Below are 288,358 nucleotides of genomic sequence, written 5' to 3'. Positions count from 1 at the left end.
CCTTGTTGACTAAAAACGTACTGATGGCAAGCAGTATCTGCAGCCTCTACTTCCCACCCATGGTTTTCTCCCCCCACTCTCTGCTAGCACTCTCCTCTTCTTCTATCCCCATGTATTGTTGGTCTATTGTCCCTCCTTCTGTTTCAATCCCTGTCCACCCCATCCTCATCTCCCCTCCACCCTACTTGCCCATTCCCTTATTGGATTACTACTTGAAAACTGCTTAACTACTCGGAGCATAGTAATGCCCAGTAGGCTACCTGTCCTCCCCTCTTCCTGCCCTTCCTCTTCCCTCCACCTCCCCTCACCCCTCCGCTGCTATATAATTGTATGATCCACTTCAACTTAGCATTATATAGTAGCCTGTCTGTCCTACCCTTCCCCTATTTGTGTAAGGCACTTTGAAAAACTAAGCCTTGTCATCACACCTGAAAGAGTTATCGTCACTGTTATATGTATTATTTGCATGTGTTCCTGCACTTTTCCTGCTCTGTACAGCTCTGTACAGACCTGTATCATTCAGAACGTCAAGGGCTGTGAATGCTGTTGTTTTCTTCCACTGCTCCCCTCCCCCATTGAGCACTTTGAAACACTTCTCTGTGTATAGGCGCTATACAAATAAACAATTTTTTAAAAAAAATGTTTTATTGGTTTACAATCAAACCTTTAAAATACATAAAACATTACAAGACAAACAAAACATTCATCCATTTCACTTTAACTCCTCGCGTTAAAGAAGGAGTTTCTCAATATACCAAGGAATATTACACGTCCTCAATTGTTTACAGATACATTTGGGATCAACAATTGGTTTTCAATTATTGCTAAAAAATGTGCTAAAGGCAAGACTAATTTCATGTCTCTCCCATTGAGCATTTGTTGCCACCAGTCTTCAGCGTCCTGCGATGGGTGGGAGTCACTCCAAGGGCCCAAAAGACGAGTTCTTTCCGTTCTTAGCCCAACGCAGAATAGCACCAAATGTTTCAAAGTTTCAGGTACTTGCGAACAGCAGCGACACATCGGATCCAGATTTGCATATGTTGACCATGCCCGTAACCGCTCTTTGGTTTTGAACCCATTTAGCCTAAAACACATGAACAGTCTGCGGGCATGTGGATTGGGAAATAATTCGATGTATTTTTGTATGCTGTTGTACGCCCGAGCTTCGAGTGGAGCCTCACCCATTGATTTAGAGGACAATCTTTTGGAGCATGTTGAATCCCAATCCTCTCGCCATATTTTTATTTTTGCTGCATTCGGATTCCCTTGGAGAGTCTCAGGCTTGATGTTATACTCGAACATTAAACCTTCACAGCGTTTTATCCACATTGACAAGACCTCCGGTCCGGAAGAAATCGCGCCGTAGAGAACTCCAAATTGTGGAATTTGTTCACATGTTTTTGTTTTGCGGTAGAGAGATGACAAATTCCAACAAACTCTCGCATGGATTGAAATTAATGATAGTTCGTATCTTATGGAAGTCGTAGCTGTTCCTTTTGGTAAATTGAGAACTTTGGACCAAAAGATATTCTCAAGAGTAGACCATAGCTCCCATGAACAGCCCAATGCATTTTCTGCCCCATACGTAAGTATAGGTATGACCTTTTGCTCGTAGAATCGTAAAACTGCCTTCAGAGAAAATTTCCCATATTTATTGTTTTATCACCTGCGCTTGACACGCCAACTGTTTGCATTTACGTTTAGTCTCAATTATCCATGGTTCGTCATTGAGGCTGGAACTGATCATCATTCCAAGATATTTCACACTAGGCGAGATCATTAGTTTTTCTTGATTCAATGACCATGTTAGATTTTTTGCAAGCTTTGTTTTGCCACTTCTCAGATCTTTAAAAACCAATATTTCACACTTCTTTGTGTTAATAAACAGGTGGTTTTCAACCACATATTGCTGGATTGCTTTGATTTTCCTCTGTAATCCAATGGGTGTTAAGTCCAGCAATATGAGATTGTCTGCATAAAGCAGCCAACTTAGCCGGGATTTATGCATCTTTGGAGGAAAGATGTTTAACCCCTCAAAAGAATTCCCAATGTCAGAAATAAACAGGCCAAATATCGCCGCTGCTAGCGGGCAGCCTTGCTTAACCCCCTTGAAACTGTTAATTGGTTGAGACAGCGTACCCGTTTGGTCCAGACGAACCCTGATTGAGGTTCCTGTATAATGGTCTCTAACCACACCTAAAATGCCTCAAAAACGTTAGTGCTAATGCTTATTTTCATATTAACCTTAGTACACATCCTGTTAAACACCCAGAGCACATGTAATAAGATCTATGACCCATGTTGGCATTTACAACGCACCCTAAAATGCCTCAAAATGGTTAAATCTAGCACTCTCATCCAGCACTTCAATCCTCAAAATTGGACATCTCCTTTTTACTCTATAATGCAAACAGTTTCAAAACCATATCGTCCATGAAGTGTCCAAAATGTCCATCCTGCAAATCCAGAAAAGAATTAGTCTATACATCACATCAAACCTACTTTCCCACACCCATGACCCTGAATCATAAATATATATTGTGTGTCACATAATCTTCTATATGGCTTCATACGCACACTAGCTACACCCGCAGTCATACTTCATATCTTAACTGCGATAACTGAGCCGCAGTGCATTTCAGATGGACATTGTTGCTAGCATAACAAAATTCACAAAAGGATATATTAATCTTTCAGGGACTTAGCTCCTTCTTCGCTCTGGTGGAACGAGCGAGACCCATTCTGCCTTTGTTCACGGACATGACGCATTCCTAATAGTCTGTCTGTCCATGTGGGAAACAATCGTTGTGCGCCGAGATAGTTCCGCAGCAACTTGTATTCAGCCAAATCCAACAGAGTAAAACGCACTCTTGCTCGAGTCCTTCAACTGACGTACCCAATCGGCCACGCAATGGACAGTGTCTTTCTTCCATATGACGGCTCTTTTCCACAGATCCTCTTCCATTTGGACATATGCGCGTGGACCTTATATTCTTCTTCCGGCTACCGGAGCAACTTCCCCCACGACAAGGGAAAGCATAGCTTTCCGCGGGCCACTCTCACACAAACGGCCTCGCAATCCGCAGATATGGACGTCCCCACGTCTTGAACCACGTTCATCAGGTTCTTTACTCGAAATTCCACCACAAAGCTTCTCATACTGACGGGGAGCGTCATAACTGGAACATTTACCCAGTTCCAATTCCCTCAGCGTTCGCGTCGCAACACTGCATGACGCGCCTTTGTCCACCAACTCCTGCCGCGTACTCTGTGACGTCATCAGTCACATCGCTACCCTGGAGCAGTGCGGACCTCCTCCAGCCAACCGTCACCCAGCCAGGACTTTCGCTGTGGCTGGCCAAACCAAATCCCTGAGGCAATCGAAGTAGCTTTACAACTTCCGGCACACACTGGCGCTGCTCTCAGTATGAGTGATCACCATTTCCCCACCATAAGACACCCTTCTATGGGGCACACCTGCCAGCCTCAGACTGCTGCGTTAGCTTTACTCTTCATTTTCACGGTAGAAAATAAGTAGCTTTCATTTGCAGGTGGTAATTTCTTCTGATACATTGTGACAATACCCTTGTCTCCACCTTCATTGCTAGGGGCTTCACATATTAGATAGAGCGCCTGTAGTGGGACTTCCTTGCTCCTCCCCTCCTTGGCCCTGGGTGATGGGTCTCTTACTTGTATGTGGGGGCAGTGCTGACCACCACTTTGTCCTCCTCTCTCCTGCACCCCCCCGCAGCAGGCTCCTTCAGGCTTCAACTTCTTCTTTTGCGCAGATTCTTCTTTAAAAACATCCTCGTCGCCATTGTTATGAAGTGACTTCCAGGCTTTCTTGTGTTACTTCTTAGGTTTATTACAGGAACTTAAGGACACAGTTACATGGAGGATAAATACATGAGAGTATGGACTATTATCAGCACTGGCCCCATCACCCAGGCAGGGGAGCTCTAACTGCCTCAGTATGGAACCTTCAGATAAACACTCCACCATCCACACAGTAACATTCCATGTGACATCACAGGCTCACAGCAAGACAGCATTACACAGACAGCCACTACATAACACATCTCCTTTCCTTACCAGACACACACACAGAAGGTCACTACACAACAGGGAGACCGATACAAGATCAGTCTGTGTTGAAGCCAAGGTTGTAAGCGGCAACATTGTATGGCGAGCACTGGAACAAACATTGTTTAAAACATATGTGATAAAAAGATGCAAGTAAAGTTGAACTGCTGATGAGTGATTGAACTTTGAAACCAAGACACAATACCTTTGACAGAGTGGTCCGGCACCACGTGTTTGCTCAATTGAAGGTTTCTGTAAGGTATCCAGAGGCGAAGTGGCAAAAGTGAAAGAGTTGTAGAGAATTGTGAATCGAAGTGGTCCTGCGACGGGTCAAGCTAAATCCTGCGTACAGTTGAAAGTCTTAGGGCCTCATTACGAGTCTGGCAGTAACCGTGCCGGAAAAACCGGCAGGCTACCGCCGGACCCCTATTACCATTCTGCCTCCGTGATTCCTGGAATCACTGTGGCATTACGACCCCGGTGACCCAGGAATTCCAGAGGCGGAATTCATGGAGTCCTGTGGGACTCCATGGGAATGGGGACAATGGAAACAACGGTTCTGTCTATGACAGAGCCGGTGTTTCCAGTTGCACCTGCAGGCGGGCGGTGTAAATCCTGCCAGGTCAGACCTGGCGGTAGGGACACCTCCTGCCTGCAGGACTCTTAATCAGTCAGTCTGGAAACAACGGTGGTGGCGGTTTTACCGCCACCGTTCTTTCCGGACCGGCAGGGTCGTAATGAGGCCGTGTGATGTTAATTCAGTAAAAAAGGTTTGTGGCAAAGTAGATAAAGTTGGCCCGAGCCCGATTTAGAGAGATCAATTGAAAGCTTTGTGTTAAAGTAGGTCTGAGCCTGGCGTAGGTAGATCCGTGGTGAAGTGAAAGTCACCGAGAAGGTTTTGTGTTAAAGTGGGTCTGAGCCTGGCGGAGGGGACCCGGGGTGAACAGAAAATCGCCCGTGAATCTGTTCATGGGAAACTTTAATCAGAAAGGAACTTGGATGTTTGTTGTGTTGCATCTGACCCTCTGAAAAAGAGACTTTGAATGGCAAAGAGACTTTGGCACAGAAGGCCTTGATACTAAGATTTGAACTGCGCACTCATGCAAGAGAAGCTAAAGACTGTGTGCTATGCTCAAGTGTGCTGCCTTGTCCCTGTACTGAAAACGTGGGGAAGGAAAAAGAGAAGCGTGGCTTCAGCAAGAGTGCCTGGGCATAAGTGGGGCTCCATTCTTTAACACATTCAGAATGCCACGGGAACGGCGGGGACTGTGCTGTGAGTTAAGGTAGTTATGAGTTAGGAGTCTGCTCTGGGGGAAGAGGATCGATCCGATCCGGCAGCTCGGTTAGCAGTGGCGGCTTCATGGTCCTACCCGATGACCCCAATTCTGTTAAAACTGTCTAGGCTTCCAGTGGCCAGGCATATTAAAATCAAAGCCCTCTGTGTGGTCCATTGTGCTTTTTATAGTAAAGGGGCTGAATTTGTGCGAGTTAAATGTGGGCCTTATGTCCCTGCTTGGTATCTGCGTTCTACCTTGTCTCTCAGGATTACGGGTCCCCATTCAAGCTGGCACTATGGAACACTATGCCCTGTCTTTGTGGTCCTTGGAGGACCATCTCTTGTTTCGCCAGGCTCTGAAAACCTATCTTTTCACAATCTGTCTGCCTTGGCTCCAGTCTGTGTACCTTTTAGCGCCATTATACCCTAGTTGGTGCAGGTGCGCTTTACACATTCATTTTACATTACCTTACAAGATGTCATATATGCAAAGATTCAAGTGCTTTCCTGTAATAAGTATTGGACTGTGGCCTAACGAAAGTCCGCTTCGGTGTTGCGTGCAAACTGCCTCCGTAAAAAGGGGTGGGATAAGTTGTAAATACTGGGGTAGGCATTGACTCCCCAGCAAGGTCCTGGCTCCATTCTGTGGCTTCCCTCATAGCTGTTGGATTCTCCAATAACCTCAAGAGGTCAGAGGATGATGTGGCTAAAATGCTCCAGTGATGGAACGTGTGAAGCGTCCACAGTGACCGGATGCTGGTTTGGTCGAAGTCCATTGCCAGGGAACCCCACATAAACACCTGTGTCACTAAAGAGATATAATATGCAATTTAAAATGTAATGTATTCTGTGACCTGGCCCCAGACAGTTCATCTGCAGGCCAGGTGTGCAGGTGCCAGAGTGCATGTTTTGCAGTCTTGCCTTTCCTCGGCCATCCCCAGGAGGAGGACACCATCAGGGGACACTGTCTGAAAGTATTTGTGAGAGAAGCTCAGGTGGTGTTTGTGAGTTTTGCCCTTAAATATTGGCTTTGCATCATGATTCGAGGTCTCCAATGCACATGTCTCCCACTTGCTCCTCAGGGCTCAGAAGGGTTACTGCTCTGGGACAGGGTTGGACAACATGCAGCTGGCAGGCAGAGTAACAACCTGTTTACTGAAAGGGGAGACAGTCATAACAACACGTGTGTAATTCTACTCAAGGCTCTGAAGGGAGAGAACTTGCTCGGCTCCAACTCTTCATCTGATGTTTTTATATATGTGCCCTCGGGCTTTGGGCGCAGGCAAGTCAGGATACATAAAGCACCTGCAGCCTGTGCTTCCCACTCAACCACTCCTGGCTTCAGGGTTTGGTTTGTGTGGACTGGTCTTTGAGGCCAGATTGGGGCTACAGACAAGCAGCAGATTCGCTCTGTGAGAAAGGCACTGGCCTTCGCCCTAAGGTTACCGACCAGGAGCATGTCAGTGCTTCATTTCATAGTACAGCTTCAGCTTGTGAACTTCCTGTGGGCCCCAGAGGTTGGCGGCCAGATGCTTGACAGCAGGTGCACTTTAAGCGCTCCCCTTGTCGACGGATATTTCCAGGAAGGAGACTTTATCATTGGCGGTCTCATTGCTCTGAAAGGAAGCAATAATTTTCTTACAGAAGGATATTATATAAAGCCAACATTTGCCTCATGTGACGTGTGAGTAATGTGTAACCTTTTTCTCTGTCCCCTCCTCTGCAATCCTGCCCTTCTGCCTCCCCGCTCTGCATGGATCCTTGACCCTTTGAGACTAAACTTTCTTTGGTGAAGTGGGACATGTATTGCCCCCTATTAAACCGCTTTCTGACTCAGCCAATGTTCACCTGATGATTGTGCTCTGCTTGCCAGAAAGGTATGCGACGCAAACATCTCCTGACCCATCACCTGCTTACGACTCCATCCTGCATGAGTCTCCATTCACCGTCTTGCCTTAGAGACCCACCAGAGCGCCACGGCACCACGCAGGGTAACAGTCAGGGGAGGACTGTCCACTTGTGGACTGGTGGCAAGCACAATTTTCTGGCCCATGATGCAGTGACCGCAAGACCACATTGCAACGTCCCCGACTCCCAGAACAACTAAACTCAATACCAACTCTCCCCCACCCACCCACACATTCTGAAATATATATAGACGACATTAATCACATTACTTTCTTTTTATGCAACATCTTTCCCTTATGTTTGAAGTGTCTTAGAAAAACAGGGTACAAGGAATCTCTCCAATGTACCAAAAGTAGCAACATGATTTCACCAGTACAATATAATTTGGTGAAATGGGAATGCTGGGATTTGAACACAGGTTGCTTTGTGTCCCAGTTCACCATTTGATAGCAGGCTACATCTCCTCCCATCCCATCGCATCTTTTTTAGAATTAAGTAAAGAGGTGGGCAAGCTTGTGATTTCATTGAGTCAGGTGGTCTGGCTTCGCTCCAAGAGTCACAGCACCCGGGCACGGTAAGAGACCCCTACAGACATGCTTTGCTGCCTCTACACAGCACAACACAAAAGCCATACCTGGGACCCTGTCTACCCACACGCCCCACAACATAAGAACCTCACATGGCATACTGCCTCCCCCCAATATGCCAAGATTATAATCCCCTATGAGTGAGATACTCCCTACAGATAGTTAAGGACAAGGCATAGTGATGAAAAGTGATTTGCTCAGGATGATATAAGGGGTCAATTGTAGAAGGTGGGATTGTGAATCCTGGATTCATGTAACACATTTTCTAATTTAGTTAGCATGGAAGGCGCTATCTTCTCCTATTCCATCTACAATATTAGGACCAACAAAATGTTTCCGAAAAGTGGTTATGCATGGGCTAAACTAGAGCACTGTTCAATAAATCTGGAAAAATGAAGTCTTAATTGGAACATATGTTCATAAACCAAGTATCCATCAATCCATACAGAAAGTAGAAAGGGGTGGAGCCAGTCTCACAACCGGGTGTAGTGGCATGTAGGTCAGGCATGGATCTCAGCAACAGTCACTCAATCCATGGATGTGCTTTCCCAGATGTGTTCCTCTGTCTTGTTGACCGCTTTTCCTTATCCATCACCCACCTGTGTCCTTCCTTTGCACTGCATCCTTCAGGCACCTTCAGCCCCTTCCTTATCTTTCAGACTTGCGACCCCCAACAGAATCCATTTCCCTTACCTTGCTTGCACCCCTTTTACATGCCCAGATTGCCCAGCCATCGGTTCCTTGCCACTCACATCCTTCCTTACCCTGGTTTGCATGTAGACAGTAGTCAGCCTCTGCCGGACATGACAAGAAGTGTGGTCAGGATCTTGCTGGCAAATGTGGCTATGGGGTCTGCACTTGGACAATGTAGAAAAAAAGACACAGAGGGGACTTTGCTTCTATTCTGCTCCCAAGATGCACTTTCTTGGAAAGTCCGCTGCATATTTCAGTTCCTGGAAGCAGAAGGAACAGAAAGGGGGAATCCATCTGTGTTTATGTGTGTTTTCAAGGAAGGTGGCGTGTGTGTCTGAGCGTTTGCATTAGGTGTGCAACTAGGTTGATGTGTTTGACTGCATTTGTGACTGGGTAAAGGTTGTATCTGTGTACCATGTGACTATGTCTGAATATGCAATTGATTTATATGTGTGTCTGTCGTTGGTCACATAAGAGTGTTCTGGACAAGATGAAAAAGTGAAGGGGGCCATTCACAGGTGGCTGGTGATGGTAAAATCAGCACTATTTGGCAAATACTACCCTTTTTACTTTTCATAACATTCAGGCGTTGATCAAACACTACTTGCAGGACTCCAAAGGCGGCGGCAGGCCTTCTGCTGAACATCTGCTAGTTTTACCTCCACCTAAGAAGTGAAATAGAAAAAAACTAAATTACCCCCAATCTTTAAACAACCTGTTTTATTGTACAGAAATGCAATACAGGAGGCGTTTCCAGGGATCCGCTGCTTGCATGTAGCGCTCTTAAGAATGGGAATATGCGTGCACTGTAGCATAACGCGCAAATGGAACAAGAGAGTGAGGAGCAAAATGAGGAAAGCTGGCAGTAAGGTTCCGAGTAGCAGGCAGGCAGGCAGGCAGAGGCAGGCAGGATCCGGAGAAAGACCGAAGCAGCAGCAGCAGCTCCGAAGCAAGAGAGAGATGAAAGACAGAGCGCTGACCGCGCCAAAGGGAACGAAACGTAGCGCCTCTCCCAAAGGAGAAGGCTGGGGTTGCAATGTTCGGCGGAGATCCTGAAAGCAGAATGTAAAGGAAAGAGGGCCGCCATATTGGAAAAAGACTAGAACGAGGAGAGACGTTCGACAAAAACAACGTGGTGGCTAACTAATGGCACAGGCACCATTGTCTCCTTAGCTTCCAGGAGGGGGTACAGTCACAAGGGCCCAGCATTTGCCCCATGCCTCCCTTACCCGTCCACCCCTGTCACGCAAGCAAGCATATCTGATATTGCTTGGTTAGTTTTGATGGCTGAAGTATACAGCTCCTTTCTTCCGAAGCCAGGATACCCCAACGAAATAAAGCATTTTGACACAGACCACCATAGAAGAAACTGAGCCCTGGCAAACATTGAATGAGAAGAGTACATATCACCCTCATCACTAACCCTACTGAAAACCTTCCAATTATCCTGCATACTCACCCACAAACACTGAAATACACACATACCTCTACATAGCTCTCAACCATTTGTGTTGCAAAGGCGGGTGAAGTCGCCCGATTTTGTTTTTGGCGGGTGAGACGCCCATTGGAATCAATGGGCGTGCAGGAGGCTTGGCGGGTGAGTCAGCCCTTTACAAGGCGGGTGACACCCGCCAAAAGTGTGTGAGTTCATAGCTATGCCTCTAGCGCAGCAGAAACCTGAAACCCTCATAAATTGCACACGCTTTGCAACACATTACAGAAAACCAGACCACAGACACACAACCCACCCCATGCATGCTCATACACTGCCAAACCACTACTCACTAAAAATGAACCCACCACACAGTGATTGTTTTTTTACGAACGGAAGCTACCACCAGTACAAACAAGCTCTCTTGCGCTTTCCCTCTCGATTCCACAAACTAACCCTCCTGAGCCCTTTTCCTTTTTAGACCATGAAAATGGCAGCGATGCACAGTATAAACCACAATAACAGCATACCATAAGAAGTCTGATGCAGAATTATTAGAGCTTTGAAGTCATTGCTTTGATTCACAGCGGCCAGGGAATATTTCAGAGGTGACTTAGGAGTCAAAAATGAGAGGCGGACACTTAATGCCACATCCCCTCCACATTGACTCCTTGCTACTTTTCCTCGTCTCAGTACTTGAGGCTTTCTTGGAGTCCGGGAATCTTCCAAATAATTTCAAGTTACATTGTTGGACATTTTTAAGCAGAAAACAATAATCATAAACATTAGGCGTTACATATGTTCTAGGCTTCTCATGCACACATGAAGACTAAATAGGGTTTTGTTTGAGTAGTTTTCAAAGTTTTATAATTAAATGGTTGTGAATAATGACAACATGCCATCAAAACCTCTGGACTTAAAGGATTTTCCTTGCAAGAAAGAGAAGAATACTGCTTCTCTCCTGCTGGAGTCACCACTCTTCTCTGACAGCCCTCTCCCACTATATGATCCAGTTTAAGAATACCACCCCCAGTGTCAGGATCAGGTAGCAGCTGCCCTCCACTGGCCACATGGGAGGAGATTTTAGGCTGGGGATGAGTGGCCTAAAGTGTTGCAAAGCTTTCAAACTCGTGATTATCCTGGCGGCCTACTTCTTGAGTGGGTGGAGCTGGGGATCCATATTTTAGGGAAGGCAAGGCAACAGCTACTGGGCAATGTGAGATAACACCATGTCTCTTGTTACCTTTATTTTATCGAGCATATTTAGGGGAGGAAGGATGCGCGTCAGCATATGCAGCAGGTAGCATGAGTTACTCTGTATCTGTTTATCAAAGGGGGTGTTTCATTGAATAGGATTCCTTGCTTTCATGCTTCTGCTGCTGGGGTGAGTGGCTGGCCCATGGCAGAAGACTAGGAAACCAGAAAAGTGCAGGAGATGTTTATGCCCATGTAGGCGATTTCACATTTTGAGGGATTCCGGTGGCGGATTGTTTCAAGTAAGAGTTCAGAGTCAGGGAACAATACTGAAGCTTGAGATACTGCACAGTCATTGGTTTCCACAGAGGACAGAACACTGCCACTTAGGTTTTCCTATGTTGCAGGAAAGGAAGTGAGCACTTTAAGAGCAAGATCATTGATTCCCACAGCCTTTTTAGATATTTTGAGGAAAGCGGGATGGTTTACGAACGGCAGGCTGCATTAACAGTGGATACAATGGCGGGCAGTATTTACAGTGGATACAACAGCTTTTACAGTGGATACAATAGTGGGTGCTATTTACAGTGGATACAATGGTGGGCGGTATTTACAGTGGATACAACGACGGGCAGTATTTACAGTGGATACAATGGCAGGCTGTATTTACAGTGGATACAATGGCGGGCGGTATTTACAGTGGATACAACGGCGGGCGGTATTTACAGTGGATACAATGGCAGGCTGTATTTACAGTGGATACAATGGCGGGCAGTATTTACAGTGGATACAACGGCGGGCGGTATTTACAGTGCATCCCTGTATGGTATGCCTCCCACGGGCACAACAGTCCACGCTGCCATGCCCTCACTCCACGCCACTGGTATTTCATTACTTATGATTGCCACAGTGGCAATGGTCCTTTGCTCATTCTGCAGTTGGTTCTGTGTTATAACTGGGTGGCAGCTCAATAGTAAGAAAATAAATACATTTGAGGGTTGGTCACAATAGATAAGTGCCTTGAAACTGTGTTGACAGATGACGCATTTTGCCCAGTGGCCCATATTCGCATTGACAAGGCCCTTGTTTCTGTTTCACTCCTTATAATACCTGCGTCATGAGCACAGGCCTCAAGTTCAGACCCACGTCCGGCTGCTGGCTCTTGTGTACGCTGTGGAGGAGATCAACCAGAACCCGGTGCTGCTGCCCAACGTGTCTCTGGGATTTCATGCCGGCGACTCCTGCCAAGATGGAATCCAGTCAACAAAAGGAGCCTTCGCACTACTTTCAGGAAGACCGGGCGCTGCGGTAAATTATAAATGCCGTCAGAACAACAAAGTGCTCGCAATCATAGATGATTTTTCATCTTTGCTGTCTGTGGAAATGGCCAGCATACTCCAGATTTACGCGTTAGCACAGGTGAGTGCATAGCTCTCAACCATGTATGTCGCAAAGGTGGGTGAAAACACCATATTTTAATTTTGGCGGGTGAGGGGCCCTTTGAAATGAATGGGCGTGCAGGGGGCGTGGCGGGTGAGTCTGCTGTGTACAAGGCAGGTGACACCCTCCAAAAGCGTGTGAGTTGAGAGCTATGTTGGGGCCTAATTAATTGAAATGTTCTGCTGTAGTCTTGATGTATCATGAACTCTGTGGCCCAACCACAAAAGGAAAGCGGCACTTCCGCTTACTTTATGTCTTGGTGTTGACAGGCTTCTTTAAGGGACATCAACATGCACGCCTGCACCCATACACACACCTGCACTAGTTACGATGCTCATACATAAGTAATATAATGCAAAGTGGTCTTATATAGCGCCCTTCTGCCAATAGTGCTGGCACTGGCACGTGTGTTCTGTAAGAAAGGAGGGCAGGGCGTGTTAGTCAGATAGCGGAAACGGGGGATAGGAGAGTAGAGAAGAGGAGTTAGGGGGTTGTTTCCTGTTTCTTGGTTGTATATTTCAGTGAGATTCAGGTATGGACAAGTGTCAAGCATCAAAGGATCCATAAATCAAATTGGTTTCCCACAAGTGGTAGTGGGACGCGTTTCGCAGTTTCTTGTCGTGAGGTAGTCCAAGTTTCTGGTGCACTGTTTTTACTCGGTTGCTATTATCCTTCCTTTCTTTTAGAGTAGTTGGTCAAAAAAAGCAAATCTTAATGTGTTTCCTGAAAGTTAGGTGGTTCATTTCCAGGTGGAGAGGTTTGGGTACAGTGTTCCACAGTTTTGTGGTCACAACTGAAAAGAGGATCCTCCTTGACATTTCTTGTTGAAGTTGCGGACTCTAAGCAGCACAGCATTACAGGAGCTAACTGTTCTGGAGGCAATGTAGTGTTGAAACGTACTTCTGAACGATGAAGGGATCCCTCCAGGGCATGAACAGTGGGCGATGGACAAGGTTTTCGATGGGTAGCCAGTGGATAATACATATTGCTGGTGTGGTAGTACACATCACTTCATACGGAGAAGTATTTTTGCTCAGAATAGTGAACTCTTTCAAGTTTCATCAGTCTGAGATACATCATCATTAGGTAATCCGGGAGTTTGAGATTCAGATTGTTTGCTTAATCTAGTTTCATCATTAGGTAATCTGGGATTCTGAGGTACAGAGTGTTTGTTTAGTCTGGTTTCATCATTAGGTAATCTGGGAGTCTGAGGTACAGATTATTTGCTTAGTCTGGTTTCATCATTAGGTAATCTGGGAGTCTGAGATACAGATTATTTGCTTAGTCTAGTTTCATCATTAGGTAATCTGGGAGTCTGAGATACAGATTGTTTGCTTAGTCTAGTTTCATCATTAGGTAATCTGGGAGTCTGAGATTCAGATTGTTTGCTTAGTCTAGTTTCATCATTAGTTAATCTGGGAGTATGAGATACAGATTGTTTGCTTAGTCTAGTTTCATCATTAGGTAATCTGGGAGTCTGAGGTACAGATTATTTGCTTAGTCTAGTTTCTTCATTAGGTAATCTGGGAGTCTGAGATTCAGATTGTTTGCTTAGTCTAGTTTCATCATTAGTTAATCTGGGAGTATGAGATACAGATTGTTTGCTTAGTCTAGTTTCATCATTAGGTAATCTGGGAGTCTGAGGTACAGATTATTTGCTTAGTCTGATTTCATCATTAGGTAATCTGGGAGTCTGAGGTACAGATTATTTGCTTAGTCTGATTTCATCATTAGGTAATCTGGGAGTCTGAGGTACAGATTATTTGCTTAGTCTGATTTCATCATTAGGTAATCTGGGAGTCTGAGGTACAGATTATTTGCTTAGTCTGGTTTCATCATTAGGTAATCTGGGAGTCTGAGATACAGATTATTTGCTTAGTCTAGTTTCATCATTAGGTAATCTGGGAGTCTGAGATACAGATTGTTTGCTTAGTCTAGTTTCATCATTAGGTAATCTGGGAGTCTGAGATTCAGATTGTTTGCTTAGTCTAGTTTCATCATTAGTTAATCTGGGAGTATGAGATACAGATTGTTTGCTTAGTCTAGTTTCATCATTAGGTAATCTGGGAGTCTGAGGTACAGATTATTTGCTTAGTCTGATTTCATCATTAGCTAATCTGGGAGTCTGAGATACAGATTGTTTGCTTAGTCTAGTTTCATCATTAGGTAATCTGGGAGTCTGAGATTCAGATTGTTTGCTTAGTCTAGTTTCATCATTAGTTAATCTGGGAGTATGAGATACAGATTGTTTGCTTAGTCTAGTTTCATCATTAGGTAATCTGGGAGTCTGAGGTACAGATTATTTGCTTAGTCTGATTTCATCATTAGGTAATCTGGGAGTCTGAGGTACAGATTATTTGCTTAGTCTGATTTCATCATTAGGTAATCTGGGAGTCTGAGATACAGATTGTTTGCTTAGTCTAGTTTCTTCAATAGGTAATCTGAGTCTGAGATTCAGATTGTTTGCTTAGTCTAGTTTTTTCATTAGGTAATCTGGGAGTCTGAGATTCAGATTGTTTGCTTAGTCTAGTTTCATCATTAGTTAATCTGGGAGTATGAGATACAGATTGTTTGCTTAGTCTAGTTTCATCATTAGGTAATCTGGGAGTCTGAGGTACAGATTATTTGCTTAGTCTGATTTCATCATTAGGTAATCTGGGAGTCTGAGGTACAGATTATTTGCTTAGTCTGATTTCATCATTAGGTAATCTGGGAGTCTGAGATACAGATTGTTTGCTTAGTCTAGTTTCTTCAATAGGTAATCTGAGTCTGAGATTCAGATTGTTTGCTTAGTCTAGTTTCTTCATTAGGTAATCTGGGAGTCTGAGATTCAGATTGTTTGCTTAGTCTGGTTTCATCATTAGGTAATCTGGGAGTCTGAGGTACAGATTGTTTGCTTAGTCTAGTTTAATCATTAGGTAATCTGGGATTCTGAGGTACAGAGTGTTTGTTTAGTCTAGTTTCATCATTAGGTAATCTGGGAGTCTGAGATACAGATTGTTTGCTTAGTCTGGTTTCATCATTAGGTAATCTGGGAGTCTGAGATACAGATTGTTTGCTTAGTCTGGTTTCATCATTAGGTAATCTGGGAGTATGAGATTCAGATTATTTGCTTAGTCTAGTTTCATCCTCAAAAGCTCCTTTTCCACAATCATCCCTTACTAGATACTTTCAAAATATCTAATTATGGCATAAAACCGAATAGTAAATTGAGACTAATAGTTAGCGCTGAGATAGATTTACCTCCGATGCCCTAAATGGGTATCCCCCTAGACCTAGGAGAACCTCCTGAGTCCTTAAAGAGTGAGAAGAATCACCATAATCTATTCCTGTCAGGTTGTTTGATTGTCGTGAAGAGTATGAAACCTCCGTCCCCAAGTACCACAGAGAGAGAATACAAGATTTCTCCCTATGCAATCATTGAGGCCACAGGTGGGTAGTTCTTGAAGCCCGGAACCACGGAATGTCGAAACCCAAGGCAGCTGTAAAGGAAAACCTTTATTAGCAATCAAATGAGTACAGTGCAAGCAAACAAGCAGAATAAAGAGCAGAGTTTACCTAAACTGATGGGTGACGAAGCCCAGAATCCTATGATGGTTGATAATTCCGTGGAGGGGCACGTGAGCTTGTTTCCCCGATGACAATAGGGAGAAGAACTGTAGGCTGGGTTAAAACCCAACTTGCCCTCCTCTAACTTGATGAAACGAAAGGACCAAAATCCAAAGTACTTGATAACGTAATGCAGTGAAGAGGAAAATGGCAAGTCCAATTCAGGGTAATCCAAGACAGTCCAAAAGGCGTTCCGAGTTCAAAAATGATCCAGCAAACAGAGCCAAAAGACGTGAGCAAAGCAAATCCGAAAACAGTCCAAGAGTCAAGAGTCGTGATACACAAAGTATCCAAACTCCATACAGAGTCCACCAAAGAACAGCTGTGAAGCGCGGACGTGCGGAAGATCAGCGCTTAAGTAGTGGATGCTTCCGCGTCACCTGATCCGCGAGTGAGACGGATGAACACGTCACGTGACCCACAAGCGCGACATGTGAGCGTTGTTTAGATCTCAATGGTCTCCATGATCGCGGAAATGACTTTCTGCGCCCAGCATCCTGTAGCCGGCGCCTGCGAGCTCCCTCCTGCAGACGCCATGGCAGACGCCAGTGAAGGAACGGGGAACCCTTGAGTCTGCATATGTGGCCCTTGGGGTAAACCCGCTCACGTGACACCCGTCCTCTGTGAGTCACAGGAAATGGAAACCTGGCTGGGATAACTGGTGCATTGTGAGTGTTGCCTTTCCTAGATAGAGTGTGAGTATTGTCTGACCTAGATGCTTGTGAAATAGGGACAGAATGAGGGGATAGCGTGACAATTCCTCCACTAGGAATAAGTTAACCTATAGAGGTAGAGCAGCCCCCGAGGTAGAGGAAGAGGAATTTTCCTTTGTTTACCAACCAGCCAAAGATCCTTATATATTCCATTTTGACCAGGACATTGGTTTTGTTGAGGCAGAAAAACACCAAAACAATATTGAGATGGCTACGATAGAGGATCTATAAGCTCAGCTAACTGCCCCACAGATCCAGGCTGAGGCCAGATTCCAAGCAGGACTGGATATAATTACTGCCTCTCATAGATCCCACAGATCCAGGCTGAGGCCAGATTCCAAGCAGGACTGGATATAATTACTGCCTCTCATAGAGACTCATACTATCACATGGGGTCTTAAAGCCCTATAAGGAAGGGGAAGATCTAGTAAATATTTTCCTTAACTTTCAAACTTTGTGTGTTTGAAAGATTGGCCTGTCAGTTTCACTGGGAGGATGAACTGAAAACCTGTTACCTGGTTACCTTGCTAAAAGGAGAATTTCAGAACTCCTATCAACTTTCAAATCCTCTGGGAACAACAGACTTTGGTGACATCAAGCAAGGGTTGCTGAAAAGGATAGGCCAAAACAGATCATTTTTATAAACAGAAACTCAGGAGCATTAAAATGCACCCTGATGAAACAGCATTGGAATTAGGGGCCAGAGTTCAAACACTGTAACTCTAAGGTTAGGAAATAAGTAGTTACCAGAAATGTTAGAAACCCTTACCATAGAGCAATGAGTAAATTCATGACCTCCATATTTACAAAAAGCGTTCCTTCAACTGACAGACCCAGTTTAGTATTGGCAGAAGTAACAGCACAGAATTATGCAGCAGCTAATCGACATCTAAAAGTAGTCACAAAGTTGATGTACCTAAAAAGGAACTCAGAGAATCTTCCCGTTCCCCCTTTCTAATTAGAAATAGAAACCAAGACAGAACAGTTCCTATAGAACCCTAGTGAGAGATCTATTAATGGGAGAGAGAAAACCTATACTAGTAAAAGAAAGGGAAGATGTAAAACTCGAAGAGTGACAAATCCCAAAACCCACCTCCATGGTATGTTTTTCTTGAGAGTGAACTGGCTGATATAATCATTCCCTTGGGTCATCCCGGGCCTCCCCCATTCTCCCTGTTACCTTCCTGATGGTAGGATAATGTTGATGGAAGCCTCCTTCTTGCAGGTCCTCTTTCAATTCACCAATCGCCGGTATCTCTCTCCTCATGTTTTCCCCATTTCTTCATGGCATCACTGTGACTGACCGTACACGCTGTGGTGTGCTGATGTTAGTGGGATCAGCGATGTCGTTTAGTCGCCGATTCACCAAGGATTCTCGTCCCTAGTCTCGCCACCACCTTCTGTTGGACTCTTGCCCTTCGGCTTTCTTGTGCTCTCGGCTTGCTCTGGCTTCGGCGTACTTCTTTGCAAAGTTACACACGTTTGAAACTTGCAGGCTTTGAAATGCCTATCTGATAAAGTGTACGTGACTAGGGGGATTCCCCAGCTGACGTGCATGGGTTTCTCTCTCTCTTTCTCATTCACCTCTCTCTGGAGTTTCGTTAATCCAGCTCTGTGTGGATTGGATCTTGGGTATTACAGTGAAATGTCCTTTTTTCCTCAGATAACAATATCCATTAGGATTCTCTTCGTCCCAGTAGTTCGGAGGGATTCATTAGCCAGTTCCATACGGAACCAGGGTTTGAAAAAGGTTCCTCTTACCAGGTTCTACATGGTCGGAATTGTGAAGGAGGGTTGTGGATTTCTGTAATTAATGATGGGAAGTTGGGAAAGTCTGTCTTGATAATGGTTTCTTCTCGCAGCCCAGGGATGATGGCTGAAGGGAAATTGCCGATTGTCCCTTTTATTTGGACTGGTATCGCCACCTTGGGGTAAACTTCATGATCTCCATGAACACATGTTGTTTTTATCAAGGCATAGAAAAAAATTCTAGGCCTTCGATGTTGTCAGATTGTACCTCCAGTTCAGTTTGGCTACTGGGATTTGGAGTTTCACCTCTATTCTCCTCTACTAACTCAGGAGTACGACCGGGAATTTGGCTAGCGGGGGACCCTTTTTTTTAAGTGCCAAGGACGAGTGTGCTCATCGTTTTTGCATAGACTTGCATAATAGCCTGGCACTTAAGGGTTCACCTTAACCCAAAACACGCTTACTACTTAAGAAGCGAGTACATGATTGTACAAAGTTCCGGGGTGCTGTTAGATGGTTTTGTAGGACCAAACTAACCTAAGTCTCAAAACTACAACACCAGTTGGCATCTTATACACTTTTTGCAACAATTTAAAACACTCTCAGATACTTTATTACAGCCCATCTGTAACGCTCACCTGATTCCCACGGGGGCGTCGATCGGAACTGGACTGCTAAGGTCTCCACCAGCGTTACCTCGTGGTGCAGAGACGGCTGACTGGACCGGCCTTCAAAGCTTCGTCTGCTTGATTCGTAAAAGTAGTTTCCTAAAAGCAGGAGGAGGGGAATTAGCCACCCAGTAGATGCAAGGAAACGCTTGTTTAATTCGTTCCCTCTAAGCACCCCGATATTCCCCTTTTGTTGTCTCACCTTATTGTTTGTAATGATGAGCTCTCCATCCTGCACCGAGCGCAGGGGCGCGTACAATCCCAGTTGCTTCACTGGTTTGAAGATTTTGGGCGAGTTCCAGACGTGTTGGACACCGTGGTAAATGGCAAGGAGCCGTAAGTATAATGTCTATAGAGTTTAATTGTCTGTTATTCACTCGTTTTTATCCCTTTGTATTGCAGCTTAATCCGAGAAGAGTTCACCTGAAGTGCTGCAGGTTGCGCGTGGGTAAGAGTCTGTATTACCCAGCGTTGTCTGGTAAAAGCGAAATAAATGTCTTTAACAAGTGTTCTTTCCTCCCACAGGCACAGGTGCGGTGTTAAAGAGGTGGAACGCTGATGAAAGATACCTAGGGGAGCGGTAACTCTGGTGAGTATAATATGGTTGCTTTGATTGTCTTTGTTAGCACCCGGCTCACCTTGTTCTCTTTGTCCCTTCCAAGTTCCACGGATGCAGTGATGAAATGATGGCTGCAGCGCTGAACCGTGGAGATGCAGACTGGTAAGTATGGCGCGGCGCGCCTGCTAGCGATGCAAAACTTTTATTTTCGACGTGTCTTTTCCAATTCTGAAGTACGGCGAATTCGGGAACAGATGAAGATTAAAAGGTAAGTTCTTGTTCTTATTTCTCTTTCTTCTAGGATGGTGTCCAGGTTTGAGGCGGGCGTGGCAGAGGACTGGATGCTGCAGGCACGGTGAGCATCACGCTGCTGAAGTGCAGAATAACGCGAAGGATGGGCTGATGTTCGGGCATGGTTTAAATAGCCTGCAAAGTAGTCCCAGGTAAGAAGTTCCCCAGAACCACACCCGAGTAAAAAAATAGTCCCTGTAATAAAATAGTCCCATCCAGGCCTCACGTTGGCTTGGATTCATTTGCAGCATGATCTGCAGTAGGTAAGTAATGTATATGAGCCTGGCGCCTATGGCGCCAGGACTGATGTCTATTATGAGCCTGGTGCCTAAGGCGCCAGGACTGAACCCAGATAGCCCCCAGCCGGGGCTGCTGGGGTCTCAATAAATGTCTGGATGCCTGCTCCCGAGGCTGCTGGGCTGGGTCCAGATGCCCGGGGGTAGGCATCATGACAGCACTCCCCCCCCAAGGCCCCTCCTAAAGTTGTTCTTCCCCCTGGCCCTGGTTTGTCTGGGAAGTTCTGATGGAATTTCTTCACCAAACGAGGCGCATGAACGTGGTCACTAGGCTCCCATGACCTTTCTTGTGGTCCGTAGCCCTTCCAGTCGATTAAATAAAAAGGCTTTGATTTAACCATCTTAGAGTCCAGGATGCTTTTAACTTCGAATTCAGGTTCCCCATCTATGAGGACGGGGTCAGGTGGTTTGGCTAATCTAGTCCCAGCTTGAACTGGTTTTAGAAGTGAGACATGAAAGACAGGGTGAATCCGCATGTTAGAGGGTAATTCCAATTTGACGGCCACCGGGTTGATAATGGCCTTGATGGTGTAAGGTCCCAAATATCGAGGATTAAAAGTTCGAGTTCCTTTCAGAGGTATGTGTTTGTAGCCAGCCAAACTTGATCCCCAATCTGGTATGGTGGAGTGTCACTTCTATGTTGATCAGCATTTTTCTTGTATTTTTCTTTTGCTTGTTTCAAATGTTTTGATGCCTCTTTAAAGGCGTGTGTAATGTTAGAGTGCAGGTGAGTTACTGCAGGCATTTCTAAGTGTTGAGGCGAGTCGAGTTCTGAAGTTCGAGGATGATGCCCAAAGATAGTATGAAAGGGGCTCTGTCCGGTTCCTGAATGTACTGAGTTATTGTATGCGTATTCAGCAATCCATGAAATATCCTTTCAGTTGCTTTCGGTCTGGTGAAGCATGCAACGAAGGTACTGTTCAAGGGTCTGGTTGGTCCTCTCCGTCTGACCATCGGTCTGGGGATGGTGACTGGTTGATAACCTTACATCGATTTGCGCCAATTGACAAAATTTCTTCCAAAATTGCAAAATGAATTGACTACCTCGGTGAGAGACCAATATGGAAGGAAATCCATGGATTCGCACAATGTTTTCGAGAAATTCCTTGGCCAAAATTGAAGCGGAAGGTAATCCTTTTAAAGGAATAAAGTGGGCCCTCTTGGAAAAAAGATCCACGATAACTAGAATGGTGTTGAATCCATTGCATGGAGGCAAATCGGTAATAAAGTGTAAGGACAAAGTGTGCCATGGTGTAGGCGGAATATCCAACGGTTGTAAAAGGCCAGCTGTTTTTTTCTTCTGACTTTTGTTTCGGGCGCAGATACCACAAGACAGCACAAACGACTTTACGTCTTTTCGCCAGGTGGGCCACCAGAATTGTCTTTTGATTTTAGCCTTGGTTTTTGCAATACCAGGGTGTCCTTCCATCAGAGCATCATGATAATTGGAGATGACTAGTTCTTGTAGTTCCTTGTGAGGTAGAAATAAACGCCCTTGATAGTAAGGTAGATCATTGATGACAGAATAGTCTTGGAATTTCTTTACCCAGTCCTGCAGGGCTGCTGGATCGAAAAGTTGTTGGATTTTGAAATTAATATTTCTAAAGTCTGTAGCGTAGTTATGCCGAGGATTCTTTGTTCTGAAATTATAGGCACCGGTTCCGGGTTGGAATATGTTTCTCCCATTCCTATTCGGGATAATGCATCTGCCTTGCCGTTTTTACAACCTGGTCGATAGGTGATCACGAAATCAAATTTGGCAAAGAATAATGCCCATCAAAGTTGACGCGACGATTGGGCCTTTGCTGTTTTTAAATACTGCAGATTCCGGTGATCTGTGATTACAGTAATGGTATGCCTGGCACAGAGAAGATAATGCCGCCAAGCCTTAAAGGCTGATTTGATGGCTAACAATTCTTTATCGGTGATCGCACAGTTCAACTCGGGTGCCGTGAACTTTCTAGACCAAAATGCTACTAGATGAAGTTGACCGGTTTCTGGATCCTTCTGGGATAGGACAGCTCCCATGGCTAAACTGGATGCATCGGTTTCCACTATATATGGAAGTTTGGGGCATGGATGCTTTAAGACAGGCGCAGACGTGAATCTCAATTTCAATTCTTGGAAGGCTCTTTCAGCCTCTTCAGTCCACAAGAAGCGTTTGTTCTTTCGCAAAAGTGCTGTGATAGGGTGTACCACATGTGAGAAGTCCGGAATAAATCTGCGGTAGAAATTAGCAGATCCAAGCATGCTTTGTACCCCTTTAACTGAATTGGTTGATGGCCACTTGAGAATTGCGTCCACCTTTCGAGAGTCCATTCGGACCCCTTTCGGAGTCAGGATGAATCCAAGGAATTCGACTTCTGTAGTATGAAAAACACATGTTTCCAATTTTGCATATAACTTATGCTGGCGTAGTTTCTCAAGGACTGCACAAACGTGCTTAACATGGCCTGATTCTGAGGAGGAGTACACTAGAATATCGTCTATGTATACAACAACACAGACGTCAATGAGTTCACGAAGGACATCGTTCATAAAATACTGGAAGGCTGCTGGTGCATTGCACAACCCGAAGGGCATCACCTGATATTCGAATAATCCTTACTTGGTGCGAAAGGCCGTCTTCCATTCATCACCCTTCTTTACACGTACCAGATGATATGCCACTCGAAGATCTTACTTGCTATAGATGCAAGCGTCCTTTACTTGGTCTAGTAACTCGGGGATCAGAGGCAAGGGGTATCGGTTTGTTACCGTAATCTGATTTAACGCGCGGTAGTCTATACACGTTCTAAGGTCACCTTCCTTTTTAGGCACGAAGAATAAAGCTGAGGATGCCGGAGACTTGGATGGCCGAATGAAGCCATTAGCAAGGTATTGATCCAAGTATTGTCGTAGGTGAAGATTTTCGGGCTCAGTAAGGGCGTAGATCCTACTGCAAGGAGGTTGTGCACATGGTAAGAGGTCGATTTGACAATTGTATGGTCTGTGAGGCGGTAATGTGTTTGCATGTTCTTTTTGAAAAACATATTGAAAGTCTTGATATTCCTGAGGTAACTGCGCGACTGGGCTAGTAACTGTGGCCAGGCCTTTGTTCAAAGGTTCTTTCGGGTAACAGGTACGTGCACAATCCGGGAAGGTCACTTTCTTCTCTCGCCAATCAATACAAGGGTTATGTGTTTCTAACCATGGCATTCCCAGAATGATTTGGAACTGCGGGGCCTTGATTAAGTCAAACACAATAGCTTCTTGATGCCAGTCTTGACCCAACAGTGTCATCTCTGTAGTGGAATGAGTTACGGGCCCTGAGGCTATTTCGGTTCCATCGACTGTGGTGATGACATCCGAAGTGGTCTTCTTGTAAAGAGGTAGATTCATCCTTGAAGCCAAATCGTGGTCCATGTAATTTCCTACAGCCCCACTGTCAATATATGCCCTTACTGCGTGCAGAAGTGATGGCTGCTTTGGATCAACAAGGACCATTGGTATGATGAGGTGCGAGGTCTGAGTGTCCTTCTTCAAGCTCGGCAAGCGGACATCTATGTTTGTCGGCCGTGGTCGTTTCCCGAATTGGGTTCTCTTTGGCCTTTATCAGCAACTCCTACCACCTTCTTGGGTGGTTTTGCAGGGCAATCCCGTAGAAAATGTCCTGAGGTTCTGCAGTACAGACACAATTGCATCTGGCGTCTCCTTTCTCTTTCCTTTTGCGTTAAGGGTCCTCTAACCCCCCCCCGATCTGCATAGGTTCAGATGCATCAGTCCCTTTGGAGGCAACGTTGGGCTTAACTAATACCCGATTCTCGAACTTGGCTCAGTCAACCTTTCTTTTCTGGAGTCGATGGTCTAGCTGGACCACTAAGTTTATATACTCTGCGCAATCCTGAGGTGGGTTCACAACTTGAGCCAAGACGTCTTTGAGTTCTCCCTGAATTTCACGGTGAAATAATGTAACTCGCTTTTCCTCAGGCCATCCGGTTTCCACCATCAACCTATTGAAAGTTGCGATATAGGTTCACAGATCCTGGTTACCCTGTCATAAGGATAAGAGTTTGTTATCCAGGGCCTGTCCCTGTGAATGTCTGGCAAATAGTTTTTCCATGCTCATTTGAAAACCTTGAAAATCCCGGAGAAGGGTGTCATCCTGGTTGACTAGTGGAATGGACAAATCTGCTGCGCTGCCACTAAGATATGATAATACAAAGGCTACTTTGGCTTGGTCATTCGAAAAGGCCCCAGGTCTGCATAAAAAGTGCAAGCGGCATTGATTCATAAACACTGCAAACCTTTTGGGGTCCCCAGCAAAGCGTTCAGGTGGAGCTAAAGGGATAGTTCCTGGTAAAATCACTTGCACAGGATTGCTCGATGAAACAGTGGTTGGATTCCCCCCAAGTCCAGGTAGGGGTGTTTGCCCAGCTTGGTTTTGCAGCAATTGCCTAGCAAGATCATCAGTGCGCTCCTTTGACACAATCAGTTCTCTCCTGAGGGCATTAGTCTCTTGACGGGCGGGGTGCACTTCCGCTCTAAGTTCCCCTAATAATTGGGCCAGTTGGTCAGTTTCTGAGGTCTCCATAACACCCAGGTGGGGATTTGTAGATGGTCTTCGCGTTCTGTAATGCTCACCTGATTCCCACGGGGGCGTCGATCGGATCTGGACTGCTAAGGTCTCCACCAGCGTTATTCGTAGTGCAGAGACGGCTGACTGGACCGGCCTTCCTAGCTTCGTCTGCTTGATTCGTAAAAGTAGTTTCCTAAAAGCAGGAGGAGGGGAATTAGCCACCCAGTGAATGCAAGGAAACGCTTGTTTAATTTGTTCCCTCTAAGCACCCCTTTTGTTGTCTCACCTTATTGTTTGTAATGATGAGCTCTCCATCCTGCACCGAGCGCAGGAGCGCGTAGAATCGCAGTGGCTTCACTGGTTTGAAGATTTTCGGTGAGTTCCAGATGTGTTGGACTCCATGATAAATGACAAGGAGCCGTAAGTATAATGTCTATAGAGTTCAATTGTCTGTTATTCACTCGTTTTTATCCCTTTATATTGCAGCTTAATCTGAGAAGAGTTCACCTGAAGTGCTGCAGGTTGCGTGTGGGTAAGAGTCTGTATTACCCAGCGTTGTCCGGTAAAAGCGAAATAAATGTCTTTAACAAGTATTCTTTCCTCCCACAGGTGCGGCGTTAAAGTGGTGGAACGCTGATGAAAGATGCCTAGGGGAGCGGTAACTCTGGTGAGTATAATATGGTTGCTTTGATTGTCTTTGTTAGCACCCGGCTCACCTTGTTCTCTTTGTCCCTTCCAGGTTCCATGGATGCAGTGATGAAATGATGGCTGCAGCACTGAATCGTGGAGATGCAGACTGGTAAGTATGGCGCGGCGCGCCTGCTAGAGATGCAATGCTTTTATTTCCGACGTGTCTTTTCCAATTCTGAAGTACGGCGAATTCGGGAACAGATAAAGATTAAGAGGTAAGTTCTTGTTCTTATTTCTCTTTCTTCTAGGATGGTGTCGAGGCAGGCGTGGCAGAGGACTGGATGCTGCAGGCACGGTGAGCGTTGAGCTGCTGAAGTGCAGAATAACGCGAAGCATGGGCTGCTGTTCGGGCGTGGTTTAAATAGCCTGCAAAGTAGTCCCAGGTAAGAAGTTCCCCAGAACCACACCCGAGTAAAAAAATAGTCCCTGTAATAAAATAGTCCCATCCAGGCCTCACGTTGGCTTGGATTCATTTGCAGCATGGTCTGCATGAGGTAAGTAAAGTCTATGAGCCTGGCGCCTATGGCGCCAGGACTGAGGTCTATTATGAGCCTGGTGCCTAAGGCGCCAGGACTGAACCCAGATAGCCCCCAGCCGGGGCTGCTGGGGTCTTAACAAATGTCTGGATGCCTGCTCCCGAGGCTGCTGGGCTGAGTCCAGATGCCTGGGGGTAGGCATCATGACAGCATCCCCCAAATATGATTGGACAAAATCTCTTGAAAGAAATCCTATCTTTTCCCAATTCTCCCATTTTCAATTAAATTCTTATCTTGATTATCATCTTCAGATGATATTCAAAACACACTTTTTCTTTGGATTTGTCCATAGTAGGTAATGACGTCAGTGCATCGTCAAACATTGGCAGGGTTTGAAATTGAGGGGTGCTGGGAGCTATTAGCTCCTGCTTTTATCATTCTAGAGCCTGATTAGCTTGAAACCAACATTTACCAGGAGCTACCTTTGGCTCCTAGTGCCAACTAGTGCATTCCAAACATGAAAAGGTTACATTGGGCCTCATTACAACTCAGGCGTTAAGGGTTAACGCCACCGTTAACCCTTAACGCCTGATTCTGATTTTAACGCCTGCTTTTAGCAGGCGTTAAAATCCATGGCGCTAACCTGCCATGGTGCTAATTACGCCGCCGTAATTTACGGCGGCGTAATTAGCGCCTTCCCCACTCCCATTATGCCCTATGGGGCAAAAATGGGAATGAGGAAGGGAAAATGGGAAATGGGGATTTACTGCCCCACTCACCTTGGAATGGGGCGGTAAATCCGCCATCCACCATGGTGTAAACGGAGTTTACACCATGGTGGTAAAGTTGGTGCACTTAGCACCAAGGTTGTAATGAGGCCCATTAACTTTGAATATTTGAGAATGAATGAGAACACATCAAATACCCATTTAAACACAATGGTTCATACAAAATGGACAAAAAGTTAAAGGAGCATCTCTTGTAGCTCCTGGTTGCCCTGTGGTAGCTCCTGCCTACGGAGTGACGCCGACAACCAGGAGCTGGTTTTAGCTCCTGCTTATTGAAAGTCAAATTTTGAACCCTGCATTTGCATTGGTATTGAAAACATAATTCATTGCTAGCAATAACTGACCCAAGGCATTTAACTTTAAGTGTGATTACACATTGTCCGCTTACGTATTGTAGCAAATAGAGGAATGTCTGAATAAACAGGATCTTCTTGAACTACTGATTGTGATCTCAATTCCCCAGACTCCTCGAGCCTCTAAAAGACCTTCTAATTTATGCGGCCACATACAGTCTCTGATGATCTGGAAAAGCACTTAACCGCCTGAGACCCTGGCCTCTGGCTCATGTTTATTACGAACAAACAAATGACTAACCCCCTCTAAATATTTGAATACAACGGGCGAGATAACATCTGTTGTCTTGCTGGACTGCAAACCTTGTCCTCTTCATAAACTGACCTTCTTCCGAGGTAAATCATTCTACTTTCCGTCAAGAATGTCCTTGCTACTTAGAATGCATGTGCAACAGCTAACAGTGGGGCAAAGAACCCCATTGTGTGCATTGTGTTTGATTTGTATTTGCAGTTTTAATATTGTATATTTCTGTGTGCGTGAAGGTCTTATATTTATACATTCTAAATGATTATAACACTAAAAGTAACAAACCCCATCCATAATTAACTTAATTCGATACATATGGATTTTCAACACTGCCCCAGTTCGCTGCTATCCCCCGTCATCAATATGGTGTACATAGCATGAATCCCTCGTAATCATGGGTACCCTTCATGACCACCGCGACATCCTTTCCACCCTCTCATTTTTCCTTACTACTTGCCTCACCTATTACTAAAAGTAAATATATACCGTCTGCCATTCCCCCATTTCTTTCTCACTTCCCTCCTTCACACCTGATGCCTCTTCATCCAACACTTCCTTCTCCATCTTCCAATCCCTACCATATGGCTCATTCTTCTCTCACTTCCCACTGCTAACTTTCACCCCTATGTCTCAGCATCCTCAACCATAGGTCAGCCCATTCATATGCTCTCTCCGCACAGACATGCATCGGCTGCTGTGCAAATGGAGGCGTACCCACTCGCATGACGACCAGAAACTCTGCAGTGAACTCTCTCAAGTCTTCTCTTGATACAGCAAAAAGGGAATTCTACCTAAACTTCATTGGGTCTCACTCCAACGATCCTCACTGGCTACAAGGCTCCTTAAATGCACTCCCCAATCCTCCTAAGTCCATGACTATCAACTCCACTCTCACAGCTAATGACCTAACTGAATACTTCATGCAAACATTTACAAAATTAGAGACTCTCGCCTGACCTTCCTCGTAATCTCTCCACCTACATGTTACACTCTGCCCACTCTACCATCATGCTCTGCTTCTACCTCCCACTTTTTTCATACTAATACTGAAGAAGTCATACCTCTACTGATGAAGGATAGCCCCTCTTGCTTCTCACCTCATCAGGCATATTGTCCTTTTAGTAGCCTCTCACCTGTTTAACTCTTTACCCTGTCCTTCGACCCTGCTGGCTTTCCCTCTATTTTCAAAACAACAACGGTCATCCCTCTCCTACAAACGCAAGCGGCTATTCTGGAACTACTGGTTAACTTTTGCCCTGTGTCTCTTCTTCCGCACTACTCTAAAGTGCTCTAAGGGTGTGTGTTGCACCGTTTTACCAATTTCTTAGACATCCACAAATTTCGAGACCCCCTACAAGCAGGCTTCCACTCCTGTCACTCCACGGAAACTGCTCTCATGAATGTGTCCAGCTTTATCGACTTGGCTGAACACTCCAACATATCCTCTATCCTAATTCTCCTTGACCTGACTGCTGCCTTTGACACCGGCAATCACCCTGATCGCCTTAATAATCTCTTTCTTCTTGCAATTAGTGATCTAGGCGTGGCCTGGATTGAATCCTACCTGGCACCTCACTAATTCTCTGTCTCCTGGAGCAACAGCACCTCTCAACTCGTTCCTATAACTGTTGGTGTTCCACACGACTCTGTCTTGGGTGTGCTCCTCTTTACACTCTACACCACTGCTCTTGGGGCAGTGATCTCCTCCTTTCGGTTCTCAGACCAACTCTTCATGAACAACATCCAAATCATCTGTTTTCCTGGATTCTCCCTATCAACATTTTCAACTGTCTCTCTGCCAGTAAATAGTGCTTGGCTTGGCATTCTCTGGTGTTAAACTCTACCAACACAGAAGTGCTCTTCTTCCCTGCCAAATGCTCATCTCTCCCTCTGCCTATCCAGTTCCCACCTGGCACTCTCCCTAACTCTTCTACAGCTAACAACCCCGGCATCATCGATGACCCTTGTCACCCCTTCTCTACTTTCATCTTCAAAACTGGGTCAGCAGCTCGCCTCAACCTCCTAAATATTAAGAAAAACAAGCACCTGCTTCCTTTCAACACCACCAAGCATCTCCTAACCACTCTTTCCTTCTCTAAACTGGACTACTGTGCCAGCATCCTCTTTGGTCTCCTGAACTATGCTTTCAGGCCTCTTTACAAGATCATTAACTTCGCTACCAGGAATCTCTTTCAACTCCCTCACTTCACACCTACTTCCTCATACCGTCAACAGGCTGGATGGCTTATGAAAAAAAACAGGGCCAGATTTAAATTTCCTCTCCGGGTTCACAAATCTATCCGTGTATCTAGCTTCCTCTAGCCAACTCTACAAGCCTTCTCAGATTCTCTGCTCTGCCTCCTTGACTACCCTTGTGGCTCCTTGGCCACCCTGTGCTTCTCTCTCCTTGTTCCACTTGCGTGGAATTCTCTTCCACCAGACATCCGAGAAAAAGTCCACGCCAAACTAAAAGCCTACCTCCTGGACTCTGAGTTACCCTCTTAACCTACCTCTCATCTGACTTCTAGCTAACATTATTCCCTCGTCTCTAACCTGCCTCTGACACTCACTTTCTATGCCTCGACTCTAGCACTTTAGCCATCATGGTTAGATCCCGAGCACAGCTGGCCAAACTGCTTACCTGCACTTAAAAATGTCAAATGTTGGTTGACCTTAATCTATGTATGTCCACTTATGTATTGTCTCCGGTGAGGCAATACTCATTTCCACACCCTGGTCAGAATATCCCACAAATTCACCCAATTCTAAGAGGCTGTAATAATTAGTACTACATTCATCTTGACAAGGTTCAAACAATGAGTTGGATTCACCCACCTTGAATTCTTCTCTTGCGCAGCTGTCCTCTGAGCAGGAAGAAAATGAGGAAATACCTAGAAGCCCCTCCGCCGACCAGAACTGAATGATTCAGCCCATGGTGGGACCTCCAGGGAAAACCCCCGAAAGGGGAAAAAACCCTGTGTAGGGAAGAGCTGCTAGAGTTCGAGGTGTCCAGTCAACAGCTTTCCTCGTGTGTTCTGAATGGGTCTTCTCTCAAGGAGGGCAAGGTTGTTCACCAGGTTCGTAAGTGCTAATTAGGATTAAAGAACAATATCAGAGGTGAAATAGGATTTACTAAAGAGGGAGCTACCCTACCTAGGAAGGAACAAAGTGGGAGCTCAAACTGGGACTCGTGGCTTACCCTGATGTACAAATCAGAAGTCTCCAAACGACGGAGGATGTGGTCTTTGAGGAAGGATGCTAGAGGAATTCTGTCACAGGACTGCAACAGGGAACAAGGAACAGAGTGCTTTCAAAAACTGATGGTACAAGATCCCTGAAGCGAAAATCTTACAGAGACTAATTTGGGACCAACGTTACCCTTAGAAAAGGAAGAGGTGAAGAGGTCTGTTCTGGAAGTTTGCAGTAATCAGAGGCGAAGCAGGCGCAATCCCCAGAGATTGAATTGGTGATCTGACATCTGGAAGTATAGAAGGAATAATGATCAAACGGAAATTCTACCCCTATTTTCCCGCTGCCTTAATTAGAGAGAGAGCTGGAATACTAGACTAACGATGGGACCTACCCGATTGCTGTGTGCTGATTGTCAGGAGCGGCGTCTCTGTGATGCCGTGAAAGTGAAAGTGAAAGTCGCCGTGAACGATCCTTCGTTTTCCCAGCCCTGCGCTAAGAAATGAATAGAAGACACAGATAGATGATTACCACAAACGGGGAGTCCCTTGACCTAGTAAAGAAATGGTTCTAAAGAGTTTTTAGGAAATAAGGAGATAAGGAGACAAACTCACGGAGCGTGGCTGGTCTCGCTGGAGAGTAGCAACACACTGGATTGCCGTCCGTGTATCCAGATAAGCGTTGCGCGTGTCAGGAGGCGGGACTCCCAGCACTTCGGTGGATGTTGGTAACACTAGTCCGCTGCCGGCAAACTGAAACTCCTCCATGTTGTAAGGAGGAAGAGGACCCGGTGCAGTGGTATCCTCGTATTGCTTATAGCTAGCATTTATCACAGAGGCTCACTGCTTTCCGTCAATCTGATTTCTTATCTATTGTATGTTCTTTTGTTATCAAGAGAGCATTGTTCCTCTTTTATATAAATAACTACTGGTAATTAATTATATGTTAAAGAAACTCAACTTTTAATAGACATATACTGATAGCCAGTGCTGAGAAAAGATGTGAACTATTTTGCTATGTGCTCAACATGTTTGCAAACTAGGGTGAATTATACCAGTAAGCCAAAAAGAAGCTCCTCGACTGGGGTCAACAGTACCATTTGAAACAACGTACATAGGTTACATTGGTCCCCTGGTAGCAGTTGACAAATACAAAACGTATTCATTGCAATGGAATCATGTGTAGATACACCGGGATCATCCTGCAGCAGGAAAGCTGATTGGAAAGAAGTGTTAAAGGATGTGTGATCTATATGACAGCACCTTAACAGTCCAAACCGATAATGGGCCCCCCTTTTCAGGGAAAGCCTTAAGCGAACCCATGTCATGATGGGGATGTATCTTGACATTCCTAACCCTGTAATGACATGGGGTTTGGGTGACCGAATGGGATCATTAAACAGCCCATGATGGAAATGCACCCTATCCTCTTGGAGTAACTGGTCAGATTACTTGCCGTTGGTAGTGCGAAGGCTAAATAATGTAACACAATCACTAGGTGACAGTAATATGCCGTATTAAATGCTGCAAAGCATGCCAGTACACATTTCTGACTTATAAAATGCTTACCAGTCCCTTACCAAGCCAGATAAAATGATTGTTACCATTGTACGGCAAGATTTATTTCAGATGAAGAACAAACTCTTGGCTGAAGAGAGCATCTTAAAGGGCATGGCTCTGTTTTTTAGAAACTAATGCAGACAATTTTCATCCCAAGTACAAGAAACAGTGCTGGTTATAAATATTATAGGTACATAACTAAGGGCCTCATTACTACCCGGGCAGAATGGGTTAACGGGTGCCGCAAATGGATGCGGACCCATTCCGCCTGATTACGAGGTCCCCTTGCGGGACCCGGTAAGGACGCCTGGTAAAACCAGGGGAAGGTCCGGGCCCGGGTTCCCTGAGGGAGGAATTACCGGGCCCTCCAAACTCAGAATGGCCAGGTAATTCCCCATTCAGGGAATCCGGACCCGGTTTTGGAGGCGGCCATGCCAAAGCCGCAATGAGGCCCTCAGAGTTCTAACAGCACTGTCCCCTCTCCCTCAAAAGAAATAGTCCATGTTTCACATGACCACCTGAAAGCAGCTCAAGATGGTTATGCTCTGGTACCCAAAGGAGGACAGAGATGACAGGGAGTAGTTAAAAGATAAGGAGTACAAGGAAGAATCGTCCAGTTTTGCCTGTCTGGTTGACACTGTTGGATAACTTTCCCTGAACTAAATGAAGACACGTGAGTTTCACTCACCATCTGCCGAACGTTTTGGAGCAGGGTTTGGACGATCATTTATGGGACTGTGGCTCTGATTTATTTTTCACTGTGGTTAGGTCTCATTAGCTTTTACCCTTCTTGGACCACAGAACCATTTTCCTCACCTGCAGCAACACATCCCGCTATTAGTCTAGCTAATGTGCCATCAGCCTACTCACTTAAACGGCACAAGAGGTATGTACAGGTTAGAGATATGAGCATTCACCCACTTCCTTTAGGTCAGTTCTGGGAAAACAATCCAGAACGCATAGTGGACCTACCATGCAAATGCAGGTACGCGCTCCATTAGTGATAGATGAGTCAAGATGGTTTTCCCCTAATGTCCTTATCTTCGAAGGACGTAGGGATATTTAAGGGCTAGACTTGAGACTTGTAGCCTAGATGTTCTGTTAAATCCTGAAGATGACATGGCTGATTATACATGGCTGATTATGTTTGTTTTCTAGATGTTATTGACACATTATTTTTCCAATAATATCCCAGTACAGTGGATTGACAAAACGCGCCCCGCTGTGACCACTGTGCAGTTTCATTTGCAGAGTCACCTCCTGAATTTCAAGCACAGCTTCCCAAAATAACAGAGGAGGCCTCTTCAAAAGGGTTTATACAATTATCACAATTACTATTATTGTACTGCACCACCAAAGGATGATACCTTCCATTGGCCTATAAGCAATGTTTGAGAATGTTTTATGTGCGCCGTGAGGCCTGTGGGCGATTTGGCGCTATATCAAGAATTAAAATAAATATACATTAAATAAATAAATACATTGCTTTATGGTAACATGACAGAAGATTGCTGGCAAAGGGATTCTTTCCAAATGCTTGGAGATGACACTTTGGACCTAGAATGCAGGTTTCCTTATCTCATGAATTATGATAGACTATACCCATTCTCAGATAATAAGGAGTCCTATTACTCAGCTTCGGCAGTCACAGAAGGGAATGTACGGTACTGAGACGTAAAGGAAATACAGAAAGCCTTCTATCCAATGTGTTAGCATCATGGGACAGACAAGCGAACTGAGGCAATAGCAGGCACTTTGGATCCAGTCAAAGTCATTACAGTACCTTGGCTTCACACAACACCTTAAATCCTTTGCAATCTAATCTCAAAATAGACGCTCACAAAAATGAGGTGGCGGTGTTGGAGGGATATAGATTCCCTACGTCAATCCAAGGAGGTTGTAAGGAACTCATGGTGGCAACAGTGAAGACAGACACAAGTGATCACAGTTTTTGTTAAATGGTAAATGCAGGGTGGAAAACACCTACCCTAAACTTAAATCTAAGATGGGAGCAAGCTTCGACCATCAAATGAAAAATAAGGCAGTCCTTGTGGCGTCTTGTCAAAGTTAAAGGCCTATACTATAAAACGCCTGTTGCCAAACCCTTACAACTAATTACAGAAAGAGTGTGGGCTAGGGGTTTCAATAAAGGATGAAGTGTTCACAAATAATAAGTCAGGATGTGATTGCCAGGGGTCTCGCTTCCCCATGTTTTGAGCACGGGACAAAGTGTATCTCCTGGGCACAGCACACACTTCAGCTTTCCCAGCAGGAGCTGACAGTTCTGTACCAACTAGCAGGTTATTCAATGGTTACGTCTCTTTTCAATAAAGGTCTCTTGCCTTCAAGGGCCTGAAGTATTCAACAAAATAAACAAATAGTTTCAAATGCACTTTGAGTGATGACTTTCTACCCCTGGATCTCCCTCTTTCAGGCTCGAAGCCCTCTCGGACATCAGTGTCCCTCCTTTGGGTTCACTATGAATTCTCTTGCATTCACAAATCTTAAATTCTTTTTAAACAGTTCACTGTGGACATCCTTTGGTTGGGTTCACTCCTAATGTTCATGGGACTTCAGGCTTTATCCCCTTTTGTTAGCATCCCTCTGCCGGGTTCACTCATGCCAACCTTTGCAACACACTGTTCATGTGCTAATTTCACCAAGCAGGCTTTGTTTCCCTTAGCTTCACAATCATCTGTCGGTCAAAGACTTTCGACTGTACAGAGGATTTTACATGACCCCTGTATGACCACTTTGACCCCTTTTCGCCTTTTGCCAAGGCATTCTGGTTATGGTAGTTTCAACAATCGGTTAATCGCCCAGAGCTCCCAGAGTGAGCACCCACGTGGTGTCAGACTCCTCTGTTGCTGGTTTTCACCCTTCGTGCATCAATAGCTCTATCAGCCGTTCACAGTTCAATTTATTGACTCTCCCCTCGACTCACTGGCTGTGATGAAGCATTTGGCTTTCTTTCTCTTTGGAGTCAAGGTTTGTACCATAGAGACCAGCGTCTCTCCCCGGCTTGGTTATCAGTGGAGGAGGGTCTCGTGTACTGTTGGCATCTGCAGCAACCCACTCTTGCTATTGTTTACAGTCTTACTATTCCTTCTGCCACAGCTTCACTGGCCTTGGTCAGAAAGGGCAAGGTCGCTTCTCTTCTTGTCACCCTCTCGGTATGCACCCTCTTTCCCCTCCTCTTGAAGTGCCGTGCTGAGTTAGCTCTCACATTGTGCGGTCTGCCTTGCTCGCCCTGTGCTCTCCTGCTCTGCCTTCTATCCCAGTGGGACAGGGAAAGGGCTGTCAGGTATGTGTTATTCCGGTCAATTGCCTGACTCTGTCTGACCAATGTATTCGAACATGTCAGGTAAACATCTCTGGTGTTAGTCCATTGTCTGTCATGTTGTGCAAAAGTGTTCATGTCAGAAAAGGGGGGGCAGTGTTTTGGAATATACTACATGGTAGGATGGGGGAAAGGTGTTGAAAGAAGGGTGATACCGCGTCTGACCCATCGGTGTCCCACTCCAACTCCTCAAGGATCCCCATCCAAGTGATCCTCCCTCACTGGTCCAACCCCAGGAACTGGATCCAATAGCGATTGCCATGTCCTGGCCACCTGGATAACAAATCCCCAGGGATTAGCTAGGGAGACACCTTCAGGTTTCTCACAAGGTCCACCAGCGTTCTATAAAAAGATATTTTATCATCTAAAATTTCCTTTTTTCATAATTGCATTATTGAAGCAGACAAGAGACCTATGGAGTTTTTCTTTATTGTTACATCTTTAGCGTGCCCCGTACGTCTGGCTCAAAAACCTCATCCTTCACTACATTAGGTTAACAATTGTAAGGACTTGTGTGTGGATACAATAAATAATATTCAAAGCAATCTACTTGGAAACCAACAGTTAAATCCCACTGAATTTCAAGAGGTAATCACTCCATTGGTTATAGTTTTAAATTCCAAGAAGTCTCGTAAAACATGATCCTCTCTCTGCTAAAGAAGCTAAGTTCTGCAATTCAAATTATACCGTCTCCCTGCCATTGCTACACAGCATCTTGTCCTTGACTTAACAGAGGTCAGCACATGCTTGGTTAATCTTTCGTTCCATCAAAGATTTATTTTCGGCTTATTTAAAGGAGGCCTTGGTGTCCCCCTACAACATTAGGCCCCACTGAATTGAATCTATTATCCAGTCAAATTTGGAGTCCACATGGATTGATAGAATCACAGAAAAACCTGTAAAAATTAAGCATCAAACATTTGTTCAGCAGCATCAGATTTTGGACCCTTATCATAGCAATCAGTGGTTGGACCTCAGAGCGAAACAGACCCAACTAAGCCCAGGTGGTGGATGATGCGCTACAGACACTGGATATGGTTATGAGTAGAGACTCCCTACTCATGCTATTGGATTTATAAGCCACTTTTGTGATGGTAGACCATAAGACACTCTGATCTACTCTATCAAAATATGTGGGAATGAGAGGCAGGGTCTTGTAATGGTTTGTCTCTTTTCTCTTGGGGTGCTCCTAGCGTGTGCAGATGGAAAATCCAGGCCTCCTCCTTTCCTGATAACTTGTGGGGAGCCTCATGGGTCAATCCTTTCTCCACTAATGATCAAAGTAACCATGGAGACGCTAGTCACTTTCTATCCAGCAGTGTGCTAATGCTATGGAACTGCATTTAAAGGTGTTGTCCGTGGCTGAGGTCCACTGCCTTGAGTGATGCCATGTTTGCATTGAGGTGTGGATAGCCTCTACCTCCTTGATGCTAAATCTGCTATGAACAGAGTTCATATTGTATCATCGGGGTGGACTGAGGAGAGTATCTTACCTCTTTCTATGAGTGGGTACTAAATCATTTGGTTTCTTTCTGGAACATGCATTTCATTTTAACTCTTGTTCAAGCTTTAGGGCCTAATTATTATTTTTTTTTATTTGATTTAGTTAAAAATCAACTTTACAAATAGAGAAGTGAAATATATAAAACAAATCTCATCATATATTTATACATGAGCCTAAAACAATTCAATATTATTTCTCTATGAAATTTGTTCAACAGCTATAATACATAAGTGTTTTACAATAAAATAAAATAATACCTTACATTTTAACCATCAACTTAAATGCAACATTAGTTATTACTCAATCTCAGAGTTATATAAAGATTTTCTAAAATCAATCAGTTTGATATACCTTTTCTATCACTTTGATGATCAACTGTCCTACTTTAAATGTCAGAATCAGCGAATGCATACTTAAAATTACATACAATTCATCATTCCATATCCTAACCAAAGTAACACTCATTATCTTGTGGATGGTCACCACCTCAAATAATCTATATATCCCCACACATATGTCAATATCTCTTCTCTTGCAATATCCATTTTTTTTAAAATATGTGGGTTAGCATCATCATGAGGTTCAACCTTCTATGATCTATTTATCTGTCAGATTGCATATATTTTATCAGAGGCTTTTATTTTCAATCTTATCAGATATCTAATTATCCCTACATTCAGCGAAATCCGTTAAGCATTACACATCGTAACCCACACAATATCTTTGCTTCGTACTTTAAAATCTTTGAAATACTGACTAAAAAATTCACGTTTTAAAATTTTAAGATGTATACATTCTAACATGATATACTGTAATGTCTCGCTCTCTTTGACATTTTCACACAATCTGCATTTACTATTGTTCTTTATTTCTGTCTCCCATTCAGCAATAACTGCTCTTGTTGGTATCAGATCAAATCTAAATCTTATTATCTCATGTATGTATTGTGGGTTTGGATGTTTCATTTTGTACTTGGGAATGTTTTGTGTGAGGGAATACACCATTTTGGAAACATTTATATTTAGCATACTCTGTTCTAGTCTCAATCCAATCTGTGGTTCACAGCTTTTCTTTAGCCTTCATGAGGTTTTTTTATCAATAAGGTTTCACTTACGTCATCTTTTGTCATAATTTCTTGGCATCTTTTTGGCAGGTATCCATTGTCTCTACACCTTATTGTTTAAGGATTTGATTTATAATCGCAATTACTGTATTTTGGAAACTTCCTACATTTTTACATTTAGCATATAAATTCAGTGAGCTCCAATCTATAATTGCTTGTAAAGAGGTGAGGCCCAATTCCAAACGTATGACCGGCATTGGGAAACTTTTTAGAAGGTTCAGTAAAGGCCTCCAATATATGCCTTCTACTTTGATCCACTTAGGTTGTTCTTTCACTGTCTTACATGTTGCGCCATAAGTAACGGTAGGTACCACCTTTTGTTGGTAATACATAATAATAGTTTTACTAGTTTACCATATTTTGCTGGATTAATTTAGCTGGTGAACAGAGTATGTTCATTTTTTTCTTTAATTTCCTCTTCATACAGTGCATCATCATTAGAGTCATTAACATTCACTCCAAGATACGTGTATTGCTTAACCACTTTTAACCGTTTTAACATTGATTTGCCATCTTTTATTACATTTATTTTTAAATGTTCTGGTTACCGCCAATAATCATTATGTTAGATTTGCTTGAATTAATCTGTAGCTCAATAGCCTTAGCATGTTTTTCTACAGCTTCTATCATCCAATTCAATCCCACAAATGTTTGATCGAAAACTATCACATCATCTGAATATAGCATATATTTAATCTGAGTCAGACTTAATCCGGGAGGATTTGGCTTGACCATATTAAAGTAGTTATTTAGCTTTAAGAGTGTGGCAGCAACAAACATTGCTATTTTAATCCCACATTGGGTTCTATCTCTTTCGTTAGTAGTCCTTCTCTGTTCAGTTTAACTTGTAAAGAAGTACCCATATATAGCTGCTGTATTGCATTAAGTAAATACTCCGGACATCCCGCTGTTTTAAGTTTATTCCATAACAAGGGTCTGGATACTATGTCAAACGCTTGACGATAATCTATGTATGCTATATACAATTTACTTTTCTTCCTTATTGCTTGGTTTTTTAAAGCTTGTGATATATGCAAATTGGGTGTCGTGCCTACTCCTACATCAAATCTAACTTTGTAGGGATCTAATAATTTATTGTCCTTTGGCCATTTTTTTAAGTCACCCAATATTATTTTTGCGTATATTTTACCTGCAGCATCCATTATAGCCAAAGGCCTATAGTTTTCCGGTTTCATACGATTTCCCTTTTTAAAAACGGGCAATACAATAGACTGTTTTCAATCTTCTGGTATTATTCTCATTTGCTTGACTTGAAAATATATTTGGTACAAAATTCTAGCCCATTTCTGAGGATGTTGTTTCAATATAGTGTTCAATATGCCATCTGGGCCAGGGGCCCTGGATTTACTCAATTTTCTGATCATGGATTCTATGTTTTCTATCTCTATCTCTATTGTGTTTTCCCCCATTGTAATCATATCCGGTAGTTGTCGTACGATTGTTCTCTGAAAAAATAAATTCTCATAATGTTTTATTTATCCATCTGCCCCTATTGCGTAGATCACGTTCAATTTAGTACCTGATCCAGCTCCTTCTTTAAGTAATGGCCAAATCTGGGCACTTGATTTATTCTTGATTGCTCTCAACATACATTTGCCTTCTGCTTGCTTTTTCATAGTTCTATATTGTCTTAAAAATTCCTATATTTGTTGTTATTATTCCTACTTGTTTCTTGGTATAAAATGATTTCTCAGCATTAAGACTTCTTATCTCTTTCCTTTTTTGTCTCTTCTTATCTCGAATAATTGGATCATAAGTTATTTCCTTCCGTTCTTTAATTCTGGTCTTTGTCTTCGTTATTAATTCAAATTTATGCAATACCTCAATTTACGGTTTCTCAAGGAAGCATCAGGATCTGATCTAAGAGATTTTCTTACTTTGGTGCCGACCATTTTATATCTTTGTTAACCTTAAGTTCATAGCTATAATATGTCTTCTTAAATTGGTCATCTGCTATATTACATGTGATGTCAAGTACATTGTGATCACTTAAAAAACAAGTTATTATTTTTAAATCCAGAATTGTTGTTAAAGCTTGCCTTGAAACAAAAACATAATCAATAATCGCTGCGGTATTTCCTCTCCTCCACGTCGGCTGCAGAGAATCATTGCCTTTAGAACAACCATTTAACATGACCATGGGCCTCATTAGACAGTAGGCGGCCGTGGAATGAATGGTGCCGGTAGGGTACCGGCACCGTTCATTACAGGCTGCCACATTACGGGTCCACTCACGGGCGGCGGTAAGCACTTCTGGTCCAGACCAGACGTGCTTACCGCCAACTGCGAGCAGACCAGGATGCTAACAACGGACCCGTCATTAGCGGGTCCGTTGTTAGCATCCTCCCCATTCCCATTGAGCCCTCTGAGGGCTCAGTTGTGAATGGGGATGTACCGTGTCCGGGTCCCGAGAGTGGGAATTACCAGGCCTGCTAAAGTCGCAATGGCCTGGTAATTCCCTATTTTTGGGACCCGGACCCAGTACCCGGTTTGGGGGTAGCCATGCTGGTAAGAATGGCATGGCTACCTTCAAACTCCTAATGAGGCCCCATGTTTCAGTTTTCCATAAGGGCAAGCCATTTTACCACTCTTTTGGTTAATATGTTTTTAAAATTTTTAACACAATGGCCCTCATTACGACCCTGGCGGAAAGCAACTGACCTGACCGCCATAGCGTAAATAGCGTTTCCGCCATTGCACGACGGAGTAAAGTGCGGCTAATTCTGACCCATCGGGCACGAGCACTACGCCTTGGCGGAAGTGCAAAGTCCGCGATGGCGGAAATGTCCCCAAAACGCCCCTCACCGCCGTCGTACAGCGACCTAGGTGCAATTCCGCCACCGGACATAGCGGTCACCGTAATGAGCGGCAATCGGAAAATACGGTGACTGTAAATATACGGAAACGGAAGCAAAAACATGGTCCCGGAATGGGAAACAGCACGCTGTACACCTATAAAATCAGAATTTTCACACAACCATTAAAAATACTACCCTGAGAGACATCCCAACCCGTCATCCACCCTAGTGAAACCAAAATAATGGGAAAAGTAGCGAAAAAAGCGTGCGACCGCAAGCGGCAGGTCCACTTCTCACGTGAGGAACTCACGGTGCTCACAGAGACCCTCCAGGAGAATGCTGCCGTCGTCTTCTCGACACAAATGACCACGACGGCACTTGCGAACAAGAAGGCCATATGGGCCCTGGTGGCACAGCAGGTAAGTGCGGTGGGGACCGCACCCCGCAACCCACAGCAATGCAGAAAGCGATGGGACGACTTGCGGATACGCGTACGGAGCATACTATCCGCCAACCGTAACATTGCCACAGCTACCGGGGGAGGATCGGAATCACCCATCAAGTTGACCCCCTGGGAAGAAATCTGTGCCTCCACCATTGGAATGGAGACCATAGAGGGAGTCGGAGGGATAGAGAAAGGAGTGCAGACATCCGAAGAATCAGGTAGGTGTCCCAAATAAAACTATGCTAAAACCACAATGTCCAATCATGTGAAGTACCATGTGTCCACATAGTGCAACAGAAACATATGTCCAGGAGAACGTCCACTTACATTGGCCTGATAGCGCACATTAAAAGTCAAATTAAATAAATAAATAATTAAAATTCCTAAAAACACCCTCTACACGTGCAGCAGGCACCCCCTAACTGCAGGCTGCAATACAACTGCACCCTCAATCCACACAAAAATGAAACCACCTCCAAGGCCCTGACCCAAATCACCCTCAGGTACCACCCCAATGCATGTGATACATTGCCATTCCAATTTCCACAGACCCATAAATAACGCTCGCCCTCCTTTACTCCACCACAGGGTCCGATTCAAACGACGAGCTCCAGGACACCCCTACCAGCACACCTGCAAAGAGGGCCAAGACCAACGGCCAAAGACCCTCCACCTCAGCTGCACGGATCAAGACACGGCAGCAGCACAAATCAAGTGGCAGCACACAGGAGGGGACTTCAACAGGCACCCCAGCAGCCAGCATGGCCACAACACCACCACCACCACAGGCCCCCCCAATGGATGCCACAGAAGGCACTGCTTCTGGTGGCAGCAGCACCATAGGTGACACTGCATTAATGGCAGCATGCTCCGACACAGAAAACGGTGATGTCGATGTACGATCCATCCATGACCTGTCTCAATCCCCCTGTTTGTTTCATCCCGTACACCATGAGGATACCACGCAGGGGCACTCACAAGACGACGACTGGCCATCCCCCACAAGCCCTGTGTCAAGGCAACATGAGGTGATCAGCCCCTCTGTGACACCACCGCAAATGGCCATGGCCCAGCAGAGGCAACAGTCCCTCGACCAGGTGATCGTGCAACAGCAGCAACTGGCCACGCTCCTCAAGGACCATGCTGATGAATGTGGGGGTACCAAGGCAGCCATAGAAACATGTACAGAGACACTAAGGGCAGAAATGGAGAGAAGCACCGAGAGCCTGAGAGTACAAATGGAGAGAAACACCGAGAGCCTGAGAGTACAAATGGAGAGAAGCACCGAGAGCCTGAGAGTACAAATGGAGAGAAGCACCGAGAGCCTGAGGGGGGAACTGCATGCGACGTCCAAAGACGTATGTGCTGAACTTGCCGCTGTGCGCCGTGTGCTCACTGAGCTCTCACAAACCCTTAGGGACATGCATGGACGTGAGCAGGCAGAGACATCATCCGTTGCAAGTTCCGTCCAGGGCAGCCCCCAACGTAGATCTGGGAGGAACCTGCGCTCCACAGGCGGGGGTGCCCCTGATACCCGGAGAGGGGGCTTGCAATAGCGTCTGCCCACTGACAATGAGCATCCTTGGACACTGGTGTTCGGGGGGAGGTAGGAGGGTGGAGGGGGTGTGTTGGGCTTACTTGGGTGGCGGGTCGATGGGGTGTGTAACACAATTTCACATATGCTATAAACATTTCACAATCATGCAATGAGATGTGTGGACATTGATCTTTGTGTACGAGGCGATTATAGGCGTACAGTCCATATTGTGCATGTTCCAGACACACACAGTGCCACAAGTCCCGTGTCCATGTATCAGCCACCAGGCGTGAGTGCTAGAAGCATGAATCTATGATAATCTGATGAATTTCACGGCCTCCTGTGCCTCGCGGACTCCTTGAGGTGCTGCCACATCCCCACCCACATCATGACCATATTCAGGTGTTTGCAGTTCTGCGTCAGGGGGCATGGGCACATTTCTACGTATGCACATGTTGTGTAGCATGACACATGCCATGACCATCTTTGCAACCTTCTCATGGCGGTACAGGAGTGCCCCGCCAGACCTGCTGAGGCAGCGGAAACAACCCTTCAGTAGGCCGAATGCCTGTTCTATGACTACACGGGTACGTGAGTGGGCATGGTTGTAGTCCTCCTCATGCTGGTTCTGTGGGTTCCGGAGTGGTGTAAGGAGCCATCTCTTCAGTGGATACCCGGCATCACCTGTATGTGGACAATAAAGGATGTTTGAGGAATGACATTGCTACGTAAGCACCCCCCCCTTCCTGCCAGGTCATTGCCGCATCACATACCCCACATTATCATGCATGAAATGAGACTCACCGAGTAGCCAGGATTTGTTCCCTGCATGTCGCTCCATGTAGCGTGGTATTGTAGAGTTCCGTAAGACCATGGAATCATGGGTTGATCCAGGAAATCGGGCACAACAATGTGTAATGATCCTGTTTGAGTCACACACCATTTGTACATTAAGAGAATGATATTGTTTTCGGTTGCGGTACTGGGCCTCCATGGCATGTGGGACTACCAATTCCACATGGGTGCAGTCGATGGCACCAATGCAACCCGGTATGCCGGCAAGTGCATGGAATCCCACTTTTGTGTTCGTAATTTCCTGCTCCAAGCGTGGTAGAGAGATGTAGTCGTCTGCGTGCTTCAGGAGGGCATCGAGCACTTGCAATAGTGTCCGTGACAACAGTGGCTGTGAAATGCCATGCAACTGTCCGACTGTGTGCTGGTAGGTGCCTGTGGCCAGGAAGTGGAGTACAGACACCACCTTCAGTAGGGGTGGGATGGCGGTTGGGCTATCTATCATGCTCACAAGGTCAGCGTGTGTCATGTCCACAATGGCGGTTATGGTGTCCCGGTCCAAACGGTAGAGGGTGTGGATCTGCTCATCAGTGAGGTTGAACGGATGTGCTCGGAGGCGTGGGATTGCGGGCTGCCTGCGTGGTGGTAGTGGCTGTGCTGGTGGGCCTTGCTGGCCCTGCCTTGCCCTCCTCCTCCTCCTGCGTCTCCTCTGTGCGGCCGGTTGTTGTAGTAGTTGGTGTTCGTCTTCTTCTTGAAGTTGGAGTACTTGCAGTGCTATCAGGTCCCCCAGGGCCAACATCGCTAGTCCTGCCGGTAGCATTTTGGAGTGGGTGTGGTTGTGGGAGGGGGTTGGGTGTGCAATGTATGTGTTTTCAATCTGTATAGCCTCCACCTGTGGTGATTCATTCCACCTGTGCAAGCTGCAATCCCCTTTGGGCGAGCACGTCCCGCACACAATGCTGCAAATCGACGCATGGCATCTTGCTATTACAATCATGTATTTCATCCCGATGGCAGTGAGATATTGCTTCATATGTTAATTCTGCTATGGACCCATTGTTTCACATACTATCTTTGCAGTCGGGAACAAACTTGTGAAGGGTCAGTGGAATGTAGTACTCGATTAACGGTGGACCCTCATGCAGCGCTGTACCGCGGTTCACCGACGGGCGGGGCGTCCCATTTGTGAGTGAAGCCAGTTGCCATTTTCACACACTGCCGCACTAAATGGATGGATTTGTGATTTCAAGCGGTCACAGATGCCTTTTCGACGTGATGTTGCAAATGAGGAATTCGAAGGACAGCGCTTTCGGTTTCCAGCTAGCGGCGAGGAGACGCCCACAGGTCTGACTGCAGATAGAAAGTTCTATTGTTTAATGTCCTTGGGACAGGGGCCATGGCGAGAATGCAATGATTGATATGAATAGTATGGGATGCGCAATAGCGTAGTGGAGGATAAGGCAGGACGTTCCCATATACATGTTACTTCACAACACTAGAATTCCGGCCTGGAGCACAGTGGATTTTGCAGACTGCATTAAGCACAGACTCAATGGAAATTTCAAATGTTATGTGAGTAAATAATCAGGCGTTTTTATACCGGGATGAGGGAATGATGTATGGATGCATGGACAGATGATTTAATAGAGAGTCTGCCATGTACATGGCTTTTTGGAATCTATCAACTTCCTCTGCGCCATGTGATGCAGGGCTGCCATAGTGGGACCATCGTCTATCTGCCCTTGTTGAACCCTCCCTGTCTTGACGCGCCTTCAAACACTTGTGTCTATGCACGTTACTAATCCCATCTAATGGATTCTGTTTTAACAGACGCATGCACACAAACACTCGTTTGTAATAGTGTTTTCACCTCGATTTATATAGTTATGATTCGCAAGTGATTTTTGGGTGGGAATAATCCTTTTGAGTGGGCTAGCATGCATATGGCTGTGGATTTAGTGTGATCTTTGAAATGAGTAATTCAAATGGAGTTCAGATGCCCATACTATTCTTTTTCGATTCATTTGGGTGACAGGTATCTCCTCCCCTTTTGCCGCTGCCATCTGTATGCCACTCCTGCAGATGGCTTTTACTCCCGACACCTGCTGCTTCGTGTTAATCAGTGGAGCACCATTACGATCTTATGGGACGATCGCCAATGGCCCACATGCCCTTACGCAGTACTAGTGGCTAGGAGCAACATTTCGAGCTTTCAGCTGGACTAGTGCCTACCTAATGGGACGGCCCTGCGGTTCTAGACGCTACCATGTTGCCTTTTTGAACGTGAATGTAGCCCCTGTGTACCATGGAGGAACAGGGCGTCACACAAGAAGAAGCTGGTCATTTATTGCGGATGCAGCCCACAATTATGAGATATGATTTGGAGTTCATGACCTAATAGCTGTATGGCCCGGGTGATTTTGTTGTGCATTAAATTTTGATTATGATATTGACCGTGTAGCGTTATTCTTTGCAAGTGATGTAGCATATTCCTATTTGTGGAGCGATGTATTGTGAGGAGATCTGCTTTGGGTTCGGCCTTCTGAGTATAGTTGCGTGGTACTGTACTGGGCGCGTTTGCCTACGAAAGCCAGTAAGGTCAGGGATAGGGGATGCAATTATGTCTGTTTTGATGATGTCATGCTCATGGGAGGGGGATTAGCTTTTGTGTAACAGATGCCGGTCAGCCAGGTGGATTGGTGGAATGATGTCATTTTCAGAATATGGCTGGTCACAGGTGCCTGTGTTTGCGTGCGTTTCTTGGAGGGAGACTGAGGTCATGTCCATTGGAATAGCTTCTGTATTCGTGCCATCTGTGCCCTGCTGCTCCCATTGGCCCCTCTTGAGATGTGCCTGGCTGCTCAGTCACTCTGCCAACTTGTGTGGTACATGCTTATGCTGATGGTTGGTTTGTTTACTGGCAGGAGTACAGGGCTGGTGCACTCTCACTCAGGATACTGCTTTGTATGTTGCCTTACACTGGTGTCAAGCGATGGGGGGCCTGTTTTTGTTTGTCTCAGTTTTCAGTTCATGTTGCTGTACTTGAAGCTTCACATGCCTGTGCTGCATCAGTACGGCAATGGTGCCATGGCTAATATGGATGGCCACTCACAAGGCACTTGGAGCCCCTACATTCATTTGTTCGTTGGCATGCATGGGTGACTTGTACATTTCACTGGTTGCATTGTGTGACTTCATTGCACCTACGAGGAGTTGTGCAATTTGGCAGGGAGTGGTGTACAGGCACTCAGTAGGGCCTTTTACGGTTGGTTTGCGATGCCGTACTTCTCACCATGGCGGAATGGTACTTTCCGCCATGCTTGATGGCGTTAGGTACATGTCCGCTAGGGTCAGAATTCCCGTACCGTTGCGCCATGGTGGTAATTACGGTTTCGCAGAGCGCGCGTGCGCGTACTTGGTGCAGTTAGCGTTGGCGTTCACTACGGTGTCGCTAATGGCATCGTACTGTACGGTGACGGGTCATAATCGCACCGAGCGGTATTCGATGGCGGTATTGCATTTCCGCCATCGTTTTTCGATTTCCGCCAGGGTCGTAATGAAGGCCAATGAGTATTTAGTTCACCTGCTATTATAATCATAGACATGGTTGTGTCGATGTCTATCTCATAACTTTCCCACCAGTGTCATGAATTGATCATCTGTAACTCTCACAGGGTTCCAATAAATATATATGATCGCTATTGGTGTGGGCGAATTTTCTATTTCATATTTAATTAACTGCAACCCTGGATAAGGATTCTTCCATTTGGATATTTTACCTGGTGAATGTAACGCTCACCTGGTTCCCACGGGGGCGCTGGTCTAGTCTGGATTGCTGTGGCCTCTTCTAGCGTGATGCGCAGGACCCGGAACACCGATTGGACAGGACCTCCAAATCGTGCTTGCCTGGCCCGTAGGAATATCCTTCTGCAGATGAGAAAGGGGATTAACAGTCTGCAGAATAGTGTGCTAGCTCCCCTCTTTCCCCCTTCACCCTTCGTTCCTCTCTAACTTCCTCCAAACCCCGGTTTAAGCTCACCTTATGGTTTGGAAGGATGAACTCTCCATCCTGCTTCTGGTGCAGGGGCGCGTGTTCGTCCAGTTACTTCACTGGTTTTCACAATGGCGCTGGCAAAATCCACTTGACTTTCCTGAGCGATGCGCCGTAAGTATGAAAGTTCAAAGTTCAAGTGAGGCCCCCTTTATGTTGTCTTTCTAACCTGTGATCTGTCCTTTATTTCAGGTGCAGAATGAAGGCGATGTGTCGAGGGATTAAACTGCCGAGGTGAGTAGTGATGAGGGCGATCCCTCTAAATGTCCTTATCATTCCCCAGAAATGTCTCTTGTCCTTTCCCCATAGGGGCCGGGGTACGGTACCTGCCAACGGGGCAGCGCCGACCCGAAATGTGGAAGAAAAGCCGGTAAGTATTATGGCTGTTAATCAGGCTTTCCTTCTGTGTTCCTTCTGCTCACCTTTTGTTTCTTCCTCTCTCCCCTAGGTGCAGAGATGTGGCGTCCGATGCTGACAGCCGCGATGGAGCCGGGAGATGTCTCGAGGGCAGGTGAGTGAAGCGTGGCGCTGCAGAGAGCAACGCAATGCTTTTAAATGGATGTCTTTCTTCAGGGATGCTGGCGAGAAGATTCCGGATGCAGGTAAGAAGTTTGAAAGAGTCCTTGGTTTTCACCTTTCTCTTCTCTTCCTTCCTTGCAGGTCTTCCAGGTTCGAGGCGGGCGTGGCTGGAGTCCAGGAGCAGGAGCAGACATGGTGAGCGTTAAGCTGCAGGAAGCAGAAAAACGCGAAGCATGAGCTGCTGTCTGGGCGTGGCTTAAATAGCCTCCAAAGAAGTCCCAGGTATGTATCCTTCCCCAACTAGGTATGTATCCTTCCCTGGCCACGCCCGAGTGAAAAAATAGTCCCTATGAAAAAATAGTCCCTTTCAGGTCTCAGGGAGGCCTGAAGCATGCAGCATGGTCTGCATCAGGTAAGTGCACAAATCAACTCCCTTTATGAGCCTGGCGCCTATAGCGCCAGGACTGATATCCAACATGAGCCTGGCGCCAAAGGCACCAGGACTGAGTCCAAAGAGCCCCTATAAGGGGCCGCTGGGCTTTTACCCGAGGGCATGATGCCTGCTTCCGGGGATGCTGGGCCTGGCCTGGTGCTCCGGGGGTAAGCATCATGACAGCACTCCCCCCCCAAGGCCCCTCCCAAGGTCGTTCCTTCTGGAGGTTTCGGTTTGTTTGGGAAATTCTGATGGAACCTTTTTACCAGCCGAGGTGCATGTACGTGATCACTGGGTTCCCAAGACCTTTCCTGAGGCCCGTACCCTTTCCAATCAATTAGATAGAAAAGTTTTGATTTTGAGATCTTAGAATCCAAAATGTTCTTCACCTCGAATTCAGGCTCCCCATCTATCTGAATCGGTTCTGGTGGCTTTGTTAATCTGGTTTCAAAAGTGACACATGAAAAACGGGGTGAATCCGCATGTTAGCTGGTAGATCGAGCTTGACTGCCACTGGGTTGATTATAGCTTTGATCGAGTAAGTGCCTAAATACCTTGGATTAAAGATTCGAGGCCCCTTGAGTGATAGGTGTTTGGTAGCCAACCATACTTGATCCCCTATTTGGTATGGAGGCGCCTCTCTTCGATGCAGATCCGCATTCTTTTTGTATTTCCCTTTCGCATGTTGCAAATGTGCAGTTACATCCTTGAAGGCTTGAGTAATTGTAGAATGCAAATGGTCCACTGCGGCCATTTCAAGGCTCAGAGGTGAGTCCAAGTCTGAAGTACGAGGGTGATGTCCATATAGGGTATAAAAGGGGCTCTGACCAGTTCCAGAGTATATCGAGTTATTGTATGCATATTCTGCCACCCATAAAATGTCCTTCCAATTACCCTCCGATTGGTGCAACATACATCGTAGATATTGTTCAAGGGTCTGGTTCGTTCTCTCCGTCTGACCATCGGTCTGTGGGTGGTGGCTGGTCGAGAGTCTTACGTCGATTTGTGCCAGTTGACAACACTTTTTCCAAAAATGAGAAATAAACTGGCTTCCCCGATCGGAGACTAGTATGGACGGGAATCCATGCAAACGGATGATATTTTCGAGGAATTCTTTGGCAAGAACAAAGGCTGAAGGTAATCCTTTCAACGGAATAAAGTGGGCCATTTTGGAAAATAAATCCACCACGACCAGAATAGTATTGTAACCATTACAAGAGGGCAGGTCCGTGATAAAATCTAGTGACAGGGTGTGCCAAGGTGCTGGTGGAATGTCTAAGGGCTGAAGAAGACCGGCGGGTCTTGTCTTTTGACCTTTGTTTTGGGCACAAACTCCACAGGACATCACAAAAGATTTAATATCCTTTCGCCAGGAAGGCCACCAGAATTGTCGTTTAACCTTTTCCTCTGTTTTGGCAATGCCAGGATGTCCTTCCATCAGGGTATCATGATGACGGGAAATAACCAGTTCTTGCAATTCCTTTTCTGGCAAAAATAAGCGTCCTTGGAAGTAAGGTAAGCCATCCTTGACTGAAAAGTTAGACCCCCTTTTGATCCAATCCTGCAAGGCTGAAGAGTCCAGGAATTGTTTCACTCGTGCTTGAATGTCTTCAAGGGTTTGTAAAGTGGTTATCCCCAAAATTCTTTGTTCGGGAATTATCGGCACAGGTTCTGAGTTTGTGTCTATTTCTTCCATTCGAATTCGGGATAGAGTGTCCGCCTTACCATTCTTATAGCCGGGGCGGTAGGTGATTACAAAAAATCGAACTCAGCAAAGAACAAAGCCCATCGGAGCTGTCGAGATGATTGAGCCTTGGCAGTTTTTAAATATTGTAAATTTCGGTGATCTGTGATCACGGTGATGGTATGCCGGGCGCCGAGGAGATAATGCCGCCAAGCCTTGAAGGAGGACTTAATGGCTAATAGTTCCTTATCGGTGATCGCATAATTTATCCCCGGCGGCGAGAACTTTCTGGACCAAAATGCTACGGGGTGCAGTTGGTTGGTTTCAGGGTCTCTCTGAGTCAGGACAGCTCCCATGGCTAAGCTGGACGCGTCGGTTTCGACTATATATGGGAGATCGGGACGCGGGTGCTTCAAAATAGGTGCGGACGTGAACTTAGCTTTCAACTCCTGAAAGGCCTGTTCGGCTTCCTTGGTCCATTCAAAGCGTTTATTTTTTCGCAAGAGTGCAGTGATGGGTTACACCACACGTGAAAACTCCGGGATAAACCTGCGATAAAAGTTGGCAAAACCAAGCATGCTTTGGACACCTTTCACCGAACTAGGTGATGGCCATTTGAGGATGGCATCCACTTTCCGTGAATCCATTCGGACCCCTTTAGGTGTCAGGATGAATCCGAGAAACTCAACCTCGGTGGTATGGAAAACACATTTTTCCAGCTTGGCAAACAGTTTGTGCTGGCACAGTTTCTCTAGGACGGCCCTGACATGCTTTCTGTGATCAGATTCCGAAGAGGAGTACACAAGAATGTCATCGATATACACGACAACACAGACATCGATGAGTTCCCGAAGGACATCGTTCATGAAGAATTGGAAGGCTGCAGGCGCGTTGTACAACCCGAAAGGCATCACCTGGTATTCGAATAGTCCATATTTTGTACGGAAGGCCGTTTTCCATTCGTCGCCTTCTTTTACTCGTACCAGATGATAAGCCCCCCGGAGATCTAACTTGGTGTATACGCAAGCGTCCTTCACCTGGTCAAGGAGTTCAGGGAAACGATTTTTAACAGTTATCTGGTTCAATGCTCGGTAATCAATACAAGTTCTAAGGTCGCCTTCTTTTTTTAGGCACGAATAACAAAGCTGAGGATGCCGGGGACTTTGACGGCCGAATGAAACCATTGGCGAGGTATTGATCTAAATATTGTCTCAAATGCAGATTCTCTGGTTCAGTAAGGGCGTAAATCCTGCTACAAGGGGGTTGTGCACCGGGCAATTGTACGATCTGTGGGGAGGTAACGTGTTGGCCTGTTCCTTTTGGAAGACGTCCTGAAAGTCTTGGTACTCTGGAGGTAGTTGCACGGGGACAGAGGTTACTGATGCTAGATTAATCTTTGGATTTTCTGGGTAGCAGGTTTGTGCACAATCCGGGAAGGTTATTCTCTTCGCTCGCCAATCAATTCGAGGATTATGTGTCTCTAACCAAGGGATTCCGAGAATAAGCTGAAACTGTGGAGCCTTGATTACATCAAACACAACTGCCTCCCAATGGCCATCCGGACCTACAAGTGTCACCTCAGCTGTGGAATGTGTTACCGGTCCAGAGGCAATTTCAGTTCCATCTACTGTGGTGATGACATCTTTGTTGGTTTTAGGACGCAGAGGGAGGTTTATCCTAGAGACCAATTCTCAATCCACATAGTTTCCTATAGCCCCACTATCGATGTATGCCTTTATAGCATGCAACCGTTTACGCTGTTCCGGATCTACGAGGTCCATTGGCACAATGAAATGCGAGGTCTGAGAGTTAGTTTTCAAGCTCGGCAAGCGGACCCCTACGCTTGCCGGGCGTGGTCGTTTCCCGATACAGAGTTTCCATGGATTTTATCAGCGGCTCCTACCACCTTCTTGGGCGGTTTAACCGGGCAATCTCGTAGAAAGTGTCCAGAGGACCCACAATAAAGGCATAATTGCATCTGTCGTCTTCTTTCCCGTTCTTTTTGAGTTAGGGGTCCTTTAACACCTCCGATTTGCATAGGCTCCGAGGCATCAGCCCCCTTGGGGTTAGCGTGGGTCTTGGCCAACACCCGGGTTTCAAACTTGGACTGATCTGCTTTTCTGTTTTGCAGCCTGTGATCCAATTGGACCACTAAGTCTATACATTCAGTGCATTCTTGGGGCGGATTTACAACTTGTGCCAGGACATCTTTAAGTTCTCCGCGTAGACCTCGATAGAATAACGTGATTCTTTTATCCTCTGGCCAACCAGTTTCCACAATTAGTCTATTGAAGGTTGCAATGTAGGATAGAAGGTCTTGATTGCCCTGTCGCAGAGATAGAAGTTCGTCATCCAGAGCCTGTCCCTGGGAGTTTTGAGCAAATAACCTTTCCATGCTTGTTTGAAATCCTTGAAAATCACGAAGAATCGGGTCATCTTGAGTTACCAGTGGGACTGACCAATCGGCAGCACAGCCGCTGAGATATGACAACACAAAGGCTACCTTGGTCTGATCATTAGGGAAGGCCCCAGGTCTGCATAGGAAGTGCAAACAACACTGATTCATGAATACGGCGAATTGTTTGGGGTCCCCAGCAAAGCGTTCAGGTGGGGCCAGCGGCATGTTTCCAGGTAGATTAATCTGCACCGGGTTACTGGAAACCACAGGAGCGGGGTTCCCCCCGGAACCGGGTAAAGGAGTTTGTCCAGCTTGACCTTGCAAAAGCTGTCTAGCCTGGTCATCAGCTCTATCCTTTATTACAATCACTTCCCTCCTGAGGGCACTAGTCTCTTGATGAGCGGCGTGTACTTCGGCCTGTAATTCCCCAGTAATTGGGCCAACTGGTTTCGGAAGTTTCCATAGCGCCTGGGTGGGAAGTTGTAGGAAGGCTTCGCGTTCTGTAACGCTCACTTGGTTCCCACGGGGGCGCTGGTCTAGTCTGGATTGCTGTGGCCTCTTCTAGCGTGATGCGCAGGACCCGGAACACCGATTGGACAGGACTTTCAAATCGTGCTTGCCTGGCCCGTAGGAATATCCTTCTGCAGATGAGAAAGGGGATTAACAGTCTGCAGAATAGTGTGCTAGTTCCCCCCTTTCTCCCTTCCCCCTTCGTTCCTCTCTAACTTCCTCCAAACCCTGGTTTAAGCTCACCTTATGGTTTGGAAGGATGAACTCTCCATCCTGCTTCTGGTGCAGGGGCGCGTGTTCGTCCAGTTACTTCACTGGTTTTCACAATGGCGCTGGCAAAATCCACTTGACTTTCCTGAGCGATGCGCCGTACGTATGAAAGTTCAAAGTTCAAGTGAGGCCCCCTTTATGTTGTCTTTCTAACCTGTGATCTGTCCTTTATTTCAGGTGCAGAATGAAGGCGATGCGTCGAGGGGTTAAAATGCCGAGGTGAGTAGTGATGAGGGCGATCCCTCTAAATGTCCTTATCATCCCACAGAAATGTCTCTTGTCCTTTCCCCATAGGGGCCGGGGTACGGTACCTGCCAACGGGGCGGCGCCGACCCTAAATGTGGAAGAAAAGCCGGTAAGTATTATGGCTGTTAATCAGGCTTTCCTTCTGTGTTCCTTCTGCTCACCTTTTGTTTCTTCCTCTCTCCCCTAGGTGCAGAGATGTGGCGTCCGATGCTGACAGCCGCGATGGAGCCGGGAGATGTCTCGAGGACAGGTGAGTGAAGCGTGGCGCTGCAGAGAGCAACGCAATGCTTTTAAATGGAAGTCTTTCTTCAGGGATGCTGGCGAGAAGATTCCGGATGCAGGTAAGAAGTTTGAAATAGTTCTTGGTTTTCACCTTTCTCTTCTCTTCCTTCCTTGCAGGTCTTCCAGGTTCGAGGCGGGCGTGGCTGGAGTCCAGGAGCAGACACGGTGAGCGTTAAGCTGCAGGAAGCAGAACAACGCGAAGCATGAGCTGCTGTCTGGGCGTGGCTTAAATATCCTCCAAAGAAGTCCCAGGTATGTATCCTTCACCAACTAGGTATGTATCCTTCCCTGGCCACGCCCGAGTGACAAAATAGTCCCTATGAAAAAATAGTCCCTTTCAGGTCTCAGGGAGGCCTGAAGCGTGCAGCATGGTCTGCATCAGGTAAGTGCACAAATCACCTCCCTTTATGAGCCTGGCGCCTATGGCGCCAGGACTGATGTCCAACATGAGCCTGGCGCCAAAGGCGCCAGGACTGAGTCCAAAGAGCCCCTATAAGGGGCCGCTGGGCTTTTACCCGAGGGCATGATGCCTGCTTCCGGGGGTGCTGGGCCTGGCCTGGTGCTCCAGGGGTAGGCATCATGACAGTGAAGTCATCTTTAAGGCTGTCATTAATCCCATGATAGGTCTCCCTTTATTCTGCTTAATAGCCGGAACCCAACAAATTTGCCGATTCGCCCACAATGGTTCAACAGTTAGCCACGTTTCTTGTAGCAATAACAGATCAAATGTATTAAATATTTCCCCTTTATCAGGTATCATCAGGTGGGAATGTCCTCTGGTGTTCCAAATACCAAATTTAAAACTAGTTATGCCATTTCCTCCTTCAAGCTCATTTCATTTTCTATGATTAGTTTCTAATTTATTTAGATTTTGCTTGCCAGGCCCATCTGACTGGTTTTAACTCAATTGTCATCTGTTCTTCTTTATCATAATATACTTCACGCTGAAGGTTTCCTATTGGTCCTATACAGTTTATCATTTTGGTTTAGCTCCTGCTTTCTATTCTTTATCAACTTCTCTTTTCACCCTGTCCCTTTTTTCACTAGTTTGCTTTGTACTTAATATCATAAACCCATGCTCATCTATTTTTTATCTCTCATTCCATATATTTTTTCTTATTACCAGAAAGGGCACACGTATCTCAGCACTGTCTCATCTTCTTTTTTGAATAATGTAGACTGTAGCTACATCTTGTGATCTAATTGCCTCCAAGGATTTCATAGAATCAAACAATGCTAGGAATGCCAATCTACTGGGTTAGGAATCACTATATGCCCTCTCTATCATTCTAAATGTTCATATCCACATTCATATTTTCCATTTCTTTTCTTACCGCTTCCCAAGCTCTCTCCTTTCCCCTAACCTCTCTCTCCTCCTTTTCAATTGTTATCCTTGAATTTGGAATTTGTATTCTCATTCACTCTTCCCTTTGTCCCATTTCCAATTACTTTATTTTCCTTTCTGTATAGTCTCTTTTGTTCCATAGTTTGGAAATTCTGGGTTGTATCCCCAAAATGGAGATTCACCAATTCCAAGTCATGGCTAGTCACTCATACTGTCAACTCTATTCACTGGTGATGTATCGGTGTGGGTGAAAAGGTTAATAAGTTTGCTCATATTTATATCTCGTTCTTCCTCCACTGTCTCACTATTTTTTAACTCTCTTTCATTGTTTTAATCATTTACATATATTTCAACAATTTTCCTTCTGTTTTTGTTTATTCACTTTAGGCGGTGTAGTTAACTCTTTTATACATTTTCTTTTCTCAGAGTTCACATTTTTCATATGTTTTGTTCTTACTTTACTTTTCCCCCTTTTGAACTAATAAAACATGTCATGGACCTGTTCCTCTTCAAGCAAAATTGATATGTTATTGTTAATTATTTGTACATCTTCCTCATTGACAATTCACTGTTTTTCCTCTATCTCTATAATCCCTTTTTCCATGTTTTCAACCTGGCTATGAAAGGAGTGATCAGCTAATCTTACCTCTTTCTTCTCCATAACTAAATCAGTTAAATCAAACTCAACTGGGCTCTGATATTCACCACTTCGACCATCCCCCACCATTACACCTGGGTTAATCTCTTTTTTTGTTTGACTTTCTAAAGATTTCTGAATACTACTTATCCATTCCAGGATATTTCTCTTAATTTCCGTCATTTTTAAGTTGATTTGGTTTAATGCGTCATAGACATGTTTGAAATTATTGTGGAAGGCAAACATAGTCTTCACATTTATTACCATCTTTTCTTCTAGATGTTCATATATTTTAGTTAGGCTATAGATACCTGTATTCATATCTGCAAGCGCAATATCATATGCCGGTACATTTGAATTATTAAATCCAAAGGAGAGTCTGGGATTAGGTCTTATATAGGACATATCAGAGGAGGCCATTGAGTTCATGATTTGAGTATACATTCTCGGTATGAGAACAGGTGATACTGATAAGTTTGTTTCTTCGTTAACAAGTGAACTGGATATCCAAGCCCCTTTGATGAGTAGCAATTACCCTTGAGATGGATGGGGATGCAGATTTTAGTCATACATCAATAATCAAAATGACTCAGGTAGTTTGGCAATTGGAAATCTGTTTTAATGTCAGTTATCTAAAACAGGGAGTACAACAAACATCAGCACCCGGTCGATCCTCTTAATCAACAAATCTTACAAAAAACTGAGGTTATATTAAGAAAAATCATCATCAGTGACGTGTTGACCTGCATCATTACCAACGTCATTCTACGTGGCAAACTACAAAAACCTTTTGAGGGAAGTGATAGGCTCAAAGTGAATATCTAAGTATATGTTCCATTTCAGTGTAGAACAGTGAGGGAAAGTGATAGTGTACTTAACATCGGGTGGGGCAACTAAGCCCTCCCTTAACAGGGCCACTTTGAACGTCACTAAATACACTATAGGACCCTTAGTTTTGCGGTCCTCTATAACTGGTTGGCTTCTAACCCCCATCAGTACTTTTCCACCTATGTCTAGCAGCTTGCATGCTTACCGCTTTTCGTTACATTCAGACTGTATTATACGTTCCTTACTAACCATATTACATATTTGGGTGTTAAAGTCTTCATCTGATGCATATACTTTCTTAACAGTACTTCTTTCTATGGCTGACTCACCATGTACGGCTGTCGCAGCTGAGAGCGTTAAATCACAAGCAGGCAGTTTTTCTTGCTCTGTTACATGGGCGTCTTGAACAACAACACCTTTAGCTACCTCCGACTCTCTATTAAATCTGATCCAGGGGTGAGACCCGTTTTTCTTGCTCTGTTATTTCTTCATGCGGCTTGAAAAGCAACACTTTTAACTACCTCCGACTAACCATTTAACACTGTCACGGGTGAGCCCAAGTTCTCTGTGTTTGCAGATTCCGAACTAGTCGTTCTTCGAGTAGTCAACCATAATTTCCGCAAGTCAGTGCCTGCTGATGGTAAATGATTAACACCTTTCATTTTCATTTTTGAAAGTGGGCGGCTCAAGTGAAACAAAGTTTTTGTTTGTTCTGCATCTCTTGCGTGCGTCGCAGCAACTACAACGGGGGGGTCCTCACACTAATGGGGAGGTCCATTATGGAGTTTGGCATGCTCGTTTTAAGGTACACCTTGTACATGCACTGCACTAATGCTTTTGGATATTCTCACACAGGCTCCGGAGCACAATGGTACCAGCTTTATTTATTAACGTGTAAAACGCAGTTCCTCAAGAGTGCTGCCTGCCCGACTGCCCGGCTGCACAGCTGAACAGTCGAACAGTCAGCACTCTGAGTCAGCACTCTTCATGAAGCACTCGCACGTGGGCAGGAATTGCATAGCATGGGGTTTTTATTGGGGTTTTTATTGCCTCCTTGGTAAGTGGACAGAGCCTCACCTAAGAAAGATAAAATAAAGGGTATTTTATCAACCAACAAGTATCCAAGTATCCATATACATAATTCTTCACTTGTAGTAAGTCCTACCAGTGTATTAACAGTTTGAAATAGATGCTGTTAAGAAACAACGTCCAACAGCAGACAACGTCCCGAAATGCTCAGAGTATCCAGTCAGTCAGCCCTCTGAGTCAGCACCAGTTAGGGCCTTATTCACAGAGCGTTTTCCAATGGGGGTTTTGCCATTATAAAAGGCTTCTCTGATTTAGGCCCTTAGTTTTTTTTATATTGCTTTGGCTGAATCAACAACCTTTCAATTTTAGTTTTGTACATACTATAATAAAAGAAAAAAAATACAGGGTATACAAATGAACTACATATCTATAACAATACAGTGTGTCATTCGCTAATTACAAGTGCAACAATAGCATCTAGCATTTCAGTGAAGAATCCCTATATATATCAATACAGTACATTATTATTCATTACTAGCTGTCCCCGGCCATGCGTTACTGTGGCTCGGTCTGGTTAAATGAAAAAGAAAGAAAAGAGAAAGTGCATGTTTCTAATCTGTTTAATTTCACAATGCTTGTGGGTATACAATATTTTTTGTTGTTCCATTGTCTGTGCAGATAAAGAGATTGTCTGGTTTGCCGACTCTAGAACACGCAACATATACTTGTCCATGTGAGAGGCAATCCGTGTCTAGATGTAAACCTCACAATTCTGAAGATTGGCCCTGAGCTTTTCTGATGGTGATTTCAAACACCAATCGAATTGGAAATTGCAATCTTTTAAATTGAAATGGCATATCCACTGGAATCATAGGAATGCAAGGAATTAGGACATCTAAAATTGGAAATTTGGAAATCATAAATGGATCGTAAATCGTGAACATTGAAATGGAATCGTAAAATATTTAGTATATCGTGTGTTGCTTTTATGTCCAACAGATGGCGCTGTTTTTTAAAAAAAACATATTTTTACCTGTCACATGTGTGACATCTGTATGATATAGGTACATAAAAACATGCGCGTATTCGAATGCAACATTGTGTCAAAATTTCAAAGCAATTGGTGAAAAACTTTCGGAGATTTAAGATTTTGAACAAACAAACATTTACATTTTTATTTATATAGATTATTCAAATCTAAACTATCGCTGCATAATTTAATCTAATTTTCTATGGCTTTTTGTCAGTCATTTGAGTCTGTTAAATTAAGAAACTCTAAAAATTGGACGGTGGCTATTCTAACCGATGTTATATTTGTACTGAATATACTCCTCCATAATTCATCAATCAGCATAATTGTGTATTCTGTTGCCAATTCTCTAAAATATTTCCAACGTCTTTGGAACAAATCTGGACAAACCGCTAAAAGGTGCTATAAAGTTTCTTTTTGTGAGTCACCGATGCAGAACCGACACACATTTTAAGCTTTAGAGATAATTCCTCGTCGGGCTAAATATCTCGTGTGAGCCACAAATTAAGCCAGAATCTCATATGTTGATTTCTAAAGTGAGGTGATGGATATTTCTTTAAATAATCAATCATATGATGGTATTTTCTGTGCCGAATAAGAGTGTCTCAAAATTTACATATGTCTGACACTTATTTTGTGTAACTATCCAATCATATTGGTATAACTTACATCAGCATCTGAGAGTGTATTTAGAACATAATTTCTCCATTTCATTGGGAAACCATTATTTGAAGTTAAAAGGTATGTTGATAAAATGTTTCAAAGGTTGCTCTGGTTAATGGCAAGTAGAGTTTCCAAATGCATATTGCAAAAATCGAAAGTGTACCCATCTCAAACTGAAGTATTGCAATGGGAGTACATTTTGGTAGGTTAAAGACATTTTGCCAAAATTTAGCTTTGATCTTGTCCCAAAAGGATTGGTCTCGTAAGGATTGGTCTCGTACTTGCTTAGTTTCTGCTCCATATAATAGGATTGGTATCGCTTTTTGGCTGTAATATATCATTACACAGTTACATGTAAATTTATCAAATTTATACAATAGTACTTTAGCCTGAAAACTTACTGTGGCCAATTTAGTATCAATGTTCATCAGATATGGTTTATCATTTGGTGAATTGCTTACAGTAACTCCTAGATACTTGTACTGTTGAATGATTAAAAGCTTGTTTCCTTGCAATGTCCATGAAAAAGATATTTTTTGCCTGGCAGTCGAGTTTATGCATTCCATGATTTGGGTTTTATCTGAATTTATTATCAAATTATTTTTTGGGCAAAATAGCTCAGACCATCCAGTAATCTCTGTAGACCAATTTGAGTCTTAGATAGTAGGACTAGATTGTCAGAGTACAATAAATAAGAAATCTGTGTCGAACCTAATTTCGGAGCATAAGATAAAACAGATAAAAATACATCCTTCATATCCAATATAAAATAGTTAAAAAGAATAGCTGACAATATACATCCTTGCTTTGAGCCTCAGTGAGTTGGGAAAAAAGCTGTTAGGGGTCCCTCTAGTGTCACCCTTACTTGCATGGAGGTACTTGAGTGCAATAGGTCAATTAAAATCACTATTGAAGGAGGGCAATGATATTCAATCTGTTTTTTTTTCAGTAAAGACCTGTTCATCGAATCAAATGCCATTCAAAAATCGATGAATGCAAGATAAAGCGGCTGCTTCTGTGTAGCGCATTGTGTCTTTATTGCATTAATGGTGGTAATGTTAATAGCTGTTCCCATCCCAGCCACAAACCCTGTTTGAAATGGATCACAGGTGTTAGTCATCTTAGTCCATGTAATACATTTGTTCAGCATTATGCAGGCAAATATTTTTCCTGAAGTATCTAGAAGAGCGATCGGCCTATAATTAGAAGGATCTTGCCGATCACCCTTCTTAAATATAGGGATGACCATAGAATGGCACCATGATTTAGGGATTTGTTGTGTTTTAACAACATATGTAAATAATATGCAAAGAAATATGTAAATAATATGCAAAGAATAGAAGCCCAAGCTTCAGGGTGTTGCTTAAACATAAAATCTGATAGACCGTCAGGACTGGGAGCCCTTGAGTGTGTTGCTTTATTGGTGTAATACATGATATCGCTAAATTAGAATTGCAGGCTAAAACATTCAGTTGGGACAACAGCTTGTGCTGCGGGTATATTTTCAGGCAGAGCATAAAGATTCGAAAAGTGTGTTATCCACTTTTGTTCGCTAAAGCTATTTATTTGGATGGATAATTGCAAATCCATAGTCGTTTGATTAATTAAAGCCCAAGTTTGAGCTGAGTTTTTGTTCAGCATCGTTCTTAACATTAGTTTGCTGTCATTTTGAAATAGAATAGCCTTTCTCCCATGAATCCAATTACGATATTTAGTCTTAATAATTTGTAATCTACTCCATCTAATCTCTAGAGGTAGAGTCATGGCTTTTTTTTCTCATAACGAAAAGTAGCTTTTCTTACTTGGACTATAGGATCAAATAGGTGGTTGGTTTTAAATTTCTTAAAGTCCTTTTTACTAGTGGAGTTGTGATAAAGTTGTAATATATCTCCAAATTCAAGGTTCTTCATATTTAAATTATAGGGCGACCTATCGCAGCTATTTACCAGTGTCGCATATAATTTCTCTAATTATATTTCGGTCAATCGGAATCTATTTCTGCTGTTATTTGCAGTAAGTATACCCCTAAATTTATCCTGGGTAGCTTATTTCCTAGTTGTAACCATTGAGCATTTCAAGACCAGTATATTGTGGTCACTTTCTATTGAATCCAAGACATGGAATTTGTTTGTTTGAGGGAACAATGTCATATCAACGTAAATATAATCTATTGTAGCCCTCAAAATACTTCTCTTCCAGGTTTTGTTCGGCGGGTTATTTTATTTTGTTTTCATTAGACCTGCATCTTTCTGAGAGGCAAGCTTGTCTAGATAATGCAAGTAAGTCACCAGCCAGTATGGCATATGATATTTGAAGAGTAGAGCTTATCAAGTCCAAGAGTGCTGTAACTTCGTTAATAAAGTGCTCATCTAATATTCCTGCTGGATTCCAATACATATTTATTAGATCTATGCATGCTCAATCTATCTTAATTTTTTCTACTAGTTGCATAAATAAATTTCGGGGTCAACCATGGTTCCACAGAAATTCCGGAACTTCTTTTCACAGCTATCAGCAAACCTGACACAGGTCTACCTTTCACAGCACATTTTGCTGGGTGAAGCAGAATATCATAGTCATTCCACACAGGGACAGTCATTAGCTATATCTCTTGTAAGATGACTATGTTGTATTTTCCTAATGTATTCGTGGAACGTGGATCGTTGCTTTCGGAAGAGGCCGTTCTGAGTCTGAGACTGAGAGACTGAGAGAGACTACGGTGCGGCTTGACAGCCCTGCTATGTTCTGCTACATTCTGAGAGGTGCTGAGAGGTTCTTTCCTCTAGTCCTCCAGCCTCTCCGTTCTACAGAGAGCTGTGAGTGTGCCGGCTGCCGGGTGCCGGTCCTGCACCTGCTGTTTGGTTCTTCCTCATCTAGCCCTGCGCCCGCGAGCTGCGAGTCCCTACGTTTCTTAAGAGGCTCGGGTGAGGAGGGAGAGGAGGAGGATTATGCTACTAAAGGGAGCTGCGGGAGCAGTGGGACACTGTGGACAGAGGGGGCCGCCTGTTGTCCGCTGCCGGTAGCCTTCCAGCGTGTGTAGTATCGTGAACACAGAACACAGAACCTTCAAGGTAAAGAGGGCTCTCTTTGCCCCCCCTCGTTTCTCTCTGTTTACCTAGCAGCTCTTGTCTAGATACTGCCTCCACCCTCTTCCCTGAGTGGTTGAAAGGTGGTAGAAAGGCAGTAAAGGCAGTAAAAGGAATCCATCTAATATAGCATAACAAAGTTTATTGTTTTCGGGGCCTAGTGCTACGGTGCTAAGGGTGACATGGACCACTTAAGTAAGGTCAGTTCTGGTCTGTTGGAAGCAGCTGTCAGTACTCTTTGTGCTTGCAGGCAGTGGGGCTTGACAGACTTGCTGAGTAGTGTCAAGGGAGAGTGTGGGGGGCCATTAATTGCCCCAAAGTTACCACACCCATACCCTTACATTATTGTTACCCCTGTATAACCCTTTTGTAATGCCGGGAAAAACTGCAAGCCGTGGCAAAGCAGTAGGCAATCAGGGAAAGAAACCTTATGGTTTGCGTTCTACCAAACAGCCCATTGAAGCCACTATTGAAAAACAGAACCATGGTAAGGAGGGAGACATTGGGCCGAAAGCCCAATACAAATTGAGCCACAAGGTCCATTGGATGCCTTCTTTCCTGCCAGAAACCCAGCCTAGGATTCATCCTCACTTTTATTGGACATAATACCTCAGTTAGTTGAGGCCGACAGTAGTTATTTACCATTGGACTTGGATAATGCTTCAGTTTTACAGTTATGCTATGCCTTACAGGATCGGACGTCTCCCTCTGTGGGTGGGAGGAAAGAAGTGGCCATGGAAAAAGCTCTGCCTCAGTTGCAATCATCTTCTCTAGCAAAGGAGCACCAAGTCACCCCTTCATTAGGGGATGAGTCAATTCCGGGAATTGTGCCTCTTATATGGGTGGTGGGGGCCACCCCTCCTGCCATTGAAATAGAGGATACTCCTCAGCCCGCTGGAGGGGAGGCAGCTAGATTATCTGCCAGCCCAAATATGTTTTATGGTACTGCATTACCTTCAAGTACACTTACGGAGGAAATGTACCGTACACATGAGGCCTCCGTAAACCATAATAATGGCATTTTAAATTTTGCGGTCAAAAGTTAATTAAAACTGTGCGGTACAATACATGAAGACCTGAAGCTACAAGGGGTTGCAATAGCAAATATACGTGAACATCGAATATCCCTAAATTTATCTAAAGAAAGGGCAACCACTGCTTTACGGGAGACCGCCCCCCAAAAACCATGTGTCGTAAAAGGGTTGGCTCAAGATTGTGGCGTAAAAGGGCTGTCTCAAGACTGTGCTATTGTGGAACCAAGTGTAGGCTGCTTGGACTTGGCACCAACTCCATCCCTTGCTGATTTAATAAAGGGCTCACTAGATATAGGGCCTGTAGTCAATCCCCAGGAAAGCATCCCAAGCAGAAAACTCTAATGGCCTTTAAGAAGAACTCCTGTGTAAGCCAATGTTGTGTGATAAACCGGAAGTGAATTATCCTACACTAAATTCAACTTTGCAACCCGGTAGCTCTATTATGTCAAAATAACAACGCAAAAGAGCTGCAAGATGCAAAAGACGGTTGGCACAGAACTGGGGTACACTTACCAGTTGGCTGATTGAGGAAGGTCCAGCCTGTGCAGTGTCTATTCGGGAGGAGGACTCAGATACAAAACAGGAGCACATGGTTTGTAACCATGTAACAGGTCAACTGCTCCTCTACAGGTGACCCAGCTCCCACTGGCCGTTATTAATATGGTCCCTGGTAAAGCTGATGCCCTTCCTGTTGACTCCCGCCATGCTCACTCTCCCCTTCAAACTACTGCGGTGTTACCACAAAAAACTTTGCCCATTACCCCCAAGGCAGCCGCAAATGGAAAACGGCTGAATCATGCTTCACTTCTGTTATTGTTTAGCAAGTTTCCCTCCCTTAGGATACTCAATTCGGGTGATTTTGATTTTGTGGAACCATTGCGCACATTGAACACTAAGACCACCAGAGTCCATTGTAGCCTACGGAGACCATAGCACTTAATAGATCACACTCGGCATCCCTGGGTCACTTGGGTTATGATCTAGATATCCCATTAAGTACGGAAATTACAGAGGAAGGAAGTGCCAAATGTAATTGTTCGAAACTCAACCCAGTGTGCCCTAAGGGTGATCTGAAGGCATTTGCTAAATATACTGATAAACAAGGGTGGGACTGGTTAAAGAACATGATCGCCACAAGTATATGCTCAGATTGAAGTTGGTCTATTGTGAGCTGGAACACTAGAGGGTTCAGTCATTGGCTCAATGGAGGCAGTGCCCAGGAAATACTGTTCTCTTGTGAGGTTATTGTGCTACAAGAGACCTGGATTACCTTTAAGGTGGAATTTGACAGGTATGTGACTTTTCAAGCAGAGGACACCAAGGGGGAGCTGGGACGCCCCAAGGGTGGTCTCTTAATAAGCATAGAGTCGACTTATAACCGGAGACTGGTAAATAACCCCAAATCTGGTGATAATGTGTTAGCTGTGGCAGTGATTATAAAGGCGAAAGGAGAAAAGGAACAAGATTTGTTAATCATAGACATATATGATCCCCCAAGAACTTTGAAGACAGAGTCTATCTTTGAGCAATTGGACATTGTTCTAACAAACTGGGTCTCAGATGATGAAAGTAAACCTATTATTGTGTGTGGGGATTTGAATGCGAAATGTGTAGATTTAGAATGTTGTGGTAAAGATGAAAATGTAACTGATTATTGTTGTATGCCACAAGCAACTTCCAAAGGTAAGGCATGGGTAGACTACCTGAACGAATAGAGGTGCATTATTTTGAATGGCCGTGCATCTGGTGACAATCCTGGCCATTGCACATGGGTAATGTGGACCAAGAGGGCGGTCCTAGATTACATGGTGGTCTCTGAATGTATTCTGGACAAAGTCATTGACATTCACATCACACCTAAAACCTATAGTGATCATGCACCAGTTATACTGACCCTAAATGAGGGTGGGGGAAAGGGTCTGGGGAACGTTTGTAGTAATGTGTCCCTAAATAAGCAAAGGAATCGGATAAGGTGGTCTCAGCTTAATATCGAAAGAATGAGGATGGGGGCGTGGCCAGGCAGGGCACCATGAAGACGTGCCTGCTGTAAGCTCTGAGACGGGCCCCAATGGAAAAGCTTTTAAGTGCCCTTTAGTCCCCTAAATTTTGACATGGATGTTGTGGAGTGTGCCTGGTGGTCGGGCGGCGACTGGATGTGAAGCTTGCAGTCGCTTGCGAGCTGTTTATCCCGAGATTCAGAGCCGAGCGGAGGGAAGCTGATGGCGCACAAGATGGCGGTCGCGCGGGAGCCGTGGTAACTGAGTTCGGCCGGGAGCCCTGAAGAAGTAAGCAGGGCCTGAAGATTATGCAGGGCGGTAAGAGAGGAGCGCTGCTGTGAGCTGAGGGGCGCCGAGGCAGAGAGCGATTGCCGGAGAGGGGACTGCACCCTGCGGACCGATCGTGCAGCCCGAGGCGATGGTAGTGAGTAGCCGCGGGAGACGTGGAGAAGCCGCGGCGCCCGCGACACCCTGTGAGCCCAGCAAAAGCGGAGCCGGAACGAGGAGTCAGATCCCCGGCAAAGCGGGTGGGCGTATTGGAGGAGTCTGTGGCTGGAGGAGCGAAGGTTGGGAGAGCGAGACGGAGGAGACTTGCGGGCTGGCCGATCAGAGAGTGGGAGCCCAGGAGGGAGAAGGGACTCTGGAGCGAGCGGCCCGGGGAGGTGTAGCGGTGGGGTGCTGAGGCGCGGATCGGACCGGAGTGCGCCTCCCCTTACCTGCGGGCTGTTGGCTCGGGGGGAGGTGGCTGCGGGCGGCTCGCGCTGGGCTGCCTGAGGTCGCTGACTCCAAGGAGCTGGAGAACGCCCACACCTGAAGTTGAGGAGCGGTGTGGCGATGGACGACGGAGGAACCGCTGGTTGTATTGCGACCTAACAGCAACATTTTGAAGCCTAACGTGGAAGCTGAGACCTTGACGATACGGATTCGACAAGCTGGCTGTTAAGGAAAACGAGACCCAGGTGTAAACAGGTGTTTGGGTGCTGGATGAGAAGCTAGTGTGGTAGGCGCACACGCCTCTGGGCACGGCTTTCAAGGGAACTTCGAGGGGCACTCTATTGACTTCAGCAACCTCTCTCTGGCGATGCCCAAAACAGGAAATAAGAACAGATGGCAATAACAATGGAGATCCAATCCTCAAAGGACTCGCTGGCATGGTCTATTGCGGAAATGAGCTCCAACTTGAGTGGTCTCGAGACTAGGGTTGATGAGCTGGAGAATATGGCATGTGAGCACGAGAGGGACAATGAGGACCTCGCCAAAAGGATGCAGAATGTGGAGAGCAAACTGGAGGAAATGGCGGCAAAACAGGGGGATTTGGAAAACCGCTAAAGGAGAAATAACATTAGGATTCGAGGGGTGCCGCGACAGGTCCAGGAGCGGGAACTCGCTGAATATGTGCGGGATCTCTTTAAGACTTTGTTAAAAATTCCGGATTCTGAAGAACTGATCCTGGACAGGAACCATCGAGTATATTCTTCTATCCAGCAAAAGCGTAATCTCCTCCCCGATGTCTTCACTAGGGTCCACTTCTTTCGGCAAAAAGAGGAGATAATGGTGGCGGCTAGAAAAGTGGAAAAGGTGGAATTCCGTGGCTCTGCCATATCATTGTTTCAAGACCTCTCACCATACACCTTAGCAAACCGCAGACGCCTCCAGAAAATCACTGCCAGGCTGCAAGCGAAAAAGATCCGGTACAGATGGCGATACCCGTGCAGGCTACTGTTTGAATATCAAAACCACCCCTGCAGCATCAGCTCCGAGGGAGAGGCAGAGGAGTTGTTGCGAAGCACTGTGGGCGAGACAGACGGCACAGGGACTGTCACGGAGAGAGGGCTGATGGTTAGCCCCACGGTGAAGGATAAGAGGCGAAGACCCAGGGGTTGGACACTAGTTAAGGCAGGCAAGATACCAGAGGCCATGGAGCAGAGGGGCAGCATTCCCCCTGGAATGGATGATGAAAGTTAACATGAAGAGTTCATATACCTCAGCATGGAGTTTAAAGGGATTATGGGAATACAGCAGGCTGGGTGAGTGATGGTAGGCAGGTGCTTTACTCAGTGGCACGTAACTGCATTCATACATGAAAGATGCCAGCAGGATGACCGATAGGAAGCCAGTGGACATGGTCGCGGAGCTCCCCAGGGGGGATGGTCACTCGAATAAACTGGGCTAATACTGATGTACATTCGCCGGCTCCAGACACGGCCATATGGTGTCTGCAGAAATGGGACAGGGTGTGGACCCTGAAATGACTAAATAAGACAGCAGCGCAAGTACACCGATAGGACTGCCTGTCCCAGATCCTGGCATGGGTGTTCTAGAACATGTAAAGATGGAACAAGGTTTAAGGGGATGTATATGTACGCTCATTGGTTGCGAGATTATTGCAAATTGGGGGATATATGGGAACGATTCTGGGAGCTGGAAGTTGGGGCCCGTCATACAGATTATGCCCTACATTGTTACCCTGGAAGGGTTACTGTTCGAATCAGTTATGTTACGAGTTTGGCAAGCATTTGATAATTCATATTTAGGTATTTTTCTTCCTTTCTTTTTATGTCTTTTGGGGAGCCTGATCATCGAAGGTTGTGGTGAGGTTTGCATTGGTCTGCACGGTTTGAGGTGTTATGGGAGCTTCCGCAGAATGCCTGATTTACAGCAGGGGGCAAACAAATGGTGGAGTTGGCGATAGATAGGAATTTGCTCCTGGTTATGCTGGGACCTTTTGAGTCTGAGGGGTTGGGAGACTGGGGAGGGAGATGGAGAAGGGGCATTTATGTCTAGTCAATTCGACTGGAGAAGGAAGAGGGGAGATCACTGGAAGGAGATAATGATAAGACTATAACCACCCCAACTTGTTGCTGTCTCTCCCTGAATGTGCAGGGGTTGAATTCTCCGATTAAAAGAAGGGCATTGATGCACCACATGGCCACCTTAGACTCCTCGATCCTGTTTCTTCAGGAGACTCACTTGCTCCCGTCAGATGAATTCCAGCTTAACAGTAAATTATATCCCACAAAATGTTGCGCTTCTTCAGGGAGTAAGAGAGCTGGGGTGGCCATCCTGGTTCGCAGAGGAATCTTGTTAGGGGTCTGTAAGACGCTGAAGGATGTAGGAGGCAGATATGTCTTAGTGGTAGTCGATCTGCAGGGGAGGAAGGTGACACTGGTCTCCCTGTATGCGCCCAACGCACAGCAGGACACTTTTTTTTAATCTGTCTCGAAGCTACTGTTTGAACATGCGGAGGGTGAAATAATAATTGGGGGTGATTTCAATGCTGTAATTGACCATCTGATGGATACAACTCTCCCCCCAACTAGCGCTGATAAAAACAATGTTTTGACACTTACTACGCTTCTGCGGGAACATTCCCTTATAGAGGTATGGAGATTCTGTCATCCAGAAGAGCGAAAATACACATATTATTCTGCGGTGCACAGGGGATTCTCGAGGTTGGATATGTTCTTAGTGTCCGATAAGTTAATAGCCCAAGCAATTGACATAGATATACTGCCCAAGGCCTTGTCAGATCACGCTCCGTTCCTACTCACGTTGGCCTCTCTTCAGGCTCGGCCAAGCCCACCACGGTCCTGGCAATTCAATGAATTCCTCCTGGAGGATCCCCAGTTCTGCTCATGTATTTCAGAGGCTATTAACCTTTATTTTAATGAGAATGAAACAGAGGCACTGCCGTATACAAAGATATGGGATGCAGCGAAGGCTGTGCTTCGGGGGCAGGTAATTGCTTACTCTGCGGGGAAAGGTAGGGCCAGGAAACAAATACAAGCCCAGCTGGAGCTGGAGCTCTGGAAGAGAGAAGAGGCACATAGGTGTAGACCTACTCAGAAACGAGTGGTTAGGATAGCCCAGAGAGCCCTCGAGACTCATCACATGAGCCGTGCAGCGTATAGTATGATGAGAGTTAAGCAATACTACTATTCTAAAGGTAACAAGGCCAATCGGCTATTAGCAGCCAAGTTGAAACTACGGGCGAGCCGCAATAGGATTGAGGCACTGGTGGATGGGGAAGGAAAGAGGGTCACATCAGAGAGAGAGAAACTTTGCGTAGTGGAGGAGTACTTTAGGGCTCATTCTGCCCCCCACCAAATAGATGTACGTATGGCGGAGGGGTTCATACGAGATGCACATTTGCCACAGTTGCCTCAAGCAACCCTTGAGCTTTTAGAGGAGCCAATTACAAGGGAGGAGATATAAAACGTGATTCGCTCCCTTCTTCTGGGTAAGGCCCCAGGGCCTGACAGGTTCACAAATAAATTCTATAAGATTTTTAGGGCTGAGCTTTCCCCTTATTTAGCAAAACTCTTTAATAACATCTGGGCAACGGGGTCGGTCTCGGAGTCTATGGCAGATTCCACTACGACATTGGTTTTGAAACCCAGAAGAAATCCGATTGAATGCGCATCTTATCGACCAATTACTTTACTAAATACGGATGCGAAACTACTAAGTAGGGTGATAGCAGGGCGCCTGGGGGTGGTTCTTCCGACACTAGTGGAGAAAGACCAAACAGGGTTTATACGGAACCGTTCGACTCAAGATAATATATGTCGGACGATATATCTGATAGCTCTGGCCCCTAGACTGCCAGGTAAATTGTCGCTGTTATCTTTAGATGCCCATCGGGCTTTTGACAGTATGTCTTGGATTTACTTACAGTTGGTGCTAGAGAGGTTCGGGTTTGGCCCCAGATTTTTGAGGTTGATTCTCTCCAATTACCAGTTTCCCTCCGCTAAAGTCAAAGTGAATGCGAACATGACCCCATCGATCCGTTTGTATAGGGGCACTAGGCAGTGTTGTCCCCTGTCCCCTTTGGTTTTTGCATTAGCTTTAGAGCCCTTAGCCCAACATGTCCGATTGAGCAGAGAGATCATGGGCTTTGAATTTGCAGGACAATGCCATAAGATAGCGTTATACGCTGATGACCTGCTATGTTTCCTGAAGGATGCAACTAAGTCCATCCTGCCCCTAATGCGCTTATTGTCCAATTTTGAAAACATTTCTGGCTTTGGGGTGAATGCAAATAAATCGGTGGGTATGGCATTAACTGAGCCCCCGGAGAATCTGGCGGAGATGCAGGCGGCCTTTCCCATTCCCTGGTCTTCTACAAACATTCCCTACTTAGGGATTAAACTGACCACGACCTATGCAGGCCTATTTAAAGCAAATATACCAGCACTATTTAGAGAGGCTAAAGAATGGCTTCGCCGATGGGATTCACAGGAAATGTCCTGGTTGGGCAGGGTGAGTGCGGTAAAGATGTCTCTTACCCCAAAGCTGCTATATGCCTTCCATTCGTTGTCGATACGGATTCCTGAGAGGGATCTTATAGATATGCAGAAGGAGATAGGACGCTTTGTGTGGGGAAACAACAGGCCTAGAATACCCTATACATTCTTGACGAGAAAGGCGATACAGGGGGGTATAGGTCTGCATTCAGTTCAGCGCTACTAAGGGCGGTGCAGGTGGCTCCTATGTTAGCCTGGGGGAGTTCCACTGAAACTCCTAAATGGCAGGAAATAGAGCAGGAAGCCTCTCCATTGCTGTTAGAGTATTTCCCTTTCCTGCCCAAAGAGGCGCAAAACTATCAGGGGGGAATTCTGCCCACAACGCTTGCTACGCTTCAAAGCTGGGATAAGGCGAAGGTGCAAAGGGGGATAGCTCTGGGTCTGGGTCCGTTGTCCCCTGCAGCACAAAATCCGGCATTTACACCGGGACTAGCTCCCAGCTCATTTCAAGGGTGGGAATCAAATGGACCATTGAGGCTTGGGGACTTATATGTAGATCAGGAACCACTGACATTTCAGGAGTGCAAGGAGAAGTTTGGGCTGTCGGAGGGGGAACGGTTTAGGTACATAAAGCTACGACACTGGTTGACTAATATGGAAACTCGCCAAGCTGTCAGCAGAGCGCCATTTGGTATAGAACTGAGAATTCTTGAGGGGCAGAGCTCTCATAGGCTGGTGGCTTGTTATGGCCTTCTAGAAAATGTCTCCGAGGGTGAAAAGCTCCCCTACATGTTATCGTGGGAAAGAGAGTTAGGAGTTGAAATCCCAGAGGAATCCTGGCAGCGCATATGGCATAGAGCCCACAAGAGCTCCAGATGTACATTGGTAAAAAAAAATGCAATTAAGATATGCTTTTGTTGGTACTTCCCACCGACTAGATTGCATGCCATGAACCCCGGGTATCCGGATACATGCTGGCATGGGTGTGGTGAAAAGGGTGATCTAGGGCATATGTGGTGGCATTGTGTGGTCATCCAGGACTATTGGTTAGAGATCTGTTCCAAGATCAAGGATTTTACTGGCACGCTGCTTCCTATGGACCCGCGTATACTAATCCTAGGTGACGTGCCTGAAGATGGGTCCTTCCCGATGACGGGGTCCAGAGCAGCCCTAATTGCGCAGTTACTTATTGTGGGCACGAATCACCAGGGCTTGATTTTGGAAAGCGGTGGAGGGACCACAGGTGGCATACTGGTGGGTGAAGGTGTGGGAATTGATGGGTCTGGAAAAGCTCACTGCTATGCTAGAAGGGAAGCTATCGAGTTTCAGACGGATCTGGAACCCTTCCTTGGACTATGTGGAGGATAGGAGCAGCTGTACTTTAGGCTGGATCTGATGAGGCACTTTATGAACTCCTGACAGACTTGGAATTGTGTACTTTGCACAGAAAGGATATTGATACGAATTGCACAGGCTCCAATTTATTGAATGTTTTTTTTTCTCTCTCTTTCCCGCTTCTTCTGTTTGTTTATTCTTGCATTGTTCTCCAATTGATTGTTGATAAATTAATTTGTTCATGATCTATTTAAAGTTGAATTGGTGAATTGCGACATTATGCTTCGCTGAATGGAGATGGACTCAAGGGAGGGTACGCTGGACTGAAAATTTGATGAATTGGTGTACGTGCTCTCCCCTTGTCTTATTACTGTTGGATCAATTGGTTTTCTTGAAAAACGTTTTTAAAAAGAATGAGGACCCTGATCTTTCCTGAGGGATGTTGTCTGAAGAGTGAATTAAGGGTCAAATCCCCAGAGGAGATAGAGGTGTGGATACAATCGCTTACTGAGTTCCTCTTTAAGCTCCCACAGGCTTCCAAAATTAGATGGAAAGCTGTGGAAAGGGGCAAGTTTGACATCAGGATTCGGGATCGTAAACAAATAATGTGTCAAGAAATTTGTGCTTGCAGGCTGGTTCCTAGTAACATTAGGAACCAGCAGGCGAGGCTGACAGAGATTAAGTACATCAAGCGGCAGAGCCACTCATGGCTCTATCACTATCGTAAGTCTCAACAACGTGTGAAATGGGAAAACTTCATACAGATTCTTATGAGTAGAAACACTTGAAGAATCTGGCAAACACTAGGAGAGGCAGGAGGGGAACAGGGACTGAGAATAGAGAATCCCATTGGGGAGGAGCAGTGAGTAGAACACATTAAAAACAAGTTCTATGACGTAAACATACCAGCACCAGCTGTTACATTAAACACAAATACATGGACTTTACCTTTAAGTCATACCAAGATAAAGCAGGCCATTATTGCACTTAAACCCTCCAAGGCCCCGGGCCCTAATGGGCTTGCAAATTCAGTATTGAAAAGTGACCCGGACAAGTGGGCACATATCCTATTGATACTCTTTTCGCTCATTTGTAGGTCTGCCGTGATCCCGTTCTCATAGGGAAGGTCTGTAATAATACCAGTACATAAAAAGGGCGATTGCTGTATTACTGGTAATTACCAACTCCTCTCCATGTTAGACGTCATTAGTAAAATATTTATGACTCTTGTTCTCAGGGAACTTGAAACCTGGGTTGCAACAAACAAAATCTAACTATGCACAGACGGGTTTTAGACTTGGTTCTGGGACAACCCATAACATCAGGGTCCTAGACCTATTGATTAATAATAACTTGAGCAATGAAAATGCCACCCTATACATCATTTTTGTGGACTTTTGTACTGCGTTTGATCAAGTCATAAGGGAAACACTGTGGGACAAGTTAAGAGAGCTAAAATTCCCAGGCTGGATAGTACATGTTTTGATGAGCCTGCATAGTAACAACAGTGCCAGGGTCAGGCTCAATAATGAGGGAGAGCCTACTGACCCCATTACTATGAACATGGGAGTTAAACAGGGCTGTGTGGGGGCACCTATGTGCTATAATCTGTATATAGCTGACTTGTTACCCCGGATGGCTGCCAAGGCTAATTGCCCTCCAAGGTTGGGGGATATCCCCATTGTAGGCATGCTCTATGCTGACGATTTAATACTATTTGATCGTACATTGTCGGGAGCAAAGAGCATGCTAGAGGAGTTATCCCTGTATTCAGCACAACTGGGGCTTACTATCAATTTGAGGAAAACAAAAATCCTGGCTATAATCAAACGTGGCCCCCTTCGTTCAGGGACCGATACTAGCCTGGGCAGAATTAACATTGAACAATCTTACCCATACCTGGGGCTAGAATTTGATACTCGACCTAATTATGACCTGATTATTTTTCAGAAGAAGAGACGGGCCAAACTTCTTACCTTGCAGGCTTGTAAATTTGCCAAAAGCTCTGCTGGGTTTAGTATTGCTGGTATTATTAAACTTTATCAGCAGTGCTTCGCTCCGGCAATCCTTTATGGCCTGGAGGTATTAGCCATACAGGATTTGAACTGGCTCAATGTGTTAGAGGGCCAATATTGGCGCGCTGTACTGGGTACGGGCCCACCCTGTCCTTTCCAGTATTTGAGACTAGAGCTAGGCTTAATCTCATTGAAAGGTATGGCCTTGCGAGCCCGAGGTGTGTTCTACTTGAAAACTGTCTCTACTTCTACATGTAGATTGCTTAGCTTGGCCAGTATTAATTTCGATAACGAAAAGTCACCCCAGGGTAACAGTTATAAGCAGCTAAATGAGTTCTTTTTCACCGAAATAGACTGGTCTTATGATAAGAAGTGCCCCACGACATTCATACATTTAAAAAAATCCTTTATACATAAAATCAACAGATGGAATTGGACCCAGAATTACATCTATCTGTCCACCCTGAAGGGGTAGGTATGAAACGGTAACGCATGTAATCCATAGATACAGAAAGCCCCAACCATACCCGTTGTTATGCCCTGACCTGGAGGTACGGCATTTTATGCTAAGGTTAAGGACAAACCAACTCCAGGTACTAGCGATTATGGGGTCTCGGCTGGGTATCCCAATAAAGGACAGGTATTGTCGTATTTGTATGAAGGATGAACACCATCAAACCTCTAGGCATGTTTTAACAATGTGCCCTCAATTAATTCCATTATATATGTACCTGTTGGCAAAGTTGGTAAGCAACCATTAAGAGAGAGCCCTTCTGGGACTACTGTTTAAATTCTGACTCTAATGGGACCCAATTGGCATTAAATAGATAGGGTCTGGGCCAGAGTCAAAAGTTTATTACCCAAGCAACTGGCCATAGTGGACTCTAGAGTGGTCTCCTAGGGCCAGGCTCACATGCCTTTTGCTTGATGCCTGTTTTACTGGCCCACAGGACTGTTGCTTGATGTCTACCCGTTTGGCCTTTGGGCCTGACGCATGAGGTTTGTGTGGTGCCCAGTGCCTAGCGTTCATAGTGTCCCTTGTGATTATTCTGCCATAGGTACCACTATGTTCGCATGGGCTGCACGGGATGTATAACAGTGTATAATAATAGTGAGACTAGCATCACTTATTCAGGCAGTCACGTAGACATGTATTGCATTGCACTCAGACTTATATGTTATATGTTACATGTTATATGTTTAAATGTTATGTTTATTTAAAGTTTAATGTGTATATTGAATGTAGGTATAAACTTAACTTTACTTAAATTATATTTTGTATTTTGTATTTTATATTGATTGTGTAAAGTTCAATTTGAACTAATTCCCAATAAATGTATTATTATTAATGTATTCTTTTTGATTAGTAATCAAATGCTTAAAACCTCTAGTGATCCAACGAGCTATAAGGAGTGGCTGAGCAGTTTGTTCCCACAGCAGTAATGTGTTGATTCTGTAACATGAGCAGCAAGCTTTAGGCATAGATTGTTCAGATTTTGTATTGGTGTTCGAAATGGTTGTCTTCACTTGGCATTGACTAGCACCCACAATCATATTAGAACTGTTAGCGGATGTGTTTCTCATTGTTGATAAATTAAAAAAAAAATTCTAAACCCAAGGAAAACAGTTCAGACTTAGCCAACCAGATTGTATTTAATACTACTCTAGAGCAGAGCCATTTTTCGATATGGCTGTGCTTCTCTCTTCTACGAATTTGATCGGATTTATGTCAATGGAGCTGGTATCTCTCAGAGTGGGAATTTCTGCAAGTATTGTGAGTATGCTTGCTCGATTTAGGTCATAGCTAGGAAAGGGTGCGCTCTACAATGAATGACAACTGAATATCGATCATCTCTGATGCAGATCGGACAGGTGGACCATTGCAATCCAATTTTGTGAGTAGAAGTACCTTGCCTCTTTTCAGACAGAAATTGTTCTACGTGAAATGGCATTGGCTTCGGTGCAATCATATTTACTTGATTTGAATTTACATCTGGACCTACATTCGTATCAGCATTAGGTTGACATAGTGAGTGGCATATATAAGGAATTTGAATTTTATTAGCTTTTATATAATTCTCTATAGCTAGTCTGATTACTTCCTGTTTATCTTCTTTACGATCTGATTGCTTGTTTAAGGGCAGAGTTTGTGACTCTACACGATTCTCCTTTTCTCTCTCAATACCAGCTATTTTCTCTCGTATATCAGAGTTTTTTGGGTCAAATTGCTTGTGATCTGAGCAAAAGGTACTGTTGGTCTCTTAGCTGTAAGCAAGTGAGACTTTGACCTCAATTGATCAGTGAAACTCGAGATTGTTGTGGCAGACTGTTGGGCCCTATAAGATGCCATGTATAAATCGATTTAATTTCTGATTTCTTTATGTCTTGTATCAAGATTTTGGACAGATGAACTCGTTTTTATATTGGCATTTTTGTTCTCTTGCTCCATTAGGTACTTGCACCCTTAGCATTTATCTGCTTTGATGGCGGAAATGCACTTTTGATGGGCAGGCATCCCTAAAACAGAATTATCCTTGTTGACGACCATCTTTCATGCAAAAAGTAAATTGGTAACTGTCTATAGGGAATTTGATTCTGTGACACAGATATTGATAACCTTACACCAGTTGCCTCTGGAAGCACCATTAGCTCTAAAATCGGTTTCCTCATATATAAGCACTCACATCTGGGAATACGTGTCTACTGTTGCACCTTTAACCTTTTTTTACTCCAGTAAACGTTTTTGTCCAACTCGACAAAACTCTGCAAATCCTCTAAACCCCCCCTGAAACTCTGGGGTCTCGGAGTTTGTACAATACCCATGAAATCACTGCATAAGACGTAAAACATGAATACCATGAATATTTTAAATAAACTTATTCAGGCAAACATGCAACTAAATCATTAGACCATGTAGCCACATCTTAAACTCTGATGTTTGAACTAGGTCTCTTTCTCCCACAGATCAGCACAGGGTCACAGGAGGACCTTCTCCACAGTAGAGTCCAGTTTCCTTTTTGGTACCGCACGGTGATGAATCAAGCTCACCACCATCTGGCCATTGGCAGGTTATTGAAGCACTTTGGATGGACCTGGGTTGGAATAATAGCCTTTGAACAGGGCAACAGCATGAGGATCATGGAGAGCCTTCAAACGGAGATTCAGAGAAATGGCGGGTGCGTGGAGTTCCTCTTTATGGTGCCATCCTGGTCCAATTTCTTGCAAAAGATGATAAGAGTACTGTCTCTGATCAGGAAGAATAAGGCCAAAGTCATTGTGTTCTATGGTGGCACCAAGGACCATTTTCACCTCGGTAGAATATTAGAGCAAGACATGGCCTCGGACACTCCTAGGAGAATCTGGATCCTCACGGAAGAACTCGAATTAGAATCCTACAACCCATACAGCACATTCCCTCTCCAGGGAAGCCTGGCTTTTGTAAACCATAAAAGAGAGATACCTGGATTTGAAGACTTTTTATCTTTAGTTAGCGTTGAACGGTATCCCGCAGGCATATTTCTCAGACAAAATTGGGATGTTTGGTTCGATTGTGAGTTGAATGAGCCTCAGAGTTATATTGGAAACTGCACTGGGAAGGAAATGCTGAAGGATGTGAAACACCCGTTGGATCCCCGGGCCCCATTCTTAGGATATAATATTTATAATGCCGTCTATGCGGTGGCACACGCTTTACATGACGCACTTTCATCCACTGACGGAAGGTCAGTCAGAAGTGGAGAAAGACAGTACCAAGAATTTAAGCCTGTCAAGGTAAGACATATCACAAGGCCTAACTGAGTTAGATGTAGCTGACCTTATAAATGTACTGAGAGGTTAACAGGACATTAACAGGACATTTCCAAACATTCAGAAATAAAATATAACAAAAGCCATTAAGTGAATATGAAGTGGGAAAAGTAGAACAGAAACACATATGTCAAAATTACCCAGCACAGGGAAAGTATTTCCTTGAACCCTAACCCTTTCCTTGCTGTGACGACAATGCTTTCCTATGGGACAGTGGGAGAGTAACACAGGGCTGAGCATTTCGCAACCCTGGGGCGGCACTCAAGACGGTTCCGCCTCCCAACCAAGGGTGGCACGGTAAGGCACATTTCTTCCTAGGATCTTGGAATGCATTTATTTGCAAGATTAAAGATGGAACTGGTGTTTATCAAATTAAACTAAATTAACCCACACAGGTTCACGTGTACCACGATCACAATAGAACCTGCTGCTATCTTTTTTAAATGCAGGTCAAGTTTCTCACTGCCCCATTCACTCAATAAAACACTCACTCAAACCCTCCCAGTGCAACAACCTGCAACACTGATGAATTAATTGATTGTTGATCAACACACATTGTGCACATGCTGATAGATGCATCAGCAAGACACCCAGAGCTCTGAAGCCCAAGACACTTGGGGCATAAAGAACAAAGACTGAAGTTTCACCACTTGAGGATGACACTATCAAATGAATTCACTTTATTAATTGGTTTGATCCTTTATTGAGGGATACGCAGAATTTCTCACACACCCCGAGTGGGACAGGTATACCCAGACGTGCGCCTCATGCCTACTTGGTCTAGAGTCCAAAGATACTCTTCTCACTGATGATGCCCAACAAGGCCGAAACAGGTCTTGGGATACTCGTGGTCTCATGCAGAGGGGATGTGACCAAGCAGTTAAGGCTGGACTGTCTCTTTGGCGTGGGACAAAGCCTGATTTGCATACAGTGTTTCCTCTTTCTGTAATGCCTTGGCAGACGAAAAAGATTGTCTGGAAGGTTGCCCAGAGCAATTGCCAGAGTATTAAGATTATACTAAAACTCCCAGCCATCACCTCTTTGTTTTTTGCTTTGTCACCCAGAGTGGGATGGTTATGCCAAGATGTGTGTAAAGTGCCTGCTGGACCTAGAGACCCACCGTGCTCACCTCTTGACATGGGTGGGCGAAACACATGCCATCATTGGGTGACACCAGAAAAGAGGTGTAAAAGAGGTGTGGGAGTAGCTAGGGATCTCCAAGGGCAGCTTTTGGGAGAGTCACATTCGCAACACTTCGCTGGGAACGAGCAGCAAGGATTCAGGGTGTTGGGTGACATACCAGTCAGTGTCTTTCAGTGTCTATCTCTTGACCGGAGTGGGTGTGACATGTGCCATTTGGTGACACCTGGGAGGAGGAGGAGGAGGAGGAGCAAGGAATCCCTAAAAGCATCTTTTTGGAGAGTCACATTCAAATGATTTTGCTGAGAGGCCGCAGCAGAAAAGAAGACAAGTGGGTGACACATCAGTTAATATCTGTCTTTTAATAAGAGTGGGTGAGCCACGTGCCATAGGAGTTCAGCCTGTGTGAGTCACGGTCACCTGACTTTGCTAAGCAGGAGCAACAGGTAGGCAGATAACACAACAGTCAATGTACGTCTCTCTGTGTGAGTGGGCATGACGTTATATGATGTGATATTTTATTTGTATCGCGCTCGTACACAAGTGTTTCAGAGCGCGACAAGGTAAGGGAGTGGAACAAGGGATAACAAAAACAACCATCTTACTACGCCCAGTGACATTGAGAACGCACAAGTGCATGGGAGAGGGAAAGGGGAAAAGTGCAAGGAAGAGGGGAGGAGTGGAAAGTGCGGAGCAAAGGAAACCCGTTAAATAATAAAATAAATAAATAACAAAAGGCAGCAAACAGTGGTAGTGCAGCCAGAAAGTGGCAAGTGCTGGGTTTAAGAAAGCAGACAGGGTATGTCTGATAAGTGCAGGAAAAAAGGGGGAATGGACTGTATGGTTGCAGACCTCAGTGCAAGGGATTGCCCGGAGGCAGTGCGGGTGGGTGGCAGGCTGAACAGGTATCTGGGCACAGAGGACAGAGGGTGGCCCGGGTACACAGTGCCAAGATAGAGAAGATCTGCAGAGGAGAAGAGGGGCGAAGGCAGAGGCAAAGAGGAAGGTCTTGAGGTGCTTCCGGAATTGGAGATTGTTCTCAAGTTTTCAGAGTCACAGGGAGGTGGTTCCAGATGAAAGCCCCAGCCGAAGAGAGAGATCTACCCCCAGCTTGTTTCTCTGAAAAACAACTGACCCTAAGGGAGTTAGAGGTAGAGGAGTGAAGAGCTCGAGAGGGGAGGTATTTATGGAGGAATAGCTGAAGGTATTTTGGACCCAGACCCAGAAAGCCTTGTGGACAATGCAGAGGGTTTTGAATTTAATCCTTGCATCCACTGGGAGCCAGTGGAGAGATTTCAGGGCTGGATAGTTTACGATCCCAGGACTTAAGGCCAAGGACAAGTCTTGCGTTCCTGTTCTGGATGAGTTGCAAAGGGCAAAGAGTAGAGGCAGGTAGATTTGGAAAGAGGCTGTTACAATAGTCCAACCTGGAGAGAACAAGGGCTCTAGAGACAATGAGCTTCTGGGGGAAGGAGAGGAAAGGAAGAGTACCACTGAGTAGGTGCAGTAGGAAGTTAGACTTTTTAGAGACATCAGAGATGTGGACAGAAAAGGAAAGTGTGGAATCAAAGATGACCCTGAGGTTCTTAGCCTCGCAGGTGGGGGTAGGAGGAGGGCCAAGGACGGCAGGCCAAGGACGGCAGGCCAGAGAGGAGGGTGACAGTGTGCCACTGAAAAAGATCTCCGTCTTGCTGCCATTCAGGCAGAGATCATTGGCGGCACACCAATCCTGAATGGCAGTTAGGCAATCAGTTAGGCAATGTGCCAACAGTAGTCACCTGTGAGGAGTAGTGGGAGGAGATGATAATTCACAAGGGCAGCTTGTGGGAATGTATCAACCCACCTGATTTTGTTTGGAGGCAACAGCAGAGATTCAGCGAGGTGGATGACAAACCTGTCATTGTCCTTCTGTTGATGCGGGTTGTTGAGATATGTGCACATGTTTACTATCTGATTGTGCTGGGGTGGGTTGTATTCCATCTGCCTGCTCCATTTAGAAAATATATTTCATGTTACATTGCGTTGGAAATTATTGTGTTGCATCCTTAGTATCTGCAGCATTGTGGCCATTGGAGCCTGTTCCCCTTCCTGTTACTTTCTCTCTCCTCCGACCCCTCCACGACGCTGGATTGGGCAAACTGCCCCACGTAGGCAAACCTGACAGGGCAGCTCCCACAGAAGCAGCTCCTAATGGTGTCTGCTGGTGTCAGCCGGGGAAAGAAGAACCCTGCAGCCGTCAACCTGCTGCTAGCAACCAGGTAGGTGCGACATGGTCAGGGAGGGCAGCAATCACTGCACTCCACTAAACTGACCCAACCCTCCAATTATTCAAATTTTGCTAACTGCACTACCTTTTAGCACCTCCGTTTATTTGTTTAGCCACCCTCTCACTTCCCTAGCAATGTCAGATTGCATTGCTGCTGTGTTTTTGACTAGGTCTTTTCCCCTCCTTTCAGGAAAGTCGAATCTGGGTGTTTTTTTGCATTGTGATTACTGTTGTACTGTGAACTCTGTCCCATTAGGCTCTCTCCTACTCTCTAGGTCCCTAGCCTGCTGGGGGTACCTTTGTACTGCAGTGTGTTGTGTGTCTGCTGTCTGCTCCTCTTGTGTGACCCCCACTGTGTGACCCAGCGCTTCCTGTAATGTGCGGTGCTGGGCTGTGTCTCGCATTCTATATTTTGCTCCCTCCCCCTTCATTCCTCCTCACACCCTCTATGGTGCTCTCCGTCTCTCCCATCTTCTCTAACTGCTACTCCATCTCCTATCCTATCCCTCTCACTAAGTCTGCGAGGAAGAAGTTCAAGAGAGGTATCCTGGTCTCCAGCCCAGGCCTCCATATCACTGATACCTACATCACTGCTTCCTCTAGACATACTCTCACCGACATCCTCTTTGCGTTCCGTCACTAGACCTATGGACCCCTCATAAGCTCTCAGTTCTCTCCTATCTTTTCCTCTCCAATTAATGTTGGCACTCAGTGGGAGGTCCTCTTGGCCTCCTTCCAGTCCTCCAGGACAATCATTAGTGTCTATCTGAATGGTACTGTCTTGGTCCAGGGCCCTCAGCCCAATCTCCTGTTTTTCGATGGGCGTCTCCAGCATATTTTCAACTTCCTTCCTTCGCCTGCTACTCCTACTAGCAACTCTCTGACTCCTCTGCCACCTCCTGCCTCCACCACCTCTCAGGCACCTCCCTCCTCCTGTCTGGCTACTATCCCATCTCCTGCAACCTCCTCTGCCCACTCTCGGGCCCCACTCCCACTTCCACTGGGTGTATCTCAAGCCTGTACCCTACCCTGGAAGACTTTCAAACGTGGCAACCTTCTCCACATCGCTACTCGTTCTGCTGTAAAACACTCCTCTGACATCTGCCACATCCTCAAAGAAATTGAGCTGGCTGTCCCAGCTTCCGCTGAGACATGGTTCACGACCAGCTCTGTCACATATTTTGACACTCTCCTCCCTGATGGCTTCAAGATCCTCTCCAAGCCCAGAACCAACCAACCCTGAAGTGGAGTAAGACTGATTTTTCTGGAGTGGGTCCTTGCTTCTTCATTCCTTTGCAGGCTTACTCCTCCTTTGAATGCCTGGTCTGCAGGCTCTCTACTCTCCTGGCCTCTCTCTGACTGTGGCCACCATCTACAGGCCTCCTGGCCAGGTTGCCCTCTTCTCCTCAGAATGGGCTGACCTCTCCTCCTCTCTCTTTGCCTCTATCTCTCAACTTCTCCTCAGAGACCTCAACATCCACCTAGATATTTCTGGTTCCTCCTCTGGGCTCTTCTGCAACCTATGCAACACTCGCTCTCTTTCATTCTACCCTCTTGTCCGACACACTCTGCTGGACAGACCTTGGATGTTCTCATCTCCTCAGACATCCTCCTCTCTTACCCTCTCACCACTCCTCTCTCTTGGTCTGACCACATTCTGCTTTCCTCTCACCTGAAACTCTCAGTCCCTCAGGCAAAGCCCCACCCAGCACTGCCACCTATCTTCGCTGTCCTTCGATCCATGAAATGTGTGTCAGTGGATGCCTTTGCCTCTACATTTTCTGATCCTCCTCCTCTTGCGACTGACTCACACTTTGAGACAGCCCTCTCTAACCTGCATCTTTCTATCGCCAATGTTCCTGACATCCTTGCCCCTATCATGAGAATTTTTGTGAAGCTTCCTCCAAGTGCATCTCTTGCTATGACTCCGACTTTGCAGCCTTATAACTTAAGTGCAGGGTGGCAGAGAAGAAGTGAAGGGCTTCGGGTGCATCCTCTGACAAACTGGTCTGCTGCCTGCTCCAAAGGAAATCCAAATTTGCTGGCATTTCCAAGAAGAGAGTCCACATCCAAGCCTGCCTCTCTGCAGCTTCTAACAAGATGGCCAAACTCTTTAAAATCTTCAAGGAGCTGGCCAATTCTTCTGCAGTCTCTACCTCTCCTGTTCCCTCCCAGGCCCTCTGTACTGCTCTGGCTTCTCACTACACCACTAAAACACAGGGAATACTGTCCTCTATCAACTCTTCTTCTCCCTCTACCTCTCTCAGCCCCCCTCTGGCCACTTCTCCCACTCTGCCTCCTTTCTCCTCTTTCTCCCTGACAACACCTGACAATGGGCCTCATTACACGGTAGGCGCTAAAAAATGTGATTTACCGTCATGGCGCTATTAGCGTGTCCGCCATCGTAGGAGACCGCTAATAGCGTTCCATTACGAGTTAGCGGACACGCGCATAGGGCCATGCCGGTAAATGACCCTACCGCCATGGCGCAAAAGCACCTTACCGGCTCCGACCAAAGTGCTGATAGCACCTCCGCCCTCATGCTGCACGCTATTAGCGGTCACCGCTGTTAGCGGTCACTGCTATTAGCGGTCACCGTAAAACACCGGAACCGGAAATAGCGTCATCGCACCGGAACGGGAAAGATCCCGGCGGCCATCTTTAAAAACACAATCCATTGCCATCCCCTGCACTCAGGACCTGCAGCAACACCACGACTGGCAAAACCACATCCCACAAGAACAAACAATGCCCAAGGCCCTAAAGAAAGCCGATGCGCGCCAGCGCAAAGAACGCTTCTCAAACGAGGAATTGAAAATGCTGGCAGACACCCTGGCTGCAAATGCAGACGTAGTGTTCGCTAGCGACATGCGGCGCCCGGCACTCCTGAGAAAAAAGGAAATCTGGGCTGAGGTGGCGCAGAAAGTCAGTGCGGTGGGCTCCACCCCCCGCACCGTAAAGGACGTGCGCAAGCGGTGGGATGATCTGCGCCTCCGTGTACGCAGCATTTTATCGGCCAACAGGAATCTGGCCATGGGCACAGGAGGCGGAGGTGGATCCCCGATGAAGATGCAGGAGTGGGAGGAGACATGTGCCAGCACCATGGGCATAGAATCCATCGAGGGAGTGGGCCGAATGGAGTGTGGTGTGGCAACAACGTCAGACGGAGGTGAGTGACCACGCAAAACACAGCAATGCCAAGCATGAGTCCCTCCCCCAAATGTGAATTGGGAATCAGCTAATGGATGGGGTCATCACACACACATGTACACAACCCTGCATATATGCCCTGCACATCCCCACACAACCACATGCATGCAGCACCTCACACACGTGTCACCCTGACACATGTCCGGATGACCCACCCATCTGGCCAACAACCTGCAGGCCCAAACTAGATGTCCAAATCCAAAGAACTGCAGTAACAACAACATATGCATGATGCACGTTGACCCATCACTGATGTTATCCCTGTCTTGCTCCCCCACAGGGTCACAATCTGACAGTGAGGAGCTGGACTCTGCAACGCAGGCCCCGCCACCCAAAAAGCAGGCCAAGGGAAAGGATGCAGGCACCAGGCCCAGTACATCGAGGGGCACTGGGATATCTGGAGTGGCCCAGCGTTCAAAAGCCACCCATGCAACAACCACACCAAGGGTCGAAATGCCATCCGACACTGTGGCAGCACCCCCACCACCCACCCCCACCACTCAGGAGCCAGTGCCAGAAGGCACGCCGTCCGCAGCCAATAGCTCCGTCGGGGAAGCAGCAGCCACGGCACCTATGAGTGATGTGGACGACCCATGTCCGACACCGGAAGGGCAGCGTACACCCAGCACCCAGCTGTCCCCACTCCACAGCCCATGCAACACATCCAATGGCAGCATCCATGAGGTGCATGCCGGAGATGCAATGGATGGGTCATTCAGTCCCGTGGCGAGCTCACCTAATGTCGGCCACATGCAGCAAGCTGCGCCGAGGAGTAACAGGGGCAGGGCCGCAGACGACACCATGAGCCTGATACGCCAGCGCCAGGAGGAGCTCAATGCCCTGGTTGCCCGGCAAGTGAGCGAGGCTGCCTCGACCAGGGAGGAGATCCGGGTGTTGTCAAGGGACATGAAAGCTGCCATGGACAGCAACACGACGCGCCTATGTGACGAGATGGCCGCTGTGAGGCAGGTCCTAATGCGCATTGCTGAGGCGATGGAGAGCATGCGTCACTCACAGGGAGCAGATCAACCAGCCACGCCCTCGTCTACTAGCTCCGACCAGACAACCATCCTGCGCAGGTCCAGCCGGTCCTTGCGGCGGTCAGACTCACAACCCCCCAATGGTGGTAGTGGAGGAGGGAAGTAGGGCCAGCCTGTCCCTGTTGACACTTGGGAACTAATGCAGCACTGATGTGCACACCATGTTCGGTGGAGTTGTGGGGGGAGGGGGGTGAGGGTGTTCGGTGGAGTTGTGGGGGGAGGGGGGTGAGGGTGTTCGGTGGAGTTGTGGGGGGAGGGGGGTGAGGGTGTTCGGTGGAGTTGTGGGGGGAGGGGGGTGAGGGTGTTCGGTGGAGTTGTGGGGGGAGGGGGGTGAGGGTGTTTGGGGGAGTTGTGGGGGGAGGGGGGGAGGGTTGTTGGGGTGGAGGGTACATGCACGTTTGAATGTCATAATGCTCAATACACACGTAATGGCATGGATAATCACATGACTGGACATTGATCATTGTGTATGTGTGCTTTATTGTTGAAGGGTGCACTGTGTTTATGTCCTCCATACACCCCGTGCCCTGAGCTGAACACCAATTGCACCCTCCTAATCCATGTGCATCAGAAACAATGGTCTATCAGGTGCTGCCGCACAGCACGTCCCTCATGGGCATCGCCACCTGCATGACCTGCAGCCCCCTCTCCTCCATCCTCATCCCCGTCATCATCCTCAGACGGTGGTCGCAGTTCGATGTCAGGGGGCATTGGCACATTCCGTCTGATACACATATTGTGAAGCATGACACATGCCATGGTGATCTTGGCCACCTTCTCATGCCCGTACAGGAGTGCCCCGCCCGACCTGCTGAGGCACCGGAAGCGTTCCTTCAATAGGCCGAATGTCTGCTCGATCACCACGCGGGTACGGGTGTGTGCATGATTGTAGTCCTCTTCGTGCCTGTTCTGTGGGTTCCGCACAGGGGTAAGGAGCCACCTCTTCAGGGGATAACCTGCATCACCTGCATGGGTGCAACAATGGGTATGTGTAAGTGTCTACATAATGTGGAGCGTGCACATATCACACAAACAAACATTGCATATTCAACGACATCCACTGATCCAAGCACGCATGGCAATCAGGGTAACTGCAATGTGGGAAGGTGAGGTGGTCCTTGCAAGTGGACATGCACCATGCATGCATACAGCAGGGATTGCCATGTCCCGCCAGAGTTTAAGTGATTTGTGTTTCCTGGCCCTGGCAACGTTAGTGCCACACTGCTAGTACACTGCCATTCCTTAGTTGATGTCCCCATGCTGTTTGATGGCAATTCTGTGGTGGGGTACGGGTGTGCCTCACCACAATGGCTACAGGGGATCCATTTGTATGCACTCATGTGCGCAGACCATTTCTGATGTTGTTCCGCGTACATTTCAGTTGTGATTTTGATATGCATGTTGCAGATTTGTGTAATGGGGGAATGGTGTGTTGTGCGGTGTGCATGTTGTTTGGAATGGCCTGTTTGGCGTAATGGATTGATATGTTTGCCGTGGCACTCACTTCCAGCATGTGGTTTTGTCTCTGGTCCATTGTGGGCTGCCTCACTGTACAGTGATGCAAATATGTATGTCCATTCTTCTCATGACACCAGTTCACGCCCAGTTGGAGTATGCATCTCCCCCCCCCCATTCACGCCCAGTTGGAGTATGCATCTCCCCCCCCCATTCACGGCCAGTTGGAGTATGCATCTCCCCCCCCCCCATTCACGGCCAGTTGGAGTATGCATCTCCCCCCCCATTCACGGCCAGTTGGAGTATGCATCTCCCCCCCCCCATTCACGCCCAGTTGGAGTATGCATCTCCCCCCCCCATTCACGCCCAGTTGGAGTATGCATCCCCCCCCATTCACGCCCAGTTGGAGTATGCATCTCCCCCCCCACTCACAATCCACATCACACTGACATGTGGTCGGCCTGCTACTCACCAAGTAGCCACGAACGTTGTCCAGCATGTCGCTCCATGTATCGTGGTATTGTCGAGTTCCGCAGGACCATTGCATCATGGGTTGAACCGGGATATCGGGCACAGCAATGTGTGATGATCTTATTGGAGTCACATACCATTTGGATGTTGATGGAGTGGTATTGCTTTCTGTTACGGTACACTACCTGATTGGCATGTGGGACCACCAGTTCTACATGGGTACAGTCGATGGCCCCGATGCAACTTGGGATGCCTGCCAGTGAATGGAAGCCAACTTTGGTGTTGGAGATCTCCTGGGCAGTCCGTGGCATGTATATGTGTTGACTTGTGTGCTGCAGGAGGGCATCGAGCCCCTGGTTCAGTGTGCGTGAGAATACTGGTTGTGATATGCCATGCATCTGACCTACTGTATGCTGGTAGGTGCCTGTGGCCAAGAAGTGGAGCACTGTTACTACCTTCAGTAGAGGGGGGATGGCAGTACGGATGTCAATGAGACTCACAATGTCGTTGTATATCATGTCTACTATGGTGGTGATGGTAGCCCAGTCCAGACGGTACAGGGTGTGTATCTGCTCAGGGGTTAGGTTGACTGGACTGGCTCTGATCCTGGGAATTGGTGGCTGCCTCTGTGGTATCACTAGGTGCACTGGTGGTGCTTGCTGCGCCTGTCTTGCCCTCCTCCTCCTCCTCCTGCGTCTCCTCTGTGCTGCCTGTTGTTGTAGCTGCTGCACAGCAATCATGTCCTCTAGCCCATGTAATGCTGCTAGTATTGCATCCATCTTGGTGTGGGAATGGGTGTGGGGAGGGGTGTGGTGTGCTCTTTTGTGCTGCCAGTCTCCATTGCCTCCACCTGTGCTGATTTTGTCCACCTGTGGCAGGTGGGAACTCTGCTGTGCTCTTTTAACGTGTGGTTCGCGATGCCGGTATTAGCGCCTTGCCGGTAAGGGTTCTTTGGGTCTACTACATGCCGGTATTGCCATGTACGCATGGCTCGTGATGCCGTGATATTAGCGCTATGCCGCTATTTCCGGTCTGAGGGGCCGCGCGCTCACGGACTTGCCGCTAATAGTGCCACCGTACTTTGCGGTGCCGCTAATAGCGGTATGTCCGGTTCGTGATTGGGGAGGGGATTTACCGATATCGGTAATCCCTTACCGGTAACGGTATGTCCCTACCGCCTACCGTGTAATGAGGCCCAATGTTTCTAGACAAGTCCAATCTATGAAAGTGCCATCCAGACACGTGCTCCCCTGCTCCTCCAGAGCCATCAAGGACCACACTTTGACACCCTCTCTCCAGCCTTAGCTGATTTCTGCAATCACTCTTTTGCCATTGGTTCCTTCCCCTCTCTCCTCAAGCACTGCCATGTTCACCCCCTCCTTAAAAAGCCTTATGCTAACCCTATCTGTCTGGCAAACTATCGCCCAATCTCTATGACTCCTTTGCTGGGAAAACTCCTGGAAAAGCTTGTCATTTCCCAGGTCACGTTTCACACTGAGTCTGTTGTTTGCTTCTATGACCATCAGTCTGGCTTCAGGTCAGAGAGACTGATGTTCATGGAGAACATCAACTGCTCTTCTGAACACCAGTGAAGACCTGCACTCAGATCTTGATTCTAGCTGTCCTTCTGTCCTCATCCTCCTGGACCTTTCCTGTACTTTTGACATAGTCAATCATGCCATCCTGATCAATGGACTCTGCGAGAACCTGGGCATCACGGATAAGGCCCTGGGGTGGTTGACCTTCTTACTCTCTGACTGACCCTCCCAGGTCACACTTGAGTCCTTTCTCTCCACCACCTCCCTCTCCACATGTGGTGTTCCCCAGAGCTCTATACTCTCTTCCTGACTCTTCAATGTCTACTTTGCCCTTTTTGGCCACCTGTTAAGGATTTCAATCGGGCGACACACACCTTGGTCTCACCCTAGTATGTAGCACACAACTGAGATGCCTTTTTCTTTATTTTATGCAAATTCAATTTGAGAAGGTAAACAACTCTTATCACACACCCTTTTTCAAATACCCCGGGACACAAAGGACCATGAACCAGGCCGGTGGGTGAAATTACAATATTTATTTATTTTTAAAATCAAATGAAATCAAATAATTTTCATATGGGGCAGCAAATTCCAATGGGGTGATACTATAAAAATGGAAGCAATGCACTCAATTAACCTTCTTCTAGAACATATACAAAGCACAAGTGAATAGGAGCACTGTTTGAATTAGGATAGCTAGCACCCATGGTAAGGTTTCCCCCTGCAATGTTCCCTCAACGAACAATTAATCAGATTCTGAGTGGATAAAAAGAAGCAGCAGGTAGTCAGGAATAAGAAGCAGGAAACAGAATCAAAATCCAACCTTCCCTCACAAAATAAGATTTTAAACCATGTGCAACGGCATGAAATTACACTAGGAAATGAACAAATAAATAATTAATGCATGGTTAATTGTGTGAGGCAAATATGATTTCTCACAATGACAGGAAGTCATAAACACTAGCAATCACAAAGCAATGGATCAACAAGCATACAATTAGAAAAATGAGTGGAAAGTTAAAACATGCTGCAGCCAAATGACACGTTGGAAAACTTGCAATGTACTCAATTCCCGCTTTAAATTACCCAAACAGTTTTTAATAAAAACAGGTGAAATACTCTGATTTGGAGTGTGGTTTTTTGGGCTGGGGGATAGAAGTATATCACAGGGATACTATAGAGTTGAAAGGATGGTGGTAGTTGAGGATTTGGATGAGATTTACAGGGTGGGATGAGGTTCGGTTTTAGGAAAATAGAGCGGTTAAAAGTGAGAAAATCGGTTTTGAAAGAAAGGCATATTTTACTTAAACTAAATTATCTAGACTATATTGTTAAAGAGGAACACAGCAAGCTCCAAGGTTGATTCGCAAGGTCAACCTTATCACCCCAGTGGTCAACTTTAACTGGAAATTAGTTTGATTACTCAAAATATAACTAATGGCTTATGATTTACACCAGACAGAAATGAAAAGAGAGATGGCGCTAGCACTTAGAATGTCAAGGACCGGGTGCACAGAGAATTCTAACAGTTTTAACAAGTTTGCAGGGTATAAATAGGATTGCTTAGAGAATGTAATACAGACAAAAGGATCAAGATGGGGTAGACTATGGGTTATGGGATGCGGGATACTCACAGTCCACTTTTGAATCTGGGATTTTGGACAGTCAACAGGTTCTGTTCTCCAGGGCTCGGGTCACCAGGTAGCAGACTCTCCTGGCAAAAGACAGATGGGCAAGGTCTGGTCACCAGACGCTATGGAGAGCTGGATGGCAGGATTGCAGCAGGCATGCAGTTAATGGGCCATAAGCCTGTCTGATTTCAGGATGCAAAAGGTACCACAGCTCTTCCCCTTTTTAATGGGAGTCTAGTGGATTTTTCTGGATCAATGGCTTTGCTGGATTAGGAATCAGCTATGCTTGGGCCTTGTAGGGAATATCTGGAATCAGCAAGATGAATGTGTAACGCTCACCTGATTCTCGCAGAGGCGCCGGTCTTGACTGGGCGACTACCGTATCTTCAAAAGTGATGTGCACCACCCGGTTGGCTCTTTGGGCTGGACCTCTGTGCACTGTATGCCTGATTCGAAGAGTAAGATGTCTGCAGATAGAAAATATGGGATTAATGAACTGGGGTTATTGGGGTGTCCCTATCTCTTTCCTTTTCTCCTCTCCTGTAGAACCCCAAAGGTTAACGCTCTCACCTTAGGTAAGTGAACGCCGAGCTCTCCATCTGCCTCGGGGCAGTGTGCTGTAACCAGTTTCTTCACTGGATAGGTAGCGCAGGCCTCTTGACTTCAGAGGACTGCTGTCCGTCGTTTACTTCACGAACGGTGAGTTCCGAATATTTCAAATGTCTTTAAAAGTCTTTTGTAATGCTGTCTCTTATTTTGCAGGGTTCCGGCGATGGCGGTTGACTGGCTGAAGTGAGTTGAGGATGGACCCGTATGCGGAATAGAAGCGCCTGGAAGCACGTAAGTAAGCGCTTGTTGCTTGCTTCACGATGCGCATTAACTGTCCTTTTATTTTGCAGGTACCAGTTCGGAGCTGCTGAAGGATGCCGGAATGCCCACTGAGTTCGGCGTGGATGGAGTAATGGCACGTGAGTATTGAACGTTACCCAATGTCTTTAAACGCACCTTCTTTTGTCTTACAGATGCGGGATGCAGCGCCGAAGGCCTCCGGAGCGTGCGAAGAGTTGGTAAGCTTTTGTCTTTCAGATGCCGGAATGCAGTGCGATGACCTCCGGAGCGCGTGAAGAGTAGGTAAGCCTTTGTCTTTCAGATGCAGGAATGCTGCGCGAGGCGTTGATGACAGCCGATGGACCAGGTAAGAGATGCGCTGTCACTGAAGACCGTAGTGCTAACCTGTTCTTTCTTGTCTTTATAGATGTTGCTGAAGGCTGGATTCAGGATGGTAAGCCTTTTTCCTTTAGGCCCAGGATCAGATGCAGAAGACACGATGAGCGTTCTGCTGCAGAGGATGCAGAATAACGCAAAGCAAGTTTCATCCATCGGGTGTGGTTTAACTAGCCTCCTGTAGTGCTTAGGTGTCTCCTTCCACAGCCACGCCTAGGTAAGAAAAGAGTTCCTGCTTTCCAGAAGAGTTCCAGTGTTCTGAACCTAGGGAGTGGCTCCTGCCCCACCCAACAGGAAAAGTAGTCCCAAACAGAAGAGGATCAGGGGTTCAACTGGCAGGTAAGTAAGCAGCATGGTCTGCTGCAGGTAAGTCCACCCAAGCATTATGAGCCCAGCGCTTGCAGCGCTGGGACTGGGCATATTTATGAGCCTGGCGCCACTGGCGCCAGGACAGGGTCCAAAAGGTCCCAATTGGGACTGGCTGGCACTCGGAACCTGGGTTATGGGTCTGCTTCCAAGGGAGTTGAGTAAGTCCTGGCCTTTTGCAAGCAGAGATCATGACAGTACCCCCCCCAAGGCCCCTGCCAAACCGGGCTTCCCCGGGGGTTTTGGCTTGTCAGGAAATGTTTGATGAAATCTTTTGATTAGACGAGGAGCGTGGACATATTCTGCAGGTTCCCAGGATCTTTCTTGAGGGCCGTAGCCTTTCCAGTCAATTAGGTAAAATAGCTTAGATTTGGAGATCTTGGAGTCCAGGATGCTTTTGACTTCAAACTCGAGTTCTCCATCAACTAGGATAGGTTTTGGGGATTTAGTTAGTCGGGTTTGAGGTTGCACGGGTTTTAAAAGAGAGACGTGGAAGACCTGATTTATCTTCATGTGAGGGGGCAAGTCCAACTTGACCGCTACTGGGTTTACTATGGTAGTGATGGAATAGGGACCAAGGTATCTTGGGTTGAATGTGCGTGGTCCTTTTAGAGGTAGATATTTGGTGGATAACCAGACTTGATCTCCTACTTGATATTGGGGGGCTTCCTTCCGATGTTGATCTGCTCCTTTCTTGTATTGTTCCTTAGCCCTTTGAAGGTGAGAAACGGCTTCCTTAAAAGCTTGGCTGATTGTAGAGTGCAGGTAGTCTACTGCTGGTGTTCCAAGATCTTGGGGTGGATCCAACTCTGAGGTTCGAGGGTGACAGCCGTATAAAAGAAAAAATGGGGTTTTCCCAGTTCCTGAGTGGACAGAGTTGTTGTAGGCATATTCGGCTATCCAAAGGATATCTTTCCAAGTTTTTTCAGTTTGTTGCAGCATGCAGCGTAAATACTGTTCCAGAGTTTGATTGGTCCTCTCGGTTTGTCTGTCGGTTTGAGGGTGGTGACTGGTCGATAATCTCACATCAATTTGAGCCGACCGACAACAACTTTGCCAAAAATGAGAAATGAATTGACTACCTCGATCCGAAATTAGCACTGAAGGAAAACCGTGCAGTCGGACAATGTTTTCGAGAAATTCTCAGGCCAGAGTTGTTGCTGTGGGCAAGCCTTTGAGTGGAATGAAATGCGCCATCTTGGAGAATAAGTCCACGATTACCAGGATCGTAGTGTATCCGGAGCATGGAGGTAGGTCGGTGATGAAGTCCATAGAAAGCGTATGCCAAGGGCGAGGTGGGATGTCAATAGGGCGTAAGAGGCCGGCTGGTCTTTCCTTTTGACTCTTGTTTTGGGCGCATACTCCACAGGACATTATAAAGTCTCTGATATCTTTTTTCCAAGACGGCCACCAGAAGTAGCGCTTGATCTTTTCTGAGGTTTTGGCCATACCGGGATGTCCTTCCATTAGAGACTCGTGATAACAAGAGATCACCTTTTTCTGTAAATCTGTGCTGGGCAGGTATAATCGTTCTTGGAAATACAATAAGTTGTCCTTTACTGCAAAGTCCTTTCCCTGCAGATGCCAATTCTGTATTTCTGCTGGAGTTATAAGTTGCCTGGTTTTATCCTTAATTTCCTCTATGGATTGTGTGGTTATTACACCCAGAATTCTTTGTTCGGGAATGATAGGTACAGGTTTAGGGTTGGTCAAGTGTTCCTCCACTCCCATCCGAGAAAGGGCATCAGCTTTACCGTTTTTTGTACCAGGTCGATAGGTAATTATGAAGTCAAACTCGGCAAAGAATAGTGCCCAACGGAGTTGTCTAGAGGATTGGGCTTTTGCGGTTTTCAGATATTGCAGGTTTCGGTGATCCGTAATCACAGTAACAGTGTGTCGGGCCCCAGAAGATAATGCCGCCAAGCCTTAAAGGCAGACTTGATAGCCAGAAGTTCCTTATCAGTAATAGTGTAATTGATCTCAGGAGGCGAGAATTTGCGAGACCAGAATGCCACGGGATGTAACTGATTGGTTACTGGGTCCTTCTGTGATAGAACTGCCCCCATGGCAAGGCTCGAAGCATCAGTTTCAACGATGTAGGGGAGTTCGGGGCGAGGATGTTTTAGAATTGGTGCAGAGATAAACTTTGTCTTCAAATTCTGGAAAGGTTGTTCCGCCTCGGTAGACCATTCAAAACGTTTGTTTTTCTTTAACAAGGCGGTGATGGGCTGGACTATTCGAGAGAATTCGGGGATAAACCTGCGGTAAAAGTTGGCGAAGCCTAACATGCTTTGAAACCCTTTTACGGAGGATGGTGATGGCCATTTGAGAATTGCATCGACCTTCCTTGAATCCATACGCACTCCGCTAGGTGATAATATGAATCCCAAGAATTCAACTTCCGTCACGTTGAAAACACATTTTTCCAACTTAGCGAAAAGTCTGTGTTGACGCAACCTCTCGAGGACCATTTTCACGTGTTTCCGATGTTCAGATTCCGAAGAAGAATAAACGAGGATGTCGTCAATGTAAACGACAACACATACATCTATGAGTTCTCTGAGGACATCGTTCATAAAATATTGAAAGGCGGCCGGGGCATTGCAAAGCCCGAAGGGCATGACCTGATATTCAAATAGCCCATACTTGGTGCGGAAGGCCGTCTTCCATTCATCGCCCTCTTTTACTCGTACCAAGTGGTAGGCTCCTCTAAGATCCAGCTTTGTATATATGCATGCTCTTCTGACTTGGTCCAGGAGTTCAGGGATTAAAGGTAACGGATATCTATTCTTAACGGTGATCTGGTTCAGGGCGCGGTAATCTATACAAGTTCTAAGGTCCCCTTCTTTTTTTGGAACGAAGAACAAAGCTGAAGAAGCAGGGGACTTAGAAGGACGAATAAACCCATTCGCTAGGTATTGATCCAGGTATTGTCGGAGGTGAAGGTTCTCAGGCTCGGTGAGGGCATAAATTCTGCTACACGGAGGAGTAGATCCAGGTATCAGGTCTATCTGGCAGTCATAGGACCTATGAGGAGGTAGAGAGTTAGCCTGATCCTTGCGGAAAACATCTTGGAATTCTAGGTATTCGGGAGGTAACTGAGGAGTCTCCGAAGAAATTGCTGCTAGAGCAACACCAGGTGGAGGGTGACAAGTAGAGACACATTCTGGGAACTGAACCGTTCTTGCTCGCCAATCGATCCGAGGATTGTGTTTTTCTAACCAAGGTATCCCTAGAATAATCTGGAACTGAGGGGCCTTGATCACATCGAACACGATCTTCTCATGGTGTCCATCTTGACTTACTAGCATCACTTCTTGAGTGGTATGCGTTACTGGTCCGGAGGCTATCTCCGTACCATCCACCGTAGTAATGACGTCCTTTACAGCCTTGGGACAAAGAGTTAGATTCATCCTCAAAACCATTTCCTGATCCACATAATTGCCGATGGCACCGCTGTCGACGTAAGCTTCAATCGCATGTAATCGATCTGGATGATCAGGGCTAATGAGGACCATAGGTATCACGAAATGCGAGGTCACAGAACTGGTTTTAACGCTCGGCAAGAGGACCTCTATTCTTGTCGGGCGAGGTCGTTTCCCTGCTCAGAGTTTGTGACCTTGGTAACTGCAGCTCCTACCGCCTTCTTGGCTGGTTTCACCGGACAGTCTCGAAGAAAGTGCCCTGAGTTTCCGCAATAGAGGCATAATTGCAACTGTTTTCTCCTTTCCCGCTCCTTTTGTGTTAGTGGTCCTTTCAGGCCCCCTATTTGCATGGGTTCCCCGGAGTCTACTCCTTTGGAAGGAGTTGGTGGTTTGGAAAATACTCGAGCATCAAACTTGGAACGATCGGCCTTCCTGTTCTGCAGTCTGTGATCTATTTGAACGACTAAGTCTATATAATCCGAACAGTCTTGTGGGGGATTCACTACTTGGGCTAAAACGTCTTTGAGCTCTCCACGTAGACCTCTATAAAACAGCGTAATCCTTTTGTCCTCAGGCCATTGAGTTTCCACTATTAGTCTGTTGAAAGATGCAATATAAGCCAAAAGGTCTTGATTACCCTGTCGCAACGAAAGAAGCTCATTGTCCAAGGCCTGCCCCTGTGAATGTCTTGCGAACAGTTTTTCCATACTAAGCTGAAAGGCTTGAAAATCATGGAGAACCGGATCATCTTGATTAACTAGAGGGATCGACCAGTCTGCCGCATTGCCACTAAGGTACGAAAGCACAAAAGCTACTTTAGCTTGATCAGTTGGAAAGGCTGCTGGCCGGCATAAAAAATGCAACCGGCACTGATTGATAAATACTGCAAACCTCTTTGGGTCACCAGAAAATCGTTCGGGCGGAGCCAGAGGTACATTCCCAGGTAGGTTGATCTGCACTGGATTCATAGAGGATGTAGAAGGAAGATTTCCCCCAGATGCGGGTAACGGGGTCTGTCCGGCTTGTGACTGTAGCAATTGTCTAGCAAGATCGTCTGTTCGCTCCTTGGAAATAATTAGTTCCCTTCTTAGAGCATTCGTTTCCTGACGGGCTGCATGCACTTCTGCCCTTAGTTCCCCAAGTAACCGGGCTAGGTGGTCGGTATCCGAGATTTCCATAGCGCCTGGGCGAGAGTTTTGCGGTAGGCTTTGCGTTCTGTAACGATCACCTGATTCTCGCAGAGGCGCCGGTCTTGACTGGGCGACTACCGTATCTTCAAAAGTGATGTGCACCACCCGGTTGGCTCTTTGGGCTGGACCTCTGTGCACTGTATGCCTGATTCGAAGAGTAAGATGTCTGCAGATAGAAAATATGGGATTAATGAACTGGGGTTATTGGGGTGTCCCTATCTCTTTCCTTTTCTCCTCTCCTGTAGAACCCCAAAGGTTAACGCTCTCACCTTAGGTAAGTGAACGCTGAGCTCTCCATCTGCCTCGGGGCAGGGTGCTGTAACCAGTTTCTTCACTGGATAGGTAGCGCAGGCCTCTTGACTTCAGAGGACTGCTGTCCGTCGTTTACTTCACGAACGGTGAGTTCCGAATATTTCAAATGTCTTTAAAAGTCTTGTGTAATGCTGTCTCTTATTTTGCAGGGTTCCGGCGATGGCGGTTGACTGGCTGAAGTGAGTTGAGGATGGACCCGTATGCGGAATAGAAACGCCTGGAAGCGCGTAAGTAAGCGCTTGTTGCTTGCTTCACGATGCGCATTAACTGTCCTTTTATTTTGCAGGTACCAGTTCGGAGCTGCTGAAGGATGCCGGAATGCCCACTGAGTTCGGCGTGGATGGAGTAATGGCACGTGAGTATTGAACGTTACCCAATGTCTTTAAACGCACCTTCTTTTGTCTTACAGATGCGTTTGCAGCGCCGAAGGCCTCCGGAGCGTGCGAAGAGTTGGTAAGCTTTTGTCTTTCAGATGCCGGAATGCAGTGCGAAGACCTCCGGAGCGCGTGAAGAGTAGGTAAGCCTTTGTCTTTCAGATGCAGGAATGCTGCGCGAGGCGTTGATGACAGCCGATGGACCAGGTAAGAGATGCGCTGTCACTGAAGACCGTAGTGCTAACCTGTTCTTTCTTGTCTTTATAGATGTTGCTGAAGGCTGGATTCAGGATGGTAAGCCTTTTTCCTTTAGGCCCAGGATCAGATGCAGAAGACACGATGAGCGTTCTGCTGCAGAGGATGCAGAATAACGCAAAGCAAGTTTCATCCATCGGGTGTGGTTTAAATAGCCTCCTGTAGTGCTTAGGTGTCTCCTTCCACAGCCACGCCTAGGTAAGAAAAGAGTTCCTGCTTTCCAGAAGAGTTCCAGTGTTCTGAACCTAGGGAGTGGCTCCTACCCCACCCAACAGGAAAAGTAGTCCCAAACAGAAGAGGATCAGGGGTTCAACTGGCAGGTAAGTAAGCAGCATGGTCTGCTTCAGGTAAGTCCACTCAAGCATTATGAGCCCGGCGCTTGCAGCACTGGGACTGGGCATATTTATGAGCCTGGCGCCACTGGCGCCAGGACAGGGTCCAAAAGGTCCCAATTGGGACTGGCTGGCACTCGGAACCTGGGTTATGGGTCTGCTTCCAAGGGAGTTGAGTAAGTCCTGGCCTTTTGGAAGCAGAGATCATGACAGAATGGAGATCAGGAACACAGTGCAGGAATTCAGGAGCAGGTCCAGAGTCCTACTAGGGGCTCTTATTTATAATGCATAGTAACATCATAGACTATATGGTGGGGGAGGCATAGCTAAGCATGCCTCTAAACAACTAGATTGGACAATCAGTGTTGGTTGCCTCCTCTAGGATGTGACTGACTCAGTTTAGTGGTTGTACTTTACGATGTACAAAGCCTTCCCACAGTCCGTTTTGCCAAAAATCAGTCATAACAGAATTTAGACATTTGTACAGTTGTGGCATGGTAACAAATCACATGGGCAGATTATATATTTTGTGTAGAACATAGCAGTCCAATCCCCACAGTTGTGGGATCTTGTTTTGCCCTTCTACCAGTTTTTTACTCTTTTCATTGAGAATTATATTACTTAAAATTCTATAACTTTATACATGGGTGTGGATTATCATTAGGCATGTAAGCATTAAAATCCGCAATGGCATCATGGATACTGTCCTTATAATACCCAATTCTCTACCATTTATGTTCCCAAGGGGTCAGTGAATGTTACAATGTCTTAAATTCTAAACCACAAAATTAAATCACATTTAAACGGTGACATTTTCACATTTTTGCAAAGTCTTGCTGCAGAGATAAAAGTCTTCAAAGTTTATTTATGAAATAGTCTTTGGAAACAAATGTTCAGTATTGCTCCCCATATATGGGCAAAGCTTCCAGGCCATCCCCCTAAATCCAGGGTTTTAAAAGAGATTTCCTTTGAAGCTTCTGATGGAAGTCACGGACAGGTGTGATATTTCACTTCGCACTTTGGTGTCCTAGAATTCTATTGTACAAGGCTGGAACACAGACAACAGTCTGTCCAAATTAGTAATTAGCACTTGTGTGTTCCGGAAGTTTATGGTGGTTCCCTTTTGTTTCTGGTATCCTCTCATCAGAAACCTGTTTTTGCGCTGACATCCCCCATGCAGCCACTGCAGTTTGATTTAATTGTATTTATTTTTGGGTCTGAATTGGAAGAAAACCTGCTGAATAGAACCATCGCATACATGTATCTTCACATCACAATCCCCTTTCACATTGCTAGGCAAGGAGAAGTTTTTGTTCAACATTGTTCTTTATTAAAACAGGCCTTTTTTGTTCTTTAGTTTGCAAAACCCATTTTGACACATGTGGAGCAAATGTTGATGGGATTTATCTTTTAAATGTGTTTTTTCCATCTGCCTTGCCAATATTGTTTTGCAGCCATAGTTAGTTTCTGGTAGGCAGAAGTTTTGCTTGAACCACAGATGCACTGAGACTGACATAGCCCAGAGCTGGAGTTTCTTTGAATTACTGATACTTGACATTTTGTAACTCAAAAAGTGAAGCTTTTCCTGTGCAGCGGAAAATGAAGTCTCTTTGGGCCTTTTTCAGATTTGGCTTGACAGAGCCTGTCATTCAGTGGTCATGCTTGGTTTTGCTGAAGCACAAGGCGAAAGTGGATAAGCATGGCAGGGCCCTTTTGATAAAGGTAGTGTGCTGAAGAACAGGGACAAATAGCATCAGTGCGGCATCATTTTAAAGGTGAAATATTCCCTTTTTCAATGGGAATTTTGGGCTTTCAGCAAAGCAGTGCTGCTTTTTCACTTCATTTCTTTAAGACAAACAAGACCACACCCTAGTAGCCTTTCTCGGGTGCTCCCTGTTCCATCTTGCCCAATGGCTCATGGTAAAACAGTGCAGCCTTCCTTTTGTCACTGCAAATGCAGTTTTGGGGCCATGGTGCTCACAGGCGCCAGCGCAGCCCTTTTGCTGGTGGCTGCAGATGCGCAGCATGGTGATGTGGGAAAGTACTGCTGAGTGAGTAAATATATCCCACACACTTGATCTCTACCTTCTCCTCTAATGTTCAGTGTTATGCGGATGAGACTTGGCTCTTTTTCAGTCTCCCCTCAGTCTCCTCTATCTCTCATTCTTGACTGTCTATCTGCAGTATCCCTGTGTCAGGTTCTTTGACTGGTCTACCTGCAGTGTATCCATGTCAGGTTCTTTGTCTGGTCTACCTGAAGTGTATCTGTGTCAGGTTCTTTGTCTGGTCTACATTGGGTGTATCCCTGTGTCAGGTTCTTTGTCATTGTACCTGCAGTGTATCCCTGTGTCAGGTTCTTTGTCTGGTGTACCTGCAGTGTATCCCTGTGTCAGGTTCTGTGTCTGGTCTACCTGCAGTGTATCCATGTCAGGTTCTTTGTCTGGTCTACCTGCAGTGTATCCATGTGTCAGGTTCTTTGTCTGGTCTACCTGCAGTGTATCCATGTCAGGTTCTTTGTCTGGTCTACCTGAAGTGTATCTGTGTCAGGTTCTTTGTCTGGTCTACATTGGGTGTATCCCTGTGTCAGGTTCTTTGTCTTTGTACCTGCAGTGTATCCCTGTGTCAGGTTATTTGTTTGGTCTACCTGCAGTGTATCCCTGTGTCAGGTTCTTTGTCTTTGTACCTGCAGTGTATCCCTGTGTCAGGTTATTTGTTTGGTCTACCTGCAGTGTATCCCTGTGTCAGGTTCTTTGTCTTTGTACCTGCAGTGTATCTGTGTCAGGTTATTTATCTGGTCTACATTGGGTGTATCCCTGTGTCAGGCTCTTTGACTGGTCTACCTGCAGTGTATCCCTGTGTCAGGTTCTTTGTCTTTGTACCTGCAGTGTATCTGTGCCAGGTTCTTTGTCTGGTCTACCTGCAGTGTATCCATGTGTCAGGTTCTTTATCTGGTCTACCTGCAGTGTATCCGTGTCAGGTTCTTTGCCTGGTCTACCTGTAGTGTATCCCTGTGTCAGGTTCTTTATCTGGTCTACCTGCAGTGTATCCGTGTCAGGTTCTTTGTCTTGTCTACATACAGTGTATCCCTGTGTCAGGTTCTTTGTCTGGTCTACCAGCAGTGCATCCCTGTGTCAGGTTCTTTGTCTAGCTACCTGCAGTGTATCCATGTGTCAGGGTCTTTGTCTGGTCTACCTGCTGTGTATCCGTGTCATGTTCTTTGTCTTGTCTACCTGCAGTGTATCCCTGTGTCAAGTTCTCTGTCTGGTCTACCTGCAGTGTACCCTGTGTCAGGTTCTTTGTCTGGTCTACCTGCAGTGTATCCATGTCAGGTTCTTTGTCTGGTCTACTTGCAGTGTATTTGTGTTAGGTTCTTTATCTGGTCTACCTCCAGTGTATCCCTGTGTTAGGTTCTTTGTCTTTGTAACTGCAGTGTATCCCTGTGTCAGGTTCTTTGTCTGGTCTACCTGCAGTGTATCCCTGTGTCAGGTTCTTTGTCTGGTCTACCTGCAGTGTATCCATGTCAGGTTCTTTGTCTTTGTACCTGCAGTGTATCTGTGCCAGGTTCTTTGCCTGGTCTACCTGTAGTGTATCCCTGTGTCAGGTTCTTTATCTGGTCTACCTGCAGTGTATCCGTGTCAGGTTCTTTGTCTTGTCTACATACAGTGTATCCCTGTGTCAGGTTCTTTGTCTGGTCTACCACCAGTGCATCCCTGTGTCAGGTTCTTTGTCGATCTACCTGCAGTGTATCCCTGTGTCAGGGTCTTTGTCTGGTCTACCTGCTGTGTATCCGTGTCATGTTCTTTGTCTTGTCTACCTGCAGTGTATCCCTGTGTCAGGTTCTCTGTCTTGTCTACCTGCAGTGTATCCCTGTGTTAGGTTCTTTGTCTGGTCTACCTGCAGTGTATCCATGTCAGGTTCTTTGTCTGGTCTACATGCAGTGAATTTTTGTGTTAGGTTCTTTGTCTGGTCTACCTGCAGTGTATCCCTGTGTTAGGTTCTTTGTCTTTGAACTGCAGTGTATCCCTGTGTCAGGTTCTTTGTCTGGTCTACCTGCAGTGTATCCCTGTGTCAGGTTCTTTGTCTGGTCTACCTGCAGTGTATCCGTGTCAGGTTCTTTGTCTTGTCTACATGCAGTGTATCCCTGTGCCAGGTTCTTTGTCTGGTCTACCTGCAGTGTATCCCTGTGTCAGGTTCTTTGTCTGGTCTACCTGCAGTGTATCCATGTCAGGTTCTTTGTCTTTGTACCTGCAGTGTATCTGTGCCAGGTTCTTTGCCTGGTCTACCTGTAGTGTATCCCTGTGTCAGGTTCTTTATCTGGTCTACCTGCAGTGTATCCGTGTCAGGTTCTTTGTCTTGTCTACATACAGTGTATCCCTGTGTCAGGTTCTTTGTCTGGTCTACCAGCAGTGCATCCCTGTGTCAGGTTCTCTGTCTATCTACCTGCAGTGTATCCCTGTGTCAGGGTCTTTGTCTGGTCTACCTGCTGTGTATCCGTGTCATGTTCTTTGTCTTGTCTACCTGCAGTGTATCCCTGTGTCAGGTTCTCTGTCTGGTCTACCTGCAGTGTATCCCTGTGTTAGGTTCTTTGTCTGGTCTACCTGCAGTGTATCCATGTCAGGTTCTTTGTCTGGTCTACATGCAGTGCATTTTTGTGTTAGGTTCTTTGTCTGGTCTACCTGCAGTGTATCCCTGTGTTAGGTTCTTTGTCTTTGTAACTGCAGTGTATCCCTGTGTCAGGTTCTTTGTCTGGTCTACCTGCAGTGTATCCCTGTGTCAGGTTCTTTGTCTGCTCTACCTGCAGTGTATCCGTGTCAGGTTCTTTGTCTTGTCTACATGCAGTGTATCCCTGTGCCAGGTTCTTTGTCTGGTCTACTGGCAGTGTATCCCTGTGTCGGGTTCTTTGTCTGGTCTACCTGCAGTGTATCCCTGTGTCAGAGTCTTTGTCTGGTCTACCTGCAGTTTATCCGTGTCATGTTCTTTGTCTTGTCTACCTGCAGTGTATCCCTGTGTCAGGTTCTCTGTCTGGTCTACCTGCAGTGTATCCCTGTGTCAGGTTCTTTGTCTGGTCTACCTGCAGTGTATCCATGTCAGGTTCTTTGTCTGGTCTACTTGCAGTGTATTTGTGTTAGGTTCTTTATCTGGTCTACCTGCAGTGTATCCCTGTGTTAGGTTCTTTGTCTTTGTAACTGCAGTGTATCCCTGTGTCAGGTTCTTTGTCGGGTCTACCTGCAGTGTATCCATGTCAGGTTCTTTGTCTGGTCTACCTGCAGTGTATCTGTGTTAGGTTCTTTGTCTGGTCTACCTGCAGTGTATCCCTGTGTTAGGTTCTTTGTCTGGTCTACCTGGGGTGTATCCCTGTGTCAGGTTCTTTGACTGGTCTACCTGCGGTGTATCCCTGTGTCAGGTTCCTTGTCTTTGAAGCCGCAGTGTATCCCTGTGTCAGGTTCTTTGTCTGGTCTACCTGCAGTGTATCCCTGTGTCAAGTTCTTTGTCTGGTCTACCTGCAGTGTATCCCTGTGTCAGGTTCTTTGTCTGGTCTACCTGCAGTGTATCTGTGTCAGGTTATTTGTCTGGTCTACATGCAGTGTATCCGTGTCAGGTTCTTTGTCTGGTCTACCTGCAGTGTATCCCCGTGCCAGGTTGTTTGTCTGGTCTACATGCAGTGTATCCCTGTGTCAGGTTCTTTGTCTTGTCTACCTGCAGTGTATCCCTGTTTCAGGTTCTTTGCCTGGTCTACCTGCAGTGTATCCCCGTGTCAGGTTCTTTGCCTGGTCTACCTGCAGTGTATCTGTGTTAGGTTCTTTGTCTGGTCTACATGCAGTGTATCCCTGTGTCAGGTTCTTTGTCTGGTCTACATGCAGTGTATCCCTGTGTCAGGTTCTTTGTCTTTGCACCTGCAGTGTATCCCTGTGTCAGGTTCTTTGTCTGGTCTACCTGCAGTGTATCTGTGTCAGGTTCTTTGTCTTGTCTACATACAGTGTATCCCTGTGTCAGGTTCTGTGTCTGGTCTACCACCAGTGCATCCCTGTGTCAGGTTCTTTGTCTATCTACCTGCAGTGTATCCCTGTGTCAGGGTCTTCGTCTGGTCTACCTGCTGTGTATCCGTGTCATGTTCTTTGTCTTGTCTACCTGCAGTGTATCCCTGTGTCAGATTCTCTGTCTGGTCTACCTGCAGTGTATCCCTGTGTTAGGTTCTTTGTCTGGTCTACCTGCAGTGTATCCATGTCAGGTTCTTTGTCTGGTCTACATGCAGTGCATTTTTGTGTTAGGTTCTTTGTCTGGTCTACCTGCAGTGTATCCCTGTGTTAGGTTCTTTGTCTTTGTAACTGCAGTGTATCCCTTTGTCAGGTTCTTTGTCTGGTCTACCTGCAGTGTATCCCTGTGTCAGGTTCTTTGTCTGGTCTACCTGCAGTGTATCCATGTCAGGTTCTTTGTCTTGTCTACATGCAGTGTATCCCTGTGCCAGGTTCTTTGTCTGGTCTACCGGCAGTGTATCCCTGTGTCAGGTTCTTTGTCTGTCTACCTGCAGTGTATCCCTGTGTCAGGTTCTTTGTCTGGTCTACCTGCAATGTATCCATGTCAGGTTCTTTGTCTTTGTACCTGCAGTGTATCTGTGCCAGGTTCTTTGCCTGGTCTACCTGTAGTGTATCCCTGTGTCAGGTTCTTTATCTGGTCTACCTGCAGTGTATCCGTGTCAGGTTCTTTGTCTTGTCTACATACAATGTATCCCTATGTCAGGTTCTTTGTCTGGTCTACCAGCAGTGCATCCCTGTGTCAGGTTCTTTGTCTATCTACCTGCAGTGTATCCCTGTGTCAGGGTCTTTGTCTGGTCTACCTGCTGTGTATCCGTGTCATGTTCTTTGTCTTGTCTACCTGCAGTGTATCCCTGTGTCAGGTTCTCTGTCTGGTCTACCTGCAGTGTATCCCTGTGTTAGGTTCTTTGTCTGGTCTACCTGCAGTGTATCCATGTCAGGTTCTTTGTCTGGTCTACATGCAGTGCATTTTTGTGTTAGGTTCTTTGTCTGGTCTACCTGCAGTGTATCCCTGTGTTAGGTTCTTTGTCTTTGTAACTGCAGTGTATCCCTGTGTCAGGTTCTTTGTCTGGTCTACCTGCAGTGTATCCCTGTGTCAGGTTCTTTGTCTGGTCTACCTGCAGTGTATCCGTGTCAGGTTCTTTGTCTTGTCTACATGCAGTGTATCCCTGTGCCAGGTTCTTTGTCTGGTCTACCGGCAGTGTATCCCTGTGTCGGGTTCTTTGTCTGGTCTACCTGCAGTGTATCCCTGTGTCAGAGTCTTTGTCTGGTCTACCTGCAGTTTATCCGTGTCATGTTCTTTGTCTTGTCTACCTGCAGTGTATCCCTGTGTCAGGTTCTCTGTCTGGTCTACCTGCAGTGTATCCCTGTGTCAGGTTCTTTGTCTGGTCTACCTGCAGTGTATCCATGTCAGGTTCTTTGTCTGGTCTACTTGCAGTGTATTTGTGTTAGGTTCTTTATCTGGTCTACCTGCAGTGTATCCCTGTGTTAGGTTCTTTGTCTTTGTAACTGCAGTGTATCCCTGTGTCAGGTTCTTTGTCTGGTCTACCTGCAGTGTATCCCTGTGTCAGGTTCTTTGTCGGGTCTACCTGCAGTGTATCCATGTCAGGTTTTTGGTCTGGTCTACCTGCAGTGTATCTGTGTTAGGTTCTTTGTCTGGTCTACCTGCAGTGTATCCCTGTGTTAGGTTCTTTGTCTGGTCTACCTGGGGTGTATCCCTGTGTCAGGTTCTTTGACTGGTCTACCTGCGGTGTATCCCTGTGTCAGGTTCCTTGTCTTTGAAACCGCAGTGTATCCCTGTGTCAGGTTCTTTGTCTGGTCTACCTGCAGTGTATCCCTGTGTCAAGTTCTTTGTCTGGTCTACCTGCAGTGTATCCCTGTGTCAGGTTCTTTGTCCGGTCTACCTGCAGTGTATCTGTGTCAGGTTATTTGTCTGGTCTACATGCAGTGTATCCGTGTCAGGTTCTTTGTCTGGTCTACCTGCAGTGTATCCCCGTGCCAGGTTGTTTGTCTGGTCTACATGCAGTGTATCCCTGTGTCAGGTTCTTTGTCTTGTCTACCTGCAGTGTATCCCTGTTTCAGGTTCTTTGCCTGGTCTACCTGCAGTGTATCCCCGTGTCAGGTTCTTTGCCTGGTCTACCTGCAGTGTATCTGTGTTAGGTTCTTTGTCTGGTCTACATGCAGTGTATCCCTGTGTCAGGTTCTTTGTCTGGTCTACATGCAGTGTATCCCTGTGTCAGGTTCTTTGTCTTTGCACCTGCAGTGTATCCCTGTGTCAGGTTCTTTGTCTGGTCTACCTGCAGTGTATCTGTGTCAGCTTATTTGTCTTGTCTACCTGCAGTGTATCCCTGTGTCAGGTTATTTGGCTGCTCTACCTGCAGTGTATCTGTGTCAGCTTCTTTGTCTTGTCTACCTGCAGTGTATCCCTGTGTCAGGTTATTTGTCTGGTCTATCTGCAGTGTATCCCTGTGTCAGGTTCTTTGTCTGGTCTACCTGCAGTGTATCCATGTCAGGTTCTTTGCCTTTGTACCTGCAGTGTATCTGTGCCAGGTTCTTTGTCTGGTCTACCTGCATTGTATCCATGTCAGGTTCTTTGTCTCGTCTACCTGCAGTGTATCCGTGTCAGGTTCTTTGACTGGTCTACCTGCGGTGTATCGCTGTGTCGGGTTCTTTGTCTTTGTACCTGCAGTGTATCCCTGTTTCAGGTTCTTTGTCTGTTCTACCTGCAGTGTATCCCTGTGTCAGCTTCTTTGTCTGGTCTACCTGCAGTGTATCCGTGTCAGGTTCTTTGTCTTGTCTACCTGCAGTGTATCCATGTCAGGTTCTTTTTCTGGTCTACCTGCAGTGTATCCATATCAGGTTCTTTGTCTTGTCTACCTGCAGTGTATCCGTGTCAGGTTCTTTGTCTTGTCTACCTGCAGTGTATCTGTGTTAGGTTCTTTGTCTGGTTTACCTGCAGTGTATTCCTGTGTTAGGTTCTTTGTCTGGTCTACCTGGGGTGTATCCCTGTGTCAGGTTCTTTGACTGGTCTACCTGCGGTGTATCCCTGTGTCAGGTTCTGTGTCTTAGAAACTGCAATGTATCCCTGTGTGAGGTTCGTTGTCTGGTCCACCTGCAGTGTATCCGTGTCAGGTTCTTTGTCTTGTCTACCTGCAGTGTATCTGTGTTAGATTCTTTGTCTGGTTTACCTGCAGTGTATCGCTGTGTTAGGTTCTTTGTCTGGTCTACCTGGGGTGTATCCCTGTGTCAGGGTCTTTGACTGGTCTACCTGCGGTGTATCCCTGTGTCAGGTTCTTTGTCTTAGAAACTGCAGTGTATCCCTGTGTCAGGTTCTTTGTCTGGTCTGCTTGCAGTGTATCCCTGTGTCAGGTACTTTGTCTGGTCTACATGCAGTGTATCCGTGTCAGGTTCTTTGTCTGGTCTACCTTCAGTGTATCCCTTTGTCAGGTTTTTTGTCTGGTCTACCTGCAGTGTATCCGTGTCAGGTTCTTTGTCTTGTCTACCTGCAGTGTATCTCTGTTTCAGGTTCTTTGTCTGGTCTACCTGCAGTGTATCCCTGTGTCAGGTTCTTTGTCCGCTCTACCTGCAGTGTATCTGTGTCAGGTTATTTGTCTTGTCTACCTGCACTGTATCCCTATGTCAGGTTATTTGTCTTTGTACCTGCAGTGTATCCCTGTTTCAGGTTCTTTGTCTGGTCTACCTGCAGTGTATCCCTGTGTCAGGTTCTTTGTCTGGTCTACCTGCAGTGTATCCGTGTCAGGTTCTTTGTCTTGTCTACCTGCAGTGTATCCATGTCAGGTTCTTTTTCTGGTCTACCTGCAGTGTATCCGTATCAGGTTCTTTGTCTTGTCTACCTGCAGTGTATCAGTGTCAGGTTCTTTGACTTGTCTACCTGCAGTGTATCTGTGTTAGGGTCTTTGTCTGGTTTACCTGCAGTGTATCCTTGTGTTAGGTTCTTTGTCTGGTCTACCTGGGGTGTATCCCTGTGTCAGGTTCTTTGACTGGTCTACCTGCGGTGTATCCCTTTGTCAGGTTCTGTGTCTTAGAAACTGCAGTGTATCCCTGTGTGAGGTTCTTTTTCTGGCCTACCTGCAGTGTATCCGTGTCAGGTTCTTTGTCTTGCCTACCTGCAGTGTATCTGTGTTAGATTCTTTGTCTGGGGTACCTGCAGTGTATCCCTGTGTTAGGTTCTTTGTCTGGTCTACCTGGGGTGTAACCCTGTGTCAGGTTCTTTGACTGGTCTACCTGCGGTGTATCCCTGTGTCAGGTTCTTTGTCTTAGAAACTGCAGTGTATCCCTGTGTCAGGTTCTTTGGTTGGTCTGCTTGCAGTGTATCCTTGTGTCAGGTTCTTTGTCTGGTCTATCTGCAGTGTATCCCTGTGTCAGGTACTTTGTCTGGTCTACATGCAGTGTATCCATATCAGGTTCTTTGTCTGGCCTACCTGCAGTGTATCCGTGTCAGGTTCTTTGTCTTGTCTACCTGCAGTGTATCTGTGTTAGATTCTTTGTCTGGGGTACCTGCAGTGTATCCCTGTGTTAGGTTCTTTGTCTGGTCTACCTGGGGTGTATCCCTGTGTCAGGTTCTTTGACTGGTCTACCTGCGGTGTATCCCTGTGTCAGGTTCTTTGTCTTAGAAACTGCAGTGTATCCCTGTGTCAGGTTCTTTGGCTGGTCTGCTTGCAGTGTATCCCTGTGTCAGGTACTTTGTCTGGTCTACATGCAATGTATCCATGTCAGGTTCTTTGTCTGGTCTATCTGCAGTGTATCCCCATGTCAGATTCTTTGTCTGGTCTACCTGCAGTGTATCTGTGTCAGGTTATTTGTCTTGTCTACCTGCAGTGTATCCCTGTTTCAGGTTCTTTGTCTGGTCTACCTGCAGTGTATCCCCGTGTCAGGTTCTTTGCCTGGTCTACCTGCAGTGTATCTGTGTCAGGTTCTATGTATGGTCTACATACAGTGTATCCCTGTGTCAGGTTCTTTGTCTGGTCTACCTGCAGTGTATCCCTGTGTCAGGTTCTTTGTCTGGTCTACCTGCAGTGTATCCGTGTCAGGTTCTTTGTCTTGTCTACATGCAGTGTATCCCTGTGCCAGGTTCTTTGTCTGGTCTACGGGCAGTGTATCCCTGTGTCGGGTTCTTTGTCTGGTCTACCTGCAGTGTATCCCTGTGTCAGAGTCTTTGTCTGGTCTACCTGCAGTTTATCCGTGTCATGTTCTTTGTCTTGTCTACCTGCAGTGTATCCCTGTGTCAGGTTCTCTGTCTGGTCTACCTGCAGTGTATCCCTGTGTCAGGTTCTTTGTCTGGTCTACCTGCAGTGTATCCATGTCAGGTTCTTTGTCTGGTCTACTTGCAGTGTATTTGTGTTAGGTTCTTTATCTGGTCTACCTGCAGTGTATCCCTGTGTTAGGTTCTTTGTCTTTGTAACTGCAGTGTATCCCTGTGTCAGGTTCTTTGTCGGGTCTACCTGCAGTGTATCCATGTCAGGTTCTTTGTCTGGTCTACCTGCAGTGTATCTGTGTTAGGTTCTTTGTCTGGTCTACCTGCAGTGTATCCCTGTGTTAGGTTCTTTGTCTGGTCTACCTGGGGTGTATCCCTGTGTCAGGTTCTTTGACTGGTCTACCTGCGGTGTATCCCTGTGTCAGGTTCCTTGTCTTTGAAGCCGCAGTGTATCCCTGTGTCAGGTTCTTTGTCTGGTCTACCTGCAGTGTATCCCTGTGTCAAGTTCTTTGTCTGGTCTACCTGCAGTGTATCCCTGTGTCAGGTTCTTTGTCTGGTCTACCTGCAGTGTATCTGTGTCAGGTTATTTGTCTGGTCTACATGCAGTGTATCCGTGTCAGGTTCTTTGTCTGGTCTACCTGCAGTGTATCCCCGTGCCAGGTTGTTTGTCTGGTCTACATGCAGTGTATCCCTGTGTCAGGTTCTTTGTCTTGTCTACCTGCAGTGTATCCCTGTTTCAGGTTCTTTGCCTGGTCTACCTGCAGTGTATCCCCGTGTCAGGTTCTTTGCCTGGTCTACCTGCAGTGTATCTGTGTTAGGTTCTTTGTCTGGTCTACATGCAGTGTATCCCTGTGTCAGGTTCTTTGTCTGGTCTACATGCAGTGTATCCCTGTGTCAGGTTCTTTGTCTTTGCACCTGCAGTGTATCCCTGTGTCAGGTTCTTTGTCTGGTCTACCTGCAGTGTATCTGTGTCAGGTTCTTTGTCTGGTCTACATACAGTGTATCCCTGTGTCAGGTTCTGTGTCTGGTCTACCACCAGTGCATCCCTGTGTCAGGTTCTTTGTCTATCTACCTGCAGTGTATCCCTGTGTCAGGGTCTTCGTCTGGTCTACCTGCTGTGTATCCGTGTCATGTTCTTTGTCTTGTCTACCTGCAGTGTATCCCTGTGTCAGATTCTCTGTCTGGTCTACCTGCAGTGTATCCCTGTGTTAGGTTCTTTGTCTGGTCTACCTGCAGTGTATCCATGTCAGGTTCTTTGTCTGGTCTACATGCAGTGCATTTTTGTGTTAGGTTCTTTGTCTGGTCTACCTGCAGTGTATCCCTGTGTTAGGTTCTTTGTCTTTGTAACTGCAGTGTATCCCTTTGTCAGGTTCTTTGTCTGGTCTACCTGCAGTGTATCCCTGTGTCAGGTTCTTTGTCTGGTCTACCTGCAGTGTATCCATGTCAGGTTCTTTGTCTTGTCTACATGCAGTGTATCCCTGTGCCAGGTTCTTTGTCTGGTCTACCGGCAGTGTATCCCTGTGTCAGGTTCTTTGTCTGTCTACCTGCAGTGTATCCCTGTGTCAGGTTCTTTGTCTGGTCTACCTGCAATGTATCCATGTCAGGTTCTTTGTCTTTGTACCTGCAGTGTATCTGTGCCAGGTTCTTTGCCTGGTCTACCTGTAGTGTATCCCTGTGTCAGGTTCTTTATCTGGTCTACCTGCAGTGTATCCGTGTCAGGTTCTTTGTCTTGTCTACATACAATGTATCCCTGTGTCAGGTTCTTTGTCTGGTCTACCAGCAGTGCATCCCTGTGTCAGGTTCTTTGTCTATCTACCTGCAGTGTATCCCTGTGTCAGGGTCTTTGTCTGGTCTACCTGCTGTGTATCCGTGTCATGTTCTTTGTCTTGTCTACCTGCAGTGTATCCCTGTGTCAGGTTCTCTGTCTGGTCTACCTGCAGTGTATCCCTGTGTTAGGTTCTTTGTCTGGTCTACCTGCAGTGTATCCATGTCAGGTTCTTTGTCTGGTCTACATGCAGTGCATTTTTGTGTTAGGTTCTTTGTCTGGTCTACCTGCAGTGTATCCCTGTGTTAGGTTCTTTGTCTTTGTAACTGCAGTGTATCCCTGTGTCAGGTTCTTTGTCTGGTCTACCTGCAGTGTATCCCTGTGTCAGGTTCTTTGTCTGGTCTACCTGCAGTGTATCCGTGTCAGGTTCTTTGTCTTGTCTACATGCAGTGTATCCCTGTGCCAGGTTCTTTGTCTGGTCTACCGGCAGTGTATCCCTGTGTCGGGTTCTTTGTCTGGTCTACCTGCAGTGTATCCCTGTGTCAGAGTCTTTGTCTGGTCTACCTGCAGTTTATCCGTGTCATGTTCTTTGTCTTGTCTACCTGCAGTGTATCCCTGTGTCAGGTTCTCTGTCTGGTCTACCTGCAGTGTATCCCTGTGTCAGGTTCTTTGTCTGGTCTACCTGCAGTGTATCCATGTCAGGTTCTTTGTCTGGTCTACTTGCAGTGTATTTGTGTTAGGTTCTTTATCTGGTCTACCTGCAGTGTATCCCTGTGTTAGGTTCTTTGTCTTTGTAACTGCAGTGTATCCCTGTGTCAGGTTCTTTGTCTGGTCTACCTGCAGTGTATCCCTGTGTCAGGTTCTTTGTCGGGTCTACCTGCAGTGTATCCATGTCAGGTTTTTGGTCTGGTCTACCTGCAGTGTATCTGTGTTAGGTTCTTTGTCTGGTCTACCTGCAGTGTATCCCTGTGTTAGGTTCTTTGTCTGGTCTACCTGGGGTGTATCCCTGTGTCAGGTTCTTTGACTGGTCTACCTGCGGTGTATCCCTGTGTCAGGTTCCTTGTCTTTGAAACCGCAGTGTATCCCTGTGTCAGGTTCTTTGTCTGGTCTACCTGCAGTGTATCCCTGTGTCAAGTTCTTTGTCTGGTCTACCTGCAGCGTATCCCTGTGTCAGGTTCTTTGTCTGGTCTACCTGCAGTGTATCCGTGTCAGGTTCTTTGTCTGGTCTACCTGCAGTGTATCCCCGTGCCAGGTTGTTTGTCTGGTCTACGTGCAGTGTATCCCTGTGTCAGGTTCTTTGTCTTGTCTACCTGCAGTGTATCCCTGTTTCAGGTTCTTTGCCTGGTCTACCTGCAGTGTATCCCCGTGTCAGGTTCTTTGCCTGGTCTACCTGCAGTGTATCTGTGTTAGGTTCTTTGTCTGGTCTACATGCAGTGTATCCCTGTGTCAGGTTCTTTGTCTGGTCTACATGCAGTGTATCCCTGTGTCAGGTTCTTTGTCTTTGCACCTGCAGTGTATCCCTGTGTCAGGTTCTTTGTCTGGTCTACCTGCAGTGTATCTGTGTCAGCTTATTTGTCTTGTCTACCTGCAGTGTATCCCTGTGTCAGGTTATTTGGCTGCTCTACCTGCAGTGTATCTGTGTCAGCTTCTTTGTCTTGTCTACCTGCAGTGTATCCCTGTGTCAGGTTATTTGTCTGGTCTATCTGCAGTGTATCCCTGTGTCAGGTTCTTTGTCTGGTCTACCTGCAGTGTATCCATGTCAGGTGCTTTGCCTTTGTACCTGCAGTGTATCTGTGCCAGGTTCTTTGTCTGGTCTACCTGCATTGTATCCATGTCAGGTTCTTTGTCTCGTCTACCTGCAGTGTATCCGTGTCAGGTTCTTTGACTGGTCTACCTGCGGTGTATCGCTGTGTCGGGTTCTTTGTCTTTGTACCTGCAGTGTATCCCTGTTTCAGGTTCTTTGTCTGTTCTACCTGCAGTGTATCCCTGTGTCAGCTTCTTTGTCTGGTCTACCTGCAGTGTATCCGTGTCAGGTTCTTTGTCTTGTCTACCTGCAGTGTATCCATGTCAGGTTCTTTTTCTGGTCTACCTGCAGTGTATCCATATCAGGTCCTTTGTCTTGTCTACCTGCAGTGTATCCGTGTCAGGTTCTTTGTCTTGTCTACCTGCAGTGTATCTGTGTTAGGTTCTTTGTCTGGTTTACCTGCAGTGTATTCCTGTGTTAGGTTCTTTGTCTGGTCTACCTGGGGTGTATCCCTGTGTCAGGTTCTTTGACTGGTCTACCTGCGGTGTATCCCTGTGTCAGGTTCTGTGTCTTAGAAACTGCAATGTATCCCTGTGTGAGGTTCGTTGTCTGGTCCACCTGCAGTGTATCCGTGTCAGGTTCTTTGTCTTGTCTACCTGCAGTGTATCTGTGTTAGATTCTTTGTCTGGTTTACCTGCAGTGTATCGCTGTGTTAGGTTCTTTGTCTGGTCTACCTGGGGTGTATCCCTGTGTCAGGTTCTTTGTCTTAGAAACTGCAGTGTATCCCTGTGTCAGGTTCTTTGTCTGGTCTGCTTGCAGTGTATCCCTGTGTCAGGTACTTTGTCTGGTCTACATGCAGTGTATCCGTGTCAGGTTCTTTGTCTGGTCTACCTTCAGTGTATCCCTTTGTCAGGTTTTTTGTCTGGTCTACCTGCAGTGTATCCGTGTCAGGTTCTTTGTCTTGTCTACCTGCAGTGTATCTCTGTTTCAGGTTCTTTGTCTGGTCTACCTGCAGTGTATCCCTGTGTCAGGTTCTTTGTCCGCTCTACCTGCAGTGTATCTGTGTCAGGTTATTTGTCTTGTCTACCTGCACTGTATCCCTATGTCAGGTTATTTGTCTTTGTACCTGCAGTGTATCCCTGTTTCAGGTTCTTTGTCTGGTCTACCTGCAGTGTATCCCTGTGTCAGGTTCTTTGTCTGGTCTACCTGCAGTGTATCCGTGTCAGGTTCTTTGTCTTGTCTACCTGCAGTGTATCCATGTCAGGTTCTTTTTCTGGTCTACCTGCAGTGTATCCGTATCAGGTTCTTTGTTTTGTCTACCTGCAGTGTATCAGTGTCAGGTTCTTTGACTTGTCTACCTGCAGTGTATCTGTGTTAGGGTCTTTGTCTGGTTTACCTGCAGTGTATCCTTGTGTTAGGTTCTTTGTCTGGTCTACCTGGGGTGTATCCCTGTGTCAGGTTCTTTGACTGGTCTACCTGCGGTGTATCCCTTTGTCAGGTTCTGTGTCTTAGAAACTGCAGTGTATCCCTGTGTGAGGTTCTTTTTCTGGCCTACCTGCAGTGTATCCGTGTCAGGTTCTTTGTCTTGCCTACCTGCAGTGTATCTGTGTTAGATTCTTTGTCTGGGGTACCTGCAGTGTATCCCTGTGTTAGGTTCTTTGTCTGGTCTACCTGGGGTGTAACCCTGTGTCAGGTTCTTTGACTGGTCTACCTGCGGTGTATCCCTGTGTCAGGTTCTTTGTCTTAGAAACTGCAGTGTATCCCTGTGTCAGGTTCTTTGGTTGGTCTGCTTGCAGTGTATCCTTGTGTCAGGTTCTTTGTCTGGTCTACCTGCAGTGTATCCCTGTGTCAGGTACTTTGTCTGGTCTACATGCAGTGTATCCATATCAGGTTCTTTGTCTGGCCTACCTGCAGTGTATCCGTGTCAGGTTCTTTGTCTTGTCTACCTGCAGTGTATCTGTGTTAGATTCTTTGTCTGGGGTACCTGCAGTGTATCCCTGTGTTAGGTTCTTTGTCTGGTCTACCTGGGGTGTATCCCTGTGTCAGGTTCTTTGACTGGTCTACCTGCGGTGTATCCCTGTGTCAGGTTCTTTGTCTTAGAAACTGCAGTGTATCCCTGTGTCAGGTTCTTTGGCTGGTCTGCTTGCAGTGTATCCCTGTGTCAGGTACTTTGTCTGGTCTACATGCAATGTATCCATGTCAGGTTCTTTGTCTGGTCTATCTGCAGTGTATCCCCATGTCAGATTCTTTGTCTGGTCTACCTGCAGTGTATCTGTGTCAGGTTATTTGTCTTGTCTACCTGCAGTGTATCCCTGTTTCAGGTTCTTTGTCTGGTCTACCTGCAGTGTATCCCTGTGTCAGGTTCTTTGCCTGGTCTACCTGCAGTGTATCTGTGTCAGGTTCTATGTATGGTCTACATACAGTGTATCCCTGTGTCAGGTTCTTTGTCTTTGTACCTGCAGTGTATCCCTGTGTCAGGTTCTTTGGCTGGTCTACCTGCAGTGTATCTCTGTGTCAGGTTCTTTGTATGCTCTACCTGCAGTGTATCTGTGTCAGGTTATTTGTCTTGTCTACCTGCACTGTATCCCTGTGTCAGGTTCTTTGTCTTTGTACCTGCAGTGTATCTGTGCCAGGTTCTTTGTCTGGTCTACCTGCAGTGTATCCCTGATAGGTTCTTTGTCTGGTCTACCTGCAGTGTATCCGTGTTAGGTTCTTTGTCTGGTCTACCTGCAGTGTATCCGTGTTAGGTTCTTTGTCTCATCTATCTGCAATGTATCCGTGCCAGGTTCTTTGACTGGTCTACCTGCAGTGTATCGCTGTGTCAGAATCTTTGTCTTTGTAGCTGCAGTGTATCCCTGTTTCAGGTTCTTTGTCTGGTCTACCTTCAGTGTATCCCTTTGTCAGGTTTTTTGTCTGGTCTACCTGCAGTGTATCCGTGTCAGGTTCTTTGTCTTGTCTACCTGCAGTGTATCCCTGTTTCAGGTTCTTTGTCTGGGCTACCTGCAGTGTATCCCCCTGTCAGGTTCTTTGCTTGGTCTACCTGCAGTGTATCCGTGTTAGGGTCTTTGTCTGGTCTACATGCAGTGTATCCCTGTGTCAGGTTCTTTGTCTGGTCTACATGCAGTGTATCCCTGTGTCAGGTTCTTTGTCTTTGTACCTGCAGTGTATCCCTGTATCAGGTTCTTTGTCTGGTCTACCCGCAGTGTATTTCTGTGTCAGGATCTTTGTTTGCTCTACCTGCAGTGTATCTGTGTCAGGTTATTTGTCTGGTCTACCTGCACTGTATCCCTATGTCAGGTTCTTTGTCTTTGTTCCTGCAGTGTGTCTGTGCTAGTCCTTCTTTGTCTGGTCTACCTGCAGTGTATCCGTGTTAGGTTCTTTGTCTTGTCTACCTGCAGTGTATCCATGTCAGGTTCTTTGTCAGGTCTACCTGCAGTGTACCCGTGCTAGGTTCATTGTCTCATCTACCTGCAATGTATCCGTGTCAGGTTCTTTGACTGGTCTACCTGCGGTGTATCGCTGTGTCAGGTTCTTTGTCTTTGTACCTGCAGTGTATCCCTGTTTCAGGTTCTTTGTCTGGTCTACCTGCAGTGTAGCCCTTAGTCAGGTTTTTTGTCTGGTCTACTTGCAGTGTATCCGTGTCAGGTTCTTTGTCTGGTCTACCTGCAGTGTATCCATGTCAGGTTCTTTGTCTGGTCTACTTGCAGTATATTTGTGTTAGGTTCTTTATCTGGTCTACCTGCAGTGTATCCCTGTGTTAGGTTCTTTGTCTTTGTAACTGCAGTGTATCCCTGTGTCAGGTTCTTTGTCGGGTCTACCTGCAGTGTATCCATGTCAGGTTCTTTGTCTGGTCTACCTGCAGTGTATCTGTGTTAGGTTCTTTGTCTGGTCTACCTGCAGTGTATCCTTGTGTCAGGTTCTTTGTCTGGTCTACCTGCAGTGTATCCCTGTGTCAGGTACTTTGTCTGGTCTACATGCAGTGTATCCATATCAGGTTCTTTGTCTGGCCTACCTGCAGTGTATCCGTGTCAGGTTCTTTGTCTTGTCTACCTGCAGTGTATCTGTGTTAGATTCTTTGTCTGGGGTACCTGCGGTGTATCCCTGTGTCAGGTTCTTTGTCTTAGAAACTGCAGTGTATCCCTGTGTCAGGTTCTTTGGTTGGTCTGCTTGCAGTGTATCCCTGTGTTAGGTTCTTTGTCTGGTCTACCTGGGGTGTATCCCTGTGTCAGGTTCTTTGACTGGTCTACCTGCGGTGTATCCCTGTGTCAGGTTCCTTGTCTTTGAAGCCGCAGTGTATCCCTGTGTCAGGTTCTTTGTCTGGTCTACCTGCAGTGTATCCCTGTGTCAAGTTCTTTGTCTGGTCTACCTGCAGTGTATCCCTGTGTCAGGTTCTTTGTCTGGTCTACCTGCAGTGTATCTGTGTCAGGTTATTTGTCTGGTCTACATGCAGTGTATCCGTGTCAGGTTCTTTGTCTGGTCTACCTGCAGTGTATCCCCGTGCCAGGTTGTTTGTCTGGTCTACATGCAGTGTATCCCTGTGTCAGGTTCTTTGTCTTGTCTACCTGCAGTGTATCCCTGTTTCAGGTTCTTTGCCTGGTCTACCTGCAGTGTATCCCCGTGTCAGGTTCTTTGCCTGGTCTACCTGCAGTGTATCTGTGTTAGGTTCTTTGTCTGGTCTACATGCAGTGTATCCCTGTGTCAGGTTCTTTGTCTGGTCTACATGCAGTGTATCCCTGTGTCAGGTTCTTTGTCTTTGCACCTGCAGTGTATCCCTGTGTCAGGTTCTTTGTCTGGTCTACCTGCAGTGTATCTGTGTCAGGTTCTTTGTCTTGTCTACATACAGTGTATCCCTGTGTCAGGTTCTGTGTCTGGTCTACCACCAGTGCATCCCTGTGTCAGGTTCTTTGTCTATCTACCTGCAGTGTATCCCTGTGTCAGGGTCTTCGTCTGGTCTACCTGCTGTGTATCCGTGTCATGTTCTTTGTCTTGTCTACCTGCAGTGTATCCCTGTGTCAGATTCTCTGTCTGGTCTACCTGCAGTGTATCCCTGTGTTAGGTTCTTTGTCTGGTCTACCTGCAGTGTATCCATGTCAGGTTCTTTGTCTGGTCTACATGCAGTGCATTTATGTGTTAGGTTCTTTGTCTGGTCTACCTGCAGTGTATCCCTGTGTTAGGTTCTTTGTCTTTGTAACTGCAGTGTGTCCCTTTGTCAGGTTCTTTGTCTGGTCTACCTGCAGTGTATCCCTGTGTCAGGTTCTTTGTCTGGTCTACCTGCAGTGTATCCATGTCAGGTTCTTTGTCTTGTCTACATGCAGTGTATCCCTGTGCCAGGTTCTTTGTCTGGTCTACCGGCAGTGTATCCCTGTGTCAGGTTCTTTGTCTGTCTACCTGCAGTGTATCCCTGTGTCAGGTTCTTTGTCTGGTCTACCTGCAATGTATCCATGTCAGGTTCTTTGTCTTTGTACCTGCAGTGTATCTGTGCCAGGTTCTTTGCCTGGTCTACCTGTAGTGTATCCCTGTGTCAGGTTCTTTATCTGGTCTACCTGCAGTGTATCCGTGTCAGGTTCTTTGTCTTGTCTACATACAATGTATCCCTGTGTCAGGTTCTTTGTCTGGTCTACCAGCAGTGCATCCCTGTGTCAGGTTCTTTGTCTATCTACCTGCAGTGTATCCCTGTGTCAGGGTCTTTGTCTGGTCTACCTGCTGTGTATCCGTGTCATGTTCTTTGTCTTGTCTACCTGCAGTGTATCCCTGTGTCAGGTTCTCTGTCTGGTCTACCTGCAGTGTATCCCTGTGTTAGGTTCTTTGTCTGGTCTACCTGCAGTGTATCCATGTCAGGTTCTTTGTCTGGTCTACATGCAGTGCATTTTTGTGTTAGGTTCTTTGTCTGGTCTACCTGCAGTGTATCCCTGTGTTAGGTTCTTTGTCTTTGTAACTGCAGTGTATCCCTGTGTCAGGTTCTTTGTCTGGTCTACCTGCAGTGTATCCCTGTGTCAGGTTCTTTGTCTGGTCTACCTGCAGTGTATCCGTGTCAGGTTCTTTGTCTTGTCTACATGCAGTGTATCCCTGTGCCAGGTTCTTTGTCTGGTCTACCGGCAGTGTATCCCTGTGTCGGGTTCTTTGTCTGGTCTACCTGCAGTGTATCCCTGTGTCAGAGTCTTTGTCTGGTCTACCTGCAGTTTATCCGTGTCATGTTCTTTGTCTTGTCTACCTGCAGTGTATCCCTGTGTCAGGTTCTCTGTCTGGTCTACCTGCAGTGTATCCCTGTGTCAGGTTCTTTGTCTGGTCTACCTGCAGTGTATCCATGTCAGGTTCTTTGTCTGGTCTACTTGCAGTGTATTTGTGTTAGGTTCTTTATCTGGTCTACCTGCAGTGTATCCCTGTGTTAGGTTCTTTGTCTTTGTAACTGCAGTGTATCCCTGTGTCAGGTTCTTTGTCTGGTCTACCTGCAGTGTATCCCTGTGTCAGGTTCTTTGTCGGGTCTACCTGCAGTGTATCCATGTCAGGTTTTTGGTCTGGTCTACCTGCAGTGTATCTGTGTTAGGTTCTTTGTCTGGTCTACCTGCAGTGTATCCCTGTGTTAGGTTCTTTGTCTGGTCTACCTGGGGTGTATCCCTGTGTCAGGTTCTTTGACTGGTCTACCTGCGGTGTATCCCTGTGTCAGGTTCCTTGTCTTTGAAACCGCAGTGTATCCCTGTGTCAGGTTCTTTGTCTGGTCTACCTGCAGTGTATCCCTGTGTCAAGTTCTTTGTCTGGTCTACCTGCAGTGTATCCCTGTGTCAGGTTCTTTGTCTGGTCTACCTGCAGTGTATCTGTGTCAGGTTATTTGTCTGGTCTACCTGCAGTGTATCTGTGTCAGGTTATTTGTCTTGTCTACCTGCAGTGTATCCCTGTTTCAGGTTCTTTGTCTGGTCTACCTGCAGTGTATCCCTGTGTCAGGTTCTTTGCCTGGTCTACCTGCAGTGTATCTGTGTCAGGTTCTATGTATGGTCTACATACAGTGTATCCCTGTGTCAGGTTCTTTGTCTTTGTACCTGCAGTGTATCCCTGTGTCAGGTTCTTTGGCTGGTCTACCTGCAGTGTATCTCTGTGTCAGGTTCTTTGTATGCTCTACCTGCAGTGTATCTGTGTCAGGTTATTTGTCTTGTCTACCTGCACTGTATCCCTGTGTCAGGTTCTTTGTCTTTGTACCTGCAGTGTATCTGTGCCAGGTTCTTTGTCTGGTCTACCTGCAGTGTATCCCTGATAGGTTCTTTGTCTGGTCTACCTGCAGTGTATCCGTGTTAGGTTCTTTGTCTGGTCTACCTGCAGTGTATCCGTGTTAGGTTCTTTGTCTCATCTATCTGCAATGTATCCGTGCCAGGTTCTTTGACTGGTCTACCTGCAGTGTATCGCTGTGTCAGAATCTTTGTCTTTGTAGCTGCAGTGTATCCCTGTTTCAGGTTCTTTGTCTGGTCTACCTTCAGTGTATCCCTTTGTCAGGTTTTTTGTCTGGTCTACCTGCAGTGTATCCGTGTCAGGTTCTTTGTCTTGTCTACCTGCAGTGTATCCCTGTTTCAGGTTCTTTGTCTGGGCTACCTGCAGTGTATCCCCCTGTCAGGTTCTTTGCTTGGTCTACCTGCAGTGTATCCGTGTTAGGGTCTTTGTCTGGTCTACATGCAGTGTATCCCTGTGTCAGGTTCTTTGTCTGGTCTACATGCAGTGTATCCCTGTGTCAGGTTCTTTGTCTTTGTACCTGCAGTGTATCCCTGTATCAGGTTCTTTGTCTGGTCTACCCGCAGTGTATTTCTGTGTCAGGATCTTTGTTTGCTCTACCTGCAGTGTATCTGTGTCAGGTTATTTGTCTGGTCTACCTGCACTGTATCCCTATGTCAGGTTCTTTGTCTTTGTTCCTGCAGTGTGTCTGTGCTAGTCCTTCTTTGTCTGGTCTACCTGCAGTGTATCCGTGTTAGGTTCTTTGTCTTGTCTACCTGCAGTGTATCCATGTCAGGTTCTTTGTCAGGTCTACCTGCAGTGTACCCGTGCTAGGTTCATTGTCTCATCTACCTGCAATGTATCCGTGTCAGGTTCTTTGACTGGTCTACCTGCGGTGTATCGCTGTGTCAGGTTCTTTGTCTTTGTACCTGCAGTGTATCCCTGTTTCAGGTTCTTTGTCTGGTCTACCTGCAGTGTAGCCCTTAGTCAGGTTTTTTGTCTGGTCTACTTGCAGTGTATCCGTGTCAGGTTCTTTGTCTGGTCTACCTGCAGTGTATCCATGTCAGGTTCTTTGTCTGGTCTACTTGCAGTATATTTGTGTTAGGTTCTTTATCTGGTCTACCTGCAGTGTATCCCTGTGTTAGGTTCTTTGTCTTTGTAACTGCAGTGTATCCCTGTGTCAGGTTCTTTGTCGGGTCTACCTGCAGTGTATCCATGTCAGGTTCTTTGTCTGGTCTACCTGCAGTGTATCTGTGTTAGGTTCTTTGTCTGGTCTACCTGCAGTGTATCCTTGTGTCAGGTTCTTTGTCTGGTCTACCTGCAGTGTATCCCTGTGTCAGGTACTTTGTCTGGTCTACATGCAGTGTATCCATATCAGGTTCTTTGTCTGGCCTACCTGCAGTGTATCCGTGTCAGGTTCTTTGTCTTGTCTACCTGCAGTGTATCTGTGTTAGATTCTTTGTCTGGGGTACCTGCGGTGTATCCCTGTGTCAGGTTCTTTGTCTTAGAAACTGCAGTGTATCCCTGTGTCAGGTTCTTTGGTTGGTCTGCTTGCAGTGTATCCCTGTGTTAGGTTCTTTGTCTGGTCTACCTGGGGTGTATCCCTGTGTCAGGTTCTTTGACTGGTCTACCTGCGGTGTATCCCTGTGTCAGGTTCCTTGTCTTTGAAGCCGCAGTGTATCCCTGTGTCAGGTTCTTTGTCTGGTCTACCTGCAGTGTATCCCTGTGTCAAGTTCTTTGTCTGGTCTACCTGCAGTGTATCCCTGTGTCAGGTTCTTTGTCTGGTCTACCTGCAGTGTATCTGTGTCAGGTTATTTGTCTGGTCTACATGCAGTGTATCCGTGTCAGGTTCTTTGTCTGGTCTACCTGCAGTGTATCCCCGTGCCAGGTTGTTTGTCTGGTCTACATGCAGTGTATCCCTGTGTCAGGTTCTTTGTCTTGTCTACCTGCAGTGTATCCCTGTTTCAGGTTCTTTGCCTGGTCTACCTGCAGTGTATCCCCGTGTCAGGTTCTTTGCCTGGTCTACCTGCAGTGTATCTGTGTTAGGTTCTTTGTCTGGTCTACATGCAGTGTATCCCTGTGTCAGGTTCTTTGTCTGGTCTACATGCAGTGTATCCCTGTGTCAGGTTCTTTGTCTTTGCACCTGCAGTGTATCCCTGTGTCAGGTTCTTTGTCTGGTCTACCTGCAGTGTATCTGTGTCAGGTTCTTTGTCTTGTCTACATACAGTGTATCCCTGTGTCAGGTTCTGTGTCTGGTCTACCACCAGTGCATCCCTGTGTCAGGTTCTTTGTCTATCTACCTGCAGTGTATCCCTGTGTCAGGGTCTTCGTCTGGTCTACCTGCTGTGTATCCGTGTCATGTTCTTTGTCTTGTCTACCTGCAGTGTATCCCTGTGTCAGATTCTCTGTCTGGTCTACCTGCAGTGTATCCCTGTGTTAGGTTCTTTGTCTGGTCTACCTGCAGTGTATCCATGTCAGGTTCTTTGTCTGGTCTACATGCAGTGCATTTATGTGTTAGGTTCTTTGTCTGGTCTACCTGCAGTGTATCCCTGTGTTAGGTTCTTTGTCTTTGTAACTGCAGTGTGTCCCTTTGTCAGGTTCTTTGTCTGGTCTACCTGCAGTGTATCCCTGTGTCAGGTTCTTTGTCTGGTCTACCTGCAGTGTATCCATGTCAGGTTCTTTGTCTTGTCTACATGCAGTGTATCCCTGTGCCAGGTTCTTTGTCTGGTCTACCGGCAGTGTATCCCTGTGTCAGGTTCTTTGTCTGTCTACCTGCAGTGTATCCCTGTGTCAGGTTCTTTGTCTGGTCTACCTGCAATGTATCCATGTCAGGTTCTTTGTCTTTGTACCTGCAGTGTATCTGTGCCAGGTTCTTTGCCTGGTCTACCTGTAGTGTATCCCTGTGTCAGGTTCTTTATCTGGTCTACCTGCAGTGTATCCGTGTCAGGTTCTTTGTCTTGTCTACATACAATGTATCCCTGTGTCAGGTTCTTTGTCTGGTCTACCAGCAGTGCATCCCTGTGTCAGGTTCTTTGTCTATCTACCTGCAGTGTATCCCTGTGTCAGGGTCTTTGTCTGGTCTACCTGCTGTGTATCCGTGTCATGTTCTTTGTCTTGTCTACCTGCAGTGTATCCCTGTGTCAGGTTCTCTGTCTGGTCTACCTGCAGTGTATCCCTGTGTTAGGTTCTTTGTCTGGTCTACCTGCAGTGTATCCATGTCAGGTTCTTTGTCTGGTCTACATGCAGTGCATTTTTGTGTTAGGTTCTTTGTCTGGTCTACCTGCAGTGTATCCCTGTGTTAGGTTCTTTGTCTTTGTAACTGCAGTGTATCCCTGTGTCAGGTTCTTTGTCTGGTCTACCTGCAGTGTATCCCTGTGTCAGGTTCTTTGTCTGGTCTACCTGCAGTGTATCCGTGTCAGGTTCTTTGTCTTGTCTACATGCAGTGTATCCCTGTGCCAGGTTCTTTGTCTGGTCTACCGGCAGTGTATCCCTGTGTCGGGTTCTTTGTCTGGTCTACCTGCAGTGTATCCCTGTGTCAGAGTCTTTGTCTGGTCTACCTGCAGTTTATCCGTGTCATGTTCTTTGTCTTGTCTACCTGCAGTGTATCCCTGTGTCAGGTTCTCTGTCTGGTCTACCTGCAGTGTATCCCTGTGTCAGGTTCTTTGTCTGGTCTACCTGCAGTGTATCCATGTCAGGTTCTTTGTCTGGTCTACTTGCAGTGTATTTGTGTTAGGTTCTTTATCTGGTCTACCTGCAGTGTATCCCTGTGTTAGGTTCTTTGTCTTTGTAACTGCAGTGTATCCCTGTGTCAGGTTCTTTGTCTGGTCTACCTGCAGTGTATCCCTGTGTCAGGTTCTTTGTCGGGTCTACCTGCAGTGTATCCATGTCAGGTTTTTGGTCTGGTCTACCTGCAGTGTATCTGTGTTAGGTTCTTTGTCTGGTCTACCTGCAGTGTATCCCTGTGTTAGGTTCTTTGTCTGGTCTACCTGGGGTGTATCCCTGTGTCAGGTTCTTTGACTGGTCTACCTGCGGTGTATCCCTGTGTCAGGTTCCTTGTCTTTGAAACCGCAGTGTATCCCTGTGTCAGGTTCTTTGTCTGGTCTACCTGCAGTGTATCCCTGTGTCAAGTTCTTTGTCTGGTCTACCTGCAGTGTATCCCTGTGTCAGGTTCTTTGTCTGGTCTACCTGCAGTGTATCTGTGTCAGGTTATTTGTCTGGTCTACATGCAGTGTATCCGTGTCAGGTTCTTTGTCTGGTCTACCTGCAGTGTATCCCCGTGCCAGGTTGTTTGTCTGGTCTACATGCAGTGTATCCCTGTGTCAGGTTCTTTGTCTTGTCTACCTGCAGTGTATCCCTGTTTCAGGTTCTTTGCCTGGTCTACCTGCAGTGTATCCCCGTGTCAGGTTCTTTGCCTGGTCTACCTGCAGTGTATCTGTGTTAGGTTCTTTGTCTGGTCTACATGCAGTGTATCCCTGTGTCAGGTTCTTTGTCTGGTCTACATGCAGTGTATCCCTGTGTCAGGTTCTTTGTCTTTGCACCTGCAGTGTATCCCTGTGTCAGGTTCTTTGTCTGGTCTACCTGCAGTGTATCTGTGTCAGCTTATTTGTCTTGTCTACCTGCAGTGTATCCCTGTGTCAGGTTATTTGGCTGCTCTACCTGCAGTGTATCTGTGTCAGCTTCTTTGTCTTGTCTACCTGCAGTGTATCCCTGTGTCAGGTTATTTGTCTGGTCTATCTGCAGTGTATCCCTGTGTCAGGTTCTTTGTCTGGTCTACCTGCAGTGTATCCATGTCAGGTTCTTTGCCTTTGTACCTGCAGTGTATCTGTGCCAGGTTCTTTGTCTGGTCTACCTGCATTGTATCCATGTCAGGTTCTTTGTCTCGTCTACCTGCAGTGTATCCGTGTCAGGTTCTTTGACTGGTCTACCTGCGGTGTATCGCTGTGTCGGGTTCTTTGTCTTTGTACCTGCAGTGTATCCCTGTTTCAGGTTCTTTGTCTGTTCTACCTGCAGTGTATCCCTGTGTCAGCTTCTTTGTCTGGTCTACCTGCAGTGTATCCGTGTCAGGTTCTTTGTCTTGTCTACCTGCAGTGTATCCATGTCAGGTTCTTTTTCTGGTCTACCTGCAGTGTATCCATATCAGGTTCTTTGTCTTGTCTACCTGCAGTGTATCCGTGTCAGGTTCTTTGTCTTGTCTACCTGCAGTGTATCTGTGTTAGGTTCTTTGTCTGGTTTACCTGCAGTGTATTCCTGTGTTAGGTTCTTTGTCTGGTCTACCTGGGGTGTATCCCTGTGTCAGGTTCTTTGACTGGTCTACCTGCGGTGTATCCCTGTGTCAGGTTCTGTGTCTTAGAAACTGCAATGTATCCCTGTGTGAGGTTCGTTGTCTGGTCCACCTGCAGTGTATCCGTGTCAGGTTCTTTGTCTTGTCTACCTGCAGTGTATCTGTGTTAGATTCTTTGTCTGGTTTACCTGCAGTGTATCGCTGTGTTAGGTTCTTTGTCTGGTCTACCTGGGGTGTATCCCTGTGTCAGGGTCTTTGACTGGTCTACCTGCGGTGTATCCCTGTGTCAGGTTCTTTGTCTTAGAAACTGCAGTGTATCCCTGTGTCAGGTTCTTTGTCTGGTCTGCTTGCAGTGTATCCCTGTGTCAGGTACTTTGTCTGGTCTACATGCAGTGTATCCGTGTCAGGTTCTTTGTCTGGTCTACCTTCAGTGTATCCCTTTGTCAGGTTTTTTGTCTGGTCTACCTGCAGTGTATCCGTGTCAGGTTCTTTGTCTTGTCTACCTGCAGTGTATCTCTGTTTCAGGTTCTTTGTCTGGTCTACCTGCAGTGTATCCCTGTGTCAGGTTCTTTGCCCGCTCTACCTGCAGTGTATCTTTGTCAGGTTATTTGTCTTGTCTACCTGCACTGTATCCCTATGTCAGGTTATTTGTCTTTGTACCTGCAGTGTATCCCTGTTTCAGGTTCTTTGTCTGGTCTACCTGCAGTGTATCCCTGTGTCAGGTTCTTTGTCTGGTCTACCTGCAGTGTATCCGTGTCAGGTTCTTTGTCTTGTCTACCTGCAGTGTATCCATGTCAGGTTCTTTTTCTGGTCTACCTGCAGTGTATCCGTATCAGGTTCTTTGTCTTGTCTACCTGCAGTGTATCAGTGTCAGGTTCTTTGACTTGTCTACCTGCAGTGTATCTGTGTTAGGGTCTTTGTCTGGTTTACCTGCAGTGTATCCTTGTGTTAGGTTCTTTGTCTGGTCTACCTGGGGTGTATCCCTGTGTCAGGTTCTTTGACTGGTCTACCTGCGGTGTATCCCTTTGTCAGGTTCTGTGTCTTAGAAACTGCAGTGTATCCCTGTGTGAGGTTCTTTTTCTGGCCTACCTGCAGTGTATCCGTGTCAGGTTCTTTGTCTTGCCTACCTGCAGTGTATCTGTGTTAGATTCTTTGTCTGGGGTACCTGCAGTGTATCCCTGTGTTAGGTTCTTTGTCTGGTCTACCTGGGGTGTAACCCTGTGTCAGGTTCTTTGACTGGTCTACCTGCGGTGTATCCCTGTGTCAGGTTCTTTGTCTTAGAAACTGCAGTGTATCCCTTTGTCAGGTTCTTTGGTTGGTCTGCTTGCAGTGTATCCTTGTGTCAGGTTCTTTGTCTGGTCTACCTGCAGTGTATCCCTGTGTCAGGTACTTTGTCTGGTCTACATGCAGTGTATCCATATTAGGTTCTTTGTCTGGCCTACCTGCAGTGTATCCGTGTCAGGTTCTTTGTCTTGTCTACCTGCAGTGTATCTGTGTTAGATTCTTTGTCTGGGGTACCTGCAGTGTATCCCTGTGTTAGGTTCTTTGTCTGGTCTACCTGGGGTGTATCCCTGTGTCAGGTTCTTTGACTGGTCTACCTGCGGTGTATCCCTGTGTCAGGTTCTTTGTCTTAGAAACTGCAGTGTATCCCTGTGTCAGGTTCTTTGGCTGGTCTGCTTGCAGTGTATCCCTGTGTCAGGTACTTTGTCTGGTCTACATGCAATGTATCCATGTCAGGTTCTTTGTCTGGTCTATCTGCAGTGTATCCCCATGTCAGATTCTTTGTCTGGTCTACCTGCAGTGTATCTGTGTCAGGTTATTTGTCTTGTCTACCTGCAGTGTATCCCTGTTTCAGGTTCTTTGTCTGGTCTACCTGCAGTGTATCCCCGTGTCAGGTTCTTTGCCTGGTCTACCTGCAGTGTATCTGTGTCAGGTTCTATGTATGGTCTACATACAGTGTATCCCTGTGTCAGGTTCTTTGTCTTTGTACCTGCAGTGTATCCCTGTGTCAGGTTCTTTGGCTGGTCTACCTGCAGTGTATCTCTGTGTCAGGTTCTTTGTATGCTCTACCTGCAGTGTATCTGTGTCAGGTTATTTGTCTTGTCTACCTGCACTGTATCCCTGTGTCAGGTTCTTTGTCTTTGTACCTGCAGTGTATCTGTGCCAGGTTCTTTGTCTGGTCTACCTGCAGTGTATCCCTGATAGGTTCTTTGTCTGGTCTACCTGCAGTGTATCCGTGTTAGGTTCTTTGTCTGGACTACCTGCAGTGTATCCGTGTTAGGTTCTTTGTCTCATCTATCTGCAATGTATCCGTGTCAGGTTCTTTGACTGGTCTACCTGCAGTGTATCGCTGTGTCAGAATCTTTGTCTTTGTAGCTGCAGTGTATCCCTGTTTCAGGTTCTTTGTCTGGTCTACCTTCAGTGTATCCCTTTGTCAGGTTTTTTGTCTGGTCTACCTGCAGTGTATCCGTGTCAGGTTCTTTGTCTTGTCTACCTGCAGTGTATCCCTGTTTCAGGTTCTTTGTCTGGGCTACCTGCAGTGTATCCCCCTGTCAGGTTCTTTGCTTGGTCTACCTGCAGTGTTTCCGTGTTAGGGTCTTTGTCTGGTCTACATGCAGTGTATCCCTGTGTCAGGTTCTTTGTCTGGTCTACATGCAGTGTATCCCTGTGTCAGGTTCTTTGTCTTTGTACCTGCAGTGTATCCCTGTATCAGGTTCTTTGTCTGGTCTACCCGCAGTGTATTTCTGTGTCAGGATCTTTGTTTGCTCTACCTGCAGTGTATCTGTGTCAGGTTATTTGTCTGGTCTACCTGCACTGTATCCCTATGTCAGGTTCTTTGTCTTTGTTCCTGCAGTGTGTCTGTGCTAGTCCTTCTTTGTCTGGTCTACCTGCAGTGTATCCGTGTTAGGTTCTTTGTCTTGTCTACCTGCAGTGTATCCATGTCAGGTTCTTTGTCAGGTCTACCTGCAGTGTATCCGTGCTAGGTTCATTGTCTCATCTACCTGCAATGTATCCGTGTCAGGTTCTTTGACTGGTCTACCTGCGGTGTATCGCTGTGTCAGGTTCTTTGTCTTTGTACCTGCAGTGTATCCCTGTTTCAGGTTCTTTGTCTGGTCTACCTGCAGTGTAGCCCTTAGTCAGGTTTTTTGTCTGGTCTACTTGCAGTGTATCCGTGTCAGGTGCTTTGTCTTGTCTACCTGCAGTGTATCCATGTCAGGTTATTTTTCTGGTCTACCTGCAGTGTATCCGTGTCAGGTTCTTTGTCTTGTCTACCTGCAGTGTATCCCTGTTTCAGGTTCTTTGTCTGGTCTACCTGCAGTGTATCCCTGTGTCAGGTTCTTTGCCTGGTCTACCTGCAGTGTATCCGTGTTAGGTTCTTTGTCTGGTCTACATGCAGTGTATCCCTGTGTCAGGTTCTTTGTCTGGTCTACATGCAGTGTATCCCTGTGTCAGGTTCTTTGTCTTTGTACCTGCAGTGTATCCCTGTGTCAGGTTCTTTTTCTGGTCTACCTGTAGTGTATCTTTGTATCAGGTTCTTTGTTTGCTCTACCTGCAGTGTATCTGTGTCAGGTTATTTGTCTTGTCTACCTGCAGTGTATCCCTGTGTCAGATTATTTGTCTGGTCTACCTGCAGTGTATCCCTGTGTCGGGTTCTTTGTCTGGTCTACCTGCAGTGTATCCATATCAGGTTCTTTTTCTGGTCGACCTGCAGTGTATCCGTATCAGGTTCTTTGTCTTGTCTACCTGCAGTGTATCCGTGTCAGGTTCTTTGTCTTGTCTACCTGCAGTGTATCTGTGTTAGGTTCTTTGTCTGGTTTACCTGCAGTGTATCCCTGTGTTAGGTTCTTTGTCTGGTCTACCTGGGGTGTATCCCTGTGTGAGGTTCTTTGTCTGGTCTACCTGCAGTGTATCCGTGTCAGGTTCTTTGTCTTGTCTACCTGCAGTGTATCTGTGTTAGATTCTTTGTCTGGTTTACCTGCAGTGTATCCCTGTGTCAGGTTCTTTGTCTGGTCTACCTGGGGTGTATCCCTGCGTCGGGTTCTTTGACTGGTCTACCTGCGGTGTATCCCTGTGTCAGGTTCTTTGTCTTAGAAACTGCAGTGTATCCCTGTGTCAGGTTCTTTGTCTGGTCTGCTTGCAGTGTATCCTTGCGTCAGGTTCTTTGTCTGGTCTACCTGCAGTGTATCCCTGTGTCAGGTTCTTTGTCTGGTCTACCTGCCGTGTATCCATGTCAGGTTCTTTGTCTGGTCTACATGCAGTGTATCCGTGTCAGGTTCTTTGTCTGGTCTATCTGCAGTGTATACCCGTGTCAGATTCTTTGTCTGGTCTACCTGCAGTGTATCTGTGTCAGGTTATTTGTCTTGTCTACCTGCAGTGTATCCCTGTTTCAGGTTCTTTGTCTGGTCTACCTGCAGTGTATCCCCGTGTCAGGTTCTTTGCCTGGTCTACCTGCAGTGTATCTGTGTCAGGTTCTTTGTCTGGTCTACATGCAGTGTATCCCTGTGTCAGGTTCTTTGTCTTTGTACCTGCAGTGTATCCCTGTGTCAGGTTCTTTGTCTGGTCTACCTGCAGTGTATCTCTGTGTCAGGTTCTTTGTCTGCTCTACCTGCAGTGTATCTGTGTCAGGTTATTTGTCTTGTCTACCTGCACTGTATCCCTGTGTCAGGTTCTTTGTCTTTGTACCTGCAGTGTATCTGTGCCAGGTTCTTTGTCTGGTCTAACTGCAGTGTATCCGTGATAGGTTCTTTGTCTCATCTACCTGCAATGTATCCGTGTCAGGTTCTTTGACTGGTCTACCTGCGGTGTATCGCTGTGTCAGGATCTTTGTCTTTGTACCTGCAGTGTATCCCTGTTTCACGTTCTTTGTCTGGTGTACCTTCAGTGTATCCCTTTGTCAGGTTCTTTGTCTTGTCTACCTGCAGTGTATCCCTGTTTCAGGTTCTTTGTCTGGTCTACCTGCAGTGTATCCCCCTGTCAGGTTCTTTGCTTGGTCTACCTGCAGTGTATCCGTGTTAGATTCTTTGTCTGGTCTACATGCAGTGTATCCCTGTGTCAGGTTCTTTGTCTGGTCTACATGCAGTGTATCCCTGTGTCAGGTTCTTTGTCTTTGTACCTGCAGTGTATCCCTGTGTCAGGTTCTTTGTCTGGTCTGCCCGCAGTGTATTTCTGTGTCAGGTTCTTTGTCTGCTCTACCTGCAGTGTATCTGTGTCAGGTTATTTGTCTTGTCTACCTGCACTGTATCCCTATGTCAGGTTCTTTGTCTTTGTACCTGCAGTGTGTCTGTGCCAGTCCTTCTTTGTCCGGTCTACCTGCAGTGTATCCGTGTTAGGTTCTTTGTCTGGTCTACCTGCAGTGTATCCATGTCAGGTTCTTTGTCAGGTCTACCTGCAGTGTATCCGTGCTAGGTTCTTTGTCTCGTCTACCTTCAATGTATCCGTGTCAGGTTCTTTGACTGGTCTACCTGCGGTGTATCGCTGTGTCAGGTTCTTTGTCTTTGTACCTGCAGTGTATCCCTCTTTCAGGTTCTTTGTCTAGTCTACCTGCAGTGTAGCCCTTAGTCAGGTTTTTTGTCTGGTCTACCTGCAGTGTATCTGTGTCAGGTTCTTTGTCTTGTCTACCTGCAGTGTATCCATGTCAGGTTATTTTTCTGGTCTACCTGCAGTGTATCCGTGTCAGGTTCTTTGACTGGTCTACCTGCGGTGTATCGCTGTGTCGGGTTCTTTGTCTTTGTACCTGCAGTGTATCCCTGTTTCAGGTTCTTTGTCTGTTCTACCTGCAGTGTATCCCTGTGTCAGCTTCTTTGTCTGGTCTACCTGCAGTGTATCCGTGTCAGGTTCTTTGTCTTGTCTACCTGCAGTGTATCCATGTCAGGTTCTTTTTCTGGTCTACCTGCAGTGTATCCATATCAGGTTCTTTGTCTTGTCTACCTGCAGTGTATCCGTGTCAGGTTCTTTGTCTTGTCTACCTGCAGTGTATCTGTGTTAGGTTCTTTGTCTGGTTTACCTGCAGTGTATTCCTGTGTTAGGTTCTTTGTCTGGTCTACCTGGGGTATATCCCTGTGTCAGGTTCTTTGACTGGTCTACCTGCGGTGTATCCCTGTGTCAGGTTCTGTGTCTTAGAAACTGCAATGTATCCCTGTGTGAGGTTCGTTGTCTGGTCTACCTGCAGTGTGTCCGTGTCAGGTTCTTTGTCTTGTCTACCTGCAGTGTATCTGTGTTAGATTCTTTGTCTGGTTTACCTGCAGTGTATCGCTGTGTTAGGTTCTTTGTCTGGTCTACCTGGGGTGTATCCCTGCGTCAGGGTCTTTGACTGGTCTACCTGCGGTGTATCCCTGTGTCAGGTTCTTTGTCTTAGAAACTGCAGTGTATCCCTGTGTCACGTTCTTTGTCTGGTCTGCTTGCAGTGTATCCCTGTGTCAGGTACTTTGTCTGGTCTACATGCAGTGTATCCGTGTCAGGTTCTTTGTCTGGTCTACCTTCAGTGTATCCCTTTGTCAGGTTTTTTGTCTGGTCTACCTGCAGTGTATCCGTGTCAGGTTCTTTGTCTTGTCTACCTGCAGTGTATCTCTGTTTCAGGTTCTTTGTCTGGTCTACCTGCAGTGTATCCCTTTGTCAGGTTCTTTGTCTGGTCTACCCGCAGTGTATTTCTGTGTCAGGTTCTTTGTCCGCTCTACCTGCAGTGTATCTGTGTCAGGTTATTTGTCTTGTCTACCTGCACTGTATCCCTATGTCAGGTTATTTGTCTTTGTACCTGCAGTGTATCCCTGTTTCAGGTTCTTTGTCTGGTCTACCTGCAGTGTATCCGTGTCAGGTTCTTTGTCTTGTCTACCTGCAGTGTATCCATGTCAGGTTCTTTTTCTGGTCTACCTGCAGTGTATCCGTATCAGGTTCTTTGTCTTGTCTACCTGCAGTGTATCCGTGTCAGGTTCTTTGTCTTTTCTACATGCAGTGTATCTGTGTTAGGGTCTTTGTCTGGTTTACCTGCAGTGTATCCCTGTGTTAGGTTCTTTGTCTGGTCTACCTGGGGTGTATCCCTGTGTCAGGTTCTTTGACTGGTCTACCTGCGGTGTATCCCTGTGTCAGGTTCTGTGTCTTAGAAACTGCAGTGTATCCCTGTGTGAGGTTCTTTGTCTGGCCTACCTGCAGTGTATCCGTGCCAGGTTCTTTGTCTTGTCTACCTGCAGTGTATCTGTGTTAGATTCTTTGTCTGGGGTACTTGCAGTGTATCCCTGTGTTAGGTTCTTTGTCTGGTCTACCTGGGGTGTATCCCTGCGTCAGGTTCTTTGACTGGTCTACCTGCGGTGTATCCCTGTGTCAGGTTCTTTGTCTTAGAAACTGCAGTGTATCCCTGTGTCAGGTTCTTTGGCTGGTCTGCTTGCAGTGTATCCTTGTGTCAGGTTCTTTGTCTGGTCTACCTGCAGTGTATCCCTGTGTCAGGTACTTTGTCTGGTCTACATGCAATGTATCCATGTCAGGTCCTTTGTCTGGTCTATCTGCAGTGTATCCCCATGTCAGATTCTTTGTCTGGTCTACCTGCAGTGTATCTGTGTCAGGTTATTTGTCTTGTCTACCTGCAGTGTATCCCTGTTTCAGGTTCTTTGTCTGGTCTACCTGCAGTGTATCCCCGTGTCAGGATCTTTGCCTGGTCTACCTGCAGTGTATCTGTGTCAGGTTCTTTGTATGGTCTACATACAGTGTATCCCTGTGTCAGGTTCTTTGTCTTTGTACCTGCAGTGTATCCCTGTGTCAGGTTCTTTGGCTGGTCTACCTGCAGTGTATCTCTGTGTCAGGTTCTTTGTCTGCTCTACCTGCAGTGTATCTGTGTCAGGTTATTTGTCTTGTCTACCTGCACTGTATCCCTGTGTCAGGTTCTTTGTCTTTGTACCTGCAGTGTATCTGTGCCAGGTTCTTTGTCTGGTCTACCTGCAGTGTATCCCTGATAGGTTCTTTGTCTGGTCTACCTGCAGTGTATCCGTGTTAGGTTCTTTGTCTGGTCTACCTGCAGTGTATCCGTGTTAGGTTCTTTGTCTCATCTACCTGCAATGTATCCGTGTCAGGTTCTTTGACTGGTCTACCTGCAGTGTATCGCTGTGTCAGGATCTTTGTCTTTGTAGCTGCAGTGTATCCCTGTTTCAGGTTCTTTGTCTGGTCTACCTTCAGTGTATCCCTTTGTCAGGTTTTTTGTCTGGTCTACCTGCAGTGTATCCGTGTCAGGTTCTTTGTCTTGTCTACCTGCAGTGTATCCCTGTTTCAGGTTCTTTGTCTGGGCTACCTGCAGTGTATCCCCCTGTCAGGTTCTTTGCTTGGTCTACCTGCAGTGTATCCGTGTTAGGGTCTTTGTCTGGTCTACATGCAGTGTATCCCTGTGTCAGGTTCTTTGTCTGGTCTACATGCAGTGTATCCCTGTGTCAGGTTCTTTGTCTTTGTACCTGCAGTGTGTCCCTGTATCAGGTTCTTTGTCTGGTCTACCCGCAGTGTATTTCTGTGTCAGGATCTTTGTTTGCTCTACCTGCAGTGTATCTGTGTCAGGTTATTTGTCTGGTCTACCTGCACTGTATCCCTATGTCAGGTTCTTTGTCTTTGTTCCTGCAGTGTGTCTGTGCCAGTCCTTCTTTGTCTGGTCTACCTGCAGTGTATCCGTGTTAGGTTCTTTGTCTTGTCTACCTGCAGTGTATCCATGTCAGGTTCTTTGTCAGGTCTACCTGCAGTGTATCCGTGCTAGGTTCATTGTCTCATCTACCTGCAATGTATCCGTGTCAGGTTCTTTGACTGGTCTACCTGCAGTGTATCGCTGTGTCAGGTTCTTTGTCTTTGTACCTGCAGTGTATCCCTGTTTCAGGTTCTTTGTCTGGTCTACCTGCAGTGTAGCCCTTAGTCAGGTTTTTTGTCTGGTCTACTTGCAGTGTATCCGTGTCAGGTTCTTTGTCTTGTCTACCTGCAGTGTATCCATGTCAGGTTATTTTTCTGGTCTACCTGCAGTGTATCCGTGTCAGGTTCTTTGTCTTGTCTACCTGCAGTGTATCCCTGTTTCAGGTTCTTTGTCTGGTCTACCTGCAGTGTATCCCTGTGTCAGGTTCTTTGCCTGGTCTACCTGCAGTGTATCCGTGTTAGGTTCTTTGTCTGGTCTACATGCAGTGTATCCCTGTGTCAGGTTCTTTGTCTGGTCTACATGCAGTGTATCCCTGTGTCAGGTTCTTTGTCTTTGTACCTGCAGTGTATCCCTGTGTCAGGTTTTTTTCTGGTCTACCTGTAGTGTATCTTTGTATCAGGTTCTTTGTTTGCTCTACCTGCAGTGTATCTGTGTCAGGTTCTTTGTCTTGTCTACCTGCAGTGTATCCCTGTGTCAGATTATTTGTCTGGTCTACCTGCAGTGTATCCCTGTGTCGGGTTCTTTGTCTGGTCTACCTGCAGTGTATCCATATCAGGTTCTTTTTCTGGTCTATCTGCAGTGTATCCGTATCAGGTTCTTTGTCTTGTCTACCTGCAGTGTATCCGTGTCAGGTTCTTTGTCTTGTCTACCTGCAGTGTATCTGTGTTAGGTTCTTTGTCTGGTTTACCTGCAGTGTATCCCTGTGTTAGGTTCTTTGTCTGGTCTACCTGGGGTGTATCCCTGTGTGAGGTTCTTTGTCTGGTCTACCTGCAGTGTATCCGTGTCAGGTTCTTTGTCTTGTCTACCTGCAGTGTATCTGTGTTAGATTCTTTGTCTGGTTTACCTGCAGTGTATCCCTGTGTTAGGTTCTTTGTCTGGTCTACCTGGGGTGTATCCCTGCGTCAGGTTCTTTGACTGGTCTACCTGCGGTGTATCCCTGTGTCAGGTTCTTTGTCTTAGAAACTGCAGTGTATCCCTGTGTCAGGTTCTTTGTCTGGTCTGCTTGCAGTGTATCCTTGTGTCAGGTTCTTTGTCTGGTCTACCTGCATTGTATCCCTGTGTCAGGTTCTTTGTCTGGTCTACCTGCCATGTATCCGTGTCAGGTTCTTTGTCTGGTCTACATGCAGTGTATCCGTGTCAGGTTCTTTGTCTGGTCTATCTGCAGTGTATACCCGTGTCAGATTCTTTGTCTGGTCTACCTGCAGTGTATCTGTGTCAGGTTATTTGTCTTGTCTACCTGCAGTGTATCCCTGTTTCAGGTTCTTTGTCTGGTCTACCTGCAGTGTATCCCCGTGTCAGGTTCTTTGCCTGGTCTACCTGCAGTGTATCTGTGTCAGGTTCTTTGTCTGGTCTACATGCAGTGTATCCCTGTGTCAGGTTCTTTGTCTTTGTACCTGCAGTGTATCCCTGTGTCAGGTTCTTTGTCTGGTCTACCTGCAGTGTATCTCTGTGTCAGGTTCTTTGTCTGCTCTACCTGCAGTGTATCTGTGTCAGGTTATTTGTCTTGTCTACCTGCACTGTATCCCTGTGTCAGGTTCTTTGTCTTTGTACCTGCAGTGTATCTGTGCCAGGTTCTTTGTCTGGTCTAACTGCAGTGTATCCGTGATAGGTTCTTTGTCTCATCTACCTGCGGTGTATCGCTGTGTCAGGATCTTTGTCTTTGTACCTGCAGTGTATCCCTGTTTCAGGTACTTTGTCTGGTGTACCTTCAGTGTATCCCTTTGTCAGGTTTTTTGTCTGGTCTACCTGCAGTGTATCAGTGTCAGGTTCTTTGTCTTGTCTACCTGCAGTGTATCCCTGTTTCAGGTTCTTTGTCTGGTCTACCTGCAGTGTATCCCCCTGTCAGGTTCTTTGCTTGGTCTACCTGCAGTGTATCCGTGTTAGATTCTTTGTCTGGTCTACATGCAGTGTATCCCTGTGTCAGGTTCTTTGTCTGGTCTACATGCAGTGTAACCCTGTGTCAGGTTCTTTGTCTTTGTACCTGCAGTGTATCCCTGTGTCAGGTTCTTTGTCTGGTCTACCCACAGTGTATTTCTGTGTCAGGTTCTTTGTCTGCTCTACCTGCAGTGTATCTGTGTCAGGTTATTTGTCTTGTCTACCTGCACTGTATCCCTATGTCAGGTTCTTTGTCTTTGTACCTGCAGTGTGTCTGTGCCAGTCCTTCTTTGTCCGGTCTACCTGCAGTGTATCCGTGTTAGGTTCTTTGTCTGGTCTACCTGCAGTGTATCCATGTCAGGTTCTTTGTCAGGTCTACCTGCAGTGTATCCGTGCTAGGTTCTTTGTCTCGTCTACCTTCAATGTATCCGTGTCAGGTTCTTTGACTGGTCTACCTGCGGTGTATCGCTGTGTCAGGTTCTTTGTCTTTGTACCTGCAGTGTATCCCTGTTTCAGGTTCTTTGTCTAGTCTACCTGCAGTGTAGCCCTTAGTCAGGTTTTTTGTCTGGTCTACCTGCAGTGTATCTGTGTCAGGTTCTTTGTCTTGTCTACCTGCAGTGAATCCCTGTTTCAGGTTCTTTGTCTGGTCTACCTGCAGTGTATCCCCGTGTCAGGTTCTTTGCCTGGTCTACCTGCAGTGTATCCATGTCAGGTTATTTTTCTGGTCTATCTGCAGTGTATCCGTGTCAGGTTCTTTGTCTTGTCTACCTGCAGTGAATCCCTGTTTCAGGTTCTTTGTCTGGTCTACCTGCAGTGTATCCCCGTGTCAGGTTCTTTGCCTGGTCTACCTGCAGTGTATCCGTGTTAGGTTCTTTGTCTGGTCTACATGCAGTGTATCCCTGTGTCAGGTTCTTTGTCTTTGTACCTGCAGTGTATCCCCTTGTCAGGTTCTTTTTCTGGTCTACCTGTAGTGTATCTTTGTATCAGGTTCTTTGTTTGCGCTACCTGCAGTGTATCTGTGTCAGGTTCTTTGTCTTGTCTACCTGCAGTGTATCCCTGTGTCAGATTATTTGTCTGGTCTACCTGCAGTGTATCCCTGTGTCAGGTTCTTTGTCTGGTCTACCCGCAGTGTATCCGTTTCAGGTTCTTTGTCTTGTCTACCTGCAGTGTATCCATGTCAGGTTCTTTTTCTGGTCTACCTGCAGTGTATCCGTGTCAGGTTCTTTGTCTTGTCTACCTGCAGTGTATCCCTGTGTCAGGTTCTTTGTCTGGTCTACCTGCAGTGTATCCGTGTCAGGTTCTTTGTCTGGTCTACCTGCAGTGTATCCCTCTGTCAGGTTTTTTGTCTGGTCTACCTGCAGTGTATCAGTGTCAGGTTCTTTGTCTTGTCTACCTGCAGTGTATCCATGTCAGGTTCTTTTTCTGGTCTACCTGCAGTGTATCAGTGTCAGGTTCTTTGTCTTGTCTACCTGCAGTTTATCCCTGTTTCAGGTTCTTTGTCTGGTCTACCTGAAGTGTATCCCTGTGTCAGGTTCTTTGCCTGGTCTACCTGCAGTGTATCTGTGTTAGGTTCTTTGTCTGGTCTACATGCAGTGTATCCCTGTGTCAAGTTCTTTGTCTGGTCTACATGCAGTATATCCCTGTGTCAGGTTCTTTGTCTTTATACCTGCAGTGTATCCCTGTGTCAGGTTCTTTGTCTGGTCTACCTGCAGTGTATCCCTGTGTCAGTTTACTTGTCTGGTCTACCTGCAGTGTATCCCTGTGTCAGGTTCTTTGTCTGGTCTACCTGCAGTGTATCCAGGTCAGGTTCTTTGTCTTTGTACCTGCAGTGTATCTGTAACAGGTTCTTTGTCTGGTCTACCTGCAGTGTATCCCTGTGTCAGGTTCTTTGTCTGGTCTACCTGCAGTGTATCTGTGTCAGGTTCTTTTTCTTGTCTACCTGCAGTGTATCCATGTCAGGTTCTTTTTTTTTCTGGTCTACCTGCAGTGTATCCGTGTCAGGTTCTTTGTCTTGTCTACCTGCAGTGTATCCCTGTGTCAGGTTCTTTGTCTGGTCTACCTGCAGTGTATCTGTGTCAGGTTTTTGTCTTGTCTACCTGAAGTGTTTCTGTGTTAGGTTCTTTGTCTGGTCTACCTGCAGTGTATCCCTGCGTTAGATTCTTTGTCTGGTCTACCTGAGGTGTATCTCTGTGTCAGGTTCTTTGTCTGCTCTACCTGCAGCGTATCTGTGTCAGGTTATATGTCTTGTCTACCTGCAGTGTATCCCTGTGTCAGGTTATTTGTCTGGTCTACCTGCAGTGTATCCCTGTGTCAGGTTCTTTGTCTGGTCTACCTGCAGTGTATCCATGTCAGGTTCTTTGTCTTTGTACCTGCAGTTTATCTGTGCCAGGTTATTTGTCTGGTCTGCTTGCAGTGTATCCCTGTGTCAGGTTTTTTGTCTGGTCTACCTGCAGTGTATCCGTGTCAGGTTCTTTGTCTTGTCTACATGCAGTGTATCCATGTCAGGCTCTTTTTCTGGTCTACCTTCAGTGTATCTGTGTCAGGTTCTTTGTCTTGTCTACCTGCAGTGTATCCATGTCAGGTTCTATTTCTGGTCTACGTCCAGTGTATCCATGTCAGGTTCTTTGTCTTGTCTACCTGCAGTGTATCCCTGTGTAAGGTTCTTTGTCTGGTCTACCAGCAGTGTATCCCTGTGTCAGGTTCTTTGTCTGGTCTACCTGCTTCAGTTGAACCTGATCAACATGGCAAGGGCCCATGCCTTGCTAGGTGATCTGATGCGGCACAGCTAGTCAGGTACGTGCTTTCAACTTTGCATAGTAATTTTGTCAGGTGGCCTCAACAACATTCTGTCCCCCAAGGATGGTTGAAGAGATTTTATTATGCATTCAAAAGGGGTCTACCCTAACCCAGTCTTCCCTAATCCCCAAGATGTTCACTAGACATTAATAACCCCCTACTATTTTGATGGATGTAGGTAAGGGCCTAAAGTCAGGCACCCTATCATCTTACTCCCTCCTATATCTTCTAGGTGTATCTTAACCTGTTAAAAATAACAAGAATAGGTGCCTTTGAACCACCCAGGTCTCGCCCGATCCTTCACCTTGCATGCTTTTGTACTCCTTGCTTTAATATTCTAATTTTCCTTTCCCTCTCCACTTGCTCCCTCTTTCTCTCGCTCCAATTTTACTCTGCCTCCTTTCTACTCCTACTCTCCCTCTACTTTCTACTTCTCTCTACTTTCCATTCCTCTCTCTACTGCACTACATACCTTCTCTACACTTCCCACTAGGCTCCACAATCACTACTCTTCACTAACATTACTCTCCACTCCCATTTCCACTCTATTCCCCCTCTCCACTATAGGCCTCATCCACTACTCTCTACTTCCACTACTCTCAACATCCCATTACTCTCCATTGCACCTGACTCTGTACTCCACCCGACTCCTTGGCTTTCTGTTGAGGGCTATTGCTGCTTTTTCCAGACATTGCTCCTGTTCCAGTGCCCTGTACCCCCTAAAACCCTGCTTCTCTGCCTCAACTTCCATGCATTCTTCCCTGCACCCCAGTTCTCTTTGCCCTCCCTGCTTGCAGCATTGTGCCCCCTGCCCTGCAACCTTGTACGCACTGCCTGTAAGTTCCCCTGCTCCTCTGCTGCAGTACTGTTCCTTGTTCTCAGCCCCTTGCTTTCCATCACCATTTCCCTTGTTGCCTGCCTTGGTCTGTTCCCTTACTCCTTGTTATATGACAGAAGTTTCCTTGATTCCAGTCCTAAGTTTCCTTGGTCTCAGTCTGCTGTGTAGTCTTGGTTATTCCAGTCCAGAGTTTATTTCCAGATTTTCCTTGTTATAATCTACAGCCCAGCTCACGTTCCTTGTGTCTGGGCCACAGTTAACAGCCACACTTCCAATCCACAGAACCTTTGTGCGTGATTCCAATCCTTTTCTTTATGCTCTTGTTTCTTGTTCTGTGTTTTGACTAATTATTTATATATGATTTATTTATTTATTAGGCACCTATAGAACAGGTTGGTGTTTCCAGGCACCACAAGGCAAATGGGGAGGGAGCAGGGAAGAAATAACAGTGGCAAAAACAGTACAATAGTGGTTCTATTAGGCCTTGTGGCATTTGGGCATGCAGTGAAGAGAGTGCAAAAGATAGGGAATGGAGGGGGGAGCAAGGTATGGACAAGGGCTAGTGGGAGCTCCGCACGGAAGTGCCAAAGGGAGCCAAGCAGAGGAGCCACTAGCTAATTCCCAGGGCAGAGGAATCCCCAGGGCGGGATGCATAGCCCCAGGCATGGGGCCCGCAAGGGCAGTGCAGAGAGGAGGACGGGTGCCGGTGTCGATGTTAGGGAGAATTCTCATAAATGGCTGATTTCCCTTACCTAGAGCATAGTCACCACTGGAACGAAAGAACCAATGAGGAACTGGAAGAAGAGGACCTCTACAATGACTGAACCGCCCGGTGAAGCCCTGCTGCAGGTCCGAATCTCCAAATCCAATGACAGAAGATCCTCCAGGAAACTTCTTCCCTTGAGCTGGTGGGACCAACCAGTTTGCCCAAACTACACGCCAGGACCCCTCCTCTGGTCGAATTCACTGTACAGAGCTACAGTGGGCCCGATAGCCAGGAAGATCAGACCCTGCTTGGGTTTTAGGGAGTGCACCTTTTATTCGTTGTTTTGCTCTGCTGCTGGTTTCTTCCCTGGGTGGCGCAGGACCCTCCAGTCTTCCTACTTTGTGTCAGTCCGACAGTCGCTTCAGGAACCGTGAGCCTGCAGGAACCACCAGGAACGTCTGCCTCAGCTACAGCTCCCTCTCCGTTTTAAGGTACTGTGCAAATCCGGTTGTGCGTTTCGCTCAGTCGCAGTGAAAGTGTTTGAAATCTTTCTCCAATCCGAGGGCTTGTCCTTCTCTTCTCTTTGAACTAACTTTTCTACCAACCAACCTCACCCGGAATCTGTGCCACAAACTTTACCGCAAACTACATTGAACCTATTATCTTGAGCAAAAGACTTTTGAACCATTGACTTTGGCCCTAAGCCCTTTCTATCTGATTTTAACCTTATAGTCTCTCTTGTTCAATTGCCCTGCTTACTTACCTGTTGGTTTTGCCTAATTTCTAATAACTTTGTCTTTCCCTCCTTTTTAAATTGCTGGAGTGCCATTTTGCTCCCACTTCTTTTTGTGAGCTTGACTTGTCTGGAATTTAGGGGAAGTGGTGTGGTGTATTTATGATTGTGATTTTTTTGACTTGCTTAGAATAGTGAAATGTTATACACTGTTGAGTAAATACACATATATTCTTTTACTTAGAAACCTTGAGTCAGTGTGAACCATAGTAATTGCTATCCTCTGGGTAACTATTTGATACTGCTCACTTACTCTTGAGATAATCTGGCTGCTCTGCTACTGCTACCACTATAACTCTGTAGTACAGGCTTGTACCAAAGGTGAAATTGTACTGTCACTTGTAGTCTTAATTGTGTGTAGTGTTCCCAAAGAGTACTGCATATAATTCTGCCTAACAGTCGACTGGAAAGTGGGCCTGTTAACCAGAGAGGATCATGGAGGCCAGGCCACCAGTCTCAGCAGCAGTGGAGTGGTTAGCAGGGAAGGGAAAGGGAGAAGGACGTAGAGAAAAGCAGAGTTTTGAGGTTTTTCCGGAACTTAAGGATGTCCGGCCCAAGTCTGAGAGGGGCAGGGAGGCTGTTCCAAAGAGAGGCACCAGCCGAATGGAGAGATCTGCCTCCCACTCTCTGTTTGGAGAAGCGTTTGACAAGCGAAAGTTGGAATTAGCGGATCAGAGGGCTCTGGCATGGAGGTATTTAGGGAGAGAAAGTTAGAGATAGCGTGGTCGCAGGCCCCAGAAACCGCCTTGTGGATGATTCAGAGGTTTTTGAATTTGATCCTTGCAGCCACTGGGAGCTAGTGGAGAGATTTTAGGGCTGGAGAGCTATGGTCGCTGGGCTTGAGGCCATGAAATACGTCTTGCAGCCCTATTCTGGATCAGTTGAAGGGGGCATAGGGAGAAAAGGGGAAGATGGGGGAAGAGGCTGTTGCAGTAGTCAAGCCTAGAGAGGACCAGAGCTCTGGAGATATTGAGATTCTGGGGAAGGTGAAGAAAGGGAGAATGCCTCTGAGGAGGTGAAGCTGGGCCCCCACCTTGGAGGGGTCCAAGAAAGAGTCTTATTAAAAAAAAAGTCAGTTTCCCTAACTCGACAAAATTAAGTATCCCACATAAGGATTTTCTATGGTGTGTTGCTAAGGCTAAACCTATTTTGTTCATATCTTTTCATCCTGTAATGCTATGTTCACTGAGGTATGCATAGTTTATGTGGCATAACAACTGTAGCATTCTCACTTTCCTTTGTGTATTATATTGATCATGTGCAATATCCAAAGTTGAAATACATATTGATACAGTTCAGTGTCCCGGTGGTTCAGGGGATAGCTTAGTGTGTGAAGCACTCATTGCAGAGATATGCGTTCCTATGCAAGATTACAATAAAAAATTCCAGCAAGGCTGACTCAGCGTTTCCAATGTATGAAGTTGTTAAGCCTGCATGTAAATGTACATTGTTCTATAGCACTCCAGGTGTTATCATCACCAATGTACCTGCACTAGATAGTGGTTGCTATGGAAACTAACATACCATCAATATGGTGATGGTCTAGAAATTGGTTTGTTTAGATGGGCAGTTGTAAAACCTAGGCAGGCACCTCCAATGATGACAATAAAGTGTTAGAGGTGTTTAAGTATCCGAATTCCAGACTGTGAAACCAAAGCGTTCATGCTTGGATCCTGGCTTTGCCAGCAGACGATACAGTGATCTTGGACATATTTTATATCACTGACAGTACTGTATTGCCTTCTATGAAAAGGTTTGCTTCTCACATACTGGTGGCATTGTTTGGCCAATTACCTGATCTTTCCTATCATGTAGGCCATTTGAGTGGAAGGAGTTCTAGATAGAAGAGAGCAGACCAGCTATTGCAGGCTTCTTACCAGCATATTTTAAGGTTTGTTTATGTGACAACAAAACGTTTTTTCTGCACATTTTTAAATACCATTGCACAAGCCCGTGTTTGGGGTGTATTTAAAGCTTTACAATACAAAAGAGAAACCTATTTGGTTTGGTAAAAGAGAAACCTATCGATTGGTATGCTGGTATTTATATACTTTCCTTGATGATGGAGACAATGAAGCTAGAATCATTCCCATTTTGAATAATATGTTTCTATAACATTTTGTTTTTTAAATGTTTAAATTGGGTTATGTGATTTTCTTATTTTCCAATTCAGTACTGTAAATACTAGAAAATAAATTGGTAAGACCAGAAATTGTGGGTACGAATCCCAGCTTCACCTCTTAATCAATGTCTGATCCTGGGTATCTCAATTAATCTTGTATTTCCTCACTTGTCAAAATTGCAAGTCCCTAAACCTTTCAAAATTGTCAGCCCTTCAGAGTGATTTCGTTCTCAGGGTACCATCTTTAAAAAAGACTCATTCATGGTTTCACTGACTATATATAGCGTTGCTTGCTCTATAATGATAGTGAACATTGATATATTGCACACCAGAGCCACCTGTTTCATTGCTCTCGAACAGCGACACTGCTTGAAAACCATGTCCCACTACTAATCTCAGTTTGTCTGGATACAGAGACCTTCCTGGTATCTTCAAATCGTCATCCACTCTCTATGCTATGGTATGGTATGCGTAGTTTGATTCTTGCTTCCCATTGTTCATCTGTATCCATGCTTGAGCACTTTTGCTGTCTCTGAGGCAGCTAATCTCAGACTATTCTGGATTATGTGTACATTTGTCATAAAATCTGTGCCCTGCAGGTATACTATGTCCAGTATACCTTCCACATGGCTGCTATTGATTAAATGTTTGCTGTACCTATGCTTGAACACCAGTACCCTTGCGTAAACTGCTAATGTTGCCCTTGAAATGCTATTTGTTTATCACTCTAATTACAACATGAATGAAGAGTGTAAGGTATCTGAAAGGAAGTTTACCATGCTTATTTTTATCTCTGTGATACAGCATATCAAGCTATGGGTTGTTATCGTGAAACGGGTGGGGCAATAGACATTCTATATCCCTTAATTCCTTTGGTCTGTTGGAGGGGGGCCCCAGAGATGTCCATGTCCCGGGCCCCCAAAGTGCTTAAGATGGCCCTGGCTGGAAGTGGGCCTTCTTGGCAAGGTCCAACATTTGAGGGGTGAAGGCAAGAGCAGAGTCGAAGTTGACCCTAAGGTTTTTGGCCTCACACGATAGTGAGGTTAGAGGGCCCAAAGAGGACAGCCAGAGGATAGGAGGAAAACAGAGCAGAGGTGTCCCAATGAAAAGGACCTCCGTCTTACTGGCATTAAGAGAGAGATTGTTAGCCGCACTTCCACTTCATGGTCTTTGCCAGATACTTCTCCAAAGGCTTGTATCACTATTCCTGTGCACACTTTGTCCAGACATCCGCTGCTGGAATTTCCAGCAAGCAATTTCTATCCCTTTCCATTGTTGCAGTCTATGCATTGATCACTGTGTCATATCGGCTAACATCGTGCTGGTTCATGTTTCAGGAATCAGTCGCTGTTCCCTTCCTGCTGGACCACTATAGGCTCAGCAATATTCTAGCTGATCCAGAGCATCCGAATGGGAGGCTGAGCTGTGTGGCTGAAAAATTAGTAATTCTGGGACATGTGCTGCTCTTTAATCCAAGGATACCATTGCTAAAGCCTTGGAACAAACCAATGTAAAAAGTAACCTCAGTGCTACCAAGAACTATTGTTCCCTTCTGCTGTGGTTTGCGACCATGCCCTCCCATCTGAACGCAGCTACTTGGAGCAGGTAATGGAGTGTTACTGTTCTCTCTCTTAGAAGAACAAAGATCCACTGCAACAACTGACAACCCAAGAAACTGCTGTTTGACTTGGGAAAGAGGGGTGCTACCTAGTTTCGTTAGGTGGAAAAGAATTGGATTTCTATTGAGTTTTGTTGACACCTTCCCTTCTTCTCATCCCCTTGACAAGGAGCCTTGTGATTCTCTCAAACAAAATCTTTAGTTTGTGGTACTAAATCTGGAAATGTAACCATGCTGGCAAAATCCCTCAGTGATAATCGTCACCTTCTATTCTAATATGCCTTTGTCTCTATCCTCTGTGACCAATCCCGAGGTATCGTCACTGCTTCAGATGGGGAAGCCCCTTCCCATGCGGCCAGGGAGGTGTGGTCACTACCCGATAGTGCCCCTGTGGGCGGGACTCAGTGGGGCATCTCATGGGTAGGGAGGACCCCAATGAGAGCAGTGACCACTTTGGGAGAACACAGTATCCCCTTAACCCTCCCACCTTCCCACAAGACCCCTCCTATTCCCTATTACCTGTTACTTCAATGTTCTATAATACCACACGCCCATTGGGAAGCACTGGGACAAGGAAGACGCCACAATGAATGATGATCACTTGCCAGAGCGAGTGCACATGTTCTAGTCTCCCAGACACTCCTGTTGGTCAGCTGTCAATTGAAGTAGGAGAGGGAAGAGAACGATTGGGTCTTCAACTTCGGTCCTGCATGGACCGAGAACATGGCGAGGCCCACGCAGACGTAGTGTGCAGAATAGCGGACGGACTCCAGGAGACAGCACGGCTGCAGAAGCATTTGCCGAAGGCATGTAATGCAAGAGGCAGACCAGAGGGGAATGAGGCCACTCACCAACAAAACTGCCAGAGAACTGCTGGAAAGGGACACGGAAGACTGAGCGAAGTTCAGAGAAGCCAGTAAAGCTGCAGACACTCCTGGGAGACCCACGAACAGACAAAGAGTGGCATCAAGACCCCTACAGGAGCAGAGGTTGCTGGTCACAGGGCTGAGGAGAGCCAGAGAGTGACAGGTGTGAAAAACCAGAAGGTGTCTCACCCGCTAGTCCCCTGGGGTATCTCTCTCGGGTGGCCAGGGCCCGGCCATCGCCTTTGGATCCAGACCCTGAGGGTATGATATGATATATCTTATTTACATCACGCTCGTACACATGTGTTTCAGAGCGTGATGAGGCAAGCGAGGGGAACAAGGGAATACAAAAACAACAATCTTACTTCGCCCAGTGACATTGAGAATGCGGAAGTGCATGGGGGAGGGCAACGGGAAAAGTGCATGGGGGAGAAGTGGAAAGTGCTAAGCAAAGGACTACAGAAAAATAAATAAATAATAAATAGTAAGCAATAACAGCGATAGTGCAGCCAGCAAATGGCAAGTGCTAAGTAAAGGGCAACAGACGGGTTGTGTCTCAAAAGTGCTGGAGGGGGGACTGCAAGGTTACAGATACAGACCCCAGTGCAGGGGATCGCCAGGAGGCAGTGCAGGTGGGTGGCAATGTAAGCACATACATGGGCCTGAAAGTCAGAGGGTAAGCCAGGTGCACAGTGCCAAGACAGAGCAGATCAGCGGGGCAGAGGAGGAGCGAAGACAGAAGCAAAGAGGGAGGTCTTGGTGTCTTTCCAGAACCAGAGATGGTTCTCCTCAAGTTTTAGAGTGGCAGGGAGGCTGTTCCAGAGGGAGACACCAGCCGATGACAAAGATCTACCCCCAGCTCGTTTCTTAGAAAAACATCTGACCCTGAGGGAGTTAAAGGAAGAGGAGCGAAGAGTTCAGGAGGGAAGGTATTTACGGCGGGACAGCTGAAGGTATGTTGTACCCAAACCCCAGAAAGCCTTGTGGACAATGCAAAGGGTTTTGAATTTAATCCTTGCAGCCACCGGGAGCCAGTGGAGAGATTTCAGGCCTGGAGAGATACGAACCCAGGTCTTGAGGCCAAGGACACGTCTCTCAATCCTGTTTGGATGAGTTGTAGAGGACAGAGAGTAGAAGCAGGTAGATTTAGAAAGAAGCTGTTACAATAGTCAAGCCCAGAGAGGACCAGGACGCGAGAGACAGTAGGCTTCTGGGGGGAGGGGTGTGGACCACTGCGGGAAGATCACCTGGGTGAGGGGTCTTCTGAGAGTGGGAGTTGGACACCTGATGGCGAGAGGTGGTATCCCCCTCCCTGTAACACTTTTACCCCATCCTACCCAGTAGAATATTTAGGAACTCCCCCCAGCCCCACTTCCCTTCACAAACACTTTCACATGGACAGCCCGCTCAGGGAGAAAAAGGGCTCACGCCCGAGCATTATACTTGACATGTCCCACTACCATGGTCAGGCAAGGTCAGGCACTTACTGGTAACCACTCACACCTGATTTCCATTAAACTTCCACACACGGATACAAGGAGGAACACGAGAGCACACTCTGAGTGAGGCAAAGCACAAAAAGGAACAGTGTTTTCTCGATGGCAGCTGAACAAGGGAAGAAAGATGGCAAATCAAGAAGGAAGTGCAAGAAGGGAGATACCCTTGACCTTTCCGGCGAGAAAGCGTTACTTTCCAGAACCCTTCAGATTAGAAAGCGTAAGGCCAGGAAACCAGACTGAAGAATCCTGTATTGTGTGTCGGAGATACCCGGGGCCCTCCTGCGCGGCTGACCAGGTCGGGGAGGAACAGCAGCCGCTGTGGTACCGTCCTTGGCTCCACGATCAAAGCAGAGCCAGAAAGATCAACACAGCCGGTGAGTTGGAGAGACCAATGCAATACCGGTCTGTGTTAAAGTCAAGGTTGCAAGTCTTGTATAAAGAGCGTAAGAACGAAGATTGGTAGCACGTGTAATGAAACTTAGCTTCATTGTTGACGGATGTTTGAAAATTAATGTAGAAAGATCCAATACCAATGACAGAGTGTTCCGGCGCCGAAAAGGTGCTCAATCAGAGATCCCTGTAAGGTATCCAGCCAAGAAGGGGTAGAAATGAAAGTAGATGATAGAAAGTATGAGAAGTAAAGTGAATCAAAATGGTCCTGCAACGGTTTAAGCGAAGCCCATCGTACATTTGAATGTCTTCAATTTATGATACCAAGAGGAAAACTTAAAAAGTGAGATTACACAGTCCGAGTCTGAATGAGAGAGACCAATTGTGAACATTGTGCTAAAGGGGTCTGAGCTCAAAGGAGAGAGATCTATGGTCTGAACCCGATCGAGGGGGACCAGTTGTGAACATTGTGTTAACCCGAACCTGTGAATGTCTGCTATGACAGGCCCTCTGCTGTAAGAGACTGTTATTGGGAAAGAGGTTTTGGTAGAAGGCCCCGATATCTGTTCTTTGAACTGTATCCTTGTGCTCGAACGTGTCGCCTTGCTCCGTGCTGAAAGCGTGGGGCAAGGGAAGCCAAATGCTCAACTATCCAGACATATTATTTCTTGAACACTCATCTTTTTGCATAAGTTATTGTGCCACACCCTTTTGTATTCAGAAGTATGGATTGGCAATAGGTTCATTAGTATAGGTCCTTTTATTTTGACTAAGACTCCACTAAGACTGTGTTATTATTATTTGATGGTCATAGCTTGCTCCCATCCTTAGATCTAGGTTTAGATAGGCATTCAACCAACCCACTGAAGTTCAGTAAACAGCCTTGACCTGTGATCCTGTGATCACTTGTTTCTGTCTTCACTGTATCCATGCCTTACTTACACAGGGTACCGAAGCAAAGCAGGAACACAATATCCATAGAGGAAGAGTGACCTAATCAAGGAGATCTGGGACCCACACAATGAAGCCATACCCCTACCAGTAACTATACAAACTGTACACACATCATTGGCATACACCACCCAGTGGCAGAGGAGTAAACCAAGGCTGTGGATTAAAGGAAGGTATGTGGTACAACAGCCAGTGAAAGGGGTCTGGGACCCACATAAGGGAAGCAGACCCCAACCAGAAATAAAGGGGAATATAAACTGGGCAAACACCAGTGACCCGGACAGACCTTGGCAGGGGAGTAAACCAAGGCTGTGGAAGGAAGAGCGACTAAACAAGGAGAACATTATGAACCATCCGATGAAGGGGGTCAGGGACCCAGGCTGGGGAAGAATACCCCAAGTTACAAGTGATATAGAAACTGCATGTACAAGGGACACTGAAGGACCGTGGCAGGAGAGTAAGCCAAGGCTCTGGGTGGAAGCAAATGGTTACAGGTGATTTTATAGAATCCATAATAACTAATCCCATTACAACTAATACCAAAATAATGAATTCCAAAATAACACATTTTGTTTTTAGTGGGGTTCCCCCAAGCCCCTCCTTTTTGTTCCTAATACTTTCCCCCAACCCCAAAACCACTATTCACACTCCCAACCCTTTGTTTTTTTCCAAATTTCTTATTTTGGAATTAGTTATTGAGTTGTAATAGGATTAGTTATTTTGTGGTTCGTTATAATCACTGCATACCAAGGAAATACTGATAGAGAGAACTGTGAAACTAACAGTGTGGAGTACCATACTTGGCAGGAGAGGGTGCCAAGGCAAGGGGTACTGAGACTAGATTCTGGGACGCTTAAACCAGCTTGGCCAAGGTGACCTGGCCATTTCCCCTTATTGTAGGACCTGGGAGGCATCGCTATCAAGGAAAGATAAAGACTCTTCGATTTCAACTTTTAAAGAAACAGATACCAAGTTAGATAACGCTGGACAACCTCTGGGGAAAGGTAGGCAACCCCTTGAGTCTTGTGGAACTTTTGTGTGCTTTTCTACACCTTTTTGGAACTTTTATTTTGAACTATGAAGTCGGTCTGCACCTCGGCCGTCAGAGAGACTTTTGCCTTTGCACCTTTTGTTGAGTTTAGCTTGTGAGGGATAAGTTAGGATTTCGACACAAAACAGCAAAATTTACTTTGGACATTCTGACACTGACAGTTTCATTAGCTATTTGGAGTCTGGGAAACCCCTCTTAGCGATGGGGCTAGTTAGGATTTCCTCCAACCTCACTATTTTTATTATTAATAAATGTCTTTGCCAAACAACATGCCACCTTTGTGTCCGTCTCTTTACTCCTAGACCCACGCACCTCCTACCGCCTTTACATCTTCATCTTCAAATCCTGTTGTGTCATCTACTAGGCTGCCATCCTGAAGTCCCCAAGGTACCGGACTGAGAAACTCAGCATCTCTGGAGGCCTCGGATCCACCAGCAGTAAGGAAATGTGCAGACTTAAATTACAACAGTGCAGGAAGTAAAGAACCTGAAGACAGGCCTTCTCTGTCTACTCTCCAAGACTCTGGAACCTCTTCCCCATCAACATCAGACTTGCCCCATCACTTCTACAGTTCAGGAAAGTACTCAAGACTTTCTTCTTTAAGTAATGACTCCTCCTTAACACCTAGGTACACATATCCCCCCCTACCCTAACTGAGACCCTGTGATCTGTTCCCCACTGTTTTCCCCCCTTGCTGCCAGTTGCTGTTACGCTCACCTGGTATCCACAGGGATGCCACCCAGCCGGGTTACTCGCTGGTATGCTTCTCAGCTTTGTCCTGATGTGGTCTGCAGGGAAGGTTCTGCCTGAAAATACAGGAGGACTGTGTTCAAGACTGACCGACTGGGGTAAGTATCCTCCCTCCACCCCTGTATGATTTCAGTCCCTCTGGCGCTCTCTCCTCACCTTGTGGTAGAGTTAGGCGTGCTCTCCGTCCTGCCTTCTTTGCAGGGGCGCGTTGTCTTTCATGGGCGTGTGCGGTCCAGTTGCTTCATTGACGCAGGCCCGTTTGATATTGTTCAGGTCGGTCTTATTGCTGTTCTTTAGTTTTGTTGCTATCCTGCATGCCTTTCTTTGTTTAAAATGTCTCTTTTTCTCCCTTAGGTATGCGGAGCTTCAGCGCGGCGAACTGGCTTGGTTGAGCCCCGCTGGTAAATGATGGCGCATTAAGAGCGCTATGATGCGGTAAATAAGCGCTATGCGCAGCGCTGCAAAGACTTGCCTTTGCTAACCTGTGTTTTCCTTCCTTGTAGGTCGCGGTGTTCTTCAGCGCAAGTGGAATGTCTGGAGTGGTGCCAGCTGAGAGGCGACTAGCCAGGTAAGCCTTTTGGGCAGTTCGTAATTTGCAAATGTCTCTGCTGCTTTCTTTAATGTTACCTCCATCTTCCTCTTTCAGGTCATTCTGTCCGGGAGGCGTGCAGATTCGAGGAAGCTGTTCTCACTAGCTGAGAGCGGCTAAAGATGAAGATTGCAGGTAAGATGCTGCTGCTAATGATGTTCCTTTTGCCTCCTTGTAGGTTCTGCTTCCTGAGGTTCGAGGGAATAGCTGGACACGGTGAGCGTCACGTTGCAAGATGCAAAGTAACGCGAAGTGTGTTGTCTTGCTCGGGTGTGGTTTAAATAGCCCCAACAAAATAGTCCAGGTAAAGTAGTCCCTAGGCTACCACACCCAAAACACTGGACCGCATAGCTTGGTTCTTTGGAACCAAGCTATGTGGATGCCTCCATGTTGGCTGACAACACATTAAGTAGTTCCCAAGCACATGTTTTTCATTGTGTATGAGCCTGGCGCCATAGGCGCCAGGAGTGGCCCCAAGAGGGTTTTGGAAGAGGATGCCAGGCTCTAGAGGCCCGAGTCCTGACTCCACCTGGCCAATTAGTTTGCCGGAGGGTGTTTTGGGCGAGGGTTGTGCAGTTGCCCACCCTCTCCTGTTAGTCTGCACTCCTTTGTTCTCTGCTTCCCTCACTGTGTCCTTCCCCCTATGATTGTAAAGTGCTCAGTTACCTCCTGAAGCTGGAGCTGTCCGAAAGGGTCACTTTAAAAATTCAGGAGCTTCCTCTATTTTAACTTTTTCCTCAAACTAGATTGTTACCTCCTTTTATTTCTGCGCGATGTTTCTCCCACTGTCCTTTGTCACTTTTATAATGTTTTATAATGCAATTGTGAGCTCAGATGTTGGAGTGCAATGAAATTAAAATCTGCAACTGTCTTGTGAGTATTGTTTCCTTGTTTGTACCTTATGGCCCAGACAAAGACATCCATTCAGGCTGCTCTTTTCCAGGAACATTCAGAGAGATCCCTCCGCTAATAGCAACCTGCTCAGAATGCTAGAGTTCTACCTGGCCTCACTAATTCATTCCTGGATGGTTGAAAATGCTCTTGCTCCCACTGATGATAAGACAGAGGTTATGGTTGTTGGCACAGCAGGCAGGCTACGGAAGGTGATTCAGGAATATCAGAGTTTTGAGATTGCTGGCTGTAAAATTAGCGTGTAAGATAAGGTTAAAACGCCAGGTGTCATTCTTGATTAAACCTTCTTGATTAAACCATGAATATGAATGGTCACGTAAACAGCCTCACGTCTAGATCAGCATATTTCATCAAATTGCTATCGCAGATTTGTCAGTTTCTGTTAAAACAGACCTGTGGTACCATGGCTAGGGCTATCATAAGTTCGAAAATAGATTATTGTAGTAGTCTGCTTGTGGGTATCAGTGAAGGAGACTGCAATAAACTGAAGGTGATTCAGAAAAGTCCAGTTAGGGTAGCAGAGAATCTGTAGAAGAATGAACACATGCAAGACAAACCTACACTGCTTACCTATTGAGTCTAGGATCTCCTTTCGATTATCGATGATTACTTCTAAGTGTCTCGCCAGTCCAAATCCTCAAGACCTAGCTGAAAGGCTGGTGAAGAGGTCCAATCAGAGAACATCAAGATCACATTACCTGAATTTTGTATGTGTTCCGAGAACTAAATTAATGAGTGCCAGAAGAAGAGCAATTTTTGCAGCTGCTCCTACTGCCTGGAACACAATGCCGCTTGATTTGAGAAGCATCCAATCTCAGGAAAAGTTTAACCAGAAATTGAAAACATACCTCTTTGCTCGATAGTGTTGTGCTTTACTTGGTGTGTGTGCGCTGGCTTGTGGATCTTATTCCTGTTGTTCTGCTATTAGAGCACCCTTATGCTTTTGGGCCGGTATGGTACACTTTATATATTAATAAATGAAAAGAATATCACACTTGCGCTACCAGCAGCTCAGCTTTGCGGGTTCTTCCATGGTAGTTCCAGCTCAGCTTTGGGGGGGTCCAACACACAATCAGGGGTGTGTTGCCAGGCCTCCCAAGAGTCCTAAATGTGAGCAATGATGTACTTATCTTTGCATCCTCTCACAAGGAGCACATGAAGCGATTGACCACAGTGCTCCAATGAGTAGCACAAACATGTTGGTTTCTGCAATAACATGTAGATTTATTTGGCTTTGTTTCCCATGAGGATGGACTCTTGCTGGATACCTGGAAAGTCAGAGACAATAAAGAAGCATTGGCCCCAGTCTTATTTTACCCCTACCGTGCCAATCTGACATGACTAATGAGGCTACTCACCAAGAAGGACCTGTACTAGTGGGTGGGTGAGGCGGATCGAGATGCATTTGTTGCTCGTAAGGGGGCTCTTGTCGCAGAGAATTGAATGGCCTATTTCAACCCATTGAATGCCCACAGAACTGGTGGTGGTTGCCAGCTCGGTAGGGCTCGGAGCTGTGCTACTGCAGGTGGACCGCCTGGGAGATAAGCGCCCGGTGGCCTATACAAGTAAAGCCCTCACTGACACAGAACGCCAGTACTCGCAAATAGAGAGAGAAGCACTGGCGGTCCTCTGGTGTTGCCAGCACTTCTACCTGTATGTTTACGGACACCCATTGACTGTTTACATTGATCAAAAGTCGCTGATCCCAATCATGCTGGGTTTGGCCCCCACCCCTCCGATCACACTTGAGCACTGGCTCCTGCAACTCTAGGAATATGGATGGCACTGCTTTTTCAGCTTGTGCTGACAACCTAACAGACTACTTGTCGCAGTGCCATTGTCAGCTGGACACAGGTGCTTGTGAAACGTATGAGAATGCATAAGGGTTCATAGGCATGATCACAAGGGCGGCTGTACCACAGTCAATGTCCATGAAAGGCACAGGCCACCCGCTGGGATGATGGCCTTCAGGACCTGCTGGTGCAGCTGCAGGCAGGCCAGTGGAAGATGTTTTTCTCAGCTACTTAACACAGGACACCAGAGGACCAGGCGTTTCTTCAGGGATTGTGGAAGGTGAAGGGAGAGCTGTCGGTTGGACATGAGGGGGGTTCTCCCCTGGGGATCCGAGCTGGTCATCCCTCTCGAGTTGCAAGGACAAGTGCTTGATTTGACCCAGGAAGGCCACCAAGGGGCCAGCAAGACCAAGGCGTGGTTCTGTGAGAGGTTGCGGCTCCCAGACTTAGAGGATAAGCTGCACAACCCTCTCAGCTGCAGCGTCTGGTATCAAACGGCGAGACCCGTGGTGAAGGAGCCGCCAGCTGAAGCTCCGGAGAGAACAACGGTGCCCCGAGCACCGTCATCCTGGACTTTGGCACAGTGCATCTATCACAGCATCAACTTGTGGTGCTGGGTGGTGCGGTTTGTGAAATCCATGGCAGTGGCTGTTGTAATTCAGTTTCTGGAGGAACTGTTTGCAGATCATGGGATGCCAGAGTCAGTGAGGTTGGACAATGGCCCACCTTTACAGGGTGAAGAGTTTGCAAGATTCATATGGTTCTATGTGATCGATCACAAGGGCCAATGGGGACATGCAAACCCTCCACAAAGTGTTTCAAATTGCTGTAGATAAGGAACATTGACTGAAAATGACCCTGACATCCTTTCTCATGGCATACAGGTCGACGACGCATACTTCAACGAGTGTTACCAAAGCAGAAGTGTTCCTGAGGCAGAAGGTGCGCTCCCTCATACCAGATCATATGTCAAGAAGGCTGGCTGTGCCTAATCCTGAGATGCTCAGAGAGGCACAAGAGAGGGCCAGTGCGCATGAGTCAAGGAGAAGGCACCTGGAGGACGGACTCATTGAGGTAGGGTACATGATTCCATGGCACAAGCTTTGTTTGCCGTATGAGACCCGTCCCTGGATGGTGATCAGGAAGCAATGATCCATGGTCACCGTGGAAAGCAGACAAGAATTCCTCACCCGAAATTTCAGTTGGTTTTGAAGATTCCAGGGCCACCAACGAGTGAACTGGACTGACATAGAGCCCCATGGTGCACCTGAACACGAGGTAAACCAAACCCAGAGTCTTGACCGGTATAGTATGCAAGTCAGGATGATGGTGACAACAGTAGAGGTGCAGGTCTTCGACATGAGGAGCCATTAGGGTCTTGATATCCTTGGAGGCTGGAAAGGAAGTTGTCTGGACAGTTCTGTGATTATGTGCTAGAGTAGCAGCATAGACATTCATTGTTGTTTGTTTGTTTATTAAAGGTTTTTAGGAATGTTTTGACGTAGGACGTCCTTAGTTGCCAGTAGATGCTCTACGTCAGTTAGTAAATAAAGGAGGGTCACGCCCGCTTCCTGCATGGGACGGGACTGTTGACATGCAATCTAAAATCTGTGTTGTTCTCGAGAGGCTGTAGGCCTGTGAAGAACCTCACAATACATCCCTATGTCCCCCGCTAGAATACTAAGCAGGGCTAGGAGAGGGAAAGTTATAAGGCCCCTAGAGAGGAAGATATTCAGAATCTCAGTAGAGTTCACCTCACAGTAGATCTAACACTGGTTATGGATGTTTGGGCTAGACAGGAGGGAAGGTCCCTGGAAGTCGAGTTAGAGAGTGACGGCCCTATCACCAACTTCCACCAAGAACCCAATTGCCCCTGAACTATCCAACAATCCCTCAGCCAAAACTACTTGTAATATTCAGTATAAAGACCAACAGATAGAGTCAGAGTGGCTATTTGTGAGAGGCACTTTGTCACAACAATCAGTCCATCATCAGGTAACGCCTATCCTCCAAGATACATCCTCAGTCCAGAAGATCAAAACCGACAAAAGGGGCATTCCGGGGATGGGGGTGACTGTTCAGCGGCAAAGAAAATGGCCAGAGCTCCTGTGCCTGATGCATTATCATTTCCTGATAAAATTCCCACTCTCCTTCTCCAGAACCGGCAGAGAAGCAGGGGGTAGACTTCTGTGCTCCCCCAGGATCTCCGGGCATCCGGCGGTGTGAGGAATCGCCAGATTCTGTCACTTCTCCCCATGGGGGAGCCTTTCACTCTCAGGCTAGGGAGGTGAGCCTGCTACGAAATAACCTCCCTAGGGCCAGAGGCAAGTAAGACTTCACAGGGAGAGACTCTCTCATTGGGGACGAGGACTCCGATCTAGGGAAGAACTCCCTAATCCACCTCCGCCTAAACTTCCTTCCAGAAAATCCTGTGAAAAAGGGAAAAAGAACCACTCAGAATTTGTTACTGTCATCCACAAACTGTAATGGTACCTGTAACAGTAAACTTGGGTCATACTGAGATGACGAAAACCAGTATAAGGATAATGAACATGAATCAAAAACAAAGGAAGGACTACAGTGCTACGCAGGGGAAGTCCCACAATAGTGTATTAAGAGGAGGAGCAGGAGACCTGAAAAGAGAGATCTCCCAAGAGTTTCAAATCATCTTGCAATGATACACAGAGGAAGTATCAGGCGGGCGGCATCCGATGAAGAGAGAAAGTCTAAGGGCAGCAGCGGAAGCCTGCCACCAAAGAGTACAAGAGAAGAAAAGTCTGGAGAAGTACATTGTGCAACCTTGAGCAAGAAATAGGTGGTGGTGAGACCACAAACAAGTTGTGGTGGACTAGTCGGTCCCTTAACTACACTGACACCACTGTCAACAAGACAGGCGAAGAGAAGCAGGAAATGGGAGACAGCCCGCATGAGAAATTACTGAGAAGCCAAGGAGCCAACCTGGTAATCGACCAGAAGGCCCATTCAAGGTTGTACCATCCGGTGACATTATCCCTTAAGAACACAGTGTGGTGAATGAAAGGTGATTATCCCAGAAACCCTGGCATGGCACCCCTAGAGAAAGGCAGACGCTTCCTGATCTCGACTGTGGGGGTGGTGTTCTGCAGGAGGATCACATGTGAGGGGAACCAGGAAAGGAAAACAGAGAATAGCCCCGTAATAACTTCAGTAGAGACCCTACGGTCCTAATGACCTATTGTAGAATTGAGGCTTTTAATGGAAAAGGAAACCATTACATTAAATACTGGGATGAGGAAGAGGGACTCAGAGGTCCAAAACTGCCAAGCACAGGCTAGTGGTTCTAATGACCCACACCTGAACAGGACTTAGAATGACAAGGCGGAGAGGCAGAAGTTGTTACAGGCTGCAGTTGCAACAACAGAAGTGGAAAATCGAAGATGCTGGAGCAGGTTCTGAGAGGGTCTTTGTGTTAGCAGATCGAAAGTACAGAGGTCACGCAGTGGGAGGCGTTCTTGAAGGCTTTCCCCATGGAGGGAGAGAGAGAGAGAGAGAGAGAGACAGAGAGAGAGAGAGAGAGAGAGAGAGACTCTCCTGACTGCGTGTCTTGTTTCAGTGGCCATCGAGCACCGAAACACTTTAGGAGGAAGGAGAGCTCCTTTCCCGCCAGGCGCAAGCTGCCGTGAAATGACCAAAGCATCAGTCAGGCAGAAAGCAGAAGAAGAAGCCGAGTTGGATGTAGAAACAGATCGAGCAGACAAGTATGAGGAATCTGGTGAGTTTACTGTTGCTGGGTTATCCCGGAACGTTCCATTCCATAGTTGACTGCTCGCTAGTTTCCCTAACTTTGAATACCAAACTAATGCAAGAGAGGCATATTTGAATTTTATCAATGTTGACAAAGAACAAGAAACAACAGGTTTCAATCATAGCCCCCAGGTGTTCTGGGGGCTATGATATTTACAAGATTGGACCAGAGAGGTGTGTCCATCTAATGCAGAAGTGTGCTGGGGATGAGTGGATGATAGCTTTTCTAACACCATTGGTCATTACGAGTATCAGGCTAGGCCCTTTGCCTTAGCTAATGCACCTTCAGTATTTGAGAGATTTATGGAGCACCTCTTTGCCAATCTCTTGGGACATACCACTATCCCTTACCTGGATAATATATAGAACTTCACCAAGAACCACTCCCAACACATCCAGAATGCCAAGGAAGTCTTGAGACTGTTACGAAACAACCAACTAAGATTTAAGGCGGAGATATGTGACTTCAAGATTCCATAACTCCTATATTTAGGATGTAGGTTGGCCCGAGAAGATGTGACCACGGATTCACACAAGGTGTAGGCTATACCTCAATGGCGGGTCCATCTTCTGCTAAGGGAATACAAGGATTCCCAGGGCTGGCCAATTTATGTCACCAGTTCAAGGCCAAGTTCTTGGCCTAGGTCTTGCCCCCCCCACCCTACACATTTACTGAAGAAGAATTTGAAGTTTGTCTGGACTTCTGAAGCTAATCAAGAATTTTGCTTCCTTAAATGGCTACTGCACCATTATTAAAGGAACCAGATTCCAGCAAGTATTTTATTGTGGAAACAGATGCCTCCAACACAAGACTGGGGGCCGTACTAAAGCTATTAAGGGAGGATAGATTTGAACACCCCTTTGCTTCCTACTCATGCAAACTAACAGACTCTGAAAGACATTACTTCTCCATAGAGAAAGAGCTATTGGCTTTAAAATGCAGCTGTGAGGAATGGGGACAATATTTACTGGGAGCTCAACATCTGAGTGAGACAGTTTAGATCATAGCAACCTTCAAGTAATGCAGCAAATTCCTTGTTTCAACAGCAGACCAGCCCAATGAACATCATTCTTTGTCCAATACAACTTCTTCATCATTTATATTCCTGATAGAGCTAACACTATAACTGATGCGTTGTCTAGGAGAGACTCTTTTGAAGTCGAAAGCCAAAAATACCATTGCAAGATTCTTGAAGGAAAAAGATTCATTTAGGTTGCAAACACCTTGACGATAAAACTCAGAGCCTCCCAGGCAAAGGAACAAGAATCACACCCCAGTCTTTGATTACAGCAATGCCAGGGTCTGTTCTTTCATGAGATGGAACTCTAAATTACTTTGCAAACCTTACAACAGCGAGTCATTTCACTTTGTCATTGGTAGGTCTCAAGGGGGTCTGGGCCGCACAAGCCTTATGGGACAGTATTTTTTGTGACCTTCGGTAGTAAAAGATGGAAAGGAATATGTGGACTCCTCAGCCATATGTGCTCAAAATAAGGTACCCAGATGTCTTGCAGTCAGCACTTTCTGTCAACAAAATACACCCAAAGCCCTGTGGAAAGAGATCTCAACCACCCTCATGTTAAATCTACCTCCTTCCCAAGGTTGTACTACTCTTGGTTAAGGTAGACCGGTTCACAAATTTGGCACATTTTTCAGCGCTTCAAAAGCCACCCACTATCGGAGAATTGGCATGCGTATTCCTCTGGGATATTTTTCAAATACACTGACTCCTGCACAGCAGAATACTCTATAGAGGATCACAATGCCCGTCCAAATGCTGGGTTGCGCTATGTAGGAATCTTGGAATCCAATGCTGGCTGTCTTCTGGACATCACCCCAAAACTAATAGTTTGATGGAGAGGTTGAATCAAATGTTCAAAGGATACCTCTGCACTTTGGCTACAAAAGGTAACTGGATTCCCTTATGTGATGGCATCATGAAGTAAGACACAAACAACAGACTTATAGTTCAAACACATATATTTATTAACTTAAATGTCAGGAAGGCCTAACACGCCCTTTGGAAAGGTGGGATTTCCCTACCTGAACAAAATTAAGGAAAGTCTGAGTCAAAGAGTTCAACTTAAAAGTCTTTCTATGTCCAAAACCTGCGCTTGCCCTCACAACTACAAGTAAACTGTGTGCAAAGATTTGCAAGTAAAAAAATACGGTTCAACATAAAGTTCTAAGCTGCTTCCAGCTCTCAGTTTCTCCGTCAGCTCCCTTCCCCAAGTTCAAGAAACATCCACAAAAAGTCTTAGAATTACATTTCTTCCAAGCAAGGTAATACAGTTCTGCATAATCCTTAGGGTTCCCTTGCCCAAGTACCAAGCAATAAAGTTCAATAGAAAATGGTCTCAAAGTTTTGCTCCAAGACAACGGGTGTAATGTCTCACATCTCAGGGCTCCCTTCCCCAAGACTTCAACTCTGCTGGTTATGAGTAGTTCAATCTTTTTTTAAAAAAAAAAAGGTTAACACATTGGAAGTTCAGCTTGACCATGTCCTTGGATTACCTCATCCATTCACTGGCAGTGCCCCTTCTGTTTTTTTTCCACAATGTCTTTTGGTTCACACGGTTCAGGGCTCACTGGTCTATGTGCCATTGTCAGACCACGCGGTCCACCCACCACAGCTCGTGCAACAAGCATCCCTCTCCTTGTGGCCTCTTGGCTTTAGGTATATTATTCACACTTCTTTGGCTTCTCCTTGGTAGCTCCCGGGCTTTGCCAGGGTATGTCACACATCACCTGCCAATCTTGGGCCTGGCCACACTGAAATTGTTCATAAAGTTCACTTTGTGGTGATTTTACTTCTGTCCCACCTTTTAAGGTATTCTTTCACACTGGTGTAGTTTCTGATATATTGTTGTTTTTGTGCTTTCCCATTGGGTGTTTTTCATCGCTGGTTTTAGTTTTATTTTCTACAGGCTTAATTATGTGATCTCATTCAATCTGCTGTTTACCAGATATGCAATATGTCCAATGGTTACATTTTATTCAGTTTGTTGTTTAATATGCACTTATTTGCTTCAAAGTTAGGTTTCCATTTTGTTCGATGGTTAATATGTATTGATTTCAAAAGTTGAGTCTCTGTTTAGTTCAGTAGGCAATATGCATGTATTAGTTTCAAATGTCAGCTTTACCTGAGTTCTGCAATGTTTTATGCCTTTGCCACATGCTAGGAACGCCTCCCTGACCCCCGAGTGCCTCCCCTGACACTCACCTGTCTGTGGCAATGTTCCCTAGTGGCCTCCACTCTCTCTTTCAGTCTTGTAAGTTAGCAGGCTGGATGTTGCGAGCCCCGCTCGCACTCAGGGGCTTGTCTGTACCCAACTGTACCCAACTGTCTGCTCCTCTGCCTCCAATTAAACTCAGACAGTGTCCCATACTACCTGAGGCTTCTGCAGCTCCTGCTGCATGGGCTCCTGCACGCTGGACTTTGGGCCGTCGTCCTGGCTGCTCTCCAGGCCCTACTGCGGCTTCCTTCTCCAAACGCGGGTCTCCTGCTGGTCTCTTTACCAAAGGTCTTCCCATCAATCCCCATGCTGTAAGTTCTGTCTGCTTTTATACAACTTGTGAGGTTGGCATCATGGATGGAGACACAGACAACAGATTCAATATGTAACAATAGTTTTTTATTAATGAAAAGGTCAGTATGGTGTAAAGCCTAGCTTGCCCTATGCTAAGGCGGGACTTCCCTACCTAAAGAAACTAAGGACAGTATGTGTCAATAAATTCAACTGAAAAGTCTTTGTCCAAAACCTATGCTTGCCCTCCCAGCTGTGAGAAACCTAAGGGTTTTCTCCGAGGTAGACGCCAAAAATCCCTTATCCAGCTGGCCAGGACAGAGCCATCGCCATAGGATCCAGTTCCTGGGGGTGAACCAGTGGTGGAGGATCACCTGCGTATGGGCACCCGGGGTTATTGTCTGGGGAATGCCCCAGGTGAGACACGGTATTACATAGGGGAAAAGGACTAGGGAGGACGAAATCTGTGAGGCCTGTATAGGCTGTTCCAAATCAACCTCCCTTCCACCCAATTAATCTCCCTTAGCAAAATATAACAACCCCTCCGCGTCTGGTAAACCTATTAGGAACCCAAACAAGGTTGCAGTAGGAAATGACATCTCTCAGAATCCCTGTTTTCCTGTTGCCTACCGGAGTACACCCAATCATTCTTCTCCCCGTCCCTCTGATTATTATTTCCCGAACTCCCAGTCTGTTTTGACCAAACATCACAGTTCCCACAATCCCCCCCTATTCATTTCGCAACAACAATCCCGGTCCTTCCCTTGACAAACCTTCTGTCATGACCACTGCCTCCAAGGTGTCAGACCTAGCCCAACATCCTTGGAAGCAGGGTCATGACCCTTATTCCAGGCACAAGCCGGCCCCCGTAGGGGCCTTTTGGACCTTGTCCTGGCGCCAGCGGCGCCAGGCTCATGCTCATAAAGGGACCCAGTCCCGGCACTGGAAGCGCCGGGCTCATATAAAGAGGATTGGTGCTTGGGTGGACTTACCTCCTGCAGACCATGCTGCTTTCCTACCTGCAGGATGAACTCTTCATCCAATCCTGCTGGGACTACTTTAACTGCTGGGTGGGGCCAGCACCACTCCCAAGAATTACATACTGGAACTCTTTTCTTACCTCTGAAAGCTGTGGAAGAAGACGCCTAAGCACTACTGAAGGCTATTTAAACCACACCCGATTGGTTTCACGTGCTTCGCGTTATTCTGCAATAGCAGCAGGACGCTCACCGTGTCGGCTCCAGCTGATCTTCTTCTTCTGCACCTGAAAACAGGAAAATCTTCAACTTACCTTCCTGAATCCAGCTCCAGCCTTCCGCGACATCTGAAAAGGAAAACGAGAACATTAGAGTAGCACGAGAAAGTACCAGAGCTGCTCTTACCACCTTCCGGCACCTTCCAAGGCCTCGTGCCGCGATTCTTCGTTCTCCAGCCATCTGCAACTACAAAGAATACAGGTTAGCGATAACTCTGTGATATCTGCTTACCTGTGCCACGGTCTCCGCGAGCTCCGTTCAGCGCCATTTGTCCGCACCTGTAAAATACAAGAAGGACATTATTAGAGCTCAGGACGATCCTTCGGCATCAGTCTTCATCGCCGATTGCACCGCGACCTGAAAGAAAGGGGAAAAAGACTTTAAAAAGTGCATTTAACTTCAGAGGAACTTTTTGCTTGCCTGCAAAAACTCCGGACTTCTCCACTTACCGGATCAGCATACCGGACCTGCAAAGAGGCAAGATTCTGAAAGGACAATAAAAAGACTCATATAAGGCACTCACCGTTCGTGCAGCTAACGACGGTCTTGCCTTCTGGACTCTACCTCCGCAATAAAAGGCTGAACTATCGTCCAGTGAAGTAACTGGCTACAGCGCCCCTGCACAGACGCAGGATGGAGAGCGCCGCTTTTACCTACCTAAGGTGAGCACGTGCGGCCTAGGAGAGTTGTAGGAGTGTCAGGAAGGGGAAAGGGCCGAAACCCCATCAGGCAGACGTTAACCCCTGTTTCTTCTCTGCCCGCAGACATCTCCCTCTCCAGATTAAGATCACAGTAAGGAGGGGGCCCTTCCAGGGTGGTGCCGAAGACCTGCGAGTGACTTTGGAAGGTTCGGAGAACGCCCAGACCAGACCCGCGCCTCCGAGGGATTCAGGTGAGCGTTACAGAATGCGAAGCCTACCACAAATATCCCACCCAGGCGCAATGGAAACCTCGGATACAGACCAATTGGCTCAATTGCTTGGGGAGCTGAGGGCCGAGGTACATGCATCTCGTCAAGAAACAAATGCCTTACGAAGGGAATTGATCGTTTCCAAAGAACGAGCGGACGACCTGGCCAGGCAATTGCTACAAATTCAAGCTGGGCAAGCACCTTTGCCTACCTCGGGAGGGAATTATCCACTTACAACCTCAAGCAATCCGGTGCAGATTAATCTGCCAGGGAATGTGCCCCTGGCTCCACCAGAACGTTTCTCAGGTGATCCTAAACGTTACGCAGTATTCATCAACCAATGCCGCTTGCACTTTTTGTGTAGACCCGCTGCATTCCCAACTGACCAAGCTAAAGTAGCGTTTGTACTTTCCTATCTTAGTGGCAATGCGGCTGATTGGTCTATTCCTTTAGTGACACAGGATGATCCGGTCCTCCAAAACTTCCAAGACTTTCAGGCCAGTATGGAAAAGTTGTTCGCACGACACTCACAAGGGCAGGCCTTGGACAATGAACTCCTATCGCTAAGACAAGGTAACCAAGATCTCCTGGCGTACATAGCATCTTTTAACAGACTGGTGGTTGAAACCAGGTGGCCAGAAGACAAGAGGATCACGCTTTTCCACAGGGGGCTACGTGGAGAACTTAAAGATGTCTTGGCACAGGTGGTAAATCCTCCGCAAGAGTGCTCCGATTATATCGACCTAGTACTTCAATTAGATCATCAACTACAGAACAGAAAGGCCGATCGCTCCAGATTTGAAACCCGGACGTTCTCAAAGACTCAGAACCCTGCTAAAGGAAATGATTCCGTGGAACCCATGCAGATAGGCATCGTGAAAGGACCTTTAACTCAAAAGGAACGAGAAAGGCGAAGACAGTTACAGCTGTGCCTCTACTGTGGGAAGTCTGGACACTTCCTTCGAGATTGTTCAGTGAAACCGGTCAAGAAAGCCTTGGGAGCTTCCGATAAGGATGCAAAACAACAAGAATCGGGAAACGACCTCGCCCGGCAAGCGTAGAGGTCCGCTTGCCGAGCGTAAAAACCAGTTCCTTGACCTCGCATTTCGTACTGCCCATGGTCCTCATAAGCCCCGACCAACCAAATCGTATGCATGCTATTAAGGCATTCATTGATAGCGGATCAATCGGTAACTACGTGGATCAAGATATGGCAGCTAGGATGAATCTTCCTTTATGTCCTAAATTGGTAAAAGATGTAATCACTACAGTGGATGGTACAGAAATAGTTTCCGGACCAGTCTCTCACACCACCGTGGAAGTGACGCTGCTCTGCCAGGACGGACATCGGGAAGGAATCGTGTTTGATGTAATCAAGGCCCCGCAGTTTCAAGTAATTCTAGGAGTTCCTTGGTTGGAAAAACACAATCCTCAGATCGACTGGCGAGCCAAGGTAATCCGGTTTCCAGAGTGTGCCCAAACTTGTTATTCTCGGCCCGACATCAGGCTGGCAGCCATCGCTTCCGAGAACCTCCAATTGCCTCCTGAATACCAAGAGTTTAGTGATGTCTTCCAGAAAGATCAGGCCAACACCTTGCCCCCGCACAGATCATACGACTGCCAGATAGACCTGATACCCGGATCCACTCCACCGTGCAGTAGAATATATGCTCTTACTGAGCCAGAAAATCTTCACCTCAGACAATACTTAGACCAGTACCTGGCTAACGGATTTATTCGTCCCTCAAAATCTCCAGCTTCTTCAGCTTTGTTCTTCGTCCCGAAAAAGGAAGGTGACCTGAGAACGTGTATAGATTACCGCGCCCTGAACCAGATCACAGTCAAAAACAGGTACCCGCTGCCTCTGATTCCCGAACTATTGGACCAAGTAAAAGGTGCCTGCATTTACACAAAACTAGATCTCAGAGGAGCTTACCACTTGGTACGAATCAGGGAGGGTGACGAATGGAAGACGGCCTTTCGCACAAAATACAGATTATTCGAGTATCAAGTAATGCCTTTTGGACTATGTAATGCACCGGCCGCCTTCCAGTTCTTTATGAATGACGTTCTCCGAGAGCTTATTGATGTTTGTGTAGTCGTCTACATTGATGACATCCTGGTATACTCCTCCTCAGAAGCTGAACACCGACGACATGTCACCGCAGTTTTGCAGAGGCTTCGCCACCATCGTTTATTTGCTAAGTTGGAAAAGTGTACCTTTCATGTAAAGGAAGTCGAATTTTTGGGGTTCATTTTGTCACCCAACGGTGTTCACATGGACACAAGAAAAGTGGATACTATCACCAAATGGCAGTCTCCGACTTCGGTAAAAGGAGTACAGAGCATGTTGGGGTTCGCTAATTTTTACCGAAGATTTATCCCCGAATTCTCTCGAATAGTCCAACCTATCACGGCTCTCCTAAAAAAGAACAAAAAATTCGAGTGGACTCCAGAGGCCGAACAAGCCTTCCAAGATTTGAAAGCCAAATTTATTTCTGCTCCAGTCCTGAAACATCCTCGTCCAGAACTTCCTTATATCGTCGAGACCGACGCATCTAGCCTTGCAATGGGGGCAGTTTTGTCACAAAGAGATCCTGAAACACACCAATTACACCCTGTGGCGTTTTGGTCCCGCAAATTTTCGGCCCCAGAAATCAACTACACAATCACGGACAAGGAACTTCTGGCAATCAAGTCCGCCTTTAAGGCCTGGCGGCATTATCTCCTAGGAGCCCGGCACACTGTCACTGTAATTACTGATCATCGTAACCTCCAATATTTGAAGTCAGCCAAGGCCCAATCTTCAAGACAACTCCGTTGGGCTTTATTTTTCGCGGAATTTGATTTTGTGATTACGTTTCGGCCGGGCGTCAAAAACGGAAAAGCTCATGCCCTTTCACGAATAGGCGTTAACGAACTCGCAGCTAATCCAGAACCAGTACCCATAATCCCCGAACAAAAGATTTTGGGAGTCATCAACACAATGTCTCTTGACGACATTAAAAAGAAGATCAAGCAAATAATAACTCCCGAAGATTCCTTGACTTGGCTGCAGAAAGGAAAGGATTTTACGATAGATCAAGATCTATTATACTTCCAAGGCAGACTTTATTTACCGTGTGATGACTTACAGAAACAGGTCATCACCAGCTATCATGATTCCTTAATAGAGGGACATCCGGGTGTAGCCAAAACCTCCGAGAAAATTAAAAGACATTTCTGGTGGCCGTTCTGGAGAAAGGATATCAAAGACTTTGTGGCCTCATGCGGCATCTGTGCACAAAACAAGAACCAGAGAGAAAAACCAGCCGGGCTACTACATCCGATAGACATTCCACCGTGCCCTTGGCACACCCTCTCAATGGATTTTATCACGGATTTACCCCCTTGTTCCGGATATAATACCATTCTAGTAATTGTTGATCTTTTTTCAAAGATGGCTCATTTTGTTCCACTGAAAGGATTACCCACAGCTTCCATTCTAGCCCGAGAATTCCTTGAAAACATCGTTCGCTTGCACGGGTTCCCTTCAGTCCTAATCTCTGATCGAGGGAGCCAATTCATTTCCCATTTCTGGAGAAGTTGTTGTCGTCTTGCACAAATTGACGTGCGACTCTCTACCAGCCACCACCCTCAAACTGACGGGCAGACTGAGAGGACTAACCAAACTCTGGAACAGTATCTTCGTTGCATGTTACAACAATCAGAGGGTACTTGGAGGGACATTCTTTGGATTGCTGAATATGCGTACAACAACTCAATACATACCGGAACAGGTAAAACCCCTTTCTTCCTGTTGTATGGGGTTCACCCTCGGACCTCTAATTTAGATCCGCCTCAAGATCTCGGAACACCCGCTGTGGACCATCTTCATGCGACCATAACTCAAACATTTAAGGAAGTCGTCGCACACCTTCAACGAGCCAAAGAATCTTATAAGAAAAGTGCTGATCAACATCGGAAAGAGGCCCCTCAGTACCAAGTAGGAGACCAAGTCTGGCTGTCTACTAAACATCTGTCTCTAAAAGGACCACGCACCTTCAATCCAAAGTACTTAGGACCCTACACGATCACGGCTGTGATAAATCCTGTGGCGGTTAAATTAGAATTGCCCACTCGAATGAAAATACATCCTGTTTTCCATGTTTCACTCCTGAAACCTATGCGACCCGGAACCCGTCTGACTAAACCTCCAGAGCCAATCCAAGTAGACGGAGAAAACGAATACGAGATTCGGAACATCTTGGATTCTAAGTTTTTCAAGTCAAAACTGTATTACCTGATTGATTGGAAAGGGTATGGCCCCCAGGAGAGATCTTGGGAACCTTCAGAAAATGTCCATGCTTCTCGTCTAATCAGAAAATTTCATCGGACCTTCCCCAACAAACCAAAGCCTCCGGGGAAGACCAATTTGGGAGGGGCCTTGAGGGGGGGTGCTGTCATGACCACTGCCTCCAAGGTGTCAGACCTAGCCCAACATCCTTGGAAGCAGGGTCATGACCCTTATTCCAGGCATAAGCCGGCCCCCGTAGGGGCCTTTTGGACCTTGTCCTGGCGCCAGCGGCGCCAGGCTCATGCTCATAAAGGGACCCAGTCCCGGCACTGGAAGCGCCGGGCTCATATAAAGAGGATTGGTGCTTGGGTGGACTTACCTCCTGCAGACCATGCTGCTTTCCTACCTGCAGGATGAACTCTTCATCCAATCCTGCTGGGACTACTTTAACTGCTGGGTGGGGCCAGCACCACTCCCAAGAATTACATACTGGAACTCTTTTCTTACCTCTGAAAGCTGTGGAAGAAGACGCCTAAGCACTACTGAAGGCTATTTAAACCACACCCGATTGGTTTCACGTGCTTCGCGTTATTCTGCAATAGCAGCAGGACGCTCACCGTGTCGGCTCCAGCTGATCTTCTTCTTCTGCACCTGAAAACAGGAAAATCTTCAACTTACCTTCCTGAATCCAGCTCCAGCCTTCCGCGACATCTGAAAAGGAAAACGAGAACATTAGAGTAGCACGAGAAAGTACCAGAGCTGCTCTTACCACCTTCCGGCGCCTTCCAAGGCCTCGTGCCGCGATTCTTCGTTCTCCAGCCATCTGCAACTACAAAGAATACAGGTTAGCGATAACTCTGTGCTATCTGCTTACCTGTGCCACGGTCTCCGCGAGCTCCGTTCAGCGCCATTTGTCCGCACCTGTAAAATACAAGAAGGACATTATTAGAGCTCAGGACTCCATTTCTACACGTGCCTTAAGTGGTGATACCTGTCCATCCTCCGGCACGATCCTTCGGCATCAGTCTTCATCGCCGATTGCACCGCGACCTGAAAGAAAGGGGAAAAAGACTTTAAAAAGTGCATTTAACTTCAGAGGAACTTTTTGCTTGCCTGCAAAAACTCCAGACTTCTCCACTTACCGGATCAGCATACCGGACCTGCAAAGAGGCAAGATTCTGAAAGGACAATAAAAAGACTCATATAAGGCCCTCAACGTTCGTGCAGCTAACCACGGTCTTGCCTTCTGGACTCTACCTCCGCAATAAAAGGCTGAACTATCGTCCAGTGAAGTAACTGGCTACAGCGCCCCTGCACAGACGCAGGATGGAGAGCGCCGCTTTTACCTACCTAAGGTGAGCACGTGCGGCCTAGGAGAGTTGTAGGAGTGTCAGGAAGGGGAAAGGGCCGAAACCCCGTCAGGCAGACGTTAACCCCTGTTTCTTCTCTGCCCGCAGACATCTCCCTCTACAGATTAAGATCACAGTAAGGAGGGGGCCCTTCCAGGGTGGTGCCAAAGACCTGCGAGTGACTTTGGAAGGTTCGGAGAACGCCCAGACCAGACCCGCGCCTCCGAGGGATTCAGGTGAGCGTTACACCTTCAAACTATTATTTTAAGGATTTTTCCCATTCATTTCACAAACCCTACAAATCTCAGCCTTCCGAGTTTACCAAACCCACTAGGACAAGGAATAATGAACTAGGAGGTAGAAAGAATAAACAGGGGAATACGAGTGATATAATTCATTATGAAAGCCTGCCAGGGTGTCCCAGTTTTGAAAGACAACGGACTAAGACCAGACCCGTTTACCGGACATGTCCCAACACAATGGTCAGGCAGAGCCAGGCAATTGCTGATAACTAAACACACCTGAGTGGCATTTCTCTTCCCCATAGGGATAAAAGGCGGAGCACAAGAGCACATTCTGAGCAAGGCCAAATGTACATGGAAGCAGCTATTCCAGTACGGCAGTTCAAAAGGAGGAGAAAGGTGGCGAGACCTGAAAGGACGACAAGGAAGGAATGCCCTTGCCCTTTTCAACCAAGACTCGCCAAACAAGGGAATTATAAAACCGGGAGATACAGCTAGCGTATGGTATCACAGATGTCAACGGTACACAGGGACCTCCCACACTGATAGCCAGGGAGGGGAGAAGCGTTTGCCACCCTGGTGCCATCCTTGACTCCAGAAACAGGAAACCCCAACAAGTTCAGCACAGCCGGTGAGTCGGAGAGAGCTGCTAGTAGACTAAACTGTGCTAAGCCCAAGGTTGCAAGAGGCAACCTTGTATGAACAAATAACGTGTGTACATTGAAAAACTACAAGTACCAAGAGGCCTTGGTCGAGGCCGGCATGGGGTGTTAAAGTGGTCATACGAGGGTCAAGGAAAACCCCTTGTATAGTCAAAAGTCTTTGACAAGTTAAAGAACCAAAGTGAACTGTTACTGGGACAAATGTGAACCCGACAGAGGGATGCCTATGAGTAACACCCCCCAGAACATTGTGTTAATAGAATTGTGTAAAGCCTGACGGGGGGCTGAGACCCGGACTTAGGTAAGAAGAGAACCTAAGGGGTCTAGAGTGACTTTCCTGTGAACTCTGGCAAGTGTGAACCCGACAGAGGGATGCCGAAAGAAAGCTAGGGGAAGGAAACCCTGCTATCTGATGAGATTGTGAAATTGGAACTACGGCAAGTGTGAACCTGATGGAGGGATGCCGAAAGAAATGAAGGGGAAGGGACCCCCGCTTTTCTGATGAGATGATAGAATCATGAACTGCGCTAGAACAGCTATTTGAACCCGACTGAGGGAAGCCAGGAGAAAGTCAAGGGGAGTGAATGCTGCATTGTGTTGAAACCAAGAAGAACTGGGTTGTTTGGGGCTATTGTGAACCCAACTGAGGGATGCCTACGAATAGGGGTCAACTGCGACACACCCATGAACATTGCGTTGACACGCGTGAACCAGAATGAGGGATGTCCACAGTAAATGGTTGGTCTGAGCCTGACTGAGGGAGGCGATTGTGGAGAGAAGTATCGTAGCCCAGCTTAGGAGGATCCAGGGTTGTAGAGTAATCAATCACCCAACGTGAAGATTAACTGAAGGAACTTTTGTTTGTTGTGTTATATGTGAGGCCTCAGGCCCTCTGAAGCAAGAGACTTTGCGTAAAAGAGACTTGGGCAAAGAAGGCCCTGATATTGGAAAGAAACTCAAGTTCGTGCCGGAGAAGCCCAGGAGTGTGCTGTGCTCAAGAGTCCCACCTTGTCCCGTTCTAAAAACATGGGAAAGGGAGACCTCGGCCATAACATCCTGACTTATTATTTTGTGAACACTTCCTTTTCTTGAGGGCATTATCCCACACTAATTTGTAGCATAGCGGTAAGGATTGGCAATAGGTTTTCTAGGATAGACCCTTTTTATTTGACTAAAACACCACTAGTACAGTATTATTATTATTATTTGATGGTTGTAGCTTCCTCCAATCTTATATCTAGGTTTAGATTATGCGTTCATTTTACCCATTCTTTGCAGTTTAATAAACACCCTGGAACTGTATTCACTTGTGTCTGTCTTACTATTGCCATCATGAGTGCCTTACACAGCTAAGACAAAGCAATGTGTAGGGATGTCAACCATAAACTAAATAGTCTTCCAAAAGTAAAGTTCTGAGTATTTCCAGTACAGGCTTACTCTTGAAGCTCTTTTTCCCAAATCTCAACAAGTTCAACACAATGTTCAACACAATGTTCAGGTTATCTTCTTTTAGAATTTAAGAATTTAAGTTAAGAAGCGCCACAATTTTGTAAATGTCAGGATGCCCTTCACCAAATTCAATATAGTTCCATGGCAGCAAGTCTCAGGGTTCCCTTCCCCAAGTTCAATATCAAAAGAGGTTCACAAAAAGAAGTGTCTTGAGGTTTTATCTTTGTACAGAGTGTCAACAGTTCTTCACAGCTCCGGGGTCCCTTCTCCAAGTCGCATATGCTCCAATTATTCTGCTACATTGTATTCACTTAAGCCTTTCACATACCAGGTTTCCCATTATCTCAAACTCAGCGGTTGTGTTCTTGGCTTTCAACTGGATTCTATTGAAATCTCTTTTCACTCCGAAGTCAGGGCCTAGCCAGTGGCCCCCCAAATGCTGCTGGGCCTCCTTCTCAGCCCAGGGGAATGAGCCTTTCTTCCCAATTACTTCATTGAGGATTGGCATGCCTCCAGACTCCCTTCACTGGACATCTCCAGATCCTCAGAGACAGGGCTCCCTCGCCACGCTTCCTCTCGGAGTCTCTGAGTCTCGTTCTCCAGTGGGTGATCCTTGGCAGCTCTTGTGTCTCATCTGCTCTATCAACTCGCTCGGTTTCCTTCCTGTTGCTGCTCGTTTTATACTGGCCTGGGATTCTGATAGGTTGCAGGTGGGCATACTTAGTTTAATTGCCTGACTTTGCCTGAACCTATTAGTGGGACATGTCTGTTCAGTATACTGGTGTGCCTCTTTAGCCATCTTCTTCGTCCCAGTACCAAAGTGGTGAGAGTAGATGGTGTTCACTACTCTCAGTTGCCTCTTCTTCATTTCAGTACCAGAGTGGGGCGAGCATACATTGTTCATTACTCTATGCTGTTTCTTCTTTGTTTCAGTACTGTCAGCTACTCTAAGTGGGGAGAAAAGGGGAACTGATCTGTAGTAACCTATAAAGGTTGGGGGAGGGTTGTCACGAGGACAAGGGGGACACAGAGTCTTGTTGAAAGGTACCCCATTATCAATCCTTTGCCTCCTCTTTCTAGTACATCTGGGTTGATGATATTTCCTGTTCTTCTCAGGGACAAGGGAACATTGGGAACAATATCCGATAACCACTTCTGGTATACGGATTCCTCCCTGAAAGGAAACTGTGGAATACTGTGTCTCACCTTAGTGCATCCCACCTCCAATCCCCTAAGAATCTCTTCTCAGGTAATCCTCCCTCGCTTGTCCATACCCAGGGTTGGGATCCAAAAGCGATAGCCCTTCCCCGCCCACCTGCGTAGAGGATCCAAGGAGAGTAGATGTGAGGACGCCCTCAGGTTCCTCACAACCTGTAAACTTTTAACAGGTGTGTATCTCTAGTTGGATTTGCCTGACCATGATTAAGAGGACATGACTGACCTTCACAATGTTTTTCCAGCATCCTCCTCGTCCCAGTACTGAAGGGGTAACATGGTCTAATGTGCATTACTCTTAATTTCCTCTTACTTGTCCGAGTTCTGTCACATGTGGAGAAATGAAGGGGGCTGATTTATAATAGGCCATGAAGGTCGGGAGAGTGTTAGGTTGGTTGTCAATGGGAACATGGGGATACTATGGGCCTCATTACACGGTAGGCGGAGAACCATGGCGCTATTAACGCCATGGTTCATGCAGGTAAAATACCGGCACCGCCTTGGTGGAAAGGGGAATTACCGCCCCATTCCAAGGTTGGCGGGGCGGTAATTCCCCCTTCCACCATTGCCCTTCCCCATTCCCATTTTTGCCCCAGAGGGCATAATGGGAATGGGGAAGGCGCTAATTACGGCACTGCAAATTGCGGTACTGTAATTAGCTCCCTGGGTCCCTTTGCGGGTTGGTTTTTAACGCCTGCAAAAAGCAGGCGTTAAATACCCCAACCCGCAAAGGGACCTCGTAGTAAGGCGGTAAGGATTTACCGGTACCGGTAAAATACCGGTACCGGTAAACCCTTACCGCCTACCGTGTAATGAGGCCCTATGTCTCACCCAAGGGCACCCCACTCCCAATCCTCAAGGAGCCATCACCCAGATGATCCTCCCTCTCTTCTCCACCCCCAGGGTCAGTATCGAAGAGCGATGCTCTTTCTCTCGCCACCTGAGAAGAGAATCTAAGGGGAGTAGGATCAAGAATACCCTCAGGTTTTTCACACTTATTACTAGTGGCTAGATTTGCATACACCAGCAGTGTTCTTTCCTCTACACATTACATTGCCTTATTCTACATTTTTGTTTGCAATTCACATGCTTTTCCAGTTATCGAGCCCTTGGAAAAGAAAGATTTCCATCATTAGAACAACATGTGCAAACCATGCTAGAGGGAAACCAGAAAGCTTATTAATTCCTGGAAGAATCAAGACAAAGAATTAGTGACTCTACTGATCAAAGCTGAGATCCGGATCCTGAGTTTCAAGTTGGCCCTCCAAATCTCTACTGCTTATCCCTACCAACATACTTCAGTCCATTTCGGATTTCCTATTTGATAAATTCCATGACCTATGAATTCTCACTCCCACCTTCCTGGAAGACGGTTCATCCAGTATTTAATGTTTCCCTATTACAGAGATTTGGGACTACTAGATCTCCGAACATAGCGGAAAGCGAAACCACAATCTGTCAATTGTATGGACGAACAAGAGTACGAAGTACAGGTCTTCTGAAATTCCAGAATGTGCAATAGAAAATTGTAATGTTTAGTGGGCTTATAGGGATACAACCCGCTCAGGAGAGGGCATAAATTCATGGCTCAGCGTTACTTCCACAGACTCTGGCATCTGTTAATCCCATTCCAACATAGCCACCAGGTATGTCTGTTTGACGCATTCCAACATGGCCTCTGTGCACCCTCTGATGCCATGAGATGCATGCCTTCCAGGAAGCTGTATTACCAATCTTGTTGTCCGATTCTTTGCATATCAATGCCCATGCTCCTAACTAGGCGGACACTTCAGGCAATTGTTTACCCCATACATACTAACTCCTTTTTGTTCTTCCTTCCTTTCCCTCCCGTGTCTCTTCCACGCTCCCCTGCTCTTCCTGGAACTTTGTTCCGTGTTCCTGCTGTTCGTTATGATGATAGGCCTTTTGCCCCCTGCAGTTTCCTTCAGGGTCCTTGGTCGTTCCGCTCTTACTACTAATGTGAAGTCTTCTGGCTCCTGCTTTTGGAGTTTTTTGAGCTCTTGCTCTCTCCTCTTATTTCACGAAAGGTCACGGGATCAGCAGTGTTCAATGTCATCACTATATGCTGTAGCCAACTAGAAGAACCGGTCTTACTTCTCCCCAGTTCCATGCCTGAAAACCCAGGTAAGGCCGGTTGCTGAGATTGGAAGTATGAAACTAAGGGGTCCCTGCTGCTCTCTAGACCTACACGTGGTGTCCCTCCAACCTCACCCAAGTGTCTCTAACTACCAAAATGTCTCTAATGTATTCTAAAGCATGGTAAACTGTCTAGGTATTTTCTGATCTGGCAGTCAAATGTAAAGGTGACTGCCTTATCTAGCTCTTTCTCGGACTATCTAAGTGATACTTCTTTTGTTTTAACTATTGATTTTTCTTCACTCCATATTTACTGTTTTGTTCTTTGTTAAGTCTTTAGTGTATAATTCTATAAATTCAATAAAATACAAAACATAAATAAATGAAAGATGAGTGTACATTTCCATGGTAACTGAAGCTACTTCTGTAATTGTCAGCGGCACAGAACAGGCAGCATTTAAATCTCCTTTCTCAAAGAGTGATTCTCTTGGAGGATCTGTTTTTTCTTTGTTCTCATTCTCGTTTCCTTTTGTGTCAACTACATTCTCATAAATATGCAACTTTTGTTTCTATCAGTAGGCTCAGGGCTTCCTGATTATCCGCGAAGGAATAAGGGGGACAATCAAAACTTGATCTAGTGTTGAAGCCTCCACACTACAGCACATCACAGCAATGTCTGCTGAATAATACCATGCAGATATGTACTACAAAAAGCCTTCTGTACGGGTGGCAGAAGGAGGAGACGTACACACAGGTGGCATGGTTGTTGGCATGAACATGTATTGTACCAGAAATTAGGAGAAAGCCTACCTCTCCCTAACTCTCAGAGGGGGTCCCTACCACAACTAGAATACTAAGGTCTCAGTCAAGATGTCCATAAATCAAAGGTCCACCATCCTATGTCAATAATCTACTTACATTCCTTAAATTATAACAAAGCTAAGGAGGTAGTGGATCCTCTTGGTCCAGAAGAATAGCTCCCTTCTTCTGTACAGCGGATTACAGTTCCAACATATGTGTGGGATCGTTACCGTAGGGAATGACTCCCTTCCCCAGGTCTCAATCTTTTTCCAAGGTACAAAGCAAAGTTCCAAGTTTAAATATCCAAAAGTAGTAATAAAGGTCTCCATTTCAAACACAAAAGGTAACATTCCAGTTCCAACATCAACACCCCTTACTGCTCACAGTTGCTTCTTCACTATTGGGCTCCTGGAGAATGCCTCAGTTCTCCAGGTATCTTGCTCTTAGTGTATTTCTGCACACAATGCCAGGGGGGATGAGCTCTCCTCCCCTGGCCTTCCTTGACTTCTGTTTTACAGTTCACAACATCAGGGGGATGTCTCCCTTCCACATGCCTTTTCTCAGGCGTATTTTACAATTCACAAGACCAGGGGGGAATGGCTCCCTTCCCCTGGTCTTTTCACATGCTTTCCTGGGCACTTTGTTCATTTTGCCACCCATTTGGTATCTTTCTTCAAGTGCAGGTGTGAGCAGGGGCCTTGCTTGAGTACCCTGCTGAGGGAGATGAATCTCAATGTCACTTGTATTATTCTTTTCAGTTGGCCCACCTCCTGGGCCCCACCCAGCTCTCCCACCATCCCTGTTACCTCCTGGACTTCGGGGATACAGCTACGGTGCTGTCCTGGGTCTCGGGCACCTCTGCCACTGTTCTGTTTCTGCTGCGTTACCTCAGTGCAGCTCGATGTTCTGGGCGTTGGCCGGAGCTTTGCGCACTCACTTTCCCTCCCGTCCGCATCCAACATAGGAGTCAGTTTCTCACCATCTCCTTGGACCTTTTTTAGCTTCTGCTGCATGAACTCGCTGCCGCTCAGTGGTCTGGGCATCTATCAGAGCTTTGCCTTCTCCGTAGTCTGCCACCACCAGTCACTGGGTCCTTGGAACTGCCTCTCCGATCCTGTTCACTTCCTGGTCTCCTCTACGGACTGCTTTCATCTTCATCGCTTGAACCTCCCAGGTTCCAGTCGTCCGCTGCCAATTTTTGCTATTGGCCGAGGTTGCTTTTCTTGCCAGATGCGGCCGACAGCCAGCATCCTTCACCTCCCAATCAACTGTGCATGTTTGAAACTTGCGCCCTGGGTGCTGCATGCAGCTACAGTCAGTCTCAGCTGTTCTCGTTCGGGCCTGGACTTCCTCTCTCTTCTTTGGTCCTTTCTCTCTGTTTATAGTGGTTGGCCAACTGTGGTTGGCATTGGAGTTCCAGTCCCTCTTCACTTTTCTGTATTCTCCAATCTTTCACTTTTCTGTATGCTCCAATCTTCTTTCCTCCACTCAGCCAACTTGATCCAGTGGGTTCCTATGGCTCTTTCTCATCCCAGTAGTCCCAACTTGACAATAGTGTATAGAGGTAGAAGGATAATAGAGGTAGGTGATGCCATATGTTGGAACATGCCATTGGGTTGTTTGTATTTGGGAGGAATGGGATGCTGCATTCTCCTTAGATAGTCGTCCCTGCTCCCACAGGTGCAATCCCTCCCCATAGATCCTCCCGTTGAGTACCGCCCTCAGGGGGACTATCGGGTACTAGCCTCACCTCCCTGGCCTCATGGGAAGGGGCTCCCCCTCGGGGAAAGCAATGATATCCAAGGATTCGTCACAATTCACAGAAAATGCTTGGTATTCCGAATGGGTTTTGTTCCCACTTTTCATCCCTTTTATTCCGTACTCTGTAAGGGTATTCTTGACTTCTTAATTGTGTTTCATATTTATGTTTTGTAACTGATATCCCTTCTTATTATGTGCACCACGTTCTCTGTTACTGATGTGTTCAATTTCACAGCTTAATCACTATCTGAAGAAAGTCAATTTTACCAACACCGCCAGTGAAGAAGTGTTCTTTGAAGAGAACGGTGAATCCATGATCGGATATGACCTTTTGAACTGGAAGACCTCTGAAAATATGATCAGCAGAGCAGTTACTGTTGGGAGGTTTAACCCTTTGGCATCTCCAGGGAAGGAACTGACTGTAAATGAAAGCCTAATCACTTGGAACAGAGTGTTTAACATGGTGAGTGTCGAGAAGATACCTTTATACCTGCAAAACCAGAATATAAGGGATCGAATAGATGGCATTTGATATAATGCAAAGTGGTCTTATGTAGGCTGCTGTTTTGGAGGCCTCTTAGTGCATGGTCCTAAAATGTGGTGTGAAACCTAAGGTATGAAAACATGCAGCTCGGAATTCAGAGTGCCGGGAAGCTTCTAGATGTTTTATGGTAGTGACACTTGTGTTTTTTGATGGGTCTCTTCTTTTCTTGTCAACTAAGCTGACAATCGTTGCCTCCCAGTTGTGGGCCGCTTTATCTCTAGCAGTATAGTTAGATTACTGACTAGTTACTGAAAATTGTGTTTAATAATACATTTTTTTATATTTTTTGTTGTGTTGAAATGCATTTTCATGTTTATTGTTTGTCATGTCTATGTATTTTGACATTGCTGACCAATATATTTTAGGTATGCATGAGTGTAGTATGGATGGAGTATTTGGAGATACGAATGGGTCTGGTTCAATTGCTTACGGCATTTTTTGCTTAGTTAACACTATTGTACAAATTTGAATTATCTATTTTTCTCGTTCTTATTTTTCTATTTTTCTATTGTGGTTTTATGATTGATACATTATATAATGTGGTAAAAAAAATTTCAATGAATTAAAAGATATCTATTTTACATACATGTTATGGCAGTGAATTGAATTGTTTCACTTTCCAGCGTTTTACAGATGTTTTCATGTATTGCAAGAGAATAGGCTTATTGTAGGCACTGTCTCTACTTGGTCTGCGACCTATACAAGTTTATATATCCCGGCCTTCTAGTTGCTCTCCATATATATGTGTTCTTTCCAGGCACGGCCGTGGATGTATATATATTTTTGCCTAGAGTCCCCCTAATGTTTTTACTTAGTGACACTTGAGTATCCAGAGGGGAGAGCCCATGATCGATAGGCTGTGAGCAATGGATAAAGAGTAAGCCAATGTTCCGGTGCTACAGAGTCTTGAGGGACAGAGATGTCAGGGGTGTGCAGATTGAGCTCCCTAGGGCACTGTGGAGGCCCGTGCAGGCTTTAGGCTGTAGTGGGCATGGCATTGCATGTAGAGCATAATATATTTTATGATTGTTCGGTAGTGGTCCTTCGGGAAAGTCTTGAAAGATCTTGTGTCCGAGGATGATGTGATAGACTGATCCAATAGGGTTTGGCTAGCAGGTGGGACAATAGAGATATTGGGATAGAAGTGGGTCTGACTGGGATGCTTATGGCAGTCTCTTTGTATATAGATGTCATTTATAAACGTCAACCCAAGCTAGCTGCCATTGGATCACTTCACAATGGATAAGTAAACACAAGTGAAATTCAAGGAAAGGTTGGCTGTCAGGAGGGTGAGAGTGGAGCCACTGATTGGTATTTCATGGGGCATCAAACTTATTAAAGGAATTCCTTAAATAGTTTGCTCTTCATTTCTTTCCTGAACGACGGTTAGGATGATGTTGCACCATGCCGGTCCATAAAAGGAGAAAGCCTGTGTTCTGGCTTATATGTTATGATCATCCTAGGACCAGTATGAGCCTGTGCACAGTAGTGAACTTGATGTCTATTCTCTGTTATGGAAGATGCATGGGTGAGGCTGAACCAATTTAGTACAACTTCTGTTGTATTTTTGTTTACTATGCTGTGTCGTCAGGTGAGTCTTCCCGTCCATAATGGGCAGCGGTTAATGCATGGGAGACCAGGTTTCCCCCAGCGTTATTAAGGAATGTATTGAAGCCTTGAGCCAGTTCAGCACCCAAATTATTAATACTTCATTTAGAAAGGGTATAGTCCCAACTTCACTGAATGAGATGGTGTTACTCCTTTGTTTGAGAAACCATCCTTAGATCTAGGGGGCTGTGCTATTTATCGGCTGATATGTAAAGTACATTTCTTGCTAATAACACTAAACAAATCTGAAATAACACCACACCAACAGCAATTATAACAAAATCGATTATTGTGAGATTGGCAATCAGAGGAAGAGAGGTTACCCTTATAGATATGAAGGATAATCTTCTGCAGATTTTAGATTATGGTACAATTGGGCGACTACTTGTGCCAATCACTGATTGCGCCTCTCAAACCTTTCTCACCATCTGGAGTCCCCCACCACATGCACTATCTCTACCAATCCCAGTTCCTCTATTATGCCTTCACCTTAATTTTAACCCTGTGATGTGTCCGCACTGTGCTTTGTTGCATCCCAGCTAGGTCAACAATGTATACATTCCGTAAATACACACAATCTGTGATGAATCTATAGATGTGGTTACTTCTCCCCGAGATATAGCCCTTTTGCATGAGGCCAGGGAGGTGAGGCCGCTTCCCGATAGTCCTCCTGGGGGTAGTAAACAGCAGAAGGATCTCATGAGGAGAGACTCCACCACTGGGGATGAGGACGAACATCTAGGTTACAGCCCTAGGAAACACATCACACCACCACAACTCAGTCCCCTCGTTCTTCGACCAACCTCTTTCATGACAGTAGGTCCATGTATAATTGCCAAACAGAAGACATGAGGGTTCTTGAAATTGAAAACAGTGAGATGAAGAAGAACTAGAGATGAGTTGGTCCGTGGAGTTCTAAAGATGGATCCCATGAAATAGATGAAGGACTCGTACAACAACCAGCCCAGATCTGGCTGTGAACCAGAAATAAAGACCAACAATGGTCCTGTGTTGTTGCCAAGTCGGCTCCGTGGAAGGTGTCTGGGGAAGGAGCAGTTGCACAGTGAAGACTGGAGAGCAGAAACTTCTGGCAGGATGTAGAGGGCGGCTCTCCAGTACCCGAAGTTGATGAATACAGCAACATACAGGCGAGGCAAAGGTACGAGCAGCTTGATAAGAGGTACCATGCAATTCCTACCTCGTATTGATACTTCTGAGAGCCAAGCCACATGGAGTACACACCCGCCGAAGCCCAAAGCAGATGACTGGAGGAAGCAGATGGAAGACCAGCTCCAGTCCTGGAAAGTGGTGCCACCTTACCCAAGGGTCCCTGAAGGTAACTGGAAGTACCTGTGGGCCAGCAGGGACACAGGGAGTGCAGGAGGGTCTCTGGAGCAAGCTGCAAGGATCGCTGGGCTGAAAAGAAGAGAAAAGAGGGTCTGGGACCCCGATGAACAGAGATAAGAGTTGAGAAGGAATCCCCCTCATTGGGGTTGTCAAGTAAAATCCCCTGACCAGGAGGGAAGGGTCAGAAAGGCCCAGAGGAGCCGCATTATGAGTCATCTTCCGCATAATGTCAAAGGCTTGGCAGGAACGTGAACCTAGGAGGCCAGCTATAAGAGAACAGTGTTTGCGGACCCCAACAAGGGACCACATCATAAGTTATCTTCCTCATAGCAGTCCCTGCCAAGAAAGTGAAAAAGTAGGCCGGGGAATGAACAAAAATCAAGGGTCATGGACACAATACAACACAAGTTGCATTGTAAGAAGTCCTGTTCCTCGCGGCAGTTCCAGAGAGAGGAGTGAACCAATAGGTTCAAGTAAAAACAAAGAGGAGAAGAGAAGGAAGATCCATGCCAAGGGAGTCATTTCCCCTGGATTTGGTGGTTGTGTCAAGATATACCAGGAGCAGGGAGTCATTCTCCTGGTATTCAGCAACCAGGAACATTAGATAAACAACCCGGGTAATGAGTCATTCCCCTAGGTATCGTGCCAAACTATACCAAATCCCTTTCAGCCAGGCATTCCCCCTGCCTAGTCTTGTGAACTGTACATTTGAGACTTTCAACCAGGAAAAGCGAGTCATTTCCCCTGGTTTTGGCTAGAAGAACATCCCTGTTTTCTTTGTGACTTTTTGTTACCAGAGGAAGAGAGTCATACTCCTGGCAGCAGAACTTTGAGTTCTGTGGAGTTTAGTTTGAAGTGTAAGTGAAAGAGATTTGACACGACAGAGGACTCTTTAAGTTCCAGACATTCTGACAGGCGCATTGGCATGTTAATTGAGGCAGGGGAACGCCTCTTAGAGTTAAGGAAAGGTAGATTTTCTCTTTTTTTTCTTTGACGAATAAATGTTTATAGCCCAAAACATGCCACATTTGTGTCATTCTCCTCCTTCTGCACCCTTACAATGCATACATACATATTTATGCTTCTGTGACTCTCAGTAGCCGTTGACTATCCTTGTACTGCTTCACTACGGGAGAGCCCCTTTCAATGAGGCCAGGCAGGTGACCCTGGGGGTGGTACTCAGTGGGTGGATCTCATGAGGAGGGATCCACCTAATGGGACTAGGGATGATTGTTTGGGAAGAACGCAGTACACTAAAAATGTATCCACACCTCCCTCACTCTCATAACCTACACCAAACCCTATAATCCTCCACCAGTCCAAGTACTCCTGAAGGGTGGAAGATTTAGTTCCCATAGACAGTACTAGGATGAGGAAGAGTAGTGACTAGCTATATTAAGCATATACAGAAACCCAAAGCAGGCCCACCACTTAAGAAGCGAGTGCACGTTTGTTGGTAAAGCAAGTTTATTGTACAGTCATTCGGGAAAGGCTAGATGATGCTGTAGAGTCAAACTAACCAGAGTCTCCCCAAACCACACACGTTGACAAATAATATATATGATTGCAACAGTTAAAACACTCCCATATATTGTATTACAATCCAACCCCCACATGTGATTGGTCAAGATCTATGCAAAAGAAATCCAAGCTTTCGCCAATTGTCATGTTTTCATTTATCACAATAATCTTAACTCCAATTTTCAATTTGTACGACACACCTTCTTTTAGGATTTATCCATAGTAGGTCGTGACATCATCACATACTTACACACTCATATACAAACATAATTTGTTACAAGACCCAGCTGGCCTGAGACCTTTTAACCCTGAACGTAATTGCACAGGGTTTGCAAGAGCACTTCAAACAATTTGAAGAGGGGAAGAATAAACAGGTTCCCTTTGAAATGGCGATAATCATCTCACCACCCCAACTTGCAGGCATCATTGGAACATTCTAATCCAAACAAATACCAATTCAACATGCATGGCCTCTGGTCACATCCTGAGTAAACAATCAAAACCTGTGAAGTATCTGGGACTCTGGCGTCGAGCATCACTTCACCCCAAGTTCATTGTTGGTCCAAGCAGATGGCTGTATCTCCTGAACAATAAATAACAAACTCCCATGCACTTAAAAATATTACATCTGCGATACTGCAAAGCAATAAAGACCCAGGGCTGGGTTTTTGGCTTGACCATGGGCCTCATTACGACCCTGGCGGAGTGGGTTTACGCCAGCGTTATTCGCGGCGGACCCGTCCGCCCTACTACGAGTTCCCATAGCGCCATGGAGCGTTTTCCGCCTGGTTTTTCCGGGCGGAGAAATCCATGGCGCTACGGGACCTTGATGTTAATTACGCCACCGTATTTTACGGTGGCGTAATTGACGCCTTCCCCACTCCCATTATACCCTATGGGGCAAAAATGGGAATGGGGAAGGGTAAAATGGAGAATGGGGATTTACCGCCCCGCCAAGGTCGGAATGGGGCGGAAAATCCGCCAACCCCCATGGCGCTATCGGCAGCTTTCCGCCGTGCTCCGCGGTGCATTTTGCACCGCGATTTCCGCCAGGGTCGTAATGAGGGCCCATCTGTTTAATGTCACTGTTAATCATTACCTTTCCTTCAGCCTCCAACCCTGCAAAACCAGTTTTCCCAGTCACTTAAAATTCACCTTGCAAATCCCTGACTGCAGAGTCTAATCAATTTAATCAGCACACTGGGCCTCATTACACGGTAGGCGGTGGACCAAGGTGCTATTAGCACCTTGGTCCATGCCGGTAAAATACCGGCACCGCCTTGGCGGAAAGGGGATTTACCGCCCCATTCCAAGGTTGGAGGGGCGGTAAATCCCCTTTCCGCCATTGCCCTTCCCCATTCCCATTTCTGCCCCATAGGGCTCTATGGAAATGGGGAAGGCGCTAAGTACGGCACCGCAATTTTGCGGTGCCGTAATTAGCTCCGAGGTCCCTTAGCGGGTTGGATATGAACGCCTGCAAGAAGCAGGCGTTAAATCCTCCAACCCGCAAAGGGACCTCGTAGTACGGCGGTAAGGGTTAACGGTCACCGTTGCCATTAACGGTGACCGTTAACCCTTACCGCTGCCCGTGTAATGAGGCCCACTGTGTTTCAATTTGTAAATTCCCTGCGTGTGTACATCAGCGCATGCATGTTTAATAACTATTGTGCTTCTTCACAATGGAATTTTCATGACCAGTCCCTTTCTCTACATGCACATTATGAAACTCCTCATCGCCCAGCTTCTAAGCACTTCATAGCACACCACGTCTAGATTGTGTTTATATTTCATTTCAATTTGAACATTTATCTTGCTGCGCACATGCAAATATAAAATGTATCAACTTAACCACAAAGTAACACTTAAAGTAACACATCCCATTCACGTTGACTACGATGGATATATATATAAAATTGCAACATCGCACTAACTTCACCGCAACCCCCAGACACAAATATGGCGCGTGCAACGTGAACCCCTCTTCCTCAGTGGGATCTTTCCCGGCCACTCCAACAAACCCTATGTGGAACATCTCGCTTGAATGCAATCCTTTTTTTGTGAGCTCTTAGAAAGAAATCTAGAAAGAGCTAAATAGCATGCAACAAACAGTTTGCACAAGAGCTTACTGAACTTAGTATAAAAACACAAATGAATTGTTGTGTGAAAGAGACACTTTTGTCATCCTTGAGAAATACCTGAAAGAGTCATTTTAGCCATCCTTCAGAAACTGTTATTTGAAAGAGAAACTATTGTCATCCTACCTAAATTATCCAGGGGAAGGGAACTGCCCTCTGGATCCAAGGATTTCTCCTTGGCAAAGACTGTTTCTGTTGGATTCACCTAATTGCTTTAATTGTGAACACTTTTAGCGAAACATAAGTAAAAAATATTTCCTTGCACCCTTGGTTTTTTATTTTAGTATGATTGTCTGAGTAGTATGTTTTGGACAAAAGGATAGTTTAAATATTTGACGACGAGACACAGGGCCTCATCACGACTTTGGCGGTAACCGTTAAATCCGGTGGTCGCGCTATTACCGCCGGATTTAAGGGTCTGCCAAATCAGGACTTCGGCGGATTTCGTCCCAACTCTTGGCTGGGGGGAAATCCACCGAAAATTTGCGCTATTACCGCCGGCGGAAAATCCGCCGGTAAGAGCGCAAATTGGGGCATTCCCAAATGGGCTCAATGGTGAATGGGGAATTACATTACCGCCAAACTCGTGATCCGGCGCTATTAGCGCCGGGGAGTTCGGCGGTAGGGCTAATACCGCCAAAGTCGTGATCAGGCCCACAGACTGATCTTAAGTTTTAGTTTCCTAAGTAGGAAAACTCTCCATCCAACCCTTTTATTTTAATAAGGATGTCTAATAATAACATTTTACATCTTTCTGTCCGCTTCTCATTTCTGACCCCTCACAAAAGCCTAAAACATGCTACATCAGAACCTTGGGAGAGCCACTGGCCAATCAGTTGGCCAGAAATGCTTGAAGAATAGGTCATTATCTGTCTGTGTTCTTTCCTGTTCACTTTTGCCTCTCTCCAAACTTCTGCCGTTTTCTTTTTTCTCAGCCGGTGCCCTCTCTTATCTGCATTTAGTGGTCTCCGACCCATGGTACTTCATCCAGGCTGCCACCTCCTGGACAGTCTAATGGGCAGTCCTCCTCAACAGTCTAATAATATAAGAACAAACATTTGTGTTGTTTTTTTCATCTAGTAGTGTAGCACTGCATTCCCATGAAAATAAAACAGGTCCAAAACCTTATGCGTACTCCAAAGGAAGGCCACAGGCGTCTAATAGCAATAATGCTCACGTTCAGCATCGGGAAGGAGTGGTAACATCGCAGAGCCCTTACCGACACCCTTGCATCACTTAGGCCCACCTTATCCTCAGGCCGATAGGATGTTACCCACCCTGCCCTTCCTTGAAAGTGAGGGTTACCAGAGACATCAAACCATCACACCATGTCACAACCTCCCTTTTCCAGTCAAGGACAGTCCGGCTCCTAAATACCGCACAATCTTCCTCTGAATTAGATTATGAGGAGAAACTCCAGCGACATGTTTCTTCCTCGTAGGTCTCATCAGTGCAGTGTGGCTGAGAGATTGCCTCTCTTTGACCCCGAGACCAACATCTTTTTTTAGTTATTAGGTCTATACTTTCTGGGGCCTGGTTCCAAAATACCTTCAACTAACCCTGCATAAAATACCTCCCCTCTCAAGCTCTTCGCTCCTTTACTTCTGACTCCCTCGGGGTCGGTAGTTTTTCAAAGAAACGAGCCGGGGGCAGATCTCTGTCTTCGGCTGGAGCCTCCCTTTGGAACATCCTCCCGGCCACCTTGAAACTTGAGGAGAACCATCTCCGATTCCGGAAGCACTTCAAGACCTTCATCTTTTCTTCTGTCTTTGCCCATCTTCTCCCCTGCTGATTTGTTTTCTCTCTCTGCACCATGCTCTTGGCCACCCTCTGTCCTTCGGGCCCAGGTACCTGCTCACCCTCCTGCACTGCCTCCCAGCCACACCTTACACTGAGATCTGTATCTGTACCCAAAAAGTCCCCCATTTGTCTTCTGCACCTATCAGATATACCCTATCTGACAAATCATGCCCTTGCCTCTGCCTGTATTTATTTGTTTATTTATTGTATTTATTTGTTGCACTTATTATTTATTCTGTTCTCTCCTTTGTGCCACACTTTTTACTTCTCCCCATTCCTTGCACTTTCCCCCTTTTTCTTTTTTCCATGTTCTTGAGCGTTCTTAATGTCATTCGGCCTAGTAAGATCGTTGTTTTTATTCTCCCTTCTTCCCCTCCCTTTGCTTGGTCGCGCTCTGAAACACTTGTGTATGAGCGCGATATAAATAAAATATCATATCATATCATACTGCACCCTAATGAGGTCCCTTGCAGAGGAGGAACAAGAGAACACACAGGTTAGAAGACAAATCTTCATTAGGATACATGGATGTAATGCCTCTAGGTTCTAAGAGAATCAAACAACAAAAAAGTGTAGGGGAAATTAAAGTAGACTTTATAAGGACTACTATACCAATAAACTGCCCGGGGCCCAATGATGGGTCCCGGTACCGTTACCATCAGATCAGGTTTTATTGCTATTAGCAGCCCAGATTTTCAATCCTAAACCCAGGGGTCTGACAGCAATGTCCTTTTATTTGAATGAACGGGACGCACGTGCAGCGTCACATTCATTCAAACAAAATACCTACCAGCGATGGCCTGGAGATGGAAGGAAGGGCTCCATGAGGAGACCCTCTTCCATTCCATGACGGCCGGTGTGGATGGAGAGCGGCAGGGGCGTTGTCGCCAAAGGAATCAGGTAAGTGAGATAGGGAGGTGGGAAGTGACCGGATACCAAGAGGAGTGGAGGAGTGGATGGGGTAAGATGGTGGCGTGGGAGAGCAACTTACGGGTTGCTCGGAATCCACGCAATCTGATTGGCTGGCTTCTCCACTGCAGGTGCTAATATGATAAATGTATAAGGCCAACTCAAGGTGTTGCAAGAACTTAACTGTGGGAACATTGATCTTCCCCAGGATTCCCTAACTAAATATCCTTGACCGTCCGAGTTCAGACCTTAGCTCCTTACTCACATCTTGCAGTTCTAAGTCCCAGCAATATCGCACCTTGTTTGCTTCTTGGCATTCATACACTTCAGTCCTGCTTCTGTAGGAAACACTCCTCACAGACTACACTCGTGCATCTCTCCAACTTTCTCTCTAATGCTCACCACTCTACACTCTCTTCATAGTATCCCTTTAGACTTCTTTGCTTCTTCCTACACTGCTGATCACTCTGCTTTCCTTCTCAATCACCAAGGCCTTGGGTTTTGCAACTCTCCTATCAGTTGGATCGCTTCCTACCTGGAAGGCCACTCTTTTAAAAGTTCCTGGTACTCCCTAACATCTGTGGCGGGTCGGAAGAAGGAGGCGGACACTTGACGGACATTATGAGTATCGTTTATTAAAATAATAATAAGGCCCATCTTTCCCTATTGCTGGAGGGGTAGCCCTGCCTATGTAAATAACTCAAGGAGCTCATCAGTTTCAGGATGTCTGAAATGAATATGTTCTCCATCCAAAAAGAATTCTTCCTGACCCTACCACTAGCTTAACTAACTGAAATTACACTAGGATAATGGCCCTCATTACAACCCAGGCGTTAAGGGGTTAACGGCTCCGTAAAAGGTGGCGGCGCCGTTAAACCCTTAACGCCTGATTACGAGGTCCCTTTGCGGGTTGGAGACTTTAACGCCTGCTTTTTGCAGGCGTTAAAAACCAACCCGCAAAGGGATCTTGGTGCTAAGTACGGTGCCGCAATTTGCAGCACCGTACTTAGTGCCTTCCCCATTCCCATTGAGCCCTATGGGGCAAAAATGGGAATGGGGAAGGGCCATGGCGGCATGGGGAATTACCGCCCCGCCAACCTAGTCGGTAAGTTACCGGCATGGACCATGGTGTTATTAGCACCATGGTCCAACGCCAGGGTCGTAATGAGGGCCAATGTCTCCCCTTTTCTGGCTTTCTCTTGTGGCAATGTCTCTACTTAGTTCATATTTCTCTTCCTTAAGATATCTTGGAATAGTCTCTTGAGACCGTTTGGACACGGTCCTGTAGTTCTTTTATAATGTACTTTGTTATACCTTCTTCCACACTTATGTGTCTTTTCTGACTCGTGTAATTCCAACTTCCTTAAGTTGCTTGTCCTTTTTACTTGATTTCAGTTCTCATTGATATTTGGAACCTTCTCTCTCAGGCTCATACACTCAAGATCGCGTTAGCACAGTACCGCTTGAAAGGCTTTGTCTTTAGTATCTTATCAATCGTACTTGAACGAGCTGCTCTTGCTTTCCCGCTATTCCCGTTCACTCCATTACCTCTGTATGTGTACGTGAGCAATGTCCTCTGTGTTCACAGGATTTTGCTTGTACTTTGGATTTCTAGCTCCCTGCTGCTGGCAACATGGCGTTTGCCGGCAGCAGGGAGCTAGAAATACGAAGTATGAGCAAAATCCTGACAACACGCAGAACAGTGCTCTCAAGGATTTTGAGCACTGTCCTCTATGTGTTTGCAGGATTTTGTACACAAATCACCTTGTAAACTGAAATGGCCAATATATAAATACTTAAGTGAACCAAAAATAGTATGACAGTAACTTTGTTTTTTCTATTTGATATGATATGATATGATGTGATAGATTATTTATAACGTGCTTAATACCCGGCTGTTTCTAAGCATGGGCCCAGGGATAGAACTTGTGTTGCTCCGTGTCCTCTTCCTTCTTTTGTTTCTGCACCACCCACTGCAACTCTTTTATTAAGTACCTCCACCCGAGGACAGGTTTGTCAAGTATCCCGAAGCTCTGATACAGCACCAACAGTAAACCACTTTTCAGGTATGCCCTGCCTATCACCAGACACTCACCCAAGTACTCTACATGGCCCCATCTCTTATAACACCAGCATCCCGGATAGCTCTTGAAACCCTTTTTCACAGTACTCCCCTCACCACAAATCACTCACTGTCCACAGATAGACTTCCTTTACAAGGGCAGCCCACCATGCATTCCAAATATTGTCACACATTGGCCGCTGCCTACAACCCCTGCCTTTCTGTTGGGCCACTGCCTTTCAAAGTTAGACCACTCGTTTGGCCTTAAGTCACTGCTGCCCAGCATTTCTTCTCACATTTAACGTACTTTCCTGTAATCACACACTGGGCGTCATTACGACGCTGGCGCTCACGTAATGAAGGGTGCCGGTACGGGACCGGCACACTTCATTACGTGAGCGCCGATTACGAGGTTCCCTTTGCAGGACCCAGACCAGATGTCTGGTAAAACCAGATGTCTTTTCCGGGTCCCGCGAGGGGAAAAGGGAGGTAATAACGGGCCATTTGTAATGTGCCCGTTGTTACCTCCCTCCCCATTCTCCTTGAGCCCTATGGGTGCTCGAAGGGGGAATGGTTCCTTCAAGGAGGAATAACCAGGTCCTCCAATGTTGGAATGACCAGGTTATTCCTCATTGAAGGAACCTGGTAATGGAGCCCGGTTTGGAGGCAGCCATGGTGCTATTAGCACCATGGCTGCCTCCAAACTCGTAATGAGGCCCACTGTCTTTTAAAGTTGCCCTGCTCACTGTGGTCTTCTTTATCTGCCTGTTGTCCTGAAAGTGCATTCAATTTGTGCTTTTGCATAAGAATCAGGTGCTGTTGGGCGTAGTTGGCCCTACGCATTTTGAGAAACCTGTGGGTATTCTCCCATGTAAGCCCCGAGATTCCTCTATTTACGTGGCCAGGTGTTAAGGCAGATGTTCAGAAGGCCAGCCTAGTTTCTTGGAACAGGGTAACCTCTGGACAAGCCAGACCAATCAAGGTAGCTATGGCAGGCGGTCAAGACAAAGTCTCAGGAGGGGTGAGGGTGACTGAAGGACCTCAATGAGCACACAAAGCAAGGACACTTACAAATTACTCCCAGAGAGGTGTTATATCAAAAATATAGGCACATTTATAACAAGGCCTTTGTAACATAGACCATAGCAAAACAATCACAGCAATACTAAGTAAACCAACACAACACTATCAATACAATGTATATACAAGGACATTGGGGTCTAAAGGATTAAATGCACGAAATATGTCCACAACCTAGATCGGAAGAAAACAGACAGTGCAGATAGTCTTTAGGCCCCTTGAGCATCGACAACACACGTAACTAAGAGGCAGTCCAAGCCCTATGAAGAGAGGAGCCTTGTGCTCAATAGTACATGCAATGCAAGCCCACGCGGTTGTTCCAATGGGCAAAATGGGGTCTCTTCATTGGTCTCTAGCAGCTCAGGAAGGTGGATGAAGCAATGAAGAATAAGTTCCCACTATTCAAGAAGGACCTCCACTTGAAGGCAGAAGCAGTTCCAGAGTTCGGGATGGAGTCGCTAGTTCGCACTAGCAGTGGAAAGGAGAGGGGCGCCCAGAGGCCACTTGTGCGTAAAAAGGGGCCCTTGCACCAGGGGCCACCAGTTTGGGTCGTAAGTACTCTCAGTCCCAGATGCAAGCAGACCCAAACTTTGCCAGTTCAGTCCACTTCGCTAGCAGGTTCGAAGGTGGCAAAAAGGACGTCTCTGCGACTTTCAGTTCCAAAGATACAGTGAGGATTCCCAAACGGGACAGTGGTGATTTCTCCGCTTCAGGTGGATGAACCACCCCAGTTCCACATCAGCAAGCTTCAGGGGCAAGAGGGTCAAAAATGCAGCATACTTGCAAAAGACGGCAGGGCAGGGGCAACACGGTAACCACGTTTACTCCGGTCCTGACACACTTGACTCACTTCAGACGTGGGTATGCCAAGAGTTAGAAATCCGGTGTGAGGGTGCCGTGGAAACAGAGCTAGCTGTATACCAAGTTTCGAGGACCTCCTCGAAACAGCGGTGGTGACAGAGCAATGCACCTGCATAAGATGGTCAGTCCACTGGATGTCCCAGGAACACTTCCGAGAATGCTTACTTGCAGGTCTTGGTGAAGGTGCTGAGAATAGTTGATCCCACTATTCGAATGGGTCGAAGCATCTTCGCAGACCTTCTAGGATGATCAGATGCAGAGGGGTCCCACGGGACGACAGCAGGCCCAGGGTGCCAAACCTTCCAGCGGGTCACCAGCAGTTCTTCGACTCAGCTTCATAGTTTCAGGATAGTTGGATCCCTTCCTTCATTCAGTGAGCACCCAGGAGATCGACCTGGTATGGGTGTTTTTGGCCTCCTCTTATCCAAAGTTCCCTTCACGCCAAACAAAGAGGATCCAATAGGAGATCTGCTCACAAACACACACTCCATACATGGACCAATCACAGACTACGGTGGTCGCAGTCATTCATGGCACTCCAGACTCTCTGGCACCCAGGATGTGGATTGAAACCAGACGTTCGAGCCCACCTCCTGGGGGCTCACACATAAGGCATGCAGAAGCCTGTGAAAGCCTTGCATTTTGTAGGAAAATGCATGACCAAATAAGGACTGCCCCAGGTTGGCTCGACCAGGGGAGGGTGAAGGGGCAAGATGGCCAAAGGACAGGACAAAGAGCCTTGTGGCATGGCCATTTTGGAGCCAGGCCCCCTATTTATGTTAAATGCGGTTAACGCGGTTAACATGGCAGGGAAGGGTTAAAAATAATGCGAAAAGATAGCTGCCCCCAGTCCTGTCCATGATACATCAGCACAGTTCATAAAAAGTCCATTGGGCGTTTCTAGGGACTTTGGAAATGACTAAGAGAACCAAGTGTGCTGTATGGTAAGATAAATTGCATTCTTGTTACATGTTTCACAAAAGTTGCAACATGGGACAAAGGTCTAAGGGAAACAAAGTTTCCCAGTACTGACTGTCTTAAGGGCATGTCAGTTTCCCCATAAAAAGTGAGCGAAAGCCCAGAGGAGTGCAGCTGATGGCTGTGCTTCTCTGTCAAGGTCAGTCAATGGTGTCTAAACAGCAGCAAAAAGTTTGGGGGTGTACACATGGAGGGAAAATTACATACAATTATGAAATCTTTCCTAACGCCAGGGTAGGGCCATCTCTTTTAGATCCCAATCCTGGGGCTGGACAAGTGAGGGAGGGTCACTTGGGTAAAGGAGTCTGGGGTAATAAAGCTTAGAGATCCTCAGGCGAGGCACAGTATTCTGAGAGGATGGCAGAAGGTGAAGACGATATCCTTGAAACCTACATAGGATGATCTATTGGATCAGAAGAAAAAGCCCAATCCTAATTGGAAAACCAAGGTAGGGAAACATAGAGATCAGGAGGAAAAGAGTTGATCGTTTAGCCTTAACACTGGCCAGCCCCTTCCCAACTTAGATCCAAGGGCGTGTTACCACCAGCCTGCTTACCATTTCAGGTTCCTAAAGACGAGGGATAAGCTGGGGAAAAAGGAAATTACTCAGGGTACATGAACACTTGTGGTTCTGGAACACAGAGCAGTTGAAGGAGAGCTTAGGCTGGGTGCCTTCTGCTCTCCATCTTAACTTAATAAACGTATTGTTCCTCTAGCTTCCCCGTGTCGTCCATCCCTCAGCGTATTAGTGGAGATGAGGATCCAGAACCACATTTGCAGGAAGGTGGAGAAGAACAGCAGCATGAAGCCCTGAGCTCCAGGCAGCAGGCACTGCAGCAGAGGAAAGAGGTGTCGGGGGGTGCAGAATCTGCCCTGCATCGAGGTGAGAGGCGCAGAGTGGCTCCGCGCGAAAATGAAGGGTCGCAGATGCAAGGGGGCACAAAACAACACACAAACAAAAGAGGTGGGATGAGGAGGCGCGAGCAGGCATGAGCAGGCAACGTTGAACGTGTGGGCACCCTCCCTACCAAGAGAATGACGCTCAACGTCACTTGTGTCATCTGTCATCCCACCAAACAAGCATTGTGACACATTGCCTAGCAACACAGCGCATCACATTTCGGTGAAAGCCCTGCCAACATTATGACAGGCTGGAAACAACTCAGAAGACATGGAACAGAGCTTCCCAGCCTAGAATAAGATCAATATTGAAAACAGAGGTTATTCAAGAGAAGTAGAAAAGGAATGCAGCATTTCTCATACCTTTACACTGTTTTTTTTTAATACAATTGGGAAATACTTCCTATATAATACAAATGGAGTCAGCAGCATACTTCACAACTGTGCAACTGTTAATACAACTGGAAAATACCTCCCACAGAATAGCGGAAGAGTAAACCTTTGACGTGCAAGACTATTAAAGACCAGCAAGTACAACAGTCAAGCAAGCCCAACCATGACTGCAGCAAACACCCCTCCTCCCCACCTCCATTCTTGGCGGAACCAGGAACACCACCAATAAGATGAGAGAGGTGGAGAAAAATATTCGAGACTTACATAGTGGCCATGGTGGGGGGAACAAGTTCAACCCTTCTAGGGCACAAGCGCTCTTGTAGCACAATTTGGGCCCAGAGGGGTGCAGTGTTTTGATGGCCTCCCAGAGCCACAAGAGGAAGGGGCAGGACAACTGGATGAGTTCATGCTGGCGGTGAAGAAGATCAAAGAGCATTTTGAACCAAGGTGTTAGGACACCTACCTGGGCTGGGAGGCAAGGGGGACCTTTGTGGTGAGTTTGTGCCTGGTGGCTGTATCCCTGGGTGTGGAGGAGATGTGCCTTCTTAATGTCCCCATCTCACGAGGTGTCCTTCCGTCATGTGTGGCAGGGGAGTTTCTAGGTCTGGAAAAGACCCGGGGCTAAGCTGATGTCGGTACTGTTGGGACTGGGGGCTAGCTAGTCTTTTGGCTGTAGCTCCTGAGATTCTATCCGGGGCTACAACCAAAAGATCAGGGGCTATAGCCCCTTTAGCCCCCCCCTAGCAACGCCCCTGCTGTGCAGGCTGGTGTGTTTGTGCTGACCGCAAGGGTCATTGGGGAACAAGCTTGCGTTCCAAGCCTCTTTCCTGCGGCGGCTCTGCCTACACGCATGCGCCAGCCCGGATTGCGTGTCTGTCCTTGTTTTCATGCCAAGTCCTTTTTTAAGTAGTCGGGCCTGGAAACTAACTGCGTCTCAATGCGGTCCGGTTCCTGACCCTCCGCTTCGCTCCTGGACTCAAATTGCTCATGCCAGCTTCTCCTTGCTCCTTGTGCCCTGAGCCTTGTTGCCTTCTTGGGATCTGGTTGTTCTAGACCTTGCTCCTCTTCCTCTCCCTGCCTCAGCCTCTCCCCTCCTTGGGTCCCTGCCTTTCTAGCCCTGGGTTCCCGATCCTTGCCCTGGGATTAGGTTCCTTGTCCCAACCTTCCTCTGGTTGCTGTTCCCTGTCCTTTCCACCTTGCCAGTTCCTTCCTGATTACTTGGTCTGACTATTTGCTTCCATTACCGGAGTTCCTCTCTGTTTTGCCTCGCTGCCACCTGCCTTTGCTGGGTACCGTGCTCTTGGACTCCTATACTTCCATCGTAGCACTGTGGACCACTACTCATCCTGCCCAGCATACACAGCATCTTTGGACCACTGCATATCCTGCCCAGCATACACAGCAGATTTTGACCACTACGCACTCTATTCAGCAAATCTACAGCTACTGACCTTCCCTGCCAGTACTTGCACTATTCTGGCGTCACATTAAAAACAGGGAAGAGTCTATCTGTGGCATCAGGAGCTGGTCCCCTTTCAACCCTGTGTTATCAGGTTGGAACTGGGGCCAGTTCTTTGCGCTGTCTTTCGTCTTCCAGCCTACGACTCAAACGATCTGGCTACTCAAGTGCGCAAGTCTCCTGGAAACTCAGGTACGGAGCGTTCAGGGGACGCACAACTTAACAGATTGAGACGTTTTACCACCAGTTCTGATACTGAGATGGATGAATCCCAGGATCTCAGAGAAGAGATCAGAGCATTACGGTCCGAGATGGCTACCCTGCGTCAAGAAAACATAGCTCTACGTCAGTTGGTCGTTCAGGGAACAAGCACTAACCCGCAAGCCGAGACCGCCATGGCTCAGACAGCACCCATGAAGTTCGATGGGGATCCAAGACGAGTGGCTGAATTCTGTAACCACTGTAGGATTCATTTCCTGTTTCTGCCATCACATTTCAGTCAAGAGAAGGCAAAATTTGGATATGTACTAGGAAACCTGACCGGGAACGCCCTAGCATGGGCAGCCCCATTGGTATCTGCCAACAGTCCCATTCTCAATGATTTTGGAGCCTTCGAGAAAAGCATTTTTGGAAGTCTTCCAGTCGCCCAACTTGGCTGCCACCGCACAGAACCAATTGATGGACCTTAAACAGGGATCAAGAGATATCATTGCATACATCAGTCACTTTTGTCAATTGGCAACCGATTACCAATGGCCCAAAGTGACTCAAAAGACTCTTTTCTGGCAGGGTTTGAGAGAGGAGTACAAGGATGAACTGCTTCACATACCCGAACCAGATACCCTGCTGTCCCTTCAGGAACAAGTCCTTCGGAACGATCACTGGTTGGCAGAACAAAGGGGCGGAAGACGTCAGATGGAAAAAGCATATCCAAAATCTTTTCCTCTACCAGCTGGAGCTCCAAGTCCCTCAGAGGCAGGTCCAGAACCTATGCAATTGGGTGCGCTCAGAGGTCCTGAGACAGAGAAGAAACGCAGAAGGGATCTCTGTTTATATCTGTATTGTGGTGCCGCTGGACATTATCTAGGTACCTGTCCTTTGCGACCACCCAGGAAGTCAGAAAACAAATTGATCTGTCGTGTATGGGGAAGGCAATGACAGGCCCTTCACCTCTTCCAGCCCTTCCAGGCCCTGAGGTGGCTCTGCGACCCATGCAACCAGTGGTCCCTATGGTATTACGGATCACAGATGCCTGGCAAGACAAGACGGTTGAGGTATTGGGTCTCCTGGATTGTGGTGCCTCTGGCAATTACTTTGATGCAGAATTCGCCATGAAGAACGGGATACCTTTGCTCGAAAAGAGCTGTGCCACATTGGTTGAGGTCATCGATGGGACTCCCTTGGCTTCTGGTCCTATTCGACCACACACCGGACCCTGCAGCTCAAGATCGAGGAGCATTGAGAAATTGTTTCCCTAGATATGATTAAGTCACCTACTTACCCAATTGTTTTGGGTTTGTCCTGGTTGCTGTACCACAATCCCAACATTAATTAGGTAACCTGTATACTAGTGTTTGCTTCCAACCGCTATCTTCAGGAGTGCTGTTCTTCCAGATTCACTTCAGAGGTATCTATGATAGCTACTCGGACGGAAGGAAATGGGACTCCCCGTTTATGTTTTTTGTTGTCTGTGCCACCTGAGTACACAGAATACCATGCTGTCTTTTCTGAACCTGGGGACATACCCTTGCCGCCCCATAGGGCCTTTGATTGTGCTATAGAGCTGCTACCTGACGCAGTGATTCCACATGGCAAGGTGTATTCCTTGTCTCCCCACGAAAAGGGGGTGTTACAGGACTACCTGGATTAATGTTTCGGAAAGGGTATATTACGCCTTCCAAGTCTCCAGCGGGATTTCCATTGTTTTTTGTCAAGAAGAAGGAGGGCACCCTGTGCCCTTGTGTCGATTATCAGCAGTTGAATGATATCACACGGAAGGACCGATATCCGCTGCCTTTGATATGCGACATCATGGAGTCCCTGCGCACTGCCCGTGTGTTCTCTTAAGTTGGACTTACGAGGGGCCTATCACTTGGTATGGATTAAACCCGGTGACGAGTGGAAAACGGCTTTCAAGACACCATCTGGACACTGACTATCGGGTTATGCCATTCGGTCTATGCAATGCACCAACCGTTTTCCAGCGTTTTATGGACCATGTCTTTTCAGACCTGATTGTGGTGACCGTATGGGTACATCTTGATGACATACTGGTGTTTTCTAGGGATAGAAAGGAGCACATATGCCATGTGAAGGAAGCCCTCAGACGATTACACCAGAACCATTTATATGCCAAGGCTGAGAAATGTTTTTTTCATCAGGACAGCATTGAATTCCTCGGTTATGTGATCAGCGGTTCCGGCATTCACATGGATCCAGCCAAGGTACGTGCTATCCAGGAGTGGAGACAACCCTATGATGTGAAGTCCTTTCAGCGATTCTTAGGTTTCGGCAACTTTTACAGACGCTTTATACCTTGTTTCTCACACTTAACCGCTCCTTTGTCTAATCTGACTAGCAGCAAGACACCTTTTGTGTGGAGCTCTGAGGCTTCTACAGCATTTGAATGACTCAAAGAGGCTTTCAGCAACTCCCCGATCTTGCATCACCCCAACGAAAACAGGCCATTCATCATGGGGGCTGATGCATCAGTCCTGTTACAGAAGGATCCTCAGTCAAGAATAGAATTCCCTGTGGCATACTATTCCCGGAAGTTAACATCTAGTGAACTGTATTATGCGGTTATCGAAAAGGAGCTCCTGGCCATAAAGGTTGCATTTGAAGAATGGCGTCATCACCTTCTGGAAGGGAGGTTTCCTGTGGAAGTCTGCACTGACCATCGGAATGTACAATATCTACTACTCTTCAGTGCCGAACCTCTCGCCAGGCCCGTTGGGCCTTTTTCTTCTCTCACTATGACTTCACGATTACCTACATTCCTAACTCACAGAATATGAAAGTCGCTGCCCTATTTCGATCTTTGAAAGACGACATCAAGCAAGACTGTCAGAATCAACCATTGATCGCTCCAAAACACTTCCTGCTGGTACTCGCACCCTATCTGCATTCCATCTCACAGGATACCTTAGCAGATCTTTGCCGGATGATGTTGTTGAAACGTCCCCAAGTAAGAGAGAATTACGGCCTGCTTTTCTTTCGTAACAGATTGTACATTCCCACTGTACCTCTTCAAACTGCGATTTTGCAGGGACTCCATGACTCCAAGATTGGGTAGTATCGTGGCATCTGTTCCACCCAGGAATTGGTCGCCAGACAGTTCTGGTGGCCGGGATGGGCCAGTCAAATCAAGTAGTACGTAGAATGATGTCCCATTTGTGCTCATATCAAGTTTCCCTGTAGGAAGCCTCTTGGCCTACTGCAACCCACCGAAACACTGCCTTATCCATGGCATACCATTGCCACAGATTTTATAGTTGAACTCCCGCCATCCGAAGATTACACTTGCATCATGGTGGTTTTTGACTGTTTCTCCAAATCGGCCCATTTCATTCTCTTTGCAAAGATTCCATCCACGGTTTGTATGGCACAAGTATTTCTGCATAACATCTATCGCCTGCATGAACAACCGGAAAAGATTATCTCTGATCGTGGATCCCAGTTCATCTCTTATTTCTGGAGACAGCTTTGTCATCACCTGGGTTTTCCATGGGTGGCGGAGATAGAACTCTTGCACCAAGCGTGGAGCATGCACATTCCCACTCGGTTCCCAGGTGCGATCACAAGCAGAATAACCCTTCCAATCTACCAAAAACTGAAGTTCACCCCGAAGGTAACGAGAATCACATATCTTCTCTACCTCGAACTCTGGGGTTCCCTCCAGATCTATGGCAGCGAGACGGGAGCAGGAGTGGCCGTAGGGATCAGACAGGCATGCCTTTAACAAGGAAACATGGAAAACAGTGTAGATCCAACAAGACAGTACAAACGTAACTTAAACGCCACTGGAGACACTCATTTCATAATCCGAAAAGGGCCAAGGAAACAGGGTGCCAGGTAAATTCTTGGAGGAAAGCCACACCATATCCCCAACCCGGAATGCAAGCTCAAGGCTTTGTTTTCTGTCCACCTGTGCTTTCATGCTCTCGCGTGCCTTTGCAAGGGTACCAGCGGCTCAGGCATGTAGTTTCTCGATGTCAGCGACCAATTGATCAGCTGAAAGAATGGTGCTACGCCGGACTGAAAGAAACAGCCGTGATTTGGGGTGTTGCCCCGAGGAACAAAGGAAAGGGCTCAGTCCAGTGGCGGTATGCACAGAGTTATTGTACACCACCTCAGCCAAATCTAGATGCATCGCCTAGTTGGCCTATGAAGCGTTGGTGAAGCACTGTACATACTGCTCCAAAGTCTGATTAGGTGGCAAGGCTGGCATTAGCACTTGAGAGCTGATTGTCATGATACATACGTAACACACGAGATCACCTCCTATTCAGGAAACTCCTCAAATCCTGGCTCTTCATCCCATAAATAGAAAGCATGCCTATAGGGGCAATACATCGCTGAAAATGCTGAGAGAGGAAACTGATCACCTACTCCCGAATCCATCGACCCTCAACAGAAGTAAGGGATATACCAATCAATAACATATCCACTTACCAATTGGAAGATAGGCAGCATAGAATCATAAAAATAATGACTACGAATCGGTCGGGATGGAAGTGTAAGGATGACGTATCAATAACACCTTGGTCCATAGTGTAGTCACAGGCAGCAATGGAACGCCGATAGTAAATAGATAGGAAGTGAGAGGGCGAATGTAAATACAGCACCAATATCAGAGTGGGGGATAACGCTCGCCAAACGGGTGTACTAAGCTCAATTATACAGCTGGGAACCAGCCACGCCATCGCCCTAGAAACTAGACAGTGAGGAAAGGAAAGATCAAGAATATACCTACCCGTATGACAACCGGATACATAGAATAAGAATTACAAGGACTAAGATATGTATAACCCACTAACCCACAGCTCACATTTCTGCATACTTAACTTACTTAAAAAACCCACTTCTCGCACAGCAAACCGCACGCATTTCACCACACCCAACAACAAACAATCAACACATAAATCCTACCAACAGCACACAAGGACTTGCACTGGTCCGATATTCACACCCAAGCTCGGTGCACAGTGAAAACCGAACTGAAGCTGCCAACAGTGCACCACCTTCTCACTTTCCTATGCCCTCTTCACCCGACTAACCCTACCCCGTCTTCTTGTTTGTAGATCTGCCTGAGCGCCTGGGGACCAATTCCGTTGGTGACGGTGCGCTATATAAATACCTTAAACATTAACATATAATATCACTGGTGGCCAAGTGGTGATTTACAATTATGTGCATTCTTGGTGTGACTTGTTCGATTCTTTCCCCTTTAGAATGACTCGATCTTCCAGATTTTGAATGATCGGGTCTTGCAGTGCATATTTCATATCTTCTGCCACATTACAGCCCAAAAATATAATGGGTGGACGGCTTTAAATTAATCAAAACATTTGGCAGTGCTCTGGGTCACCTTGCACACCACAGCTTTGATGCCTGTGTGTGTCATTGCAGTAGAGGGGCAGCCTTCTGCACAATTTGTGTTCGAGCTATTAGGTATCGCTTGCGACACCAGAAGTCGAAACTATTGCATTGGAGTACAGATAGAGAGGAATGACCTATGAGGAGGGACACATTAGGGCATAATTCCAAGTGCGGCGGTCTGGAAACAAGGGTGCTGGTAAGCTTACCAGCACCCTCGTTCTCGGACCGCCAAACTACGAGTCTGCCTACAGGGGCCATTGCACCCGGCACAGTGAGACCTGCCAGGCGTAACGGGACCTGCAGGCAGACTTTTCACAGAAGCACCGGCACCATTAGCAATGGTACCGGTGCTTCAGTCTCCCCACTCCCATGGAATCCGAGGACTCCACAGGCATGGGGAGTTACCAAACCCGCCGCCTGCCTTCCTGCGCCGCTGGGACTTGTAGTGTCCCAGTGGCACCGGGAAGTTAGAGGACAGATTCAGTGTTTCTGGGTCGGTGGCAAATCGCCAGTGGCAACGGCAGGTTACTGCCGATCTCAGAACGAAGCCCATGTGGCCTCATTCCAAGTGTGGCGGTCCGCAAACAAGGGTGTAGGTAAGCTTACCGACCACCACAGTACGAGGCTGCATGCAGGGACTGTTGCGCCCGGCAAGGTAAGACATGCCGAGCGCAATGGCGCCTTACATTTTACGGAAACACTGGCACGGTAAGTAACGGTGTCAGTGCTTCCTTCTACCCACTCCCATGGACTCCAAGGGAATGGGGAGTTACCAAACCCGCTTCCTGACTTTTCCGTGCCACCAGGACTTGTAATGTCCCTGTGGCATGCAAAATCAGGTGGCGGATCCAGAGTTTCCGGGTCAGCAGCAATCCGTCGGTGGCACCCGGCAGGTTACCACTGACCTTGGACTGAAGCCCATAGTCTATAGGTGTTGACTACCTATAGAGTGCTGATAGGGAAACATGCCACATGAGGAGGGGTACGTTTGTAGTTGCTTATCTGCCCCTCCATTGACTGGGCCCCCCACCCAGTTCCTACCCCTCCCTGCCCAAAACACTTCCAAGTAAGTCTTTGAGCTTGCTTTAGTCCAGCCTTACCATCAAACTTTGAGCTCGAAGTGCCTGCCAGTGTATTTTCAAAGCGGCCATGTGAGAGCTAATGGCTTAATTTGGAGTTGTAATATTTGGTGTAATAAAACCAGGTCTGCTTCAGCCACTCCATGTTTGAGCATCGTGGGACCTTCCCTAGAGTTTTGTTACAAACATTGCCAAACGTCAATAGTTTTGGCTAGTGTACAAGTATTAGGCATTTGGCAGGTAACAAAAGCCCAAACTATTGGCATTGTCAATGCTTGTTATAAACATGCTGTGGTGAATAACTTCGCTGTGCCATGGCCACACTTGGGAAACATCATCTCTCTGGGCATTCCTGATAGGCATCACAGTCAGCTTCACCGCCTCCAGAAGGTGGCAGCGAGGCTCTTCCTGAGTATCAAGACACAGAACTCATTACACCGGGTTTGAGGGCACCACAAAGGTTGCTGATTAAGCTTTGGATTATTTTTAAAGCCATCTGTGTGGCACTCAAGGCTCTCCATAGCATACACTCCTCTCTACCTTTACGCTGCTAGTCAATGATGATCATATCAATGGAACAGACGATGATGCGCAAACCCACACTAGGAGGAAAGTCATGTTCTTATGATGTATTATCTCACAGGAGTAAAATACAAGTGTGTGTCACCAAGTCTGGACAGAATCCAGAATAACATACTATTCCTTTTAAGTTCCATGATGCCTCAAGATGAAGCAGCACTTTAAACAAACCACCACCAAATACCAAACACCAAATGACGGTCTTTAAAAATGAACTGCGGTTTTATTTTGTAATATTTAAATGACTAGTTTGCCTTTATAGGTTTGGGATGGTAGTTGTAAGGTTAGTTGAATTGCAGCAGTCATTATGGGAATGTCAAAAAATTGTTCCATATTTTTTCTACAATTTTTTATTAAAAATTCTCATCCAAAAACGTAAATGCATCGGCCCAAACAGAAAGGAAAAATGGAACAAAAAAAACAAAAAATAAAATGACTGTTTAATAGAAATAGCTAACTGGATTTACAATATAAAGGGAGTAGCAATTGATCATTTACAATTTACAAAAAGGCGTCTTGTGGAAATCTTAATCCAAAGGGTATCCTGGTTGGCTTGAAAAAGGCTCTTCAACCTATCCTGTCTTGAAAGAGCATCTCAGCTGGGGCTTGGAATAAACTCATTTTAAACCTACAAGAGTTTGCTCCATAAAAATTCTAGTCCACAAACGTCAATTTCTTCTGCCTGGGTGGTGGCCTCTATGTTCCAACTAGAACTGCACAATCTCTCTGGTAAGACTGCAATGTCAACTGCTCCTGTGTTTTCCTATTCTCATGCTGCATTTTCTTTACTTCTGAGGCGAAAACAGCCTCCGGAGCTGCTGTGAAATCTATAGGTTTTGCCTTGATAAAGATCACAAAATGCCCACCATTCTTCAGAAAGTTACTGGCGTTCAGAGCAACAATTCTTGTCTGATCAGGCTGGGCAACATCTGCAAAGATTACGTCAACCATACCTACCAGCATCGATGTGTGTGTGGATGGCTTGCCTCCTCAATAACAGGAATCATGTTTATGCGTTTCTTGACCCCGTTGATTAGGTCACGACCAGATCTGTGAGAAAATTCTACAGCATAAACAGGTCCCTCCTTGCTGGAGGTAAAAGAGGTAAAAGAACACAGGCGACAGCAAAAAGTGTGAACACAATGCAAATCAGAGGCCTACAAAGGACCCACCCATGCACAACACTCACTTCCCATCAGGCACGTGTAAGACTGTCGTGCCAGATGCTGCTCCCAAATACAAGACCTTCATACCCGCCTTGATGTAAACTTGATCAATTCCACCAAGAATTGCAGCTGCCTGCTTCGACCTGACTGGATTCCAGGCTCTGTATCTAATCGTATTATCCCCATCCTCCACAGAGATCCTTTTTTTACCATACACAGATTCGCCAGGCACCATATTTTTTGTGACCAGATCATCTTCTTTTCCCCTGAAAATAAACGCTCCTTCATGTGTGTGAGGTTCAACTGTCACTTTCCTTCTGGCTCCAAAACCACCTCACCCTCCTCTACCTCCTCTAGGAAGTCCCCCATGCCGGAAGCTACCTTCAGGGGATCGAAAGCCACCTCTGCCACCCCGGAGGCCGCATGGATTCCCAAATCCACCACAACCCCCATGGTCACCAAATCCACCTCTGCCTTGCCCTCCCCGGTCACCAAATCTCCCTCTACCACGCGGACTGAATCCTGGCCCCATGTCGCTTGTTCTTCCGTCCGCTTCTCCTACTCCACACATGTCCTCTTACTGCAGACAGTAGGATTGCCAAGCATGCCCACCGACAGTAGGATTGCCAAGCATGCCCACCGACAGTAGGATTGCCAAGCATGCCCACCGACAGTAGGATTGCCAGGCATGCCCACCGACAGTAGGATTGCCAGGCATGCCCACCGTGTTTCACATTTCACGTCGGTGGGACTGCGTACATTCAGTTGGATGTTGCTTGTCCTGTTGAAGGTGCAAGGACTCTTGGTCAAATGACATGAATATGGTCATATCAGGAGAGGAATGGAAAGATCTTCTTAGAGGGGCACGAATGCGGATGGACAGGGGTCTGCGTCTAATTCGACAGAAGGCCGTTGGTAGGATTTATTGGACACCAGTTAAGATGTTTAGGCTGGGATTAAGGATGGGTGAGGAATGCTGGAGTTGTGCTAGTGGTAGGGGCACCGTGTAACATCTACTTTGAGATTGCCCAAGAGATTTTTGGAAGGAAGTCATAGATAGGATTGATTTCATTTTTGGTATTCAGAGGTCGGTTGCTAGTGTGATTTTGCTTATGCATAAAGGTAGATGTGTTGCTACTAGACAGCATTGATACAGCTATGGTGGTAGCAATCAAGCTGATCCTTCGAATTTGGAAGACCAGGAAGAAGCCTAATGTGCATAATTGGCTGGTGGAATTACAGATTATGAGCCTCATCACGAGTCTGGCAGTAACCCTTAAATGCAGCGGTAACGGTATTAGCGCTGCCAAAACTGCTCCGCTGGATCACGAGTACAAACACCGCCGGTGCTTTTGCAGCCGGCATAAGTACAGATGGCTCTAATAGCGCCGGCTGTAATAGCGCCAGTACCCATGCATGCTATTACAGAGCCATCACGAGACTGGCATAGGCGCTATTAGCGCCAGGAAACTGGCGGAATTTCAGCCTAAAATACCCCCAGCCAAATGCTGGAGGTAAAAGAGGTAAAAGAACACAGGCGACAGCAAAAAGTGTGAACACAATGCAAATCAGAGGCCTACAAAGGACCCACCCATGCACAACACTCACTTCCCAACAGCATGCTGCCATTTGGAGCTGGGAGCCTTTATGATGGAGCTGCAGAGGCCAGCCAACCAGCCCAGGGCCCTGGGTCACAGGGGTAATTGGGGATTAGGAGAAGGAGGAGGAGACCAGCACCAGCAAGGCGGCCAGCCATCCCCAGGCACAGGCGAACACCCTGGGCCCTGACTGAAGGGCAGCTGGTGACTGAGTACAGGCTGGACAGGGCAACCATCACGCAGTTGCTGGACACAATCCAGGCTGACATAAGCAGCCGCATAGCCACCAGCACTGCTGTGCCCCCACTTGTCAAGCTACTGTCGTTTCTGCAGAACCTGGGGACTGGCAGCTACCAACACACTGTTGCCATGATGCACAGCATGGCCCAGTCCACATTCAGTGCCATGCTGGGACAGGTGCTGGATGCACTGCTGCACCATGTGAATGAGCACATCGCATTGCCAGCCACACAGGCACAGGTGAACCAGCTGAAGGGCCAGTTCCATGCCTTTGCCCAAGTCCCAAATGTCATAGCAGCCCTGGACTGCACACACGTAGCACTGGTACCACCTAGGGCACATGAGGCAGCCTACTGAAACTGTAAGCATTACCATTCCATGGATGTGCTGATGACATGTAGCCTTGACCTAACCTCCAGCCGCTGCTGTGCCCGTCATCCTGGATTCACCCACGACACTATCGTCCTGCGTAATAGTACCCTACCAGCGTACACGGAAAGGCACCAAGGCCAAAACACACCGATGCTGGGTGAGTACAAATGCAGCCCGGAATGCATGTAAAAGTACATCTGATGGGGGTGGACATACCCAGTGAAATCCCTGCATGCCAGCAGGAGACATAGGCAGCACCAGCACTGCAACTGTCCCATGCATGTACCTCACACGAGAACCCATGGACATGTGCAACACAGCAGAACACACCCAGTCTGAATGGCGAAGACATGTGGGATCACAGTCACATATGTAAGCCCAACTACCACAAAGCCTCCTGTGTGTGTCGCAGTGTTGCTTCTCACCCTTACACAGCAGAGGCATCCCACCCTGGCCACCCGACAGTCATACCAATGGTGCACGAAAGTAGATACACCCACAAATGCACAAGCAGATACAAGGGTCCCCTAATCCAGTGACAAGGGACAGAGTACTGTTACATTCAGACACAGGGATAGTGCCAGCAGTAAATAGTCAATTGAATCAACGCAGCCCCTAGCACAGCACACACCGCAATGTAAGTGACCAAATGATGACTAGTGCACATGTAGTACATGAGTGTGATACACATAAGCACTCACATATACATTGGAACACAGCTGCATGGCAACCTCAGATCATGCATGACCCGGAAGGCGAAGGGTGTATGCCAACATTGCAATGAGATGGCATGGCACCTTCACTACAAACTTGTTGATGCTGGCAATGCCACTGATGACTGCCTTGTGCGCCCATTAACCTACCTTGTCCTCATACCTGCATTCTCTCCCCTGCAGGTGAACCTGGATATCCCCAGTACACATGGCGCATGATCCCTGTGCATCATCCACACACTCCAGCTGAGCGGGCAAACAACACTACCCATGGACATACACGCATGTGTGTGGAGAGGGCATTTGGACTGCTGCAGGTACACTTCGGGTGCCTAGTACAGGAGGGGCATTGATGTATGCACCTGAAAAAAGTGGACAGAATCGTACTTACATGTGCCATGCTGTACATTTGCTGTTGCAGAAATGTGCCACTTCCCCCCTGATGCTGATGTGCAGCCACCTGGGGATGGGAGTGGAGATGATGACGTGCCAGAAGCTGGTGCACGTGTTCACATGGATGGGGTGAGGGGCCACTGCCCCCCGATGCTGATGTGCAGCCACCTGGGGATGGGAGTGGAGATGATGACGTGCCAGAAGCTGGTGCACGTGTACACAGGGATGGGGTGAGGGGCCACTGGCCCCCTATGCTGATGTGAAGCCACCTGGCGATGGGAGTGGCAATGATGACGTGCCAGAAGCTGGTGCACGTGTACACAGGGATGGGGTGAGGGGCCACTGGCCCCCTATGCTGATGTGCAGCCACCTGGGGATGGGACTGGAGATGATGATGTGCCAGAAGCTGGTGCACGTGTACAAGGGGATGGGGTGAGGGGCCACTGGCCCCCTATGCTGATGTGAAGCCACCTGGGGATGGGAGTGGCGATGATGACGTGCCAGAAGCTGGTGCACGTGTACACAGGGATGGGGTGAGGGGCCACTGGCCCCCTATGCTGATGTGAAGCCACCTGGGGATTGAAGTGGAGATGATGATGTGCCAGAAGCTGGTGCACGTGCACACAGGGATGGGGTGAGGGGCCACTGGCCCCCTATGCTGATGTGCAGCCACCTGGGGATGGGAGTGGAGATGATGACGTGCCAGAAGCTGGTGCACGTGTTCACAGGGATGGGGTGAGGGGCCACTGGTCCCTGATGCTGATGTGAAGCCACCTGGGGATGGGAGTGAAGATGATGACGTGCCAGAAGCTGGTGCACGTGTACACAGGGATGAGAAGCTACCTGAGGATGGGAGCCAGAAGCTGGTGCACGTGTACACAGGGATGGGAAGGGGCGAGGGAGGGGAGGTTGGCCAGACTGGGCCCTGATTCATAATCATTCTTGATACGGGTGATGGGTACAATTAACACACAGCACATGAACAGTTAAGATCACTTTATCAGAATCAATACTGTCCATGCTTCGTATGACTTTTGACCATGATTTATTTTATGTTTCACAATCCCCCAGGGAACCCTCAGCACACAATCCCCCTCCCCCAGCCAACTCCCCAAAACTCTGCAGTTGGGTGCATGTGGCGGAGGCCCGCCACTATTGTGCCATGTCCATCTACGATGGTCGTGGGTGCGTCCCAAGTCCGGGACTCTCTGGTGAGCAGCATCTAATATTGCACATTGACCTGCAGCTAGGTGATGGCTCCAGGGATCCCTCCGTGGGCGTGGTCGAGGTCGATGGAATGGATGGGGTAACCAGCAGCTGCTGGCAGAGCAGATTGTTCAACTCCATCATCTGCTCTGCATGCTCAGATAGGGCCTTGCACAACTCCCATACCCTGTGCCCGAAACCTGTCAGCGCCGCTGTGCATCCCTCCACCACTGTACGGGTCCGTGCATTGTCACGGGCCATTCTCTTGGACGCAATCCGTATGGCACGGCTGATGGCCTCGCCTCAATGTGGGTGCTTTGCACTGTGGACATTTCCTCAATGCGCCTCTGTCTGGCCTCAATAACCTCCAGACACCCCATTACTGCAGCTCCCGTGATGAGTGGTACATCGGGTGGGGCGGGGATCGAGCTGCCAGCTCTGCGCTCCCTGGGAGGGGGGCTGAAGGGGGACATGTTGCCTCCTTGTTTGGGGGTGCTGCGGTTAGAGTGCCTCTCCTCAGGGGTGCCATAGGCTGGTGTATCCACGTCTGACTCAGGTGTGCAGACAAGATGCATACGCACATGAGGAGTGTGGGCATCCTTTTTGGCTGGCTCTGGTGTTCCCTGGGGTGTGCCTACTTCTTATGCGACACTTAGACTTGGTGAGGTCACCAGGGCAGTGTCATGTGCTGCTGTCGATGTGTGCTCCACATCAGGCTCGGACACACTGGTGGCTCCCTCAACATCCACGGTTTCCATGGTGGCTGTTGGTGTATGAGACGCTGGCTCATGGTCGCCTTGTGGACGCTGCACCCGTGGGCTACGGTGGGGTGATGTAGGATGTGTCTGGTGTCGTGTTGTTGCTGGCCGGGCCCTTTGCGGGGTGGTGGTGTGGTGGTAGAAGCTCACCGGGTTGGCCGGCTCGATGACGTGAGCTCCTCACCATCATCAGTGGCCTGTGATGGATGCTGTGTGCCTGTGGGAGACATAGGGTGTTGTGTGAGTTGAGGCCAGCTTACATTTGTATCATGCATGTCATGGCTTACAGTGGGATTGTACAGTAGCAAACATGCTTCGCCATTGCATTTTGTTGACTCCCCTTGTTGTGATTGGTGCAACGTGTTACTGAGGAGGGACACTGCTTGGACGTGTTGGCGTGACATCTTCAGATGTCTGCTGGGGATGCACTGCCCACAAGTTGCTGGGGGTGTTTCATGCACACTCACTCATCACGTTGCTGTGCCATGAAGATGGATGTCTATCCACTGGGCCTTGTGTTCATGCAGTGTATGTACTCAGGGGACTAGGGGGCGCTACCGTACTGTGGTATGAGGGGTCAGTCATGGGTGGCTGCGGTGCTTCACGCACATTGCATGCACATACTTTTACTCAGGGTTTGGTGGCGTGGCACTTACAGGTTCATGCAATTTGAGCGGGGGGGTCTCACCGGCAGACTCCTGGGTTCCTGTGCCAGTCTCCGCTGATCCGACTCCCTCTATGGTGCCCATGACGATGAGCGTTGTCTTCTCCTCCTCCCAGGGGGTGAGCTCGGGTGGTGGTGGTGCTGGCCCACCCCCAGTCGCCATGCTTGCACACCTGTGCTGGGAGAGTATGCCACTTAATCTGACCCGCAAGTCGTTGAGGCGATTGTGACAGTCCTCTCCATCCCGGGGCACACGGCCCACAGCAGACACCCTCTGGCTGATGTCCCTCCATATCTGCGCTCGGCGCTGCCCAGTTGTTTTGCATTGCAGTGCACCATTACGCTCGTCCTGATGGGCCACTGCCTGCACCACCAGTATGGCTAGCTCCTGGTCACTGAATTTAGGTTTTCTGACCCTGTCCAGGGCTGACTTGCCCCTGGTGCACTCCTGGGACATTTTGAGATGTTCACAGGGGTGGATGGCTTGCAGGCGCTGTGATTTTCTGATGATTGTGATTTCCAAAATGGCCGCCGCTTTATTTCCCATTCTGGCAGGGACGCGGTTCCCACGCTCTAACATCGCGCGCTATTAGCCCCGCGGCTCGGCGGTAGCGCACAGTGCGATGGATTTACGGGTTCCTGGCCAATTTTTATGCCAAGCGCTATTTGCGTTAACACCAGGTCTCTGTGAGCGTGCTTGCAAACTTGTGATCTGGCGTACTTTCCACCAGGCTGACTGCATTAGGGCAAATAGCGCTTGACCGATAATCCACCAGGAATACCGCCAAGCTCGTGATGAAAAAATCTCCTTGAAAGGCAAAGGTAGCGAAGATGATTATCTTTCTTTATGGGGCTCATTTAATACCTTATATGACTAATAGAGAAGTGGGGAGGTAGGGGAGGAGGGAGAACCCCCCCTCTTTTTCTTCTTCTCTTCTCTCTTCTCTTTTCCTTTCTTATTATATTGTGTTGTTTTGTGTGTTTATGTGTAGTATGCTGTAATTTGTACATGCTGTTTTTCACATGGGAATTGTAATATGCTCTGGTTTTAAATTGTAAGGTCTAGTATGATTGTAGATTTAGATAAATAGTATTATAGTTGTATGGACATTGGATATTGTTAGTTACAATTTATTCGTATTTGTTTTATTTTGCTGAAGCCTGTGTGATGGAATGTATTTTGATGAAAACCTAATGAATATATATTTTTTAAAAGGTGCAGTGAAAAAAACTCAGGTGGGTGACATGTCGTAGATAAAGAAATCGTATTGGTGCATTGTATCAGTGTTTCTTGACTACAGAGGAATCCGTTCAGTTGTTTGCCTCCCTGCTCATACTTGCCAACCCTAGACATAACTACCCCCTACGGATTGTATCCTGTCGCATTTGTAAACTGGTTTAGGCTGTGACAGATCACATCATGACATTACCCTCAAGTTTCTGGTAACTGCTGGTATTGTTTGATGGGACTGTACATCTGACAGACTCTGACTACAGTAACAGAGGACTTGTCATGTATTATATGATATGATATGGCATTTAAAACGTGCCTATACACAAGTGCTTTCAAGGCGCGACAAAGCAAGGGAGGGGAAGCAGAGGGAAGACACAGACAACGATCCTACTAGGTCAGGTGACATTCAGATCGCGCAAGTGCAGGGGAGGAGTAAGGGGAGAAGTGCAGAGGGAAAGGGGAGGTATCAGTGCAGTACATAGGATAACAGTAAAATAAATAAGACAATAAATAAAAGTGTGGCCAGCTGATGGCAAGTGCAAGGGTAGGTGCAGGCATCAGGTGTCAATTGCTAGTAGGGGCTGTAGGGATACAGAAACAGTCCGAGTGCAAGAGTTGCCAGGGGGGCAGTGCATGTGTGCAACTGGCGGGGAGGTGACCTGGGCCCGAGATCAAAAGATAGATAGGTAACCAGTGCAGTTTCAGATTCATCCAGGAGATCAGCAGGGGAGAGGAGGAGAGAAAGCAGAAGCAAAGAGGAAGGTCTTGAGGAGCTTCCGGAAACAGGAGATGGTTCTCCTCAGGTTTCAGAGAGGCAGGGAGGCTGTTCCAGAGGGACGCCCCGGCAGAAGAAAGAGATCTACAACCATCCCTCTGCTTGGAGAAGCGACTAACCATAGGGAGTTGGAGGTGGATGAGCGAATAGCTCGAGAAGGAAGATATTTAGGAAGAGATAGTTGAAAGTATTGAGACCCCAGGCCCCAGAAGGCCTTGTGGACAATGCAGACCGTTTTTAACTCAATCCTCACCGTCACTGGGAGCCAGTGCAGAGATTTCAGTCCTGGAGAGGTACGATCCCTGGGCTTGAGGCCAAGGACATGTCTCAAAGTCCTGTTTTGGATGAGTTGCCGAGGGCGGAGAGTAGAAGCAGGCAGATTTTAAAAAAGGCTGTTGCAGTAGTCCACCCTAGAGAGAACCAGAGCTCTGGAGACAGTGAGCTTCTGGGGAAGCAGAAGAAAGTAAGAATACCTCTGAGGAGGTGCGGCTGGTAGTATGACTTTTTCCAGACGTCATAGATGTGAGGAGCGAAGGAAAGCGTGGAGTCAAAGATGACTCAGATGTTTTTAGCCTCACATGTGGGAGCAGGAAGAGGGCCATGATAGGCCAGCTAAAGAGTGATAGAAAAGGAGGGAGCAGGTGTGTCGAGAATCTCAGTCTTACTGGCATTAAGGCAGAGATCATTGGCGGCACACCACTCCTGGATGGCGGACAGACAGTGAGAGATGAGAGAAGAGGAAGAGGTGGCTGAAGGGAGCCTGAGAATTAAATGAGTGTCATCCACATAGCACTGAAAGTTGGACCAGAGAAGTGACAGGTATTGGTTGTACAGCCAGGGAGAGAGGTTAGACCCCTGGGGAACACCACAGGTAGATATAGAGATGGAGGAGAGGAATGACCCAAGTTGGACCTGGGAGGGTCGATCGGAGAGGAAAGAGATCAGCTACGCCAGGGTCTGATCATAGATACCCAGGTTATCACTGAGAGGGTTGAGCAGGATGGCATGGTTGACCGTGTCAAAGGCAGAAGTGAGATCAACTAAGATGAGGACAAAATATGTGTTGGAATCGAGGTTGGAGAGCAGGTTTTCACAGATGTTCAGGAGAGCTGTTTCCGTGCTTCTAGCACCTCTGAAGCCAGACTGATGGTCATGGAGACAACAAACAGATTCAGAGTGAAGATTAAGATGGGAGATGGCCAACATTTCCAGAAGTTTGCCCAGGAAAGTAGTGATGGAGATTGGACGATAGTTAGCCGGCCAGGAAGGGTCAGCAGAGGGTTTCTTAAGAAGAGGGTGCACAAGGGAGTGATTCAGGGGTGAGGGGAAGATTCCAGTGGTGAAGGAGTTGTTGCAGAAATCAGCCAGAGCAGGAGCCAGGATGTCAATGTGATCCTTGACGGTTTTGGAGGAACAAGGTTGAGCCTGTTGTGACAAGACTTTCATAGCTCAGACATGTCTAGAAACATTGTCTGGGGAGAACAGGGGAAAGGCAGAGAAGGAGGGAGGAGAGGTGGCTGAAGAAGGGCCAGAGGAAGAGCACGGAGTAGAGGGAGGAGGGGGAGAGGAAGAGAGAGAGGACAGGATGTCTTGAGTTTTAGAGATGAAGTGAGAAGCCAGGGCCATGCAGAGGGCCTGGGAGTGGTGATAGGAGAGGTAGATACTGCGGCAGGATTGTCCAGCTCCTTGCAGATTTTAAAGAGTTCGGCCGAGTTGTTAGATGCCACATAGACACAGGCTTGGATGTCGGCTCTCTTCTTGGTGCGGACAGAGAGCCATTATTGCCTATGGAGCAGGCGGCAGGCCAGTCTGTGAGAGGATGTACTGGAAGCACGCCATTTCCTCTCAGTCACCCTGCACTTGCGTTTCAGGGTGGTGAGGTCTGAGTCGTACCAAGGATTGCACTTGGTTTTGGGCTTCAAGCAGATCCACATGACAGGGGCAAGAACATCAAGAGTATCAGATATAATAATAATAATAGTTTAGCACTTGTATAGCACTATGGACCCTCAGGCATCTGAGCGCTGCTTATTGTGGGATGTATCAACCCACTCATCCAAGCCCTGCAACATCACTGTGCATTGCTGGCAGCAGAAACATCAGAATGGCCACTGGAAAGCATGCTGCTCGCTCAAAATCACCAGAAAATGCGCAGCGAAAACCTGAAAAACAGGCCGCCATCCACTTTTGCCTATCTTAGTGAGCACAGGAGACCACTGCCAAAAACCACCATTGGGCTACCCACAAAGTAGCCTGAAACCACTTAGAAATATAAATGCTGATTGCCAAAAGAAACACAGAGCTGTTTGGGAATCCATTTTCTTGATTGTCAAAAATGTGCTAAAATCATGGCTCACAAAGCACCTAAAAGATCCAACCTCTTTGTTGGATGCTCCACATTACTCTACAGCAAGAATCCACATCAATACAATGTCAGCAAGAATCAAATGTTCTCAGAACAAAATCCCCTATTTTAAAGATACTGATGGAAAGACAGCTGTCAAAAATGGGTGTAGTACCGTTACTCGCCTCTGTCAGGTGCTGGCGATTTATAATTTTAACAGGAGAACTGGTGTTTCAGAAGTTAAATATGCCAAAGAAGAGAATTCCATCAAAATGCCATATAGAGTGCCAGACATTGAAAAAGACTGGATTTAAATATATGTTGCTTATTTTCAATGTATAAATGTATTTTTTTTAAAAGGAACTATGTTGCAATTGATCAGAAAGTAACCTGGTGCAGTTAAAACTCCAATAGGCTTTTCCCTGAGAACCCTTCACACCTTGGGCCTGCACACCAACAGGGAGGAAGTCGCATGGACATGTTAATGAGATGGGGAGTACATTCCTCTGTTGGCAGGAGAAAGAGACAACAGAGTCTTTCAACTGAATAGGGAATGCTAATTTCGGGTGTGACTGGTCAACAACTCCTGGCAGGAAAGAGAGACATGTGACCTCTGAGTCAGACAGCTCTGGGGGCGGAGACAAACCATTGTGGATTCAGGAGCCCAGCAAATATATGTTTTATAAAATTGCTTATAACAAAGTGTACCAAGCTGACAAAAATGTATAACTTTGAGAGGTTAAAATGAAAAATTCACTCACAATTTAAGACTAAGCTGTACTCCGTGTGATGTTCTGAGACCAAACCCCAGAATTTATTAATATCGCAGCTGCCGTGTTTTAGCTATGAACAGAAGAACTTACAGTAATATGCTCAGAGAGGGTGTGTATGTTTGTGTAAAATTTGGTGCAGAACCAATATTGGGAAACCCACCAAAAGCGCAAATAAGTGGTCATTTCTGAGCCCAAGCTTGTAGGAACATGGGACTTGAACAGAGACATGCCTTAATTAATCTGTGATGTGTATATGTATTATGAACAACTTGTGGATCTGGGAAATATGTTTTTGGGAAAAATAGAGTTTCTATGAAAAAGCAAAGGGGAGAGATTTCAGTTAAGCCATAGACACAGCATCACTCTGACTCATTCTTACACGTTGATCCTTTCTCCAGTCAGGGGACAGGGAATTCTCTAACCTATCAAATCCTTAGAGGGTTGGGCATAGAGGGTCAGCCTACCCACCCACTTTGGAAACACATAAATAGGGACTGCTGAGACCCAGATAGGACACACTCTTTCCACTCTTCAATTGATTTCTTGCGAAGCACTCTGCCGGAAGACTCCAGAATCCAGATAGATCCAGAGACCAGACTCTAGAACCAAGCTCTAGAACCCTGAAGCAAAGGCCTAATCCAAAAGATGAACTATTTTCAGCAGGCCTCAGAATCTTTTGCAACCTGATTCTAACCCCTAAACTTCCACAGGGCCTAACCAAACCTTTCAACAGCCTGGCTGAGCTGTTTTGCTGTTCTAGCTAAGAACCCTGTGCTAGAACCCAGATCCAGACCCAGAGAGAGCAGTGCTGTATCCAGACCCGTCAGATCCAGTTCAAGAGACCCAGACCGCCGTGCAGTGCTGAGAGCAGAACCCAGAGTGCCTGAGACCTGTTCGGTGGCGAGAGTGAAGTCAAACCCTTGACCAGATCTTTGACAAGGCGCATTCCATTCCAAAGCCTAGGAGTTAGTATCTAGTCTATAACTGTCCTTAACCAATCTCTTTAAGTAAGTAATCCTCTTCCAACCATTTTAACTTATTCAGAACTGCATTATAGAATCTTGTGTCCATCCGGTTGATTTCAAATCTGTAAAGCGCATCTGTCATTTCTGAAATCTTGACTTTCTTTCTGCAAAATCTCCCTTCACAAAAACCTCCGTAACTTTTGAACCGCACGTCCTAGAAGCGAAATGTAACAGTCATTTTAAAGCTAGTATCCTAATTCCAATTCATTATAGTGTTTCCGTAATCAAGATTTACGCACGTGCAAAAATTGCAGCGAATTGCAATTTAGCTCCATTTCACCACTTGTAAAAATAGCTGTTTCTTGTTTGCAACTGCTGAATTTCGTTTCCAATTTGATAATCATTCATGAATCATTGCTAGTGTTGACCTGAACCAATCTAAAGTAACTATCACTCATCCCGAATCTCTTTTAGTGAATTCAAATCATTTTAGCATATTTCCCCTTTCATTGCAATCACATTGAAAATTATGTTTGCCTGTTTTAAAATCATTCCTGTGTCTCTCTAAGCTTGCTGGGGGAACTGGGATTGAACTGCATTATTGATTGTATTTCTGAAACCTGTGTGCCCTCATTTCCATCTCTTCATATTGCATACTGGGGGGAGTGAGTAGTCACAGGGGAAAAAGTGATTATCTTGTCTTTTGATTGAAAGCATATCAAGTTTATTTCTGTGTTGCATTTTTCCCATTATTGAATTTCCTTGAACCATAAAAGTATTCTCTGCTACCTTATCCTTCCAATTCCTACTCCTTACTGATTAAAGAGATTGTTGAGACTGTAATATTATCCATTTCTGATTACCGTTCATATTCATAAGTGTGCTATACCGATATTATTTTATTCATAAAAGTGTGATATATATATTGTTTAATTCTTCAAATAAACCTTTTAATTTGCAAAACAAACCCACTTCTTGGCTCAGTGAGGTCAGGGGGATTCAAAGAGAGGGGTATTATATAGGGGTTCATCATCCAGATTTAAAGACCTTTGACATAAAAATATATAAATAAGGGCTTCCATTGGGCATCCCATCCTAAGCATTGACTTAGTTGGAGTGCTGAATTGAAGTCACTTACATTATTATTACCCAGAGTATGTGGTGCTCATTTATTGACCTTGGAAGGATTAAAGGTGTGTTTGGCCCTGCCTGGATTTGAACCTCCATCAGCAGGCTCTGCATAGATGTCAAAGCAAGCGCTCTACTCGCTGTATCAGACCGGCTATATAGCAGAGTGGAGCATGGAAATGGCTGTGTCAGGGTGTGAGTCAGCCAAGGGGGTGGGGAGGTGGAGAGAAAGTGGCAGCGAAAGCCTCAACTGACAAACGCTTCATGGGTTGAATAACCGAGAAGGTAGATGGCAGTGCTGGAATTGGCTTGGCCTGAGGGGTAGAGAGGGTGAGATGGAAGGAAAGGAGAAAGTGCTCACTCCAGGAGAGAGGAGTGGTGAGAGGGATCGAGAGGGGAAGGTCTGAAGAGATCAGACCATTCAGAGTGTGCTCTGCAGAGTGGGCCGGGCCGGAGGGGGGATGCACAGAAGCGCTGCGACCCCTCTTGCTCTCACATGCTGGCTGGCTCACCTCATATCCATAGTAATGAAAACAACATACCTATATTTTCTGAGCCAGATGGGTTTAAGTGACACACACTTTTTTCCACAAGCTAACCACGCTTTCATTACTGGAGTGTAATTACCATACCTAGTATTCAGGGACGGACTGGGGCTTAAAAATGGTTTCGGACACCAATAAATAAGTGGCCCACAGTTCAAAATAGCAATTCACTCCTTTTGTAGCAGACTGAATGATATCCAAGGGGAAGTTTATAGAAAACAGGTGGTGCAAATGGTGAATTTTAAAGAATATGTGTTCAGCAACAATGGCCACAACCACAAGCACAGAGTGACGTAACTCATCAAACTGGCCCACATGGGCCAGAAAGGTGGCCCACTTGACCCAAAAAACGGGCCCACACTAGCGTTTTGAGTTTTTGGTGCGGGCATTGCCCTCTTCAACTATATGCCCGCCCGAGCCTGTTAGTGGTAGAATCCTGCAAGAAACAAATGTGTTTTCCCCCAGATTTTGTTTGCAGCGACCGAATGACAGGAACTCAATGACTGGTTTATTGTGGCGCTCTTCATTTTTAGGCTAAGAAGGTAAGCACGTCAGTATTAAGGCAGGAGGTTATTTGGCATATTTATTTAATTTTTTCTATATTTGTTAAATTCTAGATGACCATGTTTAAAAGAGGCGCTTTTTATACCATGGTGTGTGTGTGGTTGGAGTGCACTTTTTATGAATAAGTATGAATTAACGAGGGTACGGCCTATCACAGTAAACTGGCACTATCCTCTGTGGTAACATCTGTGTAGTTTACAGCTGCAATTAATCCATTGCCTTTCAATAGACTGCTTATTTATAATTTTGCCTTAATAGCACAAAGCTTGCTCATACAGATCCGATTGATGTGTATTGTGTGCAGGGAGGGGTATGCAATGGGTGTGAATGGGCATCTGGACTACCGTGGTGAATGGGTGGGTATAAAGTCAAACCTCCCCTCCACCCCCAAACAGGCTGTGCTTCTTCATACCACATGGGTGTCACCTATCTGCCTTCACTGCCTTTGACAACGGTTGACACTATTTTTAAAAACATCTCTGCAGCATCAAATCTTGACACACAAATCCCCTGCAGAGTGTGAATGTCTAGTTGTCAATCTGAAGTTGACTGATAACACCTCCTCACTGTAGTCGTTCTCTATGGACCCCAAATGGGAGGCTCATATGCGCAATGTGAAAACATTGACGCTTAAAATTTTTGCTCCCATATGATTACCGAAATTGGGTGTTCTTCTGGACTTGGAGTGTGCTAAGAATCTTGCACTACACATCACCAAATCTCTTACAGATGCTACTAACCAACTGGCGCCACTGAAGTCTTGCCATATAAAAACAGAAACAGAATAAAGAATAACAAAGATATTCTTGTTATTAGGAGAGAAAAGCGCACAGCAGAACGCCGCTGGCGTAAAGATCCTTCCGGTGCAACGTTAGCTAATTATAAACTTTTGGTTAGAAAATATAAGGAGGCGTGGATCAAAGACAAGTCAGAGATCTATAATCACAGGTTCCAGACGGCAAAATCCGGTTCAAAGGAACTGTTCTCTATTCTTCGGGAGTTTAAGAACAAACCTCCACCTTTGTTAGGGCCAGTAAAAGACAAGGGATGGTGTCAGTCTATAAACAATGCTTTTCTAAATAAGGTCACTAAACGTCGGTCCAGTATCCCCCTCCCTCTCCTCCATCTTTCATTCACTCCCCCCCACTAATCTTCCTATTTCTGCCCACGCCTGCCATCTAGGCATTCACTTTGACTCTTCCCTCTCCTTTTCCCACCATATTTCTCTTACCTCTCGCACCTGTCGCTACCACCTCTTCAATATTCGCAAAGTCCGCTCCTCCCTTACCTTCCATGCAACAGAACTCTTAATCTCCTCCCTTATCTTCTCTCGCCTCTTCTATTGCTCCTCCCTATTCTTTGGACTACCTGCTTCTCATCTTGCCCCTCTCAAATCTATCTACCACTCAGCCGTCCGTCCCCCCTGTCGCCTTGCACCGCATGACTCCATTTCTTCTTCACTGTCCTCCCTTGGCTGGCTTCCCTTCAACTCCGAACTTAAATTTCATTTCCTCTGCCTAGTCTTTAAGTCTTTCCATGACCTGGCTCCCCCTTATCTCTCCTCTCTCCTCTCTTTCTATAATCCCTCCCGCTCCCTCCGCTCAGACGACTACTTCCTTCTCACCGTCCCCACTTCCTCATGTGCTTCCTCCCGTTTCCGCTTCTTTCACCTCCTGGCCCCCCTGCACTGGAACGCCTTACCTCTCTCAATCCGCTCCATTCCTACCTTTTCCTCCTTTCGCTCTTCCCTGAAATCTCTCCTTCTCCATGACCTGCATGAAACCTTCCCCACCTCTCATTCTCTTCCCTTCATTTGAATCTTCCCTATGATCCTCTCTTCCCTCCCCTTCCCCTTATCCTCCCTCATTTCCCTCCCTTCCCCACCTCTCATTCTCTTCTCTTCATTTGAATCTTCCCTATGATCCTCTCTTCCCTCCCCTTCCCCTTATCCTCCCTCATTTCCCTCCCTTCCCCACCTCTCATTCGCTTCCATTCCCTTGAATCTTCCCTATGATCCTCTCTTCCCTCCCCCTTCCCCTTATCCTCCCTCATTTCCCTCCCTTCCCCACCTCTCATTCTCTTCTCTTCCCTGGAATCTTCCCTATGATCCTCTCTTCCCTCCTCTTCCCCTTATCCTCCCTCATTTCCCTCCCTTCCCCACCTCTCATTCTCTTCACTTACCTTCAATCTTCCATATGATCCTCTCTTCCCTCCCCTTCCCCTTATCCTCCCTCATTTCCCTTCCCCACCTCTCATTCTCTTCCCTTCCCGTGAATCTTCCCCATGATCCTCTCTTCCCTCCCCCTTCCCCTTATCCTCCCTCATTTCCCTCCCTTCCCCACCTCTCATTCTCTTCTCTTCCCTTGAATCTTCCCTATGATCCTCTCTTCCATCCCCCTTCCCCTTATCCTCCCTCATTTCCCTCCCTTCCCCACCTCTCATTCTCTTCACTTACCTTCAGTCTTCCATATGATCCTCTCTTCCCTCCCCTTCCCCTTATCCTCCCTCATTTCCCTCCCTTCCCCACCTCTCATTCTGTTCCCTTCCCTTGAATCTTCCCTATGATCATCTCTTCCCTCCCCCTTCCCCTTATCCCCCCTCATTTCCCTTCCCCACCTTTCATTCTCTTCCCTTCCCTTGAATCTTCCCTATGATCCTCTCTTCCCTCCCCTTCCCCTTATCCTCCCTCATTTCCCTCCCTTCCCCACCTCTCATTCTCTTCACTTAGCTTCAATCTTCCATATGATCCTCTCTTCCCTCCCACTTTCCCTTATTATCCTCCCTCATTTCCCTCCCTTCCCCACCTCACATTCTCATCCCTTCCCTTGAATATTCCCTATGATCCTCTCTTCCCTCCCCCTTCCCCTTATCCTTCCTCATTTCCCTCCCTTCCCCACCTCTCATTCCCTTCCCTTCCCTTGAATCTTCCCTATGATCCTCTCTTCCCTCCCCCTTCCCCTTATCCTCCCTCATTTCCCTCCCTTCCCCACCTCTCATTCTCTTCACTTACCTTCAATCTTCCATATGATCCTCTCTTCCCTCCCACTTTCCCTTATTATCCTCCCTCATTTCCCTCCCTTCCCCACCTCACATTCTCATCCCTTCCCTTGAATATTCCCTATGATCCTCTCTTCCCTCCCCCTTCCCCTTATCCTTCCTCATTTCCCTCCCTTCCCCACCTCTCATTCTGTTCCCTTCCCTTGAATCTTCCCTATGATCATCTCTTCCCTCCCCCTTCCCCTTATCCCCCCTCATTTCCCTTCCCCACCTTTCATTCTCTTCCCTTCCCTTGAATCTTCCCTATGATCCTCTCTTCCCTCCCCTTCCCCTTATCCTCCCTCATTTCCCTCCCTTCCCCACCTCTCATTCTCTTCACTTACCTTCAATCTTCCATATGATCCTCTCTTCCCTCCCACTTTCCCTTATTATCCTCCCTCATTTCCCTCCCTTCCCCACCTCACATTCTCATCCCTTCCCTTGAATATTCCCTATGATCCTCTCTTCCCTCCCCCTTCCCCTTATCCTTCCTCATTTCCCTCCCTTCCCCACCTCTCATTCCCTTCCCTTCCCTTGAATCTTCCCTATGATCCTCTCTTCCCTCCCCCTTCCCCTTATCCTCCCTCATTTCCCTCCCTTCCCCACCTCTCATTCTCTTCACTTACCTTCAATCTTCCATATGATCCTCTCTTCCCTCCCACTTTCCCTTATTATCCTCCCTCATTTCCCTCCCTTCCCCACCTCACATTCTCATCCCTTCCCTTGAATATTCCCTATGATCCTCTCTTCCCTCCCCCTTCCCCTTATCCTTCCTCATTTCCCTCCCTTCCCCACCTCTCATTCCCTTCCCTTCCCTTGAATCTTCCCTATGATCCTCTCTTCCCTCCCCCTTCCCCTTATCCTCCCTCATTTCCCTCCCTTCCCCACCTCTCATTCTCTTCACTTACCTTCAATCTTCCATATGATCCTCTCTTCCCTCCCACTTTCCCTTATTATCCTCCCTCATTTCCCTCCCTTCCCCACCTCACATTCTCATCCCTTCCCTTGAATATTCCCTATGATCCTCTCTTCCCTCCCCCTTCCCCTTATCCTTCCTCATTTCCCTCCCTTCCCCACCTCTCATTCCCTTCCCTTCCCTTGAATCTTCCCTATGATCCTCTCTTCCCTCCCACTTTCCCTTATTATCCTCCCTCATTTCCCTCCCTTCCCCACCTCTCATTCTCATCCCTTCCCTTGAATATTCCCTATGATCCTCTCTTCCCTCCCCTTCCCCTTATCCTCCCTCATTTACACCCTATTCCCCTCCTGTTTTCACCCTCCTCCTTCCTTCCTCGTCCCTTACCCCGCCTACAGATGAATTGCTCTACTTACTGTTTTTATTGGTTCGATTCATGATTGTAAATTGCTTCTACTGTTATATTGTTTATGTATTCTGTTGTTTAATGCAAAGCGCTTTGGATGAAAGCGCTATATAAACTAAATAAATACAAGTACAAATACAATATTCAACGGATAAAAGACACTGTGGAAGTACTGGCATTGCATTTTAAAGAGGCAGTGCCATCTGAGATAGTGCTCCCTGTCTTCAACTTTGCTCCCTGTGCAAAGCATTTATTGTACAAACAGTCTCTGCGATGAACCCCACCTCATGTCAGAGTGATGTCTTCCCCTCTAGTTTATTCATAAAGTGCCAGGGCATCCTTAGTCCATGGATAACCAAGTTTGTCAACTGCTCTTTCGCTGAGGGTAGCGTTCCTATTTTCCTGAAGGAGTCGTGGTTTACCCCCCCTCTTGAAAAATGAGTTGTTAGATCCTTTTGTTTTTGACAATTATCATCCAATTACCAATGCGCCATTTCTGCTAAAAGGTGGCACACTTACAATTCCAGAACTTCCTAAAGGGTAATGATATTTTATTGTCATGCCAATCCGGTTTCCGAAAAGGGTATGGCATGGAAACCGATATGCTCGATTTGCAATCCAATCTACTTTCGAACATGGATCCAGGGCAATTATCGGTCCTTATGCTGTTGGATCTATCCTCAGCATTCGACCTTGTTAATCATGATCTACTCAAGGGCGGATTACAGTCTCTGGCTGGGTGCTGCTCTACCAAAGTGGCTCGTTGAGTCTTAGTTTTAGGGTGAATGTTGGTGAAGTTTCCTCGGATCCTTCACCTGTCACCTGTGGGGTGCCTTAAGGATCTTGTGTCTCTCCAACTCTGTTTAATGTCCATCTGATCCCGTTTCTGCTCTTGTTGATTAGCCTGGGTGGCCAGGTGGCGCTGATGACACGCAGGTGATTGTCAAATTGTCAGGTCCATATTCTGATATGCAGCCAAGTTGAATATCATCTATAAACCCATCTATCTTTGGATGGCTGTTAATTCTCTGGTGTAAATGCCAGCAAAAGCAAGCTTTTAATTGTAGCTCCCACTATGAGGCTGAGGTCTCTGCCAGTAGAGTATAAACAGTTCCTACTCCTGGACACACTGATCCCGGTGGTAGACAGGGTTAAGACCCTAGGAGTGGTTTTGGACGCGGAATTGTCCATGTCACATCATGTGGCTCTTATTTGCTCCTCTTGTGTGCTGATCACAAAGCTTCTGTGAAATATTCACCCTTTTCTTTTTTCCGAAAATCGAGCTACCTTGGAGTCTGCTAAGTGGCTGCACACACTCCGTCATAGCAGCCCTGCAGGTCTCACAGAATGGTGCAGTGCGGGCAGTCTCAGGCCTTTTCAGGCGAGCTCATGTCACGGCGGCGAGGCAGGGCTTACATTGGCTGCCTGTAAAGCTTAGAATCAGGCACAAAGTTCTGACACTTGCACACAAATCTGTGATGAACACGGCACCCCAGTATCTCACAGCGTGCTTTCAACGTCAGGTCTGATCCCGCTCTCTCAGGCCTCAATACCGCATGTGACTGGTCAAAACCAGATTTAGATTGCTAAAGGCCAGTGGGTGTAGTTTTAGTGTGTAAGGTTCTCATTTGTGGAACCTGCGGCCTCCAATTTTGGGAGCTGTTGAGACAACAGTTAAGTTAAAAAAAATAGCTAAAGAAGCTCCTCTTTAACCTACCTCCTGATTATGCTTCGTCCGCCTGATTCTTTCTGGATCCGGTCCTGTTGACCCTGAGTTTTGCCCCTGGTATTTCCCTTTTTATGTTTATGTTTATTACATTTATATAGCGCTTTAGCCCAAAACGCTTTACAATACAACAACAGGTACAATGGATGGAGAAGCATATAAACAATCATGATACAAACCAGTGTAACAGTACGTAGAACAGTTTCCTTAGATGGAGGAGGCGAGGGAAGGGTGAGGGGGAAGGGAATGGCGGTAGTCAGGGAGGTGGATCAAATTCAGTTGTCTGATTTAAGTTCCACGGTATGAGAAAAAAGGGGGGGAAGTGGGAGGTATCAAGGGGATAGGGTGGACTGGGGAGAAGGGAGGAGAGAGAAGGAGGAGATCAAGGGGGAGTGGAGAAGGAGGGCTTTCAAGGCAGAGCGGAAGGAGGAGTAGGTGTGGATGGAGAGAGGTAAGTAGTTCCAGTGTAGGGGGGCCAAGAGCTGAAAGGAACGGAATGCGAGAAGAGGCACATGGTGAAGGGGGTACAGTGAGTAGGAAAAGATCAGCAGAGCGGGAAGGAGTGTAGAATGGGAGGAGCGAGGAGAGGTAGGGGGGAGCAAGGTCATGGAGAGATTTGAAAGCCAGACAGAGGAATTGAAACTTAAGTTGGGAGAGGAAGGGAAGCCAGCCAAGGAGGGAGAGCGAGGAGGAAATAGAGTCGCGAGGACCTAGGAGACAGAGAGTACGGATACAGGAGTGGTAGATGGATTTGAGGGGGGTCAGATGAGAGGCAGGGAGACCAAAGAGGAGAGTAGAGCAATAGAAGAGACGGGAGAAGATGAGAGAGGAGATTAAGAGTTTAGAAGCATGGAAGGTGAGGGAGGATCGGATTTTACGAATGTTGTAAAGGTGATGTCGGCAGGCGCGAGAGGTGAGAGAAATGTGGTGGAAGAAGAAAATAGAGTAGTCGAAGTGGAGACCGAGATTGTGAGCATGAGTAGAGATGGGAAGAGTAGAAGGGGAAAAGTTGATTGAATGAGGAATAGGGGAAAGTGTGTTAGAAGGAAAGAAAAGGACTTCCGTCTTGTCAGTATTAAGGGAGAGAAAGTGAGAAGACATCCAGTTTTTAATGCCGTAAGGCAGGAAGATAAGGAGTGGTGGAGATCAGGAGAGGAAGAGTTGGGTATCGTCAGTGTAGAAGTGGTAGGAAAAGCCGAAAGAGGAGGTAACAGGGGCGAGAAGGGAGGTATAAAGGGAGGAAAGGAAAGGGCCAAGTACAGAGCCTTGGGGAACACCATAGTGCAAGGGGATGTTGGAGGAGGTGCGGCCGCCCCAGGAGACGGTGTAGGAACAATTGGAGAGGTAAGAGGAGAGCCAGGAGAGGACACTGCCTTTGAATCCAAAGGAGGAGAGAGTACTAAGAAGTAAGGGGTGATCGACTGTGTCAAAGGCAGCCGACAGGTCAAGGAGGATGAGGATAGAGGATTGTTTAGCGTAGCGAGCAGTAAGGAGGGAGTTGAGTACATAGGTGAGGGCAGTCTCGGTGGAGTGTTTAGGGCGGAATCCAGATTGAGAGGGAGGAAGGAGAGAGTGAGTAGATACAAATGCTGAGAGTTGAGAGTAGGCTAGGCGCTCGAGAAGTTTAGAGATGAAGGGGAGAAGAGAGATTGGATGAAAGTTAGAAGTGAGAAGAGGGTTGGCAGAGGGTTTCATTAGGAAGGGAATGATAGTGGCATGTTTGAATGCATACGGGAAGTTGGCGGTGGAGAGTCAGGTGTTGAAGAACGTAGTCAGGTAGGGAATGAGGAGGGGGTAGATTTTAGTAATTAGGGAGGTGGCAAGGGAATCAGAGGGGGCAGCAGTAGGGTGAGTTTTAGACAGGAGAAGAGAGACACAGGATGGGGTGATAGGAGCGAAGTTGGACATGCCGGCAGCAGGAGGGGAGAAGGAAAAGGGAGGAGAGTCTTGGGAGGGGGATAGGAGAATATTTCGGCGTAGGGATAGAACTTTGGATGAGAAAAAGTTAGCAAAGTCAGAGGGAGAGAGAGGGGAGTTGGTAGAGGGATCAGGAGTAGGAGGGGAGAGGAGGCGGTTTGGAAAATTTGACGGGGGTGAGAGGCTTGTGAGTGGAGAAGGTTAGAGTAGTAGGAACATTTGGCTGATTTGAGGCAAGAGTCGTAGAGAGAGTGATATGAAAAATAGGAGGATTGGTTAAACAGAGATGGTGTTTTGATCCAATGTCGTTCAAGGCGGTGGAGAAGACGACGCATGGATAGGAGGTGAGGGGAAAGCCAGGGCTGGGAAGGTTTCCGAGAAGGGTGAAACCCTTTTTGCACCGTTTCTAATGCTATTTGTTTTGGTTGTCTGTCTTTTGGTCTTTTGTGTGCGCGCTCTGAGTCCCATGGGCATGTGGTGCGTTGGTATAAGAACTTTAAATAAATAAATAAATAAATAAACAAACAAATAAATAAATAAATAGGCAGCGCTAGCCAAAACTAAGAAGGTTTACCACAGTGCTCATAGTCACTCCTTCGTTCGTTATGCGATTTCTCAAGAAATCCAAGGCCCCCAGTTAGACATTTCTTGTAATCTAATCGGGGGCACATTTTGTGTGTTGTCATGTCCTGCGATGACACCATTTTGCTAATTACTATTTCTGAAACTTGAAAAAAATCCTACCTCTTTTTGATCACGGAATGTTGGCAAGTATGCCTGCTTTTGATGTCAAAATGTTTGGAATTTAGGACATTTGCAAGCATTCTGATTGGCTGAGAGGCAATTAGTAATGGCCACCAGGTGCGCTAGTAAAGAGTACCAAAAGCAGAGGAGTAAAAGAAAGAGGAAAGATTATGGTAACTGCAAGAGGAGTTCAGCAGCGTTTGCTAACTCATAACTGGACAGAAACGTTTAATAAGTATTCCTTTTACTTTGTTATTTACTGCCTTATAGACACGCCCACAGTCAAGATGCAGCGAGCCGTGCCTCCCTGGATTTCGGAGGTCAATCAAAGAAGGCAAACCAGTCTGCTGCTACACATGCATCCCATGTCCAGAGGGGGGATTTTCCAATGAAACAGGTAAGGCCTTATTGCCCACTCTGGGCTCTGCACTAGTAAACCTTCTTTGGCTGTGTTGGGCTCTAAACCAGGGAGATGTTGTTACCTTCCGTGACACTGACCGTGGCAGCTCCCAACATAGCACTGTCTATTACCTAAACCACTTTCTAAACCTGGCGGATGCCATTTACCAGGACAAGTATCTGCACTGCTTGAATCTTGGCCATCAGGCAGATATTCCCATTCGTGGAGTATCAGTGGAGTATCTGTAGCATGATTGTGATGTGAACAGCATTGGAGTTAGTCCACTAGAACATGCCACCATCATTGTGGTAGCCCACTTTTAACCCTGATCCCTGTCAAGGCTCCACCGATGAAAAAACACAGATTCACCAAACTCTTGCAGCCTATCAAGAGCTGCCTCCATTATGCCTCATTCTTTCCACCTGGCCTTGCTCTCTCATTCCTACCCAGTGGAACCATCAAATCCACGAGGCCTAACCCCGAGTCACACTTTTCAACATTTTCCATATGTGCCTGTTGACACAAATCAACATGGGTCTGAATCCTGGTCCTACATCGGTGGATGGTGCCCTTGGTCCTCTTGTTCTCCCATTCTCCATTCGCATACACTCAAAAAGTCAGGGAGCCAAAAAACCTGCATTCCTGGCACCTCTTTGGGACCTCCCTATACACCTGCACCCTTCTTGAGTGGAGTGCATGTTTCGACAGAACGCCTTCTCGCATGAGGTTGAGGCTGAAGTCCGTCAAGATGGCAGCTCTTCTTTAAGCTCTGTGCGGAGCGGGCGGCGGAATCAGAATAAAGCAATAATATCCTCACCTGCCAATATACAAGCAACAGGACTAGGTTGGCGCAGGGCTGCTCATTCCATGGATCTACCAGTCGGGCGGCCACTCACTGGGGCTCAGCCGGATGGCGGTGAGCACGGCTACAGAGGCGGAAGAAATTCTGCAGTCAGAGCGGCTATGTCCTAGATCCTCCCGCCTCTGGCACTGGCACTAATCAGACCCGTGCTGCTTGGCAGGCAGCGTCATACGAAGCAGGGAGGCTCACTGCTCTAAGGATCCTCGCCCTGATTCTCCCGGCCTCCATGCTGGGGCAGTTAGGCTATGTTGGTGTAGGGCTGTGGACTCCACTGACTCAACCCCCCTGGCTCCATTGGACACCCGGAGCCGGGATCCCCATGCACCCATCTGGCGGCTGCTCCCGGGGGATTACCCGGACGGCATCATGTGTGGCTACAGAGGCAGGGGGAGCCCCGCTGTTGGAACTGCCCACCTCTGATACTTGCATAATCCAGACCAGCACTGCAGGTGAGTGGTATGATACAGAGGTGGTGGGAGCCCCGCCATTAAGTAGATCGTTGGGCCAAACCTCCCATCCTCCTTGCTGGTGCAGCCATCACCGACACTACCAGAAATACAAAAAAGTACCGGGTGCCCAGCCCTGAGTGGCGAACAACATTACACCCACCCGGCAGAGATCCAGGACCTGACTGGCGGAACGTAACATCAATTGGATGAATCGAGGCTGCTGCGTGTGCCGGCATGGTGCTGCAGTGCCTTTGTGAGTAACTCTGCAGCCTATATATAAACTGTTGAGGTAAGTGAGAGGGAGCAGAGGGTACTCCGCACAACACAACTAGCTCATACCCTCGGTGGGCTACCCCATGTTGCTGCCAACCCCCGAGTGGGTGTGGTATGACACTGAGCTCACTGTGGGGAGAAGATGACACTAGCTGGGCCTTAAATGTGGCAACAAGTAGGCGGTGACCTACCCCATCCAATGTTAACTGCATACTGTGTTCACCACCACATGTGTTGAGACCACATTGGAGACCTGATACACACCTGGAATGGCTGCCTCATCCACCTACGCTGACCCTCTTGAAGTGATAGGGGATATCAAGACCCTCACTGAACTATACTTGACTGCAAACGGTATAGCACACAGGGAGGATATTTGGTATGCACATTGTACCTAGGACAGGTATGGACAGACGCTGCATCACTGTTGCCGGTTTACACACACTAAAAGGAGAGAGTAGGAGCTAGGTGACCGGATCCACAACTGATCAAAGCGAAACATGATGATAGGAGCGGGGAGCAAGAAGGGAGATAGCATGGATTGCTTCATGACGGTGGCACCAAAAACCTCAGGAATGGTGGCCTCGACATCGGCCATAGACACCCTAACATCTCCGGAGCCATTAAGCATGCTGCAAATACTTGACACCATGACAAAGGTAGTAGAGATTCGAGAAATTATCCCCAATGTGGGTAGGTGCGTGCACCCTCGTACTAGTTAGGTGTTGGAGAGGTTTGCGGCAGTGGCAGGGCGTAGAAGGGTAAATTCTCGGTGCCCCTTCATTTATAAAGGAATAATCAAGGTCGGTGTAGCCTGCCAGTCAGCGCTCCCTCAAAACCAGTCATGCAATTGAACTTGACAAGCTTTAGCTTGCTTGGGTGATTAAACCATTACAATGTAGGAGGAAATGTCAGCACAGGTATTTAAGCACGAAAGTGGACACTGCATGCCTGTCAGTAAAAGTATATAATCACAAAAGTGGACACTGAACGCCAACACGTGTTTCAGCCCTCTCCGGGCCGTCCTCAGGGCGTATTGTTATTGCGATGATAAGTAATCTGATAAGAAGCATTAATAAACCATGCCCATTTGCATTGAGACAATAAGTAACCATATTGTTGCAATTTTGCAAAAAAAAATACAAGAATAAAATAAATCCATCGCAATTTGAATATAAACATGAGCCAAGTGAAATATATAAAATATATGTATATATACAATATAAGAGAGGAGAAAAAAAAAAGGGTAGACAAGGGTGAGGGGTCAGGGGAGAGAGGAGAGAAAATAATATTGACAGGTTAGATGTGAGTTGGTGTTGTACATACACTCATTGTTAGGTTACAAATTACTAACCATTAAAACCCATATGTAGAACTGGTTATTTACAAAGCTAGGTTGTTGCATCTTATAGAAAGAGTGGACAGTCCATTGATATGGCATACCTGATTTTTGTAAATTAAGAGAGTAACAGAATCCGTCAATCTCCAATGGATATATTTTCTGGTGCCTGTGAAAATATATGAATATGTGTTGTAGCTTTATAGGTACACTGTGTACTGGAATAAAGTTGCAACTGCAGCTACGAAATTCTAAAGTGACAGTCTCTACAAAGCAGAGGTGTTTGTTCGCTTACCTAAGGTGAGGTAACTTGATTAACACCCCGTAGGGAGTTTGCTTGATAGTCCTGGCCTCTCGATTATACGAGCAAATTCTGTTTTGGCAAATAAAATACATGAAAAGCTCTTACCTTTAAACGCCTAAATGCGTGTGCAGCTCGGCAAATTTCTGCCGGCTGTCTGCAGCTTCCTGGAAGGAATGTGGGTGCGGCTGTGCTAGCCTATAGCTGCTGAGCCAGGCTGTTTAATAGCTATGGTCATGTGACCGTCCTATTGCTGTTGCCTAGCGACTTAGTAGGTGTCAGGGGAATACTCAGGTTTGTAACAGAATCGAGTGAAATCTAGCGAAAGTGTTGTAACCGTAATTGATACAGGTGCTCCTTTACTTACGAGCGTTAGGGGACAGGGGTATGTTTGAACAAGTTCGAGTAGAACTATTTAGATTCTTACATTTGCACCGCTTAGTAAACAGAATATGGGATTCGATGATACGTAATATGTAAATGGTTTCACATACCAAAAAAATGTATCGAATGTATGCAAATTAATATACACGCTAGGACTCCTGAATTGTTTTTAAGTCCTTCTGACTGGATTGTAATTGGTGATAATATAATTTTCTGGTCAATTTGTTGAAGTTGGGCAAACTAGCCGCATTGGTGTAAAGCTAGCGAGAGTTAGAGGTAACAGTGTTGTTGTTTATATATTGGTTTGCTGCGAGAGCGACAATAATGAGATGTAGTTAATAATACATCTTGAAAAATACCTAGTTAAGACCAGTTATTCGATAACATGCGGTTTAAATGTTTGGAAAGGTATAATTAATCTAGTTTTTAATGGATCAGGTATATGCGAGAAAGTAATTTGAGTATTAGCCCCCTAATCTACTGGGTTCGTCATGAGGGAGATAAAATATGGTAACTAAAATTATTAACCCAATGGTAATTAAAGTGTCATAATTAAATTCCAAGTGGACAGTCCACCCCTCTGTAGTGCAACGCCTGCCTCACAGAGTGACCAAAAATTCAAACACAGAATAAAGATTATACATATGATATCAAAGAAAGACATTAAGTTCATGCTCTTGATTGAGTCCAAGTTGAACGCATCTAAGTTTGCATATCATCCGGGCTTCCGCTTGTCGTAGATACAGTTGTCGATCACCACCTCTGGCATGTGGTTTAATGTGTTGCAGCCCTACAAATCTGATGTCCTTTCTGTGTGCCATCTGGTGTTCTTGTTGCCAATGTCTTGCAAATGGTAAATTAATATCTTGACTGTTAAGATTTGCAAGGTGTTCTCTGATTCTTACCCTCAGTTCCCTGATGGTACTGCCGACGTAAACTTTCTTGCAGACACAAATAATTCCATATACAATATATTTAGAACGACAATTCATGAAATCCGTAATTTTGATATTTAGATTACCATGACAAGTAAATATTTTGGTGGGCGATAGGGCAAATTGACAAAAATTACAAGTCCCACACTTGTGGAATCCATTGGGTTTAGTGCTCTGCGTAAGCCAGTTAGTCTGTCTGTCGGAACCAGGTTTCATAAACGAGGGACACAGTAAGTTTCTAGGTGTAGGAGCTCTAGAGAAAATTATTCTAGGTTTCTCTGTAATATGGGTCTCCAAATCTGGATACAAATGTAAGATATTCCAGTGTTTGTTAAAAATATGATATATAAATTTAGAGTCACTGCAATACTTCGTTATGAAGTTCACATGTTGTGGAAATTCAGCAAGTTTTTTGGACTGGGTAAGTAGAGATGATCTTGTGATTGTTTTCATGTTCCTTAGTGCATGGCTAATGTTGGTTTTCGTGTAGCCTCTTTCTTGGAATCTGGTTCCTATAGACTTACATTCTAAACGGAAGTTCATATCTTGACTGCAATTTCTCCTAGCTCTAAGGAATTCTCCTCGAGGAATATTGTTAATCACATTTCTTCTGTGGCTGCTTTTTGCATGCAAAACAGAGTTGACTGCAGTTGTTTTACGAAATGTGCAAGTTTGCAAGGTTTGTTTGACTACATAGATTCTAAGATCCAAATACTCAATTTCAGTAGTATCAATATGGCCTGTAAAATGTATCCCAAATTGGTTGTGGTTCAGGAATTGCATGAATTCCTGGAACTGATCTGGTGTACCTGCCCATATTGCAAAAACATCATCTATGTATCTTCTCCAAATTTGAATAAACTCGATGTATGGATTATTATGAAACACATGTAAGTCCTCAAAGTAAGCCATGAAGAGGTTTGCCAAAGCTGGAGCATACTTAGCTCCCATGGCGATCCCCTTGGTTTGGGTGTAATACTCATCGTTAAAAATAAATTGATTGTGGTTTAGTGTAAAGTCAACCAGATTCTTCAGCATTTGTACATGGGTTGCATGTGATGCTGAGTGTAGTCTAAAGGAGTAGTCCAATGTTTTAATGGCTAGTGAGTGATCAATTGAAGTGTACAGGGCAGTAACATCAAGGGTAACCAAATGGTAATGAGATTTCCATACAATATTGTTCAGAATCTGTAAGACATGAGTTGTGTCTTTAAGGAAGGCTGGTATTTTTGGAACTAAGTCCTTGATGCATGAGTCAATATAGGTTGCTAAGTTCTCTGTGACCCCCCCTTGTCCGCTCATTATAGGGCTCACTGATGGGAGACTGTCAAATGGTTTATGTATCTTGGGTAATAGGTACAAAGTAGGCATAAGTGGTGTGATATTAGTGAGAAAGGATTTCTCCTCATCCGTGAGCATCCCTTTTAGGTGCCACTCACCAATCAAACTTTTTAGTTCTTGTACTGTCTGAGTCGTCGGATTACTCATAAGTTTGTGGTAACATCCAGGGGTATCTAGGTGTTCTTGTGCCATTCTAATATAGTCTGTTTTGTTGAGGATAACAATGTTACCCCCTTTGTCCGCCTCCTTAATCACAATGGTGTTGTCACCCGAAAGTTCATAAAGTGCCTCTTGTTCAGTTTTGGAAAGATTAGGTTTTTTACTGAAGAAGTCCTTGCATTGGCCATCAATATATTGGTGAATTTCCCTGGTGATAGACCTATAGAACACATCTATAATATTATCCCCTGAAATGGGTGGCATGAATTTAGATCTGTTCTTATGTTCAGCTATCTCCATATTGCATTGGTGTATCCCTAGGTCTCTTTGGATATCACTGATAGATTGAGCATTGTCAGTTGTAAGGTTCGCCAGAAGGTGTACATTTTCAATCTCTTGTATGCTTTTACTGCTGATCGGTGGTAGTGTTATCTGTTGTTCGAAGGATACTGGTTTATTGTGAAAGTACTTTTTCAGTTTCAATTTTCTAGTGAATTTATAGAGGTCTATTTGGACCTCAGTCATATTGGCTTTAGAGCTGGGTGCAAAGGAGAGGCCATAATTGAGAACATTGATCTGTTGCGGTGATAGTTGTTTGGCAGAGAGGTTGATGACTAAGGGACATGACAAAGGGGTTCTACGTGGTTAACGGCAAACTTAACGATATCACCACGATGGTCACCTCCACAAGGGCCCAAGGGCCCAACTTGAGAAGGAGAGACATAGAATTACGGAGGCTGAGAACAGAATCGGCACAGCTGAGGATGCTATCACAACCCAACAGACCACAGTGGCGACTCTTTCCAAAGACATGAGAATGGTAAAGGCCAAATGTGATGACCTGTAATCAAGATCTTGCAGAAATAACCTACGCATTGTGGGGATGCCAGAGGAGGCGCTATGTGGCAACATGGAGATAGCGGTGGAGGAGCTACTTGAAGAACTAATGGGTGACACCAGCCTATCCTCTCACTTCACCATTGAGCACGCCCACCAAGCACTGGCGGTTAACCCCCAGCCTGGCGACTACTCTTGGCCAATCATCGCCCGCGTCATGAACTATAGAGAAAGAGTTTTATCCCAAAAAAGTCTGACATATTATTACCCATTCATCACAGGTGACCTCTGGTTTCTAAACACACACAATGTACCACTGCTTGATTCTGTATCAAAAATACAATTTTATTTTAATCAAAACACTGTCATCAAAAATGTAATACAAAGAATACTTATTCTTTCATATAAAAAACCTTTTTATAAAAATGGTTGTTCTAATTATTTTCTTATTCAGTTTATTTAACCCCTATCGGCAGATCAGGAAATGAACACAAACAATACACAAGTGTACATTTAGACACCACCTTTAGACAATTGTTTTTACAAACACAACAATGCCCACATTCTACATTCACGTAAAAAGTCTGTTGTGTTATCCATTGAACCCAACATGTTTCTGTCAAAGAGACCTTTTTGCATCAGGCATTCATCAGGGGAATCCTGTTCATTAGTTCAGTGTCCAAACACCTTATTCCATGGGACCGGTTGCACATTCAACCACTCTTACAAAGCCAGATAAAAAACCTCAAAAGTCACCTCAAAACAAACTTGTACCAGGACATTAATCCATTGCATCAATTTACACAAAACGCTTAAGTCAATCAAGCATCTATCTTATTCATCAATCGATGTATCAGCCCATAATTGGCTAACATGCACCACATTACCTGCTTGAAATAGCGATAAAGCAATCCACTCAATGTGTTTGACGTATATTTTCACTGCAACCCTTATTACTTCAGACTTCACCATTTTTTCAAGCAACACCCCATCTTTGGGTACGGGACTGGGCAACCTGTATCAAAATACAATGTGACCCATGAATACATATAATGTTTTCCAATACACACATCACCTATAGCACCATTTTATTAAGTTAAACAGAATTTACACTTAAGGCATACCTTTCTCTTTTTTTTTTCTTCCAAAATGATTTCTTATTGAGATTTCGATCAGCATGAAATATATCACATTATGTAAACCAATAATAAAGCAGTAACAACTGGCAAGTGTCATTGCATCGAAACTAAACTTCATTTTAACTAAAGGGCACAGGCAATTCTCAGTCGAACTGCACCCAAGAGTGCAATATAGGCATGTGTTGCAAGTAATTGAAGAGAGATGTGGTTATAAGTCTGATGGATATAATTGCAAAGTAGCCTGACACGTGTTTCGAGTCTAAACCGACTCTTCATCCGAGGCTAAGCATGAAACACAACAAAATCATAGACAATTATGCACCAATAAACAAATAATGTTGGTATAAAAACTGTGCATTGTGTAAATTCAAAAACAAGGCGAGAGGCATAAAACACAGAGTCAAACAAAAGGTATAGATAGATAATTTTGTCATATGGCATAATTAAAAAAAACAGGGTCACAACATAAAAGAAAATAAGGATTGAAGGGTCACATTATATCAAAGGTCATGATAAAAATAAGGGAAACCACAGCATCAGTGATAGGTAACAAACAGTACCACATATTGGATGATGTAAAAATGAATGGAGAATCCATGGTGCCGGGATGCAAGAAATACACGTGCTCTAATTGTTTCCACAACAGTGGGTTGTACTTGGCAGTACAAGAGAATGAAACAAAGAGAAGAGAGAAGAAGGGAGGAGATAGAAAAATAAAACCTATGAAAAAATACACCATACCACTTTAAGTACATCCTGTTTAGGTCACACACATCAAGACCATTGTCACGAATTCAGAAGGTATTTCACAACTCTTGGTTGAAAAAACATGTGTTCCTTTTCGGCTACATATTCCAGGAATGGCCCCCATAAACTTGGGCAGCTTCCCTTCGATCATGGCTGTAAGTTTTTCCATTCCAAGTAGTTCCCAGACTTTTACCCACCAATACGCTATATTAGGCCCATCCACCTCTTTCCAGAAGCGGGCACGCATGAGTTGAGCAGCCATGAGTAGCTGAGAAATCAGCTCGGCTCTAGGGCCCGACATCGGGTAGGATCCGTCTTCAGGAGCATCGCCCAACAACAGTATTTGTAGGTCCATAGGAAGCGATGTGTCACAGATCTCCCTGATCCTGGATCTTATCTCTAGCCAGAAAGATTATATGGTCGGGCAGTGTCACCATATGTGACCCAGGTCACCTCTCTTGCCACACCCATGCCATCATGTGTCTGGATAATCTGGGTTCATTGCATGTAGTTTATGTGGGGACATATACCAACGAAAGCAAAGTTTAAGGGCTCCCTCTCTTACTATAGTGCATTGTGAGGTCCTGTGGGCTCTACCGCATACTTTTGCCAGGACTCCTGGAAAATCGTCACCCCCAGTTCCATTTCCCACGCTAACATATAGGGAAGTTTCAAGGCATACCTTTCTTACAAGGGCATTCCGTAAAACACCACACTTCGCATGTACCGAAGTACTTGTGGACACAAAAAATTATTCATTGCCCATATCCTGTGAAACCAACACAAAGACCATAAATTCCATTTAAAGGGATCTTTAAAGTCACCATCATTAACATTAGTAAGCCAAATACAACCAAAAAGGGTCTTAAATGTCAGCACTGTTAGCATTGATTAGCCAACTATAAACAAAGTCCATTCGAGATATCAAAGTCACTTCGAAGTTCCTTTTCACCAATAATTTCATTTTCCAGAATCAACAAGCCATAAAAGTTGAATTCCTTAACAGAAAACAGTCTAATATAATGCCCCATGCTGTGCGTTATACATACAACATTCAACACACTCCGCGTTCTCCGTGCACAACCAATCCGCTTGCCTTTGTGCATCTGACGGCATCCTGAAAATGACTTCATCTAAGAACACCACGTTAGAATTATACTTGCGGTCAGAAAACAAGTCTACTCGCCTGCTCCCCAGGGCCATGTAATAGTCATGGTTAAAGAAAATCACAAATTTGGAAATAATCCTAGACATTTCAATAATCGGAGACAAGTGCGCTTCAGGGACACATTTTACAGTTCGAGCGACGACGGTAATAGTGGTAGCACAGCTTACACTAAAGATGGAGTGGCACAACAAGGTGTCAACAAAAGAGGGAGAAGATATAGAGGCCAAAACCGTCAACGACAAGGGAGATCTTTTTTTAGATCGGGGAACCCGGAGAGCAAATTGGAACTACAATCCTATTAGAACCCGCAGCAAGAGCAATAATCAATGATAGTAAACCTACCCTCCTCTGCCTTGAGCCAAGTGGAAGAACACACCCTTAAAGGCATGGTCTAGTAAAAAATTTTATTTAAAAAATAGATAGGCAACATATAAAAAAAAATACTAGCATTCTCTTTTTTAAAACTTCCTATGTAAAATTTTGAGCTATTCATTTTGTGAAATGGATGCCCTCCTGTGCTGGCTTTTGCGGCACTAATGAAGGAAAAGCCAGCCAGCTTTAGTAAACAAAAGCTACCGCTGGGTGGCTTTCCCTTCATTAGTGCTGTACGCAGAGGACGGAGACCGGAGACCAGAGAGCAGAGCAGGCAAGCTGCAGCTGAATCTTGGTAAGTGCTATTTATTTTAAAAAAAATAAGCACTAGCTGCGTTTTTTTTTCTAAGTTTTCCGGGCTGGAGGAGCCCGGAAAACTTAGAAATAAAACCGCAGCTTTAAAAACGTTGTATTTATGCTTGCGGTCGCTTTTGAAGCGACCGCAAACATAAATACAACGTTATTGTGTTGGAAAACGCTGCAGTTTTTCTTTCCAAGTTTCCCAGGCTCCTCCGGCTCGGAGGAGTCTGAGAAACTCGGAAAGAAAAACCGCAGCGTTTTCCAACACAATCGCGTTGTGTTTCTGCCTGCTGTGGCTATCACTTTAGCACCGGAGACCCAAAGTGAAAGCCAAAACAGGCAGAAACACAACGCGGTTGTGTTTACATACCGCGTAGTGTTTCTGCCTACAGCTGATTTCCCATTTGGGGCTCTCGGGCTCCCCGTGGGGAGCTCGAGAGCCCCAAATGGGAAAGCAGATTCAGGCAGAAACAACGCGGTTGTTTTCCGCAATGCCGCGTTGTTTCTGCCTAAATCTGCTTTCCCGAGACGGAGGAGCCTGAGAAACTTGGAAAGAAAAACTGCAGCGTTTTCCAACACAATAACGTTGTATTTATGTTTGCGGTCGCTTCAAAAGCGACCGCAAAGATAAATACAATGTTTTTAAAGCTGCGGTTTTATTTCTAAGTTTTCCGGGCTCCTCCAGCCCGGAAAACCTAGAAAAAAAACCGCAGCTAGTGCTTATTTTTTAAAAAAAATAAATAGCACTTACCGAGATTCAGCTGCAGCTTTCCTGCTCTGGTCTCCGGTCCCCGCCCTCCGCGTACAGCACTAATGAAGGGAAAGCCACCCAGCGGTAGCTTTTGTTTACTACAGCTGGCTGGCTTTTCCTTCATTAGTGCCGCAAAAGCAAAAGCCAGCACAGGTGTGCATCCATTTCACAAAATGGATGCGCCCATGTGCTTGCTTTTGCGAATTTTGAGCTTCAATAGCTCAAAATTTTACATAGGAAGTTTTAAAAAAGAGAATGCTAGTATTTTTTTTATGTTGCCTATCTATTTTTTAAATAAAATGTTTTACTAGACCATGCCTTTAATAAAGGCCCAAACTATGTCATCACCAAACATCACAATCCCTTTGAATTTAGGTTTGAATTCCAACAGTTTATGCGAAAGTTACATTTAAATGAATTCTTTGCAGGACAAGATAGTTTTGAAGTTAAGAACATCAGTGGACTTCGTAATCCTTATACGTTCAATGCTCCTTCACATAGTTTCACTTATGAATCTAAGATTTTTGAAAGGATAGTATTAGAAGAAGTGACCAAATTGGAATAAGTTGCAAGGGGTGTGAATTCAAACTTTAACAAGGTCCAATGAGACCTGATGCAAAAATTGGCCCAAAATAATCAGATGATAATCCGTCAAACAGACAAAGGAGGCGTGATAGTGCTATGGAATCGATCAGATTACATAAAGGAATGTGAAAAACTACAGTCAGATCGGAATTGCTATATGATTTTAGACAAAGATCCAACTGAAGAGATGACTAAGGTTATTTCCAATAAAGTGACACAGGCCTTTGAAAAGAATATGATTGGGAAACAAGAAGCTGAGTACCTAAGAAGAAAAACAAGGAGAATTCCGGTATTCTACAATCTTCCCAAACTGCATAAGATTCAGAAAGAACCCACGGGCCACCCTATTGTCTCAGGGGCTAATTCAATTCTTGAGCCTTTATCTAAATATGTGGACATGTACTTGTGACCGTTTGTCATACAGATGAAGAGCTATTTAAGAGACACTGCTGATGCCATCAATAAGATTGAGGGGCTGTTTTTTTACTCCAGGTGTTCACCTGTTGATCTGTTTGGACTTCCAGTCATTATATACAGTGATCCCCCAAAGAGCCACTTTAGAAGAGGTAGAAGAAATCCTTAGGGGTCGCGCAGACAATCGCCCTGTAAGCAATGGTTTAGTGCTTTGGTGCACCAAATATGATTTGACCAAAACATTATTCCAATTCCAGAATTTCTATTACCAGCAAATCGATGGCACGGCCATGGGTGCAGCTATGGCCCCAAATTTGGCCAACCAGTATGTTGAAATGTTCGAGAAGTCAATCATCTACTCTGAGAGTAATCCGCACAAAGCCAATTTGCAACATTTGTCACGCTATATAGAAGATATTTTCTAGGAGACAGAGCCGTAGAGGAAGATTTTGTTATTTGGCTCAATCAACAAAATGTATATATCAAATTTACTCAGGAGATAAAAGATTGTGAAATTAATTTCTTGGATGTCTCCATTTTTCATCAGGCAGGAGCACTGAAGGTTAAACCATACAGCAAAAGTACTGACAGGAATGCACTCCGGCATTTTGGAGGTCATCATGCCAAACATATTAAATGCAATCTACCTTTTGGGCAATTTTTAAGATTGAAATGTAACAGCAGCCTCAAAGAACATTATGAGGATAGTGCACACACTCTTTAGAAGAAACATCTAGAACAGGGGTACCCAGAAGAATTGGTGAAAGACTCTGCCAAGCGTGCATATAATGCAACCGTGACGCACTAGTAGAACAAACTCAAAGAGAACCCAAGAAGGAAAGCGGAATGGTCTTTGAAAACACTTTTTCCGATTTGTCATACAAAATTAAAAACATCTTTTCCAAAGTTTGGAAAAAAGTGTGCAACATGGAAAGTGTGACCCTCTAGTTGCATACAACAAAAGCCAAAATATCAGAAAAATCCTAAATAGGAATGATATCAAAGAAAAGCCTGAAAGGATAGTAAAACAAACTAGACTGTGGGGTTTTTCAGCAGTGAGTGGGTCACATCCACGTTGACAGTGCATCATGTGTCAGTACACAAGCACAATCACAGAGGTAGACATTAGTATATCTATGATTGCAGATTTTTGTAATTGTAGCAGCACCAATGTAGTGTATATAATTAATTGCCCGCGTGGCTTACACTACATTGGTAAAACAAATTGCAAATGCAAGACCCGTCCGATGGAGCATAGAAGCTGCATCAAAGTAAGGGTGACTCAAGCCCCCATGGAAAGCATTTTATTGGAATAGGTAATTCCCTTGAAAGCTTTACATTGGTGATCGTGAAACGAGTATACGGCCAAAACAAAGAAGAATCTATCCAAAAACGTATTATTCTGGAACACAAATTGATTTTTAAAACTCAAAGCCACATCAGGGGTTTAAATGAGGACATTGAGTGGCACAATGTAGGGCCGTCACAACGCTGCACCATCCTTGAAATCGCTTTGTGCAGATGTCGCTGCTGTGCTGTGTTAGTTGGACAATAGACCCAAAAATGTGGTGATCTGTGTAGTTCTCCCTGTTGACTGATATGAATGTCACATGTTCTCAACAGTTTATGAAGAAATTATAGGTTTGCCAATCTACCTTGTTGGTGTATGAAAATATTTCACAACAATACCTACGATGTAATGAGAAATGTAATTTATCTCTATGCATAGTGATTTTGGTTGTAATAAACTCGCACATGATTTGGCAAATGAAAACATGTGCAGCCTAGTGGTCTATAATATGTGTACAGAATCCATTTACATCTGTTGGGATGGTGCAATGAGGAACACAATTGTGTACATTGTATTATGTTTCACCATAAGGGCTCTGGGATGTTCTTTGCCCCAGGCATGTGGGATATACAAATAATGGATGCTATGCTATTGACTTGACAACTATGAGCGTGAATTTGTGATGATTAAAAGAATATGGTGAATTATATGTGTTTTTTTCTCCAGGAATTGTTTCAGAAATGTGATAATTGGTGCCATTATTTTGTTTGTAGATTCATACATTTATAAATGAACTTTGCTTCTGTGCGGAGTCCTGTTTGCGCTCAGGGAGATCTTTAAAACATCAGGTAGAGCCTATAATTAATCTTAGTAAATCCGTTTTTAGTGTCCATGTACCTGAAGATTTGTCTTGTCCCATTTTTATGACTATTGCATGGCCCGGGGAGAAGACGAGTTGGTTTGTTTTCTGACCGTGAGTATAATTCTAACGCAGTGTTCTCAGGCGCTCTTCGAGCAAAAGGTAGTCATTTTCAGGATTCGGTCAGATGCACAAAGGTAAGCGGGTTGGTTGTGCACTTTGGACACGGAGAGTGTTGAATGTTGTACGTATAACACACAGCAATGGTCCATGATAGGAGACTGTTTTTTGTTAAGGAATTCAACTTTTATGGCTTGTTGAATCTGGCAAATGAAATTATTGGTGAAAGGGAACTTTGAAGTGACTTTGATGTCTCGGATGGACTTTGTCTGTTTACAGGTGGCTAATCAATGCTAATGGTGCTGAAATGTAAGACCCTTTTAAGTGTGTGGTTGTATTTGGCTTACTAATGTTAATGATGGTGACTTTAAAGGCCCCTTTAAATGGATTTTGTGGTCTTTGTGTTTGTTTCACAGGAGATGGGGCAATGAGTAATTTTTTGTGTCCACAAGTACTTCAGTGCATGCGAAGTGTGATGGTTTACGGAATGCCCTTGTAAGAAAAGTATGCCTTAAGTGTAAATTCTGTTTAACTTAATAAAATGGTGCTATAGGTGATGTGTGTATTAGAAAACATTATATATATTCTTGGGTACCCATAGATGGGGTGTTGCTTTAAGAAATTGTGCAGTCTGAAGTAATAAGGATTGCAGTGAAAATATACTCCAACCACGTTGAGTGGATTGCCTTATCGCTATTTCAAGCAGGTAATGTGGTACATGTTAGCCACTTATGGGCTGATTGTTAGTCACCGCTCCGTATGCTGATTGGAGCCTGGGTAAGACGACCTTGCGGAGGGAGGTAGGATTTAACAGGTTCGTGTTCAACCTCCAGGAATCCAGCTCCCCTGAATTCTGTGATTCAGGCTTCCTCTAAGAGGGGCTCTTTTCTACGATGTACCTCTCTGCCGTTTGAGTAAAAACCAGCAGAGATGTCTATCGCCTAAAATAGCGGGAGAACACACACCACCAATAACCAATGCTGCAAAGAAAACACAGTATGATTAGAAGCGATCAGGCAATATGGAGTTATTTAGACAATCAGATATTTCTCTAAGTACCTAGACAATGGTGCAGTGGTGTTGGACCTTAATAGATGAACCTACAAGAAAACCCAAAAGTATGAGTATGCACAAATGATAACCACAAACTCACTATGACTGATACAACCCCCAACAGACCTGATAAGTGGAATTCCTAGAGAAAATGGGTACCAGTTGAAAGGAGAAACAACGGCAGGTACAAAACAACAAATGGGAAGGTTAGTAAGGAAAAATATACCCGGGCGGCACGAGGGTCGCACTAATGACGGGATGGTGCTGTTACAACTGCCGCTAGTTCGATTAGATATCAACTAATACACTGAGAAGTATCAATGGAATCTCACTAACCTGGTCGAAACTGGTTGGTCTGGACGCAGCAAGCAGAACGCAAGAATTGCTCTGAGGCCCCTGCTTCTCCCAATACTGGGACTGAACAACCAGCAGGAAGAATCACAAACCCCAGGGAAACCCTCTGGGGAAGAAAACCCTGGGAGGCGAGGATGACCGGAGCTTCCGAAGGTTGGGGTCTAGCGTGTGGAATCTTGGAGAGTCTGCAGCATAGAGTCTACTGAATAAAGAAATGACAGGTGAGTACTGGAATTAGGGAAAGACAAGGGAATAGCAAAAAGAAAGTGCAAATGCTTACTGGAAGTTCCAAGGAGAATTGGGAAGCGGTCAAAGGGGAGAGTTCTTTTTAGGCAAAGTGGCGTGTGCGTGCAGGAGTCTGAATCCTTCTGGATTACCTGAGATAGGAGAAGGGATTAATAAAGGAGGCAAGAAAAGAAAGCCTCTAAATCGGACGGGAAGGGAAGGTGACTCACTGTGGATAATGATTCTATATCTCCTCTACGCTCTGCATGGGTGTTGGTAGAAAGCGGACCGGGAGCGTAGTCAGACCCGGAAGTAAAGGGTAACGTGGAAGCGTCCCTGAATGCAGGCACGGAAGAGGAATTCTAAAGAGTAAGTGAGAAGAAATGGTTAATATGGTAAATGGTAAGTACAGCAGAGGAAAGTAAAAAGTCTAGAAAAAGAACTTACGGAGCGTCTTCCAAAGTAGCGACGCAATGTGAGGACAGTCTCTGCGGCTTAAATATAATCATGTGACTCGCCATAGGCTTCTGTTGAAAACGTGGTGAGATCACGTGACTCGGAGCAGACATCCATAGGGAACGTGGAACAACTAGACTGCAGACGCTTGTATTCTCTGAATCTCTTACTCTTGGTAATACGTCAGAATGAATCGAACCACATATTCTTCTCTTACATAACCATGACCAACGTTGGAAAGGTGTAACAGGTGCATACACTGGAAGGCGTCACTACTATGCACTTGGTTGAAGTAGAAAAGGATCATTATAGTTCCAGGAATCCACATGTATGAGAAAAACTGGTGATTTCAGGTGGAGAGGCGCTGAGTTTGGAGAGGCGCTGAGTGTGGAGAGGCACTGAGTGTGGAGAGGCGCTGAGTGTGGAGAGGCGCTGAGTGTGGATAGGCGCTGATTGTGGAGAGGCGCTGAGTGTGGAGAGAGGCTGAGTGTGGATGCATACCTCTTATCACACCCCACGCTTACTCTCTCCTTACACCACCATTCAACTAGAACACAGAGATACTATGACACCATTCGGTATAACTGTTCTCATATCAACCTCTGCCGCTCACTCCCCATCACTCTAAGTAAACATTGCTGGTCTCACACCCCCAGCCAAGCGTTCTCCTCAGGCCTAACGCTGCCACTCTCGGTCTGGATAATTCCAGCCAGATCGAACACATACTCCTGATCTATCAGCCACCACACCTACCGCTAGGAAGCAGCTACCACAGGAATTCCGCACCAGCTGCACACATACCTGGTGCGCACACGCACCTTTGGACTCTCTCTACTCCCTCTACTGGCCAGGACTTCGGTTCTCAAGGGCGTTCAACCTACCAGCGCCTTCAGACCATACCAATGGTATATAAGGCGCTATATAAGTGAAAAATAACATAACATAACATAACATAATGAACAATACAGGAGAATTGAATGGGTTACCTTAATTACACAAACACAGACAAAGTTGGTGAGGCAGTCTTGTAATGTGCAGCGTGGTACTCTGCGTAGGAAGATAGTTCAAATTGCGTAGAGTGGCAAGAAAAAGTAATCTCACAAGACAGACGAAAGCACAGTGGAAATCCAGGGACAGTCCGAGTTCGGCAACAGGTTCACTGATCAAATGGAGGAAAAAGCAAATGCAATCCAAGGACAATCCGAAGTCGGCAACAGAGTTTAAAAATCAGGTTGAAGGAACAGGCAAAGACAATCCAAGTAGACAAAGGTGGGTCGAAGAACCAGGAAGTTAAATAACAAGAGGAAAGGGACTAAGGCAATGGAACGGGATGAAACCGTAGGAGCGTAACGCCACAATTAGCAGCAACAAGCCGCTGAGTCCCTTCGGCTTTTATGGTGCAGGGGGGCGGAGCCTCCTTACGCGTTCTCTACACACAGGACGTCTCAGCTGATGCAACGTTCTCTGCTGTATGGCCAGACGCCATGGCAACCAATACCGAAGCCACAACGAAGTTCTGGAACGTGCTTGCCCCCGTATTTGGCCACAGGAAACGGGAGGTACTGCAGGACGGGGCCGATATGTAACAGCATCTGCCCCTAAAGACACCGGCCACCCCCTGGCGGAATGGAATTCCTTCAAAATCTTAGGACAATGTAAATTAGCAAGAGGCTCCCAGGTACGATCCTCAGGACCAAAACCCTTCCAATCGACCAGACAAAGGATAGTACCTCTGGATTCCCTATAATCCAGGATGCGAGACACCTCATATTCTTCTTCACCATCTACCACAACAGGAGGTGGACGCGCTGGAAGCCTAGTGGAAGGAACAAAAGGCTTAATGAGGGAAACGTGAAAGACCGGATGTATACACCAGGATCTGGGCAATGACAACCGGACTGCAGCAGGATTGATGACTTTATTAATGGAAAAAGGACCCACGAAGCGAGGCAACTGTCAGGTTGTCCACATCGTTGTGTGGGCGGACCCCTGTTGGGTCCCACAGGACATGACGCCCCGGACGTGATGTCAGGGGAAGGGGGAGGGACGAGGGCAGGCTCGGCAGTTCCGCCGATGTAGTGAATAAATCAGGTTGTACGATACTCCGGGCTCCTGCGTATCATTGCGGCGCGCAAGTGCATGACCATTGGCCCGGTCCGCTTCAGAGCGAAGCGGAGACCTAACACTGGCGACGAGCAGGCGCGGACCCCGCAGGCACCGTGCCGAGGTCTGCGGCCGAGCAGTTCAGCGTGTCGGCCCACCTCGGGCACGGCTGCCGACTCTGCACGGCCCCGCCTCCCACGTGACAGAGGCCTGGTATTTGGCCTGCAGAAACTGGGTGCGCCGCATGAGCGCGGCCCCGGCTCCCGTGTGACACAGCCCACAAGCCGGGACACGGGCGCTCCAATACCGCTGGGGCACTCGCCACGAGCGGCCCCGCCTCCCGACCACGAGTGAGTCGCAGGAGATCGGCCCCGGCTCCCGTGTGACACTGCCCGCAAGCCGCACAAAGGCGCCCACGGGACACGGGTACTCCAGAACCGCGGAGGCACTCGCTACGAGCGGCCCCTCCTCCCCACACGTGGGTGCGCATGACAAGTCGTGTCACCGCAACTGGCACATAGTTGGGGGACGGGGAGTACAGAAGGGCAAAGGCCACACCACGAGGAACCCATAACGTGGAGGGAACAGAACACTTCACGGAGCAGAAAAGTCACCGTCCCAGCACAGCCTAGACTCCACAGCATAGCGCTGCACGAATCCCTTACTGCTGTTCAGCCATGTCGGACACAGCGACCACCCCAGCGTCGTCCTCAGGAGGAGCAGGACAGGCATCTGGAAGCGCTGACACAGCGCAGGACAACAACCAGCATGCACACCAGGAAGGAGCGGCCCAAGTCATGCACATGCCCAACCCGTTTGAAATCAGAGACACCTCCAACCTGGGGCCCAGATGGAACATATGGTTACGAGACTTCAAGTTTTACACAGGGGCATAGGATTGACGGACGACACGAGGCTGAAAAATACACTGTTCATGGCAGTGGGACCAGCGGTAAGAGACATTGCAGGGGAGTTGCTGAACGTAGACACCGTCACATATGGGGAGCTACATGCCAAGCTGTCCGAATACTTCGCACCACATACAAACGTGGATTATGAGCGCCACATGTTCCACACAACAAGACAGGAAAAAGGGGAATCCATAGACAGTTTTGTGATGCGACTACGCATCAAACTGAAACACTGTGAATTCCACAGGTACTCCAATGAAGAGGCGCTCAGGTCCCAAGTAATAGCTGGATGCCTCTCACAGGCTTTCCGCAAACAACTGTTACAGAAACAACGATCACTAGAAGAAATTCTGGCGCTGGCCCGCATGGAAGCAGCTGTGGACTCGCAACTGGACAGCCTCGGCAAAGTGTCCATACACCAACCCAGTGACAACGCTGAAGCAATCAATAAACTATATACAAACCCAAGCCAGACCAACAAACACCCCGCTGCCACATGCTTCAAATGTGGCTATGAATATCCACACGCGGGTACATGCCCGGCCATAGGACAAAAGAGTGGCGCGTGCGGGGGAATGGACCATTACAGGGCCAAGTGTAAGAACGCCCCGATCCACTCAACGCCCAAACACTGCTACCAAGAAAGGCGCAGGCCCACACCACAGAGCACGCCCAGGCCGGCAGCGGACAGCGAAAGGCGGCGTGCCAGGAAAGAAGAAGGAGACCGCAGAAATCGATACACACGCGAAGACAAACGGTCATCTGAGGACACTAGAAGATCACACAGGCAGCGTTTCGTAAGGTATGTGGAGACCCGATCCCCCACCAGTACAGACACCCTCTCGTCAGAGGAGGACCAGAGAAGGAAAGGGTACGTGTGGGCCCTACAGGACAACACGGCGGCCACCCAACACAGCCCCATCTTGACACTCCAAGTAAATGACACACCACTGAAGTTTCTCGTGGACACCGGAGCGACGGTCAATATCATCAGTGAAAGCGCATATCAGTCCTTGACTACCCCGCCAAAGATCCGAAAAGCCACAGTTGACATATACCCCTACGGATCCAGAACACCCCTGCCATGCAAAGGCATGATCACAGCCACATGCACACACAAAGGACACTCGGCGAAGATCCCACTGTACATCCTAGACACAGAAGCCAACAGCGGGTGCATACTGAGCTTTCGGACAGCAGTGGACATGGGACTGGTACACATCCTATACCAGTTGATGGCCCACAAGTACTTCACCAAACCGGACTCAATTGAACAATCATTCCCTAGACTCTTCACAGGCCTAGGCAAACTACGCAACCGGAAAGTGCACCTCCACATCAACCCTCAGGTCAAACCGGTGGCTCAACACTACCGAGGCATCCCATTCAATATCCAGAGACAAGTAGAAGAGGAGTTGGACAAGCTCATCAAAATGAATGTTATAGAACCCGTATCAGGCCCGACGCCATGGGTATCACCCATCGTCCCCGTCCCGAAGAAGTCACCGGAAGGATCCATACGGCTATGCGTCGACATGCGCAGAGCCAACACAGCCATCGAAAGAGAGCGACATCAAGCGCCCAGAATCACGGACATGATTCACCTCCTCCACGGGGCGAGGATCTTCTCCAAATTAGACCTCACAAAAGGCTACCACCAAATTGAAATAGCACCGGAATCCCGTTACATCACCACGTTTGTCACGCATCTCGGCCTGTTTCAATACAAAAGGCTCAGTTTTGGCATATCCTCGGCCGCCGAGATCTTTCAGGAGGAGATTCACAAAGTGAACAGGCACGTTCCCAACTGTCTGAACTATTCGGACGACGTCCTAATATACGGCAAGTCACAGGAAGAACATGACCTGGCACTGCACAGAGTATGTCAAGCGCTAGACGACGCAGGGCTCACCCTAAACAAAGCCAAGTGCGAGTTCTCCAAAGGATCGCTGAGGTTTTTCGGGCACATCTTCTCAGATAAAGGCATGAGACCCGACCCAGAGAAAGTGGAAGCCCTCAACTCAGCCACGCCCCCTGCAAACACTACCGACCTCAGATTGTTTCTGGGACTGGCCAGCTACTGCTCCAGGTACCTGAAAGACTATGCCACAGTCAGCAATCCCCTACGACTACTCACCAGGAAGGACACGCCGTTCACGTGGTCGAAGGAGTGCCAGGCAGCGTTCGAAGCGATACGAAAGGCCATCACACAGGCAGAGGACATGGCGTACTTTGATGCCGGCCGTGACACAGAGCTGATAGTGGACGCCAGCCCGGTGGGACTAGGCGCCATATTGACTCAAAAAGACCCCAAGGAGCCATGGACCAAGCACGTGGTAGCGTACGCCAGCAGGAGCCTGACGATCACAGAACAGGCATACTCTCAGGCGGAAAAGGAGAGCCTCGCGGTCGTCTGGGCGTGCAAATACTTTCATCTATTCCTATTTGGCAAAGAGTTCACCATCACCACGGACCACCAGGCACTACTCACCATATACGGCAGCCCGAAGGCCAGGATGCCACCAAGAATTGCCAGATGGGGCCTCCGCCTACATGACTACAGATTCATCATACAACACCGGCCAGGAAAGGAGGAAAACCCAGCGGACTATCTCTCCCGGCATCCCATGCCCACGACGGCATCTCAACCGTCCATAGCGGTCGCGTACATAAATTACATCATCCACCACCTACAACCATTTCCGGTTGGGTGGCTGGAGCTCTGCATCCAATCAGAAGCAGACCCAGCGCTGCGAATTGCCCGGCACTGCCTGCAGGTGGACAAGACGGCCCTCATGAAACAGCAGGCCAGAGGTGAATCGGACACCACGAAGGAAGACATCAAGTGGCTGGATCAAGTCCGCGACGAGTTGACCGTGGTGGAGGATAACATCATACTAAAAGGATGCAAGGTCATCGTCCCGAGAACGCTCCGGGAGAGAATAATACACCTAGCCCATGAAGGACACAGGGGCGTAGTCGCCACAAAGCGCCTCCTACGCCAGAAAGTCTGTTTCCCTCAACTTGATCGCCTGGTGGAAAACATAGTGGGCAACTGCCACGTCTGCGCACAAGTGGCACCCCCGCCGCACCCGAACCCTTTGCAATCCTCACCGCTGCCCAACAAAGTGTGGGAAGAGCTGGCAATAGACTTATTCGGACCACTGAATAACGGGACACACGTGGTTGTGCTCATGGACGAACACTCAAGATACCCGGACGCCCAAATAGTAGAGAGCAGCGCCACAGCATGTGTCATTCCAGCTATCGACAGGATGCTCTCTGCCTATGGCATCCCTAAGATCAGAAAGTCCGACAACGGTCCCACATTCATCAGTCAAGACTTTCAGCAATTCGCCAAATACATGGGGTTTCAACATCGACGCATAACCCCCCGATGGCCACAGGCCAACGGCATGGTCGAGAGATTCATGGCCAACATAAAAAGGACCCTACAAATAGCCCATGTACAAAACAAGCCATTCGAACAGGCCCTTAATCAACTTCTACGAGAATACCGGCACACCCTCCACAGCACGACGGGTGTATGCCCGGCAGATCTGATGTTCCGAAGACCAATCACCACGCGACTACCTGAGGACCCGAGACCACAAGATCCCACTCCGCTGGAACAAGAAGAGCAAGCAAATGACACCGCGAGCAAAGCGAAAACAAAAGAGATCACAGACAGGAAAAGGAGGGCTCAGGAGAACATAATGCAACCAGGAGACGAAGTATGGCTAAGACAACCCAAGAATAGGAAAGAGGAAGCCACCTTCGCACCCACACCGCTGGTCGTGACACACAAGAAGGGTTCTATGGTCACTGCACAAAGAGATGATCACACAACGATAACCAGGAACAGCTCGCATTTCAAACGAGTCAGACTGGCTCCGACAGGCCAATGGACCTGGGACCGAGATAGCGATGAGGACAGACCACGTGAAGAGGCATATCAGGGAGACGGAGAAGAGTCAGAAGGCGAAGCGCCCCGCTCCCCGCCCGCCAGGGATAAACCGACCCCGAGCAAGGCAACACGACCGCAGAGGAGTCGTATGAAGCCGATGCGACTCATCGAGGAGATGGGGTAAGAGGGGAGCCCCTCAGCTAACATGTTAAAAAGGGGGGAGATGTCAGGTTGTCCACATCGTTGTGTGGGCGGACCCCTGTTGGGTCCCACAGGACATGACGCCCCGGACGTGACGTCAGGGGAAGGGACGAGGGCAGGCTCGGCAGTTCCGCCGATGTAGTGAATAAATCAGGTTGTACGATACTCCGGGCTCCTGCGTATCATTGCGGCGCGCGAGCGCATGACCATTGGCCCGGTCCGCTTCAGAACGAAGCGGAGACCTAACAGCAACAACAAGCGTTTTCTGGCAATCTGTAAATTACGGGAAGACAACCACACCTTCATGCCAATCTGAAAGGCAGGTGCTGGCAAACAATGTGCATCAGCTGCCTTCTTTGCACAGTCTTGGGCCCTAAGGAGATGAAATCCTACATCTTTATGCACTTGATCCAGATCGCGGACGCAGTCACGCACAGCCGGATTGGAATCTGGCAATGAAGGATCAATTGGTAATGTTCTGGGATGACATCCATAAAGAGCAACGAAAGGAGAAACTCCAGTAGAGGTGTGCATCGAATTATTGTACGCAAATTCAGCTTGTGGCAACGCCGTAAACCAGGTCTGTTGAAATTGGAGACAAAGACAGCGTAGGTACTGTTCAATAGTAGCATTAACCCTTTCAGCTTGCCCATCTGTTTGTGGATGGTAAGATGAAGAGTATCTATCATCGATTCCAAGAGAAGTCGTAAGAGCTTTCCAGAAGCGTGAAGTAAACTGTGTTCCCCTGTCAGAGACAATGACAGATGGTAGTCCAAAGTAGCAAAACACATTAGACATGAACAGCCTGGACAATTCGGGTGCTGAAGGCAACCCGGAACAAGGCACGAATATAGCATACATTGTAAAGTAGTCCACTACTACCCAAATTGTGTCGTGTCCTTGTATCTCTGGCAATTCGACAATGAAATCCATCAACACCATCTGCCAGGGTTTATATGGAACTGGCAAGGGATGTAATAACCCCACAGGTTTGGTTCTGGAGGTCTTGAAATGAGTACATATGGCACACGTTGTTATGTAGTCTTGTACATCGCGTGCCATGGACGGCCACGAAGCCCAACGTCGTAATGCTTCCAACGTTTTCTGGTTACCTGGATGCGCAGCAACAGGTGAATCATGAGACCACTGAAGGGCTAAAGTGCGAGCTTGACCAGGAGGAATGAAACACGTCCCTGAATGAATGGTAAACCTTGCACCAGATCCAAGTTAAGTTCTGCAATCTCATTAGGATGATTAGAGGCTCAATCCGTAATAACGGATCGCAAGGGGGGTTGAACAGAACAGCCACATATGACTCTGTTCGGTAGAAGCAGATTATGTTCCGCCTGTACGAGCCGGTCACCCGCACAAGAGCGAGAGAGAGCGTCAGCTGATACTTGAGCCTTGGCAGGACGATAGGTAATAACAAATTGGTATTGTGAGAAAAACAAATGCTAACTTGCCTGCCTGGCAGTGAGACATTTCATGGATTTGAAGGCCAACAAACTCCTGTGGTCTGAATAAACGGTTACAAGGTGTCGAGCACCAAGAAGATGATGCCTCCATTCCAAGAAGGCATCCTTGATGGCTAGAAGTTCACGTTCTGTAATTGAGTAATTTCTCTCATAAGGTGTCAACTTGCGAGAGAAGTAAGCGATGGGATGTATGTCACCCGAAAGAGAGCACTGTTGAGATAAAACAGCACCAATTGCATAACCTGAGGCATCCGCTTCTACAAAGAACGGAAGATCTGGGTCCGGATGCATAAGAACAGGAGCAGTAGTGAAAGCAGATTTCAATTGATCAAATGCTTTCTGTGCCTCTGGTGACCATACATAAGAGACTTTGGCACTAGTCAGGGAGGTCAAGGGAGCTGACAGATCAGAAAAGCCATTCACAAAACGCCTATAAAAATTTGCAAAACCTAAGAAAGACTGTAGGGCCTTAACTGATTTAGGTATAGGCCAGTCTAAGATAGCCTTTACTTTGGATTGACTCATCCGAACCCCATGGTTAGTTAAATCGTAACCTAAGAACTCCACTTCGGAGGCATGAAAGATACACTTTTCTAGTTTTACGAACAACTTATGGTCTCGCAGGCGTTGAAGCACAGTTCTTACATGTTGGACATGTTCGGTGAAATTCTGTGAGTATATTAGAATGTCGTCCAAATATACCACGACGTATTGATCCAAAACATTGTGGAAAATGTAATTCATGAAAGCCTGAAAAGTGTCCGGGGCACTGCAAAGCCCAAAGGGCATCACCAGGTATTCGTATAGACCATACCGTGTTTTAAATGCGGTCTTCCATTCGTCCCCTTCTCTCATGCGTACCAAGTTGTACGCTCCTCTTAGGTCAAGTTTCGTAAAAACCTGAGATGAACCCAACTGATCGAGGAGAACAGAAATCAACAGAAGGGGATATTGGTTCTTTATCGTTACTGCGTTCAGGGCGCGATAATCAATACAAGGACACAGGTCTCCTTCTTTTTTCAGAACAAAGAAGAGAGGAGAAGCAACTGGAGACTTTGATGGTCGTATAAAGCCCATAGCAAGTGCTTTGTCTATGTACTCCTTGAGTACGACATCTTCTTTGAGAGTGAGGGAATACACTCTTCCAGCCAGTATCCTTCCCCCTGGTACAAGATCTATTGGACAATCATAGATCCAATGTGGGGGTAGTGTTTCTGCCATTCCTTTGTCGAATACGTCCATGAATTCTACATATTGAGATGGGACCACGGTTGTGGAAGATTTATTGATCGCCCCAATATGCATGGAAGGAGAGGCTAGTGCTCTAGCCGGACCATCTTGAGTTATCCCAAGTAATGAAGTGCATTGGGTATTACAAATGGTTGTCGGGAATTGGATCTGGTTCTTTGACCAATCAATGGCAGGGTTGTGAGATTGTAACCACGGAATACCAAGAATGAGTTTATAAACCGGAGCCTTGATAATGTCAAAGGAGATTTCTTCCGTATGTCCATCCTCACTACTCATGATTAAAGGAACCGTCTGATGGGTGACTTGGCCAGAAGCAAGAATAGAACCATCGACATTGACAGTTTCAGGGTGTTTTTTGCGGAGTAAGGGTATTCCTGACTCAGAGACATAGCCTTGATCAATATAATTGCCTGTTGCACCGGAATCTATTATCGCCGTAGCTTTTAATGACAGTCCCTGGTTCGAGGAAAAATCCACAGGGAGACGAAAAAGATGAACAGGATCCTGCAAAGGTGAGTCCAGAGTAAAACATCCCGACGTAGGGACTCTATCTACTGTCGGGATTTGGCGTTTCCCGCCTTGCGTTTGGGTTTTTTAGGACACTCTGGCAACAAATGATCTGAGGCTCCGCAGTACATACACAAGTTGTGTGACCTGCGATATTCCTGTTGAGCAGGCGTCAGCGGACCCCTAACCGCTCCTATCTGCATGGGTTCAGGGGCAGGTAGGTTTGTGGACGTGGCTTCAGCTGCTGCCGGGGCGTACACAGTTGTTCTTTTTTCTCCACGTCTTTCAGCCTTACGGGCATCAATTTGGAGGACTAAATCAAGTAATTCTCCAAATGCAGTGGGAACGACTGGAACAGTGGACAAAATGTCCTTCAGTTCATCAGATAGACCTTGATAGAAGAGTGCTGATTTCTTCTCTTCAGGCCAGTCGGTTTCGGCAGCTAACTGATTAAAGCGGGCTAAATAAACCAGTAGGGTATTATTCCCTTGTCTGTGTTTCAGCAACTCAAGGTCAGTGGTTTGAGTGGTGTATCTAGTATCAAATACTTTACTCATCATGGTAAGGTGGGCATCACAATTATAGAGCACATGACAGTTAGACTCCAACAATGGGTTTGCCCATGCGGCTGCAGTACCACCTAGGAGTGACAACACGAACGCGTCCTTAGTGGTGGAAGAGGGAAAAGAGGCAGGGCGACAGAGGAAGTGCAATTTGCATTGATTGACGAAAGTTCTGTATTGTTTGGGATCACCCATAAAACGTTCTGGGGGGGCCAGAGGAAATTGAGTGGTAAGCATTACCGGAGCTGATTCCTGACTGGGAGCTGGAAACCCTGACCCCGAAGCCGTAGCTGTAGTGCCACTGGGTTGCGAGACTGAGGTAGTCACCAAGGACTGAATAGCGTCCACCCGTTGACGCAATGCCTCCTGTGCGTTGGTCAAATCGGTACGTAGATCCGTGACCATTTGCACGATCTGATTCAGGGCATCAGTTGTCTCTGTAGACATTTTTAAGGCTGCTAATTCTGTTACTCACCGCTCCGTATGCTGATTGGTGCCTGGGTAAGATGACCTCGCGGAGGGAGGTAGGATTTAACAGGCTCGGGTTCAGCCTCCAGGATTCCAGCTCCCCTGAATTCTGTGATTCAGGCTTCCTCTAAGAGGGGCTCTTTTCTACGATGTACCTCTCTGGCGTTTGAGTAAAAACCAACAGAGATGTTTATCACCTAAAAGAGCAGGAGAACACACACCGCCAATAACCAATGCTGCAAAGAAAACACAGTATGATTAGAAGCGATCAGGCAATCTGGAGTTATTTAGACAATCAGATATTTCTCTAAGTACCTAGACAATGGTTGAAGTGGTGTTGGACATTAATAGATGAACCTACAAGAAAACCCAAAAGTATGAGTATGCACAAATGATGACCACAAACTCACTATGACTGATACAACCCCCAACGGACCTGATAAGTGAAATTCCTAGGGAAAATGGCTACCAGTTGAAAGGAGAAACAGCAGCAGGTACAAAACAACAAATGGGAAGGTTAGTAAGGAAGAAAGCACCCGGGCGGCACGAGGGTCCCACTAGTGACGGGATGGTGCATACACTGGAAAGTGTCACTACTATGCACTTGGTTAAAGTAGAAAAGGATGATTATAGTTCCAGGTATCCACACGTAAGAGAAAAACTGGTGATTTCAGTTAATGAACAATACAGGAGAATTGAATGCGTTACCTTAATTACACAAACACAGACCAAGTTGGTGAGGCAGTCTTTTAATGTGCAGCGTGGTACTCCGCGTATGAAGATAGTTCAAATTGCGTAGAGCGGCAAGAAAAAGTAATCTCACAAGACAGACGAAAGCACAGTGGAAATCCAGGGACAGTCCGAGTTCGGCAACAGGTTCACTGATTAAATGGAGGAAAAAGCAAATGCAATCCATGGACAATCCGAAGTCGGCAACAGAGTTAAAAAATCAGGTTGAAGAAACAGGCAAAAACAATCCAAGTAGACAAAGGTGAGTTGAATAACCAGGAAGTCAAATAGCAAGAGGAAAGGGACTAGGGCACTGGAACGGGATGAAACAGTAGGAGCGTAACGCCACAATTAGCAGCAACAAGCCGCTGAGTCCCTTCGGCTTTTATGGTGCAGGGGGGCGGAGCCTCCTTACGCGTTCTCTACGCACGGGATGTCTCAGCTGATGCGACGTTCTCTGCTGTACGGCCATACACCATGGCAACCGATACCGAAGCCACAACGAAGTTCTGGAACGCGCTTGTCCCCGTATGTGGCCACAAGAAACGGGAGGTACTGCAGGACGGGGCCAATATGTAACACTGATACATCGATTGATGAATAAGATAGATGCTTGATTGACCTAAGCGTTTTGTGTAAATTGATGCAATGGATTAATGTCCTGGTACAAGTTTGTTTTGAGGTGACTTAGGTTTTTATCTGTTTTTTAACAGTGGTTGAAAGTGTAACCGTCCTCATGGAATCAGGTGTTTGGACACTGAACTAAAGAACAGGATTCCCCTGATGAATGTCTGACGCAAAAAGGTCTCTTTGACAGAAACATGTTGGGTTCAATGGTGTTATGTTCCGGCCATGGAAGGTCTGGCATAGATGGTCCCTTTCCCGACTTAGGTGATCGATCTATGGCTAGAACCGTTACGTACGGTCTAGTCTTCTTCCAAGATGGCCGCTTTATGCAGCATTTCTATAACAACGCACTGAAAGCTACGTTCAGTGCGTTGTATCGCTCCCACTTCCTGTTTTGGCTTCGGAACTCTTGTTCGCGTTGCCTGCTGTTCGCTCTTGGACCTTGTCCTGCTTGCGGGAGTTTCTTCGGCTTCCGTCCCTCCTCGCTCTGTACCTCTCCGCCCGGCACCTTCCCTTGCCTTCTCTCCTCGCTCCCGCTCTCTCTCATCCGGCTTCGGTTGAGTGCTCTCATTCTGCTCACCTCCGGCTTCCAGTGTCATCTCTGTTCGGGCCACAGGATTTCTTTCCTTTTCTGTGCCTCTGCACACACTATAGCCCCTCTAGGCGTTCATCCCTATTCCTCGCTCTGTTATGTCTTCCTCTTCACTTTCTCTCTGCCTTTTCCTATCTACAAATACCTTCCAAGGAGCTTCCCCTTTAAATTGGATCTATTCTAATGCCTGCTGGATCTCTACCGCCAGTCAGATCAAGCTCCACGTACAGCCTGTGTGCTTCAGGGTTTTCTGGTGCCGCAGAAGCTTTTTCCCTGGATTTTAGGACAGGCTTACTGGGGGTCCTTCTTGGCAGGGAGTTCCTCAGTTGCCAAGGTGGCCTCCAGCGGAGCCCGTCCCTACCTCCACGATAAGAAGGTAAAGGGCCAAAGAAAGAAGACCCAGAAGGCTACTACTAAAGGAAGTAGAGAGACCTCACGGACACTGAGCACGTCTTCAGGAACCTCAGGTGAGGAGGGGTCACGGGAGAGAAACCTAGCCGTTAGCAATCACGACAAATGGATAACACAACAGACTTTTTATGTGAATGTTGAATGTGGGCATTGTTGTGTTTGTAAAAACCATTGTCTAAAGATGGTGTGTAAATGTACACTTGTGTATTGTTTGTGTTAATTTCCTGACCTGGCAATAGGGGTTATGTAAACTGAATAAGAAAATAAATAAAAAAAAGAACAACCATTTTTATGTAAAGGTTTTTTATATTGAAGAATACGTGTTCTTTGTATTACATTTTTGATGATGGTGTTTTGATTTTAAAAAAATGTATTTTTGATACAGAATCAAGCAGTGGTACATTGTGTGTGTTTAGAAACCAGAGGTCACCTGTGATGAATCGGTAATAATATGTCAGGCTTCTTTGATGAAATTGTATAAAGTTTTTCCCTAGACATTGGCGACAGTGAGGTTTCCCAATTGACCTGACCTATTGGGAATACATTTGTTTTACCTGTATTAAATTGATGCTATAGAGAAAGAGACCATATCATGGGATGGGCCAGAAGAATTGGAGATCTCCGCCATGAATCTCACATCATACACATATACCCAGATTTTGCAGTAGCCGTACAGCAGGGGTGCTGCGCGTTTGCAGGGGTGAACACACTTTTGTGAGAATGGAATGTCTCCTAGGCCATGCTCTTTTGGGCACCCGCCTCAAGTTTTTTCTTTACTGTCCCGGCTGAGGTGGTATCCTTTATTGAAATGCATAATCCTCTGCGCAATCCTCACCACAAGAATGCCCGCTTCCTTGGGCTATGCTTTGCGTGTTAGGCAATGTGGAACAAGTTTGCTTGCCCGCTCCGTGCGGCTACGTCATCCCCCTTGCAAGTGCAATGTGCTGTTTTGGGCTGGTTGTGGTGGGGGTGGTACAACAGTGGCACAGTTTGGGGTGCAGTGAGGGTGGGGGGTTGTGGGAGGGAGAGTTGTTGGGTTGGTTAAAATCACACTTGGTGAAACTTGGGAAGTGACATGGACGGTTTAAGAACAGACATCCACACTGAGGAGACCTGATATCATTATCATACTCATGGTTTAAGCAATGGCGATGACCCAGAAAGTTACGTTTTTTAGTTGGAACATCAGAGGGTTGGGCAATCCTCTTTCTGCAGGAGACACATGCAGTAGACAGACTAGCCCTTATCCTGGCACCAAGCTGGGGCACGCAGCGCTATTATACCACCTAGTCCACTAACGCTAGGGGCCACTCACTTTGATACACTGCTCACTACTCTTTACGCTACTGGACACTAAGGTAGACCCGGAGGGTAGATATATTCTGGTACATGGTATCCTACATAAGAAGGAACTCTTCTTATAAAGCGTTTATGGCCCCAACATTGACGACCCGGCCTTCTATGATAACCTGTTTGATTTGTGTGCTCTATATCCCCTGGCAGAGGTAGTGCTAGGTGGCGACTTAAATTCCATACTGGGCATCACACTGGACCGCTCGGGCGCCACCAGGCGTACATTATCCAGGGCGGCTCAGGCGATATTATGGGGTATACAAGCAAAGGCACTGCTGGATGTTTGAAGGGTACCAGGTAATAATGTCCCCATACATAATTACATTGTAATGGGTTGTTTCTAACACGCTTAATACCTAGAAGTTTCTAAGCGTGGTCCCGGATGTCCCCAGCTCCCCGGGATGTCACATGTATGTTAAATATAATAATGTCTCTGCAAAAACGGTGACATTATTGTCAGGAAACATTTTTGCGGAGCACATATAGAGAGTATTCATTCTACTCCTCTGTTCACAATATATATTCACACATAGATATGTGACTGATATCTGCCCCCTTGCTTCAAACGGTCACACAGTGTGTGATCCTTCCCTGCACCCTTTCTGACCACTCCCCGGTACAATTAACATGGGAATTCCCGGTGGCAGGGGCAACCCGCCCGCCGTGGAGATTCAAACCAGCGGCACTCATGGACATAGCATTCTCTATACAATTGTGTGAACAAAGAGTAATCTTCTTTGAAAGAAATGTGGGTCCGTCTCGACGGTGGCGACGTTATGGCAGGCCTTCAAAATGTCTTTGTTCGGGGTGTTGCCATGTCGGTAGAGTTTGGACTCCTTAAAAGTATTAGGGGAGATCTGCTTGAAAAGAAGCTGAACTGGGTGCCCTGCAACCAGAGACGTTTTTATGGGAGGGCAAAAGGGGCACTTGCCCAGGGACCCCACCTTGGAGGGGGCATCTAGGTTGCACTCATTCAGATGACCCTTGTGAATTGTGCTTCTTTTTTTGGCTCAAATGAGGAGATGCGCTAGCACATCTCACATGCGTCAAAAAGGTTATGAAAATCTGACCCATTTAACTTTTCTAATGATCCACCCTTGGCCTTTCTCCACCTATAAGCCACAAGTATTGCATTACAGTACAGCTAGAGAGAAATGGCATATGAGAAGGGACACAAAGGTTGTAGGTGCTGTTTGGTTATTTGCCCACCCATTGATTGTCCATGGCCATGCTAATCTCGATGGCCATCTCTGAGCTTGCTTTAATGAAGCCTTACCATCTGCACTCAAAGTGCCTTCCAATGTGTTTTCAAATCAGTCTTCTGAGAGTTAATTACTTAATTGGAGCTTTAAATGCGCAACGAATGCAAAAACAATTTCTTAACCAAGTCTGCCTCAGCCACTCGATTTGTAGGCACTATGGATGTCCTTTATTGAAGTCTTATACAGAAACCAAAATTGGTGGCTTTGCAAATGCTTGTTTTTCATAAGTATTTGGCATGTGTCAAGCACTGCTATTAGATTCCCAGGTATTCTCACAATGTTGCACCTGCTGTCATCAATGGGCAGTTAATACCACTACAGCAGGGCCTGGCAAGTGCCTTTCCAATGCCTACACAAATGGCCAAACTGTTGGCATTTGCCAACGCTTATTTTTCATTTTGGCTGAAAGTTGGCAAAGCAGAACATCTTTAAAAAGTGTGAGAATAACACTTGAATGCATTTCTTTTTGATTAATTAGGTACATTGAAAGGACATGCATTCTGAGATGTGGTCAACATTAAGAAACTCCTTTAATTGCCAAGTATGAAGCAGGCACAACACATGTCCAAGCATGATTTGGCAATAAACATGCCAGAATGGCATAGGCAGCACAGCCCATCATGGAGTATACACCCTACTACCCACTCACACCACACAGCCCTGAGTATAAACCCAACGCAGCACTATGTATACACACCACCCCACTGCACTATGCCCACACCACTCAACCTTGCACATATAAATCACCGCACTGCGTACACACAGAGCATTCCAACACACCACTTCACACTGCCCCCTGCATAGCAATGCACATACTTCACCCTACTGTGCATAGAGTACCCAAGAACTGCACTGTACACTCCAGCTGCCCCCAGCACCACACACATACAGCGCCTACAGAATATGCAGAAGTGCAGTGCTATCCAAGCATACTGAGGTTTGGGCTTACAGTGCTGGTGTTCATAATGCTATCTTACTCTACTGTGAAAACTACAAATAATTTAACGTGGCATCACTGTGCTAGTTGGTCATATTTGAATCTGCCATTGCATATGATAAGTTGGCATATTGGTATCTAGCCTTTTTGTGCTAAGTAAATATAATGTAGCCTTGCATTAACCTCATAATTGAGCAAAACAGAATATTGCACTGCTATGCTAAATGGGCATAATGGATACTGGCACTGCCTTTAAACTGGGCAATCGTGGACACTGGCTATACTATGTTAATTTTGCATAGCCTCGATAATCAGTGGAGTACCTAGGCATTGGATGGTCATTGTGCCTGAACCCGATGTATTGATGCCAATACTTAGTAATGGTATGAGTACCTTGGATTATGATCAGAAAACATTGCAATTATAAGTACTTGGGCTTTTAATTGCATTACTTGGTACAGGGTAGAAATATATGGTGCATGGTGTGAGTACCAGAGCACATCATGCCCATACCTGACAAACGGTGGTACTTTATGGGCCTATGATGGAATAGCTGGTAATTATTATGGGTACCTGGAGATTAACACCAATGCATATAAAATGCTTATAAGTCAGGCTAACACTATTTGCTCTGCCAGTGCCTGCTCTAAGTGGAGTCTGAAATGTTGCAGCAAGCATGCTAATAGCCAAATGAGTAATTTCATCTATCAACCTTTTTTTGGACATTACCTATACCGCTTTCTCCCTCTTAAATGCTCCTCCTCCCTGATCATCTCTTTTCCACGACTCTCAGCAACTATCCACCTGTCCACTAATCCCTTCGTTCACCCTCCCCCATTTCCCCTTCTGAACTCTTCCATTCCACTCTTTAACTAAGCAGGGAGAAGCACTGAAATGATAGTTAAATACCCGGAAATCAAAGCCCTCCTCTCTGCACAATTCACCATCTTATCAAGCATCCACAAGTATTCTTCAGTCCCAAAACGGGTAGATATGTTTCTAAGGAATCTTCCCAGACATAGAGCTTTCTTTGCACAGGTGAAGCCTAACTGTTCCAGTTTCTTTCTCTAAGGCTGAGAGAAGCGTTGGTGTTTTGCGACGACCGAAAACCTGACTGTGTTCAAGTACATCTCATAAAAAACTGAATGACATTGTTCTGCAATACATAAAGATGTCATGCATCTGGAAGAAATACAAGCAATAGCAACATCATGTGCTTGGGAATCTAAAAGATGCAACAAAAAAAAAAGAAATATCAAATCCCCCTTACAACAGTTACACTGAGAGCTTCAATAGTACTTTGCTTAGTTAAAATCCCGGCTGTAAGATCGCAAATGCTTGAAAGTTAGTTTTAGTAGTCCACAAATACTTTATTTCTAACACTGTTTTGCTGAAAATGTGTTTATAATGAGCTTTTGTGCTGTTGGTGAGAAATCTGCAACTTATTGAAGTGTGACTGTGTTTTTAAAAATGTAATTATTTCTTTTTCTTTTTTTTTTAAGAACAAAGAACACATATATTTAAATTGCTTTAAGGACTGGCACTCGACCGTCTGGCGGTTTGGATTGGGTTATGTTGTGCTTTTAGCAAAGTCCCAAAGGTGTCCCCTGTCCCCCCAGATTTTGTGTGTCTCCTACGCCCCTGTCTGCAGCATTCTTTCCTTCCTGTGGGAATTATGTTGATCATGTGCAATAGGCAACAGTGAAATGCATATTGATAAATTGAGTGCCACAATGGTTCAGAAGTTAGCTCAGTGTGTGAAGCACCCATTGCAGAGATATGTGTTCATATGCAAAATTAGAATATCACATTCCAGCAAGGCTGGCTGAGCCTTTCCTATGTCTGAGGTTTATAAACATGCCTGCATATGTACTTGGGTTTGCACAACAACTTCTGCTATTATCAGCAATGTACCTGCACCATGTAGGGGTTGCTAGAAAAACGAACATATCATCCGTATGGTGAAGGTCTAGAAATTGGTATGTTCAGATGGGGTGTTGTAAAACCCAGGCAATCGCCTCCAACGATGGCATTAACTGTTAACCAAATTCAAGACTATGGAACAAAAGCGTTCATGCTTCTATCCTGGATTTGCCAGCAGACGATACAGTGATCCTGGTCAAATGATCGAATATATCTTACATTTCTGTGCGGTCTTCTGTGAGGTTTGCTGTCTTGCATGCTGCTGGTATCGTTTAGCCCGTTACTTGATCTTTCTTCTTAGGTAGGCCATTTGGGTGGAAGGGGTGGCAGACAGAAGAGAGCAGACCAGATGCTGCAGGCCTCAGGCAAGCATATCGTAAGGTCTGCTTGTTTGACACAAGGAAAGGTTTGCTTTTTGTTAAAAGTCAAAGGTTTTTATGCACGTTTATAAATGAAAATTTCACAAGCCATTGTTTTTGGAAGTATTTAAAGCTTTAAAATACAAAAGGCAAACCCAGATGAAATGTGTTAAATCACATCGATTGGTATGCTGATACGTATATGCCTCCCTTGATGATGGAGGGAATGAAGCAAGAATCATTCCTTTTTGCATAACACCCTTCTATAATATTTTGTTTAAAAATGGTCATGTTTGGTAATGTGTTGGTCTTCAAATGCTACTTGTTTATCATTCTGATTAGAGCAAGAATGAAGAGGGCAAGTAGACTTCAAGGGATTAAACGTGCTTATTATGCTGCGAGACAGCATATCAACCTGTAGGTTGTGAGCGCGATGGGTGTGGGCGAGGGGCACAAGCAGTATTCTTGATCCCTTCATTCTTTGGTTTGATGGAGAGGGGACCCCAAAGGTGTCCGTGCCCAGGGCCCCGAAAGTGCTTAAGATGGCCCTGCCTGCAACAAAAGGGTAGGCTGTCCCCCAATATGGACCTTCACCTCGAGATACAATTGGCAATGGGGGAATATAGGGATTTAGCTCGGAGGAAGGTGGGGTTGATGGACAGACCGCATATGGCCAAAAATATGCAGAGGTGGACAGAACAGGCCGCACCCCAGCCCGCCCAGTCAAATTCGAATTTGGGAATGCACACATACCTTATATCCGAACACCCGATAGTTTGATAGCCCATAACAACACTGACATTAATAAGGTGTTCTATGACTTTTACCTGACTCTATACTAACCTAAGGGGAGCGCCTCCGCGAGTGAAACAGAACTCTATTTAAATGGGATACCCACCACCCTGTTCTCCAGTGCGACGCAAGATGCACTGGAGGCACCACTAACATTGGAAGAAATACAGGCAGCCAGAGAGGACCTCCCCCGAGGCAAGGCTCCCGGCTCTGATGGGCTGGGTGCTGAGTTCTATAAGGAATTCTCAGACCTACTTTCCCCTTACTTATTTCAACTTTGGGAGGAGGCGCCTGTGAATCGATACGGGAAGCAGTCATCATACTGCTACTGAAATCCGACAAGGCACCAGAAGACTGCGGGGCCTATAGACCTCTGTCCCTCATTAATACCGACAACAAAATATTTGCCAAGATACTGGCGCGATTAATACCAGGCTGATCAACAGCATTATGCCTTCGACGTCTACATAACATCATGACCCTGACCGCCCCTCCCCAACCTCCCGATGCTCAAGCAATGGCGGTATCGCTGGATATGCAAAACTCCTTTGACACAGTGTGTCATGGCCGTTCCTCTTCCAGGTGCTGACTAAATATGGATTCGGACCTAGATTCATATCCTGGGTAAAATCTACTTTACACAAGCCTGTATGCCTGTGTGTTTACAAATGGTTGCAACATCCCCACTCTTGCAGTTCACAGGGGCTACCAGGCAGGGGTGCCCACTGTCCCCACTGTTATTCGCACTGATAATCGAACCACTAGCAGACAATATACGGACCAAACACAGCTGGGGCGGCATAGTGATAGGGGTGAAATCAGAAGTCATCTTAATGTATGCTGATAACATACTATTATATGTAAAAGACCCTGAGGTTAATTTGGCTAATGTACTGGACACTGTGGTGGGATTTGGTGTGCATTCCGGACTACACCTGAATAGTGGTAAATGTGAAATGTTCTCCCTGTTGAACGAGACGAAGGAACCCACTAACACTGTGGGGTTGATATGGGCTCCACATTCAGTCCACTATTTGGGGATAATAGTGACATGCACTCACGACTTAACCCGTGAACTGAATTACGGCTCCTACATGAGGGAAGATACTGATGTCAATGACTGCAAGGCTATCCCTAACTAAAATGGTGGTACTCCCCCAATTTTTCTACATGTTCCATAATATTCCACTATGGCGAGGCTGCACACTGTTTCATGACCGGACGACTGCATGTTCCTCCTTCGTTTGGGCAGGAGGGGCGGTAGGGCTGAAATTGAGACATCTGGCCAGGCCTTATGAAGAAGGGGGGATCAATGCACCTGACTTTGAATTGTACTACATGGTTGTGCAGGTACACTATTCTTCCCACTTGGCTTCACCACGGCTTCCCCTACCGCACTCACGCCTGGAGAAAGTGCCTGCTGGTCCCACCTCCTCAACATCCTTACTGATAGGCAGTACATACCAGGCGAGTCACCAGCAGGACCCTGTGGGGGTCACCTGGAGGGCATGGCAGAAAATGTCAGCTAGAGGGACTCAGACACCACTATATGACAGGCTTTTACCCCTGTGGGAGATCCTGATGCGCCCCCTGACTGAGGATGGTTGTATAATCAAAGCCTGGAGTGCTGCGTGCATCCACACCGCCGGTGATCTATATATGGAGGGCCGATTTGTGGAATGGGAGGTATTGAGAACTGCAGTGGGAGGGGCCCTATACAAGCATTGTATTTGCGGATGTGCACAGAAATACAGGCCCATTGGACTGCATTCCTGGATGAGTTACCAACACATCTGTGTCTGTCTTACATACTGCAAAGGTCTACTGGTAAAAAAAAATTCTGTTCTATATAAACTCGGACAATCAATGTCTACTGAAATTGTGAAGAATATTAGCTCAAGGTGGGGTGAAGATCTTCAGGTAGAATTTACTGATTTGCAATCGAAAGCGCACTGTCTGTTGTCCAAGGGGGTATCTTAGACTCATACACTTCAAGGTCCTGAACAGACTACACTGCCCCCCACCCCAGCAAGGCTTAACCTATTTTGGGCAGATGCGACAAAGGTATGCCCCAGATGCGGGGATGACGATGCTCACCTGCAACACATGCTCTGGTCCTGCCCCAAACGATATGTGTACTGGGACGCTGTTAAAGCTACTCTGTCTGAGATAGTGGGGGAACATTTGGGTCCATCTCCATGTGACTGTACATTAGGCGTTGTCGGCCGGGTGAGTGTAACCCAGCGCAGGTAATGTGGTACATGTCAACTTAGGGTTTCTTTTGGTCAAGGGAGCTGCCCTTAAAAGATGGACCTGTCAAAAACCCCCATGAAAGAGACATGGATGCAGGACGTTGTCTGGTCTAATGATACTGATGAACTATGCATCACCTTAGTGCCAGGTGCCAGCAAGCCTAAGAACATATGGTCTGAATTCCCAGCATATCTAGCCAGGGTCGACCAGTCCCCCTGAATCGAACTGTTAGAACACCCACCATTTCCGATGCTTGTCTATAAATGTGTATTTATGATTTCACCATGTCTCTCTGCTCATTGTACGGTAATGATGTCGATATATACCAAGTGCAATGAATAAACAGTTAAAAATAAAAATGTGTTATCAAATTACAATCTGTCACACTGGCATTTAACCCGCCATTTTCTCAAACACCTCAGCACTAATCCTCTGATTACTTACCGACAATCTTCATGAAGCCGGAGTTCTAGTCTTCCTTGTCACAGTACTTAACTGTGAGGCTCCCCCTTGAACACAGCAACTTTTTTCTTTTCTTTTGGAGGTGTAATACCCCCTACTTACTCACAATACTCAGTTTAACCAATTCTGACTCAAATCATGGGTCCATCCACACCCAGGGCAGGCACTTGGGCAGGGTTTGGGGGGGGTTGTCAATACTGTGACGAGGAAGACCAAGGAAGAGTAGGATTAATAAATATTACCATCTTCCTCGTCCCAGTAATTGCCTATGAAGTGTACCAAAACCACAATGCATGTGGAAGGGCCCTATGAGACACACCAAGATGCTGCATAGATGCTGCAGCCGCCACCAATTTATTTTGCTGAAGGGACCGACCCGGTCTATACTTGGCCCACCGACAAAACCCCCACCCAAAGGAATTTTCACATTAAGCCTTTAGTGTGTCATGAAAGTATTGGGGTCCGCCCATGTTGTCACCTTACAGATCTCGTGAAGGGAGACACCTTGTGCATCAGTCCAGAGGCAGCAATGCCCGTCATGAAATGACCCTGGACGTGCTGTGAAATCGGCAACCCAGTCAACACATAAGCCATAGTAGGATGCCTTCCTGCCTGCTTGAATGGCACCAAAAGTCGCCAGGTGACTGCCTGTCCTCCGAAACCCCGCCATCCGATAAAGTTGTTCCCAGACCGATCTCTGCACGTCTTTAGTGTGCCAGGCCTCTTCCTCAGGTGTACGGAAAGACAAGGGGTAAATCCCAAAGACGAACACTAACATACTGACGGGGCTCAGAGGATGCCAAGCTCTTAAGGGATCTGCCCATTAGCCCCTCATCCTTCAGGGTGCCCTCTACTCCTACTTTGACAGTTTTCAGAGCCACTCATTGGGAACAAAGAGTGGCCACAGCCAGTCCCTTGTAAAGCGATCCTGAAGGAACTGAAAAATGGCCAGGATACCACAGCGAACGGGATGGATTTGAGACCCCTCATATCACCCCAAGACACGTGCCCAGTGTTTATCATAGCCCTTCAGCCTGCTAGGCCTCTTAGAATGCAAGATGGCCTCAGCCACCTGGCCAGAGAGCCCCAAGGCTAGAAACCTCTCCTGCTCCAGTGGATCACATCTAGCCTGATATCTGACTCGCTTGTAGAGGGCATGCTAACTCAAAATCCTCATAACTTCCCGGGACCAGAGATCCAAAAGAGAGGGGAACCACCCACCACCTGCGGGGCAGAAGGGGAACTAGGATCACAGAGGAGCTGATCCACCTGATTTTCTGGACCATCCTAGGGATGACGGGAATGGGAGGGAAAGTATCTAGAAGACCCTGAGGCCACTTGAGATTCAAAGCATCCACCACCCAGGCACCCAACGAAAGGAATAGGGAGCAGAACTTGTGGTACTTAGCAGAGGCAGGGGAGGCAAAGAGGTCCAAGACAGGAATCTCGAGCCTCTGACAGATCTCAGCGAACATCCTATCCGACAAGACTAACTCCTCCAGCGACAACATGTGTTGTTCGGCCTAGCACCCTATACACTCGCCAAGGCATTCAGGGCTGCCAAACCGACCCACCCTAGTGGTTGACATAGGCCATAGTAGAAGAATTGTTGATTCTGACCAGCACTGCCAACCACAGAGACATCAGGAGAACAACAGCAGGGTCCCTCAAATGGCCACAAATTCCCTCCAATTGGAGGACCTTTCGAGCCTCTCCTGATCCCACTTTTCCTGAACTGCCATGGACCCCAGTGAAGGCCTCCAGCCAAGGCCACTGGCATTTGTGGTAAGGATGATCTTTGTGGGGTGATCCAACCCATTCCCCTTCTGCAGGAACCCCATGTCCAGCCCCCATGCCAGAGCCTCCCGAAAACCTGTGTGAAATCACGACAGGAGCCTCAAAGAATTGGTTGGAGGAAAGCCAATGCCTCAGGAGATGCACCAGCATGGGGCGAAGATGAAAACATGCCCAAGGGACAAGGAAAACATAAGATGCCATGTGTCCCTGCATCACCAATATTTCACAGGCTGACTCCCAATCCTTATCCAAGACATGGAACAGAACAGCTTGGAGAGAGAGGGCACTTTCGCCGGCAAGGAAGAACTTGCACTGGCTGGTGCTGCCGGTTGAAGAAGATTTCTGTCACAACTTGTCGGCATACTTGTCCGCCCTGAAAGCTCTGTGAACCTGGTCTTCCAGGGTGTCGGAAAAGAGTTTGTTACTGTCAAATGAGAGCTTCAGTGCTGTAGATTTTTGAGACCCTTCAAATTTCCAATCCCACAAATGGATATGTCTCATGGCCGCAATACCGGCCTCCATTGCTATGGTGGTGCCACACACTCTGTCAAATGACAAGTCAGAGAGGAGTTCCACCTGCTTTTGCATATCAGCCAATATGGGAAAACACTCAGATCCCTTCTCCATAGTCTTGCAGATCTTCTTGAACCCACCAAGCACTGTTTCAGCCATATAGGAACCATAGATTTTGGCACCAAGCTCCAGATGTGACCCCAGGTGGGCTTTCTTGAAATCAGAGGTCGCTTTTCGTTCAACCAGGTCCTGAACAGCCGCCTCCTCTGCTGCCATGAAAGACCGGCCAACTAAACCGTCCAGGACATCATCAACCTCAACAGTCTCTTGAAGAAAGGAGTCAGTGCCTTGCAATGAGTACAACTTGGGGCATGAACTGGGGCATGAAGAAACTGTTCAGGATCCTTCCATTCTTTCAAAATCTTATTCTTGATCTCTAATTTCAGGGGAACGCTCACCTTGCGGGTTTGCCTTTACTGCCGACTTGTGGGATCTGCGGACCCTTCCACCACCACAGGGTCTGAAAATCCCATTCCGTGCCAGACCTGAGACAAGACAGCTTCAACTTCTTTCCTGTCCAGATAGTTCCCCTCCCCCGCCTCATCATCCAAGTGGGAGGGAATCGAGAAGGTGGACGAAGACTCCAAGGTGGAGGGGGTGAAAGAGGAACTCCATTTAATGCATAGCTCCTTCTTATTTATTGTATTGTTTATAGGGCAAAGCTGGCCCGGCAGCGAATGGCTTTACAGTGTTCTGGAGAAGCCAGAGGCTAGCGTCGAGCTTGCGTTTTTAACACTAACACAGTACTGTGGGGGATTGCCTAGGTTTCAGTCCTGGGGGAAGAAACGATGAAAGAGCCATGTCTACACGATTTTGCAGAACTGCGTGATGGAAGTATCAGTGCGAGCCTTGCGGCGGATTGAGTTCCAGAGAGATGGGACATAGAAGGAGAAGGACCTCTTTCTGGTACTTTCCTTTCTTAGAGCAGTGACAAGTCGTGGGAGGGAACAGAGATAAGAGCTCTTTGGTGCTGAGTTCCTCAGGGTCTCGTCAGCACATCTCATTGTGCACCTGGATGAACTTTTCATACATGTGTCCAACAAATGGATCCCTGTGGAATCCGCCACGGTTTTGAACGTGAATAAAATCAGGCAAATTCCATAAGAATCCCTTAGTAATGCTGCGTGCAAAGCGTACTTACAGACAGCATTTACTTTTTCACAGGCGGGACTGCAAAAGGGAAAAGAGTATGATGGTAAAGCGCTCCGTTGCTTCCAAAAGGTAGGTTCATGCTCAATAAATACTCTAATATTAATAAAAGCGAGCAAACCTCTCTTCACTCTTTGTTTTTCCCTTCCTCCGTGTGGACCCAACAGTACATAAGTGCCCACGTTGGAGGTCCCCTGCATGAAATTAATGATTTTAACAAAATTAGCCTGCTAGTGCCCAGAGTCTATGTGTACCGACTCACATTCTAATGTCTGGTCTGTGAACCCTGTTTGTGGTCCTTAGGTGTGTTGCTTCCTGGGACAGGTGTATGGCCTCCATTGTGGATAGGGCAGATGGAGTTTTCCTTCCTGCCCCGGGGATCTCAATGGTTTGGCTGTCCTGCCTGGAACAACCCATGGCATGAATAGGGACATAGGTCTTCCTCTTGCCCTAACAGTCTCCTTGGCTGTCCTACCTGGGACAGTTTGTGTAGTCATTACCTACATGGATTGGTCTGCATTTCATATTTTCCTCCCCTACCTTGGTACTATTTGTAGGATATAGAGGTAGTGCAGATGGTCTTCTTGCCAGGCTAGTCTGAACCCAACTCTATTTGTCTGGAACTGCTAATAAATGGACATAGGACCCCTCAGTTCCTCAGCAATCCTAAAGGGATATATCATCCCTAACTCGATTCAGCAATTCCCTCTGCACTCTCTGGTACCTCCAGCCACCATCCCCCGGCACGCCGCAGGCCTCCTACCTTGAGCTGTAGTCTCCACCTTGGTGCTGCATCACAGTGATCCCCTGAAGCTGACCCTTGCTGGTCCCCATCTCTGCCTTCAGGTGACTCTCAGTGTCCTTCGAACCTCCTGCTTCAGCTTTTACTCCTCCCCTTGTCACTCATGTACCTCCTCGCCCTCCTTTCCCCTCCAATCTTTCTCCTTCCCTGTTCCATCCTCACTGCTCTTACTCCTCATCCTCCAACCATACTCCTGTTCCTCTATCTCTCAGGAATACAATCTCTCAGAAATGCTGTAATTGTTCCAAAGAAACTAGTGGAGACTGGCTGTGTATTGATAATAGGAAGATTACGGGCATAATACGGGCTATGTTTGGCATGTACTTACTCTATCAGAATTAGTATGATAGCATCCTCGTCTGTCTCCTCCACCCTCCTATTACTGTCCTGTCCCCCTTCAGCACTATCTGAAATGTCATCAGGCCTAGTATGATAGTCACTTGTTTTGTTCCTTCCCTCCCTTTCTGCACCCCTCTCCCCCACCTTTTGTTTTTCTCCGGCTCTACCAGAAATGTCGTCAGGCCTAGTATGGCAGTCATCTGTCTGTTTCCATTTCCTTCCCACTCTCCCCCTCCCTTCCTTATCTATGTCTTAGCACTTGCACTATCTGAAATGTCGTCAGGCCGAGTAAGATGGTTAATTTCACATTCTTACTGTTCATGGCCTGTAAGAATGTGGTTGTATTTTCCCTTGTTCCCTCCCTTGCCTTGAAGCGCTTTGAAACACATTGTGTATAGGCACTATATAAATAAACTATCATATCATATCATATCCCTCACTTTGTGCACATGGCCCTATTGTATTTGGCCCATTGTGCGCTCTGCCTTCCTCTAGACAAAACAATAGGATAATGGCAAATCTGATCATTGCAGTTCTATATACAATAGTCTAAATATTAAATAAACACTATTCACTTATCCACAATAAGAATTCTCTAATATGAAACCGATAGAAATAATTACTGGCTTTGACCTTTATCACTCATTAATTATTTTTGGTCCATTTCACATTAGTCGCATAGAAAACATCTTTTAGTTGTTTCATTCTTCTTTCCCACAACTTCCTTAGGAAATTAGACACAGCAAAGCAATGTGTCCATTTTGAGTAAATCTGGATATCATTAATACTGCCTCCAAAGTCCCCACTTTATGGACATTTAACAATGGTACTAGCCAGGATGGTCTATACCTACTTGTCAAAAGACACACAATTACCAAAAAACCTTTGGTCTTCTGTCTGATAGCAGCATATAGGACATGAATTGAGATTAAGAGAATTCCAAGATGATGGAAAATCCACCAAGGGTACAATGCCCAAACCTTTAAAAAATAAAATTGTTAATCAATGTCACAAAAGTGCACAATGCTGCATGTCAACCTGAACATCAGGCAAGTCTCAGATATGTGTTCACCAATAGATACCCTTGTGTCCGTCAGAACGCACTCCCAGAATGCCCTTTTTATCTGATGTGGAGCAGACTGGTTAACACTATCAGAGTACTTCCTGAGGAAGCCCAGGTTAATTTCTATGAGTGCTTTCTTCCCATGTGGATTCCATGTGCAGGATTTCCCACCACTTGCCCTAGATGCGTCAAGCATAACTTCCGTGTATACTGCGAGGCAAGTATAGCCGATTCAGTTGCCATAAAATTGACTCCATCTTCAGTGGTATATTCGGGATGCCTTGCGGAAGGAGCGGGATGTTCTTCAGGAAGGAGTTCACTAGAACTGGACGACCAGCAATCATTTCGTTAGCCCATGGTCCTGCTCCATACAGGGAACGGTGACCTTAGACTGACTTCCGCACACCTCCAAGGACAGTGAAATAGCTGTCCACCTGAATCATTTGGAAAACCTAACACAGCACCAACTTGTCTTTCAAGGCTAATTCTGTTCTAAGTAAATTGGTTGATCAGTTCCCCGTATTACAATTAATACCAAAATAACCCAAACGGTCAGAGCATTCAATTGTATCGATATTGAGATGAATATGTACGGTAGGAAGTTTATTCAGATGGCATATCATGATCTTTATTCTTGTTGCATTAATTACCTTTGCCCATGCACAGTTTAATACATTCCTTAAAATCTGTCTTTATTCCCATAGAGGGCATGGACTGAAGGATGGCATCCTCACCAAATAATAAAATGCTTATTGTCATATCTTGTAAGGCAGAAGCATCCACAGGCAAATATTGTATTTTAATGACAATGCCATTGAGGTATTGTGAAAACAGTATGAGGAGAGGAAAACAGAACCCTGGCAGATGCCTTTGTTTACAGACAATGGCTGGGTTCAATTGTCCCTTTGCCCTAGTCTGAAAGCTGCCAGGTTGCTAGTATGAAGTGGCATGATTTCTTCTAGATGATTGGACTGGATCCCAATTGATCTGAAGGATTTCTACAAATAGTTCTGGTTCATACTGTAGAAGACAACCTTCAAATCAACAAATACCAAATACAGGGTCATTTCCTTTAGCACTAGATATTTCTACAGAATAAAGGGTAGTATCGGCGGGATAGCTCAGGGGCAATGCGTTCGCCTTGGAAACAAGATGACGTGGAGCAACACAGGTTCTACCCCGGGTCCGCGATTAGACACCTCTGGGCATTAAGCGCGTTATAAACAACCAGTTATATCATAAAGTCGAAATGTCTGTTCAACCATACCTGGCTGAAACCTGTGTGTAAATGTGACTATATATCCCTTTCAATCACCCGTTGGCTAAGATTCCCTTCAGGGATTTTCCTATGCACTTTGCCAAAACTATCAAGCATACCAATGTGTCCCTTTGGTAAAGATGGGGACAGTCTCACAGTCTCGAGCAAGCGCCATGAATCGGGTTGGTTATTACCTTAGTTTATTTGATTAAATAGCATTGTCAGTATCAGAATGCAGACTTGAGAATCATTCATGAATGAGTCCATTATGGGACAGTCGAGTTCTGGAGCTTTGTCTCTTTTTGGGTAAGTAAAGCATTGCCCATGTCAAGTGATTTGAAGATCCATCATCGTTCATTAGGGCTCATCTTATTGTGGCCCATGATATTAAGGTGGGAAGAGTCCTTTCTCTTGCAGTCACTGTACATGGTCCTAAAATAACTGAACCATGCATGTTCGTTGATTAACGTCGCTGGGGTCATTGAAGCACTTAAGTTCCAGTGTCTTACTATTTCCCAGAATGCAGCCCGATTGCGGTCAATGACTGCTGTTTTCATATTTCATTATCGCTTATGTATCTCATCCATTTTCTTAGGTGTACCAATGTTTTATAGACCATGTCTGAGTTTTCTAACTCAGTGAAGGATCCTCTTCTGGCTATCAGTTTGAGGCACATTGACCTTTGGTCTTCCTGCCTTCCCTAGAAGTATCAGCTTCTCAATGCTGCAATGTCAGACAGGAGGTTTCATTGTCCCTACTCATACACCATAGACACACCACCCATCTGTCTCAATGCCAGGAATCTGAGGTGCCTCCCTCATGTTCCCCTTTCCATTTATATTATTTGCCCCCATTTGCTTTTGAACCCAGTCTTCAAGAGACGGATCCTAAACATACATAAAGGTGCCCAAGCCAAGAGAAAGACCCTCTTTCTGATATGGGAGAAGGTACCCCATGGGGGTGGCGACTCCTTCTGACCCGAGGTGCTCCGCAGGCTCAACGTTGCTGCTGGGTATACAGAGATTTTGTTGCAGGTCACACTGATAGAGTCTGTCCTTGGAAAACAGATTTTTGGAAGAATTTCAAATCTGGCATGCTTAGCCTTGGATGGGCTATTTTACTACTGTTCATCTACATGTGTACCCAGGTAGAATGTCCCATTGTTCGAAACAACATGGATGCAGACCTTGGGTTAAATAGGAAATTGGAAAGTTGAGTGCCAGCTGACCCCCAAATCACATTCACAATCAGTAAGTTGGCTTATTCCTTGGCTTTCACTCGAATGTTGCTGCCAGCCAGGCGCCATTCAAGGAACCAGCAACTTCTGCTGTTCTTTCCACTGGTCTTGGTTTCTGAGGTTAGCAGAAGCCATGAACATATTTTAGTGCATCCATATCCTACTTACTCCCATAGGACGCAATGTTGAGTTGTTGGATTATCTCATGGATTTCATAGTGGGGTTCCCAGTAGGGATGTGGCCAATTATGGCAAGATGTAACCCATGATAATTGTCATTACAACTGCCACCCTCGGTAGTCCATAAACATACCCTGCAGCAGATATGTCCACCACCTATGAACAGAAATACAGTTTAGGAATGCGTGCTTCAAAGTCATGCTGCATTCTGGATTGCTGTCAATCATTGCTTGTAATTAGAGTAATGAAAGCTGCAAAGAAGGTGGTTTGCATCCTGGATTGTATCATAGCACCACAGAGTGTTGGCAGATGATCGCATGAGGTGCCAGTTGTGTCTGTGTATTTTACCTCTTTGTTGTACACTGAATCGCTCCACTTCCCATTGTTGGTGCCACCAAGAAGACATCACTCCCCAGTATACTAAATTCTCATACTAGATTCCCTAGATCTGTCCTTTGTTGGGTTTTGCGCACTTCAGAAACCAACACCAGTTTAGCCAGAAGAGAGTGGCAACAGATCCTGCCATCTCCCATAACACCACAGTGGCCCATCCACTTCCCAGCCAGTTTAATTCTCTATTTGGAGGCCCAAGGAGCTCGTGCCACCCTCCACATCATGATACCCTACTACGCCAATGCAATGCAGCTCTAACTCAAGGGCAACCTTATCAATGAACTGCACTGAAAGAATATGCTTCTTCCTCACACAAGCAAAGATGTTAAGCTCCTACTAGAAGCGCAATCCCACAGTGAAAGAATTCTACTAAGCTCATCCAGATCCTAATTCGACTTTGTGAATTGTAGCTTGACATATGGATTCCACAGTTCACTCCCAGTGTCACTCCCAGTGCCAAGTATCTTGGATTCACCATTGACGGAGACCTTCCATTCAAATGTGCATTTACAAGACAACACAAACAGCCTCCTACTAGTTAAGCCCTGTGCGCAAGATCAAGTCACTCTTACAGGCCTTAGAACTCTAACGCAAGCTCTAATACACTCCTACCTGGAGGGTGGCCACTCCACCATTGCAGGTGTTCCATCCTACTCCCACTGACTGCCACCCAATAGCCACAGCTTGTCTCATCGTCGATGCAAGGAAATATAAACACACCATGTCTCACTTAATAAGCATCACCAGCTGCCCTTCCAGCCTGCAACACCTTAAAGGTATCCATCCTCACCTATAACAAACTGGCAACCAAACCACTCTTCTTGCCCAAAACTCCCTAACTTCAGAGGACAACACAAGATATCAATACATGAAGAGAAAACATGCAAAGAGGAAGCAACGTTCCAACCACTCATCAGTACCTGCAGCACACTGATGCACACCGGGAAGCCTTGTACTCTTCTGCATTTTCAAAAAGAGCTGTAGACCAATTGTTAGAAATATCCTCTTGTCAGCTGAAAAATACATTCCCCCATGCCCCAGCCTACTACGGCCTCCAATCCCAACCCCCCTCTGCCTCTCTCTCGTCCTTCTCCCCTACCACACATGATCAGGTTACCAGAGTTGTCCGCTCCATGAAGGTCTCCTCCAGACTGTTCTCCCCCTGCTCCTCCAGAACCATTTAGGACAACATTGCTCCTACACTTGCTGATTTATGCAACCTCTCTTTTGCTACCTGATCTTTCCCCTCCTCCCTCAAGCACTCCCTTGTGCGCCCCCCTCCTGAGAAAATCTTCTGCAGATCCTTCGTGCCCAGCCAGCTACCGCCCCATATCTATCACTCCCTTCCTCGGGAATCTCTTGGAGAAGCTGGTCTTCCCCTAAATGACCCGGCACACTGAACTTGTTGATGGCCTCTATGACCATCAATCTAGATTCCAAGCATCCAGAGGCACAGAAACTGCTCTTTGGAACACCTGTGAGGAACTGCTTGCATCTCTTGATTACAACTCTCCAGTTATTCTCATTCTACATGTTCTCTCCTCTGCATTTGATACTGTCAACCACTCCACCCACCCTAGGTATCTTGGAGTGGGCACTGGACTGGCTGACCTCCTTCCTCAGTGACCGTCCATCCTAGGTCACTCGGGGATATTTCTTCTCCACTAACTCCATCTCCACCCGCAGAGTCCCCCAGGAATCAGACCTTTCTCCCTTGCTCTTTAACCCCCATCTTGCCCTGGTTGCACACCTCATGTCCACCTTCTCCCCAAACATCCAGTGTTATGAAGAGGACACACAAGTCTTCTTCAAACTTCCTCCTGATCCTCTGCTTACTTCTTCCATCTTCGCTGACTGCCTATCTGCCATCCAGTCCTGGTTTACTTCCAATGACCTCTGCCTCAGCAGGACTGAGATTCTTCCTATTGGGACTCCTGCTCCCACTTTCTGTCCCTCACTCTGGCCATCTTCTATGGGCTCTCCCCCTACTTCATCATCTGAAGCCAGAAACCTTGGAGTCATCTTCGACTCCCCTTTCCTTCCTCCCTCACATTCAAGACCTTGCCAAGGAGGCCAACGTTCAACTCTAACTTCTCAAAGGAATTCTTCTTTTCCTCACTTCCCCCAGAAGCTCAATGTCTATAGAGCTCTGGTTCTCTCCAGACTTGACTATAGCAATAGCAGTTTCCTGAATCTACCCTCTTCTTCTTTATGACCCCTCCAGCTAATCCAGAACAGGGCTGCAAGACTTATCCTTGGCCTCAAGCCCAGGGACCACATCTCTCCAGGTCTAAAATCAAATCATCCATAAGACTATCTGGGGCCTGGGCCACACTATTTGCCACTGACTCTCACAAAGTATTCTCCCTCCAGATCCTTACGCTCCTTCGGCACCAACTCCCTGTATGTCAAGCGCTTTGACAAACAGCGAGCTGGTGGCCGATCTCTTTCCTCAGCAGGCTCCCTACTATGGAACAGCCTCCCCCTTCCTCTTTGTCTTGAACCAGATCTCCTCACATTCCAGAAGCTCCTCAAGACTTTCCTTTTTCTATCCTCCTTCCCTTCCCACCTCCCCTGCTAAGTTAATGAGATTGACGACCAGGACCCTTATATGTCCTCCTGGGTCCTGGCTTCTCACAACCAATGGCCTTCAGCCTCCCCCACTCCCAGAACCTGTCTTGGCTGCCATTGGCCTATAGCTCCACAGGCCTGCACTTACATATCTATTGGCAGCTGACCCCTTTCACCCAAGCACTTATAGCTGCTTCACCCCCTAGCACTTCCCTCTGGGTACACCTAGCACTTCCCACCCACTACCTCATCGCTTCTCTCCCTCTGCACTTGCATGTTCTCAATGCTCACAAGGCCTAGTAGGTCTGCCTCTATCTTTCATTGTTTTATTTGATTTTACTTCCCTTGTTCCCTCCCTGCTGCCCTGTGGGCGCTTTGAAACACACTTTACTTGATGTATGAGCGCCTTACAAATGCAAAATAAATAAATAAAAATAAAATGTGACTGTTCCTTCTTTCCAACCACAATACTAATATTACCATCATTTTCTCGTGCACACCACTCCAATCCTTCCCAGACGTGTATGTGCTCTGGAAAACACTTGGCATAGAGCCATGAATTATTTTGGACATATTATGTAGTAACTCACAGATCATCAACTCAATATAGGGAATTAACACAATTATAAGCGATACATGTCCGTTGACAGATACAAGAGGCAGACAGAGCTGTGGTTACTTCCCCGGGGTCACAATGTTTGGTGAATTAGAAATATCTGTGTTAGAATTTAAGACTCCTGGACCTTCCAGGAACTTAACCACTAGGTTCCATCACCACTATAAAGTAGATTTTTCATGCATTCAGTAATCATCGGAAGATACTAACACTGCGTTTTCTATTTCAGATGCTGACAGTTGTCTAACGTGCTCAGAATATGAGTGGTCAAACACAAGAAGAGATGGATGCATCCCAAGAGAGGTCATATATCTGGCATTTGAGGAACATCTGGGTACAGCATTGACTTTCATTATAGTCTCCCTTTCCGTCCACACTGCTATAGTTCTGAGAATCTTCATAAAATTCCGAGACACTCCGATAGTGAAGGCCAATAACCGTAACCTCAGCTATGTCCTCCTGCTCTCACTGATGCTATGCTTCCTCAGCTCCTTGATTTTCATTGGTCCTCCTCAGAAGGTGACCTGTGTTCTCCGGCAGAGTGTGTTTGCTGTCGCTTTCACTCTTTCGGTGTCTTCCATATTAGGTAAAACTGTGACTGTAGTTATGGCTTTCCAAGCCACCAAACCAGGAAGTGGGATGAGACTCTGGATGAGAGTCGGGGTCTCCAACTATCTAGTCACTTTCTGTTCTGGTATCCAAGTCATTATCTGTATCGTCTGGCTCGGGCTAGCTCCCCCTTTCCCTTCCTATGATACACAGTCTGTGATTGGTCAGATGATACTAGAATGTAACGAGGGGTCAAACATTGCATTCTACTGTGTTCTGGGGTACCTGGCATTCCTGACCTGCTTCTGCTTCATCATTGCCTTCCTAGCGAGGAACTTACCGGACAGTTTCAACGAGGCCAAGTTCATCACGTTCAGCATGCTGGTGTTCTGCAGTGTGTGGGTCGCCTTCATCCCAACCTACCTGAGCTCCAAGGGCAAGTACATGGTGGCCGTGGAGATTTTTGCCATCCTGGCCTCCGCCGCAGGGCTCCTGGGTTGTAAATTCCTACCAAAGTGCTATGTGATCCTTCTCCGGCCGGACATGAACACCAAGAACTATGTATCACAACGATAAAGTGTTGGGAGACAATAGAAGGCTGTCCCAGCCTATTTGTTACAAGAAGCAATCTAACTTGATAAGATAACTAACAGATTGCAATCAAATATAATTGTGTCTTTTCAACCTTTATTTTGAAAATAGGATTTTCATAAAAGCATTTCAACAAATTGCAAAACCCCACTAGAATACATCATTAATAACAGTGGTTTTAATAGACAGTATCACATTTTAATTAAATCATAATTAGAATAGGCCACATTTTTACAAGGAAGAGAAAGCATTTGCTTCTTAGTAGCATTTAAAGTTTTATTTTTGTATATACTAAAAATGGGCAAAAGGAGCTTCGCCTTAAATCACTCAACATAGAACAAAAGAATAAAAAGTGTGTTACGTTGCCCATAGAAATACCATTGCAATACCAAAAGGATCACATGACCTGATGCTTTTTTGAATTCCACCCAGCAACTACAGAGGCTAATGGCAAACGATTTAATCTAAAATAAAATAAACACCCCTGTTGCGTGGATCGGTCAATCAATTCATATAATTATCCATGCAGTATTGGGGACCATGTTCATAGTAATATTGTGCTGTGTGATAAGCAATCTAAAGACTATGGAGCATCAGGTTTTTTTTGTGCAAAAACTCTGCACTCAAAATGGTCATATCGACTGATACCACTTTAAGTAGCTCGTTAAAGGGCTTGCGAAGACCCAACAGTCATTTTTTATTGACTGTAGCCAGGGGCTTCATCTGCCAATGTCTGAGGCCAGTGAGTCTTTAATGATCTAGTGCATTATGTAGTAATCAATTCCACTTTTATCTCACAGTAGATCCCACAGTTTCAGTGGTTTAGAATTGAACAAATCTGAGATGAAACCCCATCCTGCCTCCAAGTGCACAAAAAAATTGATCGGAGCAGCACCCGATACTCCAAGTAAACATTGTAAGAAGTGGTTCCATTAACACTGAATTGAGGCAGCAGGGGAATTGCCCCAAACACCAGCACCATAACCTGACATTGAAACAGCTTGAGCAATGTAGATAGGTTGAATTGTATATTTTGTGTTTCATACCTAAATGTACAGCAATGAAAACTGTAAAATAAATATGTTTTTGGGGATTTAAATTTTCTACATTTCGTTTTCAAACTTTGGTGTTTGGTTTTTAAAATAAGATAACTACAATTCTGCATGCAATAAAAAAAACATGAGAAGCATGACTATTAAATGGTTTGAATTATCTATTCTCAGAACACCGTTGGGACGTCAGATGAGAATTTGCAAATCCTCTTTAAAGCAATATGTGAATCTATTAACCCTCAACTTGAGCCTGAGATTCTTCGTTTTCTTGAAAAATCCACATGTATAAATCAGTATGATCCTTACACTAAATTGAGGTCCTGTTCATCTTCTACATTTTGGGCGATTCCGCATGATGTGCAAGTATGACTCCCATTTAAGTCCTAGAAGCTAATGTCCTACTTAAAATCATTGAGTGTCTGCAGGCTGCCTCAGATCTTAATGACCTCAGGTCATATTTCTTCATAAACGCACTGAACAATGAAGTCATCATCCTTATATTCAGAACTGAACATGTTTCTTTACAACTGGCCACCTCCCCTGACTCTTAACTCTGGTTGCAGGTTACCACTTCTGAAAAAGGTAAATTTGGATTCATCAAATTGGAGTCAATATATAGACCTATCACTACTGAGCTTCCATTATTCTGGTAAAGGTATTGAGAGAGTGCTGGCAGATCAGCTTCAGGCACATATTGATCAGGCCACTCTAGTATTGGGACGGGATTCTTGAGGTGCCGGGTGATCCATAGCAAGTGCTGGAGGAGGGGGCAGTCCTGTCGACTCATGCTTTTCTGCCCAAGAAAGACTGCATCACCGAAAGCTGGGTTGCTTTACTTAGAAGGCATAGAGGGAGAGCAATCTGATATATTTGGTGCGGAAATTGCAGATATTGGGAGGTGCTCAACTGAAAAACAAATTGCAGGGACGTATTCATGGATATTCTTGAAGCAAACGGGAAAACCCACAGGCACAGGTTTCCTCATACATTCCACAGTACTCAGGAATTCCTTTACAGTTTCATGGCAGAAGATTCCAACTCTACTGAGTTTTCAAAAAGAGCTAAAGAGATTTTTGTATTTCTGCAAATGGAAAATGTACATGTAAAGAAAAGCAGTGTTCATAAAATATATGAGCAGCAATGTTCCCTTCCCCACGGGGGGCGTGGTTAGCAGCCATGGTGTAGGGCTGCTTTGAGTGGAGCTCCTGCCTGATCCCCAAATACCCGACGAATTAAAGGCAAGCAAGCTGGACCCAAGATGCTGCAAACACTGGGGTAATGTGACCAGAGCAAACGGCTGCCATTGGGAGCCGTCACCTGTAAACGCTGTTCGTATTCGTGAGCAGTGAGGCTGAAAGAGAAAATAAGATGGCGACCTGAGCGGAGTTGTTAGGACAATGGGGACGGAAGCATCAGCCTGAAGATGGGACCACCTGCTGTGTTGGAGTTAGCCATACACTGGAGGAACGATCTGGGAGGGCAGATCCGCGAGAAGAACCCTGGTGGATTGTTGTGGGGCTACAAGTGTGTAACAACGAAGGAGGATGCAGCGGGAACAAGAACCACCCAGAGAAGGATGAGCCGACACAGAGCTGGGGTGCAACACGTCTTTATTGGACAACTGCTTATCTCAAACTAACTGTCTGGTGGTAACCCCGCCCCTTAACTCCCGTGGGTCACAGCCCCCTAATTAATGGCAACAGACAGAGGACTCGTCCTCTAAACAAATAAAGAGTGGCAACACCACAGCGTTGGCTTCCCCTCAGAACATAAATGCATCCTGGGCTCCAGGGACAAAGTGGCAAGCCTCTAAGAGGCAACTAAGCACCCCGAGCCTGGAACAATACGATCATCATATGCAGGGTGTCCTCGGAGTCCGGCTGAGGTGGCCTGAAATGACTAACGTTGGGCTCCTGCACTGCTACTGAACGTTCACTGCAGGGAGATCTGAACCTCCTCACACCACCACGAGGGGCAAGCATGGCCCGGAAATAGCACTGTGAATGTTGTTAAAAGTGAGCACCAGGGATGTAGACTCAATCTACATATGGCAACCGACAGAAGTGTGGACCCAGCAAATAAATGCAGACAGCTGGCACAGGCGGGCAGGAGGGGCAGAAAAAGGCAGGAGGGAGACTTCTGTGCGCATGGAAGGTGTCTCCTGCTTGGTACACTTACCTCCTCCTATTACAATTGAACACCACCCATAGCACCACATGAGCCTCTGCACTATATTACTCTAGGGGGATTTAGGGGAGTGTATCCCCTGCTCGCTGCTCCATTGGGAGTGCACTGGACTTAACCAAAGGAAGCCATACTTGAGGAATCAAGGCTGTGCATGCCTGCTGGACGCTAAGCCAGGAGTGCACCTGACACCATCTGTGGAGAGCATCCCCTGGGTAGAATACGCTAGCAGCCTTCTCATCTTTCCATACAATGCGGACTAGGCAGTGGAGGTACAGCCTTGAGGGGGCATGGTAGAACACATTCCTAATCTCACACACCCCGGGAATTATGTTATCAGAGATGTAGCTGAATAACCTGCCGTTGAAGGAAAAGCATTTTACAGCATTAGATAAGCAGAATGCCTCCCAAAAAGGCAAAAGCAAAGAGCAAGTAGCTGACACTTGACAGTTACACGACAATGCAGCCACTAATGCTGATAGACACCATGGCAACAGCACATGACAAAACCACGGAGACGGGGGACGCAAGCACGCAGATCCTACTGGCCATCACGGAGCTGAAAGCCTCATTGGTGCCAAGATAGATGCAGTCATAATCGATGTGGGTCTGCTGCGGCAGAATGTTAGGAAACTATCAGGGAGGACCACCACAGTGGAAACGCAACTGAAGGAAAATACAGCGACAACACAGGAACATGACACCCAAATACACATCCAACAACAAAAGAACAGAGCTGAGGATGCCAAAGGGAGAGCTTGACAGAATAATGTATGTATTGGTTTTCCGGAAGGGGAGGAAGGTGTGTCTCCCACAATATATATTGAAAACATGCTTCTGTGGGGCGCTATTGTGCGCTTGGCTGAATTGACGCCTTCGCGTGAGCTCCGATGGTGTGCAGAGTTGCCGGCATAATTCTGGCAATAGTAATGCTGGGCTGACCACGGGACTGACTCACAAGAGGTGCATAGGGGACAAGCACACCCTGGCCAAATCCCGGAATGATTGCACTGACAGAGCCTGAGATATTTGGTAAGCGGGTCCACGCAGGGCATATGTGCAGAGACGTGCTGCGACCGCTGTGAAGGCCTCCTGCGTGGGCGGGCCTAGCAACAACTTGGCAGCACTGGAGACGGAGTAGCAGGGGCTCGGCGCTCGTGGGGGACGGAGGAAGACGGTGGGTTGCCATCTCGGATGAGCCCACACTACCGAAGTGGAAGGTGAGCGGGCTGGAGGACCTTTCCATCCCCACAGCTCCATGCAGCAGGTGGTGTGCGTGGGGCTCTGTAAGGCACAGAGGACAATCATGCCCCACGGGCAAAAAATCTGAACAGAACTTTGGTAACCATTTGGATTGTGCAACTTCTGGTCTGTGCCAGGTGGGGAACCAGTTGTTGAAGTGCCGGACCCCGCAGATGTGTACAGCCACGGGGTCTCAGTTTGACAGACACAGACTTCACTATTTCAGGTACGGCGAGCCGCCTGGAGGGGTGCGAGCAGACTGCCAGAGGGCATATGGATTCCTGAGGTGCAGACTTCCCCGCAATCCTGTAGGATGATGGATTCAAACTGAGAGGATACATGCTTTTCAACCAATGATGGCAGCCTGCTGGTGCTGCAAAACCATACCGAGGCAATTCAGACTGCTAAACCTGACAGAGTACGGCATCCATGCACCCCCAGTCACCCCGGAGAGGCTGGGACAGCAACTGTGAGGGAAGCCCAGTCTTGGACCATATTGTGCTTGCCAGAAGGTAAGCATCCGAGTGCTTGCTGGACATTTTGCCCCACCTGAGGGGATGACTCCTATGGGTTCTGGCCTGCGAATACTGCCACAGAGTTCCTCTTTGAGTTCCCCTTCATACTACCACGTGGCAACTGAACACTTCATACTGAAGCCCAGGGCCTGGTTCTGGGCACAGGCTAATGGAAGGGGTGAACATTCTGAGAACCCACAACAGCCTTGAGCGGAGGAGGTGAGCCACAGTTGATGCGTCCACAGTGCTTTTAGTTACATTTTTTAGGCAAGTCAAGAGGCGAAGCCCTGTGACATGGAAGGTTGGGGTGTTACAATTTGCAAAGGGACAGAAGACTGCCATCTTGTGTCGCTCTCACTAACTCTCTCTCGTTTGAGCTGGCCGCTATCTCCCTCTGGTTGGTGGCCGGATCCTTATGAGGAATCAGCATGAAAACTTGGTGACCTGGTGACCCTACTTGAACCCCTCAGCCCATAGCCTGAGGGGGAAGCTAGGGACTGATTGGCTGTCGTGAGCTTCTAAACATACAATTTGACAATAAGTTGTGTCTGGGTAACTTGGTACAAGCCTGAAAGCAGTGCCATGCAGATAATTCAGCACCCGAGCTAACAGATCTAAGCATGCCCTTTGTGCACGAGGCGCGCTGACTCAACAGGGACCATTGCCGGATAAAGGTAAAGTCTCTGGGCCTACCCACAACATAAAATACGCTGTATTGAGCACGGTGAACCCCTAGTGGTATAGTATAACCGATACTATACCACTAGGTCAGTACGCCACAAAAAGAGTGGCACAATGGACAAATATACTAAGCCAACCACTAAGTTATCGGATGCTGGAGGCGAAGGGGCAAGTGGTCAAGACTTGCCAACGATAGCCCCGTTATCGCCACCCGCCGTTCTATAGGGAGTCATGACCATCATGCAGCAGGGATTTGTAACGACAAGCTGTATGGCATCACTCTCAGCGTCACCACCATCTGAGCCGAGCTGGAAAAAGCAACACAGCCCATCGCAGAAACTGAAATGTGGATTAGCACGGCAAGGACGCGATAGGGGCATTGCAGAGCACAGTGACAACCATGGTGAAAGACCTAGGCACCATCAAGGTGAAGTGCGAAGACATTGAAGCGAGATCGCGCTGGAACAATATCCGCATCATAGGGGTGCCGGAGGATGCTCTGAACGTCCCCATGGAATTGGCCGTAGAGGGACTATTAAAAGATCCAGGCTGGACATAAATGTTTGATGTAGAATGAGCGCATAGAACACTGGTGGTAAGATGCAAATCAGGTGCGTTCGCCCAGTCAATAATAGCACGGCTAATGAACTACAGAGACAGGGATATGGTGTGGAAGGCTGCGAGGGAAAAACAAGACCTGAAGATGGGCTCCAGCGTGATCTGCATCTTTCCTAACCACATACTGGCGGTGCAACAGGAGAGGCGCACATTTGTCAGGGTCAAGATTCTATTGGGAGACCGCAGAAGCCAATATTGCACTGCCGGAGAAGCAATCGCCCGAAGATGGGGGAATGACTGTAAAGAGGCTGTGCAAATATACCGGTGAAGGTATTGAACGTTATGAGTGCACTGTCGCACCAGTACAGATGCCGACCATAATAGTGTCCCTGAGAACGCTTGAGTAAATGTTGAATTGAGGTCAAGGCCAGAACCGGTGGGTATGTGGTGTGTATGAAGGGCAACATGGTACACCTGGGACAGTACTCAAATGAGGGAAGTGCAGCACTCTGTAAGTAACTATGTAAATTCATAATGTGTTTTGGTAACATTGGTTTATGATATTCATAGTGGCCCAGTCTGGATAAGGTTTTGATGTTGAGCAGCCGGCACTCTGACCACCATGGATACAGTTGCCCCCAACGTGAGTGCAAAGTTATGTTAAGCAGGGTAGAGATGGGGTTGGGGGTATGGGAATTGGATGGAACATAGTCAAAGTTCGGGGCACTATGAAGGAGGGAGTATTTGGGGAACGCTGGGGTGAAACTCTTATAAAAATGCACAGGCTGAGTACAACATGTTATTACCGAGTTGGAAGCAAGTACAGAGCTATGGTGATTACCCAGAGACATGTGAGCGATGATGGCTAGAAGTGGGCCCACTGGGGTAAAGTTACTGAGTTGGAATGCGAGGGGCTCGGGCATCCCCATGAAGATGCGTAAGGTGATGGCATATGTTATCAGACAAGAGGCCCAGATATTGTTTCTACAGGAAACACATTTTTTAGGCCACCAAGCGCATATGGATGCACCAGGATGGGGGAACATCGTTATTATACTTCCTAATCAACTAGGGCCCGAGGGGTTATGATACTGGTTCACAGATCGCTCCCATTTACACACTACACAACAGATATTGACCCGTGCGGTAGATATGTGATTGTACACGGAAATCTGGGGAGGGCGGAAGTGCTATTAATGAACATATATGGTCCTAACGTAGATGATTCAGAGTTTTACAAAGAAATGTTCCGAAAATGCACCAGGTATCCTGCTGCACATGTGATCTGTGGAGGCGACTTTAATACTATATTTGACACAGATCTAGATCGCATGTCTGTTTCGCAGACCCCTCACACATAGTAGATCTGGGCTTAAGGGACACTTGGCGCTCGCTGCATGGGGCGCGGTGGGCCTTCACTTACTACTCATCGGTGCATGATATGCACTCCTGTATAGACATCTGGTTAATATCGCAAAGGGGGTGCTGAGTTGGGTGGCAGAGACTCAGATACTACCCAGAACATTATAGGTTCACTCCCCTGTGTCGATCTTGCTGAACATTCCGGAGGGAGCACCCCGGAGAATGCAGTGGCGTTTCAAACCCGCATCCCTGCTAGATTTAGTGTTCAGGTCAAGTATGGTGCAGCAAATCGCTGACTTTTTAAAAATCAATGAGGGATCAGTAAGCAAGCAGGCAGGGAGTAGCGATGTCCACTGAGTATGGGGTACTCTGCGATATCAGAAGGTAACTTAAAAGGCAAGAGGACTCTATGGCAAACTGCAGGCAGATTCTGCAGGAAGCCCATCGCCACGTTATTAGTGCTAAAATTAAAAAGCCACTGGATGAATACCGAGAAGTGGCAGACAGAGAGGTACGCTATTTTGATAGGCCGGCAGTGGCACACAGATATGGAGAGCAGGAGAGACTGGGGAAGCTCCTAGCACACACGGTACATAATGAGAGAGGCAACACCATCATTCTATGTATTACGTGGCAGGATGGAGTGGTAGTTACTAAGGTGGAGGAGGTCTGTGATGTGTTTTATGGCTTCTAAGAAAATCTATACTCGCCCCAAAGTGTGGCTACAAACAGTGAGATTGATGACTATCTAGCCAAAATACCATTGACGCTGCCGTCAGCAGATGCTTGCGAATCCTTGGAAACTCCTATAACGCTGGACGGGATAAAAGAGGCAATT

The 288,358-nt window shown here is 46.5% G+C and overlaps 1 protein-coding gene and 1 pseudogene across 1 annotated transcript; one reads left to right on the top strand and one right to left on the bottom strand.

The window, feature by feature from the left end:
• Window positions 1-77,404: 77,404 nt before the first annotated feature.
• On the top strand, window positions 77,405-279,911 carry LOC138452766 (vomeronasal type-2 receptor 26-like). Its single transcript, XM_069605111.1, has 5 exons — window positions 77,405-77,440; window positions 77,521-78,327; window positions 177,806-178,033; window positions 226,880-227,006; window positions 279,016-279,911. The coding sequence occupies exons 1-5, from the start codon at window positions 77,405-77,407 to the stop codon at window positions 279,909-279,911; spliced, it is 2,094 nt and encodes a 697-aa protein (XP_069461212.1).
• LOC138453289 (rRNA 2'-O-methyltransferase fibrillarin-like) lies at window positions 203,081-204,124 on the bottom strand (annotated as a pseudogene).
• Window positions 279,912-288,358: the final 8,447 nt, after the last annotated feature.

Source organism: Ambystoma mexicanum, chromosome 4p (genome assembly GCF_040938575.1).
Source record: "Ambystoma mexicanum isolate Mex_15411 chromosome 4p, UKY_AmexF1_1, whole genome shotgun sequence".
Taxonomy (NCBI): Eukaryota; Metazoa; Chordata; class Amphibia; order Caudata; family Ambystomatidae; genus Ambystoma; species Ambystoma mexicanum.
The sequence above is the reverse complement of the archived record's forward strand: the minus strand, read 5'-3'. Positions and strand labels throughout refer to the sequence as shown.

Bases quoted from the DNA above. Each gene is read 5' to 3' on its own strand.
- LOC138452766 (XM_069605111.1), top strand. From the start codon at position 77,405: ATGAATACCATGAATATTTTAAATAAACTTATTCAG. The intron at 178,034-226,879 runs GTGAGTGTCGAG...ACTGCCTTATAG, and splicing joins GGAACAGAGTGTTTAACATG to ACACGCCCACAGTCAAGATG. The intron at 227,007-279,015 runs GTAAGGCCTTAT...TTTCTATTTCAG, and splicing joins GGGATTTTCCAATGAAACAG to ATGCTGACAGTTGTCTAACG.